This window comes from Dreissena polymorpha, chromosome 9 (genome assembly GCF_020536995.1).
Source record: "Dreissena polymorpha isolate Duluth1 chromosome 9, UMN_Dpol_1.0, whole genome shotgun sequence".
Taxonomy (NCBI): domain Eukaryota; kingdom Metazoa; phylum Mollusca; class Bivalvia; order Myida; family Dreissenidae; genus Dreissena; species Dreissena polymorpha.
Genome location: NC_068363.1, coordinates 76,575,099 through 76,863,456, shown reverse-complemented (window position 1 = coordinate 76,863,456; position 288,358 = coordinate 76,575,099). Strand labels below are relative to the sequence as shown.

Genomic DNA, 288,358 nt, shown 5'->3' with positions numbered 1-288,358 from the left:
TCTTTAGTTATACGTTTTTAGTTATACACACCGTGAACACCTTTGATGTTTTTAGTTATACACACCGTGAACACCTTAGTTATACACACCGTGAACACTTTGATGTTTTTAGTTATACACACCGTGAACACCTTTGATGTTTTTAGTTATACACACCGTGAACACCTTTGATGTTTTGCTGCTGTGAAACTGAACGTTTCCGGGTTGTTTGCATTATTAACTTAACTGTACCAAATTATATTATGAGATTGTAGGTTGGCGTTAGGTAAAATGTCTAAACATGACATTTTCAATTCAGCGATCTGCAGCCCATACTGCGCGAACGGAGGGACTTGCGTGAATCCAAACACATGCACCTGTCCTTCTACTTCAAGCGGACCCTATTGCCGGACATGTACGTACACTTTTGTTGACACTATTGAAGACTTCCAAAATAATAATATTTATTATATTATATAAAATATGTTCATTTTTATTAAACATTGAGTCATTAGATTACTTATTCCAAAGTGTTTATTTCATGAACAGGTATGACACAAATGATCACAATTTGATGAAATAGTACACGCAGTGTGGACCTGCGCATATTACAAGGTTTTTTCGCCCCAATGCATATTACCAGGTCTTTTCGCCCCAATGGTATTCATGAATTTTCTTTGCTATTCAGTTTGTCTGGAATAAGTCTAATATCAATTAAATAAGACAGCTTCTCTACCAAGGGATTGTACACATATTGTCAATCCACGTATTGCCTTTAACTTCATTGAGTGATCGACTAAATCCGGAATGTAATACATTTTCGAAAAAAAACTCTTATGAATATTGTGGGCATAAGAAAAGCCTACACATTTTACATATTTTAAAACAAACTAACCGTATTAAAAAAAAATATATCGAAATTGCAATCATAAAGTCGTTGATCAAATCGGATAGCGTTGGTTGAAACTACGGATTTTAATGGGTTTCCATATTACAAGCAACACATAATTAAGTCTACATTCTGACTCAACTTATTTTTTTTTCAAAATTCTTGAGATGAGTTTTACCCCTAAGCTCGTTTGTGTGTTCAAACACGCTTTGTTGAGTGTTTTGTCCGACTCAACCCTGAGTTTTAGGAGGAATATGTGCATATTCTTATAGTTGATATTTGGGATTGTTTGTATGCTGACCGAACTTTTCAATACTCGCTGAGTTAATTCTCAAATCTCATCTTCTGAGTTGATTAACAATGAGAATGGTCTTGATACTGAGTATTGTTTGTTATTCCAGTGACGTGTTCCTACAGACAACCTTGTTATCCTGGAGAGTGTGGTGATGGATCAACGTGCAAATGCTCTTTAGGATTTTCATTAAACAGCACGGCCAACGGCTGCACCAACTGTAAATAATATGTATTATTAAATATTAGAAAAATATAGAACAAAAAACGTTACGTCAATGTGAAAATTATTCCGCATGATTGAAAAAATACTAAAATCAGACCGATAAAAATACTTTAGCAATTCTGACTTGTGTGCAATAACGCCACCGATCGACTTGTAACACAACTACCTTCAACAATTATGAACATGTTCTTGCATTCCTAAGAATAATAGTGTTTACGTGAAGTGTCTTTTAATTTTCAAAAGTAAGGTTTATGTCCGTTTCAATGTACATATGACATGATATGTTTCGCGTTTCGTATTAATTAAAGTTTGAATACGCACTTATCATGTGTACAAACATTATTTTATATAGTCCTAACAACCGAAGAACGACTAAGACCACACATCGGTGAATCTAACGTTACCATTAAAAATGTTCGTCGATTTGACAAAAGGATAAACTTCATGTTTGTTTTGGAGGTGCAGGATGTAAACTCGTCGCTCGTCTGGAGGTAGGCATGTCGTAGATTATTATACGGTAGGAGAGTGTCGAAGTCATGCCAAACATGTGTACCGAGTGTTTTTTTCTTAACCGACTTCATTTAATACACAAATGATATAAATTATTTCCAATCTAAAAGGTCCTATTTTTTAACCATGTTATTTATTATATGTGCAAAGGTGTCAACCAGGTTCTACAAATTCTAGTTTGGCATTATAATCGTATATACATTATTGAAGGGAGCTTTTTGTGTTTGACCAGTTGGGTTGCAGACATTGCTATTTAGTCAAAGTTATTGTCTTTATTAGCAACCAGCAGAGGTTTAACAACCTAAAATTCGAGATGAAGGCTTTGTTTGATGGAATAGACAACCTACCGAATCGTCCAGTGTACGTTTACGACTCGAAGATAGGCATTGTACAAAACATCATCACTGCTAATGTCAGCAAAATACCACGAAACGGTATGAAGCGAATTCGTTATCCTTTTTCTCAAACTTTTGCATAATGTCAAATTCAGATGCACAAATACATCTGTAAACAGGTATTCAAATATAAGCAATTGACATTTGGTTATCGTTTCGGTAGATTTAGTTATTAAAGGGAATTATTCACAGATTGTGGCATCTTTGACGTTTGTTATTAAATGCTTTCAATTGATAAATCTAAACATTGAAAATAATGGTCTCCAGTATAAAACAGGAATACATAAAATAATTAATTAAAACGTTATCATCAAACGGCTCAAACCACTGAACCTTGAAGTAAAAGCCTGGCGCCTACACCACACGACCATCCGTGTTGCTTACAAATTCACCTGTATTTTATACTTTATATCAGCAATCCACGTATTGTCACACAATTTAACGAAAACAAAAGACTCATCCAATCATTCAATCGTTCTGCGTTTGTGAAGCTTTATAATTATATCAATTTCTAACGATGATTTTTCGAAAACAAATTTGTATTTTCAGCATAAGTCGGCGTCATTAGTGTTATTTCGTTCACGGTTGTACATTGTTCATTTGCTTTTTGGAATATATTACACAACTTTGAAAAATTCATATTTAGACAAACTGTCAAGAAGTCCCTTTATCAAAGACATTATAATACATGAGAAAACAACAACACCATTTTGGTTTCTATTAAGACTCATACGATGTGTGTTTTCTTGCGTTTTAGGCGGCCCAGTGCGGGACTACGGCTCCTTTAAAGAATACGCGTGTCAAGGGGGCGTGACCAGAGACAGTCCACAGGAGGAGTCCGCTACCTGTGTCATCGATGATGACCAGTTCCTGACCCTAATTGAGCACGGCGACTGGTAACTTATGTTGCATCTGCGTGTCATGTTTTCTTGTTTATATAGAACATATATACAATTCCGGAATATTTATGTATAAGTTCATAAAAGAACTTTCAAGAAAGTGAACGCTTCACACTTTTCTTTTTCTTTTTCTTTTTAAACTGCGTTGTTATTTATGTATATTAAATTGTAGATACCAAATGTCATTTATTTAAGACATTGTTGTTCCGATGCTTGTTATCAAACTGCACGGGCTCATCTCTTGTTTTTAACTGCCTATGCATCTGACATCAACACACTTAGACGGAACTTATTTCGATTCTACCACGTATGTATGTATATTATATATAAAACAGAAACATTGAGTGAATAGTTAATGTGCTGATATGTGCATAGTTAAAAAATTGAAACTATTAAACTAATAAATGTAATTCAACGCCATCAATAAAAGTTAAACATTTAAATATAACAATATTGCTAGCAATGTATATATATTTTGCTTCAACATGCGGACAAAGCAGCGGTCCTTAAATAAGTGTTCTATGCCTAATACTAAAAGTAGTCCGTCGTATGTTCCCAACAGGCTTACAATTCACTTCCGGTCTACAAGCGGCGGCTTCCAGAAGCTCGTGAACATTGATCAGGGAGGCATACCTTACGCAACCAAATACTATAATGGACTCTCGGTTATAAAAATGGTGAACAGCGCATGCGACTATTGAGACAAAATTTTAACTGTGTAAAATTGTAAATAACGACATCACATTTAGCATATGATTTAATTATATCATGGTTATGTATTTATTTAAAATCTGATATCTTGATTAGTTATAATCATATGAGAAGATGTATTTCAAATAGCATGCCTGGAGGCAAATTTAACAAGAGTAAGCTGTTTCAATATATATTTTGCCTACATAATTACATAATTATTTAAGCGTATTAAAGGAGTATGCTTACAACTAAAGAAACGGCTTTCAAATCATATAATTTCATCGAATGTGGTTTTCCTGACTGCTAAGTAGTAATTAATTGAAAAAGCTGAATACGACACATGCATTTAAGAAATAGCAATATATCTTATAACTTGAGAGTCAATTAGTTTATTCAATTTTAAAGTCCCTTGTCATACTCACTTTTCAAACTTTTGTCCACACAGGTTGAGTTCCGGTTCGACTTTATAGCTCCGAAGCATTGCTCGGAAGTGAACATTAACACCTGCCCATCCGGTGCTACTATATTGAACATAACGGAAGTTTATACAAGGGTACGAGGATATCAATAATATTGTATTTCATAATGTTTACTTTTCTGCGTTTATTTTACAGATGCTGCTGAAATTTTACTTTGTTAATATTACTTTATAAATCATATATAGCAAAGTTATGCATAATCATATTTTACAAGTGTTTTCATAAACATTTTCCCGTGTTCATCCTCCAGCGGATAAACATTTTTCTTATTTCGCATTGCCGCTCAAGATCACTTTTTTTTACTGATTTTCGGTTTGCAGCTCGTTCATATTAGTTTCTGATATAACCTGTTCTAAATAATTGATATCTCTTAAATATATATTTCTCTCTAGATACGTTAAATTACTGTTTACTTGTACCATATAATTTTGATTTGCCCTTTAATTTCCATAAGAAATGTTTCTAGATTGAATTGATCACTGATGTGAATTTGTTTTTATTTACGGGCATGTTCCCCGAGCCTCATAAGTGTTTACATTTGTGTAGTTATAATAACCAAGTAATTTGTTTAAAACTATTTAAAAATCCCCACATATTACAAATCGTTGCCGAATTCAAGTATAACCTTTTACATGACATTGTTTTAATAAACATAGGTGTTGTTATTATTTGGGCCATACTCGTACAAACTAAACAGTGTGCAAGGTGTTTCAAAAACTAAGATGTTAAAAGCAACGAAATGGCCATATTTGCTAATGCCAGTGTTATGTTTTATGCTGAAAATAGCGTTCCACTTACCACTCCAATTATGCAAGGATGTTGTTGTTGTTGTTTTTTGTTAAATGTGTATCCTGCAAGCAATGAACGATATTCTTACGTTCTTTTTTAAACGCTTCGAAAAGGGTTTAGACCTTAACAATTTAAATATACAATTATATGAAATATACCATAAATATATTTTAAGAACAATAGACGTTCATACATATTTAAATACATCTACACATACTATTTGATTTTGCAAACGTTTGTTCATGATGACAAATATGCATATATGATGGATATGATGGATATGTACAATTAGAATAATTATGTTGTTTTTAGTTATGTATTTTTAATTTGATCATCATGCTGTGTCAATGTGTTTATTTAACTTTATACGCATATATAAATTTACATATAAATTAAAGCACTCTGTTTCTATTTCAATAACTGTAAACAAAACTGTTAAATATTATACAAATCTTGAAAGCACATCACATGAATCGGCAACCAATATATGCACACACAAACGACATACAGCTTCAAAAAAGTAGATGCTTGAACAAACTTTTTCTTAATAAATAAATAAATACTGAATAAGTAAATATATTTTAAAATAATTTTAATGTAAATGTTTTAATTAGGTATAACGTTCCCCAGTACAATTCCGACAGTTTCACATTTGAGTTAGGAGCATAGATAAATAAATTCAATTTGTTTTATTTAAACACACATCTGCCTGCGTGTGTGTGATGTTGTTGTGTAATTTTTCTTATGATGTACCGCACTATAAAGGTTACGTTTTGAGAATCTGCTCGGCGCAAGAGCACTTGTAAATGTTAATTATCTCCCTTTACTGAGAAACTATATCTCGGTTTTACCACGAAATAAAACAACCAGCCTCTATATAACAAATAACAGAATCCCATCAGGCCGCATTGGCGCGGGTGGACAGACGAACTCTCCGGGGTTGGCGAATACTATATGGAGGTCTTCAAGCTTGGATTCAACAGAGACCATCGTCTCGTGGAGATCACTCCTTTAAACCCAGTCTTTTCTGTCGTCATACCCCATACTAGCGGAACCATCCAATATCCTCAATACACACCCTCAGCTCCTGGAGTGTACAGGTGAGAACATCTTATCTTGGCGAATTTTAAAAGCGTTATTAAAACGCTTGAATGTCAGCTACGCCACGATGTGCATCAAGTTACAGTTAAATGTTTTTACTAAACGTATTTGTCATGTTACACGCATAACATGAGACATGATCAAAAAGTATTAAACAACCGCTATCAAAACTTGTTCTAATTAATATGTATTTAAAAAGAAAGAACATTGTTAATAGATAAAATCGTGTATGATATTGTTGCATTAACAGGCGTTGCAGATTAATCATCCAAATTGTGTTTGTAGCGTCCTCTTGGAGGTCCGTGACTTCTCTAACAATTCTCGTATCGCCCGCCGGTTTGTGTTGTACGACGCCACCTCCTCTGTATCACTGAACAACGCAACCGCCAAACTGTACGTGTCGTCTGCAGTCGAGGAGACTGGATACACATGGCAGACACCGGCGGCAACAGGTCAGTAAAAATAATATGTAATGATATCAAAAGCCATAATGAAGGATGAAGAAAGAACTTATTAAACACTATTATATTTCCTGGTGAGTATTTGGGACATGTAAATAGAGTTCCTACCTTATTGTAAATTTCAATTGACAATTGAATTTATTTCAAGTAACAAGTACATAACTAGTGTGTACATTAATTATCCGTTTCATTGTATGCTAATAATGTGGAAAAAGCATATTATGGAACGAATAATTAATACAGTCATTCATGAAAAGGAATCATGGCTATCATATGAATAATTTTACACCCAACAATGACGATAATATAATTAAGTGTATATAAGTTATAATTCAGACGTTGTATGCATTCAGACAAAGAATGTAAGAACCATGTTGGAACATAGTTAATGCATTCTTTATTTCAATTACATGCATAATTTGTATGATCATATGTAAAATTCTAGGTAATCAAGTAACAGTCAGTGTTGCTTGGCCAAATTATTTTGTCAACCACGTGCATGAAGACGGACTTTTCCTCGGCGAAATCGAGCAGTATCCGATTCAGTTTAACGAGATACAAGACGACGGAGTACTGTCCAGTCAAAAGTAAGAAACCAATAAACTGTACAGTGTTTAACCGATTTGAACAAACAATATCACTAACGTTATGAACACAACGACAATTATTTAGATGGACAATTTAAGACGTACAAATAAAAATAACTGATTACATCGATTATGAATTTTCCGGTGAAATAATAAGCGCTGCAGAAAATGCAAGGTTATTTTTTAATAGTAATATATTTGGGTTGGGCTTACAGGACTAGTTTGTTTGTCAATACGCCCACATTATTTGACATGGCACGCGTATCTTGTATGTATGTGTATACACATAGTCGCAACCTTGATCAGCTATAATCAAACAAAGTCTGCTTTGAAACATCACCCGTAGTTATTGGTAACACAGCTTAGAGAAGAAAGTGCAAATAATAATCTGAACATCCCGAATAAATGGCCTAACACTTCTTAAACTAGGTCAGTGAATCTATCTGCACTTACTTGTACACAAAAAAAAACACATTTGCAACGTCCACCATTCATAACAGACGTTTCTCGAACGGCATGTGCTACAATCGATGCCCTTTTCGCATCGAAACGTCATTGTATGTACGTAATCAGATTAACAGTGATACAATCACGCATCTTTCATATAAATACCACAGGTATGTAGCAGACGCTCTGGATGACAACGAGGAGCCCCGAACAAGGAAGGTGATTTCCAATTTCCACGGAATAATCAAGTACGAGATCGTCTGGCAGCCTACAGCCGATACGAATGAACCCACTTCCGGTTGGGAAAAAATACCAATGAAGGAGTCGTTTACTGCAACACGAACACTAGTAGATGGTAACGGATATTATATTATAACGCCTTTCATAAAAAGTCATACATTATCATTTTTGTAAAAGGGTAAGTCCTTAAAAGTTGTAAATATGTTCATGGACCCTGAGTTTTATTGATCGACGCTTAAAGTGTTTCGTGCAGCTGAGATTATTAAGCGCTCTCTATTTTTTACGGTAGATTTTTTTACAGCGTATTTTTGTGAAAAACATTATTAAGTGTACTAAGAGCAACAGTCGTTAGGTACTTAAAATGATGTGTGCCGTGTATTCAATGCGCAGACTAATACACTATGCTTACATTATGCCAATACATTAAGTATAATATTGGAATAGCAATGTTGTATGTTACCTCTGATTGAAAGGTGTTGGCCATATGTTAGTACCTTACTTGTTGTAGACAAAGGTTGAACTATTGTTTGAAACGCAATGCTTTTTAGTGGTTCACTATTTACGACTTTTTTGCCGTGGATAGGCGACACGTTACGTGTTTGGATACGGGCAACGGACATCATGGGTAACGCAAAGGCTGACAGCACCGTTGTTAAAATAGACGGCACGCCACCAATACTACAGACGAACCTCACAGGGAAGGACTATGGTCTGACACGGAATATTGCTGACGGACCGTACAACTTCAGCTCCAAGTGAGTTTTAATTCAAATTACAGTCATTAATGGGTCGAGCAACTGGGAACACTATAAATATATTTTAATAATTCCGTATGTTGAATTTGTGTATGCTCACATTTGTTTTAAATCGAATACTAAAATAACGATTCAAATATTTTAAAATAAAAAAAGAGTTCCTTTTCAGAATCACCTTTGCAGCGTCCGACGGAAGCAGTGGAGTCCACAAGATCGGTTTCAAAGCTATTGTAAAGACTCAAGCTGGCGCTACCAAAGAAATGTACAGCAATTTTACAGCCGCAAACATGCAAGTAAGCGAGTAAACGTAATACAATTGTATGACTATATTCTTATATTTTACTTGAAGCCGCTGAGGTCGGCTCAGCTTGTCTTTACAAGTCTGCGGTCCACTTACGCCGTGATATGTCTGTAATACTGTAAAAATCGGCATAAACTCAAACAGAAACATCTTTTACACGCAAGTCTTTGAATGCGCAAATTACAAGTTCATTGCAACTATATTATGCTAAGATTATCTTGACATTAATTTGATATATTGCAGCTTTTTGCGTGTATTATTTATGTTTGGTATTAAATTGCTACTGTGTAATATTTGAAATCCTATATAATGCTATGGAACTTACCGAGAAAAGGTTTAATATTCCATTCACCCCTGTAGTACACGTATCTTCCAGGTGGACCTTACCAACCCGTTCTGCAAGATAGTGGATGGCGTGTGTTTCCTGCCTGACCAGACCCTCTACTTGGACAACTGTTGGCTGACTGTCACAAAGTCTGACCTTGACACGGCCACCGCTATGGTGGAGGTCTCTGTCTTCAACCAGGCCATGCTCTCAAAAACGACCTCCTTTGATGTATGTTTAAATTATATCAGTGCATACTTTGATATATTTATTTTTACTTAATTGAAGATACAATTTACAATCTTGTTAGAGGAAACTACTTTGTTTGAGAAATGTGTTGCAAGCAACGCTTTTATAAATGTAATGGGCTTTCAAATGTTTAACTTCATAGAAAAACTACGTTGCAAAACTATGGTTAGTCTAAAATCAAAGAATAACCCCTTTGGCATTACAGATTGGTCGAATAAACAGTCTACAAGGTCTGGAGAAATGTGAGTGTCTAATTTTTCATTCGTAAGTGTGTAGTTGCATGTGTTGCCATGTCGAAAGATAATCAATCGATCGATAAAACTTATTTGCGAATACAATCTGTGTCTGAAGATTTATGATGTATGTTGAAAGCATGATTTTAGAGAAATACATACGAATGTGAACGTTATGTACTGATACTTATGTTTTCTGTGTAAAACTGAATATTTAATGACCACATGCATTTCCATGTGCATTTATTTGACTGAAAGAGTTTAAAAACAATATATCTTCAGACAACGGCCCACAGAACCTGCGAGTGGTTAACAAGACACCGACTGGCTTTAGACTGCAATGGGATCTGCCTACAAGGGAATCCTGCTATGGAAGGGCGGACATTCTTATCATTCTGTCGCGCCGGGCAAGTTGGACCACCATTTACAATAGTTAAATCCAAGGCAGCAAATTTCGTTGCAACATTTTTGTAATTTGGTGTCACATGAAGATAACTTATTGTTTAAATATTTTGTTTTATGAGAATGTGTGAGAACAAATGTTCCCGTTGCTATATTTTCTGAATGTGTATTATATAAAAGGTTTTTCGGATAACGTTATTGTATGTCATCAGCATACCATTGTTTGCATGATATACATGCAGTAGAAAACGTAGAATTCATTAATGACATTATAATTAGAAAACTTATTACAGAACGCAAACGGTGAGGAGGTACTCCACACGTTCTAAACGCAGGGCACCAGCACATTTTTTGACATTCTGGGTCTTGACCCAGAGACAGAATACACTCTGGGGCTGAATATTCAATCACAAGGAGGCAGTGCTCAGCAAACTGATCTAGCAGTGACCACAAGAACAGGTGTGTGGGTTAGACAATTGAAGTTTTAGTCATAAAAAACAATCAACGCAAAGCAAAATGATTGAACTGTGCAATGGCTTACCATAACTATATAACTGTATTTCAACAATGAAAAACCTTTTTTGTTATTCCTTTTCTCCCGCCTTTCAGAGAAGCAAGCGAGCGATGGGGCCTCCACCGGTGGGGTCGTTGGAGCTGTTGTAGGTAAGCATGGCGTGTCGACCGTTCCAGGATAAGAATGTGCTTTGCTGAAATGTAGTGTTTAATTGTAATACTCTGCTATCGCCAGTCTCAATCCGATAATATCGAAGATTGACCTAACTGAGATCAATTGTGTTTAGCTAGTCAACATGCTAAGTCAAAACTACTTTATGTATCTGTTATCGTCTTTTAACATCTTTTCCCTGTAGGTTTGAATGATATGTCTAAAGCAGACATGAATTTAAATCATACAATGAATCATCAATTGCACGAGTATTATCATATTAATAGACATTAATTGGCTTTATTTGTTTACGTTTTATAAGTAGGTCGATAAGTTATTTAACTTTTATGAATTCATCATTCAGGAGTTTTGGCTGTTGTTGCCATCGTTGTGGTGATGCTGGTGGTACTCATTCGGCGTGGTGTGATCCGACCTGCTGAACGCGCGCGAGAGATTGGACGAAGGATGACGAGGAGAGTTCGTCCTAACCGTAGGTCTCGCGGCGAGGGACACAGTAACCCGGCATATAATGTGGTATATTTAACATTTTATATTACTTAATACAGTAGACTTACCGTTGTGTATTGCATTTAAATTGTCAAGTCCAATGTTTTAGAATATGTGAACTTTAATTACGTGTGTTTTTGATTTAGTTTTTGCCTAAAAATTGATTGAAAGGAAACAAAGAAGAACTATTATATACGGATTCGTTTTATGACGTCATACATAATATTAATCATTGTGATAAAAAAAGTCGTTTCATACGCCCTGCGTTGTGTACAGTGTATATTTTAAGATACAAAATAATTGGTATATTCTGCAAAACACTCATTAATATGTTTTTTAATATCAGAACCATCGAGCTAAGTCAATGGCCGCTGAGGAACTATACCTGTACGGTGGTATGGACACGTTCGCCTCAAAGTCGGTCCTTAGTCGCAGAGATATTGTGCTCGAGTCGGTAATCAAAACTGGGCACTTTGCCAACATCTACAAAGCCATGTACCAGGGAAAAACTGTGGTGGCTAAAACTCTAAAAGGTATGCGTAGCATTTTTTATATGTTTGAACGTTAATTTAAAGTTAGTTTGATAACAAGAACCGTTGAACAACTCAAATGCAACAGAAGTTTTAGTGGAGTTTCATTTGTTATTGTTATTGAGAAGTCATCAACCGAAAACAAAGCTTGTCAGATCTCAAAGCTTAACAACAATGATGCAATAACATAACATAAATGAAAGCATTGATATTTTTAACGCCCCATTAACACTCAAAATCAACGAATATGCGTTGACATGTTGACTATTGCTATAAGAAATACTAATTTGGCATGTGTAAGCTTTATTTTATGAAATATTTTACGAAATATACGTTAATTTGAGAGTTAATGGGGCTTACAATTCTTATAAAATTATACATATGTAATATGTTTTCGATGTAGAAAACAACGGCACCAATGATAATTTCCTCATGAAGGCGAAGATCAACTTTTCATCCGAGAAGGTTGGTGACCACCCTAACGTGTTGAAGTATTTGGGATCAGTCCTCGATGACACGAACAGTGAGTCTCTTTTGAAATAAATATCTGGCTTTCTAGTATTAAACATCCGCAAAAGATTCGACCAAAAGTCTGCTCTTGGCTTTTCATGGGTATACATAATGTCACTATACGGGTACGATTAAAGATTTCTTAGTGTTTTTGCTGTTGAGAGTTTATAACCCAGCTTTTATTTTATAAAGCAGACTGAAAGATTGTCACTTGTCTTAATAGCTTAATAATGTTATTGCCTTCATGCGTCTTAGTGGGACCTTTCATCCTGTACGAGTACTGCGAGAACGGTACGTTGAAGGAGTACCTGGTCCAAAATAAGTCTAGCGTTACCATGGACATCCAGGAGACGCTCTTCCGTATAGGACTCGACATCGCCAAGGGCATGGAGTACTTGGCTGGGAAAGGGGTACACATGTTATGGATAAAATATAATCTTATCATAAAACGTTATACACATGAATTTATAAAATAATAATATAACAAATGGAGTCGAGTGAACAACTGATAAAAAGTTGGTGGTAACTGAAATCACGATGTCTTATGGAGTCTTATAAATGCACTGTAGGGTAAAAAGTAACTGTTTTGAAGCATTACTTTATTTGCTTTGTCTTTCCGTGTTATGCAAAGAGTTTGTTTTTGATATGTTATAAATGTGCATTATTATTTTAATCCTATATCATTGTGAATCTGTACCAACTGGAATATAATGTGGGAGGAGTAATTCTCACGTAGCACTGTCGCCACTTAATGTGACCCAATTACTTGAATTCGCAGCAAATATATATATGTAATAAACACATTAACTGCGCTTTTATTTTAAGATAACTCACCGGCGTCTGGCGGCACGCAACATCCTGCTGACTTTCTTGAACGAAGTAAAGATCTACGGCTTCGGACCGCAACCGGAAGAAGAGGCTGATGGGGATGCAGAGAGCGGCAAGAAGGTGTGAACATATATGAAACCATCATGACCAATGATTCAAAGAACTGACATCACAATGTCCATAGAGCATGTGATACATTGGTGTTATGCATATGACTCTTAAGTTGATTAGTATTCTTTCATTATAATATATTTTCTATTAAGTATTGTATTTATTACTTTGTTAATAGTCACATTTGTTCTCTTTTTTTTTATTTCATCAAAGGAGAGAATTCCAATCAAGTGGATGGCACCAGAGTGCATGACGTCAACAAAAGATGCAGACGAGAAAAGTGACGTTTGGTCGTTTGGCGTGGTCCTCTGGGAAGTGTTTTCTCTTGGTAAATCAGCTTACTTGGTTATTTTTCTAATAAAACCATGTTTAACTCAAAATATGTTTAGTATTAAATCTTTTGGAAAAACCATTTATATCTATAAGAACGAATTTTATTTACTTTCGATAAACGATAACACTAATACAATCATTACGTTCAAGCTTTATAGTCAAACAGAAACCTACAAATTATACAACATTATTATTTTATTGCAATACTTGCTTAAACATTTCTGGACTGTGCTGTTGTCATCAGGTGAAACTCCGTACGAGAACGTGAAAAGCCGTGACCTTCCAGACAGACTGAAAAAGAATGTTCGTCTGCAGAAACCGGAACAGTGTGATGACGTGTACGTATATTGACGTTATTTGTGTTATTAGTACTTTTAGTAATGTTTTGTTACAATGCGTGCGTGTTATATCGTATTTACCAAAAAGGGTCTTTATCTGGTAGCCTTTCTAAGGAAGGTTACATGATGATTATATATATTTGGTTGTCTAGAACATGAGGTTACCTTGTAATTTGGATTCTTTTGTATGGTCTCATAGTTATGCATTCGTAATTATAGATCTGTGTATAGTTGGTTCCTTTCGTGCACATGCTGTATGAATTAGGGATAATAACAAACGTATTTGGTTTTGTTTTAATGGTGGCATGTTATGAATACAACATAAACAACCATTGTAGTTTGATTTCTATGTTATTCAGGTGGTTCGGAGTAATGAACAAATGCTGGGACTATCAGCCGAGGAAGCGCCCGACGTTTGCTGAAATCAGAAACGAGCTGGACACCATGTTTGTTGCCTCCCCTGGAGATGACTACTACTACTATAAACGCTAGAAGAGTTATTGTTACTGTGTTAAGTATTTCTGCAGACTAAATCATATATATTTGCATTGGAATATTGAACCATCAGCGTTTAAAAGGATAGTGGAGAAGAAATGTTGTTTGAAAATATATCCCTTTCACATTCTTTCGTACTGAATGATATTTATATTCAGGAAAAGTGTACTCGTAAACATTAGAAAACATTTGTATTATAGCAACTGCAATATAAATGAACATAAATGTAACATCTGAACGTTTAATTTTCACTTAATTGTTTTACACGACAATATACTTAAGCATGTATGAGCCAATATTGCTACGCTGTGTCACTTATGTAAGACTTACAATTTATGCTACGATAAACAGTTTATGTTTTATTTTACAATTAGATGACATTATTTATGTTACGCGCTTTACCTTTCATTTTACGCTTAAACGTTTATGTTACATTAACATATTTAGGTAACGCTTTAGCGTTAATCTTGACCTAAAACGTAAATGTTTTAATAACAAAATTAATGTTACACTAAAAATTTGAATTACACTACAATATTCACTACAGCATATAATTATGGTATCCTCACATTCGTGTTACACTTAGACGTGTATGTTACTCTTATACATTTATCTTTTCTTGAAACATTGAGTACTCTTTGATTTATAATGTAATCTATTTAGCGAGATTATGATCTTTGTGATTGTGTGCACACGTGTAATATAACATGTTATTTAATTACTTTATTACTAAATTTGCTTTTAACTATTCTGACTTAGCTGGTGTTAAGGGTTTACATAAATTTAGCTTTACAATTAAATCACTGTTTAATTATGAAATTACTTGCATTTGCACTTTAATAAAATGTATAAAATTATTATGAAGTTGTCGTTCTCTATTACACTCTGCGGCGACATTGCTTCGTTCCCAGTTACAGGGTCTTATTACGTCCCTGTGCGTAGGGAAGTCGTAGACATATGTCTGTTACTACTGTACATGTTTAATTGAAGCATATCTAAGCGATACTTATACGAATTCATTAATTAATGCTTAGAGCTCTGAACAGCATTAAGCAGAAGTAATCCTTGTTATAAACTTAGACAATTAAGTTTAACGACTGCGTGAAACAAGTCAAAAGATATATATGCATAGCAGGTATTCAATAAAATATCAATGTATGTATCAGTGGTCATAATATATGATGTATGACCGAGGGTCACAACTCTGATTGGCAATTTCGCAGATTAATGACCCTTTTGTACTTTTAAGATTTGTGTTTTCTAAGAAATAGCTTTGGTTTGCATAGACCAACCTTGCTGAAACCTTGGATATAGCAAACCTGAATTGATCTCCAGCATTTAGGGCCAGTTTGGTCAATCTCACTGTTTCTCATATAGATAAATAGATAAAATAGATTCTTTCATTTGGGATGGATATATTTGATGAACCTGTGTGTGTAAGTAGCTAATATGCTGATCTAGCCTTGGATTGCATTTGGGGTCAGTATGGTAAATGTTACTCTTACAAAAATATGAAACAGAATTCCTTTTATTAACTTTCACTGAACAACACCTGGAGCCTGTTTCATTCGCTTGGCTTTCTGAACGTTTGAGCAGTGCGTCAAATAATGTGGCGAAAAGATAAAATTGTCACAAACAGCAACTATTATTATGATTTATATACTCATAATAAAAATACACTAGTTGTGTATACTATTCTAGACTTCGTTGTTGGCCGAGCTGAGTCTCATGAGACTATGCTGATACGCTCATGAATTGTCACTTCTGGGGAAAAAGCCTGCTGTAATTTGTATAAAACGAAATATGTACACTACTTGTAAAGCATCATGAAATAATAAAGCCGGGGAGTATACATTTATAATACATCAACGTCTTATATGATGAGAAACACAATCGTTAGTATAATAAGCATACGGTACACGACATGTTAATGTGACCGAAAATAATGCATAAATATAACACTTTAGATGGTAACAAGAAAAGTAGTTCGTTCGAATAATTATCTCGCAAGCCTCGTTTCAACGCCAATGTTTATCAAACTTATTTCTGAAGCAAACTAAATAGACAAACAATGTATATTCAAACGCAAACCTCGCTTTTTCATTTACATTTGCCATAATTAAAGAAAAAAACTTCCACCGCAATAATTAAATACTTTACAAATAAGTCCACTTCCATATGAGCAAACACTTGCATAATAAGGAACCATGAGCCTTTCTCTGCTACAAGGACTATTTAGACATGCATGATACTGCCACCTGAACACAGATGGTGTGTCCATATTGGCGTTTTTGACAGTACAAATTGCATTTCACAAGTTGTTAACTTCCAAAATAACAATTAAAGCGGACAATTGTCAAATAGTACTTTTGTGAACAACTATGAAGCGATATTCGGATAATGTTCTATGTAATCCACGACGATTATTCATCCTTATTTGATCCAGCTAGGAGAGAATTAAGACGAGTACGGTTTTACAGTAAAACTGGTTAAATCCAGACGAATGAACCCAATAAGGAATTAAAACGGTTATTGCAAATTCAAGATGCATTTCCACCAATCATATATTTAAGTGGCACTTATCCTTTTAAATCTCTACAGACGTGCTTTCAGAAAAGTTGGTTTCATAGATTGCTTCCTCATTGGTTTCAAAATTCAGGTAGCTGTACATTCCTGACTGATTTCTGCTAAACAACAAGTATATTCATGTTTGTATTCCAAGAATGTTCACTTCAATTTAACAGTACTGTTAATGCTATTTAAAAACAAAGTGATAAAAGCTTAATAAGTTTTACTCATCTCTATGAGCTATTGATGCTATTCTTAAGTTACTAATTTATCTTTAACATTTTGAGACATTTACTTTAACATCCAGCTTGTAACAAAAAATGACCTTCAACATAGTGTGTTACGTTTCACAGATATACGTCAATTAAATGAGCATTAAAGTACGGAATATTTAAAACATATTAAACGAATATAATAGGGCAATGAAAGGTAATGTAACACACAAATACAATTAACAACAACACAATAATGAAAAAAAGCTACACAACGTATTAACACAATAATACAACATATTTAAGCAAGTTGCATTTGCAAATTTAGCAGCCATGTAATCATTACAACGTATGAAGTGTGTTATTTGGTAAAATATATCCATCTTAACCGTTCCCGAATCGATTTGGAAAATAATCGTATAACATTTTTTTTAATTCTAAATTTATATGTTAATGGAAACAGCATACAAAACAGATTCACCCTAGTGTGCATATATTCCTAACACGATAAAAATACTATTTATTAAACACTAACCAAAAAGATTCCATCAGAAAATGCCATGAGTTAAAATACGCAAACGTTAAATGACGGTCATTCATAAACAGATCAAGACACGTTCCCTATAACATATACACGGTTTATTGATTGATTTTTTGTTTATTTATAATAGGTTTTTGTTCAATCTGGTCATTGAATACGAGTCCTATGTTTTAATGTGTGTTAATGTTGTAAATCTAACACATAAAATCACGTTATATGTGGCTCAAACGAACAAAGTCTGTCTAATTTGCTAAAGCTGTTTTACTAGTTTTTATCACTGCCGCAATTGTATAATATGTATAGAGTGTATGTTTTTTGGTGATATGGACATGTTAAAATAGTGTATAATTTTATTTTTAAGTGCAAATAGTGCGGAATATGAGAATGCTTATTAAAGTGATCTGGCACGGTTGAAATAGTTTAAACTTATTGGTCATTTCAACGATCAGGATAATACAAGGTAAGACAACTATTGGTGAGCTACAACCATAATGCCCACGTGAATTTATTGTTCACTCTGAGAAGCATATGCAACTTTAAATCAAATGGTGGGGGCCGAAAATGGATCGTTAATAAGGAACACTAAGATTCGAACAAAATCACACCCGCTGATATGCAAATCATAGATGGACTCGAATATCTCTTAAAAGAAAAAAATACCTAAATAACAAGTCGAACTCCTTTTGGTTGGAAGTGATTTAGGCAAAGAGGACGCTAACAACCCCGGCTATGAACACCCTGCCAATGATGTTTGGTTAAGCACTTCCTTGTTTTAAATTAGAAAGCCACAATCTTCCGCTCAGCGAAACAGTACAACGCTAACACCAGGAAGATCGAAATCGTTTGTTTTGCAAGCTTGGCACTGAATATTATAAAAATAACGTTTTAAAGTATATACTTTTGAGGGGACAGTTCGTTTATAAAACATTTATTTGGTTTATACTATCGGGCAGTGACGATGAGACACATCGCGTGTTTCACGATCCTGTTTGCGTTAGTTTGTGGTGCCAACCGACGCTTGGCGAGGGTGAGACGAAATTTATTTGCACAATAATTATGATTTTAATACACAGCGGAAGCGCGTTGTTTGTAATATAATATATATCGGGGTATTGATTGTTTTTAATGTATAAATACGTGAATGTTTTCGTTTTTAATTATAAAAGCTTAAACTGAACATCAGCATTCCTTATTTCTAACAATATCATGTCATTCAGTTACTATGGTGCCATTCTCGTTGCTTCCATGCGCCTAAATGTAGAACAATATTTATCAGCATCTAGTCAGTTTTTTGTGTGTTTTGCAACAAATTGTTAATCTATCTTCAGTACAAGCATTATGTATTGACAAAAAGTATATTAATGCGTTTTAAAAGCCACCTATAGTTGTTTTACTTCAGTCTATTAAAGTCACACCTTGCATGGATGCAATCACAGGTACCCCAATCTTTTTTAATAACACACTGCACATAAATATGTGTTGAATTAGTCTGCAAAATCCCGAAAAAAAAACAGCACGCATAAGCATGTCAGTATTATGAATTAAAAATTGTAGTTTAAATGTACTCGCAACATTTTAACTTACTGTCTACATGTTCATACATGTCAACATAATTGTAATTTATATGTCGCATATTTGCATTCAAGCTTTAGCCAGTTTAGAAAAATAAGACACCATTATTTTTAATACGTATTATATGACTAAAGCTTTACTGAAAATATGCAATATATGACTAAGCTTTATGTTAGCATGCTTATGTTTATTTAATTGTAGTAACTACAAGACCTATTCTGCGCTACGAGAACGACTTAAAACAGAGTGTTCTAATTGGTACTGGTCGTGGTTAGTATCTGGGAAAATCGTATGATAATTATTTTCTATTCGTGTGTGTCAACTAATTACTTTAAGCGATGGCATAAAACAACATTTATCGATTAGAATATCAATGAATCACACGAATTCCGACAGACATGCGACACCAAATGCTTCTTAGATCAGTTTCACATATATAGTTTTCGTATACAACATAGGGAGTAATCACGTGATTGTCAAGATTGCGACCTCCATGCCGAGACAGTTATTTTTAGCCGTTTTTAAAACCTTTATTACTTTTGTTTAATAAATGTAAATGACCCTCACTTTCCAGCCATATCAGTCAAAAGGTGATAAGCGTTTATTTCGTATTAAATTTTGCTTAATATCCCGACTTTACTCCCCGCATACTTTCTTAGTGGAGCTGTAATAAGGTCATCCCGCTAAGAAATTTCGCAGCGAGAAAAGTCGACATATAGAGCAAATATTAATACAAAATAAACGCTAGTAATTTTCTTGCTGATATGGCTGAAAAGGAGCGGCATATAAACAGTCTAAAAATACCTGCCTTGGCATGGACGCCGCCATCTTGACTGTCACGGGATTACTCCCTCTGATAAAAGTACATTTTGTACAAAGGTATTTTTGTATAACTGAACATCACATGCTAATATCGCATGCGACGTTGAAGACACTGTGTAACACTCAATATTTTGCTAACTCTTTATTGACGAAAACGTCGCAACACATGCCATTAAAATGTATGAAAATGTCAGAAATGTATGTTGGTTTAGTTTATGAAAACGTCGTGAAATGCAGCTTTATATTAACTTTTCAAGGAGATGTGAGAATTGGCGCTATTATTGGGAGACCTATTACATCCACGAATACAGAGATCGTGCGGGATGGACCCACAATGGAGACAAAACTGCATCATTCGTAAGTGATCAATCAGGAAATTAAGCGACACCATGCGCGGATAACACATGCTATTATAGTTGTATACATTACGAAAGGTAATACTGTTCTTTTGGCATTATTTACTTAACAGTATAAAGCATTGTATTGAGATGTTCAGTAGCCGGAATAAACAGAGTGCCCGTATGTCATTCTAAATTCAGCAATCTGCAGCCTCAATTGCGCGAATGCTTCTGCTTCTGCTTCTGCTTGGTACGGTGAAGGGCCAGTTACGGCGTAGTACACCGGGGAGTGCGCCTAGTAAAAATGAGGGGCAGACTTAAGGCCCTCAACTGTCTCTTCGTGGACCACTCTACTGTCCAGGTGGTTCCACTCTATGATGGTTTTCACGAAGAATTAGTTTTTGTATTGATTACTGTTTCAGTTTTTCACCACAAAACCTCTATCGTTATTTATCACTTGTTTATCTATTATATTTGATGTAACACAGTCACTGTATTGTTTTGCCTTAATTTGCCTTTTAACCCTTGCTGGTTTCAAGTAATCGGTTGCTGGTATAGCTGGCACCAGTCCCTCGGCCACTTTGTAGAGCATCACTAGACGGTTGATTTTACGCCGTTCTTGTAGAGGTGGTAATTCTAGTTGCTTCAGCATGTTTGTAACGCTGCCTGCCGTTCTTGATTTGTAGTCTCCAGTTATGAAACGGGCAGCTTGTTTTTGTACTTGTTCAATTTTATCAATATCACGAGTTAAGTAAGGATCCCAAATTAAAGAGCCGTAATCCAGGCAGGATCTTACTAGCGCTAGATACGCTGTTTTCCTACAATCTATAGGGCAGTTCTTTAAGTTTCTACGTAGTAGAGCCATTGTCGAGTTTGCTTTCTTTGTCAATTCACTTATGTGAGTTGACCAAGTTAGATCTTCAGATAGGATTAGTCCCAAGTATGGATTATCGGGCACTTGTTTAAGAATATGGTCACATAGGGAATAAACGTGTGGAGTCTTGTTTTTAATTAACATTACGTAACATTTCTTCGCGTTAAAACGCATGCCCCATTTATCAGCCCATTTTTAAAGTTCTTTCAAGTCATTCTGAAGGATGTCAAAGTCTTTCTGAGTTTTTATTTTCCGATATAACAGGCAATCGTCCGCAAAAAGGCGCACTTGTGATTTGACTGAAAGTGGCAGGTCGTTTATGTGACATAAAAACATAAGAGGTCCGAGTACCGTGCCTTGAGGGACGCCGGAGTCCACTGTGGACTTCTGGGAGACTTCGCCGTCTACTACAACTTGCATAAATCGTTTTGTGAGAAAAGTTTTGAGCCATGTATGGATTGTTCCAGTTATGCCAAAGCATTCCAGCTTGTATAAAAGTTCGTCGTGTGGCACGGTATCAAAAGGCGGGAATGTCGGGACCTGTGTCAACCCAAATACCTGCAGCTGTCTTTCTACTTTCAGTGGACCTCATTGCCGGACATGTATTTTTATTCACATAAGTCAGACAAAATAAATTATAATTAAACAAAAGTTGTATATATGTTTCTATGCAAGATTATAATGATGTTAACGTTTGTGTGTGTGTGTGTGCGTGCGTGCGTGCGTGCGTACGTGTGTGTGTGTGTGTGTGTGTGTGTGTGTGTGTGTGTGTGTGTGTGTGTGTGTGTGTGTGTGTGTGTGTGGGGGTGTGGGTGGGTGGGTGTGTGTGGGTGGGTGTGTGTGTGTGTGTGTGTGTGTGTGTGTGTGTGTGTGTGTGTGTGTGTGTGTGTGTGTGTGTGTGTGTGTGTGTGTGTGTGTGTTGTGTGTGTGTGCGTGTGTGCGTGTGTGCGTGTGTGCGTGTGTGCGCGTGTGCGCGTGTGTGCGTGTGTGCGTGTGTGCGTGTGTGTGTGTGTGTGTGTGTGTGTGTGTGTGTGTGTGTGTGTGTGTGTGTGTGTGTGTGTGTGTGTGTGTGTGTGTGTGTGTGTGTGTGTGTGTGTGTGTGTGTGTGTGTGTGTGTGTGTGTGTGTGTGTGTGTGTGTGTGTGTGTGTGTGTGTGTGTGTGTGTGTGTGTGTGTGTGTGTGTGTGTGTGTGTGTGTGTGTGTGTGTGTGTGTGTGTGTGTGTGTGTGTGTGTGTGTGTGAGCTCATGTTTACCTAGAAGTAAGTTTCATTCCTTGTAAACATGTTGCTTAATTTTACCCATGCTTTGACAAATGGCTTTGAACCTTGATGGTGGTAACTCGGTCGGTACATTAAGCAGTTGGTCCAGCAAATAAAATGGAACACATTACACGCTTTACTTGTTTAATTATTCTCAGTCGATGCACAGATTTGTAAATTAAATAATATTATATGTTTGCATTATTTACTTAACTTTGCAAAACTTCATTATGAGTAGCTAGAATGAAGAATCGTCATTATTTCATTCTGAATTCAGCGACCCTACAGCCATATTAACGCAGCTGGTGGGACCTGTGTCAACCCGAATACAAGCAGCTGCCATTCTACTTCCAGTGGACCTTATTGCTGGACATGTCAATACATTGTCACCCAAAACAATAATTTGAAATTAGCGAAATATATTGTTTCAACAAGTTTGCTCTTTCTCTAAACATGTAAACTGTAAAGTATTTATATATTTATACTGATTACATATTTATTAAAAAAACATAGCACGGAGCACCATTCTAATTATTTACAGTATTTGTTGTGATTCATTCAAATGATACAAAACACAAATTAAAAATGAAAACAAAAAAGCAGAATGGTTAAGCAATCACACGATATTCGATTGAGTCTCATAATCATATTGTTTAGTTTACAAGTCCGTATTTTCACTTCATGGCTTGACTATTAAGTTATAGCGATTGATGCCGACCCAGGTTCATTCAAATTGTTGTTCAGAGAACATATCCATTTTTTCACAAAATCATTTTTTGGGCACAACACAGATTTTAGTGGCCATAGGCTGATACTACCCAGCCGTAAAACTTGCGTGTTATAGCTATGCATTCAGTTTACAATGTCTAAGTTGGAAGAGTTCTGGACTTCAAATAAGAGGATCGCGGATTCGATTCCCGGCCCGGCCGCCTCGTGTGGGATTTGATCGCGAAATTATTTTTGCGAACCCATACTCTGATTCTAGAACGCCAGTTGTCAGTTAATGGCATAAGAATGTATGCTTAGTACTTTATTCAGTGATATATAATATACATGCATTCAAAATTACCCAGGATATTGTAACGAGCCGAGCGGTTATTCTGTTTTGTCTTCCTTATTGTATCTTATCTCTCACCCCGAAAGTGCAATGCGAAAGCGAGCCTATTTTGGTGTCAAACCGACTTTTATTTAATTAAGTTGTATAAACATTTTAAATGAAATGGACTCTGTTAAAACCAAATAAACTGAAGATAATAGCCTGAGTCATGTAATGACCCTCTAATAATAATTATAATAAACAACCAAATAAAGTTCTTTTTTTTTTGTATTTAACTAAACTTGCATCAAAAAAACAACATCAATTCCTTCATCATTATCATAAATAATCCAATTATTTCTCAATAAAAATGTACGATAAAATATCCATATACCTTAACCTTAAATCTTATTCAAAAGCTCTACTGTACGGGACATATTTATAGTGTTTTTAACTTACTTTTAATTAAAAATGCCTAAAAGTAATATTTCTCAGAGAAACATCTAATGATAAGATATATAATGTGAATGTACCTTTAATTAAAAAAAATATCATAGTCCACCCCTGTGGAATAAACGGAATTTAAGTACTAAGGCTCCGAGCAGGTCCGAGCCTTGCGCGGTCCTTACATTAATCCGAGCAATAACTAAACCGGGCACCTTCCGAGCGTAACAGAGCATCTCAGAATAAACAGAGTTACCGCGTAAAGTTTAATCATTAAAAGCTTTTTTGAAATGACTGGAAATGGTTCTTTAGGTATCATAATAAGGTTTAAATCATATCAATGTACATGACTGTAATTTGATAAAAAGCAAACCTTCGCATGATGTAGAAATTTTCTGCGAAAATACAAGATTCAACCCTCTGCTGACAAGTTGACCGGGGTCGTCAATGTACACTACCCATAATTCAACAAAAGGTCAAAGGCCACTTCCTTTAAATATGGCGTCTATCCAAACATGCGATTGTAATCACCAACGGATGGATTTAATAATTATTAATTATTTAATAAATAATTAGAGTTCGTAACGAAAACTTATCGCAATCTGTATTATAAAATATGCACAATAAATTTGTGTCAATAACCTGTTATGTAATTTAATTGTTCACAGTAACTTGTTTTAGTTCCTTTAAAGGGATCTTTTCACGCTTTGGTAAATTGACAAAATTCAAAAAAGTTGTTTCAGATTCGCAAATTTTCGTTTTAGTTATGATATTTGTGAGGAAACAGTAAGACTGAACATTTACCATGGTCTAATATAACCAGTATATGCATCTTTTGACGATTTTAAAACCTAAAAATAATAAAGCGTTGCAACGCGAAACGATTGACTAATTTGGAGAGTTCTGTTTTTGTCGCTAAATTTTGTGAAACTACGAAGATTGCTTATATAAGGTATAAAATACGTCACATATGTGTACTCGGCGGAATAGCTCAGTAGGCTTAAGCGTTTTTACTTCAGGACTCTGGCAGGACTCCAGGGGTCACTGGTTCGAAACCTGGTCCGGGCAATGTTCTTTTCCTTTTTTTAATTATATTCTTGATTTTTTACTGGAGCTTTTACGATCCAATGTTTACATTTATCGATATAAAGCATTTAATGAATAAGTTAAAAAATGCCAAAATCTGTGAAAAGGCCCCTTTAAATATTTTCCGTAGATTCATATTGTCTTTTATAAGTGAGTAATTTATACCCTTACTAGAGTTAGCTAGAGATGTATGCCAACTTTGGACATTTTGACCTAAAAGGATATCCTTTATTTTATATTTAACAGTTGTGTCCCTTATACCATTTTGATGTAGCCAAATATCATTTCTCCCAGTGTCAACTAGTATAGATTTAACGTTTTTTACCCATTTTGACTCAAAATATGGCAGATTAAGCATATATTTGTAAATCCTAAAAGCTATTTTACTTTGTTTTCTTGTAATAAGTCTATTCCAATATCCTATCATTCTGCTCTTAATAGTGATTTCAATAGAGTACCGACCTGATTCAGCGTACAACATATACAATGGTGTGCTTTTCTGAGATGAAGTACTTTTCTAATGAATTCAAGAGAATTAAACATTTCCTCGTAACAAACCCACCTATCCCGAACCAATTTACATGCCATATTGTTCTTTGACTAGTGAAGTTACAGAAAATATAGTTTACATTTATTCAACGCAAGGCGGACCTTAACCGGATATATAGGTATACCAAATCTAGAAACCTTTCAAAGTGCCTGGTAAAAATACTATTTTATAGCATTGATTAAAATAATGTCCCTGGTAGATTAAAATTATTTGCAAAATAAGATTCCGAGCATAGCTGCATATCATATCTTGCCGTTATATCCAGCCACGTGATGTGGTACAATAAGTGCGTCTTACAGTATCAACGACCAACCAGTTGTTATTTTAACTTTTCTTTTAATTAAGGTAGTTCTGTGTAATGAACCTAAACTTATAAACTATTTTTAAAATGCAAATGTAATAAATACTACTTTTCATAATAAATACTTAAACAAAACATCCTGTCAGGTCTGGAAGGATTTTCTTGTGATTGCAGTGGTTATCGCTAGTAGCCGTGGGTAGTAAAGTAGTAAACACTCGTTGGAGTTGAGTTGTAACGATTATGTTTTGTTAGTTTGCAAGCAAATAAAGGGCCATAGTCTGGAAACTCTCTGTTGCTTCATTTGGCAACTTAAAAATGCTCCCTGTATGTTAAAACAAACAATGAAAACTCTAAATTGGATTTATGATCATGTAGACGTGACGAATTCAGATGGAATGTGCCTTCATTAGCTTCATAGGTGTTTGTGTTCTATTAAAGTATGTGTTCATCCATAGACCGAGAAATCTCTTATTTGAGACTTAGGATTATACAATTGGGTCGCTGTACGTTACCATATAAATTATTGTAATCAAATTGGCTTAATGGTCTGTCACGTACACCAACTTTTCAGGGGACTTGTGTAAGTCTTTAGTCCAGGATCTCTAAATCTCTTAGACACATGGGCAATATGAACATTAAACACTAGATAAAAAAAGGTAGCCGGATGCCTAAACACGTACAGTGACTTTGTTTCAATTAACAAACGACACTTACAAAAGTACGTGTAGATGAGACAAACAGCTTTATGGTGATAAAGTCACGTGGCTGTCATGTGTTCTACTAGCACGTATTAGTTGATGGTTGGAAAAACTCTTGTATGAAACTTTTGGCAACTGAAACATTGGCACTAAACGTTAATATTACAAAAAGCTAACGTTCATTAATGGTCACGTACATGTGACGAATTCAGACGGCACGTCTTCATCAGCTTGGTGGTTGTTTGTGTTCTCTACAATAACCTGATAGTCAATTGTTCGAGAACAGTCTTGATTCGGGCTTTGGGCTGCTCAACTTTGGGCGCAGGACATTGAACAAAATAATAAGAGCGACAAAATGACATGCATTGGATGTGTTACCTGTATCAAAATATTTAAAAGTGGTATTTTAGCCACATATGGTGACACGGCCAAATCAGTTGAACATTTTTTCCGATTTAAAGAGACATGCTTCAATAACGGTATATTACTCAATCAGATACATTGGTTACTTCACTTACATACAAGCGTCATGCTTCCATACCAAGCTAATTTGAGTGACTATGTGTATGGAGCTCTTGAAAGCGAATGGTACATGAACATCCACCTATCAAACATTATATAAGACAACGCCTAAGTGCCACGCCAGTTAAAACACAATCAAATTGACGTGCAATAAAAGTCGAATGAGCAACTCAAAATGGTAAAGCCTGTTCAATACTACTAATAGGTTGATGAGACAAAATACTACCATTATTGCGAGTCGAAATAAGTGACGTGATTTGGAATACCTGACGCGACCCGAGATGCATATTACTACATAGGCTTACGTTTATTTATTGAATTTCTTTGTACAACTAGTATTGTACGTTCTACAAAAATCTGATTTTGTAAATTAAGTAGTTAATATTTCTATAAATAGCGCATGGTAACGATTTTATAAAACGTGTATTATTGCCCATGCGTTTTTTCAAGCATAAATAATCGAACAAAATCATAGACTTAATATCTATATAAAAAGCACAACATTTGGAGTAATTTTCTTTCTTTTATCTAGCAAAATATATTGTGTATACGTTTTTATAATTAAAAAAAAATCTGATCCTGGTACATTAAGCTATGTATTGCGACTTGCGACCAAGTGTCTGCAATTTACTGCAGATGCACTCATGCTCATATAAATGAGATTAAATTATTGTACTAAAGGTAGTTTAAATTAGATCTCACACATAAAATATAATTGTTATTGCATAATGACCGGCGTGTAAATAGTTTGAGTCATATCTTTAAACCTTTTTACTGCTTTAACTGAACGGTTAATTTAATATAAATTACATCTAACGATATTTGAGGAAAATATCAAGTTGTATTTGTCATTGCTTGCATACGGGACTGAAATCTTTTAAGCAGATAACGTATCCGAATTTGGCATTGAGCCAAAGTCAGTATTGTTCGACGAAGCTGTCAAAGCGTATACAGAATAATTAAACAAAGTTGTTAATAATTATAAGTATATTGTACGGTCGTGCTTTAAATATCTATTTATATTTGAATCTCGGATGCATTAAATAAAATAGTATTAATTATTATTTTTAAATGAACTACTCAAAATAATAATACTCAGCAATAAGGGGCATTGTTAACAGTTTGATACAATGGCAATTATCAAAACATTTTTTTCCAGATTCGAAAAAGAATGTTAACATCAAATTCAAAGAAGCGAAAGGACGCTTTAACTTAGAGAATTGTTGAAATTATTGGCCAGCTTATATAAAATCAACATTACATATCGCTAAAATAAAACTGATTTTGTAACACTTTTCCTTTAGAATTAGGAAATTACTTACAAACATTAAAATTATGCCGTTATTTTTTAGAGCATGAATGGTTGCATAATACGTTTTATTTTTCAATGTAAATACAAACAATTTAAAGAAAACAAACATTAAAATGTACAGTAGCCATATCGGAAACTGTCCGTATGCAACGGATGCAATCGGAAAAATGAACCGGTTAACACTAGCATTGTTAAAACTATATAACAAACCCGTCCCTAAATGCGCATTCATTAAAATTTAATAGTTTTGTACCCTATTTCACCAAAAACGTATGTACTCATGCCGATCAGTTTGCATTAACGCATTTTAACCGGATAAATAACAAATGGTAGTAAAACAGTACATCGCTAAATGTATATAACCTCAAAATAGGAGTAGAATTAAATATTCAACTTAAACATATTAAATTGCATATTGTTTCGTTTCATATTCAAACATGGTAAATAACATATGGTAGTAAAACAGAACATCGCTAAATGTATATAACCTCAAAATAGGAGTAAAATTAAATGTTCAACCTAAACATATTAACATGCGTATTGCTTCGTTTCATATTCAAACATGGTAATCAAATACGCAAAACCACTAACCTTATTGTGCAAATGAGTAATTTGATATAAATGCCGACATCAAAACGATGACAGGGCAGTTTTGTAATGGTATAATGTAATAAGTGTAGAGTTTTAATGCTAGCAGTAATAAAGCGTTTAAAAGACAAACACGTTACAGGTGTATGCAATCGCGAAAGGTTCTTCGAAGTAGCATAGGTTTGATATTAGATGTACTTAAACATAGGCATTTCCCTTAAAACAGCAAAAGACTCTATATATGTTCGCAACTCATAAGTGTGAAGTATATCTTTCTCATATTACCGGCTTTTGACGTGAATCTCAACAGTTGGATATGTATACACACTGTATAAAATATACTGCATATATATATATATACCATCATAACTTTAAAGGGACTTTTTCACGTTTTGGTTAATTGACACATTTAAACAAAATTATTCAGATTCGCAAATTTTCGTTGTAGTTATGATATTTGGGAGGAAACAGTAATACTGAACATTTCCCATGCGCTCAAATATCCATTATATGCATCTTTTGACGATTTAAAAACTCTGAAAATTATAAAGCGTTACACGGGAAACGATTAAAAAATGTGGAGAGTTCTGTTGCTGTCGTCATAGTTTGTGACACTACGATGATTGCTTAAATGAAGTATAAACTACAACAATCATAGTATGAGCACGGATGGCCGAGTGGTCTAAGCGATTTACTCCAGGGGTCAGTGGTTCGCGCCAAGTTGAGGGTTATTTGTTTTCTTTCTTTAATTGTATTCTTGATTTTTACTTGAACGTTTCAGATCCAGTGTTTACATTTATCAATTTAAAGCATTTAATGGCAAAGTTCAATACATGCAAAAATCTGTGAAAAGGTCTCTATGATGAAATGGTTTATCAACCCAACTGAACTTAATAATATTCCCTTTACGATAGAACAACTTCTGAAAGCGTTTTCATAATAAGGTGTTCTTTATAGACTTTCTGATATGTAAACTTGTTGAACCAAAGCCCAGGTAATCACACTTAACCTCGATTGGTCATTGTCGGCTCGGGCACTTTTTACATGTACCCCGGGTACTCTTAAGTACACTTACATGTACCCCGGGTACGGTAAATATACTTAAACGTACCCGGTCAATATTAGACTGTACCCGAGTTGTATTCCCGCCCAAAATCAGATGTCGTAAAACGCACTACCGATAAATGTAAAACTATATTGTTTATCTTAAACAAACTTCTCTTTAAGTAAAAACTGCATCAACATTCTTTTGAGTATGAGTTTCGATAATATAGAGGCCATTTAAAAGAAAATTGACAAAAATTTGAACATTATTAATTTTAATAAATCCGACAACGACCGAATTAGCTTTAAAATTACCGGGTACGTATAAGTATATTCATCGTACCCGGGGTACAAGTAAGTATACTAAAGAGTACCCGGGGTACATGTATGTAGTACCAGAGCCGACAATGATCAATCGAGCCATACTAAGTGATCAATACATTTGTCATTAAATCCTATACCAAAATATTCGAAATCAAATTAATCCACCGTAGTGATACATCGTGATAATTTGGTTACACGGTTCCGTACATATTGAAAACATGCATAACTTCGATTGCCGAGCCGGTGTAGCGTAAAATCTGCAAGACCCGTAAACTAAACAAGTGCGCATGTGTAAAGTGATCACAACATCCAGCGTATAAGTACAAGTTGCATATGTAAATATATCGATACATTTACGAAAAGCGATGATAAATAACATTATTATCGTGATGTAATGTCAGCATCGTAAGCCATTCTGTTGATTAGACAGATGTCACAATGATGTAACGGTGTGTGTCGAAAAGGTTTTAGGTTCGAATTAGACGATTCACGTTTCTTCACGGTTACATTATGTTTAACTCCATTAGTTTTACATTTACCAAGTAAACAATATGGAGATGTTAATTTAAATAACTCAGTAAGTTCTGTTTTCGTATTGGAAATGATTTATTACGAATTTCTAGAGCATTTATTTTGATATTTAAGGAATGTGTGTAACTAAAATCCTGCATATATATATATATATATTCGGCTCTTTAATGTAGCAGGGTAGGAGGAAATGATAGTACGTAATCTCTGTTGAGTTCGGAGGGCAATCGGCTAGGTTCGTCGAAGGCGAAGGAAATTTGGTAACGTCGGTGGTTTCCGGATCGTGTCTTTCCGTCGGCTAGGTGGCGCTCGGTTTGTTAGTATATAAAGGCTCGCAAATAGGCAAATTGGCCATTTCTCCTGCAGACGCGGACAACATCTTGAGAAAGGGTGCGGTACTCTAAAGAACATTTGTCTGGAGCATTTGGAATTGACGTTGACTTCAAACAGTGCTGCCCGAGCTGAAGAGTTTCTATTGCAAGTTTAGAGGGTCTTAAGAGGGTTGGTGTATACGGAAGTAGTACTAGGTGTTGGACATTTCACATAGGGCCTTGGGGTGACGAATAGCTGAAGGTTCATTGAATGCACCCTGTTTGTCGTACTGTAAAAATTCGAGGCGACTCTATTTATCATCAGTTTCCAAGCATAAGGCAGGTAGCCTGATAAAAGTTATTTAATTATATTGTTATTTGGTAATTGACCTTCCGAGGGCTTCGGAAGGCACATCGGCATTGTGGGCCGCGCACATAGCGCTAGGTAGCGGCCTCAGGAAGTTGGCCGGCCTCCCGCTACAGGTGTAATGTACGTGTTTTACGGTGATATAGGGATATATATATTATGTCCGTCACATATGGTTGAGAACATTTTGAGAGTCCTTGTAATATGTGCAGACGAGAAAAATACCATTATATTTATTAATTTAACTAAAAATAACTTTTCGAACTTTTCGAACCTAAATAATGCAAGAAACTTAGTATTGATGCATTTGCTACATAAAGGAGATCAATAACATTCGAGCCAAGCTGAATTAAATGCTTAACTTGCATATTTTACGGCTTAAAATACACATTTGAACAAAAATTATCTATGTTATAACCCAAAGTATGAATGTACATGTATGATTGTTTTAGTCTTTGATAATCGATCTAAAATAATAGCATGCTAAATGAGCTATATTTGTTAAAAAGATGAACAGTTAGTAAGTTAAGCACACAGAAATCGTGACATATTTTATGTCCAAACTTAAAAATTATATGGCCCAAGAATTGTTTAACTGAAACTATGCAAAAAAATGGCTTCTAACCTTTGAGTGCTTGTACATGTACAACAACATGATAACTTAGCTATATTTGTGGAAAATATTAACCGCTTAGCACCTAAAACGCTCGACTTGCATATTTTACAGCAAAACATGCATTTTTTGGACAAGAACATAAGTATTTCTAACCCAAAATACGTTGAAAGGAACATTGCTTTTAGCATTTCAGTGCCTGATTATAAAAATAACATTATACACGTAAGATATACTTGTTAAAACGAAAAACAGAAAGAAAATTGAGCACATCCAAGAATAATTACTTGTATATTTTATTGCCATTAATCCACATTTGCGCCGGATAGTAACTGTCAGTATATTCGTACCAACAATATGCAAAACAGACATTGCATCAAGTCTTTTTCGTGCTTGTTTGAAAACAGTAACATTATGAATAAGCTATACCAGATGAACAAGATGAACAGTAGGAAAATTTATCAAATAACAATTTTGACTTGCATATTTTTAATTTGCAAATGAATATTTCTAACCCAAAGTATGCACACAACATTTCTTTTAGCCTTTACATGCATGTTTGTTAACAATTATATTAATATGATCAGAAATCTATTGTTTTAATAAGATGAACAGTTGAAAAATTCAGCACATACGAGTATTAACTTGCATATTTAACGGCAGAAAATGCTTATTTTAACAAGAAAATCACTTTTTTTTCTAAACAAAAGTTTGCAAGGAACATTGTTTAATTCGATTATTGTGCTTATATATATAAACAATTTCTATATAAGTAGGTTATATTTGTTTAATAAGATGGAAAAAAATATTTATTCAAAAGTAAATTGGTGAAGTGTAACATTTACTAGACACATACATAGTGTGCAATTGGGCATGCACACTATGTTCACAACATACCGCGTAAAAAGTGCAGATGAACTCATAGTAATAAATGCACAAAAATTATAATACAAAATATTCTTATAATGAATTATGTCAGTGTCTTAAGGCATGCTGTTGACTGCATATATAAAAGTATCACTTCATGTTTCTTTTTTACAGCACTTCCTGTATAAACTTTTTTTTTTGGAAAACCTATAAAAATGTACTCTAACAAGGCTTGAACCAGCATCCTTACTGTTTAATTGCATAATCCATCTCACAATTAATTTATGCGATTCAAGTGCTGAAATACTACTGAACAAAACTAGAAACAATCAAAATATTTTTCAGGGTTTGTGTGTTTCGAACGCTTATAATTTTAATCAATGCGAGGGATGATTACTCATTAATGAATTTATACGTTTGGTATGAGTCATTAGGGTATATACTTCTCCTGAAGAAAAATTCTTAAGGTGTCTGTATCCCCATATTATATGGTGACATTAGACCACTTCTGTTACAGTACATGGAGGATATAGAAACCACCCTATGTGACACCTTGTATTTAATATTTCTTTATAATTATGTTGTCGCGTAATCGTTCATAGTTCATGGACGACACATAGTTACTAACAATGTTCAATCTCTTAAATTACCAGTGTGTAGCCTATCATTCGATATCTCGTCATGCGCATAATGCGAAGATGACGAGTTTTGCATTAACTACCATTTTCTCGTGCCGCGCATGGGACAAGTTGGTCCCTCTCTATTTATGTTAATTTCTCTGCATAATATAGGATAAAATATTTAACAACAACTCATATCAGTTTCTAGTACAATTTAATGTCTAACATACTTAATATTTTCAGTTATACAAATACGTTGTGATTGCTACATGATTGTGTCTTTCTCGATCCGTACGTCTCCAAGTCTAAACGCTAACTGTCTTGTTTCCCTCTAACATCTGGTCCGTGAAACTCAGTTATGAATCCCATTGGTCAGTGTTCTATACGTGCTTGTTCCTGATTGGTTGAATTTCAACCTACTGGAGAAGTCACTATTCAAGTATGCACACGTTAATGAGCGTTGTGGTACAAATAATAAATAATGCAAATACAGCCTAAGGCTTGTGTCAACAGCATTGTAACCCCTTTGTTGTTAAACACACACCAGATCCAAATATTTAATCTTTTGACCGTCATGCATACTCGCTACTGATATACTTGTCAATATTTCGTACATAAAGAAAACCCAAATATTTCACCCAATTTCTCATCATTATTTGACACAACTTATCCTCTCAATTTGATTTTTATGTATTTTAGGATACAGAAAAATCTTTAAGAATGTAAGTATAGAAGTAAACGAAAACATATTAATACATACGATGTAGAAAATCAAACACGCAAACATGATAACATCAGTGACTAAAACATATATATGATGAAAATCTGCAAATTATTAATGAAAGTTTTAACGAATGTTTCTGCTGAAATAACAAAACGTCAGAATATTTAAATAGTCAATGTCAATCACAATGACGTGGAATGCGTCACTGATTTGGGAAATCCAATACGAATAGTGTCCATTTTTGACATCTTTGCTGGAGGCGAAGTGGCGTATGGGTGAAGAGATGAGACGTCCGGTTGGAGAGTATATGACATCTGGTTGTAGATGGTAACATGCAGTCGAATGAAACGACGGCTTCCGAATGAAGACGATGATGGTCGGTCGGAGAAGCTGTTGGTCCTTGGCTGTTGCACGATTTAGAATACTTCAAACGTTTATTATATATAGTTCTGGAGAATGTCTGCATTCATGACTGTAGTATTATAATTAGTGTTTATGTACATGTAATAAAGGTAACACACATATATATATATATATAAGTTCATAGACGATAAAATGTTCACCTAATATATGTACAACGTACGCGCGATTTTTCATCATCAAGTCCTTTCATATCATCGTATCTTTAAAAATCATTTTCGACGACGCGTGAAATGTCCATTAATAGTCCACTCGTTGTATGGTACTGATGCTGGTTCACAATTTGCATCAATGTCGACAACGTTGGATCCTAATTGAAGTCGTCTGTTACGTCATCTGATTCTCGACGGATACATCGTCGTCGAAGATATCGGTATGTCGATGACATATTCTTCTTCTTTGTCGGGGTGTTAAGATTTGATCACGATCTCAAATGCGTTATGAACGCATGTTGCTGCAGGCAAACCACGCCAACGATGTCAGGAGCGCTGCTTGTCTCCTTAACTTGTATCGCATTTGCAAATCTTATAGGGTCAATTACATGAAATGATAAACGGGCCTTTTATGTACATATTAATGGAATTTGCTATATAAGCACTCAGATTACTATTCACACCTATGATAAGACATACCCAAATAAAATTAATGTGCTAAAGGAACGCGATTCTCATGACGCAAATTTATGATGTTTTATTTAAACTATACGCGTTTGTCTATTCAATGAAATGCATTGTGCTTTATTATGTTTTATTTACTTTGAGAACAAAAATTTACAAACAAAATCCCTTGTCTAAATGTAGTTATTCTTATAAAGAAACGAAAAAGAATAAACTACATATTCGATCAGTATCAAATTTTTAATGAATCATAGCAATATAGTTGTATCTTTTACATTATACTAATAAAAGGTCCACTACTTTGCTTTTAAGCATATTTACAAACTGTATTAAAATGTTATTAATGCCTAAAATGGTGTTTACCTGAGCGCTGTAGGGCATAAGCTAGCGTTGGTTAATGTCGTTGTCAAGTGCGTTGTCATAAGCTTGTCAAGGTAAATAATACAAAATGAATATTTCCTGAGAGAAGGCGAGGTCCTGTCTGCCTATTTTGAGGGTTATTTATACCAATTTCGTTACGTACTCGTCTAATTCGTGACCCACGCGTGTCATCAAGTAATGGGCGTCAAACGTGTGTATCTTGGCGTTCATAGACAGATGACAGACCATTCCTACGGATTGTACGCCTTCTGTACTCGCGGGTCTCCATTTAATTTGACAAGCCAATTTGTATTCACACCTGGAAAACGTATCGGAATGTCGCTCTTTCCCGCTTAATGTACTTACTAATTGTTTATATGCATTTTGCGAGTCACGATTCTTATATTGTGCGCATCGGAATGTCGCGTTTCTTCTCTCTTAATGTACCTACTAATTGTTTATGTGCATTTTGCGAGTCACGATTCTTATATTTTCTGTTCGTTACATATTACTGAAATATATCTATTATATCACCCGTAGACTTAAATATGACATTTTCATTTCATTCTAAACCCGTAAATCAATGCTAATGACGATACATTATCAAAATCGGACGATACCGTCCTCTATAATCCTGTTTTTACATATTTACTACATATACATTCAAAACATATTTTTCTATATACAAAAATCTAGGGTCTTTAAGTCTCGACATCTATCTCGCTTTATTTTGTAGTCTATTAATTTACATGTGTTCAGCCATTGTCTGAAGGCACGTGAAAATTGCTTTCTTCATGGCGTTATTTGAACGTGAAGTCTTTTTTGTCAATTTTCGTTTTTTTGTGTTTTAACGCTACCGCGTCAATTTGCATCTGATCATCTGATGAATCAGTTTCGAACCTACGTACAGGTGAGTTTTGCGAATTATTGTTATCGTAATGCATCGTATCTGATTCACTGGAGCTTGACTGTACATCCGCGAATCGTTTGTTTCTCAAATGTTTTTGCAATTCAGCAAGCGGAATGTTTTCCTCGTCATCCGTTATATCTCTAATCTGTCGGATTTGTTGCGTAATTACAGGTAACCCATGTACTGACGTATTTGAATCGCTATCAGAAGATAATGTGTCGTCCGCAAAGGCTAAATTTGCTTTTTGTCTAAAATCAACACAAAACCTTTTCTCGTCTTTATTATCTTTGTTTGAGTCATGGTTATTTCTCTTTTTATCTACTAAAACAATAGGGAAGCTCCACGGACTTCTTGATGGACTTATTATGTTTGCGGCTAGCATTTCGTCGATGGCTTTATCTATGAATACCTTATTGTTTAATGGTGTTCGATACGGTTTCAATTTAATGGGTGGATGGTCCCCTGTATCTATGGTAAATTCTATCGCTGAAGTTTGTGTTAATTCTTAATTATTTCTTGCGAAGAGAGTTCTGTGTTTTAAGAGTACCGGTAGAATATTTTCTGTTTGATCTTCGTCTACACGTAAATCTGATAAGATTTCATCTTTAGATAAACCTGATTTCGGCTGATTATTTTTGATAACTTCTTGTACTGAGAATATTTCATTATCATTTACCGATTTTATTCGCCCTATGGCACAGTGTCGTCTAAGCCTTATTGTTTTGTGTGTATTGTTTATAATTAAAATGGGAAATTGTCTATCACGCGTTGTCTTGACTACTGAATTAACAATTGTTAAACCAGGTTCATTATCAAAGAAAGAATTGCTTATTCCATTGAATTCATAATTTGTATTTGAACGTATGCAGTTTCTTTTAGCTTGAGCAAAGAGTCTATATGCAGTTTGTGGTTTTAACACAGTATGTCTAGTTAATCTCGCTATCGTTGAAAGGTGTCCATCTTCTTCTAGAGGTACATAACAGTTATCAATCCTCAGACATCCTAAATCAAAGTATAAACGGACACCATTATCTTGTAAAAAGTCTCTTCCTAAAATAACATTTCTATTAACGTTACTTACTACAAAAAACATGGGCTCTTTATATATGCTCCCTATTTTGAATCTCAATTTTACACATCCGTGGACATAAAATGAATTTCCGTTTACCGACTTTAGATTTAATTTTTTAATTATCAGTGCGGGTTTTTGTTTTAACATATCATAAGTACGTTTGTTTATCAAGGATACTTCAGCTCCACTATCTATTAAGCTCCTAAATTGATAACCACCTGTTGAAATAACACAAGAATTTGGACTACCACACAAAGCGATATTATATATCTCGACTTTTTCATTCTTACCATAGACCCCTTTTTGGTAAGAATTTCCTAGTTTTTTCGATTAATGTACGTTTTTCTTTGAGTACATTCTCTACTAAAGTGTCCTAATTTACCACAGTTCCAACAATCAATTTTATCTTTCCAATTTTTGTCATATTCTTTCTATCGCCTTTTATCGTTTTGATCTATCGTATGACCGTTCCGCCCTCCCGTATATGCTCTTATCTCGTGTTGCCTACGGCGACAGATTTCAATAGAATGACTGTGTTTCTTGCAATATGTGCAAACAATAGATGACCTAATATAATCGATATCTGTCTGAATATTATCGGTCGTAATGTTATCAAGTCCATTTATTTGTGATCGTAACTCAAACCTAGCTCTGACACTTTGCTCATGTATAGCGCTTTTTAAAGCATTCGATAGGGTTGCATGATTTTCGCGCATTAATTTAAGTCTCAAATAATCGTACGATAATCCGTCGATAAGAATTTCTACTAACTGTTTTTCTTTATAGTCTAAATTCCCTTCAATATTTTCGTATGCGTCAGTCGAAAGAGATAAAAGTCGCTCAGCGTATATTTGAACATTTTCGTCGGTCTTTTGTTTAGTCGTCTTTAATAATGAGAAAGCGTATTGTGGGTCTTGAATTTCTGCAAATCTTAACTTAAGCTGTTCCTTTAAATCTGTCCACGTCCCTGTCGGATCATTAGTCAAAAAACGATGTATGTAATCACTAATAAGCCCTTTACTAGATTGGTAAGCAACAAATTTTAATTTATTCTCATCTAAATTGGTAAGCGTTCCATATTTTTCTACATTTTTAATCCAATTTTTAAATTCTTTTGAAATTCCATCAAATGATTGTACAACCTGTGAAATAGTCTGAGTGCTTATGGCGGTTTTAACATCTTTAATTTGTTCATTTAAATTTTGAAATAATTCAGGGATTATTTGATTTGCCATTTTGATACAAGCGTTAGGAAATAAAACAGTCACTCACCGGAAGTTGCAGAATATGTGCGGTCTGATGTCGTTGTTCCCGGCTCACGGTTGTTGTTACTGGTTACAGAAGTTGCCGAAACGGAGTTTCTTCGCGTTGTTTTTCATGGCTTCGTAATCGTAAGTGGTAGTATTTCTTTGTTCGATTCCTTGGTTCACGAGCACCATTTATCGTCTTGTGTCGCGTAATCGTTCATAGTTCATGGACGACACATAGTTACTAACAATGTTCAATGTCTTAAATTACCAGTGTGTAGCCTATCATTCGATATCTTGTCATGCGCATAATGCCAAGATGACGAGTTTTGCATTAACTACCATTTTCTCGTGCCGCGCATGGGACAAGTCGGTCCCTCTCTATTTATGTTAATTTCTCTGCATAATATAGGATAAAATATTTAACAACACCTCATATCAGTTTCTAGTACAATTTAATGTCTAACATACTTAATATTTTCAGTTATACAAATACGTTGTGATTGCTACATGATTGTGTCTTTCTCGATCCGTACGTCTCCAAGTCTAAACGCTAACTGTCTTGTTTCCCTCTAACATCTGGCCCGTGAAACTCAGTTATGAATCCCATTGGTCAGTGTTCTATACGTGCTTGTTCCTGATTGGTTGAATTTCAACCTACTGGAGAAGTCACTATTCAAGTATGCACACGTTAATGAGCGTTGTGGTACAAATAATAAATAATGCAAATACAGCCTAAGGCTTGTGTCAACAGCATTGTAACCCCTTTGTTGTTAAACACACACCAGATCCAAATATTAAATCTTTTGACCGTCATGCATACTCGCTACTGATATACTTGTCAATATTTCGTACATAAAGAAAACCCAAATATTTCACCCAATTTCTCATCATTATTTGACAATGTTATGAATGCTTGTACTTTGTCTATGCGATTCAATTTGTGTAATTATAACTTGTTGTTTGTATTTAAAAAAGAACTTTTATTTGCTACATAGCTGTGAACAGTTGCAACGTTTTACAGAGGAGATACATTGATATTGGCTTTGATACTAGATTTTGAGGTTCAATCGCTTAGTTGATATTTGCTGTTTGCTATGTTGTCAAAGGTTTAATTTTCTTTCGACTTGAGTTCTCGATAACTTTTCCAATGACACCAAGTACTTTATCTGTCCACGAAACAGATTTAGGAGTTTCTCTTTAAACTTTAAGGGACCTTTTCACATTTGTTGAAATGTATTACAGTTTGTCAGTAAATGCTTTATATTGATTAATGCAAACATTCGATCTTAAAATCTCCATTAAAGAAACAATAATAAAATTTAAAAAAGAAAGAAAAGTAACCCCAAACTGGTCTCACACCACTGACCCTTGGAGTCCTTGAATAAAAGTCTACCGCTTTGACCACTGGGCCATCCGTGCTCATACATTAACGATTGTATTTTATATTTTTATCAGCAATCCTCGTAGTTTCACAAAATATAGCGACAACAACAGAACTCTCCAAATTATTCAATCGTTTCGTGTTGCAACACTTTATAATTTTCAGGTTTTCAAACGTCATAAGATTATATATAATTAATATTTTAGAGCATGGTTTATGTTCAGTTACTGTTTCCTCACAAATATCATAACAAAAATGAAAATTTGCGAATCTGAAATAACTTTTTTTTAATTTTATCAATTTACCAAATCATAAAAAGACCCCTTTAAGTATGTCAATGTATTAAATACAGTTATAAAATTAAATCAATGTCTATGTTTAAATAATTTCATCAATTTTATTCCTTTCTTAGATATCTTTCTCATACCAGTAATGCATTTTTAGGAATATTTCTATTATAAACTCGTATATTTTTTTTAATTTTTCATAATGCATTTATAACGGCAACTAGTCGCAAGATGTTTTTTTAACAGGAGCCCTATTTAATATCTGTTTTCCATTAGCACTGAGCGCAATCAGGACAAAGTGAATATTGGACAGGTGATGGATGCCAAATACAGAGTCTCCTCCCCCTAGCCGCAGACATACTGGCATCTGACAGCCATAGCAACTTTGTGAGTGACGTGTAGGTTATTATATTAAATGGTAATGCTCTGGGAAAGCAGAGCTTAATGCACGTGGGTAAAGTTTCGCCCTAGATTAGTCTGTTCAGTAAGCACATTCTAATAAGGAGAAACGCTCTCCCCTTTTATGGAATTTGTTGATTACAGGAAAGCTCTTCTATAAGAAAATCCAGTCTAGGAGGAAAGCCTCGTTTCTGATTTGCCTGTGTGGACTGCGCAGTTTTATTTGGGACAATAAAAATACGTATGAAAAGCACTATTTTCTTAGAGCAAGGCTGAAATACATGTTGTACTAACTCACTAGAGCATGATATGTTCATGTTGAGCTATTGCGTTGGGTGGCTGTGCTGCTTGTTTTTGCATTTTTATTGGGTCAGGTATTGTGTGTTTTTAACAATTTGCTTGAAACAACATTTCATTCTCAATACTTTACAATGGCACTTCCCAATATAAAGAAGTGAAACTCCAGCTGCTGGAGCAGTATTGAATTTTCATTAAAAACAATTAGTTGGTCCTTTATTTAAGGCAAGTGACCGATTGCCCAAACAGTACAAAACAGCACAATACAGCACAATACAAACCAACATAAACACAACATATGAATAAAGCTGGGGTCACCGCCTTGGAACGGTCAATGCAAAGCATTGGGGGTTTAAACCTGGTTATAGAGCGCTCAACCTCACACTTGGCCCAGCAATATTCATAATACATTCAAGTGTAAATAAAATTTAACGTCATAGCATTGTAACTCAAATTAAACAATAATAAAAGGGAATTAAAACGCATTCAATTTAATTACTATTTAATTACTCAATTGCATTGAAGATACAAGAGTAACAGAATTACAACTTTTTGACGAACGATCAAATAAAACTATTAACAATTGTCAACTACATTCCTTCTTTATAGAAAAGATTTGAGAATGTAGAATCATAGAGTTAATATCTCAGATAATCATCGCGCAAATACAGGAAGAAGCAGCAATAATGGGTGTAAAAATTCCATATTACATAGCTTGGTTGTTTATGTGACTGCTAAACAAATTAAAAATAATTAAATCAAACAAGAAACGCCTATCAGAGAGAAAATATAAATAAAATGGAACGTTATAAACCCAATGACCTATGCATGTAGATTACAACTGGGAAAGTCGGTCGTATGACGTCACAAAAATCCATAATGACATAATGACGTGAACAAATTCCAAGGGCAGTACTAAATAAAAATATTAATCGGGCTGTGCTTCTAATAAAACAAGTTTACGTGATTAAATATTTAGAAGCAAATGAATACAAATGGTATTTCCATTAAAGCGACATTATTGGAATCAAACAGTATATAGGTGTTTTGACAACTGAAGACAGAAATGATTTGATGTACGATTTGAGTCCAAATGTAGTTTACATGCAGATTTGTTCATACGACACAATGACACAATTTTGTTCATCAGTGAAAAATGCCTATAATGTAGTATTCATGCAGATTTGTTCATACGACACAATGACACAATTTTATTCAACAGTGAAAAATGCCTATAATATCACTAATGATTCCAAATTTTAAGGGAAGAAAGATATAGTGAATCGAAAACCATCAAACACGTGTTTTAAAGTACATAAGCATCGTATCCTTTTGATTAAAACACGTTAATTAAATTGAAAAGTTTAATATGAACATTTGGTTTAACATATTTTAATTTGCGGACACGCTTCAAAACATCTCCGTAAAATGATGGATGGGAGATTCCATTATTTAAATGCCAAGAATGATCAGTTGCTGATCCTCTGTCAGAATTTTTCAAATCATTTCTGTCTGTTGCAGACGTGGGTCACCTGAGCTAAAAATCGATTTTGTTAGTGGAAACTTAAAAAATCGCATCAGATTTATGTTTGTTATGATATTTGGTATGGGTCAGCAGGCAATGTTCATCTACACTGTTTATTCAAATTATGCCCTTGGGGTACAAACTGACCTGATTTAGATAGACATAGAGAACAAAATAATCTTCTCAAAAACAACATGAAGTCCATAGGCGTAATATTTCGTTTATTATTTCGTTTCGCCATCGTGTACAGAGATTGTTCTGAGTTAAAACCTGGAGATCACGTGGTTATAATAGTTTATTAGAACATTAAAGGTAGCAATGAAGTAAGGCAATCTCAATCACCTATCATATGACTCAGAATCACCTATCAAGTAATACAGGTTAGTAGAAATAATTCAAGTTTTATAATATAGCTGACTTTGCATGATTAAAATTAGACAAAATATACATAGTCATTGTTTTATACTGAGCGTCCCCTGCTATATTACAACATGATGAACTGTTTTTCGCTATGCATGCGTATTGACTACATGTATTTATATTCAGGTTTTGTAGGACCTGCACGCCCTCACCTGAACTTAGTACCCCTGATAAGGGGACGACAGACATGTGTCTAAAGGCCTCGGACAAAGCCACGGTATGTGCAGCCTGACTTTAAGCACTTCAATTGGTCAATCGTTATCGAAATACTTAAATACATGTACAGCTTGTCTGAGGCGCAGGACGGTTAATGTTTTCTTTAAAAAAAAGTCTGTATGTTTCCATATATATCATTAGTGTTGTGTCGCTTCATGAGATAATCTGCCATAGTGAGACAACACGATCGTGTAGAATGTTTCAGCTAATTGCGTGGCTTAATTGACAACAATAAGTTCCATGAACATCTGAAATGCATTCCCAGCGTGTTGTTAAAGAAAGAAAGTTCTTCATCTTCCATAGAAATAGTCCGTACATTTTTATAACTTAAATAATAAAAGTAGATGTAAATGTTTTGATAAGAGTTTAGGCTGTAAACAAATCTGACTTTGTTCGTAAGGCTCTTAAGAACGGATATCTATACGATTACATTTAATGTCGTAATGTTTTTAAATGTTTATAAGGGAGATGAAGGAGACATTACGACAGGCTGAGCCAGAAGTGGTTCAAAAGATAAAAAACGCCCTCTTGAAAAGCCTGTCAAATTAAGTGATTATGTTTGGTTGTATTTATAGATAGTGGCACTAAGGAAGGAAAACAATATATGTACCATTGTATTCGACATAATTTAGTGTAAAGCTATGGATAAAAACTGGTAGAAGTGTTGACCGCAAACTTCACTTTTGTTTAGCTCACTTGTGAAATGCACAGGGCGAGATTTTGAGACAACATTTTTGCTGTCGTGCATAAACTATCCATTCAAACGACATATCCTCGTAACCTGGTATAGTATGTTGGTCCTCTACTTAATGTTTTCAAATTATGCCCTTTGGGTTAAAATTTGCCTCGCATTGGGGGTTACTCTTTTTCATATATAAAGTAAACAGAATTATCTAAAAGCTCATGGCCCAGAGGGTTGTTGGTCCTCTAAATTTTGTTTAAATCACACTGCTTGGGTTAAAACTGGCCTTGCCCTAAGATTTTTATAGCAAGTCTTCACTGACTTATATACATGTATCACACTGATAATAAAAGAAACTGTTCTGAAAACACAAATCACACAACTTTTATATTTGATATGTTCGAGTTATTTAGCGTAATAGCTTACCAAAATCTTAGTCTCTAAAATCATAAGTCACACAGGATTTATGTCTGGTATTGTACATCATGTCACTGGGGTCAAAACTTCCCACTCCCCAGTGGTGGCATGATTTATATAGAGGATCATAGTAAATAAACTTTAAAAATGCTATTGATATTGTATTTATACTATAGTGTTGATAATATTCAGAAGTGCAAGATGTTATGTATGTGTATGTCATACTAAAGTAATATAACTTTGAATTTGCATCATTGATTCACTCAATAAGTGTGAGTCTTTTTATATTTGTGTGCAATTAATGGATACAAGCTGACTTTTACTTATAGTCAAGTTTTGAACTTTAAAGGTGCGAATGCAGGGATGCTTTTTTCTTCTTTAGTGATTGTAGTACTTACTTTGAGTCTCAGAGAGGCTTAAAAAAATTGGGTAGTGTTGAATATAGAGACAACACTTGGTTAGTGTTGAATAAGAGATAAAACTTGGTTAGTGTTGAATATATATAGAGAAAACTTGGTTAGTGTCGAATATAGAGAGGATAATTTGTAAGGGTTAAATACATGTAAAAATATTATTACGCAAGGCTTTAAAATCCCAAATCATAAGCCTTGGCAGGAAATTCAGGTTTTTGTGCCGAGCTAATAAACTTATATGTGTGCGATACTTATCTGGCATTTTATTTATCCCATCATGTTCACATATTTCTGTCTTCATCAAGAAAGTTAAAACAATACGATTCGAGAAAACAGCATTATTATAGGAAATGATGTAATGAAAATGAACAAAATGATGTTACATGTATTACTGCACATGCTTGCTGCATTACACATAGTTTAAATACACTTAAAATGTATCATTCGTAAATAGTGGTATGAGGATGGGACAAAGAACTGGCAGAAATCTTTGTTTAGTGATATTAAGGTTGTTGTTTGTCATATGTTCAGAAGATTCGAAGACTGTTTTGGTCGACAGAGGCGCCCAAGAAGCCCGTGGTGACAGAGGAGCAGGAGGAGGAGATGGAATACAGCTACGGAAAGGAGGACTCTGCGGTTTGTGACCACTGTACGTCAGATGAGCAGGGATTTCATTGGTAGTGGGTCACATGGACCCAGTATCGTGAACATACTTAACACTTAGAAACATATTTTGACACAATTTTGTCCCTTAGAAAGTTAAATGTAATTGTAATTAAAGACCATACTAGAATCAAGTGTTAAATGCTTCATTTCCCACCTTAGATACTGATGTCAGCAAACAGGATAACAACTGAACAGACTGCGAGTTAATCGCAGGCTGTTCTGGTTTTAAGCTGTTTGAACATGGCATTTTTCACTTTGCTTCTAAGTGGGAAACGGTTAATTGTTATGAGATTTGAATTTCCACTCAGCTTAGTGTTGATCATTTTCGACAATCTAAACTTACCGCTATATGTATATGCAATATATTCCTCCTCAAACCTGAGTTTGAGTATGACTCAAAGCTCATTAGAACTTCTGCAAACACCAAAATTGAGTATGATGATCAAACTCATCTTAACAGAACAGAGAAAAAAACTCTAAACGAAATTCAGAGTATCGACCTTAGTATGTATTAAATACTCGGTCATGGTCATGTGGTCCCTTGGGCGGCAGAGGTTGATACTATGTTTTTGATGTAACTAATTGTGCACAACAATAAGCAATTAAGTAGGGTAATGTAGATTTATAGTTATAGATGTCATTCAAAAAATACATTTTTCAAAACTTTTTCGAGGTTTGTTTGGGCAAAAAAAACATTAACGATTATGCCAATAAAATATTACATGTATATTGTATTATCACATTTATGCAAATTGTTATATTTAGAGTCGATCACATGTTTATTACATGTGGATTATAATGAAAAAATAATAGCATTCCCAAAACATACATAATCTATAACACATTAAACAAAGAAAATTGATACTGATTTACATCTTAGCGATATGCTAAAACTTCTTCGTATTCATAATGAACGTATACCGACACCTATTTTATGTGTGCAGCAGTCTTAAAATGCGTAATTTAGTGTAGGACGTGGTTTGCAAAAATGTAAATTGTATGTCGTGGTTGTTAACGAAGTAATTTTTTTTTTAACGAGTAAGACCGTATTTAACTCAATAACATGAAAATTATAAATATTTGCTACTACAACAAACTGCCGATACTTTGATGATTAATGGCTATTATTTCGTTCCAATGAATGAATTTGTGTGTATTTTACAGATTTCATCTATGAAATTTAGAATCTAATATGCAAAACGCGGTGTTGCAAAACGCGCACTTGTATTGCTTAAAACTTTGTACAACCGCTGATTCGATAATAAATTTGTGAAATTATGGAAAACGAGTGTGTTAATGATTCATGTTTATTGCTGCAAAATGTTAAGTGTTATTTTATAAAACTGTTTATAATCGAGGTTACCGATCATAAATCTTAAATATATTTAAAAAAGTTTGTTTCCGTTTTGTGGTATTACTACTTTTTATTCTACGTAGGTCCCTATCAATTAACATGTCGCTTATGTCGGCTAACGAAAGAACATATCATCACGATAAATAAATGAGTTTTGCGTTTTTATGTGTACATATCATAACCTGACATTAATGTTTATATATTTATAGGGTTAAAATAGCCCAAAATATCCAACCATCAAACAATTCTTCATTTTCTATGTGTCATTATGTCATTGAATTTATTAGCAAAGCTATATATTATATTTATAATAATAATCTATAAATGATAGACACAAATAATGCATAGATAAAGTGACCTATGCTGGATTAAACGGGGACCGTTAAGAAACATTTCTATGCATTTCAAATTGTTCATTCTGGCTTTAAAACCCGTATTAAAGAAATGTCCCTTTAAAAGGTTATTTAAACATTGTCACATGGATGTCTTAAATGTACAATTACACAGATGTGACATGTTTATGATAAAATATATGTCGTTTCAACGATTTTGTAACTCAAACTGCGTTATTTTGATTTCTTGATTTCGGCGTTGCCACGCATTAGTTATCTCGTTCCAATGCATCATTAAATTCATATATACTTATAACTGCGAATGCATTATTAAATTCATATATTCTTATAACTGCAACGATTTAATGAGTCATTACCACGAGTTACTTCTCTCGTTCATACAGGTAAATAAGTCGATACCGCGAGTCGATTATATCGTCATCACGACTTAAATATCGTTAGCACAAGTAAGTTATCTATAATCAACAAAACAAATAAACAAAACATTACATTTATTAGGCTTAAACAGCATATTGCAAATTTATAGCCTATAAATGGTATGTGTTTGAGATAGCAAAGACATGATACATGTATTTGAGAAGTACAACACAAAACGATGTATACAAATAGTGGGTTAAACAAAAACGATAAAAGGCATGTCAAAATCATTCAAAGAATAGAATCAATAAGTCATTTACATAATGAATATATAATTTCGGTGGTGAATTTCATTTACAAAAAAAGAAAATTCTAATTGTTTAAATGATCGATTATATTTTCAATGCTGGATACAATTAAAAATTGTTCAATTGCACAGACTCAGTTAAGTAACATTATTACGTAATGTTTATGCTAAAATTACACAAAAATGAGTAGATTTATTACATCATTTAACATAAAACATATTTTTGCTGACTATTTTATGTAAATTGAAAGTAAAGTTTTGTTTATTATAGTGTAAACCATGTAAATTGAGGACAATTTTATTTATTAAAGAGTTGAAGGCAAGCCATTTTCGACTTATGAGACTAATGGACAATTGTTCTCATGATTTCTATCATTTGTACTTTGCGCTCGGCAGAAAGGCAGTAGGAGCACCTACTATTAGCTAGCTATTGTGAAGGAAACCGGTCATGCCAGAACGTTAGTCTTATTTATAAGACGCGCAAAGAATTTAGAGATACTTTTTATATGGGCTAAATTCTTTGGAACGTCTTATCGGAAAAAAGTAAAATATGTGTTGAAAACCAGAAAGTTTAAATTTTCATCAATTTGCGTAAAACTGCAAAATAGCATTACCAACTCATTCAGTTTTAGTTCAGAAGTCCATTTTTACCTCAAATATCGTCGAAATGAAGTTGGAAAGGCATAAATTCTTCAGTTAAATTTCTGCTTAAATCGCAAAACAATCACTGACCTGTAGCCATGTCATGAAACTGATTTGAATATGAACCAATCAGAAGAAGGCATTACGGTGTAACGTGTACGCGTAATTTTATTTAACATGAGCTTTTAACACCGACTTTTACCTAACTAGATCTAGTATGCTAATCTTTGTCGATTTAATAAGCATATGTTCAAAACAGATATGGTGCAGTTTCTATTCACTGTTCTAAGTTTCAGCAAGTTTTTATGCATCTCTTTTTTGCACCTCTGTCTGTGTTGTTTTATTTACTTACATTCTACGTTACATAGGAGGACGGTATACTGTACGATCTGTATCAAAATTATTTGTGTACAGTATAAAAATAAAAGATGTAATTTATTTCAGAACTTTTTAATTGTCAATTTAGAAAAAAACAATGCTAAATTAATCCAGAAAAGTATAACATCGGTTTACTATGTAACGCTCTGCACCACAACAGACGAACGCAAACTGTATTGTACGCTGTTTATTCTCCCACTTTAAACCAGATGCTTTACATCGAGGCCGTGTTATCGATTCATATCTACACAGCGAGTGAAACGAGAGATATTGAAAATGTGAATAGTGGTTGGATTTAAATTGCCCAGGCGTGCAAAATTCAAAGTGCCATTACATAATTTTTACGGAACATTATCGAGAAATGAATTATCTACACAGGTATGTAAATATTATTGCAATCAGTTGATATTAAGTGTCTGATATCGGGGCTTGAATATTGCGCACAAAATCCTTGCGCAAAAAAATAGACAAAAAAGAAAAACATTCCAACAAATTTTAAATGCTAGCCCGGTTCGACGCTCCAAATATTACCAATATAAAAAGTAGCTTAATATTTGAGAGCGTCAACAAGTTCGACTAGCCAGAACTTGCCCCGATCTAACCTTAGAAATTCCACTCCAAAATGGAACGCCCTTATAACTAACTTGATGTTTTTACTTGTCTATTTGTTTTATACGCTGGACTTAATGCGTCGTAACCACGAGTTATGTATCCGTTAACACAACTTAATGAATCGTTTACAAAAGGAAATTGCCGAGTGCAAATGTCGTAGACAGTACTCTCTGTATTATCTTCATTCTTGATTCATGGCAAATAAACATCTACGATTTTGACAGTCGAATCGAGGAAACACCGTTACAAAACCGTAAAATACGCAATACCGCATGCGCAATATGATCACAACATCCGACGTAAAACGTTTAATTTACCTTTATCAATATATCGATAAATATACGAAATGTGATAGTAATAAACGTTATGATCTGTTTATAATTTGAGTATCTTAAGCCCTGACAAAAGGACTTACAGACTAATGTACATTTTGACGATGATCCGAGGTGACACCTGACAATATCCGTCACAAGAGAATATTCTGAGGGGTTTCTGTATATCTGTGAAGACAGAATAAAAATAATATTATATTTTTATTATTATTAATTATTAATTATTTGTAAAAGACCAACTTAGCTCCATGAAAATATGAACTGCGTCATTTCGTTACTCAATAAAAGACAACATTACGTTTTGCCTGTGATTAAGCGTTGATTGAGTACACATTAGTTCCTGTTTGTGTTAAATAATCTTATAACAAATGTATCGCATATAGGACCAAACTTCGGTACTCTCGCGGTATTTAACTGTCAAAATAATTCAGTGGTATCGTGTTTGTAATTGTACCACTTTTAAGTTATGATTATTTATAAAGGACTATATAATTTCGGTATGCGTCATGAAGTTATATTGCGTCCGCAGATTTTAATGAAACGCAACAGCAATAACCATTAGGTAGCTCTTTTTCAAAGTTGTTTTTATCATTCTTGTCCTTTACATATATAGGCATGAGTTTGATAATTGGTTTGCAACATCGTCTCGTGGTCCACTACTTTATCTGTTCAAATCGGCCTCCAGGGTCGAAGTAAGCTCATCCCTGTGGGTTTCTTGTTAATTGTATAAATGCGTAGTGACAATTTGGAAAATCTTTTGATCTAAAACTACAAGGCTCGGAAGTTTTGTATTCGGCATGTAAAATCGTATGGTGGTCCTCTCCCAAGATTGCTCACGTCATAACTTCCAGCTTTAAGTTTACATATTCTTCAACAGAACTATTAAATTTCAAATATGTATTTGTGGCCATTGTAGAAGGTTACTAAAACAAAAAATACTATCATAGTAAAACAACCGTCGAGCTGTCTCAGGAGAACGCTCTTGTCAAATATGCGGTTTTGTGAGATATAATCTAACATGCTATGCACTATAAGATTGAAGGACCTCCGTGGAAAGTCATGTCGATTGTACTAACATTTTCTAACTTTTAAATTTGATGAAAGGTTGTTGCAAGTCCTCAAAGAACTGAACGGAAGCGCAGTACTTCTCAATTGACAAATGTGTAACTACTTCAGGACATCGGTGGACGTCCGTCAGGAATGTCTGCTCTCCCTCGTCTTGTTTAACCGTTTCATTGAGACGATAATTTAGGAGACGCCCAGATACACCAAATGTTAATCCCCATCGATGGCAGATCCATCTCTAATTGACCTGATTAATGACACCAGCAATGAACTCCTGGACCTTACCAATATAGTCTCTGAGGAGCATAAGGGTGAAGATCAGCACGGAGACGTCGAAGATCATGTTTAACAGCACAAACAACAAAAGTGAAGAAAGCACCATGAACGGCAAAAGGTAAACGAGATGATCGGCATCATGTAAATTTTAGACAAATCCAAGGATGGCACCAGTAACGCCGAGGTCCTTTCTTCACTGAAATTGCACTTGTAACCTATATATATATATATACTGGTTTCCATTTTACATGTTCAAATATTTTGCTGAAACTTAAGAAAGTAACTTCCTTGTATCAAGACCCGCTCTTGGAGATAGCAGTGTGGAGAGTGGGTTTTAACCCAATCCACGGTTATAGTGAAGATCATTGTTAAAAAGCATACGATAGAATACACATAATTTCTCAACTCTAACGAGAGGTTAGTAATGGCTTTTGTTTACATTTACATGTGTTGCATTGAACTTATCTAAAGATTCGATACTACAGTCATGAAACTTTACAAACCTTACACATATTAACAAGCATACGAACTTTGAAACTTTGTATGTTTATTTATTTGTACAACACATTGTAAAGTTTTCAGTCAAAACTGGAATTTGGGTTGTCCGTGGCGTGAAAAAATCCTAAGTTAAATGCAGAAATATTAGCAAATCTGTACCTCTCCCATGTTTGCCATGATTTTCGTGAAATACAATCTAATCAAAATGCTTTTTTGGAACTTGAAATATTGTCAACAATGTCAACAATGAAAAAAGGAATTTGGTAGGTTCCAAGAGCAAAATATTTTTCAATACGATCATCGGTTTCGGTCAATAATATTGTTAAAGTTTTCTACATCGCTATATTAGCAAATCTACCAACTTCCCTTGCAACCCCGATTTGTACGATACCTTATCTTTGGAAAACGGTCACCAGGGTATATTTCTGTGAAATCTGTTAATCGAATTCGAAGCTTTTCAAGTCTTCTATATTTCATTATAAGAAACACCTATAAGTCTCATGCGGCCATGTTATTTAACGGAACAACATAATGTTAAGGACTTATGGAGAAGGTCACTCACCTAAGACGCAGTTTTCTGGTATCTGATTTTTTCACGTTTATTTTAATAAATTGTAATTGCCATGGAAACTTTCATTTGAAACAAATGCGGATGCAAGTCAGAAAACCGTAAAGATTGTGGTGAGGCGCACTGGCAGATTACTTGACTGGTGTTGAAACTTGTGTTTCATAATATTTTTATGCCCCCGGATCGAATGATCGGGGATATATTTGTGTTTGGCCTGGCTGTCTGTCTGTCTGTCATTGTATGTGTCTGTCTGTCATTGTATGTGTGTGTCTGTCCCAAAACTTTAAGCTTGGTCATAACTTTTGCAATATTGATGATAGCAACTCGATATTTGGCATGCATGTGTATCTCATAGAGCTGCATATTTTGAGTGATGAAAGGTCAAGGTTAAGATTATCATTCAATGTCAAAGCTTAAATATATGGCTTCAAAGCGGCGCAGTAGGGGGCATTGTGTTTCACAAACCAGCTCTTGTTTGTTAAGGTGATGATCTTTTTTAGCATCAAGTGCATTACCCAGCATTTGAGAATGATTTAAACTATTCCTTTGTTATGTTTTATTTGCTGAAATTTGATGTTGTCCGGATATACTTTTTTACTTATTTGACTGTCATTTAGTTTATAGTGCGCGCCAATATTAAAATATTAATAACCTGTTCCTTTTCAACCATGCAGAAAGGACTCAAAATATGCTAATGGCATAAGTTTAGTTTTGCAATTATCTCGCTTGTCTCATCATAGAATGTTTAAGATAGGAGCACTTGTTTAAAAAGACTTGCAAATCTGTTTTTAACAATTCCCAACTTGAAATGTTAATTGAAGCAATGCCTATTCTCACTATGTTTGTCTGACAACCCTCATTGGGATTAATCTTGTTTGTTGTTATTTCGGCTTTTTAACGTTTTAGACCTAAGTTTAAAATATTTATTGTACATCAAACGTTTACTACGATTTTACTATATACATCATATTATACAAAAATATCATATATTATATATTTTATTATATATAAACTGGATGTATTCTAACTATTTAATACATACGTAATAATGTGTTATTGTTGTTTTAGATTATTTGCCTGTCATTTAGTTTATATTGCGCGCCAATATTAAAATATCAATAACCGGTACCTTCATCACCATGCACAGGGGACACAACTTATGTTCACGCCTTAAGTTTTGTTTTGCAATTATCTCGCTTGTGACATCATATAACGTTTAAGATTGGAGCACTTGTTTAAAAGGACGTGAACTATTAACAGATGTGTACTAAGATTTCAGATATTAATATATATACACGCGATGTATCCTAACTAGTCAATACATACGTAATAATGTTGTATTGTTGATTTTAATTAATAATGTGCTAATTTTGATTGCAACAAAGATTAAAAAAGGGAAATATTTAGCCAGATTGTTCAAATCGGTTTCAAATATATAAACATCAAGATATTGTTTCAATGACAATACGCTTACATTATGCACAGTTGATATCACATGAAAAATCAACAAACAAGCAGTTGTGCAAGTGTGTGTACCCGAGATGGTTGGTGTATAAATATAGCGCCCTTCTTAAGGTCGTAGTAGACTTGGTGTGTAAAACACAATATACAGTAAAGTTAACTTACCTCATTTTCCAAAAGCTTACACGATTCACCAAGCCTCGCCGTGTAAACCTTTTTTCAATTCATCGGATAAAATTCACAAAGAAACAAAAATTATATTCGGTATGAACTAGCCCATGCCCAGAGCTGAGGAGCGTAAATGCAACTCAGTCAATTTGCAAAGTGTTGCAAATCGGGAATGGGTGTTAAGACCATGTTTTACTTTGACTTTTATGTGCGACCTTAATCTAGAGGGAAATGGACAGGGGTGTTGTGTGAGACAAGTTGTATCAAAATGGTAATCATTTGTGTCAAGTTATTTCATAATTGTCTGATAGTAACTGTCCGAACAAGATACCGAGTAGACAGATATTTGCATGCAAAGTGCATTGCTTTATACCTTTCACTTTGTTGTTAATTAGGTGAGATTATTACTATTTAAAGTCATCAAAGACCTTAAATAATGTGTTTCTGCATGTTCATATTTTCATGACATACAATAAAACTCATACAATATAATACGTACCCTAAAATGCCGATGACTTAAACTGATTTATTCAGACACTCATGAATCGTGCATATCGTTCATATAAGTGGTTATTACTACAAAGAAGAGGGTACATTTATTCGCAATTGTCTGTTGGTCGGTATGTTGGTAAATCGTATTGAGGATCCACATTTTAGAACAATCCAAATGTAAGAGATGCTTTGTGTGATGATAGCATACATGCAAACCTCCGCATAGATAGCATTTTGTAACCTGAAATTAATATACCAATTTCCTTCAAAAACGTTAGTTTGGATGAGAGTTTGTTTGCTTGAAATGGTGTAAAGATAGCGTACAAGCAGACCTCCGCATTAGATAGCGTTTTGTGACTTGAAATTAACAAACCAATTTCCTTCGAAAACTTTAGTTTGGATGAAGGGTTTTTGCTTGAAATGTGTTGTTATGTAGCATACATGCAGACCTCCGCATAGATAGCATTTTGTAACTTGAAATTAATAAACCTATTTCCTTCATAAACTTTAGTTTGGATGAAGGGTTTTTTGCTTGAAATGGTGTGAAGATAGCGTACCTGCAAACCTCCGCATTAGATAGCATTTTGTTACTTGACTTAATGAACCAATTTTCTTCAAAAACGTTAGTTTTGATGAAAGTTTTTTGCTTGAAATGGTGTGAAGGTAGCGTACATGCAGTCCTCTGCATTAGATAGCATATGGGGCCTGTCTTGTGAAGGTCACTGTTATTAACAAGAGAATAAATGTTTTCACTAAATAACTCGATTTTGCTTTAAAGTATTGTTATCTTGTTAGTTATGTAGCTAGCATACATACAGACTAAGTTTGGGAGTGCATTATGAGCAAGTCAGTTGATGGTGACAGTGACTTTTACGAAAAATAGTTTAACAGTTTCCGCTTGTTATCAAGAGTTTTTATGAAGGTTTCACAAAGGATTTATTTCTCAATAGCTAGTATGGAGACCTTGATTGGGGTTGCACAGTCATTTAGAATGACATTTATTATTTTCATAAAATGAAATTTTAGTGTGGCGGCATGGCCACATTTGTTGTTGTAATCTTTATTGTCAGGCTCAACTTTTCATATAACTTACAATTCAACTTGTATGGATATTCACTATCAAATATGTTGTCTCAGTCATCATATCAGATGACTGACAGAAATTACACATTACACTATCAAAGTTTCACATTTGTCTCTAATGCATATTCCCTACATATTTTACAAATAAAAAACTTGTATGTAAAAAAAAGAAATGCATACTCATTGATTTACAGCATTCAGTTCTTAGTTCATAATTTATATTATTAATATTCTATATCAAGTGCCTGATTGATGTTTTTACATGTCAGTATATGCTGGAATGTTATTGTGATTATATGTGGACTGGTTACCTGCTGGAACTGACTCGTGATGTGTTGTTGCCGAGAAACCCGTTCCCCAGACTGGTCAACGCCCTCAGAAAGGCCGCCATGCGGTCAGTGTTTGGGGGGGGGGGACTTGTATTGACCGTGGAACAGTATGAAATAGCAAATAAGTCAAATGAGCCTCCGTCCGTGAAAACAGGGCTTAATGCACATAAATAACATGTCGCACCAGTCTGCTCAGGCTTATAAGGTACACCATTTTCCGCTTTGATTGTATTTTTAGTTGAAAGGAAGTCTTCTTCGAGCCATAATTCAGTTAAGACGGAAATTGTTTCTCTGGTTAGCCTGTGGGGATTACATGTTATTATTTTTATTTATTTTCACATTAATCTAAAAACACTAGACATGTTGTTGTATTACACAAGTTAATTTTACCAGAAAAGCACAAAGCTCTGAATGACTGAAAATACAGTAGTGTACACATTTACATTATAAATACATATCTATATTGTGTATTTGGATTGCTTATTGGTTTTTGTACAGTTTATAATGTAATAATTCTCAAATTAAATTCACTTAAAACCACATATTTATACCACATATTATGCATCTTGCAAGATGGATCTTTGCTATGAGAAGCCAAATATTTTTGTGACACCTAAGTGTTTACCTGTAGGACAAACATCAAATTTCACCTGGACAAAACCCCTAAACATCAGCAGAGTGTAAAAGGATTACAAAAGGATTATAACCATTGACTATAGTGATTATCAATTATCTACTTTAAAAAAAACTGTACTTGTACCAATTAAACCATGAGCAACGAGACAACAAAAAACCAGCCAAAACTTAGTTTCACGGGGACTAAGCCACAGACAAAGCCTGCTGTCAAAAAATACAGGCCAGACAATAGTGATAACAGTAACTCAAGTATGGAGGAACTGAATTCAATACAGGTACAACTTCAAGTCATGAACGAGGGAATTACAAATTTAAGGGATGATGTCAAAGGCATGCTAAAAAAAGATGAAGTTGAACAGCTGATAATGAACACAGTCACAAATCTTATGAAAAACCTTGAACACAGCACACACAAAAAAATTGAACAAATGATCAACGAAAAAGTAAATGATATGCAATCCAAAATGGACAGCCTAGACTTCGAAAATAAAAGCCTAAGAGAAAAAATTGAACATCTCGAAAAGACCAATGAGATCAAAAACAAAACCATAAATGAGCAAATTGAAAAAAACCTATGGCATAAGTAAAACTGCACATAAAAAGGCAAACTACAACGAACAATATTCGAGGAAAAACAACATAAAAATCCTCAATATACCAGAAGCTAAAGAAGAAAATGAAATAACACTTGCAAAAACTGTAGGACAAATTCTGAAGACACACACGGAAGTTGACCTTCAACCAATAGATATAGTGGCATTGCACCGTATCCCTACCAAGAGGGGGCAGATTCGCCCCGTACTTATAAAGCTACGCAACAACTCTGCGAAATCTGCCATCATGCGGAAACGGGCTCCAATGAAGAGCAACGGTTACAAGCTGGTTGACGATGTCACGAAACCGAACCAGGGCTTAATCAACAGGCTTCTTCTGCATCCAAATATTGACAGTGCGTGGTATTTTAATGGTGCGGTATATGGACAAACTGTTGCCGGTGAGCGAATCAAATTCGACATATATGATAATGTGAATGATGTTATCGAAAGCTTCAGGCAATATAGAAGAAATGGCGTGAGCGGACACCCGGAGAAATGAACATTACTTGCATAAGTGGTATGTTTCTAATTTTATGACTGTACATCTATATTACATGTAAAACCAAAACAGCGCATTTTTAGCTTTAATCTGTTCTATGTTGAACCCGTTTGTGTTGTTATCTTCTAAAATTTATGTACGTAGATGTTTAACAAACACCTTAACCTAATCTTTGGAATAATCATATAACTTTAAAAAAAGACATTTATACAATTTTTTTTCTAAAACAAAAAAACAAAACAGTTTATGTCTAAATTTGTAGAAATTAGCAATTGATTAATCGAAAGCAGAAATCACACAAGTAAATAAAGATACTAACTATATAATCACCGGCTGGATAAAAAAATAGACTATAGATTTATAGTTTCTATTTTTAGCATGACCATATAGCCTTTACCAAAAACTACGATTAACTGCAAGCAGCAATCACATAAGTAAATAAAGATACTAACTATACTAACCTGTTGGATTGAAAAATTGACTATAGAATCATACTTTCTATTTTTAGCATGACCATATAGCACGTATGCAATAATACAGTGCAGAACATAGTCCTTATCTAGTTTAAAATACTAATCCCATTAATTTTAAAATCTGTGAAGATGTATGAACTAAGGTTATGTAAATTACACATCAAATGTTATAATTAACAGTAAATATTCCCATGTTATTGACTGGTTGCTGCATTAAGATTTGTGGATAATGTATGCATTAATAAACCTACCCTACATAGTGATGTACAAACATTACAGGGGAACTATTGAACTAAATTACATCCTTTTTGAAAGTCAGAAACTGTTGTATTTAATGTAAATACAGACATTGTACTTGTTTTTATTATGTTCCATACTCTGGCACAGATGATCGTGTTGCACATTTTATGATTGTACTTGTTTTTATTATGTTCCATACTCTGGCACAGATGATTGTGTTGCACATTTTATGATTGTACTTGTTTTTATTATGTTCCATACTCTGGCACAGATGATTGTGTTGCACATTTGACGATTGTACTTGTTTTTATTATGTTCCATACTCTGGCACAGAGGATTGTGTTGCACATTTTATGATTGTTATCCCTATACCTATCCGTATGGGTCTATTACGAACAATGTATTGCTCTTTAAAGAAAAATATATTGTAAATTGCAATTTCTACTGATGCTCTTAAATTATTGAAAATTAAACATCCTTATAATTATATTCTAACGGTTTATCTGATCACAATGATTATTTTCCTTTATACATGTAAGCTTGACAAGATAAAACTACATGTTCTTATATTGGCTCCTTTAAAACTACTATATGCTTATAATTCTACTGTGAGTGGTAAGAACTACAACTATTGTAAACTAGCCTTCTCTTGTATACTATATCTCAGATGTGAAGATAGATATGAATGTAATTGTTCTTTACAACATACGCAGTTTATCACAATGGTTAATTATTCAACCGGACTTGTTCATTTTCTTTATTAATGTTTGAAATAAGAGTCTGTAAAGGACACATATTTTAGAACATAAATAAGTTTTGATACATGTTTTAAATATTGTCAGGTCTATAAATGAATGTAATTGATATCTGCAACAAGTGAACGTTGATGAAAACTCTTATTATCTGAGATATGTATCCTTTCATTAATTATATGATTAACACGTGTACATGTGTAAAAAGTATGTGTAAATGCAGTTTTTGTGAAATAAGTAAATCTGAATGAAGTGAGCTTTCCATATTAAAAATTATTGCGAAATGTTCTTATTATTAGAAATATGAACGTCAAAGAAAATTCTTTCATTTTAGGGATGTGTTTTTTCTTTCTTACTAAATGTTTTCAATGAATATAATTGATATCTGCAATACACGAAGGTTGATGAAAATCCTTAATTTAATATATCTGGTGATGTTTTTTCTTTCCATAAATAAATGTTTAGCTCAAATGTATTTGTAATAAGTATATTTAAGTGTAGATTTTTCCAAATTATCCAACTGTATTGCTTAATTAATAATTATTTAAATTATAAACATATGAAAAGTAGAAATAAAATGAACCATCATACATTGTTGCATTCGGGTTTTATTTGTGTGATTTATGAAGACAGTAGTTTGTTTGTCACATGTTTATGTTTCACCATACATAATACATTACCCATAAAATTACATATAATATATTTTCATATGTTGTAAATCATGTATTTTAATGTAAATAAGCCCCTATGTTTGATTGCAACCACAATCATTCATTATACCTTAAGCCTCCTTTTGTACTTTTTGTTATTTTGTTCTTATACTGTATGTTTGTGTTTAAGTTGCTGAATTGTTTGTGTCTAAACATGCAGAAGCTGAAAGTTATGAATATTGTATTATATATATTGCTCCAAGATACCTGTTTTGGGACTCATATTTTACAGCTCATTTTTCTTCCTTCTGTCATTATTTCTTTTCACTTCTTCACGTCTATAGAATCTTCATATTTTTGGATCTTTAATTTTTGTTTTCTAATTTTGTATGAATGCACGGACATCTTTAAAATAGAAACTTACTGGACAAACCCACATAATAATATTTACACACCCTCCCTCTCTTTAAATGATTAAATTATGCACTCTGAACGTAAAAGGGCTAAACAATAAAGACAAACGCATTAAAATCTTCAAATGGTTAGACGAAAAAAAATATAGTATATGCCTACTACAAGAAAGTCACTTGACACATACTTTAGCACAAACCTTAAAAGATGAATGGGACGGAGACATCTATCTTAGTGGACAACATACTAATAAACAAGGCATTGCCTTTCTGCTAAAAAATAATATAGGTATCACAGTCAATAACTTTAACGAAATAATAATTGGCAGACAAGCAAGTATAGATATCAAAATGCACGAAACAGAATTAACATTAATTAATGTTTACGGCCCTAACATAGATGATTACACATTCTATGAAACATTACAATCCTTTATAATTAATAACCAAGATAAAAACATTATAATCGGTGGTGATTTTAATACTGTTCTTAACCCATTATTAGACAAAAAGAATGGAAACCTTTATACTCATCCTAAAAATAGAAACATTTTAAATAACATAATTGAAAACTACAATATGATAGACATCTGGCGTACAATATATCCAAACGAAAGCAAATTCACCTGGCACTCAAACACAAAACCAACAATATTTTGTAGATTAGACTATTTTTTAATATCTGAATCTCTTTGCAACATTATTGACACATGCAACATAAAACCAGGATTCATGACTGACCACTCTCTAGTTGAACTTAAACTGCACAATATACAACCTGAAAGAGGCCCAGGATACTTTAAAATTAACAACAGCATCTTATTAGATACACAATATCAAACACAAATAAAACAGGAAATATTAAATACAGTTCAAAATAATAAAGATGCAAACCCAAACACCTTATGGGAAGTAATTAAAGGAAATATACGCAACACAACAATTAGATACACATCATTTAAAAAAAAGAAACACACAAACTTGAAACTGAAACCATCAAAACCATTGAAACACTTGAAAAACAATTGCACCAAACAAACACAAATGATACCACCGACATTGAAAATGAAATAACATTAAAAAAACAAATATTAGATGGAATCTATCATACACATCTCAATGGAATAATACTAAGAGCGCGTGCTCAGCATGTTGAACACAATGAAAAAAACACAAAATATTTCGCAAACATTGAAAAACGTAGAAGTGAACAAAAAACTGTACAAAAATTAGTAGTCAATGGCAAAGATATAACAAACAGAACTCAAATACTAGAAGAACAACGTTTATTTTTCGAAACCCTCTATAAACGAAAAAATGTTGAAAATAACACCCTTTTTAAAAATACACATCACGCTTTAAACCAGGAGGAAAAACAACTGTGCGACGGATTGCTTAATGAATATGAATGTGGATTAGCCCTAAAAGAAATGCAAAATAACAAAAGCCCAGGATCTGATGGCATCACAATCGAATTTTATAAAATATTCTGGAATGATATAAAAACACATCTAATTAATTCACTTAACTTTTCATTTAACAATGAAAACTTAACTACCCTACAAAAACAAGGTATTATATCACTTATTCCAAAACCTGGAAAAAACTTAGAATCCTTATCAAACTGGCGCCCAATTAGTTTATTAAACAATGATTATAAAATTGCAACTAAAAGTATAGCAAACAGAATAAAAAAAATATTACCATCAATTATTTCAAAATCTCAATCTGGTTTCATAAAAGGACGTTACATTGGTGAAAACGTTCGTCTTATCCAAGAATGCATAAACTATTTCAACAATTCAAATAGTCCTGGTCTAATATTCTTTGCAGACTTTGAAAAGGCATTCGATTCGCTTGATCATTCATTTATGTTCTCCTGCTTAGAAAATATGAACTTTGGTGAAAGTCTCATTCAATGGGTCAAACTTTTCTATACCGATATTAATAGTATAATCATTAACAATGGCTTCTTTTCAAACAGTTTTAACATCGAACGGGGGGTTCGACAAGGATGTCCACTCTCATCATCGCTATTTATTATTTGCATCGAGTATCTATCACATCACATACAATCAAATAAACACATAAAAGGCATATCACTAGAACCTGACGAAGAAATCAAACAATCCCTATTTGCTGACGATGCAACTTACTTTTTAAACGACAATTACGATTCTTTCCATAACCTAATAGAGTCGCTAACCCTTTACGGAATGACATCGGGTCTAAAACTAAACAAAAGTAAATGTACTGTGCTACGAGTAGGTAAATTAAAACAAAGTAATGTTCTATATAAAAAAGAAATGAAATTCAATTGGACTTCCGATGAAGCCACAACGTTAGGAATTACTTTCACAAATAATGAAAAGGATACAGTTCTTAAAAACATACTACCTAAATTACAGAAATTTAAAAACTGCTTAAAATCATGGCATCATCGTAAACTTACACTAATCGGAAAAAACACAGTATTGAAAACGTTTGCACTTCCTAAATTAATATATGTATTAACAGTTCTCCCAAATCCACCAAATGATGTTATTAACGATATAAAATCAGCAATATTTAACTTCATATGGGATGGTAAGCCTGATAAAATAAAAAGAACTCAGTTAATTCAATCTGTAGAAAATGGAGGTATCCAATTAACGAACATTGACTCATTCTTGAATGCAATCAAATGCAACTGGGTTAAAAGATACCTAGATAATACCAATACGAGTAAATGGAAATTATTCTACCAGAATATCCTAAAAAAATATGGTGACTCCTTACTCTTTGAATGTAACATCAGCAATACTATCTTACATGAAATTGCAAACGAAAACATATTTCTGTCTGATGTTCTATCAGCGTGGAGTGATGTCATTCATAACTTAGAAACCCAAACCAGCAGTAAAACAATTTTATGGAACAATAAAGACATAACTTCAAACAATAAGACGTTTTTCTATAAAGATTGGTTTGAACGAAGCATTAAATATGTCGACCAATTATATGACTATAGAATTAAGGATTTCTACTCTTTTGATAATATATGCTACTTATACGGAATACCTTCAAATAATTTTCTAAAGTACTACACACTAATCAAAAGCATACCCATACATATTAAATCTGAAATCAATACAAATAATACACCATGTACTCAAACAACATTTGTAGAAAACATACTTGGAAGAAAAAACAAAACAAATAAAATATTTTACAAACTACAAATTAAAAACCCTACGGAAAACTCCAAAATCCAAAATAAATGGCAAGTCCTTTTTGGAGAAAATGAACTTAATTGGAAACACATATTTACCATGCCATATAAAGCAACTATTGAAAGCACACTGAGAAATTTTCAATATAAATACATCCATAGAATTATAGCTACAAATAAATATCTCTTTAAATGCAAACTATCTAACTCAAATCTGTGTGACTTCTGCAGTGAAAACATTGAAACTATAGAACATCTTTTTTGGGAGTGCAAACACATCCAGCCTATTTGGAATCAATTAACATCTTTTCTTGAACATCAGCAACTAAATGTTAAACTATCTTTCTTAAATGTAAGTTTCGGAATTAACTCATTGAAATCAATAGACGGTAATAATATTGTGAATTTTATGGTTATATTGATGAAATATTTTATCTTAAACATGAAGTACAAAAAACAAGTACCAAATTTTAATTGTTTTGTCCATAGTCTTAAACTAAAAATCCAGATTGAGAAAGAAATAGCTCTTAGTAATGACACATTACAAATCTTTGAACAAAAATGGAATCGGATTAAATTCTCATAATGTTTTGTCCACTTATATACATTTCACTCTAATGTTAGTTTATCTTCCTAAAATAGTTTTTTTTTTATCTTTCTAATATAGTTTTTGTTTATATATTTTTTTTCAATCTAACAAGATCATTGTGAATATACAACTAAACACACAAATACAGTATGCTTTCTTCCGACTTTATACAACTCATCATTTTTCATAACTATTCCTCTGTTGTTCTTTTCTTTTCTCTCTAAAAAAAAAAATATTTATATATATTAGCATATCTTGTATAACATGTGTGAACTTTATTGCTTTATACAATCACTGTGTTGTATGATCCTATACATGTTTACATTATATGTATGATATTGAATTAAAAAAAAAAAAAAATGAGAAGCCAAAGGCAGTTGTTCAGAAGGCATTTAACTCTGAGGAGAAAATTAAAGATTCGTACATGCATTCAATAGCCGGATTGGATATTTTTGGTAAGGAGAAGTTTGTGCGGTATCTCCATCAACATAATGAACAAAAATTCTCACTCTATGATCTTTATTTACATGTATGTGTAAATCACCAAATACTTGTTTTTGCTAGGCATTAGACTCAAACCTTTGGCTTTCTGTGCAACCAAGCTAAAGTATATTGTTTTAAACTAAAACCTAAATAGGCATTTATTGCGCTCTTTGTTGTAATCGTTATTTATTTAATACAACTCGTAATGAATTGTACTTATTTGTGCTCACATAACATAATATCATAGCAAATACAATGTGGTTCTGGTTAAAATGCCAATTTAAATGTTTGATTTTTAGCTCACCTGAGCTCAATGTGCTGATGGTGAGCTTTTCTGATGGCCTTTTGTCTGTCGTGCGTCGTGTGGTGTGGGGCGTCATCATTTGCCTTTTAACACTCTAGAGGCCACATTTATTATCTGATTTTTATGAAATTTGGTCAGAGCATTTGTGCAAATGAAATCTTGGATTTGTTCGAAGTGGTTCCAGTTGGTTGAATAACATGGCTAACAGGGGCGGGGCAGTTGTTTTCCAAATATGGCTATAGTAAAACCTTGTAAACGCTCTAGAGGCCACATTTATTGTCTGATATTCATGAATTTCTGTCAGAAGATTTGTACCAATGATATCTTGGACGAGTTCAAATTGGTTCCGGTTGGTTTGAAAAACATGGCCACCAGGGAGCGGGGAATTTATCCTTATATGGCTATAGTAAAACCTTGTTAGAACTCTAAAGTTTACATTTACTGTTCACCCTTCATGAAAGTTGGTCACAGCATTTGTTCCAATGCCACATCTCAGGTGAGCGACTTTGGGCCTTTTAGACCCTCCTGTTGCTTAACTGTTACAAAGATAAGTAATAGCTAAGACAGTATGTGTCAAAGCCCAAGCCCCAAACTTTTTGCCTGGAAAATATTATATCTCTTTTTCTTTATTATGAAAATGCAGCTTTTTGACCAAAAACCAAATGACAACTCAACTTTCGAAATGGGAATTACTTGTAATCGTATGCAATTTACCTAATAAAACAGTACAATAAACAAGTAAAATTTACCTGAATAAGAACAGTGGAAAATACGTTCGAAACGACGCGGTAGAGTAATTCATCAGGTAGATATATAATACAACACCGTTATAAATATTAACCTTTTACTTAAACTACCGAAAACTACTGAAAACTCTTGTTCTCAGTCGTGTATGAATTCAGTATTACTAATGCATTCTTCTTAATGCATTCGGCATTCGGCTTACTTCATGAGAGCTGATGCAATGTGCGTATTCATTTCGCTTAGTAGAACTTGCAATCAATATGCCATTTTCTAGCATTACTAAGTATTGAAATGATAATAGTTCAGCAACAAGAAGATAGCCACATGAACATTTTTTACAGAAATAATGCATTTGTCATTTACTCGCAAGAATACATGATTAATATACATCGAGTAAACATTAAAAAGAAGTATGCAAGCAATATTTCACTAACTGATAGAAACAAGCATAAAAACGCAAGGAAGACGCAGTTATTTTGTAACAAATAAAATAAAGCAAAATGCAATTGTCATTAAGCAGTATGCAATCGTCATTTAGCAATATGTAATTGTCATTTGGCAACATGGATGGACTGGCGGATATTCCCTTCCATATATTTCAGCCGGATTTAGATAAATATAAACTATCAACAGACTTTTATAAATATTGCATTTTTCCCGGTAGCCGTTTTGTGAAAGTATTTATTAAATGTAGGGTTTGTTTCAGAGATTTACCTGAATATGCATGGTTAAAAAAAGCAATTGAAAAGGGTAAGTTATTATAATTCAGGCCTTGAAACAGCCTTGACGTTGTTTGACACAGGCGTGATCAACTCGATATTGTAAGTGCTCCAACTAATGAAGCAGGAAGTGTACATCCTGAAGAAGGACCCGTACCGTGTGGGTATCTGCCTGGCCCTGTGCGGCCCCTGCACCTGATTTGGACGGGTGCAGCCGTACCTGAACGAGGTTGAGCTGCAGAAGCACTACTGCATCCACGGGCCCTGTGGCTGCCAGGAGGAGGCCATTCGGTTTTTTGCCGAACACAGTTGCTGTGAGCTCAGTAAAAAAACTGGGTACTTATTGGCAACGCTTAAGACAAAAAATACACTCATAAAGTTTCTCAAGTCACTGGCCTTTTGAGTTAAGGAGATCTCTAAATAAAAAATTGTCAAACAATTTTGCATTGCTAAAATGTATGATTCCTACAGCCGTTTTAAGCATAAAAAGCAGTAAATTTCCAAGAAAATTTAGTTCGGTGCAATCTTAGTTAATGAGTTTATGCTTGTGATTGTGTTTAAATTGTTTAATTGTGTCAATTTTAGTTCTTTATGCAATTCAGACACAATTCAAACTAACAGACATACTCCTATTTTTTAACAGTGTGTCCTAGAAATAGCATATGGTGTGTAATATACATTAAATTTATGTAAAATACGTTAAGCCTGTTTTTTACATTTTATGCACTAGACAACACATATTTACCAATTGTATCTTTAATGATAATCTTTAAGTTATAACATAATACAAACACCATAATTGATCATAAAAATCGTTACTTACCTTAGTTGATGCGCATTTAATCCATCATTATTCCCAAAATCAAAATTTAAATCAGCCCGCACACTTAACTGTTGTTGTTGTACACAAGCGCATGCTTCTGCCGGATCTACACTTCATCAGTAATGCGCATGCGCGGTTTAAGAGTACCAATATTGGATTTTACCACAAAGGAAACTGATTTACAAGAAAGTGTATTAACGTATCTTACTTTAACGTCTCTTACCTATATGTTTAGTTTTTAATACCATCATAAGGCATGTGGTCAGAATAACACCACATGTGCTGTTTATTGTCATTATAAAACAGATGTCTCAGAAACATGGATCTGAGATATTATAGCTTTGCGCATTTCGTTTATTTAGCCGCTAGTATGCTAACGTATCTTACACAAACTGTATGCAACAATTAAAAATTCGGAATTCATCAATGTCTGCTGTTTTCATTCTCATATAAAGAGTCATATTACTACTAGGAATATCTAACATGACATCTGCCATAGTCATATACATCTAATATGATGTATATCACATAATTCCCACTATATGTACATGCTTTCATACCAAAAGTCTGTTAACAAAAACCTTTGACTTATCTTACCGCAGTTTCTTGGACAATCATAAAATACGTCATGTGAACTCATTATCGTAATTACAGTGCATAAGTACATATTTTTACCTGTTCCAGTTATGTTTTGTCCAGTTAACAAACATAAACCCCATCTAAATGACAAGTTAATTACATTTTAGGCTCCCTACTTTGTATCACCAACGTCTGGGACATTATAAATATTACATTTTAGAGGTATTTGTCACCAAAAATCAATTAAAAGTCTGATTTTTATTCGATAAGAAGTGTTGTGTTCGGGTAAATATCACCTTGGTCTGCCACAAACAGCTTCAAACAGCACATTTAAGTATATGTTGAAATATATAGACATGGGGCTATGGAAGGGAAATACCGCCAATATTATTTATCACCAGAAATGTTGCACGTGTTGAGTATTCAGCTAATATGTTCCATGTTGCAAATGTAGATTATACATACATGTCAAATAATATCCGTTCAAATAAACACTGTTTGATATTTAATGTTTCAATTTTCAACAATGTTAATTTTAAAGGTGCAGACATCTCAAATGTTCATCTTTTGCATTGTCAAATTAAAACTGTTCTATGAATAAAAAATTAAAGTTCAAAATGTAAAATAAACATTAACTTTTATTTTTAAATCGCATACAGAACACACATTCACAACTCTAACGCTTCTTTACAAAGGTGAATGCTAAAGTATACAAATTTGCAACGGTTTAACGAACTGTCGATTTCCACTGTTAGCATATAAACACGTCTAGATTAGTCATCGCGTATTTCTACATCTTGCAATGTTACAAGTTGACATTTGCACAGTTGTAAAGTCTGTAATCTATACGCCGTGGAAGCGACAAAATTATTTTTCGTCTGAACAAGGAACCAATGCCTCGCTTACGGGCCGGGAACCGTTGTAAATGTAAACAATGATTCTTATATATATATATAGATATATATATATATATATATATATATAATATATATATTATATATATATATATATCTATATATATATATATATATATATATATATAGATATATACTATATATATATATATATATATCTATATATAATTTATTTATTTATTTATTTATTTATTTATTTATTTATTTATTTATTTATTTATTTATTTATTTATTTATTTATACAAGTAGCCGTTGGTGGTCATTTTTCGTCACGAGGCAACCTTTCCCAACATTATGGTTCATAGTTTACGTAACTCGACCGCCATTTAGGCACTTAATGGCTTAACATGTTGATGTAGGTGATTTTCCTGTGTCAAGAAATACCTACCTATATATATTACAAGGTAGGTATTTTTTGACACAGAAAAATCACCTACATCAACATTATGTATATATCAATCAATTTGTCATAAAACAACATTCAACATTCTAACAAAACATATTCTGACATATATATATATATATATATATATATATTATATATATATATATATATATATATATATATATATATATATATATATATATATATATATATATATATATATATATATATATATATATATATATATCTGCTAGATACCATTTAAGGGCGTTCCATTACTACACTACATTTTTTTTAATAAATAATAAAAAAATATATATATATATAAAAGCAACACAATCCGACACAAACAACTCTACGTAGAGTCTCGTAAGACGTGTCAAGCGTTTTATAAGTGGTTAAGAGTATGAAACTAAGAATTGAATGTACAGTGTGGAAATTTAGATTAAGTTCGCTAACATAACACAAGATTTATCTTGTTCAGTTAACGTTCTTTTTCAACTGCAAAATGTATGCCATGTTAAAGGGCTCTATGCTCGATTATCTTCTCTCGTACATTTATACTCTTAAAGTCATGGTTCTATAAGTAATAAAAGCGATAAAGTAACCGCAGTTGTTATCTAGTGTGTATCATTGACAAATGACACTCTTCAAAAGTGGAGGGTTAAAACACCTTAATAAACGTGCGTCTCAATGCAGCCGTTCATTACATCACCGATGATTTTCATACGTGTCACTTTTAAAATGCAGCTGTAAGGTAAATTTATTAGGTTTTATCATACGATACATTAACTCAAATATGGTAAAATCGGATATATAGACACCTTTCAATTTGTCGAGTAACGATAGACGACATTGCCACGAATGATCGCACAAGTATTGATGCATTGTAACGAAAAACGGTTAGGCCTCCTATGTTATTTTAAATGTTTACCTCTGAAGTAAACGTTTGATACCAATTGTTTTGAAAGACCTCATTGATTCGATTCACATTTTAAAATTAATAAACCGCATTGGCATTATTTAAGTCCATGCAATTTACAGAAAAAAACTTGTGTCGAATACGTAACTCGTAAATATATAAGCCGCATAGGGAAACTTGTTGTCAATACATTTACATAATGAACTTCGGTAGAATACGTAACTCGTAAAACTATATGTGTACAGTATCACGGTTTTATCAATGATTATAACAAAAGTGGACAGCTCTTATACTTGGAGGACGAAAAATGTAAGCGGTTATCTTGTACGAATTTGAACTTTATCAGTCACTTCCTTGTTCTAGTGAACTTTGATCCTATCATAGATAATACAACGCACAGATATTGGGACGGTTGCGAATTTATTTTGACACAGAAAAAATGTCGAGAGTTTAATCAAACAATTTCGGATTGTATAAGCGTCTGTCTTTACTATTACATGTAAAGGCTGTTAAATAAAGATCATACAGTCAGTGTTAGCGTATAAAGGTATGTTATACAATTGTTTAAGTTTTAATTTACATGAAAAACATATGTATGAAATGAAACAATTGTGCGATTAGTTGCTTTTTAGTATATAAAACCGTGTATAACATGTGTCAGGGACCTTAAGGAGCAAAAGCTAAAGTTCTACCACTAGACCAGTGGGGATTTCGACATAAACACTCAATGATACTTATGCAAATTATCGATGAAAAAAACATAACAAACGCTTAATAGTTTTATTACTATCGATTGATGATAATCGATAAACGAACATATGCTTTTAACATTTTTATAACTCATTCATGAGTGTTATTTTGATTGTTTTAACATACTAGTTAAATTCTTTCTTTTTTAAAATATATTTAAAAAAATGAAAATTATTTTTCGCCATACAATGAAAAAGTCTCTGAAAAAAAGTCGTGCTAAAGCGCTCTTGGTTTAATTCTAACTCATTGATCAGATTCCCACATCGTTGATCGATAAACAAAGATTCATCGAATAATGTTTCTTAATTATCATCAGTAATTATAAAATTTGATATCAGTCGAGAAATCGACTTTGATAGAGCTTCAAGTGTAAACTGACTAGTTTTGTTTTCTATGTCTATGAGTACTGATCTCTTATTTCAATGCTTACACAACATCATAAATTGAAACCGGGTGAATACTCAAAACATTTTACTATGGACTACTACGAGGAGTCTATCGCAAGTTTTCATTGTAAAACTATAATGTTCTACACAATATAGAGAAAACGCCTTCCGCTGTTAAATGAACATAATCTTAGCTAAAAAAAACTCCGAACAAAATATCACATATAGATAACGTGCTTTAAATTAACAAAAGAAGTTTGCTGTATAATATGTGGCCCCTTCTACCAAATGCATTTTGTGTCACTTGTGCTCCTACTGTCATGGTATGCATGAACTGAGCTTAAATAAATGAACTTCCATCTTGTAGCATAAATGTTCATTTAAAAAGACAGCGTTATAGCATGTACATGCGTGTAAAGCGATATAAACGATTTTACTTTTTTCAAGGAAGATAAAGCGTTGCTGTTATCGGCGTCTTATAAGCGGTTAAGCGCATGACAATAAGTCTCCTTTATGAAACCGGTAAACATAAAACATGATAGTATTTTTAAGGTAAATACTTTGCTTAGTTACCAGTCAGTTTGCTAAGTTTAATATTTCATCGTTCGCACAAAAAGTCAGCGGTATACATTGTACATGTATACACTTGCCATGTTTGTAGCAATGAAAACAAACTGCGTAACTCTGTTTCGAGAGTTTTTCCCTAGTATGTATCAGTTTATTTTGCTTTTCTCATTAGACATTTCATTGTTTCGCATCGAACAATCTTAACCTTGTTCTTCTAACAATGCTTGTCATGTAGACAATTGAAATGGTTGTTCAGTAGAGAGTTGTAAGCGCTAGCAAATCAATGTCTTTAAATCGTTTTAGATGTAAATCAGCTTTTACAGATGAACATTATGTGTTATTCATTAATAAATATAATAATTATAAATAATTATATTTTTTACTAGAATACAACATTATGGATAAGTGTCGAAATGACGAACATACTGTAAATGAATTTTCTTGAGTCTTATTAATTTGATCAAGGCAAAATGATCAACAACTATCATGGTAAAACTGCAGTGATTTTGCTTGGTCGCTGCTATGTAATGGAAGGAGACCATTACACGGCACTCCATTTCAACAATACGAAACGAACAATCCTGTTTAGCGTCTGTAAAGCGTGTTATACGTGGTAAAGAGTTGAAACAAAAATTGAATGTACATTTTGGACATTTTAGATGCAGTTAGTTTACATTAAACAAGGTTGATTGTGTTCATTTAACGTTCTTTTTTATTTGCGAAATGTATGTCATCTTCAAGACTCTATGCTCTGACTTATCTTCTCACGTACATTTATACTTTTAAAAACATGGTTCTATAAACATTAGAAGCGGAAGTACCTGCAGTTGTTCGCTATTGCCTAACCTTGAGCACATACCACTCACAATTTAATGTGTTTGAACATGTTGATAAACGTGCGTCTCAATGCATCCGTTCACTAAATATCCGATGATTTTTGTACTGATTAAGCAGTAAAAATAGCCCTTTTCATGGACCTCTCATAGTCCTTATCAAAGCCCTTTTAAATTATTGCTTGTATAAAAAAACAATAACTTCAAATCGATCTCATTCACACATGCAATCCAGATACCAATCCAATACTATACATCTAAATCGAATCCGTTCCAAATTTGAGGCGTCCGAATTAAGTTCATGGCATTGCCAGATTTAATTGTAATTAAGTACATGTTTAATGAGGTTAACATAACGAGCGTTCATTAAATACATACTCGGCGTAAACTATGCTTACTTGGTATTTTATAATAAATTATATAATAATTATATCACATATTTGTTTATAAAACGGTACTAGTTAAACCGTTAAATTGTGCGTTCTTTTAATTATATATCTTAAAGCAGATCATACGTGTAAGTTTTAAAATGCAACTGTTAGGTATATTTATTGTTTTTTAGCATGCAATACATGAACTACAATATGGTGAAATGGATACATAGTCACCTCATTCAATTTATCGAGTAACGATTGACGTCATTTCAACGAATGATCACACATGTATTGATGGTTTGTAATCAAAAACTGTTAAGCATCTTATATTATTTTAAAATGTTGATCTTTCAAGTAACAGTTTAAAACCTATTGTTTTAAATACTTCATTGAGTTTAATCAATTTGAAATTTTAAATTAATAAGCTGCATAGGAATACGTGTTGATCATACATTTACAGAGACATAGACATGTTCAGTAGGTAATATAGGCCACCGGCACAAAATACAGCATTTACATGTACATACAGAATGATACATAATCATACATTTAAGAACATTAACGCATGTTTTTATACACTTAATTTATGTAAAGCAAGTAAAATACTAATGCTGGTATAGAAAAAGTCTCTCAAATGATAACTCTATACACATGATTAAAATGTAAGAAAGAGCATTACAACTATTTTCCTATTACCAGATGAAAAGCGATCGGATGACAACGATCGTATACACTTTAGATTTATAATATCGCTATTTTTAGATCATTTGTGGGTTTTTCCAACAATGTGAAAATCTGTTTTTGTCAACAACGGAAGAACAAAAACGTCTAAATATGCGATATTTGATAATTATTAATGGAAAAAGAGAACAAATAATAGGATAAATAGAATATTATGTGAGTTTGGGATACAGAACAAGTTTATCATGCTCGGCACCATGATTCCAAGCTTCGCATGTATAAACTTGATCTTGTTTATGTTGACACAGACAAAATGTCGAGAGTTTAATCAAACAAATGAGGATTGTAAAAGCGTCTGTCTTTGCTACTCAAGTCTGTAACATAAAGGCCAGACAGTCAGTGTGTTGGCGTATTAAGGTACGTAATACAATTGTATATTTTGTAATTTACACAAACCAAATTAAATGTATATAAATAAACAATTGTAAGATTAATGTTTATCTAAATACTTTTATAAAACCGACAGATCCATAATAATCGTTAAATGTATGTTATGATTATTCTTTATGAATAACTTACTTTTTTTAAAGAAGTTATTATAATCGATCTGTTCATTTCTTTATATTTTGCTGCTAAATGATATTCTCTTCTGATTTCGATTATCTCGAACATATGCACATATTAAGAATAATGCAAATTTATGTTTATTTGCAACAGAGTTAAAAAATCTATCATAAAGTGTCATACTGAAATCGGCAAAAAATGAACATTGCTATAGTACCGCATTTTTAGCCCTCAGCTTAGTTTATAATATTTTAATATAACACTGAATAAGGCCGCGCTACGCCTCTGATTAAATCTTAATCAATACCAAAGCGATCTTTTATGTTTGGCTTTTCACCATGGCGACTATCCTAATTCATGACGTATGAATTGCGTAAATGAAAATACGACTATATATATACTCGTCGCCGCATGGCTCCCTGGGGGCTCGTATTGCGGCGACGGCCGGGTATAGGCTCGACGCTTCAGCGCCATCCATTTTCAGGGCTAGTTGATTCGGAAGGTGAGTTGTTACACACTCCTTAGCGGATTCCGACTTCCATGGCCACCGTCCTGCTGTCTGTATCAACCAACACCTTTTATGGTCTCTGATGAGCGTCAGCATCGAGCGCCTTAACCCGGCGTTCGGTTCATCCCACAGCGCCAGTTCTGCTAACCAAAAGTGGCCCACTTGGCACCAGGTATTCTTTTATGCGACGACTCCATATCGAGCGAGCCGCGCTTCTTACCCATTGAAAGTATGAGAATAGGTTGAGGTCTAGAAGTCCCCAAGGCCTCTAATCATTCGCTTTATCGGATAAAACTACCGGATCGGCGCCAGCTATCCTGAGGGAAACTTCGGAGGGAACCAGCTACTAAATGGTTCGATTAGTCTTTCGCCACTATACCCAAGTTTGACGATCGATTTGCACGCCAGAATCGCTACGGACCTCCATCAGAGTTTCCCCTGACTTCGTCGGGCATAGTTCACCATCTTTCGTCTCCCAGCGTGTACACTCTTGCTCCGCCTCGTGGTCGATGCCAGCGAGACGGGCCGGCAGTGCGCCCTCGCCTTTCGGCTCGGAATCTTGCCTGGGCCAGCCGGAGGCGGCCTTTACTTTCATTGCGCCCTTGGGTTTCGTGAGACCCCGTGACTCGCGCACATGCTAGACTCCTTGGTCCGTGTTTCAAGACGGGTCTGGTGGGTTGCCGACCGATTCGTCACTGACCCTGAGCGACCCACGCGCGCGAATCCGTCACGAGCACGCGGTGTCGACTCGCTGCGAGCAGCCTGGCCAAAGTCGAGCGCGCCCGGACGACCCTTGGCGTGTGGCCGCGGCGGCATCCTCGGTCCAGCGACGGGTCCACCTCAGAGGGCTGTAAGTTCTGCACGGATTGCTCCGCGCAGCTACCTCCCCTCCGGGCTCCTGACCGCCACCGAACCGGTCGTAGCTCTCCGCTAGCCGGGGAAAGTGCACCCTGCCTGCGAGACGCAGCGAGACGGCCAACTCCGAGACGAATCTCGGCCGCCACGCGCGCCCGCCTGCCGGGCTGAATTCCCTGCGCGGACTCTGCGGATCCACCGGTTTGACTCTATGCGGTTTCATGTACCCTTGAACTCTCTCTTCAAAGTTCTTTTCAACTTTCCCTCGCGGTACTTGTCCGCTATCGGACTCCTGCCAGTATTTAGCCTTAGATGGAGTTTACCACCCGCTTAGGGCTGCATTCCCAAACAACCCGACTCCGAGGCGGCTCGAAGGCGCCCCGACCGAGTCCCGCCATGGGCCTGACACCCGCTATGGGCAAGGCCACGATCAGGAGGACTCGAAGACCGGTCGGAGACGCCAATCGGCCCCGTATTCACCACATTTCCCGCGGCCCGTTTGAGCCGGGGATTCGGTGATGGGCTCTTCCCGCTTCACTCGCCGTTCCTGAGGGAATCCTCGTTAATTTATTTTCCTCCGCTTACTGATATGCTTAAGTTCAGCGGGTAATCTCGTCTGATCCGAGGTCGGTTATAGCGTTTGTTTTTGTGGCCGGGCAGCGTACGGTGAGAAGGTCGCCTTTCGGCTGCGCGAGACAAGATAGCTCGATCTATCCCTGTCGTCACGCCGCTTCGCACGCGAATGCACGCTAGCGCCGAGACCGCCACGCATATGGTGTCGAGACGGACGGACCGGCCCGTTTTTACGGGGCCAGTGCGACGCGTTAGAGCCCGGCGGCTTATGCGGAGATGGGACTACTCCGATAATAGCAGCACGGGAGTACGTTTAGCCGACCCTCGGACAGGCGAGGCCCCGGCAGATAGCCGGGACCGCAATGTGCGTTCAAGATGTCGATGTTCAATGTGTCCTGCAATTCACATTAATTCACGCAGCTGGCTGCGCTCTTTATCGACGCAAGAGCCGAGTGATCCACCGCATAGATTTTTTTTTCTCTTGCACTTTGACGGGTCGACTCGTTGCCGCCGTTGATAGGCAGCCAGAGGCCCGCGCTTCGACGCCGTGCAGGGCGAGCGAAGAATTGCGCTCAAGTTTGACTAGACACTTAGTAGTCAAGACCGTGTGTTGCGAGCGGCAGCCAGTGCATCGCCCGCATGCTCGACTTTTCGGCTATTAGCTTCGTCGCAGCAGACCCCCGGAATAGATGGGTCCGCGCTCTCACTCTAAAAGCCCGTGGTTTTGTGCTGCGAGCAACTCTATTACTTCTTCAAGGGCCTGGGCCTGGTAAGTACGGCTGCCTCGCTAGCCACGGGCCTGTCCGTATAGCCTGTATGCCTACTAATGGGGTGTCCCGCTTGCCTCTGGACTGGGGACTGGGTGAGTAGGCTCGTATATAGTAATTCCAAAATTATTTTTCCCCATATATATAGGAATGACTTCCTCTCCATCGGTCCCATTCTAAACGGGTTTTCGCCGATTAGCGGTTCTATCGTCCGTATTTTTTTAGGGGACGCGTCGAGTTGTCGACTTCTTCCGAGGTTTTCCCCGTATTTTTGTACGGCCAAGCCGCCGCCGTGTCTCGGCGACCACTACGGCGGGACACTGCGTTCTAGTCGGCATCGATGCCTACCACCACCTGCCCCGACCCGTACGGGTCGCCGAGACGCGGCCACTTCGCAAGAAAGGCCGGGAAAACCGCGAGAGAAATCGACACATCGAGACCCGTCCGTCGATCGAGGGTACTGGCAGTCGAGACACTAGTAGAGACCGCTTGTCCCCTACTACTAGTCTAGTCTCGGGGACCACCACCCGTTCGTTCCCGCGGTCTAAAACCGAGAGAAAGCGGCTTCCCGACGTTCGGGTGATGCCCTGGGCGAGTAGGCACCGATGCCTACCACCACCTGCCCCGGCCCGTACTGGTCGCCGAGACGCGGCCACTTCGCAAGAAAGGCCGGGAAAACGACGAGAGAAATCGACACCTCGAGACCCGTCCGTCGATCGAGGGTACTGGCAGTCGAGACACTAGTCGAGACCGCTTGTCCCCTACTACCAGTCTAGTCTCGGGGACCACCACCCCTTCCCGCGGTCTAAAACCGAGAGAAAGCGGCCGGCCGACGTTCGGGTGATGCCCTGCGCAAGTAGGCAAGTCGATAGAACCGCTGTGGAAAAAAATCCATGAAAATGACTAAGTCCAAAAAAAAATAATTCCCCATATATATAGGAATGCTTTCCTCTCCAGCGGCTCCATTCTAAATAAATCTTTGATCGGCTCCAGCGCCGAGGCCTTAAGTCGAGGCCGACCCCGAACCACCTCAAAAGGTGCGTATTGTCGAGACGAACAAACCAATACCCGGGATCAACCCTGACCGACCGTCCGTTCGGGTACCTGTCCGAGTGGTAGGAGATTTCGGGACATGGCGAGACCTCTCCCGTTCTATTTCCCCGGCCTTTTTCGTTGTTCGGCTCTATCTCGGAGGTTTTCAGGGCGATACGTCTCCAAACCACCTCAAAAGGTGTGTATTGTTGAGACGAACAAACCAATACCGGGGTCAATCCTGTCCGACCGTTCGTTCGGACACCTGTCAGAGTGGTATGTGATTTCGGGACATGGCGAGACCTCTCCCGTACTATTTTCCCGGCCTTTTTCGTTTTTCGGCTCTATCTCCGAGGTTTTCAAGGCGATACGTCTCCAAACCACCTCAAAAGGTGCGTATTGTCGAGACGAAGTCACAAAAGCGCTAGGCCAACCTCGTCCGACCGATCGTTCGGGTACCTGTCTGAGTGGTAAGTGATTTCGGGACAGAGCGAGACCTCTCCCGCAGTATTTTCTCGGCCTTTTTCGTTGTTCGGCTCTATCGCCGAGGTCGTCAGGCCGATACGTGTCCAAACCACCTCAAAAGGTGCGTATTGTCGAGACAAAGTTACAAAAGCGCTTGGTCAACCTCGTCCGACCGTCCGTTCGAGTACCTGTCCGAGTGGTAAGTGATTTCGGGACATGGCGAGACCTCCTCGTACTATTTTCCCGGCCTTTTTCGTTTTTCGGCTCTATCTCCGAGGTTTTCTTGGCGATACGTCTCCGAACCACCTCAAAAGGTGGGTATTGTCGAGACGAAGTAACAAAAGCGCTTGCTCAACCTCGTCCGACCGACCGTTCGGGTACCTGTCCGAGTGGTAAGTGATTTCGGGACAGAGCGAGACCTCTCCCGCAGTATTTTCCCGGCCTTTTTCGTTTTTCGGCTCTAGCGCCGAGGTCTTCAGGCCGATACGTGTCCAAACCACCTCAAAAGGTACGCATTGTCGAGACGAAGTTACAAAAGCGCATGGTCAACCTCGTCCGACCGACCGTTCGGGTACCTGTCCGAGTGGTAAGTGATTTCGGGACAGGGCGAGACCTCTCCGGCAGTATTTTCCCGGCCTTTTTCGTTTTTCGGCTCTATCTCCGAGGTTTTCAGGGCTGCGTATTTTGCTGCCACACCGCAATCTCATTACCCGTCTGTCTAGGGAGGGATAAGATCTTTGGCCTGCTACAATGCCTTGTCTAGAGCATCCTCCATCCGAGCCATAAGTTCCATAACCGTGGTACAGACGAATAACTGTACCTTTTTGTGTTTCAGGTTTCGGCTCTATATAGAGGTGCCACTCCCGACAAGAGCGTTCATTTGAATCTGTTCCCGCCGGGTCCATACTCTGGTCCAGTAGGGACAGATTTGCTGATCACGGCGCACAGCAATCGGAAGAAACAGGGCATCCTCTTTTAGTAAGTGATCAGGTGTGCCAACAAGCGCCCCATAGCAACCATTCGTTGGGGTCTACTGTCACCGTCATAGATCTGGGCACCATCGTCTATCTTTGGACGTTCTGAGAAGTAAGGATGAGCAATAGGTTCATTATATATGCACACTATCTGAAGCATTTTTCAAACATTGCGTTCATTTCGTAAATTATAATATTATATTGAGGTTTGATACCGATTTTGTCATAAATGTGGCTTCTAGTGTTTAAATATATTTGTTTCTAAAGATTTGACCTGCTGACCCAGCTGTTTCACTAAAATGACCCAGATTCAAACTTGGCTAATATATTGTAAAGATAAACAGTCTTAGCAAGTTTTAGATTGAGTTACATATTGCTGCTAGAGTTGCAAGCAAATTTGTCTAAGCGTTGACCTGGTGACCAACTATTTGGCGCATGTAATCCAGATTCTAACTGATGCTTTGGCTAATCAAACTAAACATTCTATACAAATAATCATTAGGAATGACTGATACATGTGTTTTTTTAATAATATTTAACCTAGAAACTCAGGCTTAAAATTGTCAAATTAACATTCTGATTAATCTTCATTAAGATTTAGTCATACATGAGGCATTTAGAGTGGTTACAAACATTAAACATGATTCCGTAATATACTTTGTTTGTCTAAGATACGAAATGGTGACCATGGTTTAAGACGAACGTAAACGAGATTCTAAATAATCCTTATCATTACACAATAAATCATTCTGATACAGTGTCATTATAACTGAGTAATATATAATGCTTCTCGAGTAGTAAGGTTTTTAAAATTTGACTGGTGACCTCGTTGTTGGACGCATGTTACCAAGATTCGAACTAGGTTTATATTTTCAAGATTCTGAAAAAGTGTTTTTAAGATAAGATGACAAATTTGGTATCTAAAATGGTAGTGAGTGAACTATTGATACCGCACGACACACGACGCAAGACGATGGACGCCGGGCACAGATTGAGTACAAAAACTTTCCATTATCAATTCGTCTTGAAATGAGCCAAAATACGCGAAGAAACAAGTATTTGAATAGCAAAAGAATATTCGAATATTTAAAAGTAGTCGAATATCCAATCATTCGTTTATTTGTTGCCATCGTTTTAATAAATGCAAGTTCGTCGCTTATTCAGTCAGTTGTAGCTTGTTACACTGATAATAAATTAACATGTTAAGAAAATAATACACTCCCTAAACCATTAGATCAATAAACCTCTCAAGGCGGAATAGAAAATGTTTATGAATATTTGTAATGTTCTATTTCCCTTTTATTTCAGATTATATCCAAAATGCTCACGAAATGAAAAACAAAATAACAACTACCATATAGGTCATATTAAGTCAAACAAACTGCGAATGGAGACTGAAGATTTTAAACTATTGTCTATAGACCTAGCGCAGATAATGGACGATATTGGAGTGAATGAAGAAATGGTTTCTTTGAGACGTCATTTCAGTCTTCTAAGGGAAAGATATATATCTGTATGTTTTAATTCCAAACTTCCTTTCAAGGTTTTCATTTTTGGTAGTCAAAGCGAGGGCTCTACGACGTTTGGTATGATGTCAGACACCGACACACTTACCTATTCTGAAAATGACGTGGCATGTGTACACTTGTCGGACTGTCAGGATTCAAAAAAAAATTACTTAGTGATAAAAGGACCAATGTCTTTACCACAATGCTGCTGCCTACAGCTCGTTGGACGATTGAGTAGGGACTTAATATATAACACAGAAAGCATTGAAAAAAATAGATTTATATTCGATGAACAAGGTCGATTGTTGTTTAATTCCAAGTTTTATTTCAACATGTTTGTTATATCTTGGGACAACTTGAATTTGACGAGAGTTCAACAACATGGACCTGCATTCACGTACTTTAACAGCGATAACGTCTGCGCAGTACGATGTCTTACTTTGCCGGATAATTGTAAGGTTTTGTTTACGAGACCAAGGCCGGGCCACTGGCCCAAAAAAGGAACGCTTTTAAAGGCAGAACAATGTGAAGTTTATATGGTGCATTCCGGAGTTCAAAAGCATACATTTAGTTACGATGATGGACATCGATGTAGCTTCATTAAAATACAATTCCAAAATACGTACGTTGATTCGCATTTTCGAGTGTCCACTAACATGATTGAGCGTTTACTCATGTTCGACCTTAACATCGTACAGATGAAGGCGTACGTTTTAACAAAAATGATTCGAAAAGAGTTTCTGCAACCACTGATCAATGAACGCTTGAGTACTTTTCACATGAAAACGGCTCTTTTGTTTACAATTGAGCAATTTCCAGAAGACATATGGAGAGATAACAATCTCGTGCAGTGTGTAATCTACTGCCTCAACACACTCAGGCGTTTCTTAAAAAGAGGCTACTGTCCACATTACACCATCGCCTCTGTCAATTTGTTTGAAGGAAAACTTACGGCGAAAGACGTCCAGGTTGTTAAAGAAAATGTTACAGAGATGATTAATTCTAAGCTACGTTGTCTTCGAATGTTAACTATGGATGACGTAGGTTGGAGAATATCTGCGAGTTCCACAGGTTTAAGAAATGACAATATACTGTCTGGCTCAGAAATTCGTTTTGAAATAATCAAACCGATGATACACAAATTACGTCTTGATTATGACGAGCCAATCTTGCGCACTCACAACGATTTAAAAATGGAGGCTTTGGCAATTAAGTCAGCGATGGCAACTGACCATGAATTCAAGAATGAGTTTGAATTTATGTTTCACAATATGTGCATCAATTTAGCATCACAGGAAGCATCTGATTGTATAGCAAATGGAAGGGAGGTGACTAGTGACATTATCGACATGTACGAAACATCTCTTAGATCAAACAACATCTCGAATCATTTAAGATATGCGTCAATGCTAGTATCCGCACGTAAGTTTGAACGTTCTTGTGAATTACTGGAAACAATCGAAAATATGATTACACCAGGTATGATTCAACTTACAGAATTATCCAAACAAAGCATCTATGTCAGACCTAAATCACATCAAGGATCAAACACATGTACATCGACAGATATATTAATGGAATATGCAGCACATTTTATCGTTCCTCTCGTGTTTGTTAGAAATGAAATAAATTGTGTTCCAGGACATCTGATATACGAACATTTTAGGGCCTTCACAGACGATGAAATCAAATGTGATGATTTAAAAGTAGGTAATCGTTATATAAATCATGTGTTTAAATCAGATGTCAAACCATTCCTCTTCTATTTGCAATATATTTCGTCAAAAAATAAAGACAAAAAGCGCCTTGCATTGACAAAGCTTTTTGAATACTGCATGGGCGAATTACAAAATAGAACGAGCGACTATTTAGATACAGCACTAAACATGTTAGGTTATGTTGTTGAATTAGAAAACTGTTTACCAGTTGCATGGACAGTATACAGATTATCAGTTGCAATACAGTCACCCGAAAATGCAGCTTACTGGCATCTGTTTCGATTATTTGGACAGGTTGTGTACAGTACATTGTGTTAATCAATTTAATTATTGATCGCAATAATTGCAATCACGTTTTGTTCAAAAGGTACTTTACATATATTGCTTCGCTTAGTTAAGAAATAAATATAATATTGTACTATTAAAAACATTTCAGGGTTAGACAAAACCGTATGAGAAAGACAACTACGGAAGATCGCATTACGTTCTAGTATTTGTTTCTGCGTTAAACTCGTTTGTACTTTTGTATACTGAAACGTAAGTTTTTCTACACTTGAATACTTTAGTTAGGTGAATCGCATTCTGCATTACATTTAACGCATATTGTTGCACTGATAACTTTCGTGTACTTAATTTTTCTTTTTTTCTCTTTCATATTCAGCCCAGTTAAGACAGACTATAACGTTTAAAATGTGTGTAGTAACATTGTTAATAAACGTTAAGTAGTTTTTCATTTTAGTTATTTGCTCGAGAAAAATAGTTGTTATTTTTGATGCAGTTAAATTAAGGTGATAGTTTTAAACAACTTGATAGCATGTAGAATTCTTTGCTAACTACATGATTGAACATATAGTTTATTAGTATAAATGTATCGTTATTTATTGTTATTCATGTATGCCTTTTGATATGTTTTAATGTGAATGTATGTGTGTTATTATTGATATCCGTTTTTTTACAATTCAAAAATAATACAATATGTGAATATTGAGTGATTACTTCTTACGTTATAGAACTTGTCGTGAAATGACTGTTGGATTTGTACAGGACATTTTTTTTATGTTGTGAAAAAGAATTATAAACATTGATGGCTTTTTTTTGTTTTAATATATAACGAGTGTAGTGTTTTTGTTTCGGTGTTATAACTTTTCATATCATGAAAATATGAAAGAAAGTAAACACAAAATTAAAGCATCCAGCTTCATATAGATACAGTGTATGCGATGTCACTGCTTTTGTCTAATCTCTTTACTATTCACTGATTACAAACCATATCTGCAAACACAAAGGTATAGTCCGCGGAAGAATGATACAATGTCTAAACAATCATAAGTGTATTACATTTTGTTAAAGCCATGTTATAATTAGCGATATCATTATATTATTTTTCATCTATTCGATACATTGTGCAGACAAATGTTTCTATAGTATGTGTCGGCTTGGGATGACATGTGTTAGTTTCCCTTCCTAAAACATATATGGTCATACAAATTGAGATGATCATTTTTGTTTACTGAAACAAAATCGGGCAAATACTAATTTCGAAGTGAAGTAGATGATGCACATTATGAGTGCATTTATAGAATATATTGTTTATCGGTAGGCGAAATTTTGCAGTGGACTAACTTTGTGCTTTATGGTGAAGATAATTAATATAGTAGTGTATTCGAACAGTTATCAGTGCTGAAATGGCGGAAAGTAATGCGGAACCAACAATACGGAACTTAATGAAACTCATAAAACATGTTAGTGATCGTATTGAGTCTGTAAAAAAGAAAATTGGCGGCATAGATTCCATCGAGAAGAAAATGTGTAACTTGGAAAAAGATATAAATAAACTATGTGTTGCTCTAGAAGATAGAGTCGGGAAAGTTGATGAGCGCGTAACGCGTCTCGAGGACAAGGTGGACGCGGCGGACTTTCACTCTGCGCAGTTGTCGGAGCGGGTACAGGAGCTGGAGAAGGAGAGGGATACCCTGCGTAACAACTTGACATACCTCCAATCGCAATTTATGCGTAACAATTTAATATTCACAGGAATAGCAGAGGTCAATTCTACAGGAAGAGAGCCACCGGAAACGACGGAGCGGAAGCTTCGCCAGCATCTTCATGACGCCTGTAAGATAGTTCGTGATGTTGCAGATTCCATACGATTCGAAAGGGTGCACTGTTCACCGGATTCACCAATTTCTGGCAGGATTACAAACATTGTAGCGAAATTTACCTATTTTAAGGACAGATAGAGCGTTAGGAAGTGCTGGAAGGAATAGATGGGACTGTGCACCGTGTATTCGAACAATTTCCATAGGACGTCATCGAAAAACGGCGTAAATTATGTCTAAGATGACAGAGGCAATCCGACAGGGTAAGCGAGCGTACCTGATATTCGATACCCTTAAAATTGACTGAAACGCGGTGCGGGCGTAGGGGCACGAAGGCAGTGAGATATCCATACTATCATGGAATGTACATGGACTGACTGAATGTAAAAAATCTAGTGCTGAGTTTGTTAATATGTTATGTTCTTCCGATATATGTTTCTTGTTTGAATCATGGACCAAAGCTTCAAGTAACATTAAAATCAATGGCAACCAATCTTTTAACTTTTTTAGAAAATTTCAACACAGGAATGCACGGCGATGCAGCGGTGGAATTGTTATTTATTTTAAAGACCAGCTAAAAGATAACATACATGAGGTCTTAAATGCATAAAACACTTGAAACGTAATAAAGCGTCTGGTGGTGACTGTATTTTAAACGAATTCTTTATTGAGTGTATTGATATCTTATCCAGTCATGTGTGTGATGTTTTTAATAGTATTTCAATCTTGGACTATTTTCCTGAACAAAATACAGAGGGTAATATTATACCATTGCATAAAAAAGGCCCCGAGGACTATGTGAATAATTATAGAGGAATAACCCTTGTTAGCTGTTTTTCTAAGCTATTTACAACTATTTTAAACAAGCGCATTGAATCATTTTGCGAAAATAATGCTTAAATCTCGGATGCACAATTCGGATTTAGAAAAGGATGTTCAACCGTTGATGCCATATATATTCTTATGTCAGTTGTACAACATTTTTCAAATGAAAATAAGCGTCTGTATGTTGTTTACGTTGATATGCTTAAATGTTTTGATAGCATATATCGCAATGCATTATGGCTTAAAATGTACAAATCCGGTATACAAGGCAAAATATTACGAATAATTAAAAATATGTATGAAAATGGAAAGTCATATGTAAAAGCATGTTCGACATACTCTGAATACTTAAGCTACGACGTTGGTTTACGACAAGGGAAAGTAATGCCTCTTATTCTATTTTCATTGTTTGTTAAGGACTTAGAACATTTTTACAAGATAGTGTTCATTCTGATTGAAATATAGAAGAATAATTTTAATGTAAATGTTTTTTGCAGACGGTATGGCGATTTTGGGTAAACCACCAGAAGAAATACGATCTCATTTAGACAACCTTTACCTTTATTGTAACTCATGGGGACTTAATGTTAATACTAGCAATACAAAAATAATGGTTTTCCGGAAAAGGGGTAGAATTCGCCGAGATGAGATATGGACATATATAATGGGGAAACTATAGAAGTCGTCGATAATTTTAAATATGAATACTTTGCTTTATAAATGTAAACAGTATGATCTTAAACCTAAAATATTGTGTCAATTGTTTGATGCCTTTGTTGGCTCTATTTTAAATTATGCATCAGAGATATGGAGTTTTAATAAATTCAAAGATATTGAACGCATTCACTAAAAAAATTGTAAAAGGTTGTTAAATGTTAAAAGCAATACATGTAATGCAACGGTGTATGGTGAATTAGGTAGACACACACAGTATGTAAATAGACATGTTCGTATTGTAAAATATTGGCTTAAAGTTGTTAATATTGAAAATATTATCATAAAAACTGTGTATAACCAGGAAATAAATGATTGTGATAAAGGGTATAAAAATTGGGTATCGAATTTAAACACGTTGTTAAATGATTATGGATTTTCCTATATATTCGAAAATGCAAAAATGATTTATAGAAAGTCGTTTTTATGGGACTTTGGATGTAGAATTGTAGATGCTTTTAAACAAGAATGGTTTGGCAATATGAACGATAGTTCTGTTTTAGATATGTATAGAATATTCAAAACAACCCTTGAATACGAAACGTACTTAGATTTACTGCCAAAAAGTTTGCGTACATACTTTGTTAAACTAAGGGATTCTGCCCACCCTTTGAAAATTCAAACTGAAAGATACTCACGTAATAATATTCCCCGTGATGAACGATATTGTCAATGTTGTGATCAAAGGGACATAAAAGATGAATTCCACTTTATATGTAAATGTCCATGTTTCCGCCAATTAAGGCAAAAATATATAAAAATTGTTTACTATGTGAATCCATCAGTTTTTAAGTTTCATACTTTATTGAACTCAACTGGTAAAATTGAAATTATAAATTTGTGTAAGTATATGAAGGAAGCTCTAACCGTAAGATATTCTATCACAAATAAGATTGTCAATGAAAACTAAAGTAGTAACTTACTGCTTGTAAAACGATATATATTTTACTACGGTATTATAAAGTCGTTCTTCTTTGTTAAATATACTTTGTCTCAAATTGCTTTATTACATTTTGTATTTTGTTATAACCCATACGTTGTAATATATAAACACGTAACAATATTGTGTATTATATTTTGTGTACTTAGACGATGTACATTTGTATCAATCTTAATAAATTGTCTGTTCTGTTCTGTTCTGTTTAATCCGGGATGGAATGCGTGCATATATAGAACACATTGTTTAATCCGGGATGGAATGCGTGCATATATAGAACACATTGTTTATTCCGAGATGAATGCGTGCAAATATAGAACAAATGGTTTTATCCGGGATGGAATGCATGCATATATAGAACAAATGGTTTAACGCGGAATGGAATACATGCATATATAGAATACGCGGTTAAAACTGGGTTGGAGGAATTTTGAGTGTGAGGCTAATAAAAGGAAAATAAGATTATGTTTGTTTTATTTCCAGGAGATCCATGTATTATCTTTATCCAGTTTCTAATGTTCACTCATAAAAGATGTTTAACATGAAGTTTCTAATCTTAATCCAATAGCATGTATAACTAATGCACAGAAAGTAGTCCTATCCTATTGTCTAGAAAATATGTTCTAGTCATTGTAACGACACTTAAAAGCTAAACATATGTTAGTTTAGTTTATTCGTCTTTTCTTATTTTTTTAAACTGCAGTATCGACTTTTAGAAAATGCAATTGCGACACGTTAACGTTATTAAGTTTACACACTATAATGCGAGTGTATTTGAATCAATCAATCAATCAATCAATCAATCAATCAACTTGAATGCATTTCGTATGAACATGTCTAGTGTTGCCTTGGTGTGTGGATTGATTAACCGAGTAGATTTGAAATAACAGTTTTCGGATGATATGAGCCGAATCGAGTTAATTAGAAACACCCTAGATTGTGTTTATTGTTAGCATTTTAATAGTTTGATATTGGTGGAGAACATAGTTCACAAATGGAAATATGTTTAGTAATACAATTCATTAGATTGTTAAATATTGTTAAATATTGATATATATATATATATATATATATATATATATATATATATAAATATATATATATATATATATATATATATATATATATATATATATGTATGTCAGAATTTGTTTTGACAGAATGATGAAAAATGTTGTTTTATGACAAATTGAAATATATATATATATATATATATATATATATATATATATATATATATATATATATATATATATCTTGGGAGGTGTGCCCTGCAAAGAACAATTGCTAGTGCTTTTCTGTTTTTACAACTATTGCCATTTGTTGACGTTTGTATTTAAATTGTGTCACCCTTCGTACAATGAAGTTGTATGGAGGGGGGGGGGTATTACCTGTTTCAGATTGTCCGACTGTCGTCGTAGTCCGTCGTCATCGTCGGGTTTTCATGTCAAGAGCATATCTAGAAAACTAAAACAGATGACAACTGAAACATTACTAGCTAGGGAGATATCATGAACTAAATTCACCTTTTGTATAATAATGGCCCTTTCTTAATTGTTGTACTTAAATTTTACAAAGTGCTTATCTCAATTAATTAAAGATGTGTCAACTTGAAATATTATTTTTTGGTTATTAACAACCAGAGTTCATTTCTGTTTTCATCGCGATTTATTTCTGTTGAATATTTTCTAACACAAAGCTTGCTAATATTCATGAAATACAATTTTACAGCGCAGCGGCCAATATGGCCGCCACGTCAAGAAGACGTCAAAAATCTCAATGTTCTTTTTAAATCTAACCGCAGACTCCCCACTTCTCACCAAAACCTACATTTTGTGTATAGGTTAATTTTAGGGATGGCAACGAATACCGATTTCGGTATTCGAATATTCGGTCACCCTTCCGAACGAATATTCGGATATTCGGTCAACATCTGTTGGAAAAAAGTCAACTTTGTTTACCGTACCATTACTCCATGTATTCTACTTTCGTTTTTACCGAAAATTCACCGGAAGTGACTAAATATTGACACAGCGTTGCCGTCGCTAATTCGAAGCTGATTTTGTTGATTACTTTTTAAGTTTTTATTGTTAAAATTGAATGACAAAAACTGTTTTTAAACTATTAATATCGTACATCAACAATAGAACGAGAAACATAATATTACATGACGACAAAATAATTACATGACAAAACAGTTATATCTACATATAATTAAAGCTGAACTTAAACGAATTAGGTACATAACCACAACACACTTTGAACCTGTTAAACAGACTAAACAGTCAGTCTTTTAAAGTTGCCACTTTTAAAAGACACTTGGATCGGCGACTTCTTATCGGATGATGTCGTGAAATACTTCCAAGCAGCGGAAGGCGTATGTGGCATTTTGCTTGGACAGATATTTACTTTATGCGTGTAACAATTATAATATTTTCAATTAAATGAGGGTGCAATACCAAAAACATTTCTTTAAGTATAATACCTGATTGAATATTGAGTAATTAATTAATGTTTGAACCATACGATACGCAAATACTCATTAGAGGTTGAGTAAATTATTTTCTAAAAGCTTTTTTGATTGGACAACGTGATTAAAACCATACGATCTGTTTTGTTTTTCACACCAAGTCGGCTCTTTCTTTACTCATTTAATCTTTGATCATTTTAAATGTAATTCGAGTTATTAGATCAAGACGGGTCGGTGTTTTAATTGCCATACGGTCTTATTTGTTTTTTACACAAAGTTGGCTTTTCCTTTACTCATTTAATCTTTGATAATTTTAAATGTAATTCGAGTCATTGGATCAAGTGCAGGTCGGTGTTTTGATTGCAGACGCGATTTGCACCTATCATAATTTTGACACAAAGTGTCTGGCTTTGTTAGCGGGATTTATCACCGGTATACTGTCATCACCATAGCGACGCATTATCGCGCCAACCGGAATAATCATTATGACACGGGGAACAACTTTTTTGACAATGTTTGAAGCAAATTTTACGAATACAAAGTCTTTGAAATTACTCGATTTTTTATTTTTTCTTCCGAATATTCGATTCGGAAAACAGTATCCGAATATTCGGCCCTGGACCGAATATTCGGATATTCGGATATTCGTTGACATCCCTAGTTGATTTGCATAAACTCCCCTTATAACTTCGATTGGTCTTTTAGTGTCCGTTTCTTCATGTGCTTATTATTGATTGGTTGCATTGCGCCCTGGGAATGGATAAACTTAACTGTTTAACATGCTTATCGAATGCTCCAAAATTTAATTACTTTGTGATGGTATAAAGTTTTACTGTTATGTTTGCCGGTGCAATACTTTGTGTAACCTATGCAAATAAGGTTTTTCGGTGACCCGTTCATCTGGGTTATTTCAATGACTATATGAGGTAATACTAATCTCATGTCTATATGTTGATCCTTTCGTTAATTGAACTCTTTGTTTGATCAATGCAACTTTGTGTGTCTGATGTAAACATTTCATGAATAAGTACCTTGTTAAACATCCAGACTCTGGATTTCTATATAACTATACTATCACTTTGTTGATTTATGTTTAATTGGTATCGAAAAACTTTCCAATATTTTAAACTAGTTTTTACATGCACGAAATAAACCCTCAAATATTTTGAACACTTATTATTTTGATATAAGATCTGAATATTGATGTAAATAAACCTTTAACAAGTTCTTACGTATCATTAATTATAACAGTTATTTCATGTATAAATTGCTCAAACATATTATTAAAATATCTCCTAATTAATTTCTATCATTTGTTATACTATATAAACATAACTAATTAATTTATTTATCTCCACGGGGTTATTACGTCACAAAAAGATCTCGCACTGACATGAACAAATATCCTCTATTTCTTTCTTCCATCTTTGATAGTTAATACGCTTTGTTAATTTTTAACATTAAAGTTTTCAATGGGGCATGTTTGCAAATTATACCAGGTAACAATAGGACCAGTCATATGTAGATAAATATGTACTGCATTGTTTTCATGTGCTACATTAAGTAGTGGACATTTCAGTTTATTGTCAAAAACGCTAGAATACAAAGTGTTCTATATTGATAAAATTCGAATTTTCATATGACACTACAAACATGAGAGAATTTCAGGTCACGTATAAATGTGAAGGCTTATTTTATTCATTTTACATGTGTGTAAACTATGTCTCAGACCTTGGATAATCTTTTAATTTGTAAAACATGTGTTCTTAAACCTTGATACGCTTAAAACTAATCGCTGTCTTAGTTTTGATTCATGTTTATGCATGTGCATTAATTCACAACAATTCACAACTAGAATTGAATATTAATGTCTTTTTTATACTTCTTATTTTTTGATGCGGCCACAATTAATTACGGGTGTGTAGAAATACCGGTATTTCTACACCCGGAATTAATTGTGGCCACAAATAAATAAAAACGAGCATTTTGTATCTACAAAAATCTAAGTAAGCATACCACATCTAGCGTTGAAATTTTGGCTATTGCTATAAGGAACACTGATTGTTAAGGTGTTAACTTTATTTTACGAAATACTTTACGAAATACTTAACGAAATTTTCGTTGATTTTGAGCGTTATAGTGACTTTAAAGGCCCGCAATAATTGATATACCACATTTGTTGCAAACATGTCATCGAGCCAATCGTTAATTGATTTGAGTAAAAGATGACATTAAATAAAATATTGGTACATAAAGAATTGGAGTATTAAGTATATATTTGGTTCTTATTAATTCAAAAGCAGAAAGTAGTACGAAGAAGTACGGTGTTTAAGCAATATGTGTACTCTTCACCTGGAGGTGAAAATTGAAAATATTCGTAAACAAAAGTTTAATAGAAATCGGATGGCTCGAATTCCGGATGGCTCGAACTTTTGTTGCCGGTCCCGACGAGTTCGAGCCATCGGGTTTTGACTGTATATATATATATATATATATATATATATATATATATATATATATATATATATATATATATATATATATATATATATAGTATTAGATTATTTTTAAAGATACGAATTGGTTATGAAACATTATGATCAACATTAAACTTATCAATGATAGTGATGCCTTGACTTATTGACCAAAATGTTCACGGTCGACATTGACACTTCGTGAGTTCCATAAAGGAAGCCTTTTGGCAACCATTAAGTTTCATATTCATTTAACAAATTGCCTTTTATTTCAATGGCACAATGTAGCCTTGTTGATAGCTTCTTATAGGACGCGGCAAAATTTGTTTAACATATGTAATTAATATGAAACCAAAACATGAATAGGTATAGGTCACATATAAAGTGATTGATCATACCGCTACGTTGCTTTCTGTCTGATGTAACTCGGCAAACCACGCCGTTCTTTTATTCTGAACCTCACCTAAATCAATCAACTATAATCAACTATAATTAAGTGACCCGTTATTCTCTATTGATCAAACAATAAAATACCATTCGTGTAGTGATATAACTGGCTTTCCTCTCAGAATTTGACCTGGCTATCGGAAAAGGTTATTGACACCGCCTTACATTATACATTGATAAGAGTCAAGGTTTATTTTATCCTGTCTCTGTTGCAAACATTGACCTAATAAAGCAGGGTCAAATAAACTAGTTTAAATCCGAAAGTATTTCACGTGACCGCGATCTATCGTAAGTACGTATTCCTACGCGCCGATTAACATGTTCGAATGTTTGATCTTTGAAATTTATTGAGACACATCATGAATGTTATCGTTTTATTATATGATCATTTTTATGTAAGTCGTGTTGTTAATAAACAGCATGACACAAGCAAGGAAGCGCACTTATCTTTCAATTCCTTCTTCTACTTCTTCCGCTTAAGTGCATGGAGTATCGATGCACCTTAGGCTAAAGACAAAGACCACTTTTAAGCTCAATGCAAACACTCCGGGAATCATTGTTGTGTATACTTATTTGGCTTTAATTGAATACCAATAGTTTTCCGATATTTGGGTTAGGAAGAAGAGAATACAATGTTGACATTGAAATCATATAATACACTCGCTTTAAGTAAAAAAATGATCATTTCCCCCTTCTTCTTCATCTTTTGTCTTCAACTTATTGAAATCCCTGCATATGTTCAAGAAACACAAAACACAATTTTAATAATAAAATACATATATTTCGACTGTTTAGCAAGAATTTTCATTTTGGTGTACAACAACTTCGCATATGCGTGTTTGTCAAAACATGTCATTCAATTATTCGTTTCTAGCAGGATCTAGATGAAAGCATGTATGTCACACTGCTGTAAATAGACACATGTTAAGATAGATAAAACATATGTTGTTATGGTAGTGATTGAGAGATGCCAAATAATTTATAATAAAATTTATATTGATATTGAATCATTTATATTTATTTCAACTCAGTTACTTTAATCTATTCAAGAGATTTTTAAGATTGAATTTTTAATATTGTTTATTTAAAAAGTGAACAACCATAAAACTTGATATTATAACGTTTGAAAACAAGACTAGTGGTAACTATATCTAATGCTTAAATCTTAAAAATTGTTTTGGTACATTCGTCTAAGAACGAATTGATTTTTTGGTTGCTGGGTTACGTTTTAATGTGTTGTTCCATTAAAATGTGCAGGCTTTTATTTCTAATCAATATGCAACTAAAATAGACAACTTTTTAAGCTTTTGTCCGCAAATTAGGTAGCACCTATCATCATATTATAACTATAAGCAAGACTTTCTGGATTTTAGGGACAATTTTGACGTGGTGGTTTTTAACGGTTATATTTTTAAAGCATCGAACGAATCCATTACGTATTTCGGATTGTCTGTTTGTCCTGCATAATTTGAATAAAATAACTCGCTCCTACAGGATTACGACTTCGTAAATCGTGTTTTGGGTCAGACTCAGAGTCTGAGAGGGTTTAGCATTCGATACAAACGCTATCAAAAATAGTGTGGTTTAAAATACATTTTGATAAAGGGATGGAAGAACAGAACATGGATTTCGATAAAGGTATGGAAGAGCAGAACATGGAAGTGCATATCGTTGTTACTTAATTGTTATCAGCATTGGATTAAATTTGTCATTGAGGTAAATATAATTGAGTTTTTGTTTTGCTGTTGCATTTTTTTCAATTTCTGACAAGAAAAATATCACATTCTCGATTCTTTTTTATTTCTTCTCATATTTCCAATAGTAAAGTATTAAAAGGATCATTTTAATATGAAACTATTTTTTACGTGACACAATGGGTAGTTATTCGGTCGTCAGGAATGCTGTGTACATGAAGGAGGCCCGACCAAAATAATTATTTTATGTCAATTTATCATGTGTCTTTGATAAAATGTGTTAACGGCATAAGTTTACGTGAAGCAGGATTAATCGAATACAAAGCGAGCCCTATTTTTCTTTTACGGACCGAACAGGATAAACTCTCTCCATCTCGGCACCAACCATGTATTTTCTAAAAAAATGTCTTAGAAACGTTTTTTCGGCTAACTCTTCCAAATTTAGGCTTCAAACATTCAAAGACTGTACAAAATTCCTGATGAAGCATGGCCCAAAATGATTGTCATGATATTATGTCAGATAATTAGTTCAAATGTTTGACAAACAATAAATTTTGCTCATAATTTGCATAAAACATGGACTCGGACATCACTTCTACGCTGATGACTCGCAGCTCTACCTTTCATTCGAGCCCACCTATGGAGCAGCCCAAAATGAAACACTAAATCGAGTTAAAAATTGCTTCCAAAATATCATCTCGTGGATGATTACAAATATGCTCAATCTTAACACCGACAAAACCGAGGTCACAGTATTTTCAAGTCAAAACAACGCCAAGTACGTAGACGGGTTAACTGTTTAAGTAGGGGACTCGACAATTAAACCAGCGCAATGCGTTCAAAATCTCGGTGCTTGGTTTGATTCAAGAATGAACATGGAATAGAATATAACTGCTATAAGTAGATCATGTTTCGGTCAAATCAGGAAAATAGGTCACATCAGGCAATATCTTTCACCAAATGCCACAAAAACCTTGGTCAATTCACTTGTTACATCTCGGCTAGACTATTGCAATGCACAACTGTATGGAACACAAAAATCAGCTATCAAGAAACTAGACAATGTTTAAAACATTGCGGCGCGTGTTATCACAAGAACATCCCGCAATAGTCATATAACACCGATCCTAAAGGAATTACACTGGCTCCGAGTAGAAAAAAGAACTCACTTCAAAATACTTACCAATGCGTCCAAAGCCTTATATGGACAGTCGAATGTATATCAGAAAAAACTACTTTAAGTCTACGAACCAAGGCGAAACTTAAGATCAAAGAACGAAGCGACTTCATTAGTGATTCTAACTAAGATTTAATCCGTATCATATGGGGAGCGAAGTTTCATGTACGCTGTCCCTAATCTCTGGAACTGGCTTCCATCAAACATTCGAGGTTCTTCAACACTGAATTCTTTCAAAAAGGCACTGAAAACTCACCTTTTCCTCCAATCTTATGTCAAATAGGCAGTGGTTTATTAAAGTCATTATATAAAATATCAATCAAATGAACTGGAATTAACCCTTTTAAAGGAAGTATACTTATTCCTTTGGGGTTTGTGGACTTGTGGTTTTACACGTGTGATTTGACAAATACATATTATACAAAATCCGTGTTACTTGTAATATGTGCATCAAGTTTATGGCTAATAATACATACTAATACATAACATTCAAATATATAGTTAAAACAAAACATAAAACGTGATAAATAGCAATGTATGACTCATATACTGACTCCCAAATGTCTGGAATATATTTTTGTGAGAATTGCGATATCACATTGTGATCATCAGGCTACAGTACAGAACTCACATAATCGCAACCAGATATCTACATATTAGCTGAAATAAATTCAAATGAGAATGAAGAATTCACCTAGTGATCATGCCGACAATATAGTGTCTTGCTGATATTTCTAATCAATGGTTACTGTACAGGTTTTTTACGTAGTACGTATAGTGTAAGTTTTAGATTTTAATGTTTCATTAATTGTCGTATAGCTATATTCATTCAGTAGTTTTGAGCGATTTCTTGTGAAGCAGTGTGGCAAAATGTATTCGTATCTGCAATACGTCAAATGTTCTTATGCAAAGCGCCTTTAAACGTGCATTTTTGCATGAAAATGGCGCTATATAAAATCTGGTATGCTAATAATAATATTACTTATTATTATTATTATTATTATTAATATATTAATATTATCTTGAACGGTACAACCAAAGCATTCTCTTTAACCTCACTATAAGTGACTTTCTCAACCAAAGCATTCTCTTTAACCTCACTATAAGTGACTTTCTCAACCAAAACATTCTCTTTAACCTCACTATAAGTGACTTTCTCAAACAAAGCATTCTCTTTAACCTCACTTTTAGTGACTTTCTCAAACAAATCATTCTCTTTAACCTCACTATAAGTTACTTTCTCAACCAAAGCATTCTCTTTAACCTCAGTATACGTGATTTTCTCAACCAAAGCATTCTCTTTAACCTCGCTGTAAGTGACTTTCTCAACCAAAGATTTCTCTTTTACATCACTATAAGTGACTTTCTCAACCAAAGCATTCTCTTTAACATCACAATAAGTGACTTTCTCAAACAAAGCATTCTCTTTAACCTCACTATAAGTGACTTTCTCAACCAAAGCATTCTCTTTAACCTCACTATAAGTGACTTTCTCAACCAAAGCATTCTCTTAAACCTCACTATAAGTGACTTTCTCAACCAAAGCATTCTCTTTAACCCCACTATAAGTTACTTTCTCAACAAAAGAATTCTATTTAACCTCAATATAAGTGACTTTCTCAACCAAAGCATTCTCTTTAACCTCACTATAAGTGACTTTATCAACCAAAGCATTCTCTTTAACCTTACTATAAGTGACTTTTTCAACCAAAGCATTATCTTAAACCTCACAATAAGTGACTTTCTCAATCAAAGCATTCTCTTTAGTATCACTATACGTGACTTTCTCAACCAAAGCATTCTCTTTAACCTCACTATAAGTGACTTTCTAAACCAAATCATTCTCTTTTACCTCACTATAAGTGACTTTCTCAACCAAAGCATTCTCTTTAACCTTACTATAAGTGACTTCTCAACCAAAGCATTCTCTTTAACCTCACTATAAGTGACTTTCTCAACCAAAGCATTCTCTTTAACCTCACCATAAGTGACTTTCTAAACCAAAGCATTCCCTTTTACCTCACAATAAGTGACTTTCTCAAACAAAGCATTCTCTTTAACCTCACGATATGTGACTTTCTCAAACAAAGCGTTCTCTTAACCTCACTATTAGTGACTTTCTCAAACAAAGCATTCTCTTTAACCTCACTATAAGTGACTTTCTCAAACAAAGCATTCTCTTTAACCTCACTATAAGTGACTTTCTCAACCAAAACATTCTCTTTAACCTCACTATAAGTGACTTTCTCAACCGAAGCATTCTCATTAACCTCACTATACCGTAAGTGACTTTCTCAACCAAAGCATTCTCTTTGACCTCACTATAAGTGACTTTCTAAACCAAAGCATTCTCTTGAACCTCACTATAAGTGACTTTCTCAACCAAAGCATTCTCTTTAACCTCACTATTAGTGACTTTCTCAACACAAGCATTCTCTTTAACCTCACTATAAGTGACTTTCTCAACCAAAGCATTCTCTTGAACCTCACTATAAGTGACTTTCTGAACCAAAGCATTCTCTTTAACTTCACTATAAGTGACTTTCTCAACCAAAGCATTCTCTTTTACCTCACTATAAGTAACTTTCACAACCAAAGCATTCTCTTTAACCTCACTATAAGTGACTTTCTCAACCAAAGCATTCTCTTTAACCTCACTATAAGTGACTTTCTCAAACAAAGCATTCTCTTTAACCTCACTATGCGTGACTTTCTCAACCAAAGTATTCTCTTTAACCTCACTATAAGTGACTTTCTCAACCAAAGCATTCTCTTTAACCACACTATAAGTGACTTTCGCAACCAAAGCATTCTCTTTAATCTCACTATAAGTGACTTTCTCAACTAAAGCATTCTCTTTAACCACGCTATTAGTGACTTTTTCAACCAAAGCATTCTCTTATACATCACTATAAGTGACTTTCTCAAACAAAACATTCTCTATAACCTCACTATAAGTGACTTTCTCAACCAAAGCATTCTCTTTAACCACACTATAAGTGACTTTCTAAAAACAAAACATTCTCTTTAACCTCACTATAAGTGACTTTCTCAAACAAAGCATTCTCTTTAACCTCACTATAAGTGACTCTCTCAAACAAATCATTCTCTTTAACCTCACTATAAGTGACTTTCTCAAACAAAGCATTATCTTGAACCTCACTATAAGTGACTTTCTCAAACAAAGCATTATCTTAAACCTCACAATAAGTGACTTTTTCAATCAAAGCATTCTCTTTAACCTCACTATAAGTGACTTTCTCAAACAAAGCATTCTCTTAAACCTCACTATAAGTGACTTTCTCAACCAAAGCATTCTTTTTAACCTCACTATAAGTGACTTTCTCAAACAAAGCATTCTCTTTAACCTCACTATAAGTGGCTTTCTCAAACAAAACATTCTCTTTAACCTCACTATAAGTGACAATCTCAAACAAAACATTCTCTTTAACCTCATTATAAGTTACTTTCTCAAACAAAGCATTCTCTTTAATATCACTATAAATGACTTTCTTTTACAAAGCAATCTCTTTAACCTCACTATAAGTGACTTTCTCAACTAAAGCATTCTCTTTAACCGCACTATAAGTGACTTTATCAAACAAAGCATTCTCTTTAACCTCACTATAAGTGACGTTCTCAACTAAAGCATTCTCTTTAACCTCACTATTAGTGACTTTCTTAACCAAAGCATTCTCTTTAACCTCACTATAAGTGACTTTCTCAAACAAAGCATTCTCTTTAAGCTCACTATAAGTGACTTTCTCAAACAAAGCATTTTCTTTAACCTCACTATAAGTGACTGTCTCAAACAAAGCATTCTCTTTAACCTCTCTTTGAGTGACTTTCTCAAACAAAGCATTCTCTTTAACCTCACTATAAGTGACTTTCTCAAACAAAGCATTCTCTTTAACCTCACTATAAGTGACTTTCTCAAACAAAGAATTCGCTTTAACCTCACTCTTAGTGACTTTCTCAAACAAAGCATTCACTTTGACCTCACTATAAGTGACTTTCTCAAACAAAGCATTCTCTTTAACCTCACTATAAGTGACTTTCTCAAACAAAGCATTCGCTTTAATCTCACTATAAGTGACTTTCTCAAACAAAGCATTCTCTTTAACCTCACTGTAAGTGACTTTCTCCAACCAAAGCATTCTCTTTAACCTCACTATAAGTGACTTTCTCAAACAAAGCATTCTCTTTAACCTCACTATAAGTGACTTTCTCAAACAAAGCATTCTCTTTAACCTCACTATAAGTGACTTTCTCAAACAAAGCATTCTCTTTAACCCCACTATAAGTGACTTTCTCAAACAAAGCATTCTCTTGAACCTCACTATAAGTGACTTTCTGAACCAAAGCATTCTCTTTAACTTCACTATAAGTGACTTTCTCAACCAAAGCATTCTCTTTTACCTCACTATAAGTAACTTTCACAACCAAAGCATTCTCTTTAACCTCACTATAAGTGACTTTCTCAACCAAAGCATTCTCTTTAACCTCACTATAAGTGACTTTCTCAAACAAAGCATTCTCTTTAACCTCACTATGCGTGACTTTCTCAACCAAAGTATTCTCTTTAACCTCACTATAAGTGACTTTCTCAACCAAAGCATTCTCTTTAACCACACTATAAGTGACTTTCGCAACCAAAGCATTCTCTTTAATCTCACTATAAGTGACTTTCTCAACTAAAGCATTCTCTTTAACCACGCTATTAGTGACTTTTTCAACCAAAGCATTCTCTTATACATCACTATAAGTGACTTTCTCAACCAAAACATTCTCTATAACCTCACTATAAGTGACTTTCTCAACCAAAGCATTCTCTTTAACCACACTATAAGTGACTTTCTAAAAACAAAACATTCTCTTTAACCTCACTATAAGTGACTTTCTCAAACAAAGCATTCTCTTTAACCTCACTATAAGTGACTCTCTCAAACAAATCATTCTCTTTAACCTCACTATAAGTGACTTTCTCAAACAAAGCATTCTCTTTAACCTCACTCTTAGTGACTTTCCCAAACAAAGCATTCACTTTGACCTCACTATTAGTGACTTTCTCAAACAAAGCATTCTCTTTCACCTCACTATAAGTGACTTTCTCAAACAAAGCATTCGCTTTAATCTCACTATAAGTGACTTTCTCAAACAAATCATTCTCTTTAACCTCACTGTAAGTGACTTTCTCCAACCAAAGCATTCTCTTTAACCTCACTATAAGTGACTTTCTCAAACAAAGCATTCTCTTTAAACTCACTCTAAGTGACTTTCTCAAACAAAGCATTCTCTTAAACCTCACTATAAGTGACTTTCTCAAACAAAGCATTCTCGTTAACCTCACTATAAGTGACTTTCTCAAACAAAGCATTCTCTTTAACCTTACTGTAAGTGACTTTCTCAAACAAAGCATTTTCTTTAACCTCACTATGTATGAGTGACTGTCTCAAACAAAGCATTTTCTTTAACCTCACTATGAGTGACTTTCTCAAACAAAGCATTCTCTTTAATCTCACTAAAAGTGACTTTCTCAAACGAAGCATTCTCTTTAACCTCACTATAAGTGACTTTCTCAAACAAAGCATTCTCTTTAACCTCACTCTTAGTGACTTTCTCAAACAAAGCATTCTCTTTAACCTCACTATAAGTGACTTTCTCAAACAAAGCATTCTCTTTAACCTCACTATAAGTGACTTTCTCAAACAAAGCATTCTCTTTAACCTCACTATATGTGAATTTCTCAAACAAAGCATTCGCTTTAATCTCACTATAAGTGACTTTCTCAAACAAATCATTCTCTTTAACCTCACTGTATGTGACTTTCTCCAACCAAAGCATTCACTTTCAACTCACTATAAGTGACTTTCTCAAACAAAGCATTCTCTTTAACCTCACTGTAAGTGACTTTCTCAAACAAAGCATTCTCTTTAATATCACTATAAGTGACTTTCTCCAACAAAGCATTCTCTTTAACCTCACTATAAGTGACTTTCTCAAACAAAGCATTCTCTTTAAACTCGCTATAAGTGACTTTCTCAAACAAAGCATTCTCTTTAACCTCACTATAAGTGACTTTCTAAAACAAAGCATTCTCTTTAACCTCACTATAAGTGACTTTCTCAAACAAATCATTCTCTTTAACCTCACTATAAGTGACTTTCTCAAACAAAGCATTCTCTTTAACCTCACTATAAGTGGCTTTCTCAAACAAAACATTCTCTTTAACCTCACTATAAGTGACTTTCTTTAACAAAGCATTCTCTTTAATATCACTATAAGTGACTTTCTTTAACAAAGCAATCTCTTTAACCTCACTATAAGTGACTTTCTCAACCAAAGCATTCTCTTTAACCTCACTATAAGTGACTTTCTCAACTAAAGCATTCTCTTTAACCTCACTATAAGTGACTTTCTCAACCAAAGCATTCTCTTTAACCTCACTATTAGTGACTTTCTTAACCAAAGCATTCTCTTTCTTTAACCTCACTATAAATGACTTTCTCAAACAAAGCATTCTCTTTAAACTCACTATAAGTGACTTTCTCAAACAAAGCATTTTCTTTAACCTCACTATAAGTGACTGTCTCAAACAAAGCATTCTCTTTAACCTCACTATGAGTGACCTTCTCAAACAAAGCATTCTCTTTAACCTCACTATAAGTGACTTTCTCAAACGAAGCATTCTCTTCAACCTCACTATAAGTGACTTTCTCAAACAAAGCATTCTCTTTAACCTCACTCTTAGTGACTTTCTCAAACAAAGCATTCTCTTTAACCTCACTATAAGTGACTTTCTCAAACAAAGCATTCTCTTTAACCTCAATATAAGTGACTTTCTCAAACAAAGCATTCTCTTTAACCACACTATATGTGACTTTTTCAAACAAAGCATTCGCTTTAATCTCACTATAAGTGACTTTCTCAAACAAAGCATTCTCTTTAACCTCACTGTAAGTGACTTTCTCCAACCAAAGCATTCTCTTTAACCTCACTATAAGTGACTTTCTCAAACAAAGCATTCTCTTTAAACTCAATATTAGTGACTTTCTCAAACAAAGCATTCTCTTTAACCTCACTATAAGTGACTTTCTCAAACAAAGCATTCCCTTTAACCTCACTATAAGTGACTTTCTCAAACAAAGCATTCTCTTTAACCTCACTGTAAGTGACTTTCTCCAACAAAGCATTCTCTTTAACCTCACTATAAGGGACTTTCTCAAACAAAGCATTCTCTTTAACCTCACTATAAGTTACTTTCTCAAACAAAGCATTCTCTTTAACCTCACTATAAGTGACTTTCTCAAACAAAGCATTCTCTTTAACCTCACTATAAGTGACTTTCTCGAACAAATCATTCTCTTTAACCTCACTATAAGATACTTTCTCAAACAAAGCATTCTCTTTAACCTCACTATAAGTGACTTTCTCAAACAAAGCATTCTCTTTAACGTCACTATAAGTGACTATCTCAAACAAAGCATTCTCTTTAACCTCACTTTAAGTGACTTCCTCAAACAAGGCGTGATATCCAGTGCCCTGAAGTGAATATACAGTTGGCAGTAGTGGGCATTACATGACTATTTACGCATTGTGTCTATTTTTTTATGAAGTAACAAGTGCAATATATAACCTTCAATGCGCTGAGCTTGTGTAGCGCGAGGCTTTGTTTATGAGGCTATTACGATGTGCCGTCCGAAGCCTTCTAAAGGACAATTACAAAATTACAAAAATATAATATCTCATATTTCTCGGGCATCATTGCGGTTGATTGAAAAAAGAGAGAAAAAAAGAAAACAGATCAAGTCGCTTAAATATATTCAGTGCGACTTACCAAGATTTTTCATGCTCTTTGATGCAAATAAGCCGTCTCGCGCCTTAATGAGCCTACCGACTTGAGTGACGTTTTTTCATTGCATTTCTACGCAGACCAAGACACCGTAACTTTCAGACGGTAGCTCCTTTATGATTCCTTTGCAGCAGACGTATTTCACCCAAATGTAGCAGAAAAGCACTCTTACCTAATGAAATAACTAGACTCGCGTTATTCGGAACGAATTGTTAATAACAGCTGCTATTTCCAGCTATTAAGTTGTCACTTAACAATTTTCTACCGGGAACAGGTATTGAACACGGGTAGCGTAGGTGAAAACCAACCACTGTGCTAACCGGACAGCCGCTGCGAACATACCAACATGCAATTGCAAGCCCTTATTGAAATCGGATCGCGCACCACCTAGCCTATAAAACGGAGGGGCAAGACTCGAAAACTAACGAAATTTCCGAATGCCCTTCGCCTTGAACGAAACCTACCGATAATTAATATATTTCACTGACACAGAAATCAGCCGAATTTATAAGAAAGATTTATTAAACATATTCTTAAAATATCAACTGCTAAAAAAATGCTCAATAAAGTACTAATAACAAGAATATTTAGTTACTTTGTAAATGACAGGTAATATTTAAAAGGTGTTTACTTGGCGGATGGAATCTTATGGAGTGTATTATATAGTAATCGTGAAGAAACGTGAATCATCTAATTGGACCATGAAACCTTTCGCCAAGCTGGTTAGATGCTTGACAAACAATGCCCTTGCTACAAGAACAATTCATTTAAATATACCGTAAAAAGAGATCTAGGAAATTGAGTATAGTACTTTCACTACAAACTTATTAAATACACTTAATACTGCAATGAATTTGACTTTGAATCAGAAGTTATGTTGTGCGTTGACAAGTAGGCGCAACTCGTCGTATAAAAACGTCGTGTAATAAATACATGTACTTAGAATAATACCCATATGTACATATTGATATTGTCGAAATTAAAGAAAAGATCTCGTAAAAAATGGGTTCCTTATTCAATATTAGTGACATTTTATGAAAGACGTGAGCTTTATAAAAGATGTTCATGGCATATATAAAACATAGTTTACCAGTAATACACGATTAGATACATGATACACAAACGAGCGAAAAGTCTGAAAATTAAATCGTCAATCAGAGATCAAAATGAAGTAATGCGAAGAAATGACAACAGACAGAGCTTTCATATCCTCTAAGTCTGACATCAAGTGTAAGTATTTTCTTGTGTGTAGCATGGGTCTCAGATGACTGACAATATTCGGAATGTGGACACACGAGTTGATTAAAAGTATTGGCCTTCAATTCCTGGTTTACGTTATACATGCGTCTTCGTATTAGATTATGTAACACTATCGTTTTGCCAGCTGTATTACCGAGCTATATATCCATCTAGAAAGTTAATTAATAGCATGTTTTAATGGTCAAGCAGGTCCATCATTTCAAGGCCCATTCCAGGGGCCGAATCCTGACAACACTTCCCGCGGGAGCAATCATCGATAAGGTGGGTAATATGTACGGTTAAATGAGGCTCAATTGGTATGTGTCAATATAGTATACTACAATCTACCTTGTGTACGTAAAATACGCTTTAAGGCACCAGGCCAAACTCGGAGTATTTTTTAGTGTATTTTATGTACCACAACTACTTTGTAGTATTTTTAAGAGTACCCTCTGTACTTGTATGTAGTACCTGAAACACCAATAACCATTCGAACTTTACTGGACATTTTTCATTGCCTTGTTACAGCCATTTGTGATTTAATTTTGTTTTAAGTCGATTGGAACTTCAATTTTTTACAGATTTTTGAAAGATGATGCTACTTCTGAGATATCTTTATTTAGTTTGCGGGAAGTTTAATGTCAGGATGCAGCGTTTTTTTTACCTCATTTACAGATATGATTTTTTTTACTTTTTATATTTAAAAAATCCCATTAAGGTCTCTCACGATGCTGTCGTCCGTAGACGTAGTATGTAATAAATAGGTTTGTATTTTTTACATCACATAAACTTAATAAAAAAGATATAGCGTATCTATTCAGTGCAGAATGTTGTGTGTATCATAAAACAATATTTTTACAATTCATATGACAACCATTTTAATGATTATTTTAAATATATATATATATATTATTATGAATTCAAACATAAGTTGGCAAGATTACTATTTTTATAAAATGATTAACACCAAACGCTCTAGTGTCGACAGATACGGGGTGCAGGATCGCGTGACTTTGGTGGGTTTCCAAATAAACGTTAATTGATGTAAACACGTCGATAACTGATGCTTTTTTCCTAATAACTTTTTAGAACATTTTTTTCTAAAGAATTTCAACTTGGGCATATAAAATAGATTTTTATGCTGGTTATTGCAATCTGAACTACATCAAAATTACTTTATTAAATTAGCATGTGTTCTTGTTCAAAAAGTCCATTGTACTGCACGATTATGCTTCACGCAACGTGAAATTTCAGTCGATTTCAGACGTTTTCAAGGATTGATTCTAATACCTTAAGATATCAGCACAAACTGCAAGAAAATCTGTCTTTTATGAACTTGCGAGTTTTGCAAATGTATTTCGATGACTTAACTTGCAAAACTAAAGTTCTTAACGGTGTGTTTATATTTTGCTCAGGCCGTGTGTATATCCCTGAAAACCCCGTTGACTCTTTACCCAGGACTGGGGAACTTCTGCGGGCGGCTCTGCGAATCCAGCGAGTACCGTCATCCCTCGAGTCGGACGTCCTCTCCCGCGGACCCCGCTGACTCTCTGAACTTGGAAGAATCGCCGAGCCGGATGCTAATTGCCGGTGGGTGGATAGGGGTTTTCCCTACATCGTCGGAAGAGGAACGGGAGCAGCGGGGCAGCGAAGGTGGCAGCGTAGAGGACGGACGGGGTGGACCTGAGGCAGCGATGCAGACCAGAACTTCGAGGTGGTGGCAGTATGAAAATTATGGAAGTGTCCCAGGACCGCGGTACCTAGTACGCTTAGCGTGCTGGGGAAACCGTCCGGTGACATCTAGAGCGCCCATAAAGGCAGAGCTTGGTGCTAGGAGCGGGAAGATTTCTTTGAAGATTGTAAGCACTCCCTTCGCGGAGTTGCCTTGTCCCTTCGAGTGCGGGGCACCCAGACATGAATTGTCTTGAAATTGTCTACCAGTTCACATTAAAGTCTCATTGGCAACCGTGCATTGGTCTTTTTGGATCAAAATTATTTCTTTGGCGAATACCCGGCCAGCCGGGATAAATTTGAGCTACTTTTGCTAAAAATTAAATATTTTCCTCTGAAAGGTAACAGGGGCAGGTCTAGTCAAAATGAACCCGTGAAGGCGCGCGCAGGAACGGTTACTAAACTTTGGAACACACACACCCAGGATGGTAAAGTTTGTGCACTTGCGATGTTTCGTCGTGCCTAGTCTCACTTCCTCTGCAGAAAACATGGCTGCGCTGACGCCATGTTCAAGATGACAAAGAATTACTAAAACAGGATTAACATCCTGACTCCACTGCAATAACAACCTACTAAACAACAAAACCAACCTTCCCTTTTTACGAATTTAAGTTGTTTTGTTCCGTAGGGTGAGAAAGCTTCAAAGAAATTTGGAGCTTTCGATATCGACTTTATGGAATAATATGAATCTAGACTCGCTCTCATTTGCCTTAGCTGAAATAAGTTATTCGGTGGCAAATCTTACGAAGAAAAACTTCAGGTCCAGTGTTGCTGAAATAAATCACGTAAGCATTTGTTAAGTTAAAATTCAGAACCAACGTGACGTGCACCTGTAAATAAAGCTCGATTGGTAATTGTCAGCTCGGGTACAGTACTGTCCACGCCTTTTCCCAACTGCTAGACAGTGATTCTGCGGCGGGGAAGGAGGGGTGTACTCGCTAAAATGATCGTTGTTCTGCTGAGTTGGCTAATACCCACAGCATTTAGTTACTTAAGTCTAGTCGGTAAATGCAGACAATTTCTGTTCTTATCAGGACAACGCCGCACGACGCCACGATAGCAGTGTGTTACTGTCCATGCCAAAAAATAAAAACATTATAATTAAAAATTGTTTAAATACTGTGGCTTATAAAAATAAAGATAATTGTATAAAAATTAATTTATGTTTTTATTCACAGGTAGGTCTACAATATGAATGAATATACAACACGTAAAGCATTTTGACAAATTAATATTTAATTCATAACACATACAACACAAGAATAAATGTTCGGTTAAATTTCCAAATGAGAATGATAGTTTGTAATCCGAAACACGCTTCCGATTTTTAATGTAAACACTACGTTTACAAATGCTTCCAATATTACAGTCATCATGTATATTTCCCGACAAAAGCGCGCGAAAAATTATGCTGCAATGTACAAGTTCAAGGTTTATGCGTGGAAAGCTTGGGGGTATTGATTTTTTGATACAAACTTTGTAGTGCAGAGAACACTAAATTCTGTTGATTTCGGTTAAAAGTTTCTTTGGTATTTTTTAACACAATTATATGGCGAATAATTTGATATTTCCTCCAAATTAATTTCAATTGAAACACGCCGTATCTGTCTGTGGTGTTTTGACAAAAGGGATTAACATGTGTGAATGTCATTCTGCTGATTTGGTTTATAATTGACCACTCGCCAGCTGTCAATCAAACTCACGAAATAATCAATAAAATTTTGTTTATTGCGGCCACATGGTCTGACAAACAAAGACTGTCGGAGTAATGAATAAAGCGTTTTATGAAAACACAACTTAGTGGGCGGAGCGATCTCGTATTTGGCGACTGGTCAATGATAATTACCGGTAATACATTGTTTTGAATGTCATTATTTAATATACATATTTACTTGTAATTAATGTTATTTTATTTGAAAATCAGGAAGTCAAAGTTTAATTGATCGTTATCTCGTTAAACACGGAGTTTCCTCCGCGTTGCCCAACCGAGGGCCGCTGCGTCGGCTTATCAATTTACTGATACTTAGCCTCGGCGGCACCAATCATGCAAACTCCGTATCGCGGGACGTTCTTAATCTCCCTCCGTGGGCGTGTCCGCGTAGTAGCGTGGAAAATTGGGGAAAACGCGTGGACTGTACTGTTCTACTAAAATGTGCCCCTAAGGAAAATATATTGAAACATACCTTGGCCAGCAATGACCAATCAAGTGCAAAGTGTCTGGTCATCCAATTTTTTTAGCTCTGCTGTTTTCGGAGAAAACCCAAGGTATTGTCATAGCCAGCTCTAGTCTTTTTTATAAGACGCGCAAAGAATTCAAAAATACTTTTTATATGGGCTAAATTCTTTGGAACGTCTTATCGTGGAAAAGTCAATTATGTGTTGGACACCAGAAAGTTTAAATTTTCATCAATTTGCGTAAATGGGCTAAATAACATTACCAACTCATAATGTTTTAGTTCAGAAGTCCATTTTAATCTCAAATATCTTCGAATTGAAGTTAGAAAGGCATAAATTTTTCAGTTAAACTTCAGCTTAAATCGCAAAACAATCAATCACCTGTCGCCATGTCATGAAACTGATTTAAATATGAACCAATCAGAGGAAAGCATTACAGTGTAACGTGTACGCGTAATTTTATGTAGCATGAGCTTTTAACACCGACTTATACCTAGTAGATCTAGTATGCTCATCTTTGTTGATTTAATAAGAATATGTTCAAAACATATATGGTGCAGTTTCTATTCACTCTTCTAAATTTCAGCAACTTTTTATGCATGTCTTTTTGCACCTCTGTCTGTGTTGTTTCATGTACTTGCATTCCACGTTACATAGGATGGTATACTGTACGATCTGTATCACTATTATTTATGAACCGTATACAAATAAAGGATGTTATTTATTTCAGAACTTATTAATTGTCACTTTAGAAAAAAAAACAATGCTTAATTAATCCAGAAAAGTATAATAACATCTGTTTACTATTTAACGCTCTGCACCACAACAGATGAACGCAAACTGTATTTTACGCCGTTCATTCTTCCATATGCTAAACATCGAGGCTGTGTTATCGATTTATATCTACACAGCAAGCGAATCGAGAGATATTGAAAATTTGAAAAGTGGTTGGATTTAAATTGCTCAGGCTTGCAAAATTCAAAGTGTCATTAAATAATTTTTAGTGAACATTATTGAGAAATGAATTATCTACACAGGTATGTAAATATTATTGCAATCCGTTGATATTAAGTGTCTGATATTGGGGCTTGAATGTTGCGCACAAAATCCTTGCGTAACATTATAGACAAAGAAAGAAAACTTTCCAACATTGTTTGAATGCTTCCCAGGTTGTACGCTCCAAATATTACCAATATAAACAGAAGCTTAATATTTTAGGGTGTCAACAAGTTGGACTAAGCCAGCTTGTTGTGTCGTGTCGTCCGCCGTCCGTCTCGTGCTAAAACCTTAGCATTTTGTCAAGGTTTTAAACATTGGCTCTAAAATCAAAGTGCTTCAACCTACAACTTTGAAACTTTATATGTAGCTGCTCCTTGATGAGTTCTACACGCCACACCCATATTTGGATCACTAGGTCAAAGGTCAAGGTCACTGTGACCTCTAAAAAAAAATATTCTGACAAGCTGTCATTTATTCAAAAAATGCACCCTCAGGCGAGCGTTGGCGACGGTTATGCGGTGCTTTTGTTTGTTTAATTTAACCTCTGTGTAAATGCACAACAGTTTTATAATTTAGTAGTTTTCTGTGACCTGAATTAAGTTCTAGAGAATATATTGAGCTTTTGTGTTTCAAAATGCTAAGATGTTTTTTATATGAATAAACTCGATAAGCAGGGTCTATCTGTTAATTAAGCATTGTTAAGTAGCCTTAATGTTTTTCCGATGTCAAAGTGAAAAATCCTGAGTTCCAACCAGAGGGCCAGATAAGATGCGTATTTGCGTAAAATACGCGTGACAAAAAAGAAAAACTTAAAATTTTGTTGAGTAAAAAAACTCCTGACTAAATTCGGATTACGCATCGTGTGCAATTTCAATGCGTATTAGCCTTTTATACATGCATATAACTTCATGTAAAATTTACTGGTTTCCGTCATTATGTCCCCACCGGTAAAAACGTAGTGACATCACCATCTATGTATAGAATGTGGTTCCCAACCTAATTTACACCTCAGTCAGAACGGTATCATTTCATGTTGGTGCATGATAAAGGCCAATGTTGACACAATGGGCTCCCCGCTGCATTGTTAAGAATCGATATACGCTTATGGTGAAAACATTTGACATCACATTCGCTAAAACCTGAATCGCCCAACTTCAAGCATATAGTTTTTGCTATCAGTTCATCTCTTGTGTGACACTATGGAAAAACCTTTTACCTTCAAGCACTTTTTAAATGGAGCCAAAATACACACATAATAAACAAGTTTTGTGGGCCAAGCTTAGAAGATTTTGATCGTGGCTGTACAGTGTGTGCTAAACAGTGGCTTGCCAAATTAAGACTGAAAAAGAGATTAATGGCTGCTTATGCCTTATAAGACAAGGGCAAAAAAAATCAGAAAAACTGTTAAATACCACAAAAGTGATTGCTGTCTTGTGTACAAGACTGCTTGTTATAGCGAGTTAACATTACATGTACAATTTATTATTAATTCTGATCCTTTGAACATAAATATTCCTTACAATTATCGGATTTTGATTTTTACTCATCAATAAAAAAGTTCATGAGTGAAATACCCCTCGGCTGAAAAAATTATCTGGAGCTTTGGTTGCAACGGGGAATTTATCCCACGACCATAAACAGGTGCGCAGCAAATTGTTTTTCTGCGGGCGAAAATAAAAATAAAAATATTTTTATTTAGTTTTAAGATTTTTAGGTGCGGCGATTCCATCGAACATTTAATCAATTTGTTGTGGCCTAAAATATATAAAAAAAAGTAAATAAATCTCATCATTTGACTCATCTCCCATCCAGCTCTATTTGTTAACCCTTTGCATGCAAATTTGTCGTCTGCTAAAATGTCGTCTGCTGAATTTCTAAAATTAGCATTGTCTACGATTTTTTTTTAAAGAATACTATCAGACAAGCAAACAGTTTGGATCCAGATGGGGCGCCACGTTCTGTGGCGTCTCATCTGGATCCAAACTGTTTGCAAAGGCCTTCAAAATTCGGTTCCCGCACTGAAAGAGTTAAACCTTAGTAAATATTATATTGAACACACTTTTATTCTCAATTTTGAAGCAATCAAACAGTTTTTCAATAATTGAAGCAGCACTTATTTCACATTTGCAATAAAATGGAACGCCATTTTACCCAATCTAAAAGGCCCTGGCCCCATTTCCAAAATGATGAAAAAAAACACACTGCATCCTAAATTAAAAAAAAATGAGTTTCAATTGTTATGAATATATTAAATGAATTAAAAATATGTTCAGACAACTTTTGAATATCAACATCATGTAGTTTCTTTAAAATAAAGCATGTTGATAAGCAGAACACAAACACATAAGACATTCAGAAAAAAATTACAACAAATTAAAATGTCTAGCAATCATGTGGACAGGCTTAGACACAATGCCTGAGTATATTTGAAAAGGTCCCATCAGTGGGTTTTTTCACCGTTTTGGGAATGGGGTCCCTTTGGATTAAGAAAATTAGCGGTGTTTTGACTTAAATTGGGAAAATAGTATTGTTGTTTTGCTAAAATATGCTTCAAAATTGAGGATACAAGTGTGTCCGGTATTATATTTACTAGGGTTAAACTAATATGGATGGGAGATGAACAAATATTGAGATCTATAAAAAAAAAATCTTTTCTTTTTTTGGAAACCTTCCATTGGGAATTTTTAGCTCCACTTTGGGAAAAATATATACTTTTTTCCATTGGAAATGGGTCTGGTAACCGGACCCGATTTTGAATGGAAAAAAAAACACTGCCGATGTAAGAAATGTGTCTGACAGATTAAACAATTGACTGACAGATTAAACAATTGGCTGACAAGGTTCCATTAAAAGAAGACCATTTTATCTATACATCCATCTGCCGGTTTCCCTGAGTCAGATTGATAGGCATGGAAACCATTTCCAAAGAATTAAGAATTCTGTTCTTCCTATTCCTCAGTTGGTGGGACAGCACGGAGCAGAGGCTGATCGGCACCTGTTTCGCTGTCTCTTCTCCCACATTGACTTCAGCAGTGATGGTAAAAGTGCTGGCAAAGATTTCCATCAGGTAAACCGCTACAGGCTTTCTTAATCTTTAAGACACTAAGCATGGATTCATCCCAGGAAACAGACTTGAAGTGTGTCTAAATAAGCAAATGGCTTTCAATATAATGGAGCTAAAAAAATAGGTTAAAACTAATTCTGTAATTTGTCACTTTAATAATTTGTATGTTAAATTGTCTTTGTTGTTGCTGCAAAGTGTCCTTTTTTTGCTGCATATGCAGGAAAACATATTTTTCATGTATACTACTTTTAAAAAAAATCATTTAATTTTTTTTTTAGAGAAAGCAAAGTTGTGTTTTGATAACTAAACCACAAATTACCTTGTGTCATTTAGGGACTTTCAATAGCTCTTACAGCTAGTTGATCCCTTAAAACTTCTTCAATTTTAATATTTCCACTCTGGTCTGAATTTCATTTGTTATAAATGTCACTTGTTAATTAAATTTACTCATATTAAAATAATACACTTAGTCTGGGTCTTAGTTGACTTAGGTCCTAAATGACATGTGAGGTCTCCCATATCTTGCACAATCCCTAAAAACAAAAAGTATTATCGGGCTGAAGGCCATATAGGATAGAACTTGTGTGCAAATGATTATAATGTAGCACAGACAGTAAGAGCGGGTGATAACTAGCTAAAGGTGTCACCTTGGTGTTTGTATTCCGTAAAACAACAAAGCCTGCATGTATGAAATTTAAAATCTGATCAAGTCTGCTTTAACATTAACCAGTGCGGAGTTATGGTTATTTTGATTACTGTTGTTTCTGTTGTTTTCCAGATACAGTTCTTTAAAGTATATTCTGTAGTTTTCCAGATACAGTTCTTCAAGGTTTATTATGTTGTTTTCCAGATACAGTTCTTCAAGGTTTATTATGTTGTTTTCCAGATACAGTTCTTGATACAGGAGTGTGGTACGCTACTCAGCAAGCCAAACTTCGTCTCTACATTGTGTTTTGCTATAGAGAGTCCTCTACATCACCAGAAGGTACAGTTATCTTTCAACATATGTATTCCTGAAAACTGTTTTTATCTAAGTTAAGAAAGGAATTGTTTATCCTATGAAAATGGATTTTTGTCTTATTGGTCAAATATTTGACGGGAATTCTGTCCCATTTAAGTCACAAAACAAATTTCCAATTTTTGACAGTCCGCCCCCCCCCCCTATTTTTTTCTTTTCATTCAAATTGTTATTAAATACTATATGTATACCAAACAAGAACAAACTGTTTTTCCAATTTTAGTCATAATGTTGATTTTTTTCCCAACGCAAAGAGTCCAGTCCCCATTCTCAAATTGGTGAAAACAAACCCCATGGGATAAACTAGGCTATACTTATTAACATGCTCAGTATAATGGCTAAATAATGTTGAGAGCATGACGTCATTTGATGTTTTTCTGTGGTATAATATTCTTTTATTTGTGTTTTAAACATACTCAAAACAATTGCATTAGTCTGTGATTCATGTTTTTGAATCCTTGCTTAATGAAGTTTCTTTTATTCTGCACTGTATTCATTTTACATTCTTTACCTCCATTTTAAAAACGCACATTTGTATCAGAACAAATCATAATGTAAGAAAATTGTAATGTACAGTAAAGCTTGTAAGAAAAGTACTTTTGGCTAATCCTTTTTTGTTTATCCTTATCAATGATGAGTTACAAAGACTGAAAAAGTCATAGTCATGCATTTGAACATGCTGTCACAAAGACAAGAGTGTTTTCACAGCAACAGCACACAGTGAATTTTTATCGTCAGCGGTTTGGATTTGCAAACTGTGTTTTCAGCTTCAGACCAAGTACTTAATTGCTTCAGTGTTGCTCTTTATTGAAATATTATATTTTAAATAAGAAAAATAAAATATTTCAGACTTTAAAACCCTCGACTCAGCTGTTCCCACAGATCAGTAAGATCCTACGACTGACCCGTGTGCAGGAAGTTGTGTTTGGACTCGCACTTCTGAATTCTACGAGCTCAGAACTCCGAAATCACTCCACGCAGTTTGTGAAGCAGAAGCTACCAGACCTACTACGTTCCTACATAGATGCAGGTGAGTACATAGATGCAGGTGACAGGTATTTGCGAGCAATTTTGGGAAAAGGAGTCTGGTCATATTGGGATTTTTTAATCAATAAAATGGAAAATTTGGAAAAAAATTATCGATGAAAAGGACCAAATTGGGAATTTTTTTGTCAACAAATATTGACACAAGAGGACAAAATCATATAAATTATAGTTATTTACTTTGTTAGATGTTTATAAAATAAAATTGATATATAATAATTATTAGACACTTCTTTCCATAAAAAAAAAAAATACTTAAAAAATGAAAATTGGGGAGGAGAAATACAATTTTTCGGTTTGGGATCGGTTCCGTTTTACGGCCTTTTTTAAATCGCAGAAAAACCCCTGGGTGAGTACATAGATGAGATACAGGGCCCAATAAATGGGCCAGCTAGCTCTGTATGTAGACCACTCGACTACCAATTTTAGCGGGCTTTCCAGTTGGTAGAGCACTGTACAACCAGTCCAAGTAATAACTGGCGTAATAATTGTTTTATTGATTGTTTGTTATGTAATCAGTAAACTCTAGAATTTGTGTAGACATTTTTTCAGAAATTTAAAGATTAACTCATGGATCTTTTTGATTGTTTTGAGCAGGGGCCGTTTGGATTGGGACAAAAATGTGTCTAGAACTGGGAAATTGTTTCTGTATTTTTTGCTAACACATACTTTAAATTTTGGTTAAAAGTGTTTTCAAAATTATATCCACTAAGGCTCATATTATAGAGCTGGATGGGAGATAATCTAAATTGGGTTGAATTTCAGCCCCAAATTGAAAAAAACGCACAGTTTTAGACGACATTCCCTATCCTCTGTGTTTCAGACTCAGCTGTGAGGCAGGAAGGTGGGCTGCAGGATATTGCTATAGAGGTGCTACATCTCCTCTTGGCACATCTGGTCCACTCCAAGGAACAGTTCGGCATTGGATCAGAACAGAAGGAGGCCTTCTTCTCTACTCTAAGAAAAGGTGGGAGCGACTTTACATGTTTGAGAGGAGTTGAACATGAGTTGAGAAAAAAACTCCTGTTTCTTCAGCTTTTTGACAACTAAATGGTTTATTTTTACCCCTCATAAGTTCAAGCAGTAGTGTTTTTATTATTATCTGTCCCCACACTGTGATAGAAAACTATCTATCTTGGGATTGCTCTTTTGCCTACTGTGATAGAAAACTATCTATCTTGGGATTGCTTGTTTGCCCACTGTGATAGAAAACTATCTATCTAGTGGTTGCCCATTTGCCCACTGTGATAGAAAATTATCTATCTCATGATCGCCCGTTTGCCCACTGTGATAGAAAACTATCTATCTTGGGATTGCTCTATTATCTGTCCACACACTGTGATAGAAAACTATCTATCTTGGGATAGCTTGTTTGCCCACTGTGATAGAAAACTATCTATCTAGTGGTTGCCCATTTGCCCACTGTGATAGAAAATTATCTATCTCATAATCGCCCGTTTGCCCAGTGCTAGTAGAATAAGGGCGGGGCAAGTTGTCAAAATTTGGTGGTCTTGTCGGGCAACTGGCATTTTTTAATCTTGTTTAAACCTTGAAATAATTTCTCAAAGTATTTTGCGATTCAGACACAGCATTAAGATTCAAGGTTTATAATAATGCCCGATTTATTCAAAGTTTTAATGTCAGCAGTGTTGTTTTATCTGATTTTAATTTGTTGAAAGTTGATACACGTATTAGATCTGCACTACATGTAAGGTACTTGGTTCTGGATTCCCAACTCTTTGGCTGGGCAGCTGAAGTAATGAAGATGTTTGCCCCTCTAGGAAACCAATCTTAAAATGTAAGTTTATAGTTTCCTGCTATGCTCTAAATGTGTGGACTGGTCGAAAGAAGTCGAATGAAACTATACTTTTTGAATTTTTGCAGATTTCCCTCGCGACCGCGTTCCGGTTGTTATTGGCCCACTGCTCTACCCGGAGACTGACGACATCTCCGTGGATAAGCTAGTGTTTGTAACCAGCATGCCCAAGACCCATGTGAGTAGCAATGTTGTGCTAGACAAGACCCATGTGAGTAGCAATGTTGTGCTAGTCAAGACCCATGTGAGTAGCAATGTTGTGCTAGCCAAGACCTATGTGAGTAGCAATGTTGTGCTAGCCAAGACCCATGTGAGTAGCAATATGTGCTAGCCAAGACCCATGTTAGTAGCAATGTTGTGCTAGCCAAGACCCATGTGAGTAGCAATGTTGTGCTAGCCAAGACCCATGTGAGTAGCAATGTTGTGCTAGCCAAGACCCATGTGAGTAGCAATGTTGTGCTAGCAAAATACTTGAGCCCATCTCTGGGATGACTTATACATGTTCATAAAGTGTCGTCCCAGATTAGCCTGTGCACTCCACACAGGTTAGTCAGGGACTACACTTTCTGCTTTTATGGTATTTGAAATAAAAATCTTCTTAGTTTAAAACCAGTGTAGGTGAAAAGTGTGGTTACCGATTAGACTGTGCTGTCCACACAGGCTATTCTGGGAGAAAGCTTTATGCACATGCATTAAGCCCTGTTTTCTCAGAGCACGACTCAGTTCTAAGTCTGTTTTGAAAGGATAAGCGAAAGTCGTTTTTTCATATTGCAATATACCGGTAGTGTATTAAACCTGCATTGCATGAATAATACCGGGGCCCGTTTTCACCAAACAATTCTTAGACTGAAGTCTAAGAATAAAGAAAATTCTTTAAATTAAAATATTCAAGAATTTCTTTAATTTTGAGTTAAACTCTGCAGTAAACATCCATATCTATATTATTCTTCATAAAGAACATTTTGTTAATGACATAATCACCAGTGGAGGCCTGTATATGTTGAAACACTGAACACATTTTTCTTGGTTGTAAGTCTTTTCTTTATTCTTAAGTCTAAGAATCGGTTGGTGAATACGGGCCCAGTACTAACTTGAAATGAAGATTAAGTATAAAATAAGTGACATAAATACTTTTTTGTAAAACTTGAACAACTTTAAACTAGTCAATCAAATCAGCAATTTGGAGAAGATGATCCTTAGGTGGTTTTCTTTTCTTGTTTTATAAATTGTTCCTCTCTGGAACAGATTAAGTTATGGATGGTAAATAGTACATTTTGGGGATGAACACTTAAGGTCACATAGTTCCAATGACTTGTTTGATTTTAGCCAGATGTGGAGGAATGGATGCCCTGGTTGTCATCTTCAAAGTTCTTTAATGAGTTATATTTCTGTTAACAGCTGGATGCCTCACTAGCAGACATGATGCAAGAATATGACTTCTCTTGCACAGCCAGGTAAGCTAGCCTCGGCGTCCGGTTAAGTTTTGCGTTTAGGTCCACTTTTCTCATAAAGTATCAATGCTATTGCATTCATACTTGGTACACTTACTTACTATCATAAGGGGACTGGGCAGGCAAAGTTAGATAAATCTGGATTGCATTTTGACAGAATTATGTGCCCTTTTTATACTTAGAAAGTTGAAAATTTGGTTAAACTTTGTGTTTAGGTCCATTTTTCTCCTTAAGTATCAAAGCTATTGCTTTCATACTTGCCACACTTACTAACTATCATAAGGGGACTGTGCAGGCAAAGTTATGTAACTCTGACTGGCATTTTGACAGAATTATGTGCCCTTTTTATACTTAGAAAGTTGAAAATTTGGTTAAGTTTTGTGTTTAGGTCCATTTTATTCCTGAAGTATCAAAGCTATTGCTTTTATACTTGCAACACCTACTAACTATCATAAGGGGACTGTGCAGGCAAAGTTATGTAACTCTGACTGGCATTTTGACAGAATTATGTGCCCTTTTTATACTTAGAAAGTTGAAAATTTGGTTAAGTGTTGTGTTGAGGTCCACTTTTTTCCTAAAGTATCAAAGCTATTGCTTTCATACTTGCAACACTTACTAACTATCTTAAGGGGACTGTGCAGACAAAGTTATGTAACTCTGACTGGCATTTTGACAGAATTATGGGCCCTTTATACTTGAAAATTTGGTTTAGTTTTTGTTTTGGTCCACTTTACCCCTAAAGTATCATAGATATTGCTTTCATACTTTAAACACTCACAAACTATTATAAGGGGACAGTAGAGGACAAGTTGCATAACTCTGGTTGTCATTTTTACAGAATTATGACCCTTTTTTGAATTTGAATATATGGTTACATTTTGTGTTAAGGTCCACTTTACTTCTAAAGTATCAAGGCTATTGCTTTTAAACTTCAAATTCTTTCATGCTATCATGCGGTAACTGTACCTGGCAAGTTGAATTTTACCTTGACCTTTGAATGACCTTGACTCTCAAGGTCAAATTATTAAATTTTGCTTAAATTGCCATAACTTCTATATTTATGATTAGATTCGATTGATACTTTAACAAAACAACTCTTACCTTTCATACCACAATAGACTCCACCCAAACCATCTCCCACGTCCCCCCCCGACCCCCCCCCCCCCCCAAATCCCCCCTCAATCTCCCCCATTATTTATTTTTATGTCCCCCACCAGAGCTCCAGATAAGGTTTTGTGAAATTCTTAAATTACTACCAGATTTTCAAAAAGAATTCTTAACTCTGAAATTTTATTCTTAACGTTACTACTAAGTTTTGGAAAACAATTCTTATTTTTTTCTGAATGACCTAAAAATAAATAATAATGATTATTTTCATGCAAAAAAAAATCAAAATAAACATACTAGCAACTTTATTTATACTAGTTCAACAGTGTCTTTTCAGTATTATACAATTTTATTTTTCCAATACCTTCATATAGTGCTGCAACAATACGCCAAAAACCGTATTGCAATATATTGCCAGTTCAAAAACCCGTATTGCAATATATCGCAATATATTTCTAACTTGTACCAAAATTATAACTTGCCAATTACCCGATAATCCCGTATATTCCAGTTTTAAAGCAAATTCTGGTAAATATTTACTTTAAATGTACTCAAGAATAACAAGAAACACAAACATTTGCAAATTTTCTTAAGTATCAAATACATTTTGGCATTTGTTACTATTTAAAGATGTGATGAAATAACGTCCAACCGGGGCGTTTTTTTCCACTGAACACGCGTAATTCATCTGACGTGAAGTTCCCATTTTTATACAACACAAAATACACCCATACTTTCCATGCGACGTTCTACATGTCTGTATAATTTTCGCGCGCTTTTTATTGAGACAAAGGATAAAGCACTTTTTATTTGACGCTAGAATTTCTTATTGTCGCATTAGCATTGAAATTTGGAAGCGTATTTCCGAAATTCGGATTACAAATTTAATAATGCTCAATTCAGAATCGAACGAAACATTTACAGCTGTTCGCAATTAATTCAACGATAATCTGTTCAAAAGCATCGAACGAATGCTCCGATGCAACAACGCTACTCCGTAAAATACACTTTCAGAATGTTATTTTTACGGAAAAAAATTTTACAATGCTTTGTTTTGTTTACCTTGTTATCATTATTTTGGATGGCTTTTCTTGACGAAATGTGAATGAATTTTGTAAAATTTTCGTACCGGTATGATGAAAATCGTATCGCAATACAATATGCAGATTGCGTATTGCGATATATACCGATATACCGGTATATTGTTGCAGCACTACCTTCATATGCCCAAACTGTGTTTAGATTGCATGCCTTAGATGAATTTTTACATATTTCACATTTAAAACGGGTCTCCCCTTCAATCTTTTCAACGATTAGCCACGGGACTTGTCCCTTCCACTCGTTCAATGTTTTCTTGTGTGTTTAAGTTTGGACCCGTTGTGTCGCGTTTTTGTTTAGCTTTTCCGACTGTGTCGGCAACTGAACATACAACATCGTATAAGATATTTTCTATAATGCCTTTCTAAACATTTAACTTCGGCTCACTTTGCGTACAATATGTTAAAAGCGTGTTTTGGACGCTTTGAAGTTTTTTAGGACGCTTTCTGGACGCCGCCATTGTTTTTTGACAGATAGACTGTATACGCCGCTTTTATTGGAAAAAAATGCGCTTTGTTAAACAAACCCGATAACCATTCTATATAAGCACCGCAAAGATCTTTAATACGCGAAAAGAACTCAATAAAAATCGATACGAACCGATGTAAAAATAATATTCGTAACTTGATTTTGTAATTCTTAATGGTACGACAAGATTTGAAAATAAATACGTAACGGACTTGAAAATAATTCGTAATTACGAAAATACGACCCTTATCTGGAGCTCTGCCCACTATAGTAGTGGGGGACATATTGTTTTTGCCCTGTCTGTTGGTCTGTCGGTTGGTCTGTCTGTTGGTCTGTCTGTTTGCGCCAACTTTAACATTTTGCAATAACTTTTGCTATATTGAAGATAGCAACTTCATATTTGGCATGCATGTGTATCTCATGAAGCTGCAAATTTTGAGGGGTGAAAGGTCAAGGTCATCCTTCAAGGTCAGAGGTCAAATATATCTGGCCAAAATCGCTCATTTTATGAATACTTTTGCAATATTGAAGATAGCAACTTGATATTTGGCATGCATGTGTATCTCATGGAGCTGCACATTTTGAGTGGTGAAAGGTCAAGGTCATCCTTCAAGGTCAGAGGTCAAATATGTGGCCCAAATCGCTTATTTTATAAATACTTTTGCAATATTGAAGATAGCAACTTGATATTTGGCATGCATGTGCATCTCATGGAGCTGCACATTTTGAGTGGTGAAAGGTCAAGGTCATCCTTCAAGGTCAGAGGTCAAATATATTTGGTCCAAATTGCTTATTTTATGAATACTTTTGCAATATTGAATATAGCAACTTGATTTTTGGCATGCATGTGTATCTCATGGAGCTGCACATTTTGAGTGGTGAAAGGTCAAGGTCATCCTTCACAAGGTCAAGGTCATCCTTCAAAGTCAAACGTCATATAGGGGAACATTGTGTTTCACAAACGCATCTTGTTTTTAATTATAGTTCATCTAATAAATGACCAGCATATAGCAGTTGAACTGTGTCAGTATGTCTGTCAGTCTGTCCGTCCGTCCGAAAAGATCTTTAACATTGGCCATAACTTTTTCACTTTTGCAGATAGCAACTTGATATTTGGCATGCATGTTGTATCTCATGGAGCTGCACATTTTGAGTGGTGAAAGGTCAAGGTCATCCTTCAAGGTCAAATTTCAAATTTATGGTGTCTGTCCGTCCAAAAACTTTAACATTGGCCATAACTTTTCAATATTGAAGATAGCAACTTGATATTTGGCATGCATGTGTATCTCATGGAGCTGAATAATCGAAATCTTTTGTTTAAAATTTAAAAGTAAAAAAAATAATTAAAAAATATTATTTTTTAAATTTATGTCCAGGATTTTTTCTGCTATTTAAAAAAGGCGGTAGAACCAAAGCAAACAGACCCAATCCCAAGCAGATATTGTATATATAAAAAAATCCTGATTCCCAAAAAAAAAAAAAAAAATTAAGAAAGAAATGTGTCTTATGATTATTATAGCGCAATTTTCTTTCATAAACATGTAACAACATAAATAAATATAATTTATATTATTTTGTCCTGTGTAAATATTTGTGGATAAAAAAGCCCAATTTGTTCATTTTGTCCATAAAAAAAATCCCAATTTTGCCATTATATCCATTTTAAAATCCCAATTTGACCAGACTCTTTTTTCCCAAAATGGATAGAAAAAACCTTGTTGTCAAAACCTGCTAATTCTCCCCATGTCGCCGCAGCATTGAAGCATGTCGGGGCCTGCTCCTGGAGTTTGGAGCTCGAGACCTGAGCCCGGCAGTGGTGGCGCGGGTGTTCGGCATGATGGCTAAGAACCCTTCCAGTCTTCCAGACCAACCCACACAGGTACATCATCCATTGAACCTCATTTTGAGAAAATTGTTCTAAATGCATCTGCAAAAAAAGTGTCTTTACAGATTAGCCTGTGCATTCGCGCAGGCTAAGCAAGAACGACAATCTCCGCCTAGACTCAATTTTCAGGCATATCAGATTGGTATAGAAGAGACTGTTTTAAAAGAAAAATTCCATGAAAGCGAAAAGTGTTGTCACTGATTGGTCTGTGCACTTTGCGACGACCCTTTATGCACATGCTTTAAATCTAGTTTTTGCAGAACGATGCTCAAATTTGGAGCTTACTCTTAATATATTAGCTACAAAGGCAGAGATTTTAGTACGATAAAGGGAAAAGGACTAGATCTACAAAAGCAGCAGTAAAATTCATTTTTATAAAGATTTGCCTTTTGCATATATGATTTTGTTCCATATTTATACCTTTTCTTTTCCAATTAAAACTTAAATTGAGATTTCAAGATAATTATAGGCAACAAAATATACCTTTCGAGCAATTAAATGGGGCCAAATATCACTCCCACATTAGTCCTTATAATCACAGAATACAAAGTGATTGGCTGTTTCAGGTGAACACTGCACCGGGCAGTGGGTGGGGCGACATTGGCAAAGATAAGATGGACCAGCCTGGTGTGAACACATGGAATGTGGAGAACTTTGTGCAGTGCATACAGGACTTGGTGAGTCAGTAAACACATGGAGGTGGCATAGCATTAAGCTTAGTGGTTGTTAAAAAAAAGTGATTTTTAAAGTTCAAATTTCCAATGTTTTCTGGTGTTTTCATTTATCTACCTTTGACTTTGCAGATCTAGACTTTTGTCCATACATCATTTCTAACCTGTGTGTAATATCAAATATTTAAATGTTAATTTAACAGTAATTTTTTTCTTTGATAAAACATGCAAAGGCATCTTATTCTCACGGTAAATTATTACATGAATAATTTATTGAAATAAGTCAAACAAGAGGAAATTATGACTTTCGTTAGTAAACTCCCAAGCAGATATTTTTACTGGACGAGACTGTTTAACAAAATTTTCCTTGCATGTGCCTAAAGTGTCATCCCAGATTAGCCTGTGCAGTCCACACAGGCTAATCAGTGATGACACTTTACGCCTAAATTTGATTTTCATTAAGAAAAGACTTCTTTATATTTCAAATTCCTTAAAAGTGAAAGTGTTGTCCCTGTTTAGCACAGGCTAATCTGTGACAACACTAATCGCACATGCAATAAGTTTTCCCATAAGGAGACTCGATATTCCCACGCTTCAGGCTCCAAACATGAACTTTAATGTACATTTAGTGTCGTCCTAGATTAGCCTGTGCAGTCAGGGACGACATGTTTCGCCTAAGTCAATAAATTTTCCCACTGTTCAGGCTCCCAACATTAACTGGCGTGAGGTGGTGGGGGAGCTGGACTACCCTCAGTTCTTTGTGGCCAACAAGCGGGGCCTACACGTGCTCAAGAAGGGGCTCATTCTGGGGCTACAGGAGATCTTCCCCGTCGAATATCTTTACAGGCTGTGGAAGAATACGGAGGGACAGGTAATGAGGCATTTTTACCACCTTTTTGTGTTAAACCATTTGCGCTCATTTTGAAGGAAAATGGCATAATTTCTGTTGTGTCACAGAAAAAAAAACGGCCTTGTTAGCCCAGGTTTCAAGTTTTAGCACACCTGAGCATAAAGTGCTTATGGTTAGCTATTGTTGACTTTGTGGCCGGCGTCTTTTTGTGGGTCTTCAAATTAAACCAGTTTTATCGAACACTTAGCGCTGTCTTATGACTATGCATATTTTGATTATGATCATCTGTAAATCACCGTTCAACTGTGTGTTCATGTCACCATTTAACTCTTTCAGTGCTGGAACCGAATTTTGAAGGCCTTTGCAAACAATTAGGATCCAGATGAGACGCCACAAAACGTGGCGTCTCATCAGGATCCAAACTGTTTGCTATTCTGATAGTATTTTTTGAAAAAAATCAAAGAAAATGCTAATTTTAGAAATTCTGCAGACGACATTTTAGCATACGACAAATTTCCCAGCATGCAAAGGGTTAACACACATGCATTAAACCCCTTTTTCACAGAGCAAGGTCCAAATCAAATGTTCTGTCATTCAGCTCTCGTTCATTATCCAATCCCTGCGCAATCCTGACGTGTTCTGCTTCGCTGACTACCCGTGTCACTCTGTGGTCATTGACATCCTGAAGACACCACCGGACGACGAGAAACGAGAGATCGTCACATGGAAATCCCTGGACCTGGTAGAGGTGCTACTGCGCCTGTCGGAGGTGGGACACTATCAGCAGGTCCTGGAACTCTTCAAGTTCCCTGTACAGAACTGCCCTGACATGCTGGTCCTTGCGCTACTGCAGATTTCTGTAAGTATTTTGGAATGTTTGATGTTCAATTGTGTTACAGATTTCAGTGACTCTTCAAGACAATTCATCTGCATTAATTTGTTGTATATGAATATCTCACATCCTACAAAAATGACCTAATCCGATTGGCTTAGAGCCGTCCATTGCCCATGCTGTATAATTTTCCATACACCCCCAGAAATTTCCATACACCGCGAGTAATCGAGTAGTCGGTTGAGGTGTAATCGTTAAACAGTAACTGATGGTGTATGTGATATACACCTGCAGTACTTTTATACCATGAAATTACTGAGGGTGTATATCCCATGCACCATCAGTTACTAACAGTGTAAATAATAATATCTGCACAGAATTGTCACAGATTTCAATGAATCTTCAAGACAATTCATCTGCAATGTTTATTTGTTTTAAGGTTATTTTTTGGAAACACATCTTTGAGAACAAAAACTAAGAACAAATATATGTTGAGTCAAAAAATGTATGCAATTTTTATGTTTTGCACTATCAAACATTGACTCAGAACTTGCTTGTTTTATTGTTGTTGGTGTTGGTGTTATTGTTTCAGAAATTCATTTTTTTGCAAAAATTATTTAAACTGTCTTATTTTTTTATTCACAACATTTTATGTAAGGAATGAGTTCAATTTAACATAATACAGATAATATAAATGACAAACTTGCTTAAAGTCTGTTTCATGGCACTCATTAAATAACGAAGTAACTTGCTTTCTAAGGCTATTTTCAGGCTAAAAATCATCATCTATTTTCAACAAAATGTTCCCTTTTCAGCCGACATGGAACACCCTGAAGCAGGAGCTGATCTCCATGCTGATGCCTCTGTTCCTTGGCAACCACCAGAACTCTGCAGTGGTGCTGCACTACGCCTGGCACTGCCAGGGCCACTCGAGCACCATCCGCACCCTCATCATGCACTCGATGGCCGAGTGGTACATGAGAGGGGAGCCCCACGACCAGACCAGGCTCTCACGGATACTGGATGTGGCTCAGGACCTTAAGGTAGGGCGTCCTGGATCCAGGCCTTGGAACACTCGTGATTCTTTGAAAACTGGTCTAAGTGAGATAGTTGAGCAGGAGGTATGAGATGTTCATTAACCTACTACACATGTATATGAATTTGATTATAGAAACATATTTATTAGAACAATAAGGACTTGTTCATAGAAAAATTAATCTTGTATTAATCTCTAATATGTTTTTAATTATTTGTACTCAGTAATGCTATTAAACCCTTTCAACGTGCAGACAAAAGGTTGGTAAGCTTTATGTGTGAAAGAAAAGTTTTGGTACATTAAAGTTTTTCAGCAAGTGATAAATAAATAATTCATGTTTTTTAGCTCGTCTGTTTTCGGAGAAAACCCGAGGTACTGTCATAGCCAGCTCGGCGTCTGGCTTTCGCCGTGCTAAAACCTTAAAATTGGCTCTAAAATCGAAGTGCTTTCACATACAGCATTGAAACTTCATATGTAGCTGCACCTTGATGAGTTCTACACGCCACACGCATTTTTGGGTCACTAGGTCAAAGGTCAAGGTCACTGTGACCTCTAATATTCTTCTGGCAAGCTTTCATTTATTCAAAACTGCACCCGCAGCAGAGCATTGGCACCCCCTATGCGGTGCTCTTGTTTTATATATACGCCCGTTCAAAACGGGACGTATTATAAGATGACCCTTGACGAGCGGCGTCCACAGCAGTGTCCCCTCTCTAATTCAAATAGTTTTCATCCGATCTTCACCAAACTTGGTCAGAAGTTGTGTCTAGATGATATCTAGGTCAAGTTCAAATATGGGTCATGCTGGGTCAAAAAATAGGTCACAGGGTCACTAAGTGCGTTTAAAACAACAATCACAATTGTGTCTTTTACTGTAGTCCACAAGTTGTCTAAAACCTTCAAACGGGCATATCTTGTGACATTTTGGCACAATTGTTAGTCCCCTACCGGTTTTACCGGAGGGGACTTATGGTTTTGTCTCCGTTTGTCCGTCCGTCACACTTTTCTGGATCCTGCGATAACTTTAAAAGTTTTTTATATTTTTTCATGAAACTTGAAACATGGATAGAAGGCAATATGGACATTATGTACGTCATTTCATTTTGTTCATAGGTCAACAATTCTGGTTGCTATGGCAACAAATAGACTAGAAATACTGCTGAAAATGGTGTGTTTTTCTGGATCCTGCAATAACTTTGAAAGTTCTTAATATTTTTTCATGAAACTTGAAATATGGATAGATGGCAATATGGACATTATGCACGTCATTTCATTTTGTTAATACGTCAACAATTCTGGTTGCATTGGCAACAAATAGACTAGAAATACTGCTGAAAATGGTGGTTTTCTGGATCCTGCGATAACTTAAAAAGTTTTAAATATTTTTTCATGAAACTTGAAATATGGATAGATGTCAATATGGACATTATGCACGTCATTTCATGTTGTTCCTACGTCAAAAATAATGGTTGCTATGGCAACAAATAGACTAGAAATACTGCTGAAAATGGTGTTTTTTTCTGGATCCTGCGATAACTTTGAAAGTTCTTAATATTTTTTCATGAAACTTGAAACATGGATAGATGGCAATATGGACATTATGCACGTCATTTCATTTTGTTCATACCTCAAAAATTATGGTTGCTATGGCAACAAATAGACTCGAAATACTGCTGAAAATGGTGGTTTTCTGGATCCTGCGATAACGTAAAAAGTTCTTAATATTTTTTCATGAAACTTGAAATGTGGATAGATGGCAATATGGACATTATGCACGTCATTTCATTTTGTTCATACGTCAAAAATTCTGGTTGCTATTTCAACAAAAAGACTAGAAATACTGCTGAAAACGGTGTGTTTTTTTCTGGATCCTGCAATAACTTTAAAAGTTCTTAAGGTAGCGCACCTTCAATGGGCACATATCCAAATATAATCTAATTAATTATTTTCTTAATCAGCATCATTTCACTGAACTACATGCAAATTTGTAGGTAGGCTTTCCATGCTTTAAAAAAAAATATACCGATTTTTTCAAAACCACCCCCACGCTCGGCTTTTGTCCAGTTTATTTACACCCCTGGGGTATATAAAAGCTCCATAATTCATTCAAATTTCCAAATATGGGCATGCAGTTGGTGTGTACAGATGCTGTAAAGGTGTTTAAAGTTTAAACAAGATGAAATAAGTATTCTTTTACAGACATTTATTTTTTACAAATTTTTCTCTATGGAAGAGCGCCATGAAATGTAAGTGATTTCAGCCAAGTAAAAATGGGGTCGGTTAAAAACAAAGTGTCATAAAATTCAAAATAGTTTCATTTAAGTCATATTTTAAACTTAGTTTATAGAAATACTATATACAGCAAAAATACCAAGAACTAGACAGATTTACCGTTTACTTTTTGAAATAAAAATAAAAATGCAACATGCATGGTTCGTATTTTCAACAGTAAATCACCCAATTTCGCCATAACGTTGTTTTAATTTTAATAATTGAAGAATGTGCATAAAAATTGCAACATATTTAACAATAAATATAGCTTATATGCCATATTAAATCAAATTACGTTAGAAAATAAATAAAACGCGTCGCAAAAAAGTATACGTCATCGGCAGGATTCGAACCTGCGCGGGAATATCCCAAAAGATTTCTAGTCTATCGCCTTAACCACTAGGCTATGGCACCTAATAGTAGGCTCTTCAACCTTCGAAGAAATCGCGGGAAATCATTAGAGGTGCGCTACCTTAATATTTTTTCATGAAACTTGAAACATGGATAGAAGGCAATATGGACATTATGTACGTCATTTCATTTTGTTCATACGTCAACAATTCTGGTAACTATGTCAACAAATAGACTAGAAATACTGCTGAAAATGGTGTTTTTTTCTGGATCCTGCAATAACTTTGAAAGTTCTTAATATTTTTTCATGAAACTTGAAATATGGATAGATGGCAATATGGACATTATGCACGTCATTTCATTTTGTTCATACGTCAACAATTCTAGTTGCATTGGCAAAAAATAGACTAGAAATACTGCTGAAAATGGTGGTTTTCTGGATCCTGCGATAACTTAAAAAGTTCTAAATATTTTTTCATGAAACTTGAAATATGGATAGATGTCAATATGGACATTATGCACGTCATTTCATGTTGTTCCTACGTCAAAAATTATGGTTGCTATGGCAACAAATAGACTAGAAATACTGCTGAAAATGGTTTTTTTTTCTGGATCCTGAGATAACTTTGAAAGTTCTTAATATTTTTTCATGAAACTTGAAATGTGGATAGATGGCAATATGGACATTATGCACGTCATTTCATTTTGTTCATACGTCAAAAATTCTGGTTGCTATGTCAACAAATAGACTAGAAATACTGCTGAAAATGGAATTTTTTTCTGGATCCTGCAATAACTTTAAAAGTTCTTAATATTTTTTCATGAAACTTGAAACATGGATAGATGGCAATATGGACATTATGCACGTCATTTCATTTTGTTCATATGTCAAAAATTCTGGTTGCTATGTCAACAAATAGACTAGAAATACTGCTGAAAATGGTGTTTTTTTCTGGATTCTGCAATAACTTTAAAAGTTCGTAATATTTTTTCATGAAACTTGAAACATGGATAGAAGGCAATATGGACATTATGTACGTCATTTCATTTTGTTCATACGTCAAAAATTCTGGTTGCTATGTCAACAAATAGACTAGAAATACTGCTGAAAATGGTGTTTTTTTCTGGATCCTGCAATAACTTTAAAAGTTCGTAATATTTTTTCATGAAACTTGAAACATGGATAGAAGGCAATATGGACATTATGCACGTCATTTCATTTTGTTCATACGTCAACAATTCTGGTTGTTATGGCAACAAATAGACTAGAAATACTGCTGAAAATGGTGTTTTTTCTGGATCCTGCAATAACTTTAAAAGTTCTTAATATTTTTTCATGAAACTTGAAATATGGATAGATGGCAATATGGACATTATGCACGTCATTTCATTTTGTTCATACGTCAACAATTCTGGTTGCATTGGCAACAAATAGACTAGAAAAACTGCTGAAAATGGTGTTTTTTTTCTGAATCCTGCAATAACTTTAAAAGTTCTTAATATTTTTTCATGAAACTTGAAACATGGATAGAAGGCAATATGGACATTATGTACGTCATTTCATTTTGTTCATACGTCAACAATTCTGGTTGCTTTGGCAACAAATAGACTAGAAATACTGCTGAAAATGGTGTTTTTTTCTGGATCCTGCAATAACTTTGAAAGTTCTTAATATTTTTTCATGAAACTTGAAATATGGATAGATGGCAATATGGACATTATGCACGTCATTTCATTTTGTTCATACGTCAACAATTCTGGTTGCATTGGCAACAAATAGACTAGAAATCATGCTGAAAATGGTGGTTTTCTGGATCCTACGATAACTTAAAAGTTTTAAATATTTTTTCATGAAACTTGAAATATGGATAGATGGCAATATGGACATTATGCACGTCATTTCATGTTGTTCCTACGTCAAAAATTATGGTTGCTATGGCAACAAATAGACTAGAAATACTGCTGAAAATGGTGTTTTTTTCTGGATCCTGCGATAACTTTGAAAGTTCTTAATATTTTTTCATGAAACTTGAAACATGTATAAATGGCAATATGGACATTATGCACGTCATTTCATTTTGTTCATACGTCAAAAATTCTGGTTGCTATAGCAACAAATAGACTAGAAATACTGCTGAAAATGCTGTTTTTTTCTGGATCCTGCAATAACTTTAAAATTTCTTAATATTTTTTCATGAAACTTTAAACATGGATAGATGGCAATATGGACATTAAGAACGTCATTTAATTGTGTTCATACGTCAAAAATTATGGTTGCTATGGCAACAAATAAACTAGAAATACTGCTGGAAATGGTGGTTTTCTTGATCCTGCGATAACTTTAAAAGTTCTTAATATTTTTTCATGAAACTTGGAACATGGATAGATGTCAATATGGACAATATGCACGTCATTTCATTTTGTTCATACGTCAAAAATTATGGTTGCTATGGCAACAAATAGACTAGAAATACTGCTGAAAATGGTGTTTTTTTCTGGATCCTGCGATAACTTTAAAAGTTCTTAATATTTTTTCATGAAACTTGGAACATGGATAGATGTCAATATGGACATTATGCGCGTCATTTCATTTTGTTCCTACGTCGTAAATTCTCGTTGCTATGGCAACAAATAGGCTAGAAATACTGCTGGAAAAGGTGGTTTTCTGGATCCTGCGATAACTTTAAAAGTTCTTAATATTTTTTCATGAAATTTGGAACATGGATAGATGGCAATATGGACATTATGCACGTCATTTCATTGTGTTCCTACATCAAAAATTCTGGTTGCTATGGCAACAAATAAAAAAATTATTATGACAATCGTGGAATTTCTGACAATGGAGGAGCCGGTAGGGGACTTTAATTGCTTGGCAATAGTCTTTTTTTCTCATGTAAATGTTGAACTAAAAACAATAAATCTATATATTAAAAAAATCTACCAAAAATATTATGTATTCCTTTCTGTTATTGCAGGCCCTCTCTATGCTGCTCAACGCCACACCGTTTGCATTCGTCATTGACCTGGCCTGCCTGGCCTCGCGCAGGGAATACCTCAAACTGGACAAGTGGCTGGGAGACAAGATAAGAGAACACAGGGTAGGAATTGTGAAGATGAAATCCATATGTTATTTTCAAATAGTGATTTTCAAAACCAGCGTGGAATTCTGCCTCCTTTCTGCAGATTTCCTCCTTATAGTTGATATCACACTTTTAAATGCCAAGTTATTTTGCCACTGTTATGGTTCATATTACGCTCGTGCATTAAGCCCTGTTTTCCCAGCTCGCTGCTCATTCTCTACTGAGCAGCTGTTCATCTAGATGTGTGGGACAAATACAAATACAAATTTTATTAAAAGTTGGTTTGTACAAAAAAAGTATAACATTAGCGATGTATCGCTGTTGACCGACGCTCTTCGAGCGCCCCTGCCCCCAGCTGGTAGATGGTTTCCTGCTCTCAACTTGGTCTATTTTCTATTTAGGAGCCGTTCATCCAGATGTGTGTGACGTTCCTGAAGCGTCGCTGCCCCCAGTTGGTCGGTGGTTTCCCCAAGGAGGACCTCAAGAGTCAGCAGTTGCCCCCAGAAACCATCAAGGTCATGTTGACCTGTCTACAGCAGGTTGCAGGGTGAGTGATGAGACATTTAATTCTATCTTGAGATGATAGCAGTTGGACTTTCACTCTGTCCATCACTCCGTCCATCCTGAATCAGGGCTCTTGCTTGGTTAACATTTTCTTTCCCCATCCATTTTCGCCATTTAAACTTTTTTCCTCTCTTTAAAACAATATACACCTTTATTGTCAAAATTGGTGTTTTTTTCATTATTTGTGGGCTTGGCACCTACATTAATAAACACATTTATTTGTTCTGAAGCTTCAACACCAGGATTTGAAATATTGTTGTGAAATGGTGGGTGACAAAAACTGTCTTAACACTGACTTAAGTTTTACTTGTGGTGGTTTACAGCTGAATAAACAAACACATTGCTTGTTTCAGAAGTATCAATCAGGAGTTAGCGGAGGTCATACTGACAATGATTAACAACGCCAGCATGCTGATGAAGCAGTGGCAAAGCTCAGTCGGACCGAAACCTCCCAACCCTGGCACTCCGGGACAAGCGATGGGTCCCGGACCGGGTGTGCCACTTGGGCCAACAGGAATTCAGGGCAATCCCGGCCTCAGCATGGGTCTGGGAATGGGTCAGAACACCATGGGCTCTGGAATGGCTGGAAATACAGCCTCACAGCAGGTGGGAATGGTAAACAGACATAAGCCACTCTGATATTAGTCAGTATCGTCATTGGAAATTTCAGTAGATATTTAATCAATATATATATAAATATTTATTAATGAATATTAAGGGGGAACAATTGCCTTGTCACATTTTTACAAAAAGAAACCCCTTTTAAACTAGCTATTGCAGGGGTTTCACTGGCCCCAAAAAAGTTGTCGCCACTTTTTCGCGGCGTGAAAACTGTCGGTTATTCCAACCTTATTAATAAGAACAAGCATTTAAAGAAACCTTACTACATTGATGTCAATGACTATATTATCACTATAAAAAGTATGTTATTACATAAAAAACACAAAGTACCTTCTTAAGTCATACCTTCATAAGTCTTAATAAGCTTTATTTGTATATAAATAACATTTTTTCAACTTGATAACAACACAGATAACCAAAATAATATAATAATGTTAACATCAATGCCTTAAACATAATGCTGCATAAATGTTTAAAGATTAATTATTTAAACATAGAATCACACGAATGTACATCATTTGAAATGGAAAAAGAAATATAAAAGATCAGAAAATAAATCATCTCGCTTCAAATTGTTTAACAGTTATATTTGGTTATTTGGACATAACATACATCTGCTTCTGTTGTTAAAACGTTTTCTGTTAGTGGTGGATGATTTCCAGGTTCAATTAAATGAATGTTTTGTCACGCCTATTTCCTGACAGAAAGGCACAGATAATTGCCATCATCCATTCTAGTTGCCTGAAATAACATAAAAAAATATTTTTACAAACTATCAACAACAAACCAACACATACATGTCCCTATCTTTAAATGTCCAAATTTTAACATATCTGAAATATAGTACATTGAGTCAACAATATACTTTTTTTTTCAGAAATTGTTGGTATCTTAATCAAATTATATCCTTCCCAGAACAGTAAAATAACTCTTAAACAGAAATGCTCTCAAATACCTGTTGAAACAAGTTTGTATTTGTTTTTGTGGAGAAATTAAATGCTTTTGCCAGCCCCATGCCATGGTTATGCTTAAAGAAATAGCGGCCCTATTAATCATTATAATTATTGATCGTTGTGACAGTTTTTCCCCATGTTACTTAATTTATTGCTCAATATCATAAAGGGGCCGTTAATCCGATAATAACCCCCATAAGACTTGACAATAGCAGTAAAAACACCGTTTGTAACACTTGCACGCTTCAGTGATTTCAATTTATACTCTGCACTGTAGGTCGCTTACATCGTCGTAAATCAATATTTACAACTGACAGATGCTGGCTGCTAATGCTCGGTCGCGTGATTTCAATTTGCAGTATACATTTTAATGTCATAAATACTGACCTGTTATCGTATGCTTATACTTTCCAAGGGGAAATAACTCATCCGGAATTTTAACTGGGAATCCGCCACCTCAATACCGTAATACAGGCCAGGTTAAACATAGTGCAATGCAACCTAGCCAAAAATCGGTAACCAACCCTCAAATATTCTTTCCGGATCAACCAGGTGTATACGTGTCTTTTAATATCATAAATACGTTACCTGTTATCTCTAGCTTACCCCTTTCCAAGGGAGTTATTTCATCCGGAAAATATTCAAGCGCTGGGAATCGTCCACCTCTATAAGAATCCAAATCAGGTTAAACATAGTACAATGCAACCTAACAGGAAATCAAGAACCACAACTCATCTTTCCTTTCCGGATAAAACCATGTGCACGCCTATTTTAGGCTCAGGACTTATGTGTTCTTTTCACTGTGTTTTTGGCGGAGTTTAAAAGGATAAAGTTTATTTATCTTTTATTTGTATCATTCGGTTTATATTTCTATACTTTTTGTTGCAGTAATTGTCATATTTCTGCTTTTGCTGGGTTTCTTTGTTTGCATCGTCGCTCATGTACATGACGTCATGAGCACGTGAACCACGAGGAATTCGTGCCTATTCCCCAATAAGTAATTGAGGTCATTGGACAGCGTTCTTTGTGTTTACATTTTGTGGTTTAACTTTTTATTTGAATTTATAATCATTAATTTGTTTTTTTGTAGGTTCTTTCTGTTTCTTTTATTTCAGAATGAACTTACAGGATAGAGGTTCTTGTGGTCATATCAAAGCAAGGTGGGATTCCCACGATACTTGCTTGGCATGTACCGGTTGCACATTTAATAACAAATGTGCGGTTTGCGATTTGTGGGCTTACGACGTATGGACAAAAGCAGGTCGCCGGAGGACGTCGATCAGCCGCAAACGCAACGAACCTCCATCCGACGTTGATTACCCGGTGACTCCACTGGTCAAGGATGACCAGCGGTTTTGTCAGTCACTTTAGTTGAGAAAGTCACTTATAGTGAGGTTAAAGAGAATGCTTTGGTTGAGAAAGTCACTTATAGTGAGGTTAAAGAGATTGCTTTGTTAAAGAAAGTCACTAATAGTGATATTAAAGAGAATGCTTTGTTAAAGAAAGTCACTTATAGTGAGGTACCGGGCAAGATGGTGTTGTTGTCAGTCGATCGTCATCAGATCTTATGACTCACATCATGCATACCGGCGACATTGATCATGGAACGACTGGATCAATGTCAGACCACATGGCAGCCGCCATTCTACGGTCTTTGTCCGGTGACGTAACCGGTCATAATATGACCGGCCGGTCCGGTCCGGTCACCGGTCATGTCACCGGTCCGGTCCGGTCATGTCACCGGTCCGGTCCGGTCATTGATCACCGGTCCGGTCCGGTCACCGGTCAACAGTCATCAGTTGGGCCTGCCACCGATAACACCAATCGCCGGTCAAGAAGAACTCGGTCTTCATCATCGGCGTATTCTTCTACATCCGATTCGTCGTCGAATACATCGTCTTCATCAAGGAGTGGACATCGGACACGCTCTTCTTCGTCGAGCAGTTATCATCGTCGCGGCGCTCATAAGCGATCACGTCGTCACTCACGGAGACGGTATTCCAAAAAATCTCGATCACATCGCAGCAGATCCACATCTCGACAGCGCAGCCGATCCAGATCTCGACATTGCAGGAAACGAGGACGTCGGCAACGTTCACGTAGACAGCATCGGACTTACCATACGTATAGTCGTTCACCATCGTGTTCCGTTATGGAATCGCATGTTTCCATGCCAAATGTGTCGGTTCCAACGTTGACTGCCACACGTATTGCATCTTCAGGAGCTCATCTCACTACTACGGCGTCAGTGTCAACACCACGGGTATCATCTACAGTATCTAGTCGTGTACCCCCTACAGCTACCCTGTCGAATCCTGATACACTATGGATACAGAATTCGGCGGGACATTTTGTACCGGTCAATGCTGATAATTTACCTTCTTCCGGTTTACATTATCAGTTTACTGACGTCGGGGATGATCATTCGCTGTTACCAGACAATTACAATCCGGTACAAGATATTCTCACTTCTGTTCCTGCTGATTCTATACAAACCGCTGGTGTTGTAGAGAGTGAGGCTGATTCAGATGCAGAATCTAATGTTGAGACGGATCAATATTTAGCTCCGATTGGTCAGATCTATGAACTGATGTTTCGTACTCTTGGTGAAGATTACTGTCCAAGACCTGCTGAACTGTCTTCAAATGCGACGATTTCTGTGACAGAACAACTTTTTCGTACATTTGATCCCAACAGTGTTATTAAGTCGACGGCTCGTCCTGACCCACGACTTCCCATTGGTTCTACTGTTCTATCTGTTCTTCAATCATTGGAATCAGCTAATAAGACTATTCCAAAACGAGGAGAAACATGGAAAATTCCTAAGGAACTAGCTGATCCAAAACACCAGGAAGGTAGTAAAAGTTACAAACCTCCTGTACCACATGCAACATCTGGGTTGGATTTTTCAAAACTTCCGGTTCCAGATCCGGACATAAGCAAGCTATCTCTTGTAATGCCAAGTGGTTCCAATTCAGTTTCTGTTCCGTTTTCAATGTTGGAAACTTGGGAAATGAGGGAACGTAGATCATTAGGTTTGACTAACCAAATTGACTTCATGCTAGCGACAATTTTACAAATGGTGTGTGATTGGTCGGAATCTGTTCCGGAGGAACTCCGTGATTTGTTAATTCATCTCTCACGGACCACACTGGCCTTATCTCACACTTCTGCTTCTTCATTGTCCGAAATGCTAAGGATTCGTAGAGATCTTATCCTTACTTCTTTACCTAAAGATTTTCTGTTGGAACCTGGTATGAACTCGCTCAGAACAGCTCCTCTCACATCAGGGTTTCTTTTTGGTGGAAGGATACAAGAAGCAATCACAGCTGACAAGGATGACCAACTTCATGCTTCTTTAGCTAGAAACAACTCTGGACAACGCCAAGGGGTCTTTCAGGGTTTTTTTTTAGAAAAAGGGGAAGACGCTGGACGCTGGTTAAAAGGGGAAAATCGAGCGCGAAAGAGACATATTTGGGGAAAAAATAAAAACTGTTCATTTCAATGTCTATAACTGACCTACAGACTTCAGGTTTTTTTTTAGAAAAAGAGTCATGTCTCTGACCTTTTTGTTCTTAAACACATGAACAAGTATGATATTAAAGTCAAAGTCCTAAATAAAGTTGCAGGGGTAGATCAAATAATGGGAAATGTTTTCAACTGAGGCCGGGGAACGATGTCAATATCGTGATTTCAATTTCATGATGAATGGGTTGACGATCTAGACCTGCTACAGTATTGGAAGGAAAGGTGCGGCAGCTGCCAATTGTCTACTTTTATTTTCACAATAATCCGACAGTATTAATCGATGTTGATTACATGTACCTCCGAATCCTGCTGGGTTTCAACGGTTTTTGATGATTCATTCTTAAAAAATGTGTCAACGCAATTAATATTTTCCGAGTCCGAACGTTTTATTTTGTTCGTGTATGAAAGCCAATTGTGAGACTTTTTTTTCTGTTTTAACGTTTATATCTTGGCTTTCACATAACCCGGATGAAAATTCGACTGGTTTCCGGTAACTAATTGACGAAACACCCTTCTCGCGCAAGACCGGAATCCAGTAAAATAGTCACATGATTAATACGATTAGTTGCCCGGTTTCCATGACATAATTTAAGAGCTATATATAGAATCACTGGGATTCCCAGATTTGAGTGTTCGTCGGGAGAGAGAGAGAGAGCGAGATTGTTGTACATGGTACAAATTGGATAAGTGTCGACTTCCAAAAAGAAAAAAAACATTTCTTTGAGGGTAAAATATAATATTTTGGTGAAAAATTATATTTTTGGAGGGGAAATGGTAGTTTAAGGGGAAAAATTCTGGTAGGGGAAGACGCCGAATATCGGCGTCACTTTCTTAGTAAAAAAAACCCCTGTCTTTAAGCATCCTGCTTCTAGGCCACCAGCAGTTCCAGCATTCAAGACGGCTAAGAGAAATAACCTTTTCTCTAAAAAGCCTTCTTTTAATCCACGGTCAGGTCCTAATAGGCAGTCTTCCTATTACAGACCTTCTTTGTCACACAAGTCTTCTAATAAAGATTCTGGGAAAAAGGGCAAACCCAAGCCGGGACAGAGGAATTTCAAACCTTCTACCGGCAGGGGCGCATCTCCTGCTTATCAGCCCTAGGTCCCTTCCCTTTCTACCGCCACAACCTCCGATGCCGGAAATACCAGTCGGGGCCAGACTTTTCCACTTCTCAAATCGATGGCTTCAAATTACTTCAGACGCATGGGTTCATTCTCTTGTGACAAAAGGCCTGACTTTTCAATTCGAAAAAAGGCCTCCACTTTCTCGCGTCCCTATAGAGCTGGTATCTCGGCATCCACATATTCCAGAGTCCATTCTCGGGCTCTTGGAAAAACAGGCGGTAGAAAGGGTTCAAGATCCTTATTCTCCAGGATTTTACAGTCGTCTTTTTCTTGTTCAAAAGAAAAATGGTTCCTGGAGACCAGTAATAGATTTAAAAGTGTTCAACATGTATCTCCTCAAACCAACTTTCAAAATGGAGACTCCTTCTTTCATACGGGAATCCATCAAACCCCTGCACTGGGGGGTGTCTTTGGATCTGGAAGATGCTTACTTCCATGTTCCTATACATCCCAACTACCGAAAGTACTTGCGATTCGCCTTTCAAGGCCAAGTCTACCAGTTCCGGTCTATGCCTTTCGGGTTGGCGACAGCCCCACGAGTTTTTACCAAACTAATGTCGGCAGTCGGATCACACCTCAGAGTTCACGGGATTATTCTTCTTCAGTATTTCGACGACTGGCTCTTACACCAGCTCGATCGTCAATTGCTTCTGTACAACCTAGAATTCTCTTGGAAGGAGCTCCTCTCGTTAGGGCTCCTTCTCAATGCAGACAAATCAGACCTCATTCCTTCACAGGACTTTACGTTTGTGGGAATGAATTTCTTGACCCACATCAATCGGGTCAGAGTGTCTATTCAACGTATATCAGACCTTCTGATGAAGGTCAACTGGGTTTTGTCCCAATCTCATATAACAGCTCAAGAATTCCTCTCTCTCAACGGTATCCTGAGCTCAGTAGCAGACTTTGTGCAGTTGGGACGTCTCTTCCTACGTCCTCTTCAGCACTATCTCTCAGCTTGTTGGAAATGGTCTCCAGACAATCTATTAACACAGATTCCAATCCTTCCCTCCTTAAGGTCTCATCTTCAGTGGTGGCTAGACGAGGAGACTCTGTTGGCAGGAGTACCCCTTCTTCCCCCGCAACCGTCATTATATCTAATAACGGATGCGAGCAAGGAAGGGTGGGGTGCTCACCTGGAACCTCTCAGTCTGATAATTTCAGGGTTGTGGTCTCATCAGGAATCTCACCTTCATATTAACAATCTAGAAATGCGAGCAGTATTTCTAGCTGTATCTCATTTCCAATCACATCTTCGAGACTCTTGTGTGATGGTGTCAACAGACAACACATCTGTGGTGGCTTACATCCAGGCACAGGGGGGAACACATTCTCAATCCCTGTATCTGGAAACCAGAAAATTACTTGTTCTTTGCAAAACACTCAACATTCATCTGCTGGCAAAATATATACCAGGTCGCCTCAACGCCCTGGCGGATGGTTTGTCTCGCAAACACCAGTTACTTCCATCGGAGTGGACACTTCATCAAGAAGTGACCAACCAGATCTTTTTCAAGTTCGGTTATCCCCTGGTCGATCTATTTGCAACCAGACACAATCACAGACTTCCTCTGTATGTGAGTCCAGTTTACGATCCAGCAGCGTGGGCAATCGACGCGCTTTCGTTCGCATGGGACCAACTGGACGCTTACGCCTATCCCCCACCCATTCTAATTCCCCAAATATTGGGGAAAATCAGGGTGAGCTCTTGCAGGATACTCCTGATTGCCCCTTGGTGGCCCAGAAGATCTTGGTTCAACGATCTTCTCAGTCTCCTGTACGATTATCCCAGGAATCTTCCTCACAGGTCAGATCTTCTGTCTCAAAGCGGCAGACTACATGCGGACCCAAAAATGTTCCACTTACACGTCTGGCCGTTATCAGGCAATCTTTGCAGAAGAAATGTTTTTCTGTCAGGGCTTCAACCCTCGTTGCTTCGGCAAGGAGAAAATCCACCAGAGCAGTCTATGATGCTCGTTGGAAACTCTTCTCCAATTGGTGTTTTCGAGGGAAAATTAATCCCCTCAATCCCTCTGCTAGACGAATAGCGGATTTTCTCATTTATCTTTTTGATGATAAGAAACTTTCTCTTAGTTCCATCAAAGGATACAGATCTATGATTTCGCATACATTGGCTTTCACTAAGTCTTCACAAGTCTGTGCTGATCCAGCTATTTCAGAACTTGTTCGAGCTATGGAACTTAGTCGTCCTGTATCTCGTACACTTGCTCCTAAATGGGATTTAGCTTGTGTGCTTGGTTCCCTTATTAAGGCTCCCTATGAACCTCTTGATCAGGCTTCATTACAATTCCTAACATGGAAGACCGTTTTCCTTCTTACTATGGCTTCAGCCAAACGGAGAAGTGAAATTCATGCTCTTTCTATCGAGGATAGTCATCTTCGTTTTGACTCTTCTGATGGTTCTGTTACATTGTTGTGTCAGTCAGGATTCCTTGCTTAAAAACTCCCCTCTATGGCTTCCAAACCCTTCAAAGTTCCAAGTCTATCTAGAACTTGTGGACATGAAGATGATGATAGACTCCTTTGCCCGGTCAGGGCTTTGAAGTTCTACCTTAAAAAGGTAAAGTCTATTCGAGGTTCTCGCAAGAGACTTTTCATTCCATTAAAAGGGGGGGGCGATGTGTCTGCGGCTTCTATTTCTCGTTGGATAGCCTCGACTATAAGGAAAGCTTATTCTTCTCTTTCATCGAGGGATTTATCCCTGTTTAAGATAAGACCGCATGAATTAAGAGCTCTTTCGGCTTCGTGGGCTTATATTAATCAGACCCCACTATCTGAAGTGCTTCAAGCTGCTTTCTGGAGGAATCCGACCACCTTCTCCTCTTTTTATCTTCGTTCTCTTGAGTGCCAACAAGACAATTTGTATAAGTTGGGTCCTCTTGTAGTGGCTCAAACTGTAGTTTCTTCTATGGCGTAAGTACACTGGTGCCATCCGAGAATTAAGTACTATACTGTACTAACAAAGATTATAAGAGGACTTGATTCTACTATCTCTGGCTGTAAACCCTCTATATGGGTTTTGCTGTGATGGGAAAAAATATGCGAACCTTCCCGCCGCAGCTGCAAAATCAGCTAGAGATAACAGGTAACGTATTTATGATATTAAAACAAATTTTCTTAAGTAAAATTCATTTTAATTATTAAATACTTACCTGTTATCGGTAAGTCCCACCTCCCACCCCGCTCATCGCCTTTTTATGTTTGCGTAAAGGAAAGATGAGTTGTGGTTCTTGATTTCCTGTTAGGTTGCATTGTACTATGTTTAACCTGATTTGGATTCTTATAGAGGTGGACGATTCCCAGCGCTTGAATATTTTCCGGATGAAATAACTCCCTTGGAAAGGGGTAAGCTAGAGATAACAGGTAAGTATTTAATAATTAAAATGAATTTTACTTAAGAAAATTTGTTTTACGGCTCTGAATTAAAATATTGTTTTTCACTTGGTTGATTGGGGTTTTGAATAGATAAATTGTGTTATTTATCTTTTTATTTCTCATTCGGATTAATTTGTGTGGATTTAATGGATTTTGTTTCATTTGTAAAAGGTAAGCCATGCTTGTTTTTATCGAACAATGGTTTATTTCTACCATGCTGGGTGTTTTCAGGCGCGAACGACCACGTGCAAAACGTGCTCTTCTAATACATTGCTAGAACGTGCAAAGCATGTTCTTCTAATGTGTTACGAGATCGTGCAAAGCGTGTTCTTCTATTGACAGATTGTTTATCATTTGCCATTGTGTGCAATAATGATTTTAACGTTCCGTATGACAATCTAATTGATCGTCATTTTATTTTTCATCTGTTTTGAATTAAACTTTTGTTTAATTTATGATCTACGGCAGTATTATTATAATTTTCATTATGGTCAAATAATGATTTTATGTGCCGTATGATAATCTGGTCTGTGACCAGTTTATGGTTGAATATGCTTTGCTCTTGTTTTTCATATATTCGACTACATGATGGTGGCAGAAACAAGAGTGGATAAATACCCGGTGACTTCGCAGATCATGGATGATAGTTGCAGTATCAGTCACCGGGTATCGGGCACGATCGCGACCGTACTATGCTAAGTCTCTTAGACAGTCGGTCAACATCAGACCATATGGCGACACCCGTCAGCCGGTCTTTGCCCGATGGCATTGGTCAAGGACATCGACCAATGCCGGACCATTTGGCATCCGCCATACGGTCATTATCCGGTGACAACACTGGTCATGATATGACCAGTACGTCACCGGGGACGTTGATCACGGACCATTGATCAACATCTGACCGGCCGGTCCGGTCACCGGTCATGTCACCGGTCCGGTCATTGATCACCGGTCCGGTCATGTCACCGGTCCGGTCATTGATCACCGGTCATGTCACCGGTCCGGTCCGGTCATTGAGCACCGGTCATGTCACCGGTCCGGTCATGTCACCGGTCCGGTTATGTCACCGGTCCGGTCATTGATCACCGCTCCGGTCACCGGTCAACAGTCATCAGTTAGGCCTGCCACCGATAACACCAGTCACCGGTCAAGAAGAAGAACTCGGTCTTCTTCATTGAATTATTCTCCTATTCTTCGTTGAATACATCGTCTTCATCAAGGATTAGACATCGGACACGCTCTTCTTCGTCGAGCAGTTCTCATCGTCGCGGCTCTCGTAAGCGATCACGTCGTCACTCACGGAGACGTTAGTCTAGAAGATCTCGGTCTCATCGCAGCCGATCCACATCTCGGCCGATCCAGATCTCGACATCGCAGGAAACGAGGACGTCGTCAACCTTCACGTAGACATCAGCGGACTGCATTGAGCACCACTGGATAGTTATCGAACATACCTCTCCTTCATTGAGCAGTTCTCGGCGTTGATACGCTCGTAAAGCGATTATGTCAATGCTCACGGAGACAATATTGTAGAAGACAATATTTCCAGCGTAGCGGAACAATATTTTGGCATCGAAGTTATATGGATGTCGCCACTTCTCACGTAGGCGTTAATGAACCTACTGGTCATATTGACGTTCTCCATTTTATTCCTTTAGGAATATCATGTCTCCATTCCACGTGTGGTGGTTCTTCTTATGGCATCCACACATGTTGCAGTCACCGAGCCGTAGTTGTATACGAACACTAGTTTGTTTAACATTCAGGCTTCGGGATAAGCTGTTCTTTTCTCCACTACGACTACAAGGACACTTATGCCTTTTAATACTGATAATCTACCGTTGTTTTCCGGTTAACATTATCAGATGACTTCGTGGATGGTCATTCTTCTGCACCAGATATTTCCATTCTGACGCAGTTATATTATACCGGTCCCGATCACCGGACATCGGTCACCATTCATCGGTCATATCACCGATCACTGATCACCGGTCATAATAAGTGATGTCTCATCGCCATCGGATTGGATTTTTTGGCATGATCTTCTTTTCCGAGCAGTGCTTGACATTGATAACAGACCATATGGATTCCACCATTTTTCGGTCTTTAACTGGTAACGTCACCAGTCATATTATGACTGGTCCGTTCACCGGGCTACAGTTACCGGTCATTGACCGGTCCGGTTCGGTCACCAATTACCGGTATTCCACTGTTTTCATCGGTCAATTTTTAGTATCACGGGTATCGTCTACATTACATAGTTGTATACCCCTGGCTATGATTGTATTGAATACTATATTTTATGGATTCAACAATCTACATGACTTTTTGTGTTTTTCAATACTGATGTTCTACTGGCGACAGTTACCAAATCATGCTATATCTGTTATTTGTACTTCTATCTCAACCGGCTACATGCAGACTACTGGTCTTGCAGATAGATCGGCTGAAGTGGGCTCGGAGACTAGCATTGAGGTCGAACATTACTATTTGACCTCTATTAATTTATGTTCGAGACCCGAAGGATGAATTGTTTTAACCGCCTTTACCTGTCGGCTACAGACTCTGCAGTCAGTGTCACGGAACAGTTGGGACACATTAATGACGCTAGCAGGATTAGCAAGACGACATTTGTATCGACTTCTGCTTTTCTATTGCTCCTACGGCAGTGCATATTTTCAAGCTACTGGAATCAACAAGAGTTCTGATACATAGGATTGCCTATCAGATTGCCTGCATAGCGGCTACAGTCTTGTAGATGGCTTAGGACCTATTGAACTCAGATCTTAGATCCTAGGATCTGGAGGGACCTCATCTTAAAGTTATTCTTCTATTACACTTCTGGCCATAACAGGCCGTCTTCCTATAACTGGTGGTATTCCTTTCGGAATTCGTCCCGGTTAGAAGTCTTGAAGTAAATGGATTAATCAAGTCAGAATTTAAGACTTCCATGCATTCTACCGGCAAGCGTGGACCCGCTTAAGTTTACCCCTAGGGTTTTCACCTTTTTCTGCCATCACACTTCCGATTCCGGAGGTACCACTATCAATCATATTTCTGTACTTCGCAAATCGATGACTTCGCGACCTGTATTATCCAGGATTTTAAAGGCGCCTGTTATTGGTCAAGAAGAGGCTATATTCTGTAGATAGGTCATAAACTTATAAGTGTTAAACACTGTCCTATTCTACCAATTTTCAAGTGTGTTTGGAGTGGGAAAGTTCGGCTTGCCGTGGTTTCTTTGCCCACCCATCCTTGACAAATGGTTCCGGTCACCGGTCGGTATTTACCGGTCCGGTCACCGGTCCTTCTGCTGAGACGTCTTTTCTTACGTCCGTTTCAGCTTTATTTTTAAGATAATTGTATTAATCTCGGGATTATTTAATGACAAAGATTTCCATCTTTTTGTCATTATTTACCACTATTCAGTGGTGTCTAGACTAGAAGATTATCTTGGCAAGAATATAGTTTATTCTACCACAACCTTCCTTACATCTTATACAGATGTGAGCAGAGAAGGTTATGGACGATCACATAGAACAACGTATCTTGATTTTCTCAATTATGTGGTATCCTAACGAAAATCACCTGCACATCTACATCTTGAAAAGCGAAAATTCTTTTTAGCTGTTTTTCATTTACAACACATTTTCACGATTCCTTTGTGATGGTTTCAACTATCACACATCGGTCGTGGTTTACTTACAGACACGGAGGTGATCATATTATCACTCCTTGTCACTGGAAATCAGGAACTTATTCGTTCTTTGCAAGAACAACAAATTTTCTCTATCGTCTTTCTCATACCAGTTCGTCTCAACGCCCTGTTGGACGTTTTGTCCTGCAGTTCTTTCTTTCGAATTATTTTTCCGTTGGGTTCAATAATGTAATTGCGCATGCGCGGCAGTGAAGTTGCAGACGAGTTGCATGGTGTACATAGTATATCAAAGAATGTTGTTTATCATCAAACGCTAGTTATTAGCGTTATGCGATCGTATATCGCAGTGTATACCGGTATGCTGAACAACGTCAATAATGCAGTTCACAGAAATCGATACAGCAGGGTGTGCGATTGTTATACATTCGTCCATTGACATAAACTGGAATATCTTGCCTTCTTGGTGAGTTTTTGCAATAACTGAGTTTTTGCCATAATTTCATGAAATATACTTAATGAACCATGGGATTATGGTTCTACGACCTTTTAAGTCTCCTGTACAATTATTTTCAGGAAACTTCTTCACAGGTCAAATATCATATCTCACTGAGACATATTTTTACTGATCCAAACATGTGCCACTACATGTCTGGCCATTAATAACTTTTAGTTATCTCTACAGAAGAAAGTTTTTCTGTTAGAGTTTCAATCCTTGTTACTTGTGCAAGGATAATTCCATCAGAACTGTATAAAGGTTCTATGGAAATTCATTTTTTACTGGGTAGTTGAGAGCATAGTTATTACCTTAATCACTCTGCTAGATACATAGAGGTTTTTCTCATCTTTTTCTTGATGATAAGAAATTTGTTCTTTTCTTCATCAAAGGATAGAGATTATGCTTTCGTATACCTTGTTTTGTGTAAGTCATCGCAACTCTGTGCTGTCTTACCTATTTTGGAACTGATCCAAACTATGGAACGTCAACACTATGTTTTTCGTTCCTTTACCTTCTTAAGCGGTTTTTACTTGTGTAACATGTTGGGATGCTTAATGAGCTCCCTATGAACCTTTTTCATCAGGCTTATTAACAGTTCCAATATAATTTTAAGACGGTTTTCCTTCTTATTATGGCTTTTACCATACGGAGAAGTGAAATTCATGCTGTTGAATACGACCAATTCCAGTTGGATCTATTGTCGTTTTCACTTTGTTGTGTCAGCCAGGATTCCTTGCTTAATATCAAGTCCTCTATGTGGCTTCTACCTTCAAGTTTCCAAGTTTTCTTAAACTGGTAGTCATGAAGATGAGGATAAACTTCTTTGGGCAATCAGGGCTTTGAAGTTCTATCTCAGCAGTGTTAGTCAGAAGTCCATTCAAGGTTCTCAAAGACACTCTTCATTTCCCCAAAAAAGGGGGGGGAGATGTGTCTGCGGCTTCTATTTCTCGGGGTTAGACCTCGACTAAGGAAAGTTAATCTTATCCATCTAAGGATTCATTCCTTTTTAGGATCTGACCGCATGAATTAAGAGCTCTGTCTGTTTTGTGGGCATATATTGATCACACCCCACTTTTTGACGTGCTCTAAGCTGTTAACTGGAGGAATCCGACCACCTTGTCATCTTTTTATCTTCGTTTTCCGAAGTGCCAACAATACAATTTGTATACGTTTGGGCTTGTTGTGGTTTCACTAACGGTAGTGTCTTCTTTACGACATAGACATATTACTCTGTCCGAGAAGTCATAATTAATACCGTTTTAACGAAGATTACTTGATATCATTAGCTGATAACCCTGTTTATGGGTTCTACTGTGTTGGGAAAATATATACGAACCTTCCCACCGCAGCTGCAAAATCAGCATACGATAACAGGTCAGTATTTATGACATTAAAACAATTTTTTTAAATAAAATTCATTTTAATTATTAAATACTTACCTGTTATCGGTAAGTCCCACCTCCCACCCCGCTATTCAATTAATATTTTTGTATATATATTGAAAGAATATTGAGGGTTGGTTACCGATTTTTGGCTAGGTTGCATTGCACTATGTTTAACCTGGCCTGTATTACGGTATTGAGGTGGCGGATTCCCAGTTAAAATTCCGGATGAGTTATTTCCCCTTGGAAAGTATAAGCATACGATAACAGGTAAGTATTTAATAATTAAAATGAATTTTATTTAAAAAATTTGTTTTCGGATAGGATTTAACTGATTTTTTTAATTCACCACTTTTAAAAAATAGGAGCCACTTAAAAAAAATTAGCGCCAAATGGCGCCGATAATGGCGCGGATGGCCATCGACAGCGAAACCCCTGTATTGTAATCGTACCTTAAATCAAATCCATTAATTATTTATAGGAGTGCTTAATAAATTGATTTTTTTAAAGATAATTTCTAAGGAAGATCACCTAGTTGTGGGGAAGGCCTTTACAAAATTGTATTCAAATGCAAGCCTTGTTCTTGGAATATGGACTAAATGCATGTACTTAACCCTTTCAGTGCTGGAACCGAATTTTAAAGGCCTTTGCAAACAGTTTGGATCCAGATGAGACGCCACAGAACGTGGCGTCTCATCAGGATCCAAACTGTTTGCTATTCTGATAGTATTCTTTGAAAAAAATCGAAGAAAATGCTCATTTTACAAATTGAGCAGACGACAATTTAGCAGATGACAAATTTTCCACCATGCAAAGGGTTAAAACGTTGAACCAGGGTAGTCTGTGCAGTTTGCATAGGCTTATCAGGGATTTGTTTTCGTTGAAAGGAAGTTTCTTTTCAATGAAAGTCCAGTCTAGGTGGAAAATGTCAGCCATGGTTAGCCTGATGCTTCACTTTCAGTTGGATCAAGTGGACAAGCTGGGTATTCCCAACTCATGGGGTGTGCCTGGTCAGGCCAGTACAGGGTTTGCGGGCCTTGGTGCACCCAACAACGCCACTCCGGGCTCTCCTGCCAAGGGCTTCCCTACTGCGGGCTCCAATGCCAGCTTCACTGGAATCCAGAACCTCACCTCACAGCTGCAGAGTAGGTCGCATTGTTGTTGTGGTGGGGAACCATTGGTTGTTTCTAAAGAATAGGATAATGGAACAAATGTTTATGTAGATAAGTTTGTGATTGATTCCTTTTATATTACATTTGCTCAGCAGATACCAATAATGGCCTGCTTGTGAAGGGATAACAAGTCTATTATTACAAGCATCTCAAAAGCCTGTTATCTCAATAAGAAATTAATCATTTAAAGTTAACACAAACATTAAAGCTGTTAACAGGATTTTAACAGTGACATTCCCAACATTTCCTATTTCCAGACCTGCCAATGCCATCCTCCTCGGGGCTGCCAGGCATGGGGACACAGCGTGCGCCCAGTGTTAACACCCTCGGCTCTCTGAGTGCCCAGCAGGTGATCAAACAACAGACCCCGCAGCCCCCAAATCCCCTTGGGCAATCACAGCAACAACAGCAGCAGCAACAACAGCAGCAGCAGCAAACCATGCAGCAGCCACAAGGTTTGGAGGAAAACACAGTTTTTTTAATCCAATTGTTTACACTGAAAAATGGGTAAATTACCCAGTGGGTTAAACACAGCTTTATTATATGGTTCACTAATAGAAAGGACACATATGAGCCTCATCCCAAATTTTTTTATTTTTTAGCTTGGCTGTTTTCGGAGAAAACCCGAGGTATTGTCATAGACAGCTTGTCGTCTGCTGTCCGGTGTCCGCCGTGATCAAACCTTAACATTAGCTCTAAAATCAAAGTGCTTCCACCTACAACTTTGAAACTTCATATTTAGATGCACCTTGATGAATTCTACAACCCACACCCATTTTGGGTCACTAGGTCAAAGGTCAAGGTCACTGTGACCTCTAAAAAAAAAAAAAAAAAAATCTGACAAGCTTTCATTTATTCAAAACTGCACCCGCAGCCGAGCATTGACACCCGTTATGCAGTGCTCTTGTTTATATTTCCTGAGAAAAAAGCCGAAGCGAAATGTAGTGTGATTTTAAAAATAATTTTATTGTCACGTGGGCCTTCATCACCCATATTATGCAAAAGCACTGTAAATTTTATCCAATCAGAATTCATAGATGCAGTATGGTAGATAATCCTTGACAGCTATTGGAAAACGAAAAGTTGTAAATGTAAAAACTGCTGACAATTTTTTCAAACACCTATAAAGACAGGAAACTCTTGAAAAGTATTTGACACAGAACTGATTGCAGAAGTATCATTTGCATTTTATAACATGTAAATGGACAAGTATTTTATGACAAAAAACACATTTTTAATCAATTCATAAACAGCGTATATTCAAATTAACAGTAAAAAATCTGGCAAAACATTACTTCAATTTCCTGGATGGCCCATAATTTTATCTCCTAAAAATTTATTAAATGCAACTCCTGCGGTTTCCTCAGAACATTGTCAGTTTGTCCTTTCTATCTAAGCCCCATCTGTAGAATCTGTCAATTATAGTAAAATGCCATCTTAAATATGGTCTCTCATGTCTGTGTAGCCACATCTAAATATAGAGTATAATATTTTATTTTAAACCCATTTGAATGCGAGAGTATCGCTTGATTCTAACCTCAACCTCTCCAATTTTCGAAAATGATTTCCATTTACTATGAAGCCAAGTGTTTTCATCAGACTCTATTTTTATTTTTTTTTCATGGCTCCACTTACCATCAATTGAAAATGTTCAACATACTTAAAAATATGATTTCTGTTATAAGAAATTATTAAAAAAGAAGGAATTTAAGACCTGACAAATATGTTTGCCGTACAAAAAAAAATAAAAATCCATATGAACAAAATGAAATGAAAGCACCATATAGTCCTATTTGAAATCTTCAATCCCAATTTTCTCCTCTCATTTTTCTTTTCAGCCCCGTCAGACATATTCAGCCTGATTCCAAACTTCCGTCAGTCGTTCAGCATTGAGGTGGAGGATGAGGCGAACCTGTACTTCCAGCGTATCTACAACCAGCCACCCTACCCCACCATCTCCATCGACGAGGTCCTCGAGACACTCAAACGATTCAAGGACTCGGCCATTAAGAAAGAGAAGGTAGGCAGTGTTTTGTTTTTGTCATGGACTGAAATTTGGCACCTTTCTCGATTACAACAAGTATATATTTTCCCCTTAATGACTGTCTAAAATTTCTGATTGAAAGTTTTCACACACAAAAATGCAATAATTAGTTTATTTTCATATCTTGCTCTATTGTGTAAACCTTAAAAAATGTATTATTTAAAAGTTTGTTCTCAATTTGAGAGTATTGTTAGCAAAAAAAGAACAATTTCCAATTTTAAGTCAAAGCAAAGGCGGAGGGATATAGAATTGGTATTGTCTGTTGTTTCGAAGGACATTTCGTCCATCCGTTCACCGGTCACACATTTTTAAATTGGCAGGGGATATCATTTCACGGAATTTGCTTGATCTAAGACTGTGTTGTATGTTTACAATATGCAAATTATTCTGTCAAATGCTATCTATCTACATATTATTTACATTTATGCAACTTTGCTTACTGTCAATTGCTAATTATCCGATGGCATTTCCACAAACATGTAATCTTATGCAAGCTAATAGTGCAGTTGTTTCACCATTATGGGAATGGGGCCAGGTCCCTTTGGAGTGGGAAAATGTGCGGTGTTTGACTAAAATTGGGAAATAAGAGTTGTTGTTTTGCTAAAAAATGCTTCAAAATTATGAATTCATGTGTTGAACTTATATGGATGGGAGATGAACAAAATACTGAGATCTAAAATTAAAAATAAAATTAAAAATTGGGAAACCTTCCAATGGGAATTTTTTGCTCCCATTTGGGAAAAAAATTAATATTCTATGGGTATGGGGCTGATTACCAGACCCGCTTTTGAATGAAAGAACACTTTAGTGGCATAGTGGGTGCATCCAAAAGTGAGGCTGAAATTTGTTTGACTAACTTTAAGGTGTTTCTTTTGCAGGAAGTACACGAGTGTATGCTGAGAAATCTCTTTGATGAGTACCAGTTTTTCCCAAAATACCCGGACCGGGAGCTTCACACCACTGCCTTGCTGTTTGGGGGCATCATTGAGAAAGGACTGGCCACGTAAGGATACACCTATCTAGCTGAAATTCTATTGCTAAAGCCAAAGTGATCAGATGAAATGGCATAGTGTATCTTCCGTATAACGACATGTTCCATGGGAGAATTGGCTTTGTTTTGTGATGAATATTCATGAGCCACATACTTTAATCCATATTCATTAGGCACATATTGTATAATTAAATAACAGAAAACATGAGAACAAATGTTTTTATTAAGCATAGTAATCTAAGTTAATTTGACTTGGTAACCGTAAATATGACAAAGGTTAACACCATCAACAATAAATGTGCATGTGTTTACATTGGTTGAACTTCTGCCCTTTCTTAAACAAAGAACAGATTCAATGATTTGACTGATAAATGATTCCATGGACACAACCATTTTCTATCCAATTCCCCAACAGTCTATCAAGAAAAATTGTTTATTTGAGTGAACATGGGTTCTGACAGTGACATTATTGGAACCTCGTTCTGGGAAAACTGGGCTTAATGCATGTGCGTAAAGTGTTGTTCCAAATAAGCCTGTGCAGGACACACAGACTAATCAGGAACGATGCTTTCCACTTGAACTGAATTTATGTTTAAAAGAGACATCCTATTAACTGTAATTCCATAAAAGCAGCAATTGTCCTACCTGATTATCCTGTGCTGACTGTAAGGGCATATCTAGTAAGACACTTTATTCTATATCCAATAAATTCATCCAATCGACATTCTTCATATGTACCACGTGACCGTCCAATATATTCCGGTATTGGATCCAAAGTCTGTATTTTTTCCATATTTGACAGTTGAGTACAAGTGCACTAAGCAATTGTTTTATAACGATAAAATCCGCTACCAAGAAAAAGTATCCGAATGTACTATAATCGACTCGGGTGCTTGTCTTGAAAATAGCATAGATGCAATTTAAGCATTTTAAAATGAAAATTAAAATGAAACAAAGAGCTGAAGAAAGGGATATAGAATAAAAAGCTTATTAGACATTTAAACTGTACAATACGTGATATATTTGGACTCGCACACAGTTTGAAAGCATATTGGACTCGCCTAACGGCTCATCCAATATGACGTCAAACTATGTGCTCGTCTAAATATAAATCCGTATTGTACAGTGAAACGTCTAATAACCTATAATTACGCAAATGCATTAAGCCCAGATTTCAGAGAAGGAGGCTCAGTTCCAACATTTGTATACTAAATGCTGCAGGTACATGACCCTTGGCCTGGCTCTGCGCTATGTACTTGAAGCACTGAGGAAACCACATGGTACCAAGATGTACTTCTTTGGTATCGCTGCCCTGGATCGCTTCAAGACAAGGCTCAAGGATTATCCGTCGTATTGTCAGCATTTGGCGGCCATTCCACACTTCAGTCAGTTTCCTCAAACACTGATAGAGGTTTGTGTATTGATGGGAACATCATTAACCAGGTTTTCCGAAGGAAAAAACTGGTTATTAGATTGGCGAATGCGGGCGGGCTGGCTGGCGGGCGGGCGGATCAAGCTTGTCCGGGCCATAACTATGTCGTTCATTGTCAGATTTTAAAATCATTTGGCACATTTGTTCACCATCATTGGACGGTGTGTCGCGCGAAATAATTACGTCGATATCTCCAAGGTCAAGGTCACACTTTGAGTTCAAAGGTCAAAAATGGCCATAAATGAGCTTGTCCTGGCCATAACTATGTCATTCATTGTGAGATTTTAAAATCGTTTGGCACATTTGTTCACCATCATGGGACGGTGTGTCGCACGAAAGAATCACGTCAATATCTCCAATGTCAAGGTCGCCACGACTAAAAATAGATTATTAAAAAAAAAAAAAAAACTTAAAAGGGGGTTAATTTTGTTTGTTCATTTCAAAAGTTCAGTTTGAGTTTTCTCCCTTTATCAGATTTTTTTTCACAATGAAAACCTGGTTTTGTGACAATTTTGTCCCTTGTTTTTTTGTTGCATTAAGTGATTTGGCTTTGAGAAGAGGTGGATAAAATGTATCAATTTTGTTCTTTTGTGAAAAGAACAAACAAAATAAAATATTAATAAAGCACACAACTTGGTTGTTGGTTTTTCATTAAATACAGTGAAGAAAGACAGGAACTATGAATAGCTTCAACTGTATCCAACACTTCCCTCATTCCCCAATACTGTAAAATCGTTTATATGTCGGCATGAAATTGAGTTTTTCTTGGACACTTAAATGTGTGGATTTCTGATTTTGGAAAATAAAAGGTTGTTTGCTTCAGTCATTTTTCTATGTGTATGTGCTAAACTCGTGGATCGCTCAAACCATGAAATAAGCACAAATTGATGTCCCATGAATTATATTGATTTTACAGTATTTGCCCGATTAAGCTGAATTTCTCCTCAAGTACATGGAATACTGAGACAGAAAAGATGATAAACTCATCTTCATCCAATACTGACTTGTGCCTGATTCTGAGAAAACTGTGCTAACTGCATGTGCATTAACCCTTTCAGTGCGGGAACCGAATTTTAAAGGCCTTTGCAAACAGTTTGGATCCAGATGAGACGCCACAGAACGTGGCGTCTCATCTGGATCCAAACTGTTTGCTATTGTGATAGTATTCTTTGAAAAAAAATGAAGAAAATGCTTATTTTACAAATTCAGCAGACGATATTTTAGCAGACAACAAATTTCCCAGCATGCAAAGGGTTAATGCATGTGCATAGGCCACTCTGGGACAGCACTTTAAGCACATGCACAAGTGTTCCCAGACCGGGGCTCATTTATTCTCCACTATCCTCTATGTATCCCCCAGAATGTGGAGTACAGAGGCAGGTCATTTATTCTCCACTATCCTCTATGTATCCCCCAGAATGTGGAGTACGGAGGCAGGGAAGATGATTTCATCATCTTAATCTCACACCAATTTAAGCCGCGCTTTGAGAAAACTGGGCATAATGAAGTCTGAACAGGCTAATCAGGGACTACACTTTGGCCTTAACTGTTGTTTTGTTTAGAATAGACCACTTTTAAAAGAAAAACTCTATGAAATAGAAAGTGTCGTCTCTATTTAGCTGGTGCTGACTACACTGGCTAATCTAGGACTACTTTTTTCACACATCCTTTAATCCCGGTTTTCCTAGTTTGTGGTTCATTCATTCTCCACTCTCCACTATGTCAACCCCAGAAGGTAGAGTATGGAGGCAGGATCTATGGGAGCCCCCCTCCATGCAGCCAGCCCCAGCAAGCACACACAGTCTGACCCCCTGTCTCCGCCTCCCTCAATCTGCTGGGCTAAATGAATGTGCGTAAAGTTTCGTCCAAGATTAGCCTGTGCAATTCCCACAGGCTAATCAGGGACTACACAGTCCCCTTAAACTGGTTTTTTGTTTAGAATAGACTACCTTTTATGAAAAATTCTTTTTAAGTGAAAGTGTCGTCCATGGATAGTCTGTGGGGACTGCACAGGCTTATCTGGGACAACACTTTGGCACACTTGTATTAAGCCACATTTTCCCAGAACTCAACTCAACCCATCTTCATTCTCCAATACTTTCTTTGTACAGTACGTGGAGTACGGAGGCAGGAACCAGGAGCCCCCCAGCATGCTGCCTGCCCCACCCAGCACCCGCAGTCTCACCCCTGTCTCTGCCAGCCTGAACCTCCTGGGGGGCCAGTCCATGTTCAACGTCAACCTGACCTCGTCAGCTGCTGGGTCAGGGTCGCTGGGGTCCAGCTCCCTGGACTCCTTTAACGCTTTGATGAACATGGCTGCTACAATGACGTCCACGCCCACCACCACGGTTACTGTGACGACGTCAGCCATGTCGGCTCCCACCACAACCACGTCTGCTACGAAATCTCAGCAGATGCCTAAGGTTAGATTACATTGTATGAATTTAATTGTGTAGCATTTTGAATAAAGGACAAGTATGTTGATATGAATTTTCAATCCCTGTAAAATTTTAATTATGTTTGGTTTGCCAAAATTGAAGATAGTTTAAAAGTTTTTATGCCTCCGGTAGGAGGGCATATAGTGAGCGGACTGTCTGTCTGTCCGTCTTTCCATCAAACTTTGCGTTTAGGTTTCGAAAATAGCTCATAACTTCTATGTCCCTTGAGATATAACCTTCATATTTGGTATGCATGTGTATATGGACAAGGCCTTTCCATACGCACACAAATTTTGACCCCTCTGACCTTGACCTTGAACTTAGGGTCGGCGTTAAGGTTTCGAAATCTGTATTTAGGTTTCGAAAAATGCTCATAACTTCTATGTCCCTTGAGATATAACCTTCATATTTGGTATGCATGTGTATATGGACAAGGCCTTTCCATACGCACACAAATTTTGACCCCTGTGATCTTGACGTTGAACTTAGGGTCCGCATTTTGGTTTCGAAATCTGTGTTTAGGTTTCGAAAAATGCTAATAACTTCCATGACCTTTGAGATATAACCTTCATATTTGGTATGCATGTGTACATGGACAAGGCCTTTCCATACGCACACAAATTTTGACCCCTGTGGCCTTGAACTTAGCGTCCATGTTTAGTTTTCGAAATCTGCGTTTAGGTTTCTAAAAAAGCTCATAACTTCTATCAAGCTTTTATATGGGGCATAAGTCATCCTATGGTGACAGCTCTTGTTGTTTATTGTATAAAAATTTTGACAATAAAGTTCAGTTAACATTTGATTTTGTGGTTGAGCAGATCCCATGTATAAATGTCAGAGGAGTACTATTTGTTTCAAAGAAGTGCTGGTTGCCCTGAATACCAACTGATAAGAAATGCTGTAGAGACAAATTTAAGATATCATATTGAATAAAAGGACAAGAAAGCATCATTGAAACTTTAAAATTATAGGAAGTCTCTTCTAAACAAAGATCCAGTTTAGGTACAAAGTGTCTTCTGCCCTGATTAGCCTGTGCAGGCTAACCCTTTGCATGCTGGGAAATTTGTTTTCTGCTAAAATGTCGTCTGCTCAATTTCTAAAATTAGCATTTTCTTCGATTATTTTCAAAGAATACTATCAGAATAGCAAACAGTTTGGATCCTGATGAGACGCCACGTTCTGTGGCGTCTCATCTGGATCCAAACTGTTTGCAAAGGCCTTCAAAATTCGGTTCCCGCACTGAAAGAGTTAAACTCGAAGGACACTACGCACATGCAATAAGCCATATTAGCCCAGAACAAGGTTCAATGGATGAGATGGATCCAGTTTTGGCGACAAAAAGGGTTTATCTCCTCCCCAGCATGTGTTTAAAGATAACTTTCCGCTCTTCAGAAATGAAATCTCTTTATCTATTAATTAACTCTGATGAGTTTCTTCACAGCCCTCAATTGCCAATGCCACCAACATTGACACACTGCTAGCCGGCCAGAGCAAGGAAGAGCTGGTCGTACCAGCAGAGTCCATTCAGGATCGGGTGTTCTTCATCTTCAACAATCTCTCCCTAGCAAACATGACACAGAAGGTATGGAATTCTACAGGTGCTTTTTGTTTTCAGCCTCTCCCAGGCAAATATGTCAGAGAAAGTTTCCCATTTTTAGCTTGCTTTCAGTAATTACGTGTGTTTGTGTGGTGAATACAAGTTTTCCTACACTTTTCAGCTTACAACTGTCAAACTTGCCTGCATTGTTCCTTGGGTATTTGAAACTACTATTACAAGCTCAAGATATAATCGGACAAATTCTTGTTCTACGAATGCAACCTCTAGTTGCAATGTGACAAGCTTATATATTCAATATGGACTAGCATTAGTGATACTCTTACAAGCTCTGGTTATACTGTGATAAGCTCTAGTAATACGAAGGTTAGCTCAAAGTAAAGGAAGACAAGCTCTAGTTATACTAAGACAAGCTCTAGTTATACTAAGACAAGCTCTAGTTATACTAAGACAAGCTCTAGTTATACTTAGACAAGCTCTAGTTATACTATGGCAAGCTCTGATTATATTCAGGCAATCTCTAGTTATACTTAGATCAGCTGTAGTTATACTTATGCTGGCTCTAGTTAAGTTAAGGCAAGCTCTAGTTATACTGTTGCAAATTCATGTTATACTGTGACAAGCTTTACTGTAGTTATACATTGACAGGCTCTATTTATTTATACAGTACAGCCAAAGCGGAACAAACGTATTTCGCGATTCGCGGCGGCAAGGCGAAACGAGTCGATGCCGCGTCAGTCGTTGAAGCCGTGTCAGTATGCGGCGGCAAGTCTCATTTCGCCGCAAAACTTCGCATCTGTCCGCCAGAGGACGCGACATGATGCCGAGTCGATGCGCATCATGAAATAAAAAATCTTTTTAAAATTATTAGTTACATGAAGTTAACAAATTTTTAAAGAACAATTATAATAATAATTAAAATCATAATAATTTTTTTGTGAGCGGATTGTATTAGCATATACATGTAAGCATAGTTAATGTGTCTGGCCAATTAAGTTTGTTTCCCGCCCGTAGTGTATGTATTTCACACATAAACAAGGTCATGTAATTATGTTTTCGCACATACAAGTGGTCAAGGCTCCAGCATATGGTGGATTTATAAATTAATTGCGTGTTGATTTTGCTATTATATTTAAGCTGAGAAAATTAGCAGTTTGAAGCCACATCAATAATCAAGACGGTGACGACGTATTTGTTGTTTTGTCAATTGTCAGCTTTTTATAACTATTGTTTGAATATGCGTATATAAACACGTTTTATTTTTTTCATATTATACAGTTAATATTGCTACTAATTACCTGATAATCCCGTATATTCCAGTTTTAAAGCAAATGCTGGTAAATATTTACGATACACAAACATTAACGATATTTCCTTAAGTATCAAATACATTTTGGCATTTGTTACTATTTATAGAGATGATGAAATAACGTCTAATCGAGGCGTTTTTTTCCACTGAACACGCGATTTACGCCTGACATGATGTTCATGTATTTATACAACACAAAATACACCTAAACCTTCCAAACGACGTTCTACATGCAGAACATGTCTGCATAATTTTCGCTCGCTTTTTATGAAACAAAGGATATTTTAGCACTATTAATTTTACGCTAGAATTTGCCAAAGGTCGCATTAGCATTAAAATTCGGAAATGTGTTTCGGATTACAAATTTAATAATGATAATCGAACAAAACATTAACATTTGCGCGTAATTAATTCTACGCTACATGTATGTACATGTAGGTGGATATCTTTTCACTCGATCCGCCGCGTACGTATGCGGCGGATTTACTCCGCGAAAGTATGCGAGGTTAATACAGACTCTGCGTCGTTGCGCGGATCGATGCCGAGTGCCACGGCGATACGCCGCGTGAACACACGATTCGGCCTCCGCGTACTAATAATCTGGCCGTGGCGTAGCCGCGGATTATGTTTGTGTCGCTTTGGCTGTACTGTACATTGACAAGCTTTACATATACTGAGATAAGATCTATAATACTAAGGCAAGTTTATTTATATTAAGTTAAGCTCTAGTTATACTTATAACCAGCTGTAGTTATACTAATACAAGCTCTAGTTATATTAAGTCAAGCTCTAGTTATAATGTTACATGCTGTTGTAATACTTTGACAAGTTGTAGTTATACTGTGACAAGAACTTGTTATGCTGTGATAAGCAGAGCTCCAGATAAGGTTTTGTGAAATTCTTAAATTACTACCAGATTAAAAAAAAAATTATTTACCCTGAAATTTTATTCTTAATGTTACTACTAAGTTTTGGAAAATAATTCTTATTTTTTCTAAATGACCTAAAAATAAATAATAATGGTTATTTTCATGCAAAAAGAATCAAAATAAACATACTAGCAACTTTATTTATACGAGTTCAACAGTGTCTTTTCAGTATTATACAATTTTATTTTTCAAATACCTTCATATGCCCAAACTGTGCGTAGATTGCATGCCTTAGATGAATTTTTACATATTTCACAATTAAAACGGGTCTCCCCTTCAATTTTTTCAACGACTAGCTACGTGACTTGTCCCTTCCACTCGTTCAATGTTTTTTTTGTGTTTAAGTTTGGACCCATTGTGTCGCGTTTTTGTTTAGCTTTTCCGACTGTGTCGGCAACTGAACATACAACATCGTATAAGATCTGTTCTGTAATGTCTTTCTAAACATTTAACTTCGGCTCACTTTGCGTACAATATGTTAAAAGCGTGTTTTTGGACGCTTTGCAGTTTTTTTGGACGCTCTCTGGGCGCCGCCATTGTTTTTTGACAGATAGACTGTATACGCCGCCTTTATTGGAAAAAATGCGCTTTGTTAAACAAACCCAATAACCATTCTTTATAAGCACCGCAAAGATCTTTAATACGCGAAAAGAACTCAATAAAATCGATACGAACCGATGTAAAAATAATATTCGTAACTTGATTTTGTAATTCTTTATGGTACGACAAGATTTTGAAATAAATACGTAACAGACTTGAAAATAATTCGTAATTACCAAAATACGACCCTTATTTGGAGCTCTGGATAAGCTCTAGTTATACTATGGTACGCTCCAGATATATTGTGACCCGCTCTAGTTAAACTAATGCAAGCTCTAGTTATACTTACGAAAGCTCTAAGTAAACTGTGACAAGCTCTAGTTTTATTATGGCAAGCTCTTGTTATACTTTGACAAGCTGTCATTGACGGGAGACGGAAAACTACAACGGGCGAGGCATGGTCAGGGGTGATAACCCCAAAAAAGGGTTAGGGTAAGGGTTAGGGGTCGGGTTAGGGTTAGGGTTGGGTTTAGGCTTACCCAAACCCTAACCCGACCCCTAACACTAACCCTAACCCTAACCCTCTAACCCCCCCTCGCGCAATACCATACCATGCCTCGCCCGTTGTAGTTTTCCGTCTCCCGTAATTGACTACTTTTTGCCTTGGAGGGGTTTGATGTCTCAAAATCTTTCATTTTAACTTTTTACAGATAATTTGGTACATTTTGATTAAAGTGGTTTGGAAGAAGCCATCTTGACTGCAACATGAATTTTTGTATCAGAAGTATGGTTCATTTACTGAGTGACAGGGACAGTAACCCTTTAAATCACCGTTGGCATTTTGTGACATTTTTTGTGTAGGTCTTGTATTAACTTCTAAATAACTTTGGGGCTCAAAGAAGCACAAAAAGGTAATGTTCCAACATTTGGCCCAGAGCAACTCTGACTTGGTCATTTAGACTTTGGGGTACCCCTTCACTTACAAGCGTAGTAAAAGGCCTGTTTTTGTGACTACTCACGACTCTTGCAAAGCAGCCTTTAGCCCCTCAATTGGTTGAGGTAAAATGAGTCTCACAAAATTGTGAAAAATGAGTCGTGAAAGTTTTAAAATTGTGAAAATTGAATTTCAAACTTCTCAACATTGTGAAAATGTGAGTAACATACACCTTAAAAAAAATTTAAACAGCTATTTTCAAAAAATTATAAAAAGCCCTGCATACATGTTTCCATGGTTACTTGCAGTGTGATGAACTGAAGAAGGAGGTGAAGGAAGAGCACAGGCAGTGGGTGGCCCAGTACCTCGTGATGAAGAGGGCCAGCATTGAGCCCAACTTCCACACACTCTACGCCAACTTTGTGGAGGCCCTCAACATCAAGGAAATCACTGACATGGTCGTCCTGGAGACGTTCAGAAATATCAAGGTTGGTTAGGGGAATCAATTGATCATGCTTTAACTCTTTCAGTGCGGGAACCGAATTTTGAAGGCCTTTGCAAACAGTTTGGATCCAGATGAGATGCCACAGAACGTGGCGTCTCATCTGGATCCAAACTGTTTGCTATTCTGATAGTATTCTTTGAAAAAAAAATCGAAGAAAATGCTAATTTTAGAAATTCAGCAGACGACATTTTAGCAGACGACAAATTTCCCAGCATGCAAAGGGTTAACATTATATTTTAGGCTCTAATGTTTTCCCAATTGGACTTATACAGGTACAAGCTTGGGTCGCTTTTTATTTGACCTTACCGCTGAAGTTTATTTTCTAAACCAAACCTTATTTGATTTTCGCTTTGGGGAAAGTGGGTTCAATGCATGTGCGTAAAGTGTTGTCCCGGATCAGTTTGCACAGGCTTATCAGGGACATCACTTTCAACCTAGACTGGATTTACTTTAACTTTCCACCCTGAATGGAATTTTCTTTGTTTGTTTATTCAGTCTCTGATTCAAGGCCATTGGCCCATAACAAAATGCATATAAATAGACTTGAATATTAGCATAGATATACATACATTTATAATTGTTATCTGAGAGAAGGAGAACAATAAAAAAACAAGAGCACCTCATAACAGGTGCCACGCCCGACTGCGAAAGCTTGTCAGAATTTTTATTTTTTAAATTTTTTTTAGAGGTCCAGTGACCTTGACCTTTGACCTAGTGACCCAAAAATGGGTGTGGTGTGTAGAACTCATCAAGGTGCATGTACATATGAGGTTTCAAAGTTGTAGGTGGAAGGAGTTTGATTTTAGAGCCAATGTTAAAAACCTTTACAAACCTTGACATGGACGGCGGACACGACAGGCTATGACAATACCTCGAGTTTTTTCCGAAAACAGCCGAGCTAAAAAGCAGTTTTATATATAACTATAACTTTAAAAAAGACTTCATTTAACAAAAAATACCATGAACATGGAAATTGATAAGTTTTACGCTAATTCATAAGCACCAAGTTTTCTCAGAACCAGCCTCAATTGATGATTATTGAACAACATAGTTTTGATGTTTTTAACTGCACATATTTTCATCAAAGCATTATCATTCTTTATTGATCAATTAATAATTCTTTATGGTTCTAACGTGTATCTATTAAACACATAGGGTAACTTCTAAACCATGCATTATTTTGTCTCAAATTCTCCAGGTGTTGCTGCGAAGTGACAAAGGTGATGCCAACTTCTCTGACAGGACCTTGCTGAAGAACCTCGGACACTGGCTGGGAATGCTTACACTGGCCAAGAACAAACCCATCCTCCATATTGTGAGTCGACACATATGTCTCGCTCTGTAAAAACAGAATTGAATGAATGTGCGTAAAGTGTTGTCCCTGCTTAGCCCGTGAAGTCTGCACAGGCTGATAAGGACAAAACTTTCCGCCTAGACTGGATTTTCTAATAGATGACACTTTCTTTAACCCTTTGCAGGCTGGGAAATTTGTCGTCTGCTAAAATGTTGTCTGATAAATTTCTAAAATTAGCAATTTTCTTCGATTTTTTTTCAAAGAATACTATCAGAATAGCAAACAGTTTGGATCCTGATGAGATGCCACGTTCTGTGGTGTCTCATCTGGATCCAAACTTTTTGCAAAGGCCTTCAAAATCCGGTTCCAGCGCTGAAAGGGTTAAAAGAAGAATTTATCAAAGCAGAAAGTGCTCCTGATAAGCCTGTGCAAACAACACAGACTTATCTAGGATCACACTTGACGCACATGCATAAAGCCTGTGCAAACAACACAGACTTATCTAGGATCACCCTTGACGCACATGCATAAAGCCTGTATTTTATCAGAGCAGGGCTCATATGTTTTCATTTAGTAAAGACTAGGATTTCCTGTCCAATTAAGCCAAAAGTTTGAAATAATAAAAAAATTGTATAAAGAGTCATTTAAAGGTATTTTATTTTGATAATGACCAACACTTTCTTTTCAAGCAAACACAATGTATTTAGCGAAATAGCAAGTCATTTCCTTTACTTATGTTTAAGTTTAAAACTCTTTCACTTATCTAGATTGCATAAAAAACCTAATGCTTATTTAGATACTTTCGAGTCCATCTCTCGAGTTGTACCAATACATAATGTCTTTTGAGTCCATCTCTCGAGTTGTACCAGTACATAATGTCTTTTGGTTGAAAAGTTGATATCCCTAACAAAGTGAGGATGAGACTATTGACCCCTTGTGAAGCTATACAAACACCATATCCACTACTGGGCATACTGAAATCATGACCATGATGGCTGTTTAATTTCAGGATATTGACTTGAAGTCCCTTGTTTACGAGGCGTACCACAAAGGGGCTAGAGAACTTCTGTATGTCGTTCCGTTTAGCGCCAAAGTGCTCGAGTCTTGCCACAAAAGCAAGGTATATTAGAAAGAGCGCATGCTGGGTACATTAGAAAGAGCGCATGCTGGGTATATTAGAAAGAGCGCATGCTGGGTACATTAGAAAGAGCGCATGCTGGGTATATTAGAAAGAGCGCATGCTGGGTATATTAGAAAGAGCGCATGCTGGGTATATTAGAAAGAGCGCATGCTGGGTATATTAGAAAGAGCGCATGCTGGGTATATTAGAAAGAGCGCATGCTGGGTATATTAGAAAGAGCGCATGCTGGGTATATTAGAAAGAGCGCATGCTGGGTATATTAGAAAGAGCGCATGCTGGGTACATTAGAAAGAGCGCATGCTGGGTATATTAGAAAGAGCGCATGCTGGGTATATTAGAAAGAGCGCATGCTGGGTACATTAGAAAGAGCGCATGCTGGGTATATTAGAAAGAGCGCATGCTGTATATATTTAAAAGAGCGCATGCTGGGTATATTAGAAAGAGCGCATGCTGGGTATATTAGAAAGAGCGCATGCTGGGTATATTAGAAAGAGCGCATGCTGGGTATATTAGAAAGAGCGCATGCTGGGTACATTAGAAAGAGCGCATGCTGGGTACATTAGAAAGAGGGCATGCTGGGTATATTAGAAAGAGCGCATGCTGGGTATATTAGAAAGAGCGCATGCTGGGTATATTAGAAAGAGCGCATGCTGGGTATATTAGAAAGAGCGCATGCTGGGTATATTAGAAAGAGCGCATGCTGGGTACATTAGAAAGAGCGCATGCTGGGTACATTAGAAAGAGCGCATGCTGGGTATATTAGAAAGAGCGCATGCTGGGTATATTAGAAAGAGCGCATGCTGGGTATATTAGAAAGAGCGCATGCTGGATACATTAGAAAGAGCGCATGCTGGGTATATTAGAAAGAGCGCATGCTGGGTATATTAGAAAGAGCGCATGCTGGGTATATTAGAAAGAGCGCATGCTGGGTACATTAGAAAGAGCGCATGCTGGGTATATTAGAAAGAGCGCATGCTGTATATATTTAAAAGAGCGCATGCTGGGTATATTAGAAAGAGCGCATGCTGGGTACATTAGAAAGAGCGCATGCTGGGTATATTAGAAAGAGCGCATGCTGGGTATATTAGAAAGAGCGCATGCTGGGTACATTAGAAAGAGCGCATGCTGGGTATATTAGAAAGAGCGCATGCTGGGTACATTCAGTGGCTATGACTGAAGTTGATCAGGGCTAAATCAAACAGGGATAATGCTAATTAATTGTTCTTTCAAACATTTTTAGCTCACCTGATTGCTCAGGTGAGCTTTTGTGACCGGTCTTTGTCCGTCTTCCGTCCGTCCGTCCGTCCGTCGTCCACATTTGGTTTGTAAACACTCTAGAGGCCACATTTCATGCCGGATCTTCATGAAACTTGGTCAGAAGATTTGTCCCAATGATATCTCGATCAAGTTCGAAACTGGGTCATGCTGGGTTAAAAACTGGGTCGCTAGGTCAAAAAAAAGAAAAACCTTGTAAACACTGTAGAAGTCACATTTCATGCCCAATCTTCATGTAACTTTGTCAAAATGTTTGCCTTAATGATATGTTGGTCGAGTTCAAAAGTGGTTCCGGTCTGTTGAAAAACATGGCCGCCAAAGGGCGGGGCAGTTTTCCTTATATGGCTATAGAGAAACCTTGTAAACACTAGAAGTCACAATTTTTGCCCAATCATCATGAAAGTTGGTCAAAACATTGGTTTTATTGATATCACGGACGAGTTCAAAATGGTCCAGATCGGTGAAGAAATATGACCGCAAGTGGGCGGGGCATTTTTCTCAATATGTATATAGTGAAAACATGTAAACACTAGAAGTCACATTTTTGGTCCAATTTTCATGAAATTTGGTCAGAACATTTGTTTGCTTGACATGAGAGTTGAGTTCGAAAATAGTTCCGGTCAGTTAAAAAAACATGGCTGCCGGGTGGGGGGGGGCAGTTTTCCTTATTTGGCTATAGAGAAACCTTTAAACACTCTAGAAGTCACAATTTTTGCCCAATCATCATAAAAGTTGGTCAAAACATTGGTTTTATTGATATCTCGGACGAGTTCGAAAATGGTCCAGTGGTCCAGATTGGTGAAAAAACATGGCCGCCAGTGGGCGGGGCATTTTTCTCACTGTATATAGTGAAAACATGAGAACACTCTAGAAGTCACATTTTTGGCCCAATTTGCATGAAATTTGGTCAGAACATTTGTTTCCTTGATATGAGAGTTGAGTTCGAAAATGGTTCCGGTCAGTTGAATAACATGGCTGCCGGGGGGGGCAGTTTTCCTTATTTGGCTATAGAGAAACCTTGATAGCACTCTAGAAGTCACAATTTTTGCCCAATCATCATGAAAGTTGGTCAAAACATTGGTTTTATTGATATCTCGGACGAGTTCGAAAATGGTCCAGATCGGTGAAAAAACATGGCCGCCAGTGGGCGGGGCATTTTTCTCTATATGTATATAGTGAAACATGTGAACACTCTTGAAGTCACATTTTTGGCCCAATTTTCATGAAATTTGGTCACAACATTTGTTTCCTTGATATGAGAGTTGAGTTTGAAAATGGTTCTGGTCAGTTGAATAACATGGCTGCCGGGGGGGAGCAGTTTTCTTATATTTATATAGTAAAAAAACCTTGTGAACACTCTAGAAATCACATTTTTTGCCCAATCATCATGAAACTTGGTACAAAGATTGGTTTTATATATATCACATAATTAATGCCATAATTATTGCCCTTAGATTGTCCAAATTTTTATTATCTTATACAAAATCCTTGTAAACACTCTAGAAGTCACAATTTTGTTTCAGATTTTATGAATCTTGGTCATAATAGTTATTTTTGTAAGCAAAGTTTGATGTTTGGTAAGGGGGGGGTCAACTCAAAATATAGGTCACCAGGTCAAATCTTACAAAACAAAAACACTCCATATGCCAGAGTTTTGGTTCAATAATGATGAAACTTGACCAGGATGTTTGTCTGGACAATATCTAGGTCAAGTTTGACGTTTGGTAAAGATTGAATGAACCGACTTTTCTCAGGTGAGCGAACTAGGGCCATCTTGGCCCTCTTGTTCAAGTACTGATTTATATACCCTCTTAGATGTAGTAGTCACACAGTCATTTTGTAGGTTGTGTGCTAGCATGTATGTGTTTTTGTTGTGTCCGTCTGTGTGTACCGATTTCATTTTACTTCTGTTACTTTTAAATCCCGTGGTGGATTGTAATGTAGCTTTAATTATTATTTCCCTTGACCAGCCCATGTATCGCATACAACTCCTATTTGTCTCAATGAAAAGACAAGCTCATAGTTTAACCTTTTAATGCTCCGATGCGCCATCTTGACTGGTATGTAAGCCCTAAGAAAATAAATTTAAATTAAAGACCTTTCTAACCAGATTCAAGTTTAAAAGCCTTCATTTCCAACCCTAATATACTGATAAGCAGCATACAGCATAAAACCTGAACAAACTGCGAGTACCTTGCAGACTGTTCCAGTTTGATGCTGGTAGAATAAAGTTATTTTCACTTTGCTTTTGAGCAGTAAAGGTTTTAAAGTCAAGATTTGTCTATTGTAGGTATTCCGCCCGCCCAATCCCTGGACCATGGGCATCATGAACGTGTTGGCAGAGCTGCATCAAGAACCCAATCTGAAACTGAACCTGAAGTTTGAGATTGAAGTGCTCTGTAAAACACTCAACCTGGAACTCCATGTATGTTACTCCTTGGATTTGTTATGGGGCATAAAACCTTTAGAATAATGAATTATGTGACATATCAGCCAAGCTTAAATGAAAGAGATACATGAGCCTACTGTAATACTTTTTATTAAGGTTTAGGATAAAAGTGCCTAGGTATTTAGGAAATGACAGCTAAATTTTGATTTTGCAAATGGATTATGGTCAGGTATTCTAACCTGTGAAAAGAGTAAAAAAAAGGCATGTATTGCCTGCTTTTAAACACAAACTGGTTGTGTATGTTGTTTTTTGAAGACCCTGGCAACGGTTGAATTATTTTGACCAAAATATGAACACAACACAATGTCACCCACTGTTTACAGGATTTAAAGCCCGGCAATTACCTGAAGGACACAAGTCGACTGACCACCCTGGAACCTCAGCTCTCCGTGTCAAAACCCATCATGCCTGTCCCTCAACCCATCTCTACGCCTCAACCAGAACCACCCCTAGCTGGTCCAGTTCTAACGAACGTGACGCCGACAGTCTCTGCGCCGCCACCACCTCCGATGGCAGCATCCACTACGCCGAGCTCTACGCCCAGTCTTCCGGCAGAACAGATGTTTGCATATGAGGATATCAACATCACGTCCTTGGCAGGTCTTGCCCAACATATCAACTACAGTGATCAAATGGTGGGTGTCTCTTTAACCCTTTGCATGCTGGGAAATTTGTCGTCTGCTAAAATGTCGTCTGCTGAATTTCTAAAATAAGCATTTTCTTTGATTTTTTTCAAAGGATACTATCAGAATAGCAAACAGTTTGGATCCTGATGAGACGCCACGCTCTGTGACGTCTCATCTGGATCCAAACTGTTTGCAAATTCCTTCTAAATTCGGTTCCAGCACTGAAAGGGTTAAACAAAGATTATCATAGAGTGATACAAGAATGATTTTTTTTATGTTAACAAATCGTACCCTTGGTGCAAAAAGGTACCATGTGACATTGAAATTTAATGTCACATGTTTCCTTTTTACACCAATTGGGCGAAATAATGAAATGGACGATAGTAAATACTAGTAATCTAGTAAAAGTTAAGACTTCACTTAGCTATTGTATTAAACTTAATGTTTTATTCCTGATCGTCTAAAAGGACCAACATAATAATGTGGAATTGGGAAAATCCTTACAAAAATGCTCATTATCTTTTCTCTGAAATTATTCAATTGTTGAGCATGTGATGTCAAAGTGCAATGAATGAAGAATGATGAACACTAATTTAACCCATTTATACCTAGTGAACTCTCCCATCCTTCTAAATTGGATCAATTTATTTCCAAAATTAGGGATGTCTAGTATATTTATTTCTATATTTAGAATATTACTTACTGAAATTCCTATAAGCAAACAGCGCAGACCCAGATGAGACGCCGCATCATGCGGCGTCTCATCTGGGTCTACGCTGTTTGCAATGTCCTTTTTTCAGGACACTAGGCATGAATGGGTTAAATATGATCAACATTTGTTTTAATGTCATAAATACTGACCTGTTATCGTATGCTTATACTTTCCAAGGGGAAATAACTCATCCGGAATTTTAACTGGGAATCCGCCACCTCAATACCGTAATACAGGCCAGGTTAAACATAGTGCAGTGCAACCTAGCCAAAAATCGGTAACCAACCCTCAATATTCTTTCCGGATCAACCAGGTGTATACGTGTCTTTTACGGCTCTGAATTAAAATATTGTTTTTCACTTGGTTGATTGGGGTTTTGAATAGATAAATTGTGTTATTTATCTTTTTATTTCTCATTCGGATTAATTTGTGTGGATTTAATGGATTTTGTTTCATTTGTAAAAGGTAAGCCATGCTTGTTTTTATTGAACAATGGTATATTTCTACCATGCTGGGTGTTTTCAGGCGCGAACGACCACGTGCAAAACGTGCTCTTCTAATACATTGCTAGAACGTGCAAAGCATGTTCTTCTAATGTGTTACGAGATCGTGCAAAGCGTGTTCTTCTATTGACAGATTGTTTATCATTTGCCATTGTGTGCAATAATGATTTTAACATTCCGTATGACAATCTAATTGATCGTCATTTTATTTTTCATCTGTTTTGAATTAAACTTTTGTTTAATTTATGATCTACGGCAGTATTATTATAATTTTCATTATGGTCAAATAATGATTTTATGTGCCGTATGATAATCTGGTCTGTGACTGGATATGGATATCACCGATCACTGATCACCGGTCAGAATAAGTGATGTCTCATCGCCATCGGATTGGATTTTTTGGCATGATCTTCTTTTCCGAGCAGTGCTTGACATTGATAACAGACCATATGGATTCCACCATTTTTCGGTCTTTAACTGGTAACGTCACCGGTCATATTATGACTGGTCCGTTCACCGGGCTACAGTTACCGGTCATTGACCGGTCCGGTTCGGTCACCACTTACCAATTACCGGTATTCCACTGTGTTTTCATCGGTCAATTTTTAGTATCACGGGTATCGTCTACATTACATAGTTGTATACCCCTGGCTATGATTGTATTGAATACTATATTTTATGGATTCAACAATCTACATGACTTTTTGTGTTTTTCAATACTGATGTTCTACTGGCGACGGTTACCAAATCATGCTATATCTGTTATTTGTACTTCTATCTCAACCGGCTACATGCAGACTACTGGTCTTGCAGATAGATCGGCTGAAGTGGGCTCGGAGACTAGCATTGAGGTCGAACATTACTATTTTACCTCTATTAATTTATGTTCGAGACCCGAATGATGAATTGTTTTAACCGCCTTTACCTGTCGGCTACGGACTTGCAGTCAGTGTCACGGAACAGTTGGGACACATTAATGACGCTAGCAGGATTAGCAAGACGACATTTGTATCGACTTCTGCTTTTCTATTGCTCCTACGGCAGTGCATATTTTCAAGCTACTGGAATCAACAAGAGTTCTGATACATAGGATTGCCTATCAGATTGCCCGCATAGCGGCTACAGTCTTGTAGATGGCTTAGGACCTATTGAACTCAGATCTTAGATCCTAGGATCTGGAGGGACTTCATCTTAAAGTTATTCTTCTATTACACTTCTGGCCATAACAGGCCGTCTTCCTATAACTGGTCGTATTCCTTTCGGAATTCGTCCAGGTTAGAAGTCTTGAAGTAAATGGATTAATCAAGTCAGAATTTAAGACTTCCATGCATTCTACCGGCAAGCGTGGACCCGCTTAAGGTTACCCCTAGGGTTTTCACCTTTTTCTGCCATCACAACTCCGATTCCGGAGGTACCACTATCAATCATATTTCCGTACTTCGCAAATCGATGACTTCGCGACCTGTATTATCCAGGATTTTAAAGGCCCCTGTTATTGGTTCAAGAAGAGGCTATATTCTGTAGATAGGTCATAAACTTATAAGTGTTAAACACTGTCCTATTCTACCAATTTTTCAAGTGTGTTTGGAGTGGGAAAGTTCGGCTTGCTGTGGTTTCTTTGCCCACCCATCCTTGACAAATGGTTCCAGTCACCGGTCGGTATTTACCGGTCCGGTCACCGGTCCTTCTGCTGAGACGTCTTTTCTTACGTCCGTTTCAGCTTTATTTTTAAGATAATTGTATTAATCTCGGGATTATTTAATGACACAGATTTCCATCTTTTTGTCATTATTTACCACTATTCAGTGGTGTCTAGACTAGAAGATTATCTTGGCAAGAATATAGTTTATTCTACCACAACCTTCCTTACATCTTATACAGATGTGAGCAGATAAGGTTATGGACGATCACATAGAACAACGTATCTTGATTTTCTCAATTATGTGGTATCCTAACGAATATCACCTGCACATCTACATCTTGAAAAGCGAAAATTCTTTTTAGCTGTTTTTCATTTACAACACATTTTCACGATTCCTTTGTGATGGTTTCAACTATCACACATCGGTCGTGGTTTACTTACAGACACGGAGGTGATCATATTATCACTCCTTGTAACTGGAAATCAGGAACTTATTCGTTCTTTGCAAGAACAACAAATTTTCTCCATCGTCTTTCTCATACCAGTTCGTCTCAACGCCCTGTTGGACCTTTTGTCCTGCAGTTCTTTCTTTCGAATTATTTTTCCGTTGGGTTCAATCATGTAATTGCGCATGCGCGGCAGTGAAGTTGCAGACGAGTTGCAAGGTGTACATAGTATATCAAAGAATGTTGTTTATCATCAAACGCTAGTTATTAGCGTTATGCGATCGTATATCGCAGTGTATACCGGTATGCTGAACAACGTCAACAATGCAGTTCACAGAAATCGATCCAGCAGGGTGTGCGATTGTTATACATTCGTCCATTGACATAAACTGGAATATCTTGCCTTCTTGGTGAGTTTTTGCAATAACTGAGTTTTTGCCATAATTTCATGAAATATACTCAATGAACCATGGGATTATGGTTCTACGACCTTTTAAGTCTCCTGTACAATTATTTTCAGGAAACTTCTTCACAGGTCAAATATCATATCTCACTGAGACATATTTTTACTGATCCAAACATGTGCCACTTCATGTCTGGCCATTAATAACTTTTAGTTATCTCTACAGAAGAAAGTTTTTCTGTTAGAGTTTCAATCCTTGTTACTTGTGCAAGGATAATTCCATCAGAACTGTATAAAGGTTCTATGGAAATTCATTTTTTACTGGGTAATTGAGAGCATAGTTATTACCTTAATCACTCTGCTAGATACATAGAGGTTTTTCTCATCTTTTTCTTGATGATAAGAAATTTGTTCTTTTCTTCATCAAAGGATAGAGATTATGCTTTCGTATACCTTGTTTTGTGTAAGTCATCGCAACTCTGTGCTGTCTTACCTATTTTGGAACTGATCCAAACTATGGAACGTCAACACTATGTTTTTCGTTCCTTTACCTTCTTAAGCGGTTTTGACTTGTGTAACATGTTGGGATGCTTAATGAGCTCCCTATGAACCTTTTTCATCAGGCTTATTAACAGTTCCAATATAATTTTAAGACGGTTTTCCTTCTTATTATGGCTTTTACCATACGGAGAAGTGAAATTCACGCTTTTTCTGTTGAATACGACCAATTCCAGTTGGATCTATTGTCGTTTTCACTTTGTTGTGTCAGCCAGGATTCCTTGCTTAATATCAAGTCCTCTATATGGCTTCTACCTTCAAGTTTTCTTAAACTGGTAGTCATGAAGATGAGGATAAACTTCTTTGGGCAATCAGGGCTTTGAAGTTCTATCTCAGCAGTGTTAGTCAGAAGTCCATTCGAGGTTCTCAAAGACACTCTTCATTTCCCCCAAAAAAGTGCTGGGGAGATGTGTCTGCGGCTTCTATTTCTCGGGGTTAGACCTCGACTAAGGAAAGTTAATCTTATCCTATCTAAGGATTCATTCCTTTTTAGGATCTGACCGCATGAATTAAGAGCTCTGTCTGTTTTGTGGGCATATATTAATCACACCCCACTTTTTGACATGCTCTAAGCTGTTTACTGGAGGAATCCGACCACCTTGTCATCTTTTTATCTTCGTTTTCTGAAGTGCCAACAATACAATTTGTATACGTTTGGGCTTGTTGTGGTTTCACTAACGGTAGTGTCTTCTTTACGACATAGACATATTACTCTGTCCGAGAAGTCATAATTAATACCGTTTTAACGAAGATTACTTGATATCATTAGCTGATAACCCTGTTTATGGGTTCTACTGTGTTGGGAAAATATATACGAACCTTCCCACCGCAGCTGCAAAATCAGCATACGATAACAGGTCAGTGTTTATGACATTAAAACAAATTTTTTAAATAAAATTCATTTTAATTATTAAATACTTACCTGTTATCGGTAAGTCCCACCTCCCACCCCGCTATTTGATTAATATTTTTGTATATATATTGAAAGAATATTGAGGGTTGGTTACCGATTTTTGGCTAGGTTGCATTGCACTATGTTTAACCTGGCCTGTATTACGGTATTGAGGTGGCGGATTCCCAGTTAAAATTCCGGATGAGTTATTTCCCCTTGGAAAGTATAAGCATACGATAACAGGTAAGTATTTAATAATTAAAATAAATTTTATTTAAAAAATTTATATTTCTATTTGTTCTGCAGCTTGGTGTGTTCCAAGCTAATCCACAGCTGAAGCAGTTTGTTCGCCATGCCCTGGAAAGATCTGTCCAGGACATTCTGCCCCCTGTTGTTGAACGGACACTGAAGATTGCACTGCGAAATTGTGAACAGATCCTTAAGAAGGTAATTGGTTATTTTCATGTAAACCTTTTTATTTTTGCCTCGTTCTGGTACACAATAGTCTTAATGCATGTCCTTAATGTGTCATAGATAAGCAGATGCAGACTGGTACACAATGGGCTTAATGCATGTCCTTAATGTGTCATAGATAAGCAGATGCAGACTGGTACACAATGGGCTAAATGCATGTCCTTAATGTGTCATAGATAAGCAGATGCAGACTGCTTAGGCTAGGGACGACATGTTCGGCTGAAACTGCAATTTCATTTAGACGAGAAATCCTATTAAATATATTATATAAAAGGGCAAAGTTTATCAAACCCTGTTTGCCAGAACGAGTCTCATATAAAAGAGTGTCTGGTTCTCTTTCAGGACTTTGCCCTTGACCCCGACGAGAACCGGATGCGTCAGGCAGCCCGTCACATGATCAGCAGCACGACCTCAGGTCTTGCTCTGTACACCTGCAGGGAACCACTGTTCACAGCCATCTCCAATAACCTAAAGAACGCTTTTATGACAATGGTTCAAGTACGTGGAAGCTGTGTCTTTAACATGTGATTTGTATGCCCCCCCGCATCGAATGATCGGGGGTATATTGTTTTTGGCCTGTCTGTCTGTCAGTCTGTACTTCATTCTGTCTCTCATTCTGTCCCAAAACTTTAACCTTGGTCATATCTTTTGCAATATTGATGATAGCAACTTGATATTTGGCATGCATGTATATCTCATGCAGCTGCACATTTTGAGTGGTGAAAGGTCAAGGTCATCCTTCAAGGTCAAAGGTCACACAAAAAATCAAAGCGGCGCAAAAGGGGACATTGTGTTTCTGACAAACACATCTCTTGTTTGTAATTTCTATAAACCCCAATTCCATGTTAAATATTTGCGTTTGGCACTAATAAATAAATGCAAAAATGGGAGTGCAGAGGGTGCGGTATTCATAATTAACCCCAAAGATTGATCTTCATAAACCATCCCATAAGCCGAGTTTGTTGTCGTGATCGATTTTTTAGGGAAATCAATCTAAGTTTATGATCGCATATTATCGGTACTGTTTCTCACGACAGAACCCGACCCAGCAGCAGAAGGAGATGATCGAGCAGGCTGCCCAAATCATTGCCACGAACAACACGGCCCTGGCCAGCGCCTTCATACAGAAGACTGCCGTGGAGAGAGCAATACCTGAGATTGAGAAAAGCCTCGCTGCTGTTAGTTTTTTTTTTTAAAGCATGAAAGTATTGCCCCCTTTGGTGCAAAAAGGTACCATGTGCCTTCTTATTTCGAAGTCACGTGTTAGCTTTTTGTACCAATTAGGCGATATGATATAAAAAAGATAACAAAACTCAATAAACAACGTGTTTTAGCTCAATATTTATCATGCAGAAAAATGGGGACACATTCATGTACACATGAAGTCACATTGAATGATGTCAAATTATATAACATCGTGTTTGTAGCGTGTTTTTCTCTCAACATTTTGGCAAAGGGGGTCAGGTCCCTTTTGATTGGGAAAACTGGTGTGGGAAAAAATGGAAATGATAGCTTGTTTTTGCTTATGAATACTGTAAAATTGCAAATAAAAGAGTTTTTAACATTAAATTGGCTCAGGTCAAACTCATGGAGCCGGATAGGAAGATGAGGTGAATGTTTGGGTTCATACTTAAAAAAGTGAATGTGGGACCTTCAATTTGGAATTTCAGGAAGTCATGTTTGGACAAATATATGCTTTTAAAGATTGGGTTTCTTTCCAAATTGTGGTCACAAATTTGACCCAAATAACACTGTTTTCACAAACTTTTATGATATAAATAACTTGTACAACTTTTTATAGCTTGGACATTGCTTGTTTGATCTTGCAGTGGTCAATTTAATTTGTATTCAATCATAAATCTTGAAGGTATATTATATAAGGTTCCAATTGGTTTATGGTCTGCAATTGGCGGGTATAGGCACACCTTCGGAGGGATAGGCCCAAGCGCTGAAACCCTCGGGACAACAAATACTTCAGAAAATAGAGAAAAATCTCGCTCAAACAAAAATTGTCATGCGGCTTTGGGGAGGGTACTTCTCCACTACAATCCTTCATTTAATGCTTCAGGACTTCGAAAGCCGTAAGGTGGCTCGGGAGAAAGGTATCCGGTACTGCGACCCGGTCGTGTTGACCTACCAGGCTGAGCGGATGCCGGAGCAGATCCGGCTCAAAGTGGGTGGGGAGACGCCTCAACAGATCGCAGTGTATGAGGAGTTTGCCAGGAACATTCCCGGGTTCCTGCCCATCATGGAGTCACCCATGCAGGCTGTGGTCACTAAGCCTGTGCCTGTATGTGATGCTTGCCTTATTTCTGATTTTTATCCTGATTCAAATTGCTTTTTATTAAGATCAACAATGATTTGTGATTTTTAATTAGCTATTCACAGAGTAGATGGAGTTAAACTGCTCACTTAGGGGATAATCACGTGACAAACAAGATGGCGACATCCAATTTTTATAGGCTTTATTACTTTCATTAATTGTTAAAATGTTACTCACTTTCCAGCCATATCGGCAAGAAAGTGATTAGAATTCTGTCGTATATATATTTGCTCTACATCTTGACTTTACTCGCTGTGAAATTTCTTATCGGGTCACATTATTACAGCTCTCGCAATTAATAAAAGTAATAAAGGGTATAAAATGGCGAAAAACACCTGTCTTGGCATGGAATGTTTCCATCTTGTTTGTTACGTGATTCCCCCCTTTTGTGTGTCAGCATGAGCCTAATGGTCCAGATAATATAACCCTGTTAATACTGCAATCTGTAAAGGTAAATGTGTAATATCTCAGTATCACTATTTGCTACTACGGGTATTTATTGAAACTTAACACATAAGTTCTGGGGTCATTGCAGGAAGTTGCTGAACAAGTTCTATATCACTGATATGAAATTAAGAAGAATTATGCCCCTTTTCATACATAGCCCAATCTGGTTCAAGTTTTCATGCAATAACTCCATATCCTTATATCTACTACAGGTATTGAAAGATAACCTTACATATGTGTTCAGTGTCTTTATGAAAATTCACTGACATATCCTGTGACTGTGACCATTTTTGTTGGAATCTTGAAAATGGCGAAAAAAAAACACACAAAAATATTGAGTTTCTTGGCTGAAAGTTTTTGAGTATGCATGTTTTATAAACATCTCTTGTGTTTTGGGTCTATGTTCAGTCATACCCTACAACGGAGGCAGTGTTTGAGAAGGTAGCCATGGAGCTGGAGCAGCATCTTCAGCAGACGATGACCACGCCCTCATCCAACCCCCTCGTGGTCCAGATCAGGGGTCTACTAGAGGCCGTCATCACGGCGATGACCACCCTTGACATGAGCTCGGCCAACGCACTGCTGCAGAAGGTGGGTGAGATGTCAGGTTTGAGGACATGATATTTTTTGCTCCATTACTGTTTGAATTGGAAAAACGTAAGGTGTAAAACCCTGAAATTGGGAAAATTTGCGTCCGGAAATCTTGAGATTGTGAATTATTGGTCTTTTAAACTGCTTGGTCTTAATTGCACGAACCAATTCAAAAACTGAATTAAATGCATTTTGGCTTGAAATGTTTAGTTTAAGTGCTCATTTTATTTGTTTGTTTGCAGGTAATGCAATTTTGGTTAGAAATTGTTGAAAATTTTCTTACTTTGGGAATGTGTATGCCCCGGGATCGAATGATTTGGGGTATATTGTTTTTGGCCTGTCTGTCTGTTATTGTATATGTCTGTCTGTGTGTCTGTCACAAAACTTAAACCTTGCTCATAACTTTTGCAATATTGAAGATAGCAATTTGATCAATGGCATGCATGTGTATCTCATGGAGCTGCACATTTTGAGTGGTGAAAGGTCAAGGTCAGCCTTCAAGGTCAAATATATGGCTTCAAAGCGGCGCTCTAGGGGCTTTGTGTTTCACAAACACAGCTAATGTTCTTACAAAAAGTGGGCATTGTATAGTTTTCATCAATTGAGAAAGTACCTTTTACGGGTACTTTATAAAGAAGGAAAAAATTGCTGGAAGGATTCTGACCAGTCTACTAGGGTTTGGCCAGTACTGGTGTCTCGAAATTGGAAATGCTAGACCTACACCTTTGCATAGAATTTGAAAGGCTTTGGCCGTCACTTTTGCCTTGAAATTCAAGCTATAAAATATGATATAAAGTTTTAAAAGTTACCAGATAGTCCATTAATAAACATTAATAACAAGTGTTGAAAACCAAAGAAAGAAGCAATTTAGGAGCCTATAAACTTAAGCAAAAACCCCCGTTTGCAATTGCAATAAAGAAAATGATTGTGTAAGTGTTCATTCCTCTTACAGGCCGTGGAAGGTTTTATGGAATTGTACACTCCAATGACCCCTGACCAGAAACTGATGCTGAGATTCCGCGAGTGTCACCTGTTGGTACTGAAGGGGCTTCAACAGGACCAGAGGGCCTTTGGACCCCAGTGGACTAAACAGATCACCAGGTAAGGGTCGTACTTTGTGGTAGTGGCATGAGCTGATAGGCAATATTTTAGTCTAAAACTAATGCTGAGATTCTGTGAGTGTCTACTGCTTGTACTGAAGGGACTACAGCAGGATTAGGGGAGAGTGGTTTTCTTAGCTTTCAAAAATATTTTTCTCTAAACTTGCATCAAATGCTTTTTCACACTGAGGCAATGCTCAAACTTCCATGTTTTAAAAGTCAACAAAAGCTTCTAATCTTTCTCACAACCCGTCTAGCGATATTTCTTCTTGTGCCAACACAAAGGTGTCAAATACTTCTAATTGTTTCACCCAGGTGTCTGATAGAGTGCGTGCATGACAACAACCGCTTCAACATTGAGGCAGTGGACGTGCTGATCCGGTCTGGGCTGGTTAGCGTGCCCCAGTACGACGTGTACCTGTGTCAGCTGATGGAGGACAACAACATGATGGCCATCTCCTTGGCCATGCAGCTCGTCCAGAGATACTGCATTGACGATAAGGCTAACTCTTCAGTCACTGAGGTATGTACTGCATCGATGATAAGGCTAACTCTTCAGTCACTGAGGTATGTACTGCATGGACCATAAGGCTAACTCTTCAGTCACTGAGGTATGTACTGCATGGTGGATAAGGCTAACTCTTCAATCACTGAGGTATGTACTGCATGGAAGATAAGGCTAACTCTTCAATCACGGAGGTATGTACTGCATCGATGATAAGGCTAACTCTTCAATCACGGAGGTATGTACTGCATGGATGATAAGGCTAACTCTTCAATCACTGAGGTATGTACTGCATGGTGGATAAGGCTAACTCTTCAATCACTGAGGTATGTACTGCATGGAAGATAAGGCTAACTCTTCAATCACGGAGGTATGTACTGCATCGATGATAAGGCTAACTCTTCAATCACGGAGGTATGTACTGCATGGATGATAAGGCTAACTCTTCAATCACTGAGGTATGTACTGCATTGATGATAAGGCTAACTCTTCAGTCACTGAGGTATGTACTGCATTGATGATAAGGCTAACTCTTCAGTCACTGAGGTATGTACTGCATTGACGATAAGGCTAACTCTTCAGTCACTGAGGTATGTACTGCATTGATGATAAGGCTAACTCTTCAGTCACTGAGGTATGTACTGCATTGATGATAAGGCTAACTCTTCAATCACTGAGGTATGTACTACATCGATGATAAGGCTAACTCTTCAATCACGGAGGTATGTACTGCATCGATGATAAGGCTAACTCTTCAGTCACTGAGGTATGTACTGCATGGACCATAAGGCTAACTCTTCAGTCACTGAGGTATGTACTGCATTGATGATAAGGCTAACTCTTCAGTCACTGAGGTATGTACTGCATGGTGGATAAGGCTAACTCTTCAATCACTGAGGTATGTACTGCATGGAAGATAAGGCTAACTCTTCAATCACTGAGGTATGTACTGCATCGATGATAAGGCTAACTCTTCAGTCACTGAGGTATGTACTGCATTGATGATAAGGCTAACTATTCAGTCACTGAGGTATGTACTGCATCGATGATAAGGCTAACTCTTCAATCACTGAGGTATGTACTGCATGGAAGATAAGGCTAACTCTTCAATCACTGAGGTATGTACTGCATCGATGATAAGGCTAACTCTTCAGTCACTGAGGTATGTACTGCATCCACGATAAGGCTAACTCTTCAGTCACTGAGGTATGTACTGCATCGATGATAAGGCTAACTCTTCAATCACTGAGGTATGTACTGCATGGACCATAAGGCTAACTCTTCAATCACTGAGGTATGTACTGCATGGACCATAAGGCTAACTCTTCAATCACTGAGGTATGTACTGCATGGACCATAAGGCTAACTCTTCAATCACTGAGGTATGTACTGCATGGAAGATAAGGCTAACTCTTCAGTCACTGAGGTATGTACTGCATTGATGATAAGGCTAACTCTTCAATCACTGAGGTATGTACTGCATCGATGATAAGGCTAACTCTTCAGTCACTGAGGTATGTACTGCATCGACGATAAGGCTAACTCTTCAATCACTGAGGTATGTACTGCATCAACGATAAGGCTAACTCTTCAATCACTGAGGTATGTACTGCATCGATTATAAGGCTAACTCTTCAATCACTGAGGTATGTACTGCATCAACGATAAGGCTAACTCTTCAATCACTGAGGTATGTACTGCATGGACCATAAGGCTAACTCTTCAGTCACTGAGGTATGTACTGCATCGATGATAAGGCTAACTCTTCAGTCACTGAGGTATGTACTGCATTGACGATAAGGCTAACTCTTCAGTCACTGATGTATGTACTGCATGGATGATAAGGCTAACTCTTCAGTCACTGAGGTATGTACTGCATCGACGATAAGGCTAACTCTTCAGTCTCTGAGGTATGTACTGCATGGACCATAAGGCTAACTCTTCAATCACTGAGGTATGTACTGCATCGACGATAAGGCTAACTCTTCAATCACTGAGGTATGTACTGCATCGACGATAAGGCTAACTCTTCAGTCACTGAGATATGTACTGCATCAACGATAAGGCAAACTCTTCAGTCACTGAGGTATGTACTGCATTGATGATAAGGCTAACTCTTCAGTCACTGAGATATGTACTGCATCGACGATAAGGCTAACTCTTCAATCACTGAGGTATGTACTGCATGGACCATAAGGCTAACTCTTCAGTCACTGAGATATGTACTGCATTGATGATAAGGCTAACTCTTCAGTCACTGAGGTATGTACTGCATGGACGATAAGGCTAACTCTTCAGTCACTGAGGTATGTACTGCATGGATGATAAGGCTAACTCTTCAATCACTGAGGTATGTACTGCATGGAAGATAAGGCTAACTCTTCAATCACTAAGGTATGTACTGCATGGACGATAAGGCTAACTCTTCAGTCACTGAGGTATGTACTGCATGGTGGATAAGGCTAACTCTTCAATCACTGAGGTATGTACTGCATGGAAGATAAGGCTAACTCTTCAATCACTAAGGTATGTACTGCATGGACGATAAGGCTAACTCTTCAGTCACTGAGGTATGTACTGCATTGATGATAAGGCTAACTATTCAGTCACTGAGATATGTACTGCATTGATGATAAGGCTAACTCTTCAATCACTGAGGTATGTACTGCATCGATGATAAGGCTAACTCTTCAGTCACTGAGGTATGTACTGCATTGATGATAAGGCTAACTCTTCAATCACTGAGGTATGTACTGCATCGATGATAAGGCTAACTCTTCAGTCACTGAGATATGTACTGCATCGACGATAAGGCTAACTCTTCAGTCACTGAGATATGTACTGCATCGATGATAAGGCTAACTCTTCAATCACTGAGGTATGTACTGCATTGATGATAAGGCTAACTCTTCAGTCACTGAGGTATGTACTGCATGGACGATAAGGCTAACTCTTCAGTCACTGAGGTATGTACTGCATCGATGATAAGGCTAACTCTTCAATCACTGAGGTATGTACTGCATGGACGATAAGGCTAACTCTTCAATCACTGAGGTATGTACTGCATCGATGATAAGGCTAACTCTTCAATCACTGAGGTATGTACTGCATTGATGATAAGGCTAACTCTTCAGTCACTGAGGTATGTACTGCATGGACGTTAAGGCTAACTCTTCAGTCACTGAGGTATGTACTGCATTGATGATAAGGCTAACTCTTCAATCACTGAGGTATGTACTGCATGGACGATAAGGCTAACTCTTCAATCACTGAGGTATGTACTGCATCGATGATAAGGCTAACTCTTCAATCACTGAGGTATGTACTGCATGGACGATAAGGCTAACTCTTCAATCACGGAGGTATGTACTGCATGGAAGATAAGGCTAACTCTTCAATCACTGAGGTATGTACTGCATGGACGATAAGGCTAACTCTTCAGTCACTGAGGTATGTACTGCATGGACCATAAGGCTAACTCTTCAGTCACTGAGGTATGTACTGCATGGACCATAAGGCTAACTCTTCAGTCACTGAGGTATGTACTGCATGGTGGATAAGGCTAACTCTTCAATCACTGAGGTATGTACTGCATCGATGATAAGGCTAACTCTTCAGTCACTGAGGTATGTACTGCATCGACGATAAGGCTAACTCTTCAATCACTGAGGTATGTACTGCATGGTGGATAAGGCTAACTCTTCAATCACTGAGGTATGTACTGCATCGATGATAAGGCTAACTCTTCAGTCACTGAGGTATGTACTGCATGGTGGATAAGGCTAACTCTTCAGTCACTGAGGTATGTACTGCATGGTGGATAAGGCTAACTCTTCAATCACTGAGGTATGTACTGCATGGTGGATAAGGCTAACTCTTCAATCACGGAGGTATGTACTGCATGGAAGATAAGGCTAACTCTTCAATCACTGAGGTATGTACTGCATGGACGATAAGGCTAACTCTTCAGTCACTGAGGTATGTACTGCATGGACCATAAGGCTAACTCTTCAGTCACTGAGGTATGTACTGCATTGACCATAAGGCTAACTCTTCAGTCACTGAGGTATGTACTGCATCGATGATAAGGCTAACTCTTCAGTCACTGAGGTATGTACTGCATCGACGATAAGGCTAACTCTTCAATCACTGAGGTATGTACTGCATGGTGGATAAGGCTAACTCTTCAATCACTGAGGTATGTACTGCATCGACGATAAGGCTAACTATTCAGTCACTGAGATATGTACTGCATCGATGATAAGGCTAACTCTTCAATCACTGAGGTATGTACTGCATCGATGATAAGGCTAACTCTTCAGTCACTGAGATATGTACTGCATCGACGATAAGGCTAACTCTTCAGTCACTGAGATATGTACTGCATCGATGATAAGGCTAACTCTTCAATCACTGAGGTATGTACTGCATTGATGATAAGGCTAACTCTTCAGTCACTGAGGTATGTACTGCATCGATGATAAGGCTAACTCTTCAATCACTGAGGTATGTACTGCATGGATGATAAGGCTAACTCTTCAGTCACTGAGGTATGTACTGCATGGTGGATAAGGCTAACTCTTCAGTCACTGAGGTATGTACTGCATGGTGGATAAGGCTAACTCTTCAATCACTGAGGTATGTACTGCATGGTGGATAAGGCTAACTCTTCAATCACTGAGGTATGTACTGCATGGTGGATAAGGCTAACTCTTCAGTCACTGAGGTATGTACTGCATGGATGATAAGGCTAACTCTTCAGTCACTGAGGTATGTACTGCATGGATGATAAGGCTAACTCTTCAATCACTGAGGTATGTACTGCATGGACGATAAGGCTAACTCTTCAGTCACTGAGGTATGTACTGCATCGATGATAAGGCTAACTCTTCAGTCACTGAGGTATGTACTGCATTGACGATAAGGCTAACTCTTCAGTCACTGATGTATGTACTGCATTGAGGAAAAGGCTAACTCTTCAGTCACTGAGGTATGTACTGCATCGATGATAAGGCTAACTCTTCAATCACTGAGGTATATACTGCATCGATGATAAGGCTAACTCTTCAATCACTGAGGTATGTACTGCATGGAAGATAAGGCTAACTCTTCAATCACTGAGGTATGTACTGCATGGACCATAAGGCTAACTCTTCAATCACTGAGGTATGTACTGCATCGACGATAAGGCTAACTCTTCAATCACTGAGGTATGTACTGCATGGAAGATAAGGCTAACTCTTCAGTCACTGAGGTATGTACTGCATTGATGATAAGGCTAACTCTTCAGTCACTGAGGTATGTACTGCATCGACGATAAGGCTAACTCTTCAGTCACTGAGATATGTACTGCATCGACGATAAGGCTAACTCTTCAGTCACTGAGATATGTACTGCATCGACGATAAGGCTAACTCTTCAGTCACTGAGGTATGTACTGCATGGATGATAAGGCTAACTCTTCAATCACTGAGGTATGTACTGCATCAACGATAAGGCTAACTCTTCAGTCACTGAGGTATGTACTGCATGGACCATAAGGCTAACTCTTCAGTCACTGAGATATGTACTGCATTGATGATAAGGCTAACTCTTCAGTCACTGAGGTATGTACTGCATCGATGATAAGGCTAACTCTTCAATCACTGAGGTATGTACTGCATTGACGATAAGGCTAACTCTTCAATCACTGAGGTATGTACTGCATTGATGATAAGGCTAACTCTTCAGTCACTGAGGTATGTACTGCATTGATGATAAGGCTAACTCTTCAGTCACTGAGGTATGTACTGCATTGATGATAAGGCTAACTCTTCAATCACTGAGGTATGTACTGCATTGACGATAAGGCTAACTCTTCAGTCACTGAGGTATGTACTGCATTGATGATAAGGCTAACTCTTCAATCACTGAGGTATGTACTGCATTGATGATAAGGCTAACTCTTCAGTCACTGAGGTATGTACTGCATGGAAGATAAGGCTAACTCTTCAATCACTGAGGTATGTACTGCATGGAAGATAAGGCTAACTCTTCAGTCACTGAGGTAAACAGTGTAATAAACTCACATTATGAACTCAGTTGCCCACATAGGTTTTGTCAGTATTTTTTATTTAGAGGAAAGTGAGTTATCCAAGGATATCAAGTGGTCCTGCACACATTTTAATATCATAAATACGTTACCTGTTATCTCTAGCTACCCCTTTCCAAGGGAGTTATTTCATCCGGAAAATATTCAAGCGCTGGGAATCGTCCACCTCTATAAGAATCCAAATCAGGTTAAACATAGTACAATGCAACCTAACAGGAAATCAAAAACCACAACTCATCTTTCCTTTCCGGATAAAACCATGTGCACGCCTATTTTAGGCTCAGGACTTATGTGTTCTTTTCACTGTGTTTTTGGCGGAGTTTAAAAGGATAAAGTTTATTTATCTTTTATTTGTATCATTCGGTTTATATTTCTATACTTTTTGTTGCAGTAATTGTCATATTTCTGCTTTTGCTGGGTTTCTTTGTTTGCATCGTCGCTCATGTACATGACGTCATGAGCACGTGAACCACGAGGAATTCGTGCCTATTCCCCAATAAGTAATTGAGGTCAATTGGACAGCGTTCTTTGTGTTTACATTTTGTGGTTTAACTTTTTATTTGAATTTATAATCATTAATTTGTTTTTTGTAGGTTCTTTCTGTTTCTTTTATTTCAGAATGAACTTACAGGATAGAGGTTCTTGTGGTCATATCAAAGCAAGGTGGGATTCCCACGATACTTGCTTGGCATGTACCGGTTGCACATTTAATAACAAATGTGCGGTTTGCGATTGGTGGGCTTACGACGTATGGACAAAAGCAGGTCGCCGGAGGACGTCGATCAGCCGCAAACGCAACGAACATCCATCCGACGTTGATTACCCGGTGACTCCACTGGTCAAGGATGACCAGCGGTTTTGTCAGTCACCGGGTACCGGGCAAGATGGTGTTGTTGTCAGTCGATCGTCATCAGATCTTATGACTCACACCATGCATACCGGCGACATTGATCATGGAACGACTGGACCAATGTCAGACCACATGGCAGCCGCCATTCTACGGTCTTTGTCCGGTGACGTAACCGGTCATAATATGACCGGCCGGTCACCGGTCCGGTCCGGTCACCGGTCATGTCACCGGTCCAGTCCGGTCATGTCACCGGTCCGGTCATTGATCACCGGTCCGGTCACCGGTCCGGTCCGGTCACCGGTCAACAGTCATCAGTTGGGCCTGCCACCGATAACACCAATCGCCGGTCAAGAAGAACTCGGTCTTCATCATCGGCGTATTCTTCTACATCCGATTCGTCGTCGAATACATCGTCTTCATCAAGCAGTGGACATCGGACACGCTCTTCTTCGTCGAGCAGTTATCATCGTCGCGGCGCTCATAAGCGATCACGTCGTCACTCACGGAGACGGTATTCCAAAAAAATCTCGATCACATCGCAGCCGATCCACATCTCGACAGCGCAGCCGATCCAGATCTCGACATTGCAGGAAACGAGGACGTCGGCAACGTTCACGTAGACAGCATCGGACTTACCATACGTATAGTCGTTCACCATCGTGTTCCGTTATGGAATCGCATGTTTCCATGCCAAATGTGTCGGTTCCAACGTTGACTGCCACACGTATTGCATCTTCAGGAGCTCATCTCACTACTACGGCGTCAGTGTCAACACCACGGGTATCATCTACAGTATCTAGTCGTGTACCCCCTACAGCTACCCTGTCGAATCCTGATACACTATGGATACAGAATTCAGCGGGACATTTTGTACCGGTCAATGCTGATAATTTACCTTCTTCCGCTTTACATTATCAGTTTACTGACGTCGGGGATGATCATTCGCTGTTACCAGACAATTACAATCCGGTACAAGATATTCTCACTTCTGTTCCTGCTGATTCTATACAAACCGCTGGTGTTGTAGAGAGTGAGGCTGATTCAGATGCAGAATCTAATGTTGAGACGGATCAATATTTAGCTCCGATTGGTCAGATCTATGAACTGATGTTTCGTACTCTTGGTGAAGATTACTGTCCAAGACCTGCTGAACTGTCTTCAAATGCGACGATTTCTGTGACAGAACAACTTTTTCGTACATTTGATCCCAACAGGGTTATTAAGTCGACGGCTCGTCCTGACCCACGACTTCCCATTGGTTCTACTGTTCTATCTGTTCTTCAATCATTGGAATCAGCTAATAAGACTATTCCAAAACGAGGAGAAACATGGAAAATTCCTAAGGAACTAGCTGATCCAAAACACCAGGAAGGTAGTAAAAGTTACAAACCTCCTGTACCACATGCAACATCTGGGTTGGATTTTTCAAAACTTCCGGTTCCAGATCCGGACATAAGCAAGCTATCTCTTGTAATGCCAAGTGGTTCCAATTCAGTTTCTGTTCCGTTTTCAATGTTGGAAACTTGGGAAATGAGGGAACGTAGATCATTAGGTTTGACTAACCAAATTGACTTCAGTTAGCGACAATTTTACAAATGGTGTGTGATTGGTCGGAATCTGTTCCGGAGGAACTCTATTTGTTAATTCATCTCTCACGGACCACACTGGCCTTATCTCACACTTCTGCTTCTTCAATGTCCGAGATGCTAAGGATTCGTAGAGATCTTATCCTTACTTCTTTACCTAAAGATTTTCTGTTGGAACCTGGTATGAACTCGCTCAGAACAGCTCCTCTCACATCAGGTTTTCTTTTTGGTGGAAGGATACAAGAAGCAATCACAGCTGACAAGGATGACCAACTTCATGCTTCTTTAGCTAGAAACAACTCTGGACAACGCCAAGGGGTCTTTAAGCATCCTGCTTCTAGGCCACCAGCAGTTCCAGCATTCAAGACGGCTAAGAGAAATAACCTTTTCTCTAAAAAGCCTTCTTTTAATCCACGGTCAGGTCCTAATAGGCAGTCTTCCTATAACAGACCTTCTTTGTCACACAAGTCTTCTAATAAAGATTCTGGGAAAAAGGGCAAACCCAAGCCGGGACAGAGGAATTTCAAACCTTCTACCGGCAGGGGCGCACCTCCTGCTTATCAGCCCTAGGTCCCTTCCCTTTCTACCGCCACAACCTCCGATGCCGGAAATACCAGTCGGGGCCAGACTTTTCCACTTCTCAAATCGATGGCTTCAAATTACTTCAGACGCATGGGTTCATTCTCTTGTGACAAAAGGCCTGACTTTTCAATTCGAAAAAAGGCCTCCACTTTCTCGCGTCCCTATAGAGCTGGTATCTCGGCATCCACATATTCCAGAGTCCATTCTCGGGCTCTTGGAAAAACAGGCGGTAGAAAGGGTTCAAGATCCTTATTCTCCAGGATTTTACAGTCGTCTTTTTCTTGTTCAAAAGAAAAATGGTTCCTGGAGACCAGTAATAGATTTAAAAGTGTTCAACATGTATCTCCTCAAACCAACTTTCAAAATGGAGACTCCTTCTTTCATACGGGAATCCATCAAACCCCTGCACTGGGGGGTGTCTTTGGATCTGGAAGATGCTTACTTCCATGTTCCTATACATCCCAACTACCGAAAGTACTTGCGATTCGCCTTTCAAGGCCAAGTCTACCAGTTCCGGTCTATGCCTTTCGGGTTGGCGACAGCCCCACGAGTTTTTACCAAACTAATGTCGGCAGTCGGATCACACCTCAGAGTTCACGGGATTATTCTTCTTCAGTATTTCGACGACTGGCTCTTACACCAGCTCGATCGTCAATTGCTTCTGTACAACCTAGAATTCTCTTGGAAGGAGCTCCTCTCGTTAGGGCTCCTTCTCAATGCAGACAAATCAGACCTCATTCCTTCACAGGACTTTACGTTTGTGGGAATGAATTTCTTGACCCACATCAATCGGGTCAGAGTGTCTATTCAACGTATATCAGACCTTCTGATGAAGGTCAACTGGGTTTTGTCCCAATCTCATATAACAGCTCAAGAATTCCTCTCTCTCAACGGTATCCTGAGCTCAGTAGCAGACTTTGTGCAGTTGGGACGTCTCTTCCTACGTCCTCTTCAGCACTATCTCTCAGCTTGTTGGAAATGGTCTCCAGGCAATCTATTAACACAGATTCCAATCCTACCCTCCTTAAGGTCTCATCTTCAGTGGTGGCTAGACGAGGAGACTCTGTTGGCAGGAGTACCCCTTCTTCCCCCGCAACCGTCATTATATCTAATAACGGATGCGAGCAAGGAAGGGTGGGGTGCTCACCTGGAACCTCTCAGTCTGATAATTTCAGGGTTGTGGTCTCATCAGGAATCTCACCTTCATCAACAATCTAGAAATGCGAGCAGTATTTCTAGCTGTATCTCATTTCCAATCACACCTTCGAGACTCTTGTGTGATGGTGTCAACAGACAACACATCTGTGGTGGCTTACATCCAGGCACAGGGGGGAACACATTCTCAATCCCTGTATCTGGAAACCAGAAAATTACTTGTTCTTTGCAAAACACTCAACATTCATCTGCTGGCAAAATATATACCAGGTCGCCTCAACGCCCTGGCGGATGGTTTGTCTCGCAAACACCAGTTACTTCCATCGGAGTGGACACTTCATCAAGAAGTGACCAACCAGATCTTTTTCAAGTTCGGTTATCCCCTGGTCGATCTATTTGCAACCAGACACAATCACAGACTTCCTCTGTATGTGAGTCCAGTTTACGATCCAGCAGCGTGGGCAATCGACGCGCTTTCGTTCGCATGGGACCAACCGGACGCTTACGCCTATCCCCCACCCATTCTAATTCCCCAAATATTGGGGAAAATCAGGGTGAGCTCTTGCAGGATACTCCTGATTGCCCCTTGGTGGCCCAGAAGATCTTGGTTCAACGATCTTCTCAGTCTCCTGTACGATTATCCCAGGAATCTTCCTCACAGGTCAGATCTTCTGTCTCAAAGCGGCAGACTACATGCGGACCCAAAAATGTTCCACTTACACGTCTGGCCGTTATCAGGCAATCTTTGCAGAAGAAATGTTTTTCTGTCAGGGCTTCAACCCTCGTTGCTTCGGCAAGGAGAAAATCCACCAGAGCAGTCTATGATGCTCGTTGGAAACTCTTCTCCAATTGGTGTGTTCGAGGGAAAATTAATCCCCTCAATCCCTCTGCTAGACGAATAGCGGATTTTCTCATTTATCTTTTTGATGATAAGAAACTTTCTCTTAGTTCCATCAAAGGATACAGATCTATGATTTCGCATACATTGGCTTTCACTAAGTCTTCACAAGTCTGTGCTGATCCAGCTATTTCAGAACTTGTTCGAGCTATGGAACTTAGTCGTCCTGTATCTCGTACACTTGCTCCTAAATGGGATTTAGCTTGTGTGCTTGGTTCCCTTATTAAGGCTCCCTATGAACCTCTTGATCAGGCTTCATTACAATTCCTAACATGGAAGACCGTTTTCCTTCTTACTATGGCTTCAGCCAAACGGAGAAGTGAAATTCATGCTCTTTCTATCGAGGATAGTCATCTTCGTTTTGACTCTTCTGATGGTTCTGTTACATTGTTGTGTCAGTCAGGATTCCTTGCTAAAAATCAACTCCCCTCTATGGTTTCCAAACCCTTCAAAGTTCCAAGTCTATCTAGAACTTGTGGACATGAAGATGATGATAGACTCCTTTGCCCGGTCAGGGCTTTGAAGTTCTACCTTAAAAAGGTAAAGTCTATTCGAGGTTCTCGCAAGAGACTTTTCATTCCATTAAAAGGGGGGGGCGATGTGTCTGCGGCTTCTATTTCTTGTTGGATAGCCTCGACTATAAGGAAAGCTTATTCTTCTCTTTCATCGAGGGATTTATCCCTGTTTAAGATAAGACCGCATGAATTAAGAGCTCTTTCGGCTTCGTGGGCTTATATTAATCAGACCCCACTATCTGAAGTGCTTCAAGCTGCTTTCTGGAGGAATCCGACCACCTTCTCCTCTTTTTATCTTCGTTCTCTTGAGTGCCAACAAGACAATTTGTATAAGTTGGGTCCTCTTGTAGTGGCTCAAACTGTAGTTTCTTCTATGGCGTAAGTACACTGGTGCCATCCGAGAATTAAGTACTATACTGTACTAACAAAGATTATAAGAGGACTTGATTCTACTATCTCTGGCTGTAAACCCTCTATATGGGTTTTGCTGTGATGGGAAAAAATATGCGAACCTTCCCGCCGCAGCTGCAAAATCAGCTAGAGATAACAGGTAACGTATTTATGATATTAAAACAAATTTTCTTAAGTAAAATTCATTTTAATTATTAAATACTTACCTGTTATCGGTAAGTCCCACCTCCCACCCCGCTCATCGCCTTTTTATGTTTGCTTAAAGGAAAGATGAGTTGTGGTTCTTGATTTCCTGTTAGGTTGCATTGTACTATGTTTAACCTGATTTGGATTCTTATAGAGGTGGACGATTCCCAGCGCTTGAATATTTTCCGGATGAAATAACTCCCTTGGAAAGGGGTAGCTAGAGATAACAGGTAAGTATTTAATAATTAAAATGAATTTTACTTAAGAAAATTTGTTTTAGAGATCAAGGCTCTTAGGAAGTGTTTATGTCCCCAACCACTTTCGTGGGGGACATATTGTTTTTGCCCTGTCTTTTGGTTGGTTGGTTTGTGTGTTTGTTTGCTCCAACATTAACATTTTGTCATAACTTTTGCAATATTCAAGATAGCAACTTATATTTGGCATGCATGTGTATCTCATGGAGCTGCACATTTTGAGTGGTGAAAGGTCAAGGTCATCCTTCACGGTCAAAGGTTAAAAAAAACAAATCCAAGGGAAGTAAAAAGCTTTAAAGGGAAATAATTATATGAACCTGCCAAATGATTAAAAAAAATCAAAGTGGGGCTGTAGGGACATAGTGTTTCTGACAAACACATATCTTGTTTATTTGTAAATTTGAGAGTAAAAAAGTATTTTTTTTTTAAAGAGGAGTATATTGCTTTCCACGTGTCTGTCACATGGTAAGTCAGTAGTTCAGTTCTGGGTGGTGTTTAGAGAAACCTGATATACATATATGTCATTGGTAGGATAAAGTGACTATCTAACTGACTATTTCTTGATTTCTTCCCATGGCCAGGTGACGGTACTGACATATAGAATGCGTACTGTAATCAATGTCCATATGCAGGATTTAAATCTGAACAGGTCATAGGTCGAGGACAATGACCATAAAAGATATTCCATGAGATGCGATTGTTAACATTTTGTTGTTTTTACAGGCTGACTTCTGCAACACTATCGAGTTCCTGAACCTGTTGGCTGCTAAGATGAGACAGCCCCCATCTGAGTATGTAGTCCTCATATCTGTTAAGGTCACCGTGCCGTAGTTGACATGGTCTGCCTAGAGACAGGGAGGTCACTGGTTCGATCCCCAGTGGTGAAGCGTTTTTAAGATCTCCAACACAATTCTTAGTTCGATTGAAGAATATGACAAACACATCTCTATGAAGTTTTTTCAGTTGATGTACAGATACTTTCAAGTCTACAAAATATTTTAGTCAAAATAACAAATATTTCCTTTAGTGCTGGAGTCCTGTACACTGTAATTAGATTGAAAATCAGTTATTAATTATTATTTTTAGTTGACTATTATATATAAAATATATATAGTGGAGCTATCCTACTCACCCTGGCGTCAGCATTAGCGTCTGCGTGTGCTTGCAAATGTTTAAGTTTTCGTACTACCCCAATTATTTTCATTGTCACTTGACATATTGCTTTCATATTTTGCATACTTGTTAACCAACATGACCCCAACCTATAAACAAAAGCAGACAACTCTATCAAGCATTTTGTCATAAGTATTGCCCCTTTTCCACTTAAAATATGCAACAATGTTAAAGTTTTCGTACTACCCCATTTATTTTCGTTGTCCCTTGACATATTGCTTTCATATTTTGCATACTTGTTTACCAACATCATCCCAACCTATAAGCAAGAGCAGACAACTCTATCAAGCATTTTGTCATAATTATTTCCCCTTTTATACTAAGAATATGCATATTATTGATAAATGTATGTTAAAGTTTGCGTACTACCCCAAATATTTCCTATATCCTTTGACAAATTGCCTTTATAAGTTGCATACGTGTTTACCAACATCACCCCAACCTATAAACAAGAGCAGACCACTGTATCAAGCACTTTTACATAATAATGGCCCCTTTTACACTTAGATAATTGAACATTTTGCTTAAATTGCCATAACTTCTTTATATATGATCACATTTTATTAAAACTTTGACAAAACAACACTTACCTGAATACCACAATGGATTCCACCTAAACAATACCCCACACCCCTACCCAGAATCCCTTCCCCCCCCCCCCCCCCCAACCTCCCCCTCTCCAAAATTTTTATTTTTTTTTAAACATCTAATAATTTACTCCACCCCACATTATACCCCCCTCTCACCCCCCACCCTCCCCCCGATTTTTTTTTTTATATCATCTAATAAATTACCACACTCCACACTATACCTCCCCTCTCACCCTACCCCCTTTTTTTTTTGAAAGATCGTCTAATAAATTATTGAATATGATTAATTTCCCCATGATGGCTTACGTTATAATGTCAAGCACTCGAATAGTCGAGCACACTGTCCTCTGACAGCTCTAGTTTAATCTGGTATTAAACATGACGGTGTTCAATTCCACAACATGTTCTAATCAAAATGATGAATATGGGAGTCCAAAATATATTTTAGACAGTCTAAAGAATATTGATAGGGCCTCTATAGGGGAGTCCTCTAACTTTAGGAATTTAGTCCTGTCTCTCTTGCTGTCTGGCATTTAATGTCCTCCAACTGCTTAGATTCAGCCAGGATATGTACTTATTCACTCAATGAAAATATGATCAACACCATGGAAATATGAAAAATACAACAGAGAATATTACATTACTATGGAACATGACAAATGCAATAAAAATAAAACGAATGCACATTTGTTTTTTTTATAAATTGATGATTTTTTTCTGAATGTAAAGAAGGTAATTACGCTTAAACTAACACTGCATGAATATTTTCCTATAAACCACAAGGAAGCATAAAACACCTCAATCCTATTTCCCCTCTACAGGTTGACCAACCTCCTGGATGGCCTCCGTCAGTCTGCCACCACTGTGAGTGCAGCGGACTACGGCATGCTAGATCGGCCTCTCCGTGGACCCACGTCCATGATGCAGTCCGGGATCAGCCAGGCCCGGGAAATCGAGGACCCTCCCGGACTTCCGGAGAAGACCGAGTACCTGCTCCGGGAATGGGTCAACATGTACCACTCACCTGCCGCTGGCCGCGACAGCACTAAGGCCTTCTCCTTGTTTGTTCAACAGGTCTGCTTAATACTTTTAGCTTGGATGTTGGTATTGCGCTGATATTGTGTGTACACTGTAACTCCAATATACACGTCCGTTATAACGCTGTGTCCAATATAACGCGGGGGGTCCTTGGATCCCATTTTTTTTCCAACCTTCCATTTCTGATTCAAATCCATGTTATGCAACTTCATGTATCTTCAAAAATTCAAAGAAGCCGGCGATCACAGCTTGATTGCTTTATCCGTCCGTTTAACTGATTTTAATCGATTAGAGGTTAAAGGACACTCGACAGCTAATTTGTGTTAATCTGTTGTGTAATGTCAATAAAAGTGTGAAAACTCGCGAGTCGGTGTTTATTACATGTATTCCCTATTAGAGCGGTTCGATGCGCTAATTTCAATAAGGCAAGTGCAAGCGGAATAATTATCAAATTAAAGTTATTTAAAACGATAACCTGTTTATGTTTTGTATTTATCGTGTATTGTATTTCATTGTATAAACTATGGCTGTGTAAGTGTGTTATCGTTTATTATATGCTACACATGCTTGATAAATAAAAATATCTTTGTGTGTGTTTAATGTTTCAGTACTTATACGAAAAATAAATTTAAAAATCCTGACGATTTATTTACATGCTAACGCAGTGTAATAGTTAACAGAGATGCACTTAAATTTTTGCCCGTTATCAGAAAGTCCACGGAAAGCACATTTTTTACATGCTGCGTATGACGCAATAAAACATTTCTTTGTACATGTATCGTATTGCATTCAATCTAAATTTAAATTTGCTCGTCCAATGAAAGCTGTGTCCCATAATGCACTGTACTAAATTTTCTAAAAAATGGCATAGGCATATGAATATGTTTACGAAGTTCGTAAACATATTTCTTGTCATAAATGTTAAACATTATTTTTTCGTAAGTGATGTAATTATATTGGATTATCGGATAAATGTGCACATTAGAAAAGAGTTAGTTATACTGTTATCGTTCGATTCGGTTTACATGCATGTATTTGCGGATGACAACACAGCATGACGATACACAGGACCTATATTATAGGCTATACTTTACCTGTTTTTATAGCCCCTAAAATTAATAAGCTCAAAACTTATAACGCTGTCCGTTTATAACGCTGTTGCGTGGCTTGGACCCCATCATCCGCATTATATTTGAGTTACAGTGTAGTTAGCTTTTATGCAGCTTGGAATTCTTACATGTTGAAAACCTGGCATCCTGGCGTTGCACATTTATTATTAATTAGTATATTGGAGTGAGCTTGTCTGTCGGTTGGTCGGTCGGACTGTCGGTCCGTATTAAGTGTCCGCTCTCTAATTCAAGTTGTTTTCATCCGATCTTCACCAAACTTGGTCAGATGTTGAATCTAGATGATGTCCAGGTCAAGTTCGAATATGGGTCATGCGGGTCAAAAACTAGGTCACGGGGTCACTTAGTGTGTTTTAAACATTGAGCATGGTGTCCGCTCTCAATATTCAAGTGGTTTTTATCTGATCTTCACCACATTTGGTCAGAAGTTGTGTCTAGATGATGTAGGTCAAGGTTGAACATTGGCCATTCCGGGTCAAAAACTAGGTCACGGTTCACTTAGTGCGTTTCAAACATTTAGTATGGTGTCCGCTGTTTTTTGTGAAGACAAAATGCAAACTATTCTGTGTCAATGCAGCATGTGGGGGTAATCGTCACGTCTGTGACAAAGCTCAAGTTTTTTTTACAGTGTTAACATCTAAAGACCAATATAATTATACAGTTTGTATTTGTAACATGATGGTTATATTGGTAAGATAAATTTGACAGTACATGTCTTTCTCCTTTTAGATGCATCAGCAGGGTATACTGAAGACAGACGACCTGATCACCCGTTTCTTCCGTCTGTGCACGGAGATGTGCGTTGATCTGTGCTACCGAGCACTGTCAGAGCAGGCCCAGACACAGAACGTCGCCATGACACGCAATAAGTGCTTCCCGACGCTGGACGCCTTCGTGAGGCTGATCATGCTGCTTGTGAAGCATTCTGGAGATAACTCCAACACCAACACAAAGATCAATCTGCTGAACAAGGTATAAGGGGCGTGTTTGTTTGCCATTTCAGAGCTTTTTATGCACCCGGTAGGGTGGCATATAGCAGTTGAACTGTCCGTCAGTCAGTATGTAAGTATGTGTGTATGTCAGTCTGTCCCTCCGTCCGAAAAAAACTTTAATATTGGCCATAACTTTTTCAATATTGAAGATAGCAACTTGATATTTGGCATGCATGTGTATCTCATGAAGCTGCACATTTTGAGTGGTGGAAGGTCAAGGTCATCCTTCAAGGTCAAGGTCATCCTTCAAGGTCAAAAAAAATATTCAAAGCAGAGTTATCATGAAGCTGCACATTTTGAGTGGTGAAAGTTCAAGGTCAAGGTCATCCTTTAAGGTCAAGGTTATCCTTCAAGGTCAAAGGTCAAATTTTTTTATTAAAAGCAGCGTTCTCATGAAGCTGCACATTTTGAGTGGTGGAAGTTCAAGGTCAAGGTCGTCCTTCAAGGTCAAAGGTAAAAAAAAAATCAAAGCGGTGCAATAGGTTGCATTGTGTTTCTGACGAACACATCTCTTGTTTCTCACTATGTCGACAATAACCCATAGACTTGTGAAATTAAAATTTTAACGTTTATTATTGGAACCAAGTTAGGGTGAAAAAAAAGATGACCAGAGAACGGCTATAAAAGCAGCCCAATAATCTATTGCTAGGTGCTGGGCATAGTGGCTGGGGTGTTGCTCCAGGACCATGAGGTGAGGGGAGAGGAGTTCCAACAGCTGCCCTATCACAGAATCTTTATCATGCTCTTTATCGACCTGAACGGGCCAGAACATGTCCTAGAAGTGATTAACTTCCAGATATTGACAGCTTTCTGGTAAGGCTGTGTTTTGATTCAATAACGATTATTTAATGGAAAATGATTTTTAAGATCTTCTCTTTAGACACCAATTACTCACTATACCAAGAAACTTATTCAAAATTTTCTCTTAATGTTAAAGATTTTTGATGAAACAAAATTGAATAAATGGATTTAAACCTATTACATGTATAACTATAATTGTGTTTTTTGAAGCAACACTTACCACGTTCTGCGTCCGACCAAGGCGCCTGCGTTTATGTTTGCGTGGCTGGAGCTCATATCCCATCGTGTGTTCATCGGGCGCATGCTATCACTGACACCACAACAGAGGGTAAATATTGGTGATATCTTTATGATCTGTATTCATGTTTCCATGTTTGAATTGCTTTTAATGGTACAAAAAGTCATGTGCCAGGTTAAGAATGCCATGTGGAGAAATCTGGACTAGAGTTAATCATTTCACATCCAATTTTCAATGTAAAATGCAAGGTTTCTGCATACAGGGAGATAACATAGTAGTATCATGATTTCAGGGTTGGGGAATGTATGCCCAGCTGTTGATAGACCTCTTCAAGTTCCTCTACCCGTTCCTGAGAAATGCTGAGCTTACACAGCCCATACATTTCCTATACAAGGTCAGTATATACCTCTGTTATCTTCTGTGGGCATGTTGTCATGTTTCTGCTGTGACTACTTTCAAGCCTACAAACAAGCCCTAACTCTGACTATACATTTCCTATACAAGGTCAGTATATACCTCTGTTATCTTGTGTGGGCATGTTGTCATGTTTCTGCTGTTACACGCAATGCCTAACTCTTACCATGTCTACATTTCTTCAGGGCACACTGCGGGTCCTGCTAGTCTTGCTGCACGATTTCCCAGAATTCCTGTGCGACTACCACTATGCGTTCTGTGACGTCATCCCACCCAACTACATCCAGATGCGCAACCTGATCCTGAGTGCGTTCCCCCGTAACATGCGCCTGCCAGACCCGTTCACTCCGAACCTGAAGGTTGACATGCTGCCAGAGATCCAGCACGCGCCTAGGATCCCGCTGAACTTTGCAAACATGATCACGCCGAATTCCTTCAAGATCGTGAGTACATGTAGTTAGCAGGCATTAAAAAAAAATAATGCATTAGCGGTGCTTGTAATTAAATTGTTATCAAATTATTTAACATGTATTTAAAAAACAAACAAATATTGTTGAATCCTGCAAAACTTTTGAACAAAATCAAGCTGACCTTGTTTAAGATTATTTTCATTAGCGAGTTTTGTTTAACCCAATAATTTGATTAAGGGTACTTTTCTCCCCTTGAGTGTTTTCAAAATCTGCCTGAAAATTTAATATTCATATCGATATTACAGGATTTGGACTCGTACCTGAAGACCCGTTCACCCGTGACCTTCCTATCGGACCTGCGTATAAGCTTACAGTCAAAGGAGCCGGGCTCACGCTACAACATCCCGCTGATGAACGCGCTGGTGCTGTACGTGGGCACGCAGGCTATCACCCACATTCACACTAAGGGGCTAACCCCCAGTATGAGCACCATTGCTCACTCCTCACACATGGATATATTCCAGAACCTGGCTGTCGACCTCGACACAGAGGGTACGAGGAAATAATATTTCTATCGATAGTTTTGACTTTCTCTCTTCATTTCAGCGTATTTATAACCCTTATATTGACAGTTTTTATGCGTATGGTGGTGGAATCCGTCAGATCTTTGTAAAATTTCAAGATTTAAAGCGGGTAGAGAATAAGTTAGTTTAGTTTAAACCTATTTATTTTAGCTCGATTGCATAAAAAGTAATTCCTACTTATTTGAAATGCTCTCGAGTCCGTTTCCTGGGCCTAGAACCAGTACTTGGTGTCTATATGGGAGATCTAAAGAACGCTCCCACAGCGGGGATCGAACCCATGACCTCCTGGTCGCTAGGCGGACACCATATCCATTACACCACGGCTACCTTAAGTTTGAAAGGGGTAGTGTATTTCAACGGAATAATGACACGCACAACTCAAAGAACTGTTCATAGAAAAATAATTCTGCTATTTAACATGATTTCCTAGTAAAAAAAAATTATAATCTATGAAGACTATATACTGAAGTCGGGTATGGGAATCTCTCCTGCTGTCTGGTGTGTACTGTAACCTAACATACAGAATTTGACTAGCTTTATACGTCAACACACCAAAAGAAAGTAGTTCATATTCATGGTGAAAGTCCCTGATAAAACAAAAAGTGACTATCAAATAAGGCATGAAGTGTTAACAAGAAATTACATTGCAGCCTGGGAATAGACCGCGAGGTAACTATGGGGTGTATATAGGGATAAATTAATTTATTAATTGACCACGATTTACACCATGACTGTGTTGATCTTCAAATGCCAAGGTTAGGTTATTACACCACAAATGGTTGTGTCAGAATCTGGGTTGGCTATGTTATATAATATTTATTCAGATCTCTGTCATATACAGATCTTAAATGGAATGAACATTTTCATAAAAATTACCAATCAATATCAAAGTCAGGATAGCTATAAAATTTACTCTCCATTTTTAACTCCAATGTTCACTTGTTTTCCAGGGCGCTACTTGTTCCTGACGTCCATTGCTAACCAGCTGCGCTACCCCAACAGCCACACCCACTACTTCAGCTGCACCCTGCTGTACCTGTTTGCAGAGGCCAATACTGAGGCCATTCAGGAGCAGATCACAAGGTACGGGGATAAGATTCGTTATATCTAAAATATGCATTAAAACAGCATAGTTTTTTTTAAATATAAGACTCGAATATATGTTGCAGTGTTCCAACAAGTGTTAACCCTTTCCCCCATAAGAAGTAATGTGAATATGGCTTTTGTAACCAGCATAAAACCAGAACAGCCTGCGAGTAGCTTGCAGTCTGTTCAGGTTTTATGCTGTTTGCTGCTCATTAGTAACAAAAGGTTGGAAATGAAGCCTTTAAAACTTGAATTAAGTAAGAAAGGTATTTAATTAAAGGTAACTTTCCAAGGGACAACAAATGCGTCAAAATACGTATTTAAGTGATTTAAACAAAAACTGTCAAGGCCTTTTCTTAACCAAAATACATCAGGAAAAGAGTGTGTGTTATTTAATGTGACTGCAAACATTTTGTGATGTGTTCCAGAGTGTTGCTGGAGCGTCTGATTGTCAACCGGCCCCACCCCTGGGGACTGCTCATCACCTTCATCGAGCTCATCAAGAACCCGCAGTTCAAGTTCATGAACCACGAGTTTGTCCACTGTGCTCCTGAGATAGAGAAGTAAGTTTCCTCCTATGAGCTGACTTCCTCCTTGTAATCGTCTTGATTGCAGCATGGCTTTCTTTTGTTTGAAGAAAGTCTAAGAAGGGTCTAGTTTATCCCACAGATTTCGTCATTCTGATGGTCTAGATTGCTTCACTTTTTTACTTTAATGGATCTGTTTAAAAATGATGAAGACTTTTGGTGAGCCGATTCAGATGGGGTGCAGTGGGGTGTGCCTGATATGGTTTAAAAACTAATCCCTATTTATGGAGGGTTTTAGTTTGTAACAAATTTTCTTTTTTTCAACTCCTTGAAAATCGGCTTAGCTGGCGTGTTAACCTCCGTATAGAGATGACAAGGGTGAGCTCAATGTATCAAATAAATTGACATGAAAAGTTCTTCAAGTTGTGTGCGTCTTTTTAAATTAATAACTAAATCACAAGTTGTCCGTTAATGTCAGGAGTATGTTTACCAGTGTACCCATGAAGTATTGTACTATAACTGACTGTCATGATCTGGCTGAAATACTGTTGGTTACAGGGGAAAAAAGCCAAATATTAATAAACAAACAACCAAACACGTGAAAAACAAGTTAAGTGTCTATTTTTATCAATTTCTGCTTTAATTTATACATGAATCTTTCATTTTAGGTTGTTTGAGTCGGTGGTGCGATCCTGCGTAATTCAGTCCAAGACGACCGTGACACCGTCACGTGATCAAGACACCAGCGATCTGCATTGAGCTTACAGCGAGAATCAATGACTGACTGACAGAGATAAATACTGCAAACTATTTGTCAAATCAATTGCTACAAATTATTAAGTTTGTGTATCATGCTGCTATTGGCATACAGGCACCATTGTCTGGTCTTTTTGTAAATAGTCACTTATGCATTTAATTAAAAGCAATTGGTTAATATATAAGAATGTCCTTAGTGTAAACTGTTTTTTTTCTTCTGGGTTTTCATTTCATAATCTAGAATGAATTGATGATTATACTTTTGGGTAATTTGTGTGCTTTTGGAAATCAAATTAAGAGATGTGTAATAATCTTAATATTATTCCTGAGTGCATAAAGTTAGAGAACTTATTTTTGTGTGTGATCGCCTTTTGTATGTCATGTGACGTCAACATTTGCCTTGTTAACACTCTAATTCAAAGTAAACTATTACCATTAATTTGGAGATTATGCATATACAAATGAATTACACTATAGTATTGGCTTGTAAAAGGCATTCTTTGAATATATATCTTTATTTGAGTATTTGACATGTTGATGTTATGGTGTGACTGTATAAGTGACAATTGTTATGCATCAAAGTGCATTTGTATAAGCTGAGTATATGTAGTTAGTGGGAATACATTTATGAATATGTGGTGTTCAGATGGTGTTAGAAGTTCGTGTTAAATATAAGCTATCTGTGTAGTTTGCGCTTTTCTTTCAATAAAAATGCAATTATATATGTTTGTGTCTTAAATACTTGTGTTCCAATATGTAACTCCCTAGTTAACAAATGACAACAAAATGAGCGTTGTAAAACGACTCATAAACAATGCAAAAACTAGTCACAAATGAGCATAGCTAGGTTACTTTTTATGCCCCCGTATCGAAAGATAGGGGTATATTGTTTTTGGCCAGTCTGTCTGTCATTCATTAATTGTGTGTGTCCCAAAACTTTAACCTTGGTTAAAGTTTGATAACTTTTGCAATATTGAAGATAGCAACTTCATATTTGGCATGCATGTGTATCTCACAGAGCTGCTCATTTTGAGTGGTCAAGGTCATCCTTCAAGGTCAAAAGTCAAATATCATTGTATTTTTCTTTCCTAAAACTTTAACCTTCATTAAAGTTTGGTCATAACTTTTTATGCACCCAGAACATAGGTTCTGGGATCATATTAAAATATGTCAGTCACTTAGTTAGTTAGTCCGTCTGGATTAGTTTCCGCTCAATAAGTCAAGCAATTGTCATCAGATCTTCACCAATCTTCATGAAAATTTGTGAGGTAATAACATCTAGGTCAAGTTAGATAATCGGCCAAATTGACCCAGACACTCCTGAGTTACGGCCCTTGAATCATCGAAAAATTGGGGGTTTTCTCGTTTCCACTCAATAACTCAAGCAATTGTCATCAGATCTTCACCAAACTTCATGAAAATTTGTGAGGTAATAACATCTAGGTCAAGTTAGATAATCGGCCAAATTGACCCAGACACTCCTGAGTGACGGCACTTGAATCATCATAAAATTGGGTTTTTTCTTGTTCACTATTGAAGATAGCAACTTGATATTTGGCATGCATGTGTATCTCACGGAGCTGCACATTTTGAGTGGTTAAAGGTCAAGGTCATCCTTCAAGGTCAAATGTCAAATTGATGGCGTCTGTTCGTCCGAAAACTTTAACATTGGCCATTACTTTTTCAATATTGAAGATAGCAACTTGATATTTGGCATGCATGTGTATCTCATGGAGCTGAACATTTTGAGTGGTGAAAGGTCAAGGTCATTCTTCAAGGTCAAATGTCAAATATATGGCGTCTGTCTGTCCGAAAACTTGAACATTGGCCATAACTTTTTTAATATTGAAGATAGCAAGTTGATATTGGGCATGCATGTGTATCTCATGAAGCTGCACATTTTGAGTGGTGGAAGTTCAAGGTCAAGGTAATCCTTGAAGGTCAAAAAGAAAAATGTAAAAAATTCAAAGCGGCGTTCTCATGAATCTGCACATTTTGAGTGGTGGAAGTTCAAGGTCAAGGTCATCCTTCAAGGTCAAAGGTCAAAAAAAAGTTCAAAGCGGCGTTTTCATAAATGTGCACATTTTGAGTGGTGGAAGTTCAAGGTAAAGTCATCCTTCAAGGTCAAGGTCATCCTTCAAGGTCAAAGGTAAAAAAAAATCAAAGCGGCGTTATCATGAAGCTGCACATTTTGAGTGGTGGAAGGTCAAGGTCATCCTTCAAGGTCAAGGTCAAAGGTAAAAAAATTCAAAGCGGCCTTCTCATTAAGCTGCACATTTTGAGTGGTGGAAGTTCAAGGTCATATTTCAAGGGCAAAGGTAAAAAAAAAATCAAAGCGGCGCAATAGGGGGCATTGTGTTCCTGACAAACACATCTCTTGTTGAATATTGAGGATAGCAACTTGATATTTGGCATGCATGTGTATCTCATGGAGCTGCACATTTTGAGTGGTGAAAGGTCAAGGTCATCCTTCAAGGTCAAAGAGCAAATGTATGGCTTCAAAGCGGCACAATAGGGGGCATTGTGTTTCTGACACATCTCTTGTTTCTTCTTTGATTGCATCCATATTAATGAAATCGTTTTAAAATGGATATAATGCAACCTGTTTCGGTCGATCGTAGATTTTTGTTCGCGTTAGCTCTACCCAAGTATCGAATGCTGTCATCGTTTTGTTTGTGCATAGCAAGGGTCAACACCGATGTCTTCTCGCGTTTTCATCGAAAATGCGGACAAAAATTAGTAAACAATGTAAATTAATTACCATCGACATTTTGACCGTTGTTGATAGTATTCTTTTAAAAAATTTCGGTAGCCCCCGGGCTCCGGGCAATGGATTTGTCGGACACTGATTCTTTTGTTATAAATATGACAATAAAACTACAGTAAATAGGATTCGCAGAGGGAGGTTATTATTCGCGTCTGCTGTCAAAATAACATGGTTTTCATGTACAAGGTAAACGTCCGGCACAGCATAAGACAGATTGCATATCCATCATCTTCGACTAATTAAAGAAGTTCTAGTATCGATTCTTGATTTAATCGGTATCTCGACAGCAAGTCCTCTTCGCGGATGTGCTCCAGTTCGATATGGGGTTTGAAAAGACGAGGAATCAGTCTTTTGCTACCCCTTCTTGCATTGTGAAGATAATCTGAGGTCACGCGCACCTGCGTGTTTACATCCGGACTATATTGGTAGTCAAAAGAAAGATATAATCAATGGGGAGAAATAGAGCGAGATCGGTTATATTTAAACGATTATTTTTAGTTTTTCAACATGGCAACAAGTTGTTTAACGTTACTGAAACAAATAAGATTGAACACAATGAATGAATAGATCAATTCCAAATAAAAAACATTTACAAATTAACCATAATGGTATTTTTCTGGGCAGGGACCTATACCCTGGTCCGGGAAAACTATTATTTTGACACATTAAATAAACTTTTAATTAAATTAAATGCAATAGTTTTCATTTGATTGTTTGCATCAATCTTAAAATCGTTTAAGCCTTTGTATTCCGGTGTTTAATTGCCCCTTTGTTCTGCCTAATCCGATTATCTCGTTTTGATCAGATATTGTCCAGACCTAACTAACAACATGGTGTCATAAATCACACTAGGTGGCAGATGACAGTCTGGTCATTAAACGCAATTGATGATGCCACCATGTCTTCATTCTGGTAGTATTAAGTAACTAGGCATTTGGTTGAATAAATTTACCGCCGACATACTTAACAGTTGCTTCAATTAGATATGTTACATATTGTACAAATTTAAAGTCTATAGATTATCGGAAATTGAACACGGTAAAGATACAAGCCCGTTTTATTTATAAAAAAAAACAAAGTATTTATGAATTATAAAATGTAAATAAAAAAATATTTAACGTATTTAGCGGGAATCGGTTAATTATAAATACGTCATTCCGTATGAAGATGTAATGTTACGGCAATGCACGAAATACATCATAAAAACAAGAAATTACGTTTGACATCAATGGGGGTAAATAAAACAATGAATGAAACAATATGTATATATTATATATGTATATATATTATGTTGTGTGTGTGTTAAATGTTAGATAGTTGTCACTCATACTCGATCACTAGTAACGAGTTTACAATATACGTGAATACACAGTTCAATTTTCATCATGTGAGGTTGTGTTTTTCAGTTGTATGTTAATATTCCTCAAGTCATTCTCTGAACAACACCCATCCAAATTAAAATTACATGTAAATACCGTCATGAACTTCGCTTTTAATAAGGCTTTGTAGTACGTTTATTTTCAATGAAACACTGACACATTCTATCCCTAATTTTGTATTACTCTAGTTTACGCATGCAATTGATAATTATAATTTTATAATTAGATGTATCATTATTTTTATTGAAGCTTTTCTGCAAATAATTATACGGCTAATGCATAGAGCTCTTTGTTGTGTTGAATTGTCTGTCATTCAGTCTTCAGACAATCTTAATTACTTTGATGCTAATTACGCGTTCTTTTAAAATGCAAATAAATGTGTTAATGCATTCTTTTGGCGCTAAATATTATATTTAAAACAAGAAATATCTTTAAAAAAGATATACGGCGTTGATTGTGGTCGATGTTTATGAACGATCAAAAGTTATCTCTATGAGATAAAAAGTAGCGGATGCCGTTTTTCTGCTTAGTTCTTAGCTACATCACAAGCAAATCAATTACAGGGTGTTGCGCCAGATTTCGTGGCTTATTTTGCTTTATGTGATATTATTACTAAGATATCTATATTTACAGAATAGAAAAACACAAGCAACATGAAAATAAACGAGTGCATATAGGTCAGCCGGCAATACTCGAATCTTATTTAATTGCATAATTATAGTATAGTGAATTATTGTGCTCATGCTTAATAAACTGGTCTAAATGGATAAATATTTCTAATTAATTTTATCAAAATTGGTCCTTATCATGCAAATGTTGAAAACATATTAAAAATCAATGATTGACATACCACAATAATATCGCCGAATATCTTTATTTAGTATCTTTTTGATCAAAACAGACTTCAAGTGCACAAAGTTTACGAGACGGCGTTTATATAAAGATTTCTGCAACTGACCGCAAACTGACCTTGATACCTTGCGGATTGGAATGCAATGCATTAAAGTTAGGTAAAAATTCTGCTGCTGAAACGACGGCTTGTTTACGCCAACTGTACACGACCAAGGCAACAGCTGTGCCTAAAATATTGATATATCGACAAAGCGACTAAACGAACTATTTACTCCATCAGACAAAAATAGCATAGATTCCAATTTTTTCCTTCAATGAAAAGATCGCAACCCCTTCTGCGAACTCCGGTGATGAACTGTATATAAACTCTGACTTTCACACACTGGCCGCGAATTGACCCGAAACCTCGCGGGTTGAAATGCAATGCAAGTAAGTACTAAATATGAGAATATTGCCTCTAGTATAAACGCTTTTGCGCTGGTAATTCTCTGAAAATAAAAGGTGAACGCACAAACTGTATTTATGTCGAAAATTGATTGTAAAACTGTTCTATCTATTGAGCCTTTTCATTAGAGATAAAATTGTTTCATGCAGTAAAACAGTGTTACAAAGACGCGGATATGTTTCCAATGTTCTGGTGTTATACTCAAATCAGCCAATGGACTAAATGAAGTGTATTCATTCGTACCTAGCCGCGGGAAATTTTATTTGAACATTATTGGACACTTACAAAGGTCAAGTCAGGGTGAAAAGCTGGCTTAATACAGCTTACGCCGAAAAATATTATTTAGGTGTTGTTGTTTTTTTAGTTTCTTTTCGATTTATTGACTGAACAAGTCTCGTTATCCATATGCTTTGCGTTAGCTGTAAGCAATGCTTTTGACTACCAGTGCATTGCGCATGCGCGAAAATCAGGAATAAAAACAATAACAATGAACTGTGTTCGCCAATGATCGTTCGTTTCCGATTCGGTCTTATTGAACGATAAGTTCGGCGCGAACGTTTCAAGATGGCGGCTCCCAGAAAATTGATTGCGATTTTAATGGAGCTAATCGCGAATAACAATATTGTATCAGAGGAAAGGTCGTCGGAAGACTAAATACTGACAATTTCATAATACAAAACTATAAATACCCGTATTCTTTTTTAGATGAAGACTTAAATAAAAGAGATTTCAAAAATAATAAAACCTATAATAGTTTTATTATAATTATAAGTGGTGTGGATGCGATAGTGTTATTTTTCATTAGCGATCGAAATTTAGTGTAAGAGGTGCATTGAATCAGCTATAAATAAAGCCCTAAAATAGCGCAATACATTACAATCTTCAAATGAAATTGTAACTTTCTTTTACATTGAATGAATTTTCGTTTCGTTTTCATTTAATGAAAATATTAATAATTTTTAGCACTCAAATGGAAACAAACACATGCATATTTTGCGAATTGAACTGTCTTTGAATGTACATGTATATTGAAAACTCTTTTGTAGTGATAATGAGCGATAAAATTCCGGCATTTTATTATACCATAAATCTATACATTTATTTTACCCAAGTGTTTTATATCCATATTATGATCAAACGCGATTGCTTGTTTTCACGATGATGTTTGGAACATTGCAGTAACGCACGATATTTAAACGTTATATTTGCAGGTACCCGTTAAATACGTTAATTGTGTAGCAGTAAATTTCCACAATATTTTTAATGTATTGTTATTATTAAACTCTTTTTTGTTATGTTTAAACAGAGACGTAGGTATCTGGTTTAAACTGGCTAATATATATATAATATAATATATATACTTAATAGTTCCTGTTAATCCATTTCGGACAAATGTACGTCTATTTTTTAAAATATGTTCAGATATTTTATTAAAGCAACTGTTAAGTTTTTGGCTTAACATGCCAAGAGATGACATGGAGGTATCATAAATCGTGTTTAATGACCAGACACCTGCGGTTAATGACCCCATACAGAGACATACAAGTATAGGTCCCTGGGTTTATGACACCCTGTTTTTTTAGTAATTGTCTGGACAGTATCCGATCATATCGAGATAATCGGTTGTGATGAACAAAGGGGCAATTAAACACTGGGTGGTTAAAAATGCTGAAAAAAAGAGTGTCAACATTGGTGTGAACAATTAAATAAAACATTAACATGTATCAAGAGGATTTAGTTAATCTGTAACAAGGTAAGTTTTTACAGACATATAGGTTCAAATCAGTTTCTTTATGTTGATTACATAAAATCAATCAATTTGTTGTTTGTTTTCGTCCTTATTTTCGTTCTTTCATTGGATTCTATTTAATCTGAAAAAAATCAATTTCTGAGTATTTTGTTGTTCTTAAAAAGGGTCGCGAATATGATTGAAACCTTATCACGATGCGGTTCATCAAACGCAAACAATAGCAGAATCGCCGCAGTGTTGACGGCCACAATTGGAGCATTTTTAAACTTGACGTCATTATCGAAATCCTCAAAACCTCCTATACACTTTCTTTATAATTCAATTCATTCTATGTACTACAATAAAAATAAAAAATATCGAAGTTACACTGAACAACAATGACAACTTATATGTCCGCCATCTTGGTTTCGCTAGCGAACTACCTCCCGAGAGGGTTCGCTTCGGTTCGCGAACGTTCGCTGCGAACCGAGCGTTTAATAGCGAACGTTCGCGACCGTTCGCGAACTATAGCGAACGTTCGCTGTAACTGAACGCACTACTGGTCTATACGACGGCTGTTACCCAGTCGTATAATTACGTATGAAATTTATGTAATCTTACTTTACGATTTGCTTTATGAAACGCGATATCACTTTAACATCGTAATTTATGTAAATCGTAATCAAGTAAATCGTTGATAAAACGGCTCCCTGCCATGTGTAATTGTCTAATTAGAGTTTATATATCGAAAATACATGTATATCATAACGCCTAACTTAACCGTACAAGTTTACTTTAATTAGGCATTCTTTGAATGTATTTAATATAACAGTCACAGGACATTAAGTTCGACTTTTTAACGACGGAAAATCGAACGGCCGCGAATAATGCAAACACTATTGTAATTTACTTTTAAAAGTATAAAGTGGTGAGATTTTGCAAAAACCTCATGGTGGAAAATGACATGTATTTACAATCTCTCATAATTTTATACCGGACTCACACAATCTCAACTTTGGATTGCAGATAAAGCTCAGTTGAAACAAGAAATATATTTTAAAAAGATATTCAAAGTATGTTGTCCCTAATGTAGCACAGCAGCATTATAAAAATAAATGTATTGGAATCAACGGGCATTGTATTATATAATCAAACAACACAACATTTAAAACAAGATGACCTAAAAGGTCCAAAGTCGCTCACCTGAGGAACTTGCCTGTTTTGTGCACCCTAAGATATCATTAGAACAAATGTTCTGACCAAGTTTCATGAAGAGTAAACTATAAATGTAACTTATAGAGTGCTAACAAGGTTTTACTAAAGCCATATAAGGAAAAACTCCCAGCCCCTTGCGGCCATGTTTTTCAACAGACCGGAACTATGTTCGCACCCATCCAAGATATCATTAAAACAAATGTTTTGACAAAGTTTCATGATTATTGGACAATTGATGTGACTTGAAGAGAGTTAACAAGTTTTTAAGAAAAATGCCACACCTCCCGCTGGCGGCAATGATTTTCTACCAACCGAAACCATTTTCCAACAAGTCCAAGATATCATTGGGACAAATCTTCTGACAAAGTTTTCATGAAGTTCGGACAATAAATGTGGACTCTTAGTTTAAACAAGGTTTTACTATAGCCATATCAGAAAAATAACCCGCCCCCAGCGGATTTTTTTTTAAATCAACTGGAACCATTTTCGAACTCGTCCAAGATATCATAGGGACAAATCTTCTTAGTGTTCTGGTAATCGGACAATAAATGTGGCATCTATAATTTTAACAAGGTTTTACTGTAGCCAAATAAGGAAAACTGCCTCATCCCCTTGCGGTCATGTTTTTTTAACCAATCGGAACCATTTTCGAATTCGTCCAAGATATAATTGGCACAAAAATTTTGACCAAATTTTATGAAGATCGGACAATAAATATGGCCTCTAGAGTGTTGACAGCGCACGACACACGACGGACAAAATGTGATCACAACATCTCCCCATGAGCACAGTGTTCTCAGGTGAGCTAAAAATAATTATATTTTTCGCCTAAAATTAAATGCTTTTTCACATGATACGGTGACGCATTTAACCGTAATCTTGAATATCTTATCTACGCACGTGCATGCATGTGCTGTCATTTGTACACCAGTAAACGCTTTTAATCCACAATAGCGACATGGCATGGTAATGAAAGGTTGACTTTATTACCCGGTATATCAGTTTTATGCCCCCAGAACATAGGTTCTGGGGGCATATTAAAATCGCACCGTCTGTTAGTCAGTAAGTTAGTCTTTCCGTCCGGATTAGTTTCCGCTCAATAAGTCAAGCTATTGTCATAAGATCTTCACCAAAGTTCATGAAAATGTGTTAAGCAATAACATCTAGGTCAAGTTCGATAATCAGCAAAATTTACCCGGACACTCTTGAGTTACGGCCCTTGAATCATCGTAAAAATTTGTTTTTTTCTCGTTTCCGCTCAATAACTCGAGCAATTGTCATCAAATCTTCACCAAACTTCATGAAAATGTGTAAGACAATTACATCGAGGTTAAGTTCGATAATCGGCCAAATTGACCGAGACACTGCTGAGTTATGGCCCTTGAATCATCGTAAAATTGGTTTGTTTGTTTTTTCTCGTTTCCGCTCAATAACTCGAGCAAATTTCATAAGATCTTCACCAACTTAATGAAAATGTGTAGGGCAATAACATGTAGATCAAGTTCGATAATCGGCCAAATTGACCCAGACACTTCTGAGTTACGGCCCTTGAATCATCGAAAAATTGCGTTTATTCTCGTTTCCGCTCAATATCTCGAGCAAATGTCATATAATCTTTGCTACACTTCATGACAAGAAACCATCGAAGACGGGTGATGCTACCCAAAGGTTTTTTATGCCCCGGTAGGGTGGCATATAGCAGTTGAACTGTCCGTCAGTATGTGTGTATGTCAGTCTGCCCGTCCGTCCGAAAAAAAACTTTAACGTTGGCCATAACTTTTGCATTATTGAAGATAGAAACTTGATATTTGGCATGCATGTGTATCTCATGAAGTTGCACATTTTGAGAGGTGGAAGTTTAAGAAGGTCAAGGTCATCCTTCAAGATCAAAAGTAAAAAATAATATTTTCAAAGCAGCGTACTCATGAAGCTGCACATTTTGAGTGTTGGAAGTTGAAGGTCATCTTTCAAGGTCAAAGGTAAAAAAAATCCAAAGCGGCTTTCTCATGAAGCTGGACATTTTGAGTGGTGGAAGTTCAAGGTCAAGGTCATCCTTCAAGGTCAAAGGTAAAAAAAAATATTCAAAGCGGCGCCATAGGGGGCATTTTGTTTCTGACGAACACATCTCTTGTTTGTCATTATATTGCACTATATATTCAGATAAAAATTGTGCACGGACGGACAGACAGACACAAACACGGACAGACGAAGCGGCGACTATATGCTCCCCCCAAAAATTTATTTTGGGGGAGCATAACAAATGATAATTAACTGATGATTGCAATATTGATACTCTGGTGATGAGAAAAATGCTTTTGATTATGGCGATGTTAATTATGACGTCGATGATGATGTCGGTGTAGCTTGGGAGACTTTAATAACGATGATGGTGATTTCGATGATGATAATTATGATCTTGAATTATGACAACGACGACGATGACGACGACTACGAATATGAGGATAAACTGATTAAATCATGATGTACTAGTCACAACCTAAGAGCGATTCGTTTCACAGTACTACAGCGCACTTTCGTCGCTCTTTGGTTGTGAAGACCGAATTTGCAAATTGCAGTGCGGTTCTTTTATGCCATCTGTTTACAAAATAGCAAACTGTCACATAATACAAATGTAAGTATGCATTAAATAGGATTTTTGCTACAAATTGTATTGGACACAATAGTCATTAATAAAATAATCATGGATACAATGCTTCTCGTAAAACATGATTATTGTTATTAAATACTCACATGGAGTGTATATTAAATCATATAGAAATTACAATCAATGATCATAGAACAGAAACGTCATCATTAATTATATATAGAAATTGTTCTCACAGAACTAGAGCTATTATTACAAAACTGCGACATAAAATAGATATTATAAAATCAACAGTCTCATCCAAACGTGGCCGGACCGACGGACATGTCCTGTAAAATTTTGTAAGGTCCGGCCTTTCGGTCAAATTTACAGGACCGATTGTCCGGTATAAAAAAAGAGAACAAGTTCGTCGGTTTGACCTTTGTATAGAGGTTTGTTTACGGCTATGAAAGTTTTCTGATTTGCAAAAATAGCGATTGCGTCTTTATACGGGCAAAAGCTCGCGAAGCGGGCGTTGACCATTCATACATATGGAAATTTAGACATAGAATTACATAAGAATACCACATATGGATGCATCTCAAAAAAATTTGCCGAGCGACATATATTTTCGCGATGCTATTTATGACCTTGAACAAATAAAAAAACACTTTGACATATGCTAAATCACATGTAAATACATACCTCAGGAAAAATTATATCAATGCAATCATAATTGTCTAGCGAATCGCACTAAATATTCTCGCATTATTTGTTTTTCTTCGCAACCGTTCCAGAATTAAGTCATTACTCAATTATCTCCCCTGAATACTCATCTTCAGTGGGTATAAGCCGAAGACTGGTTCACTACATATAGTGACAGTCTTTACTAAACACAATTTACGTGAACATAACCCGTCTTAAATATATTGCCGAATCTCAGATTTCTGTCGAATTTATTTGCTTTGATCTTTTCGATATCTTATTGTTATTATTATCCTGAAAAATCACAAACGCTTGTTAAAAATATTTGTTTTAAACATTATAGTTGGCATCTCTTTTCTACCAGTATTATCGCGGTATTTCAATAACGACACCCTATCTATTTGTCAGAATTCGTGACGCATTTTCCATTCGCTCTCAGAAAGAAGTTGTACGTGTAATCATGAGCAATATTCTGGTAAGTTGTCGTTGTTATCCATAAGAAACACATTTATTCACAAAAATTAAAGATATTCCGATCCAACTTTTTAGTCTGTTAGCTTTAATTTTTAACGTATTTACACCTCGTCTGCTCGCACTTTACCGATATCCCGAAAGGTTACATATCACTATAATAAGTTTAGGCCTAAAACCACAAAATCTGATACCTTTGGATTTTCTAACCACAATTTTACGTAAAAAATATTCCTGGTTCGAAGTCAACAAAAAACAAGACATTTATAAATTGTCTGCATTATTGATCAGATTTTAAGATATTTGTTGGTTTTCCGTCTTTAGAAGCTGTTCTGCCAAGGCAAGAGCTGGGCATCACACAAGTCATTCTATCCAGCAAAACTGACAGTGTTGGTGTACAGAAATCAACAAAGGAGGGATTCCTGAACTATCAAAGTTTCCAAGCTATACACACAGTTATTATCTGTGGTGATTGTTATTGGTTCTGTTGGTTTACTTGGATGGAGCATGTGTGAACGTTTATAGAGCTTTCAAAAGTCTATATCTGTCTATCTATGAACACAAATCAGCTATGGTATAATAAGATCAGATGCGCAAACAATGTCAAAAGGTTGTTAAATTAACAATTTGAAGGCAATAATGCTGAAAAATACGAAAGTTCCCGTGCAAATTTAGTCTGTATATCGACAAGTGTCTGCCAATAAATGTCAAACTAGTAATACAAAACTTACCACAAGTATGTAAAAGCACTAAGTACCTGTTGTGATCATTTTTAGTAAGATAGTGTAATTCTAAACAGTAGCAAATAGCTTGTTTAGTAAATGCATAATGCAATTAATATGATTTCCTTTATATTGTGTAATTAATAAATTGGTTGTTACTTGTTAATCCATGATAAATGTTTTATGGCTAGTACAAAACCAGCATTGTTAATTTTGTAAAAGGTAATAAAATAACACCACTTTGTAATTTCATATACGTAAATATGCGTGTACTGTAGGTTGATGACAGTGTTTTAGTATTACTTATTTTGTAACTATTATTTTATGTGCAAATAAATGATGTGAAGTGTTTTGTATCTCCATACAATACCGCATACCTTTTTATATATGTACTGTGTTTTGTGTTATTTGAATGTTTAAATATGGATGATATAACATGTTGCATTCTAATATTTGCATTCAGATTGAAACTACAGAGCTAAGTGTATGCAGTTTAGACTTAAGAATTGCTACAAAATGGCTAGTTTTTTAGAGGCGACAAAATTTAAACTATTCAACAATAGTTTGCGAAAGAAAATTAGAAACCTGCCAGATACCTGTATTTATTAAATATTTTAATTGCGAAACAAGTATGTTGTTATGCTGTTACACATAATTATACATTGATAATAAATAAGAAGACAATTAGCGGTGTTAACGTTTCCCAACAGTAGAAATCATTCTTCTGATGAAGTCAGTGGTATACAGACGAAAGCTCCAGGTATGGCTTTCAATACGTATTGTGTGTTATTTGACAGTCTAAAACTTATTGGATTAAAAAAATCCTGTCAAATCTGTCAATCAAAATTGATTTGACACATCACATGATTTGGATTATGTTAAATCAGTGTACTGTATGCTAAATGCAACTGCTTTAGGAAGCTGTCAAGTTGATTGAGACACTTGATGAAACAAACTGTTTCCGGGGTAGGACCAGTACTTAGTGTCTATACATGTATGACGTATCATGACGTCGAAAGTCTACAAGACCTACTAGGTAGAACGAGAAATGTACTTCGACGTACAATTTTCATCGACCCTTGAGTGTTAGCCAATCAGAAGATACCTTACATCTGTTGCTTTTAGAGATATTTTACATTGAACATTATTATTATTATTATTTATACCAAATTATGCGACTATCAACCGCTTACTCATAGATTGTGTGCGTATTTATTGACCTGGCGTGGCGGAAGTAACCTCTGACTTATGCACGTTATGGTTATTACAAAATAAGACCAACGGGGAGGTTATTATACATTATTTATCCCGTTAATGTTTGGTAACTGTTTGGTTACCGTTGGGAATTTCCTACACAGTAATGCGCTGGACGGTCGTGATACTCCGCCCCGCGTGAATAAATACTCACAATATGCTGAATAATTTTCATTTTAAAAAGGTAACAATTGAATCTTCTTCAAATTTGTTTATAATATTTTTCAATGCATTTAATACATGAAACTTCTATTCGTTGTTTTTTTTTTGCCATTCTGATATTTTTATTCATTTTGTCCTTAATGAAAAAAAGAGATTTTAAACATTAATTATGAATAAATCTGAAGGAAAAGCGGCTCAATAGACAAGTGTTTTGATTGGCTGTTCAGAAAATGTGTACGTCGAAGTGCAAACATGTATGTCGAAGTACATATTGTACTTTGACGTACAAACATATACTTTGAAGTGTATTTTATATTTGTATGTCGACGTACAATTGTTGTACTTCGACGTACATTTCTCTTTTTACCTAGTAGGTCTTCTTGACTTTCAACCCAAATGGTACGCCATAGTATGTCTTTACGGTTATCTAAAGAATGCTCCCACTTAAGGGATCAATACAGAGACCTCCCAGTGACTAAGCCAGTTAGCAGACACCCCATCCATTATACCACAGCCACCGAACCAGCTTTAAATTCCTGTGGCTAGAAAACAAAAAAAGTATAAGATGCTAGATCTTTAAGCTAGGAACATGTAACTCGTTTTAAGATTGATTTTTTAATATTCATTACTTAATTATTGCAACAATTATCATTTTTTGAACACAATCATGTCCATATATTTATTAAAAATACATGGTTATCAAAAAAACTTAAAAAGCTTTTGCCCGTAAATTAGGTAGCACCTATAATCATATTACACGTACTTTTCCATTCTATACATAGATGGTGACGTCACTTCGTTATTATCAGTAAGACCGGTGTGTAACACAATGCGTGCTTTTCTGTACCAACGCTTTCTCTGCTGACGGAATTTTCCGATGTAACCTGATTGGTCCATTTTTGTGCATCTTACGAATGCGGGTCATGACGGGCCGAATCCATGACAGCCTAGTCACTTGACAAGATAATCATAAATCTGATTATTAAATGAAACATATATTAATTTGTGTGGTTGAAAGAGTAAAATTAATATATAATAATGATCATTGTCATTCGAACCGTTATTATCTTGGCTGTCAATGTCGATGCGTGAAAAAAGCTGGTCGTCATTTATCGAGGCCGTTTTCGGTTTAAGCCGTATTGACCAGACTTCTATCTAACATGGACGCTAAGCGTCTGACATGATTGAGAAGCGTAGCCGGTAGGTCCTGTAAAAAGAGGAGGTCCTGTATTTTTTCCAATTTTACAGGACCTACTGTCCTGTAAAAATTTGCCGAGTTTGGATTTGACTGAATCAATCATATAATTTTTATTATTAAATGTTCTGCAGTATAATGTAAAATACATATTTTTTTCTGAATTTCTTATTAAAATTAGTTTATTTAAATTTCGGAAAAATGTAAGGTAAGAGTACATTTATTATATCTCATGGCTGCAAATTAATATAAACAAGAGCACCGCATAACGGGCGCCACGCTCGGCTGCGAAAGCTTGTCAGAATTATTTTTTTTTAGAGGTCACAGTGACCTTGACCTTTGACCTAGTGACCCAAAATGGGTGTGGCGTGTAGAACTCATCAAGGTGCATCTACATATGAAGTTTCAAAGTTGAAGGTGGAAGCACTTTGATTTTAGAGCCAATGTCAAGGTTTTAGCACGACGCCGGCGGACGGAAAACGACGAACAGGCTATGACAATACCTCGGGTTTTCTCCGAAAACAGCCTCGCTAATAACATTACTATTTCCTTCCCTCTTAATTAGACATATTGATTGTGTAAGCAAATCAGAAGTCAGTGTATGTGTTAAATTGCGACGCACATTTCCGTGCATGTCTGTCACTTTCCGGCTTTAAAAGATGCGTGAAATCACACACAATACAGTTGTTATGGATTTTTTTGGCTATATGGTATTTAAGACCATTGTATTTATTTAATATATTGAAAATATTATTTCGGTTTGAATATTAAAATTAGTTAAAACTACTTCGAGACTTGTGTTTTCAATTAAATAGGGGACTGGTGTTCAGTTTGGTAGCCGAATAACATTCCACTTCAGGACAAAACAACTGCAGTGCCTTCAGGGCTTTGAATTTTGTTTCGTCAAATTTTATCTGCTTGATTTTTTTTGGGGTACGATGGTACTTCAAATTTGATTGTCCCAAATTGCGAGCGGCAGGAGGAAAATTACTTGCACGCGGGAGGTAGATGACTTCCACGTCAGCACAGCAACCATATCAGTGATATAAAGCGTACTGAAAACGTTGGCCTTTTGGTTTGAAGCATTGTGTGCGCGAAGCTTTTCAAGGGCTTGAATCTCGTTTGATATGCATGTGTGCCGAACCTGATAGATGTTTAAAAAAATTCTGTATTTTCCCTAGAGTTGTTTTGTAATAGTAAATAAATAAACGACACAAATTTCTTGTACCATTGCGGACTGTCTACCATTCACGCAAAATAATTATTGATCAGATTTTTTTTGGAAAATTGAAATATTAGCTCTGTGAGAAGCGTGCATATTTTTACCACCGGTCAACAATGGGAGATATAGGAGTCTTTATGCGCGGTCGTGCTTCCAGAAGTGCGCCGGAAGTACCGATGACTTTGCAAGGTAACTTCTTATTTTCCTTAACATACTGCGGTTATTGATCAAACGGACATTTATGACATATGGTTCCAGAATAACATATGAATAGTATGAGCATCGTTTCGGAAAAACTGGGCTTCTGGCATGTGCGTTAAGTGTCGACCCGGCAAAGGCTAATCAGGGATGGCACTAAACGCTTTTATGGATTTTTTTGTTAAAAAAGAAGTCTCTCATAGAAAGTGTCGTCTCTGACTGGCCTGTGACAACTGTACAGGCTAATATGTGACGATATTTTACGCACGCGCATTAAGCACAGTTTTCCCAGAACGCAGGTATTATATTGAACGAAACTGTATGTGCATGTCTTTCAATATTTTTAAGGCCACAATAAACTGCTTTCCGTTGGAAATTAAAAATAGGATTGATCTTCAGAACAACTCTCTTTAAAGGCAGCCTTATTGCCCCTGTATGCCGGTAGAACGTACTTAAAATCCCTGTAATAACATAACGACTTTAGCCCCGAACCATGACACATACGTCTCTCATTGAAAGGATAGACTTGCATGGCTTCACCCCGCTCCCCCCCCCCCGAAAAAAACTTCTGGGACAGATCAGCCCCCCTACCCCTTACACCCCATCGCCCTTTTATATAGGTTACCTTGATATTGATTTCCTTTGTCGATAAAGCATTAAAATAACCCACCGCTTGGCTGAAAATAAAAATACCCACGTTATCAGTATGTGCACTGAATGTAATCGATTTTTAAATTTATGCCACGTCAGTTAAAAACAACTTTAAAACTTTGGCAAAAGAAGTCATCAAAAATGTCGCAATGTATTTTTTTAACCGCGTATGGATTCACTTTAGTATTTCTTGCAATATGGCTTTACAGATCACAGTTCGAAAACACAAATCCAGGTCAGTGCATTTCATATGGTTACATTTACTCTAGATATAATTAAGTGTCCACGTTCTATGATAGAATGCTTTTACTATAATACGGAATCGAAACATTTAATAGAATCTTTCTCAATATCTCTACTAGAGTTGCGACACCTTAAGGGTTTCGCGGGATGGAATGAGTGGGAACTAAAAAAATGTGGGTTCGAAAATATTGGGTAAGAAAATGCGGGAACACACATTTTTGGTACTAAACAAATGTGGGTACGAAAACTTTGGTTACGAAAAAAAATGTGGGTACGAAAATTGTGGGTACAATGGGTCAATGTTAAGGTTTTAGCATGGCGGACGCCAGAAGGCGAAAAGACATGACACATACGATGAGCTGGCTATGAGAATACCTCAGGTATTCTCCGAAAACAGCCGAGCTCATATGCATAAGTCAGTGAGTAATACTCATTAAAAGCTAGGCACGGCGTATAAAATCAGAACCACTGGGCCGAATCTGCTGAAACTTGGCCGCATTATAGATTATGGTCCAAACAAGCTACAGAATGTGCGCTTTTGGACCTGACAGCGTAAAACATTAACCAATAATGAACAGCACAAAATGGGTCATTTTGAACAAAAAAATGTAAACTTTAAGTGGCATTTAATGACTTTTAGACATCAGAAAGTTTCAAATTGTTGATATTCTGCACACTTCGACTTATTTTTTTTTTTAAATTTAGAAACAGTTATGCTTGGGATGTCTATAAACCCTGTTATTGAATGTCAAATTTGGCAAAAAATTACAATACAATCCCAAAAATGGTTAAGCAGCAATTCCCCTTTAACATTATTCCTTATATTTAATTGAATTCTTTAAATAGATAACTGTGTATATTTAATCATAATGGGCTCTGTATATCACACATGATAGGCCACTGCTGGGGCTTGAACCCAGAACTCATCTCACATTGTAAGATGCGTTTTTCAATTAAACTACAATGACTGTATCGTGTGAAGTGGAGCCAACATACACCCACATAAGTGAAAAAATCATTCCGTCCATATATTTGTCGTGGGTGTTTTCTGACACATGTTGCATAACTGTTTGCAACAAAAGATGTATACATAGATACATAAATGGGGGAAAAAAACGTCTTTTTTAATTTTTGTTTCACATATAAACATTTCCTAGCAATGATTAATAATTATATCATGTTGAAATCATTTATAGACCAAATATTACTGAAACTGCAAAAAAGTATAAGATGGATAGATATAATGTATCATTCTATCTAGTACAATGAACAAATGTTCTTCCGATGCCATTTTCACTAAGGTATTGGTATTGAATCCTGATGTACTACTAAAAATGTATGTCGGTTAGCAATAATAATTCAACAAATCCTCATATTCAAGCTGGGTCATCACTAAGTGGAATTATTTGTGGACATATAACAGAAAAATGCATTTCATGCCTCTATATTGCTTTAACAGGAATCCCAGCTTTTTGTATGAACAAAATTCCCTGATTTTTCCCTGATGGAAAATAAAACTTCCAGGATCATGATTTTGACCTATTTCTTGTTTTAGACACCCTGAATAAATAGCAGTTGCAGACATAACTAAGCTACACGTATACTACAAAGTCACGATAGATATGCAGAGGAAATGATTTGCTGTTTAAATTGTATGGACTTCTCGACACAAGTCGGGAAAGTCTGACCAAACAAAATTCCCTGATTTTTCCCTGATTTCACAAACTTTCCAAATTCCCTGACTGGAAAAAAAGAGTCTTTTTCCAGTTTTCCCTGATTTCCAGGTTGGCTGGGAACCATGTTTAACTTTGATAAAATGTTCTTTAGATGCCATGTGTATTAATTTATATGTCTTTTTGTCTGAGATATTAATGAAAATGCCTGTGGGTATGTGGCGAATACTAGTATTAAAAAAATCTGCAACTTGATATATGGTGTTAACACGGTAAAATTGTATGAGCCCAAATTATAATAGATGAATGCGTATTATGCTTCTATGCTTATACTATGAGGACATGTTCATACAATGCCATTTTTATTAATATAGATGCCAAATTTAATGAAACAGACTTGAAAATGTGTGTTGCCAGATACCAAGTAAGAAAAAAATCAGCATTTTTATGTAGGGCTTTCACACAGTAAAATTGTTTGTGCCCAAATAATCATAGATGAATGCATATTAGGCTTCAATGTTGCTTATACTTTGACTACTGGTTCATACGATGCCATTTTTATAAATATCTATGCCAAATTTAATGAAATAGACTTGAAAATGTGTGTCGCCAGGTACCAAGTAAGAACAAAATCAGCATTTTTATGTAGGGTCTTCATACGGTAAAATTATTTGTGCCCAAATAATAATAGATGAATGTATATTAGGCTTCAATGTTGCTTATATACTATGACGACATGTTCATACGATGCCATTTTTGTTAATATATATGCCAAATGTAATGAAATAGACTTGAAAATGTGTGTCGCAAGATACCACGTAAGAAAAAAATCCGCATTTTTATGTAGGGTCTTCACACTGTAAAACAGTTTTATACGTGGACATAGCATTTTCATGGAGCCCGTAAAGAAAGGGAGTTAATTGTGTAATTTGTGCTGATCAGAAACTTATAACAGTCGTCTCCCTTGAAATATTTGCACTTTATGAGACACCACAAACCATGGCGTCTCATCAGGATCCAAACTGTATTCTAAATCGTCACACTAAGCCCTCATAAGTTATTCATTGTATATGCACTATATAAAACAACCATATAATATATCTAATATATCCAGACACACGTATTATACCCAAATATTAGAAATACACAATTTTATAACAGTAAAAAACAATGGTATTTCACAAACAATTGCAGTCGTTAATAAATGCAGAAAAGCATCATCTACACGTTTCATACGGTATTCAGTTTATATGCAAACGCATTTAAATATATTTACCTCGATACTCGACCAAGCTGTTGAAAAATTATATTAATTAGAACGAGAACAAGTAAGATTAATGTGTTGTTTTCACATTTCTTTAAATGGCTGCCAATACCGCATGTAATAAAACAATCGAAGCGCATGCGCATAATATATGTTACACTCCACTAAACTAGTTGCAGCAAAGACATTCACAGGCGTTCATGTCACTTATATTCATGATATTTCCATATGCGAGTGTGATTGTAAACACAAGTTTCTGAAAACAGTGCGAAAAGGGGCATTACGCAAAGCCAATAAATCTGCGCAGATTTTTGTCAATATTGACAATAAACTGCATGTTTTCTTACCGTTAGTAATCCGACAGTCCGTTGGTCACATTGTGCATTAGTCCGTTTAAGTTATTATTGCCTTACACTTTTCAATATAAATTTATGAACTTTAAACAAAATAAGTAACTAACTAAGTAACTATTTAACTGACTAACACGCGCGTTTTTTTCCCAATATCCGAGACATTTTACTTTCGCACCTTGCCCTCAATGTCTGGCTTTTAAAGTTTACCGCCTTTTTGCGAATACAATGACGTTTACATATGAATTGCCCAATGAAAATTTCGGCGGGATGACGTCAGGCGCCAAAACTGGCGCGTGGTTTTTCCCGGTATAGACCCAGTGTGTCAACGCTGTAAATGCATTGTGGGAAACGGACTATTTCCAGCATGGCGCCCGTAAAGATTATGAACACGGAAGTAAAAATAGTAATAAATTATTATCAAAAACAGGCCTCATCAAACCGGGTCAGCCATGATATATTCTTGGATGCAGTTTGTGCTTCAAAAGGAGCTACTTTTCATGCCAGCCTATCGATGTAATATTCACTAAACACGTTGCAATGACTGTTATCTTCGAAATAATAAATAAATATTTACAATGTAATACCTGCATTAAAACGACTTCTTTTACATGCCGGCTACTATTCCCAAATACATCAAGTTAAATGTCACAAATGCTTTTGTTTTACCGCATAGTTGCTGCCCATATAACTGGCTACTCAATTTTTTTGGAAAACACTGAATTATGCGTGACAAACACAACATTAAAATACATTAATATCCAAAGATTCAAATAATTTCCCACGAGATAAGTCAAAAATTGCATAATCAATTGAATGAAAAATTAAAGTAAAAAAGCCAGATTTTACATAAATTTCAGGTTAATAAACACAAGGTTAAGGTAGTTGGTGAGATATAATCATTATACAGTTAGTAAGGCTTCATTGGTCATTGTTGGCACAGTACTTACATGCACCTCAGGTACTCTTAAGTATACTTACATGTACCCTGGGTACGATAAATATACTAAAACGTAACTGAGAATTTTAATGCTAAATCAGTTGTTGTCGGCTAATTTGTAAAAATTAATTATGTTCACATTTAGGTCAATTTTCCTTTTAACAGCCTTTATATTATAGACATGCATACTCAACTAGAAATGGTGCGGCAGAGGCCGACGCGTATCCCCACGCCGCATGTTTGACCCAGGGGCACCCCAGGGTTGGTAATGTGGCCATGCATAGTTGAGATTGACCGTATTGTCATAAGAGAAGTTCATTATCAATTAGAAGTGAACTGGTGTAGAATTGAAGAAATTATAGTAAAAGGCAATTTTGGATGGGCGTGGCCTATGTGGGCGGGTTGCCCCAGGGTTGGTAATGGGGCCATACATAGTTGAGATTGATCGTATTGTCATAAGAGAGGTTCAGTATCAATTTGAAGTAAATCGGTGTAGAAATGAAGAAATTATAGTAAAAGGCAATTTTTGGTGGGTGTGGCCTATGTGGGCGGGGCGCTCCAGGGTTGATAATGGGGCCGAGGTTCCGTATCAATTTGAAGTGAATCGTTGTAGAAATGAAGAAATTATAGTAAAAGGCATTTTTGGGTTGGCGTGGCCTATGTGGGTGGGGTTCCCCAGGGTTGGTAATGGGGCCCATGCATATCTGAGGTTGATAGTTTTGTCATAAGAAAGGTTCAGTATCAATTTGAAGTGAATCGGTGTAGAAATTAAGAAATTATAGTAAAACTGCAATTTTTAGTGGGAGTGGCCTATGTGGGCGGGGCCCCCAGGGTTGGTAATGGGGCCATGCATAGTTGAGATTTACCGTATTGTCATAAGAGAGGTTTGGTATCAATTTGAAGACAATCAGTGTAGAAATGAAGAAATTATAGTAAAATAACCTAAAAAATGAGTAAAAATCTCTGACCCGGCCCGGGCCCAACCACATAACTTTTGACCCAGGGGTCAGATCAAAATTCCAAATAGTGCAGGGTCGCACATATGCTCATAGCTACCATGTGTGTAAGTTTCAAGGTTCTAGTGCATATAGAGTAGGAGGAGATAGTGGCCAGGCCAGGACGGACGGACGGCGGAGATACCCACAATATGATCAATATCCCCACGCTTTTCAAAAAGTGTGGGGATAAAAAGCAACATGATGCAGAAATTTTAAAATAGAAGTTTGTTTAAGGTAAACAATATCGTTTAACGGTAATCAGTAGCGTATCGGATTTTGGGAGGATATACAACTCAGGTACAGTCTAATATCACCGGGTACGTTTAAGTATATACTCCGTACCCGGGGTACATGTAAGTATACTACCCAGGGTACATGTAAGTAGTACCCGAGCCAACAATGACCAATCGAGCCTTAGTAAGTGAGTGATGGTGTATGAGATATACACCCTCAGTAATTTCATACCATACAAGACTGAGCTTTGCTGTTTGATCAGTTTCATCTTTTCTTTAATATCACGGGTTAGAGAAAAAAAACTCTATCATGATAAAAAACAATGTAAATAGAGGGACAAATGCTTACTTCCCATTCATTGTAGATTTAATGATTAATTTGTCCAGTGTGAGTCTTTGCATATAGTATACTGTTAATTTGTTTAACAGTTTAAACACAAGAGTTGTCGTTAAATTAGGACCTCTGTCACACAATATCATAATAAAAAAAATGATAATAATTATAGGCATATGAAATGGCCGTAAATAACTTTAAATAAAAAATAATTACGATTTCTTTAAACTGAATTTTTTTTATAATAGACTTGTTTTTTTACCTCAATTATTCAGCATTATAGATATAGAGAATATTATGTGAGTTTTGGATCAAGTTTATCATGCGAGGCTTAGAACCGATGAAGCGCGAGGCTTGCCGCTAACATGGTTCGTGCCGAGCATGATAAACTTGATCTTTATCCAGTTTATCCACATAATTTTCTATTTATCCTTTTTTGTGGTCATTTATCGTTCAAAAAAAGTATAAATACTTTAAAATTCAAAGAAACAGCGCTGGTTTTCCAAGTTGACTTCAAAGTGTTTGTTTACTTCAACGTCATCATTTGCTATGACGTCACATTTAAACATATAGTGTTCTTAAGATAGAGGTCGGAAAAAATAGCGATAGTATTAAGGTAAAGTTTATACGATCGTTGTTATACTATCGATTTTCAGCTGGTAATAGGATAAAAAAAATGTACCCATGGGGGTAAATACCCCCACTTTTCAAAGCATAGGGGTAAATGGTCAAATTTCGCCTTGGTTGAAGGGTAATTTGCTAAAAGTAAAACCAGAATATAGCCGGGGTACAGACACTCTACTTTAATAACAATTAACCACTAACTATGTGTATTCCTTCATATTAGTAGGTTTCTTAATTTCTTGTTATTTTAACTTGTTGGCAGATTACATTTAAGATCTTCGTCGTTATTATCCACCACCGTGGCCAACGGAGAACTTTTTTGCCAACTTTCAACAGTTGTTTTATTAGCATTTTAGTGGTTCCTTTTTGATTTTAAAACAGAGGAATTTAAATCATTCAGTATTGGCAGTACAATTTTATTACTCGATACAATTTTTGCCATACACAAAGAATCAATTGTACTTTGAGAAGTAATTTGTGTTGGCTTGGAAGAAGCCATGCTGACCACTTCATGTAATTTAATAAACACATAAGCGCTTGACTGTCTGTTAAAAAATCAATACTAAATTTACCATGCATCTAGATGCTACAGAGTATACATACCGACTGGCTAACTATTTCTACAACCAGCTCTAATTTTTACGATAACCAGTCTCATTTTTTGGCTAAAGACAATCAGCTGTTTATATTTTTTGTTTATGATATACGCATCAGTGCCCCAGATAAGCTGTGTATCTGCGTCTTTCACCCTATTAAAATGTCTAAAAACGCAAAGAAATTCAATAACATGCCTATTGAAAACGCAACCATTTTGATTTGTGCGCAAATTCGTCAAATTCAATGCGTACAACACAATAGCTTCAATCGAAAATACTAAATGCTCATTTTCGGTATTTTCTCTTTGAAATTATTATCGTCACGCGTATTTATTAAGCAAGCGCCTGGATGACGGACCATGAAAACAGTCAAGCTTTATTCAAACTCTCTGCGTTCTAGATTTCATAGTTAAATAAAGTGTGATCAAATTGTTTTCCTCGACATACATGCGTTTTCAATCTGACTTTATCCGTCGCTCATTGTGCATGTATTTATAAAGTGCCCGTACTTTCAGTTTCTATAACGATGCAAAATAAAAATGTCTAAGAGAGGTCGAAAGACTTCCGCTATTGTTGAGAAAAAAATATCAGTCGATCGCAAACTGTTTCGAACCAAGAAAGCAAGAGCCAAATGATCATTCGTGTTATCGAATTTTTGTTTGTTTTAAGTTTATATTAAGGACAGTTTCAATGATTAAAGATGTTATGAAACATCAGTTTATTAAAGTTAATTATGATAGTTTAAAGTTTTATTGAATCAGTACAAGTGAGCATCTTCCACAGAAGTAAAACATTAATGATATAAAGGTATGCATTTTTATAAATTATTTCACCCTATTTCAAGAAGGAAATCACCCTATTTTTCAAATCAATGGGTGAAAACCCTATTTCTCAAATAATTATCTGGGGCACTGCGCAGAGAATTTACAGCATTAGCGTAAGTCCAGATTGGCTTGCTTAAATGTACGCACGGAAATGATAAATTGAGCGTATCTTGATATTTCGAATGCGTATATTACGCTGATACGCAGCTTATCTAGAACGCTGATTATTATTAAATAAATAAATAGTGAAAGCTGTTTTTGCAAAAATTAGAGGAATTTGCAACGCAAATGGTCAGTATTTTAATTACCGGTAGAGGAATTTGCAATGCAAATGGTCAGTATTTTAAAAAGTGTGCAACTCATTTTTTCACATTTTTCGACAGTTAGCGACTTTTTTTCTCACAAATTTGAATAGTTTGAGACTCATATTTTCACAAATTTGAACAATGCTCAATTAATTATTTTCACTATTTCCAACAGTCACAAGTCATTTGTTCACAATTTTGAACAGTGTGCAACTTACAGGGGACAAAAATATTTCTAAACTGCACTCGTCCTGCAGGACGAGTGCATTTAAATGTGCACTCGTCCTGCAAACACATATGCACTCGTCCTTGAATATGTGTGAAATAAAGTTTGCAAAGGGCTAATATGACTAATAAAATTTACTATATCACTGCTAAAATGCTGCTTACTCAGTTATTCATGCCAGCTGATCAAAAAAGAAATGTTGAGCAGTGAAATAAGTTATTTATGAGGAACACAAAATAAATAAATGAAGACTGCTGTTTTACTTTTTTCTAATGCTTGCGTGCTTTCCTGTTTGGGATGTTTGAACACCAAACTCCCCCCCATCCCTTTAAAGAACGCTCAAATGTCAGACATTTTTCGGACGAAATTCAGACTAGTTATAAACTGTACTTTGCAGTTAAATAATTCTTTAAAAATCAATACTTACAGTGAATGCAGTCGGATGTTTCCCTGTCAACATTGACACCAATATTTACTCGCGACTTAGTCTCGCATAACAATGCGCACCTGTTGTATGAAATTTACAATTACAATTTCCAGTTCATTCTCGTTCTACTTTCGGAATAGATATGCTTTAAGAAAATGATTTTATTTAATTATTTACGGGTCTTAAAAAACATATTTTAACATCAGCTTTTTCTCTCGTCCTGTAGGACGAGCGCTTTAGGGAAATTCACTTGTCCTTTAAAGATTTCACTCGTCAATATGAGCAGACGAGTGGAATTTTTGTCCCCTTACTTATTTTTCCATAATTGTCTAGATTGCGAGGCTCATTTTTTACAACCTTCAACATTGTACGACTCATATTTCACAATTTTCAACATTGTGAGACACTTTTTTTACATTTTTCTAATGTTTGCGACTGATATTTTAAGTATTTTAAACAATGCGCGACTCATTTTTTCACATTGTTGAATAGTCACCACCCATTTTTCTTACTTTTACATGCAAGACTCATTTTTCCACAATATGAACAGTGTGCGACTAATGTTTTCAAAAAATGAGGCGGCAGATGTTGCTGCACAAAGATAAAAAAGCCAACTGCCATAAATTTTATCCAAAAAAGAGCAACATGGCTTATTGGAGCTAATCAACCCTTTCTACATGTACTTTCAACAAGCACACAGACCAATGACAGTAGGACTACTGGCACTGACCGTTGGTTCATCAGCATGAAAAATGGGTGTCAAAAATAGCACAAATAATGTAAAATGTGTAATATGCATGTATAACGATGAAACTTACCAACCACTCGACCAGGAAACATCTGTTGCAGACTATGTGGGAACTGGGATTCGGGATGCTCTCCCACTGGTATCATATGCAGATCAGTGGTCACAAGAACGTACACAACATCATTAATGTCAGCAATATATATCTCCAACTTCAAACACACAGCTTGCAAAATCGCTGAATATTGCACAAAAGCAGCTTCGTTACAAACTTCCAGCAACTCGAAATCCACAAGCAGTCTCGTTCCCCACCCACTTTGACTTCGTAGCGAAGGCATGTTTTTTTTGGGAAACCGTTAACATCTCACAACTAAACGTATACTACGGAGATTGACAAGTTGAAAAATAAATTACTGTAATCACTTCCAATTTGCGCACTAAGTTAAACTCCAGTTCCAGTTTGTCTTTATTGTTGAAATGTTACTCTACACATTCGCTTTGAAAATAGAGGTTGGCGTGTTGTTGGAAGTACATGTACATGTCGAATGTGTTATTGTAAAAACTATTGGTATTGTGTTTTTAGTGCAGACATTGTATTTAAGTTTCGATTTCTAGCATAAATTTATATATTTTGTTAAATAATTTGCGTTTGAATGTGATTGTTTGTTGCTTACTTGCGAACTATTTTTTATGTGTAAATATGCATAGACGCTAGTGGATATGTAATCAGGTTACCATATTTACAACAATAAAATTTAACGGCTGTTTGTTTTTGTTTGTTTTGTTAATATTTTCTAAAACGTATGTTAAACGAGAGATGAAATTATTAATTAATTTGGGAATAAAATCGCAATATGTATTATTTAAAATCAAATTTTAAGTGTCTAGCGCGTGAATTGTCTCTTGGGGGTGAATTGTGTTTGGGTTGCTATTAACGCTATTAACGCTTCCAGCGAGTACTCATTTTATAGCGATTGCGCAATAAAAAACACCACTTTTTCGTAAATTTATCAAAAACTGGACTTTTCCCAGATATGACGAATACGCCAAAAGGTAGATCGCATTCTGGTCCATATACATGTCAAATTTCAGCACAAGTGTTGGGCCAGTTTTCAAGACTCCCAAATCGCGGCTATAACCAGGAGCTTAACGAATTTTAGTCGCCATTATCATTCGTTCAATTGAACGTCATCAAATGATGACGTCAATATAGCACTCATTCCATACAAATCTGATCATTATAGGGTCATTAAATCTATAGCCTAGGTAGAAAGTAATTTATTATTTTTTTATTTAAAAACAGTAAGTAGGATTTCTATATACGTATTCTCATATTTTGACCAAGGCAATTATTTTTTAGTTTTAAAGCGCAAAATAGACGGATTTCTACCTTGTAACCACCAGATACATTGTATATTCTAATTGGCATAGATAAAATTAAATCTATAGCCTAGTTACAAAGTAATATATTATTGTTCAAACGGTACCGCTTTTAAACTGAAAGTAGGATTTGTAGACATTTACGTCTATTTGTACAAACGCGATTATTTTTAAGTTTTAAAGCGCAAAAAAGACGGATTTCTACCTTGTAATCACCAGATATATTCTAAATGGCAAAGATAAAGATATGTTTCTTATTTATACTTAAATTTACTATGCCATGCAGTTAATTTTAAGGTGTGTGGCTCAAAGTCATTTAAAAAGATGAGCAAATATAATCATTTTTCTAAAAATAAATCATCCTCTGAAGCCCCCACTGAGATTCAAACTCAGACCTCTCTCCTCTGTGAAGGAAAGTATTCTATCTTGAAATACAAGGGCATGTAAGAGGAAAGTCAGCTATTTTAAATTTATCAACAAATAGATTTAAACAATATTTATATGGTATTAAAATATGCAAATATTAATGTAATATGACCAGAATTGGAGGTTCAAATCTTTGTAACTTTATTGTTCAAAGCAAAGAATTAAAGTTAAAATTGATGTACATGTAAGCATGTTGTTAATACTAAATTGAGTTTTTTTATGACTCCTTCGCTTCTGTATAGTATGAAATACATATCTCGTGTAACATAATTTCATGTAAACTCTGGACTTTAATGACGACAAGTTGGATGTATGGTTTCCTGTATTGTGTTTTAGGTCAGAATGGTTAACATTTTATACTTGACAAAGATTTGAACCTCCAATTCTGATCATCCGTCTCTTTCTCAAAATTTATTAAAAACCACACTATTTTTTTTAAAACTTGTGTATCAAATGCTAACCATTCTTACCTAAAACATGATTAAGGAAACCGAAATATTGACACAGCGAGTTATTTTATTCTTATGGAAGATTAAATTATGCATGACAAAAATACAATCGGAAATATTTTTTACAATCTCTTGATGCTTTAAAAATATTTTACTGTTAAATAAAATAACACGTCTGACTTGTCGTCATTAAAATCCAGAGTTTGAATGAAATTACGTTACACGAGATACGCATTTCATACCATATAAGAGCAAAGGAGATATTAAGAACTTAATTTAGTATAAGCGACACGCTTACCTAAATTTAAACTTTAATCCAATTCTTAAAACAATAAAGTTGCAAGATACAGTAACATGCACGCACTTCCATTTTGTGTGTTTTTTTTTCGTTCCATTTTGTCAAAATTTATTTACAACCACACTCATTCTTAATAACATTTGTATCAAATGCTTACCATAACAAAGCCGTAATCCTGTCGCTGTAAGTTATTTTATTCCTATGAAAATTTAAATTATGCATGACAAACACAAAATCCAAAATAATTTTGGAATATTTCTATGCTTTAAAAAATATTTAACTGCACGGCCGACTTGTAGTCATTAAACCCAGAGTTTAAATGAAAATACGCCACACGAGATATATATGTATTTCATATCAAGTCATGTGTGCTGAATTAATGTTACTCAGCTTTACATATTCTACCATTTATTAATTAAACAGAACCTTGTCAAGTTGACGATGCTTATAATTTGAGAAGTTAATGATTTATAATCATCGAGGGGGGTATTCCAGACGTAAAACATTGCATCATTACATGGAAAACAGCTGCACAACTGTATGCGAAAGGTAAAACAGTATATTCTATCGAGAACTAACTTGCAATTTGCATAGCAACGTCCGAAATGTGCAAACTCCGACATCTATTTCGACATTTATAAATTCAAGATATAACGTTAACTGAACTGTTATACAGAAATCAAACTATAAAACTTGTGTTTTGATAAAAAAAATAAGCAAAGCAAACCAAAAAAAATTACCCTTTTAACGGCAAAACGATTAATTTATCCAATATTCAACACATGTATTTCCATTCAAATTATGCCCTTGAACTTTAACGGTTGATTGTCGTTTCGTGCCAATACCAGTTCGTGCCACTAATATTTGTGTTGTTTATTTTTAAAGGTAAGTTTCGTGAGAAATAAATGTGTTTGAAAACTTTCTCGCATGGTAATGGTATATAAAATTCAACTCATCGGACAAATTCAAGAACACAATGACACTTACCAAGTTTTCTGAACAACCGTACACAGCGCAAAATGCGGGAGCCGCGTGATGTCTATTTCCATATCCACGGGTGTGTTTATGTCAAATGCTAGTGTTTTTCAATAGATCGTATACTTATCTAAAAAACGGCGAAGTAGCGTTCACTTTAATTATTTTGATGATGTTATTTTGTAAATACTTTCTCGCGTTCTTTTCGAACGTTCATTGGCAGCCATATTGAATGTTGGTTGTATACTTCCGAAATTATGTGTTTTAATGACTCTCAAAAATGTTTTTAGTGCAGAAATTGTATTTTTAAGTATCAATTTCTCGGATTTATTTTATATATTTTGTTAACTTATTTGCGTTTAAATTTGATTGTTTGTTGTTTACTTGCGAACTATTTTTCATGTGTACGCTAGTGGATATGTAATCAGGTTACCATATTTACATTAATGAAATTTAACTGTTGTTTGTTTTTGTTTGTTTTGTTAATATTTTCTAAACGGGTTCAGCTATGTATGTTAAACGCAATATGAATTTATTTATTAATTTGGGAATAAAATCGCAATATGTATTAATTAAAATCAAATTTGAAGTGTCTATCGCGTGAATTGTCTCCTTGGGTTGAATTGTGTTTGGGTTGCTATTAACGCTATTAACGCTTCCGGCGAGAACTCATTTTATAGCGATTGCGCAATAAAAAACATCACTTTTTCGTAATTTTATCAAAAACTGGACTTTTCCCAGATATGACGAATACGCCATCGTGTAGATCGAGTTCTGGTCCATATACATGTCAAATTTCAGCAAAAGTTACAGACCAGTTTTCAAGACTCCCAAATCGCTGCTATACGCTGGAGCTTAACGAATTTTAGCCCCCTTTATCATTCGTTCGATTGAACGTCATCAATGATGACGTCCAATACAGCACTCATTCCATATTTCTCTATCCACACATAAAGTATTGTAAGTCTTTGACTATGCCAATTGATGCATTTTTACATGTTTATATTTTAAAGAAGTAAATACTACTACGGTGAGTAATACATTAACCTTATGTAAGCAGAAAACACCAGATCTTCTACAGAACTCTTTCAGAAATGTTTCCTTAAGTAAAACTTACGTTCAGATTTACCTAAGGTGCTTTGTGAATTTAAGAACGATCTGCGATAATACATCTATATATGGCTATCAGGTATCCCATGCGGCCTATTTCCTTGTAAAACTAAGTCGACAGATAGCTGTACAAGGAATTAACGTCGCAGTACATTAGGCAAAAGTACGGAATCCGGATAGTGTCATCTATACTCTCGCCCTTCTTTCATCAAGGGCGACACACGAAACGATACACGATATTTTGCGCGACAGTCGCGGCGAAGCACGATATTTTGCGCGACAGTCGCGGCGACGCACAATATTTTGCTCGATACACGAAGAGACGCGCGAGAATGTACCACGAAATATTACCCTTTTGTAGGTAGTCCAACATGCAATATATTGTGGTAAATATCGTGCGTCGCCGCGACTATTGCGCAAAATATCGTGCGTCGCCGCGACTGTCGAGCAAAATATTGTGCGTCGCCGCGACTGTCGCGCAAAATATCGGGCGTCGCTTCTTGTGTCGTGTGTCGCCCTTGATGAAAGAGAGAGATTATAGATGGTACTATCCGGATTCCGTACAATAGCTTTCTGCAAGTCGATATAAGACTTACCGGTTAGCGCAGTGATTCGGCGAACCGGATTTAATTCCCGTTCCCGAAAGCATGTGGGTTTGGTTGGTGGTCACCATACCGTACAGGTGTGGTTTTCTCAGGGTACTCAGAAGTTAATTAGGTAGGGGTGCTTCTTCAAATAAAACTTCACAGTTAATTACTTTTTTTATCAACCTATAAGGCATGTGTTTCTTAACGATTCATTCTATGTTATAAAACGCGTATCGACAAATTAACAACGATTTCGTGTGTTGATGCGTTGAATAGTCACTTATTAGAATGAGTATTTTATTGAGTAGTAAACAAAAAAATGCGAATTATCATTTCGATTCTAACATGATGTGACAACAAGTTATAATACTGAAATCATCTATGGAACTCACGTTCGCTCATTTATCCTGTATTTCTGTATTGATCATGGGAGAGTTGGCTAGCACATTTTCGTAATCATGAATAATAAATCTGACATTTCATTGGTTTAAACGTCGACTTCTGAGATCATATAAACCGATCAAACGACGCGTTTTCAAAATAGTTACAATTAAGGCGGTGATTGTTTCGCAATATTTTCCATTAACCGTTCGCTTTTACCCAGGGATGGACCCAAACTTGACTGGCCCGGGGAGGCATGGGCTGTTTGGGTTGGGTGGGGCTCAATAAACGGTAAACTTAGCCGTACGTTAGTTTTTTCCCGATGGCTCGTTCGTTCTGTCAGTTAGTCAAGTTTGAATTCACTTATTCATCCATCCTTTCATTTATTCATCTTTTCCTTCAAAACATGTATAGAACATGTACAGGCAACATTCGTGATTCTTTAACTAACTTTCAATGGGGGTTAAAGCCATAAATAGCAGCGAGGCTGACCAACCTAAATACAAAAGCTTCATCTTCAAATTTGGAAATGTCTGTAAAATCTTAACAGTACGATTTACGGAAAAGGAAATTAAAAGGTGCAAACCAATGCAGTTAAATATTACCATTGTCGAATATTCTACTGTTTGAACAGGCGACATGATTTTATTTGACGAAGCCGACTCATCTAACTGTTGACTTATTACAATCATTTTTGCAGCAGCACATTGAAAGCCATTTTTTTATGTTTAAATATATATATACAGATGTTATAAGGAAATAAACCAGCATTTTGATAAAGACAATGTGGATGATCATGAATGTCGTGTGGAGAAAAATGCATTCATAAAAATCTCGAAGCATATAAGGCAGCCCAATGTATAACTGCGCAACCCACAGTCTACTCATAATGGCATAGACTTGTATCACACAGGCACCGCAAGACGATTTATTCATCGGATTAAGATGAATACTTTTATCTGAAAAAAACTTGTGGATGGCAAATAAGGTCGGGGCAGGGGGCATATCCCCAGAAGAGCATATGTGTGCGACTCCATACGTAGATAGTTGTCTGATACTCTCGCGTTCTGTTGTATAATAATCATATTTAAAAATGTTATAAAAAAGGAATCTTTGGAAAGTATTTTATTGGGATGCACTTCACGTGTTATCTTCAGCAAAACATACTGTAGATGTAAAAGTTATCGTGTTCATCGTATCCCGGTTGAGCTATTTTGCTGAATTATACGTTTCTCTGATTTTGCTCACACCTGACGCTGACGATAGCGTGAGTCAGCGTGATAAGAAACGTGTACAACTACCGGTAGTTTTTTAACCCCACGCGACATAAACCGACCTGGTACATCACAAGATGGACAAGGCTTGTCATCTTTTATTATATAAATGACACAAAATATGCAGACGAACGAAATCGTGATTTTTATATTAAACATGTTTTATGTACGAATGAATTGACGACTGAGTGAATAATACTGATAATGAATGAATTAGAGTAACCTGGGCTTGTATCGGACACCCTCAGGAACATTGCCGTGTTATGTAGTGACGTCACGGTTTATTTCGGATAGCTTTTGTTTTTATCGTTAAACCATCATGGTCAGAGAAAGTACAATAACTTGTCCGATAATAACCGAGACATTAAACGAACAATTAATGTTTAAATATGTGTTGGTGCACTAGGGGTGGATCGGACACTTCCTGGCTTGTATCGGACATCCGATTCAAGCCCAGGTTACTCTCATGAATAAACTTATCAGTTAATCAATCGTGGTGTTCCTAGCGGAAAGCTGTCATGTGGAAACAATCATAAATAACAAATACCGGTAACAATTCTAATCGTGTACTCACGTAATTATCCTACAAATTCTTCTTACTAAGCACTTATACGGGCAAAATCCCGCGAAGCGGGCGTTGACCGTTCATACATATGGAAATTTAGACATAAAATTACATAAGAATACCACATAAGGATGCGTCTCAAAAACTGTTTCTTTGTCAGAATTCGTGACGCATTTTCCATTCGCTCTTAGAAAGAAGTTTTTACGTGTGATCATGAGTAATATTCTGGTAAGTTGTCGTTGTTATCCATCAGAAACACATTTATTCACAAAATTTAAAGATATTCCGATCTAACTTTTTAGTCTTTTAGCTTTAATTTGTAACGTATTTACACCTCGTCTGCTCGCACTTTACCGATATCCCGAAAGGTTACATGTAACTATTATAAGTTTAGGCCTAAAACCACAAAATCCGATACCGTTGGATTTTCGTACCACAATCTTACGTAAAAAATCTTCCAGATTCGAAATCAACAAAAACAAGACATTTATACATTGTCTGCATTATTGATCAAATTTTAAGATATTTGTTGGTTTTCCGTTTTTAGAAGCTGTTCTGCCAAGGCAAGAGCTGGGCATCACACAATCTATTCTATCCAGCAAAACTCACAGTTTTGCTTCACAGAAATCAACAAAGGAGGGATTCCTGAACAATCAAAATTTCAAAGCTATACACACAGTTATTATCTGTGGTGATCTTTATTGGTTCTGTTGGTTTACTTGGAAGGATCATGTGTGAACTTTTATAGAAATTTGAAAAGTCTATATCTGTCTATCTATAAACAAAAAACAGCTATGTAATAATAAGATCAGATGTGCAAAGGGTTTTTTAATTAACAATTTGAAGGCCATGCTGAAAAAAATATGAAAGTTCCCATGCAAATTAAGTCTGTATATCGACAATTTAGTGTCTGCCAATAAATGTCAAACTAGTAATACAAAACTTACGACAAGTATGTAAAAGCACTAAGTACCTGTTGTGATCATTTTTAGTATAATAGTGTAATTCTAAACAGTAGCAAATAGCTTGTTTAGTAAATGCATAATGCAATTAATACGATTTCCTTTCTATTGTGTAATTAATAAATTGGTTGTTACTTGTTAATCCATGATAAATGTTTTATGGCTAGTACAAAACCAGCATTGTTAATTTTGTAAAAGGTAATAAAATAACACCACTTTTTAATTTCATATACATGTACGTAAATATTCTTGTACAGTAGGTTGATGACAGTGTTTTAGTATTACTTATTTTGTAACTATTTATGTGCAAATAAATGATGTGAAGTGTTTTGTATCTCCACAAAATACCACATACCTTTTTTATATATGTACTGTGTAATGTGTTATTTGAATGTTTAAATAAAAAAATATGGATGATATAACATGATGCATTCTAATATTTGCATCCAAATTGTAACTATAGAGCACATAAAGTTTGTCATGCATATATGTAGCTTTGTGCATGCATATCTGGGTTGGGAGTGCATTTGTGGCCAGTCAGGTCAAAATCACTGTTAATGAAAATAGAAAAATGGCTTGCAGTAAATAACTTGAGTTTTGATGGAAATGTTGTTGCGTTTGTTTTGCAAACAAATGCCTTAACATTAAGAGAGTAAAAGTGCTTTCAATATTCTACTTAACAAGATTCAACTTATGATGATGAATAGGGAAATTAGGGAAATGTTGCAATCAAAAAAAATATTCATTAATTTTTTTCAGAAACCTTCAATTTGGAATTTTAGACAGTCATTTTGGAAAACATATATTCATTTTAAGATTGGGAATAAGGCTGAATTTTTGACTCAAATTTGATAACACAACACTGGTGACAGTAAGTCAGTGAGCCCTTTAGTCTCTTTGTGCCTTTACATGCATACAGTTCTGCCATATTTCAGAGGTGCGTGAGGCGATGACTGAGTTCTGGCAGGAGCACTCACAGGAGGCGTCCCTTCAGGAGATGATGTTGGACACGAACGCCCATCAGCTGACCAAGCATGAGCTCCCAGAGATACTCTCCTACCTTCCAAGCTATGCGGGAAAGGACATAGTAGAGCTGGGAGCCGGGATAGGGTCAGTGTCTAAGGGCTTGCTTAAAATGTGTCCAAGGGCTTGTTTTGGATAGGTGTCTAAGGGCTTGCTTTGGTTCGTGGTTTAAGGGCTTGCTTTAAGACAGTGTCTAAAGGCTTGTTTTGGGCCAGTGTCTAAGGGCTTGCATTAGATTTGTCCAAAGGCTTGTTTTGAAAAGGTGTCTAAGGGCTTGCTTAGGGTCAATATCTTGCTTGCTTTTGGTCAGGGTCTAAGGGCTTGTTTTGGGTCAGGGTCTTAGTGCTTGCTTTGGGACAGTGTCTAAGGTTTTGTTTTGGAACAGTGTCTAAGGGCTTGCTTTGGGCCAGTTTCTAAGGGCTTGCTTTGGGTCAGTGTCTAAAAGCTTACTGTGGGTCAGTGTCTAAATGCTTGCTTTGCATAGGTGTCTAAGGGCTTGCTTTGGGTCAGTGTCTAAGGGCTTGCTGTGGGTCAATGTCTAAAGGCTTGCTTTGGGACAGTGTCTAAGGGCTTAATTTTGGTTAGTTTCTAAGGGCTTGCTTTTGGTCAGTGTCTAAGGGCTTGCTTTGGGTCATTGTCTTAAAGCTTGCTTTGGAACTGTCTATGGGCTTGCTTTGGGTCAGTGTCTATGGGTTTGCTTTGGGTCAGTGTCTAAGGGGTTGCTTTGGGACAGTGTTTAAGGGCTTGCTTTGGGTCAGTTTCTAAGGACTTGCGTTTGATCAGTGTCTAAGGGCTTGCTTTGGGACAGTGTCTAAGGGCATGCTTTGGGTCAGTGTCTGAGGGTTTGCTTTGAGTCAGTGTCTAAGGGGTTGCTTTGGGACAGTGTTTAAGGGCTTGTTTTGGGTCAGTTTCTAAGGACTTGCGTTTGGTCAATGTCTTAGTGCTTGCTTTCGGACAGTGTCTAAATGCTTGCTTTGTGTGAGTGTCTAAGGGCTTGCTTTGGGACAGTGTCTAAGGGGCTTGCTTTGGGTCAATGTCTAAGGGCTTGCTTTGGGACAGTGTCAAAGGGCTTGCTTTAGGTCAGTGTCTAAGGGCTTGCATTGGGTCAGTGTCTAAGGGCTTGCTTTGGGTCAGTGTCTTAGGGCTTGCTTTGGGTCAGTGTCTAAGGGCTTGATTTGGGCCAGTGTCTAAGGGCTTGATTTGGGCCAGTGTCAAAGGGCTTGCTTTGGGTCAGTGTCTAAGGGCTTGCTTTGGATCAGTGTCTAAGGGCTTGATTTGGGCCAGTGTCAAAGTCTTGCATTGGGTCAGTGTCTAAAGACTTGCTTTTGTCCATTGTCTAAGGGCTTGCTTTGGGTCAGTGTCTATGGGCTAGCTTTGGGTCAGTGTCTTAAAGGCTTGCTTTGGGTCATTGTCTAAGGGCTTGCCTTGGGTCAGTGTCAAAGGGCTTGCTTTGGGCAGTGTCTAAAGGCTTGCTTTGGGTCAATGTCTAAGGGCTTGCTTTGGGTCAGTATCAAAGGGCTTGCTTTGGGACAGTGTCTAAGGGCTTGCTTTGGGTCAATGTCTAAGGGCTTGCTTTGGGTCAGAGCCCTGCTCAAATTCTGAAAACTGAGAGTTTGAACTTCTTGGAACTCGGCATGGATCGCAATATAAACGGGCCAGCAAGCCATGCACAGGATATTTGAGCGGCGCTTTCTGGTTTCATTTTCATTTCGGCAGGTTTTTTGTAGCATTTTTGTGTCTCGATTAGAACGATACATAAATTTGGTGTTGCATGGACTACTCATTTCAATGACTGTCATGTCCTCTGATTATGGACATTTTGCTCGCATTTCGTGACATAGACATTTACACTACAAGTTTTAAGTCATAATATGAGCAACACAAAAATGTGGCTTAATGCATGTGTATAAAGTGTTTTCCCAGATTAACCAAATCAGTTCTCACAGGCTAAGCTCGCACAACACTTTCTGCCTGGACTGGATTTTTCATTTAGAAGAGACTTCTTTTACAGGGAAAATTTCATGAAAGCAAAAAGTGTTGTCCCTGACTAGCCTGTGAACACTTCACATCTGCAAAGGCTAATCTGGGAAAACACTTTTTCCTAGACTTGATTTTTGTTTAGAAGATACTTCTTTTAATCAAACTCAAAACTCCATTCAAGTGGAAAGTGTGATCCCTGATCAGCCTGTGCAAACTGCATAGGCTAATCTGGGATGAAACTTTGAGCCCATGCAGAATGCCCAATTTTTCCCGGATAAAGCTTATATAATAACTTTAAACTTGTAGTGTACATGTCTATGTCATGCAATACTTTAATAGTGTAATACTTACATCACATAATAACAAGGCTATATGACTACGATAAGTAAAGTGTAAATTGCTGTTGCAGGAGATTTACCACAGCCCTTGCTCAGTGGGCCAATCACGTGGTCGCTGTGGACTTTATGGAGAAGTTCCTTAACAAGAACCGAGAGCTTAACGGACATCAGAAGAACATTGAGTTTATATGTGAGGATGTGACCAAGTTGACACTTGAAAATAACAGGTAAATCTGGCCATATAATGATGACACTTGAAAATAACAGGTAAATCTGGCCATATAATGATGACACTTGAAAATAACAGGTAAATATGGCCATATAATGTTGACACTTTAAAATGAGAGGTAAATCTGGCTATATAATGTTGACACTTGAAAATATCAAAATAAATCTAGCCATATAATGTTGACACTTGAAAATGAGAGGTAAATCTTGCCATATAATGTTGGCACTTGAAAATAACAGGTAAATCTGGCCATATAATGATGACACTTGAAAAAAAACAGGTAAATATGGCCATATAATGTTGACACTTGAAAATGAGAGGTAAATCTGGCTATATAATGCTGACACTTGAAAATATCAAAATAAATCTAGCCATATAATGTTGACACTTGAAAATGAGAGGTAAATCTTGCCATATAATGTTGGCACTTGAAAATAACAGGTAAATCTGGCCATATAATGTTGACACTTGAAAATAACAGGTAAATCTGGCCATATAATGTTGGCACTTGAAAATAAGAGGTACATCTGGCCATATAATGTTGACGCTTGAAAATAACGGGTTAATCTGGCCATATATTTTTTGTGAACTAAAGTTCTGCAACCTATATGCTGTCAAACAATTAAACTTTCTTTTTTCTGCCATTTTGGGAATGAGGCCGGGTCTGGATTGGGGAAAAAATGGGAAATTGAGTTGCTTACAAATAATATAAAATAAGAATGAAAGGGTTTAGCATTATTTTTTTCGAAGGTTCATAGTTTTCATATATTATATTTCAGCGCATAGATTTTACCATTTAAGTTTTTACAGCATAGTTCATTTTTTATCATTTAAAAAAAGGAGATTTTTTTTACCAATATTTATCAATAGTTAATTGAATCAATGGTTTTAATTTTGAAAAACCGAGCTGTGCAGATGATGAGGACAAACATAATCATAATGTATGAAGTAGATATCGTTAAACATGCTTACCCCATGACATGTTTCATATGTTGGCCCATCTCTCCACAGCTGTGACCTAGGCCCAGTTTCAAGAACATTCTCAATTTTTTGCTCAACTCAGAAGATGAGATTTGTTGGTCATCTTGCGAACAATCTCACAACTCAGCTGTAAGAATATACACATAGTACTCCTCAAACTCGGGGTTGAGTCACTTTCAAAACTCACAAAAGCTTTTATAACACCAAATTGAGCATGATGGTCAACATCATTTAAAACATTTAGAAAACCTCAACAGCAAGTCACAATATTGTCTTAATCCCTTACCACTTAGACACCTATTTTTAAGTATTTGTAGTATCTCAAAGAGTTAAATTTAATTAAAGACCTTTCTTACTAGATTCACATTTAAAAGGCTTCATGTCCAACCCTTAGATACTGATGAGCAGCAAACAGCATAAAGCCTGAACAAACTGCGAGTTACTCGCAGGCTGTTCTGGTTTTATGCTGTGTGCACATAGCCATTTTCACTTTGCTTCTTAGTGGGAAAGGGTTAAGTATGTTTGTAATACAAGGCCCTGGTGTTATCTCTCCTCAGCTGTGACCTGGTCTTCTCCAACTGGCTCATTATGTACTTGGAAGATGAGGAAGTCCGCAGTCTGATCCGCAAAAAACTGGAGTGGATCCGGGAAGGCGGCTACTTGTTTGCCCGGGAGTCCTGCAACAACCCTTCAGGTGTGGATAGCAATGATAAATCATATAATGCTTGCTCTTAGAGGGTTTTATGCATCCCTTATTATAAAGTGCTCAAGGTGAGCTTTTGTGATCATCTGATGTTGTGTATGTAGAATTTGCAAAATTCTATAACATATTATATTAAATTATACATAGCATAACTAATATATAAAAAACATAACATAAAATAACATTTTATCACACACCATACCCTGTTTCCCATGTAATATAACCATTACGAATATTTTCATCTTACACATGTGTAATAAACTTTTTAAGCGTTTTCATTGGCTTAGTTTTCGTTTGATTGACCAATCGCATTTTGTTATTTTGCTGAAATGACGTTGCAACGTCAAATGACGTCATAAAATGTAAACAACATTCGGGATTTATAATTTTGTTTGCGTTAATATTTATTTAAATTGCTCATTTAAGAGCATGTGATAAAAAAGATCTGACACTCGTCATTAAATACACCAACTTTTATTAAACTCGTCCAGGAAATTCGTTAGTAACCTCGCCAAAGGCTCGCTTACTACCAAAATTCCTGAACTCGTTTAATAAAATATGGTATGATATAACAACTCGTGCCAGATCCTATATATATATATATATATATATATATATATATATATATATATATATAATACAATATATGAAATATACTTCTTTGCAATATAATTTCATGTGTTTTGAAACATATATAATATATGTTAAGCATAGTGTTAAAAAGGTGTTCAAAATCCAAATTTTAATTTTCTAAATTGGAGAAGTTAAAGAAGATTATTATAATCTGTGTCATAACATATCTGGTCACTGGGACAGTTTAACCCTTTACCCCATAAGAAGCAAAGTAACAATGGCTTTTGCCACCAGCATAAAACCAGAACAGCCTGCGAGTAGCTCGCATCCTGTTCAGGTTTTATGCTGTTTGCTGCTCATCAGTATCTAAGGGTTGAAAATGAAGCCTTTAAAACTTGAATCTAGTTAGGAAGGTATTTCATTAAATTTAATTTTCTATAAAACTGCAAATGCGTCAAAATACGTATCTAAGTGGTAAAGTGATAATATCAGGATTATATCACTGACACAGATCAGTAAAGGTCAGACCGACCCGGTCACTGATAGAATATACTTACTTAGCGGTCAAATGAATAGAGAAACTGTTTTTAAATAATATAACGTTCTCTTAATTAATTGTAATATTTCAGGTCATATTGCATTAGACCATTTTAATTGCAAACTGATGATGTAAAGATTTATATGACATTGTGTTTAACATCATTTATGTTTTAATAATTAGAGAGAATCTGTTCTTTAAAATGATAAATTTTTCATGACATACCATATATCCTCTATTCCTATAACGTCGTGCAGCCTTATAAGATAGTGCACTTTTTATGACATAAACTTCTAAGCAACATTCGAACGCACGTGCCTGAAAACTGTTGACTTTTGTAACGCGAGAATTTCCACAGCCGATAAGACAACAATCATGAGGAAAAAACAATAAATATGATATAAATTGTCTGTTTTTCTGACCTCGTTCCCAAATAAATAGCCTAAATAATGTTTAAAATCTCCACATTTCCTTCACCAGACAGACACAGCTTTGTTTGTCAATGTTTTGATCGTAAAATGTTGTTAGGGTAGTTTCCCTTGGAGGCCTGTCTCGAATTTGTATCTGTTATGAGTACTTTGCATTACAATACGATTAAAGTATGCTATGTATGCGGTAAATTTTACCCCCAAATGATGACACGAAACATATGTTAAGATCGTGACCTGGGCCTATTGCGATAAATGTTCTCACTGCGTCCATTTTGGATTTTGTCACAAAACAACTGTCATTAGAAGGGGTGACAGCTTTTATGCCCCCATTGTGCATAGAGTTTGATTTATCTATTTTCCGTTAGTAAATACACTTGATCTAGACCTCTGAATACAGTTATCACAGTTCATATTTCGCTTTTATGAAGACCAGTTTTGTTTAAACCATTCTGTTCAATAAAGTTTATTCACAAAATTCATCTAAAACAACACATATTTAATTCAAATAAACACATATTCACAAAAACATATATTGGTTATTATAAACACATCCCAGGGCCTAACTATGACGTCATAAAAATCAGTGCACAATTTTATAGGGGTAATTCTGTGTGAAGCAGACTATGATGTACATGAATGTGAAAGGTACGTAACTCCATCATTATTATCTGACAACCAACATATTTCACTCGTTATTTGTTAAACAAAAGATAAATCATAAAGTATACATCAAGTTTAGTTATTGTCTAATGATTTTTCATGAAAGATATGCCTTTGAAGTTTAAGGTGCACAAACTTAAAGGTTTAGAGGCTTTGTCCTTGAAATGGCATATATGTCCTTGAAATATCATATATGTCCTTGAAATAGCATATATGTCCTTGAAAAATTATGTATGTCCTTGAAATAGCATATATGTCCTTAAAAAAGCGTATACCCAGTATGTCCTTGAAATAGAGCATGTTTGTAAAATTGTAACGAAGACAATACTGGTCAATATTTGATCAGGGTCATCAGCATTTGCATGTCATGTCAACACATTTGATTGGAAACTATTGCTAGATTACAATTGGTGTTTATGATAATGTTGGCAAGTTTTGCAGATTTTCATGGCTTTCATTACAATGATGTCATTTATACCAGAATGAATAGAAAGCATCTCGTGATGAATTTTCTTATCTTAAATAACAAAATTTTTGTTTCCTACAGGAAATATAAAGCGCAGCAAGAACCCAACAAAGTATCGTGACCCATGTACTTACATGGCGATATTTAGCATGACCACAATTCCAAGTGATGTCGATGGAGAAGTGTTTGGATTTGAGCTCGTGCTGTCAAGACCTGTCAGCTCGTATGTCAAAGTATGTTTTAGTTCAGTCATATTTGAGCTGCGCTCTGGGAAAATGGGGCTCAATGCATGTACGTAAAGTGTCGTCCCTGATTAGTTGTCGCATTCTGCACGGGATAATAGGGGACAACATTTTCCGCCTAAAATAAAAATTAAAGAGACTTCCTTTAAACCCAAACTTCCATAAATGCGGAAAGTGTTGTCCTTAATTAGCCTGTGCAAACTGCACAAGCTAATCTGGGACGACACTTTCCGCACATGTATTAAGACTAGGGCTGTCACGATACGCCGTGAGCGTACCGCGGTATATCGTGGTACGGCAACACTGTATCGCGGTACGTACCGCGATATTTTATAGACTATGTATCTGTGAAGAAAACAGCAGAATAACAAGTTTTACAAACTTTATTAAACTCAATAATCAGAAAACACTGGTATCATAGTATGACTAGAAACTGTAAAAGAAACTGTAATAAACTTGATAGAAGTAGTCATTGTTATTGTTCGCGTCTTTTTCTAAAATGTCCGCCATGTTGTTTACAATAGCCGTGACTACGATCTGTGTAAATCGAACGCTTCAATGGCATGTTCAAAATGCGGAGTCAGAGGGCCCAGTATTGAAAATCCGTAGCGTTCTGACTCTTCCTCGACTTATTCAGAATCTTAAGATAACATGATTCGGAAGTGCCATGCTTTGAACGATCGATATACTAAAGAAAGAAAATAAGAAATAGAATAAACATATTTTATATAATTATGAACGTATTTGCAAAGGAAATCTGTCCCTAATTCCAAAAAAGGTACGGACCCATACATCGCCGTATTTTAAACGTGAAAGTTAAACATCTACAAGTGGAAGCGCTTGCTTGACCTGGATATTAACGGATTATTTATTTAGCCCTTTTGAACCGCTTCTACATTTTTCAAAACGATATCTATATCAAAATAATTATGTAATGTATTTATATCTGTGCTAATATAATAATATTAAAAAAACCGGTGCGGCAACGCCGTACCGCGGTGCGATTTTTTTACGTCATGCACCGCGATATACCGGTATACCGGTGAATCGTGACAGCCCTAATTAAGACCCATTAACCCAGCTTAATTGCATCAAACGCCTAAAGATTATTGACATTCTCTGGAGTCCATTTTAAACCAGGTTTTCCGAAGGAAAAAACTGGTAATAAGATTGGTGAATGTCGGCGGGCGGGCGAAACAATTCTAAATGAGCTTGTCCAGGCCATAACTATGTCCTTCATTGTGAGATTTTAAAATTATTGGCAAATTTGTTCACCATCATTGGACGGTGTGTCATGCGAAAGAATTACGTCAATATCTGCAACGTCAAGGTCACACTTTGAGTTCAAAGGTCAAAAATGGCCATAAATGATCTTGTCCGGGCCATAACTATGTTATTCATTGTGAGATTTTAAAATTACTCGTTACATTTGTTCACAATCATTGGACGATGTGTCATGCGAAAGAATTACGTCGATATCTGCAACGTCAAGGTCACTCTTTGAGTTCAAAGGTCAAAAATGGCTGTTAATGATCTTGTCTGGGCAATTACTATGTCATTCATTGTGAGATTTTAAAATTACTCAGTACATTTATTCACAATCATTGGACGATGTGTCATGCAAAAGAATTAGGTCGATATCTCCAAGTTCAAGGTCACACTTTGAGTTCAAAGGTCAAAAATGGCCATAAATGATCTTGTCCGGGCCATAACTATGTTATTCATTGTGAGATTTTAAAATTACTCGTTGCATTTGTTCACAATCATTGGACAGTGTGTCATGCGAAAGAATTAGGTCGATATCTCCAAGTTCAAGGTCAAACTTTGAGTTCAAAGGTCAAAAATGGCCATAAATGATCTTTTCTGGGCCATAACTATGTCATTCATTGTGAGATTTTAAAATGACTAGGCACATTTGTTCACAATCATTGGACGGTGTGTCATGCGAAAGAATTGCGTCGATATCTCCAAGGTCAAGGTCACACTAGGAGTTCAAAAGTCAAAAATGGCCATAAATGAGCTTGTCCGGGCCATAAAAATGTCAATCATTGTTAACCAGGTTTTCCGAAGGAAAAAACTGGTTATTAGATTGGTGAATGTCTGCAGGCGGGCGGATAATTATTCTGAGCGCAACTCCTCCTTCATTTCTCAACAGATTTCAATCAAATTTTCACAAAATGATTGTCACCAAATGCCCTGGCGCATATTGTCGGGATTTTATGATTCTGTCGAAATCAAGGTCGCCACGACTAAAAATAGATTGAATTTGACACAAGGGGGGTAACTAGAAACCATTGGTAACAATGCACATTTTGAATTGTCTACCTTTATCATACTTTTTTATTCCAAATTGAAAACCTGGTAATGTGACAATTTTGTCCCTTGTTCCTGGATAGAGCCAGGACTTTGAAACAATATTCGCTACACAATTGCAACCTTTGAAGACTGTTTTTTAAAAGTAAATTATTGGTCAGAAACTCTGTTTTAGATTCCAAAGTGTTTAAATAATTCTCAGAATATTGCACAAACACACGCAATAATTTTACTTTTAATGCTTTATGTTTTGATATGATGCCTATGTATAACTAACTATATATATATTAATTATATTCATATATATATATATATATATATATATATATATATTGTAAAATTATTGATATTTGTTGTCATTCAATTTCATAGATTTTCACAAATGACTCTTTTTTGGACACGCACATTTGCAGATTTCTGATTTTCGAAAACAAAAATTAAAGAAAAAGATTTGTGTGTGTGTGTGTTCAATTTCCTGGATTGATTAACTAAAATAAACAAATGAAAATTAATGCCCTTCAAATAATACTGACTTTTAAGTATGTGAATACGCGCTTTAAAGAGTAACAGTTACTGTTTATTGCAAAACATTAATAAACACAATATTTTATGGATAGCAAAAGAACAATTCACATTTTGTTCCTTAAAGATGGAAGATGTGATCTGCTTGCTTCATACATATGGTGTTCACAACTGTCCTATAGCTTTTACCTATTTAAATTAAAAATTAAATTTATCATACACACACATCAGTTTTGTTAGCTCCACTGGCCAAAGGCCTCGGGGGGGGGGGTCAAAAAAGTGAAAATTTGCTTATATAAGGCCTATTTTGTGAAAACTTTAAAAATCTCTACGTCCATTACCATTGGGCCTAGGGCTACGAAATTTTGTATGTAGTGACATCTAATAGTCCTCTACGAAGTTTGTTCAAATTATGCCTCTGGGGTCAGATTTGACCCTGCCCTGGGGGGTCAAAAAATCGAAAATTTGCTTATATAAGGCCTATTTTGTGCAAACTTTTAAAATCTTCTTGCCCATAACCGTATGGCATAGGGCTACAAAATTTGGTATGTAATGACATATTATATTCCACACCAAGTTTGTTCAAATTAAGCCCCTGGGATCAAATTTGACCGTTCCCCAGGGGTCACAAAATTGAACATATGCTTATATTGGGCCCATCTTCTTGTCCATAACCATTGGGCCTATTTCCACCAAATTCGGTATGTAGTGACATATAATAGTTCTCTACTTAGTTTGTTCAAATTATGCCCCTGGGATCACAAAACTGAACATATGACGTTTACCAGTGGTGATTACTGCGGCCGTTTGGTTGTGACCAACATCAACATCTTGTAAACATGAGATAAAACCCTGTCATTTAGTGCCATTTTAGGTAAGATGGTGACTGCTTACAAAGGCATTGAAGTAAGAACATGTGTTATGAATGTTTTTCTTACAAACTGAAAAAAGTCGGGTTTTATTTAAATATGTCGAAAGTGACCATATGTCCAGATGAAAATATTTTGGATGACATGTTAATTTCATGTCTTTTTTGTAGTGTTTAAACCAGTTTAATAATATGATATTGATTTTAAAAACACAACTTCCATGAACATAATTATTTCAAGAAAAGTCAATATATGATACTGCACGGTAAACTCAAACTTTGTATCCAAGAGAAGGTGTTGAAATTAATGAAGTGCAATGTTCTTAGCTATCGTATATGCTGCTTTTAGTAATTAATCATTCATTGTTCCATTTGTGAATCGTGACTCATGAATTGTGGATATGATTGTCAATTGCTCAACAATCCATATATATTTCTGACCATTTTATAATTTTCTTAATATAAGTTATGAATTGATCTTAGAAGTCAAATGTATTACTTAATTAAATACATTTATAAATATAAAGAAATAATCTTTAGATTATCATAATATTCTCAGGCCTGTTGGTCTTAGGGATGTGTGGGTTGATGAGCAATTTCTCCATTTATCACAATTATTTCTACCCTACCTGATCATTTCCTTCATATTCCATTTTAATTAAATTGACGTCTGCAACCTCTTTCAAATTGGGAAAGGCAAAAATGTGTCGTTTGGTAAAGGGTTAAGGCATTTGATTCCTATGGGTCTTGTAAATCTGTTTCAAATCAAATGCGTAGATTTGATCTTCAGCATCTAAAAATATGTGAAATAGAAAGAACGACAATATCTTTTGGAGAGATAAATGTACCGACGTTATAAGCAAAGGACCTGTGCAACAATTCCCGGGCTCTTAAGTCTGTTTAGTTAACACGGTAGTAACTTTTTCCATATTTAAAAATGCTCACCCTTCCAACTTTAAACCTCCAGTGGGACAAGGGATAGAAAGAGAAAGTCACATGCTTGAGTACATTTCAACCCATGCGCAGTGCACGTATTTTTTTAACAAAGAAAAAACAGTGGAGCGATACAGGGCCATCATGGCCCTCTTGTTTCGTTTTCTTACGCAAAATACTTCAGCCTAACTTGGTTTGATATTACATCGGCAGAGAAAAAAGTGCAATGTAAATCACATACGGTAATAATTGTGACACTAATTAAAAATGAATCACAGTCGATACTGCAGCATAAAAAAGCAAACAAGAATTTAAAAAATGTATTCCCCATTTTACAGATGAAGCAAAACCACAATCAAGTTATCTGGCTTCTGCAAAAGCTTCGTAGAAAAGCCAGCGCAGACAACAGCACCTCTGGCACAATTCAAGAGTTCCTGGACAATCAGCAGTATTCACTCAATGGAATCCTCCGATACGAGAAAGTGTTCGGTCATACGTTTGTAAGCACAGGAGGGATCGAAACAACACGGGTAGGTTAAATTAACAGGAATACTGGAAAATCATTTTTTAATGGACATTTATGCCTCTTCCCATTGCAGACAGGTAATACAAACACATTAGAAAAAGACCAATGCAAATTCCCGAATGTTTTTGTTGTTGTTGTTTAAAAAATCAGAAGTCCAGGAATTTATATGTCCACAAAGTAGTTAAAAACCACAACAAGAAATTGCATTCAGACCAATAAAAATTATTTTACAGTTTCCAATATCAGGAAAATTTCAGCTCACCTCAGTACCACATGATACTCATGTTAACTTACGTTCTCACCTTGTCACTATCTCTCATTTTAGCTTTTAACCAGTGTTCTCCTGAAAAATTTGAGAAGCCAGTTATATTTTCAAAGTAGCCAGCGACTAAGCAATAAAATTGGTGTATTTGCAGCATTTCAATTGATATTTTTTGGAATGTAGCCGGCATCTAGATAGAATGTAACCGGTGAAATTGCCGGCTACCGGTGCGTCCGGAGAACCCTTAGATACTGATGAGCAGCAACAGCATTCAACCTGAACAGACTGGGAGTTACTCGCAGGCTGTTCTGGTTTTATGCAGTTTGCACATAGCCATTTCACTTTGATTCTGAGAGGGAAAGGGTTAAATTGTAAATTAAATCCTGAGCAAAAATGTGTATTAGGTAATAGGCAACTAACTAATATTCATAACACCACATTTCTGACTGCCAAGTCTCGAACAGTATTATAATAGAGTGATAATGGTATGTAGTCAATGTGTTTTGATGATTTACATATGTACTCACTCTTCCTGCAGGACTTTGTCTCGAGGCTTGACCTCCAACCAGGCCAGTTAGTATTAGATGTAGGCTGTGGAATAGGCGGAAGTGCTTTCTACATGGTCAAGGTGAGTATAAACGTTAAGGTTTAAGTTTGTACATATTTATTGTAGAACGATTGCATCAATCGCCTAAGGCTTATGAAAACACAGTCGAGTAGTTTTCTTGGTAGAACCATTACTTTGTGTCTTTGACGGAAATCTAAAGAACAATTTCATAGTGAGGATCGAACCCGTAACCTATTGGTTGCTAGGCTGACATCATGTCCATTATGCCAAAGCGAGTTTAAAGTCTGTTGTTGTCTGGTGGTACACCTTTGGCTGATTTTCAAATTAACCTCCGATCACTGGGATATAAGTCGTCCATTTACATTTGGCACAGTATGCAGCCACAGCACATTAGCTTTTTTCCCTCAAAGGTTACATTTGGCACAGTATGCAGCCACAGCACATTAGCTTATTTCCCTCAAAGGTAACTCTTTATACACATGGGTGGAGAGGAGCGAGCCTGGGATTATTTTTAGCTCAGAAAAATTCCAGTGGTATGAGTGGCAATCGAACCAGGGACCTTGCTATTTCATTACCAAATTCCTACAACGACAACTCTTTTCCCAGTGTGGAACTATGCAAACCATTGTCGTTGACTATAGAAAAACGTTTTGTATCATGTATGAATTTAAGCAGTTTTAAACTTTTATCAAGTGAAAAAATGTCAGTGTTCAAGTTGTGGTACCTTTGTCTATAGAACTTTTTTCTTATCTTAAATCAATGTCAGCAGTTTATAGCAAGTAACAAAAATGTGTATCATGACCATGTGTTTATTTCCATAGGAGTTCGGTGTTCAAGTCGTGGCCATTGATCTCTCTACAAACATGATCAGCCTGGTTAGACAAAGGGCACATGAAGTAGGGGTCAATGATAATGTAAGAAGGGGTCAATGATGATGAAAGTAGGGGTCAATGATGATGTAAGTAGGGGTCAATGATGATGTAAGAAGGGGTCAATGATGATGTAAGTAGGGGTCAATGATGATGTAAGTGGGGGTTAATGATGATGAAAGTAGGGGTCAATGATGATGTAAGTGGGGGTCAATGATGATGTAAGTAGGGGTTAATGATGATGTAAGTAGGGAGGGCAATGATGATGTAAGTAGGGGTCAATGATGATGTAAGTAGGGGACAATGATGATGCTAATAGTTGTCAATGATGATGTAAGTAGAGGTAAATAAGGATATAAGTAGGGGTCAATTATGATGTAAGTAGGTTTCAATGATGATTTAAGTAGAGGTAAATGAGGATGTAAGTAGGGGTCAATTATGATGTAAGTTGAGGTCAATGATGATGTAAGTAGGGGTCAATGATGATGTAAGTAGGGGTCAATGATGATGTAAGTAGGGGTCAATGATGATGTAAGTAGGGGTCAATGATGATGTAAGTAGGGGGTCAATTGATGATGTAAGTAGGGGTCAATGATGATGTAAGTAGGGGTCAATGATGATGTAAGTAGGGGGGTCTATGATGATGTAAGTAGGGGTCAATGATGATGTAAGTAGGGGTCAATGATGATATAAGTAGGGGTCAATGATGATGTAAGTATGGATCAATGATGATGTAAGAAGGGTTCAATGATGATATAAGTAGGGGTCAATGATGATGTAAGTAGAGGTCAATGATGGTGTAAGTAGGGGGGGTCAATGATGATGTAAGTAGGGGTCAATGATGATACAAGTATGAGTCAATGATGATGTAAGTATGGATCAATGATGATGTAAGTAGGGGTCAATGATGATATAAGTAGGGGGGGGGTCAATGATGATGTAAGTAGGGGTCAATGATGATGTAAGTAGGGGTCAATGATAATGTAATATGGTGTTATGATGATAAAAGTAGGGGTCAATGATGATGTAGTAGGGGTCAATGCTGATGTTAGTGGGGGTCAATTATGATGTAAGTAGGGGTCAATGATGATGTAAGTAGGGGTCAATGATAATGTAATATGGTGTTATGATGATAAAAGTAGGGGTCAATGATGATGTAGTAGGGGTCAATGCTGATGTTAGTGGGGGTCAATTATGATGTAAGTAGGGGTCAATGATGATGTTAGTAGGGGTCAATGATGATTTAAGAAGAGGTCAATTATGATATAAGTAGGGATCAATGATGATGTAAGTAGGGGGTCAATTAGGATGTAAGTAGGAGTCAATGAGGACGTAAGTAGGGGGTCAATAATGATGAAAGTAGGGGTCAATGATGATATTAGTAGGGGTAAATGATGATGTAAGTAGGGGTCAATGATGATGTAAGTAGGGGTCAATTAGGATGTAAGTAGGGGTCAATGATGATGTAAGTAGGGGTCAATGAGGATGTAAGTAGGGGTCAATGATGATGTAGGCAGAGGGTCAATTATGATGTAAGTAGAGGGTCAATTATGATGTAAGTAGAGGGTCAATGATGATGTAAGTAGAGGTAAATGAGGATGTAAGTAGGGGTCAATGATGATGTAAGTAGAGGGTCAATGATGATGTAAATAGGGGGTCAATAATGATGTAAATAGGGGTCAATTATGATGTATGAGCTGCTATTGATAACCGGTTTGAAGTTAACAGCTAACCCTTTCCCGCTCAGAAGCAAATTGAAAATGGCCAGATGCAACCAGCATAACACCAGAACAGCCTGTGAGTAACTCGCAGTCTGTTCTGGTTTAATGCTGTTTACTGCTTATTGGTAGTTTAGGGTTGAAAATGAAGCCTTTAAAACTTCAATCAAGTAAGAAAGGTCTTTAATTTAATTACATTTTCGAAGGTATTGCAAATGGGTAAAAATGTATATCTGAGTGATAAAGGGTTTTTCAACAAAGTTGAACATCCTTGATTCTGTCTTATAAAAGATCTTACGACACATTTAAGTTATTACTGTATTATTAGGTTACAATCAATAGGCAGTTATGATTAAAATGTTTGTTAAATGAATAGCATGCAAAATATTGATGGTTAATAATGGAATTTCTTTAATTTACTAATCATAGATGTTGGCATTTATCATTTATAATTCTTCAAAAAATGCATCACAGATATAATTGGTTTTTCAATAATGTAGCTTCCTGTAGCCAATTGTATAGGATTTCTATTTTGGTTAGCGATTGTATATATCACGAATATTCCAACAGGTGCACGTTTTGGTTTAGTTTTGGATAAGGGTTAGCCAAGGTATTTGACTTTGGTATTTTTTATCCAAATAAGATTATCTTCGTGGAACCATCTTTAACAATGATCCCTTACTATAATGACCTTAACACTGGCTATTATTGATGACAATTTTGTGAGGGCCGTCGTTTGTGTGGGCTTTTTTTCCGGGAGAGCATATGCCTGCTTATGGTTAAAATGAGCCACTGGGTTTAATGTGTGTTCCTAGAGTATCGTCCCATATGAGACTATGCAGCTTGCACAGGCTGATCAGGAACATCACTTTCCACTTTTATGGAATTTTGAATTTCAAGGAAGTCACTTCTAAACAAAAATGCAGTCTAAGCAGAAAGTGACGTCCATGATTAGCCTGTGCAAACTGCACAGACTTATCTTGGGCAACGCTTTACGCACATGCATTAAGCCCCATTATCGCAGAGAGAGGCTCATGTCATTTTCAAAGGACATCTAGAAAATAATTTTGATCTTTCATTTTGCAAATGTATACGATGTTTACCAGACTTGGGATCAAAGGAAAGCCTAATAATGTTAAGATCAAAAGTTCAAGTGTCAAGGTCACAGTAGCATGCATTAAAAAAACTTAACACATTATTATGTTGACAACTCGGCTGGAATATGATTTTATAAAGACAATTACTAGTATATGAAATTGACAAAATACAATTCATTTCCCCAGGAGGTACAGTTTGAGATTGCTGACGCAACAAAACGAGATTACACACCAGAGACGTTTGACGTGATCTATAGTCGGGACACTGTTCTACACATTCAGGACAAGCTGTCTCTATTCAAGCAATTCTATGTAAGTATTTTATATCATATACAATTATTGCATATGCCAATTTGGCTAGTTTATGCGACAATGTCTGATGAAGTGCTCCGCTTCTTTTTATCTTGCAACATTCAACTTTCCCTTCATTGCTTTGTTAGGATGAAGCTCTGCAATTTCTAATTGTCCATTGTACCACACTGTTAAAGGGGATTTGGATGGGGTACAAAGGGATTGAGCAGGGGGCATATACGGTTGAGGTGATGTAGAGGGTTGAGGTGGCAATGTATGGAGATGGTGGGGGTGATTGGGGATATTTTTCAACATAACAGGGATATTTGTCATTACTGTGACAAGCTGAAGTTAGGGCTTCTACCTTTTACCTCATTCAAAAGAAAAGTTAAGGGGTATTGGTCACTATTGTGTCAAGCTTTTCTAACATTTTATTACATAGTACAACATCATACATGATGTGTCAGCGGTATATGTTATGACTCACTTAATATTAAAGCCTTGTTCTGGGAAAATTGAGCTTAATGTATGTGCGTAAAGTGTCATCACACAGGCAGCACAGGCTCATCTGTGACAACCATCGCCTAAATTTGATTTTTTGTTTTATAGGGACTTCTTAAAATGAAAAAAATCCATAAAAGCGGAAAGTTTTGTCCTTGATTAGCACTTTCGGACTGCACAGACTAATCAAGGATGACACTTAAATGCATATCCTTTAAGCCCAGTTTCCCCAGAACGAAGCTTATATTAAAACATGTGCCACAACAGCTGGGAGGATTTTCATCACTAGGCATCAGCAAACTTTTTATCCCCAGCCAAATGCGAAGGGACATAGAATGGGCGTTGTCTGTCATTCTGCACATCCTTCCTTCTGTCACAAAATTTTGAAATTGGCGGGGGATATCAATTTAACAAATTTGCTTGTTGGTTTTATTTCAGAAATGGTTAAAGCCTGGAGGGAAGTTGTTCATCACTGACTACTGCTGCAGCGACGATGACCATAGCAACAAGTTCAAAGCCTACGTGAGACAGAGAAATTACAATCTACTATCACCCGCCAAGTATGGCGAGGTAAAGTGGCGATATTATGTTTTCTTTTTTGGAGCTTGTAGTATTCATTAGCCTGGGACAAATATAAAGGATCATTATATTTTGTTATTAACTTAGTTAAAGTCATCCATCAAAATTAGGTACAGATAATGACGCAATTTGTTAATGAAGTATGTATACTTTGTAGTATTTTTAATGTAGTATTGTAAGTTAGTTTTACTAATTTGATAACATGTCATTGCCTCTCGATCCCTGTCATGGTTACAACACTATTTAAAAAAATAAATAATTCTAGTCTTTTTTTCGCCTTCCAAAGGCGGAGGGATATAGAATTGGTGTTGTCTGATCATCCATAATTCCGTGTGTCTCAAAAATTTGAAATTGAAAAAATATGCTTGTTTTAGTTCATTTTTTGGTAGTTATTTAAATTTATAGAATTTTTTTTTATGACAGATAAATCTTGAAAATCGCTAATTTTTCAAAACACTTAAAATAGATACTCTGTTATATGCGTCACAGGTTATAACAGCAGCTGGGTTCTCTACAGTTGACGCCCGTGATAGGACAGACTTGTTAGTGGAATGCCTCGAGAAGGAACTCATACACCTCCAGTCTATCCAGGAAGAGTTTGTCCAGGTAAGACCCTCACGTTGTAGTCACGGTCTGGTAAAACCGGGCTTAATGCATTTTGTGTAAAGTGTCATCCGTGATTATGTGCAGCCAGCACAGGCTAATTAGGGATGACACTTTCTGCCTTGACTGGATATTTGTTAAGGAGAGACTTTACTAAAATGAAAAATTCCATTAAAGCAGAAAGTGTTGTCTATGATAAGATTGTGCGAACTTCAAGTGGTAACTTAAATCTCGTTTTCAACCAATGCCAATCCGTTGGTTATTTTCAGGAATTTTCACAAAGCGACTACGACTACTTAGTGAATGGGTGGAAGGATAAGCTGGGACGAACAGAAGACCAGAGGTGGGGGGTGTTCTATGCAGAGAAAAATTGAGGAGAGAAACTATGATTTAAGATTGACCGGGAAAGTGACTAAGTAGCAATGTGTGATGGAAATAAAATCATGTAATTAAGTGATCCATTTACTTATAATTATCTGAACTTATTGCCATTTGTCACAGGTAGATGGGTAATTCAGTTGATGGTTTATATTTAAAGGGTAAGGACATGGTTGTTATGTTCAGTTTGATGCATGTCAAATGCTTTATATTTTAGGGTAAAAAACATGGTTGTTATGTTCAATTTGATGTATGTCAAATGCTTTATATTTTTGGGTAAAAAACATGGTTGTTATGTTCAATTTGATGTATGTCAAATGCTTTATATTTTAAGGTAAAGAACATGGTTGTTATGTTCAATTTGATGTATGTAAAATGCTGTATATTTTAGGGTAAAGAACATGGTTGTTATGTTCAATTTGATGTATGCCAAATGCTTTATATTTTAGGGTAAAGAACATGGTTGTTGTGTTCAATTTGATGTACTAGTATGTCAAAGGCTTTATATTTTAGGGTAAAGAACATGGTTGTTATGTTCAATTTGATGTATGTCAAATGCTTTATATTTTAGTGTAAAGGACATGGTTCTTATGTTCAATTTGATGTATGTCAAAGTCTTGGACAAACAACATTGGACAAAAAAACGGAAGAGCTCTTATTGTCCCCTACCGGTGAAACCGGAAGGGACTTACGGTTTGCGCTCCGTGTGTCAGTCTGTCTGTCACAGATGGCAATATGGAGATTGTGCATGTCAATTCATTTTGTTCCTACGTCAAAAATTGTGGTTGCTATGGCAACAAATGTAAAAATTGACAATGATGGAGTTTCACCGGTAGGGGACCATATTGCTTGGCAATCTCGTGTTGTTTTACTTGCTATTTGTCAATTAATCTAATTAAAAAGAGATGATTATTGTGATAATAATGATGATGAATAAACATTATATACACATGTAATAAATAAAAACAGGGTATCTTGATAACGTCAGGTTTTTATATTAAATATTTTCCAAATTAGTTGTTGGTTTTAATAAAGCCATTTTGTTAAAATGTGTTACAAAATGAATCAAATAAATGATTTGTTGGTGTGTTTTTTGCACAAAGTGCATACGTTATTATTGTCTTTCAGGTTAAGGACATATCATTTATAATAATTTTCTTTTGTTTTTTGATATGTTGCATTGTACATTACACTAGAGTATATCTTAAAAATTAGCCATGTTTATGTTCATAGATTAAGAGTCCCCTGTATAATGTTTTGATGCTTTATTTATGTAGAAGATTTATATATTTATTATATGGACCATGCTCTGTGAAAAGGAGGCTTAATGTATATTGCTTTCATGAAAGTGTGGGTAAATTTTGTTATAATCTGTTATGGATTTGTACTGTGATTATTTATTGTTTTATTAAGGACATATATTTATGCCCAAAACTGCCATTATTTTTAATTCAAACCATCAGTATTAAGATGTGTTATATTACTGGCTGTTGAAAGAACTATAATGCTTTATACGTGATATGATCAATGTGCATATTCATGTATATCATATCTAATTTAAGATCACTGATGTCTGTTGTAAGTGTTTTGATATAAAGATGAAATAAAAATGTGGTCGAAATATTATGAGATCAGTGGTTTTCCTTTTCATTTAAATAAGATGTGTTTGCAATATTTCATCAGGGAACCTTGTATGCTTAGATTGTAGCTGTAATCAATTTTCTCAAAGTTCATGTTTCTATGTACCTACGAACCTATTCTTGTACTCAATATTTAATGCGTCTCCAAGCTAATTAGGTCCTTACCCGCCAGATGGTTGTGCATGGAAAGGACCCTGTGTGTTTCATTGGACAAATGCCTAGGTTACAAGACTCACGAAAGTTGGGAACAATTTTGAGCCAAAGCTGCTTTTTGACGATGCTGCGAAGCATCGTCTTAGTTATCATATCATGAACAAATTCTTCACAATGGCAACCTATGTAAAAGACCGAGCCAATCCGATTGAGATAGCTCGATTTTTGACGATGCTGCGAAGCGGCTCGTCTAAGTTATCATACCATGAAAAAAATCTTCACAATGGCGACCTATGTAAAAGACCGAGCCAGTCCGACTGTTTTTTTTTTACCGTACCCTGGAAATGCTAAATCAGTTGTTGTCGGCTATTATTTTTATTAATTATAATTATACAAGCGATTTAGACCCATTTGGCGCTGATGTCGTTTCAGAAAAAAAACAGGAAGAAGTTGACGTACTGTTTTGCGCGATATTTTCTCGCAATTATTTTTCTAATCGGCATACCTCGCTGATTATCATTGATAAAGGTAAAGGAAGCTCAGCTATAAATAGGATAGCATATTCTGGAAAAAAGATTTAGTAATCTTTTGAAAAGGTTAATTTTAAATCAGTTATATTCAATCCATTATATGTTTATAGATAAATGTAACAACTATGCATTTTCATTATTGTATTTGGCATTTGCCGTACTTCTGTAATTAAATTGCGAATGAAAACTTGTATAATTCACGTTTAACGCGATCATGAGTGTAAAGAAAACGAATTATTTCGAACCTGCCATTTGTAAACGTTATAGCGAGTATGGTACATTGTATATAAACCGCATAATAGCCGTGCGACACCAATGAAACTCGCTCTTATGCGTGCTCTCTCATTTTGCATATTTAATAAACTTTGCAAACATAAATTACAGAGCCACATCAGTGCACACACTATGTTTGATAATTCATTCGTTTGCTGGATATTGTTTTCTGTTTTAAACACATATTAGGTCATATCGCGGAGATTTAGTTAATCTTACCATGGCGAACTCACGTATTCAAGTCGTTTTTGTTCGTACTCATTTTTTTTTCGCACCCAATGTTTTTTTCGTACCCAATTTATTTTCGTACCCAATTTTTTGTTCGTACCCCAATTTTTTGTTTATACCAATTTTGTTTTCCTACCCATTTTTTTGTAATAATTTTGTACTGACAATATTTGTACCCATTTTTTTTCGTACCCAAACTTTTCGTACCCACATACACAATTGTGGTGATGTAGATTAACTTAAATTGATGCTTTTATATCCATCCTCTTCAAAAGCATCCTGACACCAGTACTGTCGGTACTTTGATAGTCAGTTGAGACCATCGATGTCCGTGTTTCGGTTACGCGTGTTAACAAATATATCACCATGAAGCAAAAACGCAAAATGTTTTAAACTGACCATTGCACAATAAATTATACGTTCATAGTTCAAATGACAGAAATGACAGAAATTCAAATGAATGTAAAAAGGATTTCCAAACGTATACGTCCATTGAAAAAAATGCGATTAATTTTTAGTTCTAAAGCGGAAAAAAGACGGATTTCTACCTGGTAACCACCATATATATTATGATTGGCATAGATAAAATATGTTTCTTATTTATACTTAAATATGCTATCCCAAATAAGTTGTGTGGCTTTAAGTGTAGAACAATATGGTGTCAAATTTCACAAGGATATTTGCATTTGTTAAGCCGAAATCACATTTAAAAATTGACGTTTAGAAAATGTGTTAACAGTATATTGAACACTTTCAGGAAACCCATATTATTATTTTTTAGACATGGTCTATATTTCGATGTTTGTGATTTCTTATATACAATGTGTTTACAGTGTACAAGTGCATTCATGTACCCCGTACATAATCATCAAAACAATGTGTTTCTCTTTTGTTGATTTTGCTTCGTAATTTAAAACTTGTTCACTTATTAGCGGTGATTGTTATTGTGTGATTTCATTATTTCTCGATCTTTAAAATATGCTACAAACTTGATACCAAAATCCGACCGTTCATGCAAACTATAAGGGAGGACAATCAAGGTATACATAGCGACCCCGACGTTGCGGTTAGATACACGTATAATGGTTGCAACGGTTAGCACCGTTCAAATCGAGTTACAACTTATTTAACGTCACTGACACTGTGACACAGTGCTGGTATTTTATTTTATATCACAGTGCACCTTTGTAAAATACGTGCAACATACAACGTTAACAAAGCGGAAATTCTTTCTCATAAAAGATATGCTGTTGAGAACACAACCACAACGGAAACCAATGCAAATGATATTTCATCTTTGATTTCAGCCCGTCACGTTCGAACGAAAGCGTAGTTTACGTTATCCAATTTCGTTTGCGCAACACATGCAGCATCTTGGTTGATGTGTATAAAATAAACGACGTTGTCGAGTAAGATATCAGTATAAAAAGCAGGTTAATCCCATAGGCTTTTGTTTGTAACTTACTCTCTATTTACAGTAACACCTCGTGACTGCTTTTTTGTGCAGAAATAGCGAAAGATGCACACAATATAACATGGGATCAGAAGAAATTGAGTTGCTGCTGAAACTAGATTAGGTTTTCGATTATCATAAAGGTCCGGATAATTGTGACGGATCCGGAGGCTCAAAATTGTCTAAAATGGCAATGCGGCCACTTTAAGAGTTTAATTGACTTTGTATAATGGCATAAGACGACTACACACAAGTAATAGATCACGAACGCTAATCACGGGCGCCACTTTTAGGGAGATGCCTTATGAAATTAGCGAGGTAAACAAAGCAAAAGTGTCTCTGAGATCGGCCGTGCAATTCTGCAACTTAAAGAGTTGCGTCGACTTTGTATTCTGGCTTCCAACACAAGTAATATAATCACTTATCTAATGACTTTAAAAATGCAGCCATAACAATTCACAAATAAGTTCATTTGTAACAGACTAATTTAAGGAAGGCATTGTCATTTACAATCCTTACATGTTGATATCTTTCCTATCAATCTGCTCAGACAAATTTTATTTCGGTGTACCTGTTTAACCCAGCTTTTCACTAAAAATGACCTTTACATAACGCCAGCAAACTCGTATGAATGTTTCTTAATCAGTCATCCACTCGGCTGTGCGTATATATGAAAGCTTCATACAATTGAGCACCGCCCTTGGAAAAACGGATTTAATGCATGCGCATAAAATGTCGCCCAAGATTAGCCTGTGCAAAATGCACAGGCTGATCAGGGACCACCCTCTCCGCCTCGAACCCGGGACCTCTGGAAATAAAAGCTAATACGCAACGCATACTTTTGTGTTCAGAAGTTGTACTAAACTTTTGTTTCAAATGATCTTCGATTATTTCACATATCTCGAATGATTATTATTCATTAATACACAAATATATGTAAAATTGTCTCTCGTCAGATGTGTTACTTTGATTGTTTTATCATAATGCATACATCATTATTTATTTGTAGGGCAAGTATTTGAAAATCATTATTGTACGAAACTGTGAATTAATACCGATACATTTTGAATTCGCCTAATTGCACTGTTCAAGTCTAGCTGTTTTGATTGATGCATATGGATTGAAATTCCTACTGAAATGTTCAACTGCAATCAATCAAAACAATTGATAATCCCTAAGAATTAGACACGTGCGGAAAACAGCATTTAATAACGTTATAATGCAGAACTATATAGAAATTGTGTAGTATAATATAACATTTAAAAAGCGTCATTAAAAAGAAAAAGAACACAAATGTGTAGCGTAATGCAAATAAAACGTAAAATTAAGCTATACAGGCGGAACGGCTAACTCGATTTATTTCTGTTTTGAAATAAATTGTATACATGCACTAAAGACTATCTGAATTATGTACTAAAACTGACATAAAACAATATCTTAATTTCATAGTTGCACTAACCATTCTTTGTGAAGTAGTTTATTGCTTCTACAAAATATAGGACCTTTGAAGTATGTGTAAAGAATGGGTTATTAAACGATGGTGTAAAATAACTGCGCATGCTAAACTTGATATTCCGATCGAAATTCAAAGGGGCAACGGACAAGAACGACAACTCGTATATAAATCAGTTACTTAGCTAGCGCTGCTTACGATCCGTTGTTTTGTGCAAATATTGCATTGTAAACGTTTGATGGCGGTATTTTAGGTTAAGCGCACACGAGGGGAAATATACATATATGTCTGTAGTAAAAATTTCAGTCAAATTTTACTCCGTTTACTTATTTATTATGAATTTTAAACGTTTGATGATAGAGCAGAACATTTATTCTCTTGACGTTGTACTTCATTCAATTTTTACAATTTAATGCCCTCGAGGTTACCGAAATGACTACATAGAAAACTGAATTAGCTCTGAAATATACAGTACAGGATAAACATAACGACAATAGAAGTTTATCCGAATCAAAGCTTATATGTTACAGTACACTCTGCTAACCTAGGAATTTCAGGAAATTCCTAAACGATTGTCTTGAAATGACTCTTTCTCTTAGGGAATACACGACATGCCTATTTTTAGGAATTCCCAATATCACTGAAAATGTGGACACAATATTAGATAATGTGGACACAATATTAGATAATGTGGACACAATATTAGATAATGTGGACACAATATTAGATAATGTGGACACAATATTAGATAATGTGGACACAATATTAGATAATAAACAAAAGGCCCTTGAGAGGATTCAGGAAATGTGGGAAAAGCACAGGTTTTATTTTAATGAAAACATACTTAAAATTATTTCTTTTAAAAATGTAATTAAAAGTTAAAATGATAACATTGTAAAACACGTATAAATTGCTTTTGAATTTTTTTAAGTTTGATGTTATCTTATAATTATTTACATATGAGCAGTTCCTAGCGAAAATGTGCATTATGTCCAGTTTTATTTCTCATTTAGCTCCAGACTAATCTGTGCAATTCGTGGTCTCTTTGGTGGACAGGTAGCTCCAGACTAGTCTGTACAATTCGTGGTTTCTTTGGTGGACAGGTAGCTCCAGACTAGTCTGTGCAATTCGTGGTCTCTTTTGCGGACAGGTAGCTCCAGACTAGTCTGTACAATTCGTGGTCTCTTTGGCGGACATGTAGCTCCAGACTAGTCTGTACAATTCGTGGTCTCTTTGGTAGACAGGTAGCTCCAGACTAGTCTGTGCAATTCGTGGTCTCTTTGGCGGACAGGTAGCTCCAGGCCAGCATGTGTAATTCGTGGTCTCTTTGGTAAACAGGTAACTCCAGGCCAGCATGTGTAATTCGTGGTCTCTTTGGCGGACAGGTAGCTCCAGACTATCTTGTGCAATTCGTGGTCTCTTTGGCGGAAATGTTGCTCCAGACCAGCCTGTGTGTACAATTCGTGGTCTCTTTGGTGGACAGGTAGCTCCAAACCAGTCTGTACAATTCGTGGTCTCTTTGGTGGACAGGTAGCTCCAGACTAGTCTGTACAATTCGTGGTCTCTTTGGCGGACATGTAGCTCCAGACTAGTCTGTACAATTCGTGGTCTCTTTGGTGGACTGGTAGCTCAAGACTAGTCTGTACAGTTCGCGGTCTCTTTGGCGGACAGGTAGCACCAGACCAGCCTGTTCAATTCGTGGTCTCTTTGGTGGACAGGTAGCTCCAGACTAGTCTGTTTAATTCGTGGTTTCTTTGGCGGACATGTAACTCCTGACTAGTCTGTACAATTCGTGGTCTCTTTGGCGAACAGGTAGCTCCAAACCAGCCTGTTCAATTCGTGGTCTCTTTGGTGGACAAGTAGCTCCAAACCAGCCTGTTCAATTCGTGGTCTCTTTGGCGGACAGGTAGCTCCAGACTAGTCTGTGCAATTCGTGGTCCCTTTGGTGGACAGGTAGCTCCAGACCAGCCTGTGCGATTCGTGGTGTCTTTGGCGGACAGGTAGCTCCAGACTAGTCTGTACAATTCGTGGTCTCTTTGGTGGACAGGTAGCTCCAGAACAGCCTGTGCAATTCGTTGTCTCTTTGGCGGACAGGTAGCTCCAGACTAGTCTGTACAATTCGTGGTCTCTTTGGCGGACAGGCAGCTCCAAAACAGCCTGTGCAATTCGTGGTCTCTTTGGCGGACTTGTAGCTCCAGACTAGTCTGTACAATTCTTGGTCTCTTTTGCGGACAGGTAGCTCCAGACTAGTCTGTACAATTCTTGGTCTCCTTTGCGGACAGGTAGCTCCAGATTAGTATGTGCAATTCGTGGTCTCTTTGGTGGACATGTAGCTCCAAACCAGCCTGTTCAATTCGTGGTCTCTTTGGCGGACAGGTAGCTCCAGACTAGTCTGTTCAATTCGTGGTCTCATTGGTGGACAGGTAGCTCCAGAACAGCCTGTGCAATTCGTGGTCTCTTTGGCGGACAGGTAGCTCCAGACAAGTCTGTACAATTCGTGGTCTCTTTGGTGGACAGGTAGCTCCAGACTAGTCTGTACAATTCGTGGTCTCTTTGGCGGACAGGTAGCTCCAGACCAGCCTATGCAATTCGTGGTCTCTTTGGCGGATATGTAGCTCCAGAACAGCCTGTGTAATTCGTGGTCTCTTTGGCGGACAGGCAGCTCCAGACTACTATTACAATTCGTGGTCTCTTTGGTAGACAGGTAGCTCCAGACCAGCCTGTGCAATTCGTTGTCTCTTTGGCGAACAGGAAGCTCACGACAAGCCTGTGCAAATTCGTGGTCTCTTTGGTGGACAGGTAGCTCAAGACTAGTCTGTACAATTCGTGGTCTCTTTGGCGGACAGGTAGCTCCAGACTAGTCTGTACAATTCGTGGTCTCTTTGGCGGACAGGTAGCTCCAGACCAGCCTGTGCAATTCGTGGTCTCTTTGTCGGACAGGTAGCTCCAGACTAGCCTGAGCAATTCGTGGTCTCTTTGGCGGACATGTAGCTCCAGAACAGCCTGTGCAATTCGTGGTTTCTTTGGCGGACAGGCAGCTCCAGACTAGTATGTACAATTCGTGGTCTCTTTGGTAGACGGGTAGCTCCAGACCAGCCTGTGCAATTCGTTGTCTCTTTGGCGAACAGGAAGCTCACGACCAGCCTGTGCAATTCGTGGTCTCTTTGGTGGACAGGTAGCTCAAGACTAGTCTGTACAATTCGTGGTCTCTTTGGCAGACAGGTAGCTCCAGACCAGCCTGTGCAATTCGTGGTCTCTTTGTCGGACAGGTAGCTCCAGACCAGCCTGTGCAATTCGTGGTCTCTTTGGCGGACAGGTAGCTCCAGACCAGCCTAAGCAATTCGTGGTCTCTTTGGCAAACAGGAAGCTCACGACCAGCCTGTGCAATTCGTGGTCTCTTTGGCGGACAGGTAGCTCAAGACTAGTCTGTACAATTCGTGGTCTCTCTGGCGGACAGGTAGCTCCAGATCAGTCTGTAAAATTCGTGGTCTCTTTGGCGGACAGGTAGCTCCAGACCAGCCTGTGCAATTCGTGGTCTCTTTGGCGGACAGGTAGCTCCAGAACAGCCTGTGCAATTTGTGGTCTCTTTGGCCTACAGGTAGCTCCAGACTAGCCTGTTCAATTCGTGGTCTCTTTGGCGGACATGTAGCTCCAGACTAGTCTGTACAATTCGTGGTCTCTTTGGCGGACAGGTAGCTCCAGACTAGTCTGTACAATTCGTGGTCTCTTTGGCGGACAGGTAGCTCCAGACTAATCTGTACAATTTGTGGTCTCTTTGGCGGACAGGTAGCTCCAGACTAGTCTGTGCAATTCGTGGTCTCTTTGGCGGATAGGTAGCTCCAGACTAGTCTGTACAATTCGTGGTCTCTTTGGCGGAAAGGTAGCTCCAAACCAGCCTGTTCAATTCGTGGTCTCTTTCGCGGACATGTAGCTCCAGAATAGTCTGTGCAATTCGTGGTCTCTTTTGCGGACATGTAGCTCCAGAACAGCCTGTGCAATTCTTGGTCTCTTTGGCGGACAGGTAGCTCCAGACTAGTCTGTACAATTCGTGGTCTCTTTGGTGGACAGGTAGCTCCAGACCAGACTGTGCAATTCGTGGTCTCTTTGGCGGACATGTAGCTCCAGACTAGTCTGTACAATTCGTGGTCTCTTTGGTGGACAGGTAGCTCCAGACCAGTCTGGTCAATTCGTGGTCTCTTTGGCGGACATGTAGCTCCAGACTAGTCTGTACAATTCGTGGTCTCTTTGGCGGACAGGTAGCTCCAGACTGGTCTGTACAATTCGTGGTCTCTTTGGCGGACAAGTAGCTCCAGACTAGTCTGTACAATTCGTGGTCTCTTTGGCGGACAGGTAGCTCCAGACTAGTCTGTACAATTCATGGTCTTTTTGGTGGACATGTAGCTCCAAACTAGTCTGTACAATTCGTGGTCTCTTTGGTGGACAGGTAGCTCCACACAAGTGTGTGCAATTCGTGGTCTCTTTGGCGGACAGGAAGATCAAGAACAGCCTGTGCAATTCGTGGTCTCTTTGGTGGACAGGTAGCTCCAGACTTGTCTGTACAATTCGTGGTCTCTTTGGTGGACAGGTAGCTCCAAACCAGCCTGTACAATTCGTGGTTTCTTTGGTGGACAGGTAGCTCCAGACTAGTCTGTACAATTTGTGTTCCCTTTGGTGGACAGGTAGCTCCAGACTAGTCTGCACAATTCGTGGTCTCTTTGGTGGACAGGTAGCTCCAGACTAGTCTGTACAATTCGTGGTCTTTTTGGCGGACAGGTAGATCCAGAACAGCCTGTGCAATTCGTGGTCTCTTTGGCGGACAGGTAGCTGCAGACTAGCCTGTACAATTCGTGGTCTCTTTGGCGGACATGTAGCTCCAGACTAGTCTGTACAATTCGTGGTCTCTTTGGTGGACAGGTAGCTCCAGACCAGCCTGTACAATTCGTGGTTTCTTTTGCGGACAGGTAGCTCCAGACTAGTCTGTACAATTCGTGGTCTCTTTGGCGGACAGGTAGCTCCAGACTAGTCTGTACAATTCGTTGTCCCTTTGGCGGACAGGTAGCTCCAGACTAGTCTGTACAATTCGTGGTCTCTTTGGCGGACATGTAGCTCCAGACTAGTCGGTACAATTCGTGATCTATTTGGCGGACAGGTAGCTCCAGACTAGTCTGTACAATTCGTGGTCTCTTTGGCGGACAGGTAGCTTCTGACCAGCCTGTGTAATTCGTGGTTTCTTTTGCGGACAGGAAGCTCAAGACTAGTCTGTACAATTCGTGGTTTCTTTGGCGGACAGGTAGCTCAAAACCAGCCTGTGTAATTCGTGGTCTCTTTGGCGGACAGGTAGCTTCTGACTAGCCTGTGTAATTCGTTGTCTCTTTGGCGGACAGGTAGCTTCTGACTAGCCTGTGTAATTCGTTGTCTCTTTGGCGGACAGGTAGCTTCTGACTAGTCTGTACAATTCGTGGTCTCTTTGGCGGACAGGTAGCTTTTGACTAGCCTGTGTAATTCGCGGTCTCTTTGGCGGACAGGTAGCTTCTAACCAGCCTGTGCAATTCATGGTCTCTTTTTGCGGACAGGTAGCTCAAGACTAGTCTGTACAATTCGTGGTTTCTTTGGCGAACAGGTAGCTTCTGACCAGCCTGTGCAATTCATGGTCTCTTTTTGCGGACAGGTAGCTCCAGACTAGTCTGTACAATTCGTGGTCTCTTTGGCGGACAGGTAGCTCCAGACTAGTCTGTACAATTCATGGTCTCTTTGGCGAACAGGTAGCTTCTGACTAGCCTGTGCAATTCGTGGTCTCTTTGGCGGACAGGTAGCTTCTGACTAGCCTGTGTAATTCGTGGTCTCTTTGGCGGACATGTAGCTCCAGACTAGTCTGTACAATTCGTGGTCTCTTTGGCGAACAGGTAGCTTCGACCAGCCTGTGTAATTCGTGGTCTCTTTGGCGAACAGATAGCTTCTGACTAGCCTGTGTAATTCGTGGTCTCTTTGGCGAACAGGTAGCTTCGGACCAGCCTGTGCAATTTGTGGTCTCTTTGGCGAACAGGTAGCTTTTGACTAGCATGTGTAATTCGTGGTCTCTTTGGCGAACAGGTAGCTTCGGACTAGCATGTGTAAATCGTGGTCTTTTTGGCGAACAGGTAGCTTCTGACTAGCCTGTGTATTTCGTGGTCTCTTTAGCGAACAGGTAGCTTCTGACTAGCATGTGTAAATCGTGGTCTCTTTTGCGAACAGGTAGCTTCTGACTAGCCTGTGTAATTCGTGGTCTGTTTTTGAGGACAGGTAGCTTCTGACTAGCCTGAGTTCATTTTCAAAACCATTACTGCACGGGGTTGAATCGTTGCGACCATAACGCTCGTGTAATGTGCGTAAAATGTCGCAATGCAGCTTCCGTTGTGGTGGCAATTTACAAAAAATGGATTCAAACAGTGAGTACACTTTTTTTTTATTACGTTTCCCGAAGACGTACTTGCCTTATTTAAACAAAAAGGGGATACGAAATGATACGAATATTAATATTGTTTACTATTATGTCAAAAGTATTGAGACAAATCCGATATCCTAAACTCAAGGACTTAACAAAGGTTGGTTCATGTGATGTTGACGATGAACAAGTCGCATATTTTTACGATATTATTATATGCTTGTACCGAAAGTTCCATTATATATTCGTTTTTTTAATGACTATGCTCGGCTACAAACATTATCGTAACCTCTGCTGTAAAGAAGGCGTTGTACCCGTTGTTTTTAAAATGTTGTTGTCGTCGCGAGCACATGTTGGGCTCGACATTTATTATTGTGGTGCTGATGAGGAGTAAAACAGAAGGACGTTTGTACAGTAAGAAGTCCGTTTGATACTGAATAGAGTTTATTTCAACATACATTAGGCTTTAAGCCCTTGAGTACACACATATTACAACATATATACACAGATGGTCAATGGCGTACAGAGAAAGTCTTAAAGGGGCCTTTTCACAGATTTTGGCATTTTATAACTTATTCATTAAATGCTTTATATTGATAAATGTAAACATTGGATTGTAAAAGCTCCAGTAAAAAATCAAGAATAAAATTAAAAAAAGGGAAAAAAACATTGCCCGGAGCAGGTTTCGAACCAGAGACCCCTGGAGTCCTGCCAGAGTCCTGAAGTAAAAACGCTTTAGCCTACTGAGCTATTCCGCCGAGTACGCATATTTAACGAATTTTATACCTGATATAAGCAATCTTCGTAGTTTCACAAAATTTAACGACAAAAACAGAACTCTCCAAATTATTCAATCGTTTCGCGTTGCAACGCTTTATAATTTTTAGGTTTTAAAATCGTCAAAAGATGCATATAATGGCTGTATTAGAGCATGGTAAATGTTCAGTATTACTGTTTCCTCACAAATATCATAACTAAAACGAAAATTTGCGAATCTGAAACAACTTTTTTCAATTTTGTCAATTTACCAAAGCGTGAAAAGATCCCTTTAATACAAACAATTTGTATACACGTTATAGTGTTTTTTTGCATCTTAATATTAAATAGATAAATACATGTTAGTACATGGAGAGAAACTATTGATAACATAAGTCAGCTCTCAATTTAAAAGCTTTAGAAACAAAAATAGATAGATTTCGTACACGATTTTCATTGCCAGTCTGTAAAAGGTCAATAAACTTTATCATGTTTGCGTTCTTCCAATAATATTTATTTATATACTTCTTACGTAAATACATAAACATTGGGCATTCCAGTAAAAAATGAAATTCGTCCTCAAGAACGTTACAGTGTTTACATTTTCTGCTTTGAAACGGTATTTTTTCAGGCTTGTGCCATCTCCCTGCTTCCACTTCAAGTCTGTGGGAAGATACTCTAAAACGAGTTAACGCAATTCTAAATTTTGAAACATTTACTACATTTAAATATGGTTGAAACTTGAAGCTACAATAAAGGCTATAACATCTACCTCTGAAGTTCACTTGACCAGGTTTGTAAAAACATATCAGATACTCGTTGTTTAGCGTATGGATAAAAATATATTAATATCTCCTACAACTTGAAAAAAACATACTTCACTAAATCCTAATCTGGCTAATAATTCCCTGACAGATTTAACCCTTTATATAAGACTTTTTTCTGGATATATATCGTGATCATGTAATAACATATCATAAACGATTTTTATGTACTTGACATCATCAGATTGTACTATTTTAAACCAGAACTTTAACACACAGATGATACGTTTATTTATTAATGGCACACGTCCAAGTTCCCAATAAACGAAATTATTTTGTGTTTGCAACCTCACCCCTAACACTTGTTTACAGTATCGTATATGAATTCTTTCGATCTGAACACTATGATTTAACCCCCATACTTCACAGCCATAGCTTGGAATAGGCTCAATAAGTTTATTAAAATGTTCAAGTCTATGATTAACTGATATATCTGGGTATTTAATTAAATCTTCGTTCAGCTTGTATATTGCTTTAAGAGCCTGTCCTGAGAGTGCGTCATATGTAAGTGAAAAAGAACCCCCAGTGGTAAATACTATGCCTAAGTATTAAAACTATTCACTATTTCTACAATGTTTCCTTTGTAATAAAAAAATTAATTTCGTCTATTCTGTCCGCCTTTTTTAAAATCAGTAATTTTGTTTTGTTCACAATAACACAAAGCTTCCATTTAGTACAATACTGCTCTAATAAATCTAGTCCATTTTGTAGTCCAGATTCCGATTCCGCAAATATTACAATGTCATCAGCATTTAACAATAAAAACAATTTTAACATACCAAGATTAACTCCTTCGAACTTATTAAGCATAAAATGTTCCTCAATATAATTTAAATACATCGAAAACAAAAATGGCGATAACGAATCATTACTGATTTCATTATTATATTTAATTTTCGATTTAACAACATTGTACATTGATCTTACTATATTTAAAATTTAACCACGTACCCCTAATTTTATCAATTTATACCATATGATATCTCGAACTATAAAGTCAAATGCCTTCGTAAAGTCGACAAATGCTGTGTACAGTTTTTTACTTTGATTCAAAATATGCATAATAGTACCCTGCAGTACAAAAATATTGCCAATAGTACCCATGCCTTTTCGATATCCGGCTTGAGCTTCTATATATACATTATATTCCCCCCCCCCCCCCCATAAATTCAATCGACTATTAATTATTTTATTAAATAATTTGCCTATGGTACTTTATAGTGTTATTCCTCTATAATTGCTCGGGTCGTCTAAATCCCCCTTCTCATGCAGTGGAATAATAAGTCCCTCGCTCCAAGTTTCAGGGAAATAACCATTATCAAACATTTTATTAAAAAGTAAATATTATACTCTGAGAAAGTGCTCATTTGTAACACTGTGTTTAAGAAACTCGTTTAAAGGGATCTTTTCACGCTTTGGTAAATTGACAAAATTGAAAAAAGTTGTTTCAGATTCGTAAGTTTTCGTTTTAGTTATGATATTTGTGAGGAAACAGTAATACTGAACATTAACCATGCTCTAATATAGCCATTATATGCATCTTTTGACGATTTTAAAACCTAAAAATTATAAAGCGTTGCAACGCGAAACGATTGAATAATTTGGAGAGTTCTGTTTTTGTCGTTAAATTTTGTGAAACTACGAAGATTGCTTATATAAGGTATAAAATACGTCAAGAATGTGTACTCGGCGGAATAGCTCAGTAGGCTAAAGCGTTTTTACTTCAGGACTCTGGCAGAACTCCAGGGGTCACTGGTTCGTAACCTGCTCCGGGCAATGTTCTTTTCCTTTTTTTAATTTTTTTCTTGATTTTTTACTGGAGCTTTTACGATCCAATGTTTACATTTATCGATATAAAGCATTTAATGAATAAGTTAAAAAAATGCCAAAATCTGTGAAAAGGCCCCTTTAAAACATAATAGGAACAATTCTTTCCTTCGTCTTGCCATGAAAATTCCCATCTGCAATGAAAAAAGCAATAATAAAATAGTGTTTACTATGACAGGTCGTAAATCGAGCATTTCGTGCAACATCATTTTATTGTTTCAGTTTTTAAACAAAATATTACCAACCTTTGATCTTATGTTACATCACTTCCCTTACGTTGTTCTTATATAAGTTACTTCACATCAGCACCACAACAATAAATTGCGACAACAATATGGGCTCGCGACCAAAAAAAATCGAATATAAAATGGGACATTCGGTACAAGCATATAATAATATCGTAAAAATATGCGACTTGTTCATTGTCAACATCACATGAACCAACCTTTGTAAAGGTTAGGATATCGGAATTTCTCAATAATTTTGACAGAATAGTAAACAATAGTAATTTTCGTATCGAATAGTATTCCCTTTTTGTAAAAATAAGGCGTGTAAGCCTTCGGGAAACATACAAAACAAAATCGTACTCACTGTTTGCATCCATTTTTTCAAATTACCACCACAACGGAAGCTGCATTGCGATATTTTACGCACATACCACGAGTGTCATGGTCGCAATGATTCAACCCCGTGCAGTAATGGTTTTGAAAATGAACTCTCATTTTCTTTTTATACATTACCCAATTGAAACTCAACTACCATGACCTTTTCAACTGAAATAAAATATTTGCGTTATGGTCGCAATTATTCCAACCCATGTACTGGCGAGGTAAACATCGCGTTTTTTGCATGGGCAACGTGGTCGTTATCCAATTAAGAGGCTTTGTAGTGCGGGGGAACAAGTTCTTTATGTTTGCTTAAATATTTATTAACGATAAACAAAAAAATCTAAGTTGACACATTGAGAGACGAATTCGCGCATCCAATGTGAATCATTGTTTTAAGATGTTATTAAATAACCCAAAATGTGTCAGGTTGCTAGGATATACATATATATGTGGTCAACTACTTATTGAGCAACCCCAAATAGATGTGGACCCCTGTCAAATATGGGTCTATATCATATACCGACTGGTGCATGGTGTATTGCAATAAAAACTCTGTCATATTGGGTTTTTTTACGGGCGTGTTGATAGTGGGGAATGTGCAAAATGTGCAAACTTATGTATTTGTAAACATTCGCTAGATGCAATTAGTCCAATCCTTCATACTATTTGAAATCAACAACATGGATCAAAGGAATTGTGGTAAAACAAACCCTTACCAGGGAATTCAATTACCGTGGTACGGTAGATCTGATCAAATATATCAGACAAAAATGTTTATTTATACATCTTTGATCTGATATACATGTAGACATGCGGTCTCCCCAACAAGGAACGTTCCAAATGATCATTGTTTAGCAGTGTTACCTTCCGAAATGTACTATTCTACTCTTAGAGAAGTTTCACATTTATCCAAATATTTAAAGTATGACAAAAATATCTTGTTGGAGTTCATTTGATGCGGGTTTTCAAAGATGTTCATTTTTCTGAATAAGTATTTTTCGAATGTTAGCTTCCTTTTTATATAAAAGTAAGCAGTAGTGAATAAAGCTGGAGTCGTTTAATTCATTTCTTGAAATGTCTTACGAAACCAGACATTGTGTAAAAATCCTTCGATGCAACATAAATTTCACGAAAATTCTGAATCGTATATAAATGTTGTGACATTCATAATTTCTCATATTTACTGTTACATATGTAAGAAGCGAGATACACCACATACTGGCATGATACGATATTACAACATCAAGATTCCATCACCGGATTCAATTACAGCATGTTTATTTCTACAAAACCGTTTTAGAGTATTCTGGGATTCGAAGATTCATTAAGATTATATGACACGTGTGGCCTTTAGACTATAAACAGCTTAAATTTGACGACACATGACGCACGACGCCGGACATATTCTTACCATGGTAGCTCACAAAGAACCCTTCTTGCTAAGGTGAGCTAAAAACGGAACACATTAAACTTAATAATTATTGCATTACTTAACAACTATGTTAATAATTATACACGTTAACTATTGAAGGAAATAACACACATATATTATATAACATATAAATATAGCAACACTTTATATTATCGAAGACCTGAGAAATCAACAGAGATATACATGCTAGAGTTATATGTATTACTGTAGTTGTTGCATGTAACCTCTGATTGAAAAGAACATTCAACATATTCATTCACAGTTACGTTCAAATAATATAATCAGGACACATATTGATGAATACATACATCAATCAGCATACCAAACAACATAAAACATGCTAAACATAGATAATGCTTCATGTGCAACTTTATAAAACGCAAGTAGAAAATAATAACGCTCTAAATATGTTGACGCTCTGACATATTTTGACATATACAAGTGAACATATGAATCGCTTTTTTAAATATCTTATACAATTACCGTACATTTAAAACATCGCGATCATGGAGCGTTTATTGTGCGATGCACGAAAAGTCCATTTATAACATTATACCGTGGCAAGCATCATGTTTCACGCACGTATTTTAACCACTTATAAGACGCAGAATACGACGAACGTGCCAATTAGCAGCATTGTTTGTATCGAAAATTTTCAATGATCCCTCGTAGCAAAATAACGACCGTTCGTAGTCTTCTTCCATTTCATAGCAGTGTCCTAGCAAGTTCAGTGCTGTCTCGGGGTGATACAATTTGATCCTACAATTGCCTATAATATCAAATATATAAGACGTCAATGCTCGCATTGCATGTATCTGATTGTCACGATCACGGATTCCACCATATGTGAGATACTGCAGATAGTATAAAAACGGGCGGGAATCCACCTCAGCACTGTCCATCCAACGTTTTTCAAAGAACTTTCTCCGTACCACTTCCGCTTGAGTGATATTGCGATTCATTTCAAACAATAATATGAAAGGAGTGCAATGCGCTTCTTGCCGTAAAAATCGGACACAGGATGCGAATGGCACTTCACTAAATTCGTTCTCAGTGGTTCCGGATAACATATCGGCAAACACCTTCAGATCACTGTCTCCCTGTAATCCTCTAGATCCACACACAGCCTTGACTTTGCTGTGATACTTCATCTCCACATCCTCCAACACTCGAACTGCCGCTTCAAGATAACCATCACAGTACAACATAGAGGCAAACTTTAAGCGACTAGAAGCTACATCCGAATTTAAGATATATTGGACACGCCTTATATTTTCGCCGTCACGAATGTTTCGCAGTCGCAAATAGTAAGATGAAAATTGTAGCGCGTACAGGTGTTTAATCCATTCTAACGCAGCAGATTGCATTATGAAATTCGTTGAGTTTTCAAAAACATTGCGTACTACATATTTTAAATCTTACTCGAATGCTATTTGAGAACTGCTTAGAAGAGGTTTATACACCTTAAATCCTTGTAACACACTACCCATGCACTCAAACTTCAGCAGTAATGCGATGCTGTTATGTGAGCATACACCTCTAAGTTCTCCAGCCTGTACAGTGTGCCGCATACTACACGCTTGTAACCGACATCCTATATTATCTATACCAATGTAAAAAAACATCTTGTAAGTTGTTCCTTATTAAGGAGTCTATATATACTAAAAGGCGTTTCTGCAGCAACTTTGAGAGTTTCCCATCGAACAAATTCACTCCTTCTATGATATAATGCGGAAGCCTTCCCGATCGCAGCCATCGCCTCAATACGTGTAAACAAAGCAAAAGTAGAAACATAAGGTTGTATTCGCGCCACAGAGAGGATGTGTTCTCTCTATGGTGTAAAACATTATAGTTTTACAATGAAAGCTTGTTATAAAATCTCCCACAATATTAGAAAATAAAGATTTTTTATGAGTTTTAAAACAATGTAACATTTTATTTGTGTGATATTGAAGGAAAATATTAACATTCTTTCTATCAGGTTCGGAGACAGTCTCCATTCTTCGTGTTTGTAATCACTGTCTGGATGACCGGCTGGTACCAGAAAACACGAAGCTACCCGTGCTGCCTCAATAAGCTGAACAGGTGGCCAGTGTCTACCTCTACATCTGTCTATCCAGAGCTCTGTTTCAGGAAGGGATTTGCGTACATAAGATGCGTTAACAATATCCCAGTTATGTACAAAACTCACAGAAGGTCCATTGTATATTGCCTCTCCTTGAGCCCTGTCAAAATACGCGATGAACTGTTTATGTCTTTCAGCGCTGAACAGTACTTGCCCAGAATCTTTCCTTACGAGCGTGTCATTGACCAGACTTGTCTCCGGTTCCGGTATGTAGTCTTTGAAGGCTTGTAACAAGTACTGTTGAGGTGGAGTGGTGTCGTCGCGGAGCATCAGATAATTCTTTATTCCAGCCTTCCAGTCTTCCCATTCGGTAATGATATTCTCATTGTTGAAACTAATTAGTAAATCGATATCAGACTGGAGACCTGGAATGGTGGTCCCTTCCGATTGGCTCCCGAAATGAAAACATTCAACATTTCGTCCCTGTAGCTTCATTGCTATTTTCTCCATTTGCTCCCTCCACAAGAAAGTCCTTCTCCGCTCCAATACAGTTTCCTTCCCAGCTCCACTTTCATCAAGTGCTTCAGACATCCGTATAGACAATTCTGCGAAGTGCTCTGGAATCTAGATACACATATCGTTCACTTTCATCATTGAAACTTATATATTCTACATAAGTAAATAATATGGTTGATACGCATTGATCATACAATTTGGTAAAATTGCAATCAATCAGATATATATTTGTGTTGATAACTCTTTAAAACCACATATTTTTTTATTGATTTTATCAAACAAGCAGTGTGTTAATTATATGAATCAAATTGTATGCATATATACTAATTTTGTATTTAAATATGTTGAGTAGGTAGACGTGTGCAAAATATCGTATTAATCCATATAACACATTTTACAGAACGCGGCCCAAATATATATTTGGCTATCTTGAATGCCGTGTCAGTCATGTGTGTGTGATTAACACAATCTCCACGTTCCTTGCTCTCACATACATCTCTGCGAAAGGCTCTGCATGCCATTTTGCCCAGATACTGGACAAAACCGAACAAACGCATTCATAGTATATTTGATTTGGATTTATTAGGATCAGAGGCGTAAAATAATAAAAAAAGGAATTTGAAATTTACGATACATAGTGCAAAAGCTTGCGAGTTTTTATGGCACTCTTTGGAACTATTTTATTGCCAATTTACGCAGATGGAATCATTCCACGCACTTCACAAATGTACACAATTGAACATAATTTGTATTGAGCTACGTTAGGCATTGCTTCGACAAATGTTTGTATGTAGGTTTGTTAACATCAAAAACCATATAAATTTTATAATAATGAATTAAGACTGACATAAGATATTATGACATGAGATGGTTTTCTTAAATGCAGTGAATGCAACGTAACCGTCGTGCAGGAGATTGTTTAGTATACTGTAACCTCCACGCTTGGAATGATCATGACTTAAATAAGACACTTTCATAACAATAATCCGCTCTGAGCCCATCACAGAGGTGAATGTAATGTAACCGTCGTGCAAGAGATTGTGATCAATAATGTGTGTAAGCCTATTGATGTCTCTGTTGGTTGACCCATGTGTCTGAGGACGTTTGTTTGTTCTTATTATGTTCATTATAAAATATCAATACAAACATGACAATTCTACTAAAACATATACCTCCATGGCCGTTTCAAGGTTTTTATACCGCTTTTTGGTCGACCGCTTTGATGTAGTTAACTCTACACACGCTGTTCTGACACAAGTTAGGCCTTCCAACTAAAACAGATTTCCCATGATATATCAAATAATATGTAAAAACATATTTAACACAATAAGATATGAAGATAAAAATATAATAGATACTGTATATCCATTAAATAACACGCATGTTAACGCCATGGTCGACTTAATCAAAGTTACACGCCTATCTTTGGATATTAATGAGTACAGTAAACTTATTTTAATCGGACTGTTCCAAATAAGTGCATTAAAATATTATATGCTTCAGAATAAATAGCTACAAACTGATAAAGTATTTACATGTTTCGCGTGTGTATGTATAACTTCTTTAAACGGATATCTAAAGAACAATTAGCTTTCGTAGAAATAGCTAACAGTTAAGCGAAATGTTCTGTGGCAATTATCAACCGTTTGATGTTCCGCTGAGAAGGATGTAGTGATCATTAAACAATAATAGGAAATACGAACATTTGGTTATTACAGCAATCATCAATGCCTTACGTTTATTCATTTTCACGCTGAACAATCTTATATAATTTCTCTTATAACATAATCCGTTTATTGTATCAACATTTTAGTGACTTAATAAAGTCGACTCATTTCTATTTGACCTTATACTTAGATGATTCACGGGCAACTGATAAAAGATGAGCACACAAAATTCACAATGAGAACGTTGTGCTCAGGTTAGCTAACACAAAGACACCCATAGACCAGTTGATTGCTCGTGTAAGCATTCATTCAAGCGCACTAACCGGTCGTTATAAACACTTGTTGTAATAATGTTCAACATATGTATACAGACGAGTGTTAATTAAATAAATATATAAGAATTTTCGAATAACCACTAAAACTTCTTATTTACAATTAAATATATAAAATACTGAACGACATAGAAAAATGGAAGAACATATCATTATACCGGGATTATAGTTGTAGATCTTGTTATTATCTCATGTTAATTGCTTACCTTTGTTTACTTTTTTGTAAGCTGTTATAATTCCATAAATAGTTGTTAGTAGTGATACATGTGTAAATTACCTTCTAAAAATAGTGCGGTTAGTTATTGATTTAAACTTATTTTATGCTAAGGGCATAAAAGGAAAAAACACTTAACATGGTTCGTATCATGGTAGTAAGATTTTATATCGGTTTTATCGGTCGTATAGAATTTATTTATCGTACGATTTCTATACATTCATATACTTTAATACAATATAGTCATTCGGTTCGTTTCCATTCATAGTCATTGGTTACCTTAAGTTTTCAAACTATCGAAAACTTTTGCTAGCTTTAACTTATTATAAGCGAGTAGATTAGTATTGACATGATATGTTATTTAACAGTTTTAATGCAAAAAAAAACAACAACATACTCGATTAATATCTATGAAGCAGCTTGTATGGTTTTTTGGTTTTAGAATTGTTTTTTGGAGGGTTTAACTATGTAATAATTGCATGTAAATCATTAGTAAGTGCAGGTTGGTGTACTAGTGGAATACATGGAATATCCTCAAGATCTTACTGAGTATCTTATACATGTTGCTCAACACAAATGCAACCAAGAATAATGTGTAATCAAGACCCGTTTTGAATACACAATTAACACCTTATTTCAGTTTGAGTGAACCTGGGCAGGGTTGTGCAATTGTAGTGTTTGTTGTTTTTTATCCAATTAAATATGGTCAATTGGTGAATTGAAAAATGGTAAAATCAAATTTAAATTAATTTCGAAACTGTTTTCCTTGTAACAGTTAAATATGATAAATAAATATTTTCTTTGTAACTGTCAACATTTTTTTCATGCATTCATATGTTTATTATCAAATTATTGGACGTCACTGATATGTTATTTTTTACTAATAACTCATTTAGACTAATTAAAACAGAATTGAACTTTCCTTGCACATTATTTCATTATTAATAATATAATTTATTAGCAAATGTAATAAAAACTTATTGATATAAGAAACACAAAACACAATTACCCGTTTTTATTAAATGAATTTGTGGAATTTAAGGAAAAATTAATAACTTTATGAATTAAAAAAAGGTAAATTAAAAGCAATTTATTAATAATAATTAAAACAGTGATAAACTATATAAAAATGTTTTTGTATGATAATGTGCTAATATCATCTTATGAATGACTATCCCCCTTCAAAGGTGTCACCTAATCTTATCAATGCTGATTAATGGGCCTGTATATTGCACCATATGTACCCCTTTATACAATAGCTGTTATCTTGTTATATACACTTGCTAATCCAATTAACGCTTGTATATTGCACCATAAGTGCCTGAGACATTGTTCAATGGTAGGTGTGTGTTGTTACTTAATATTAGTGAAAACATAACTTTCCTATTATTTGCCTGGTTTTGAAAATATTTTCATCGTTGAGTTTCCTTTAATTTTTAAAGAATATTTTTGAGATGTAACACCTGATTACTACAAATCAATGTAAAATGTTCATACTAGCTGTATTGGGACATTATAATTTAAATGTTAAATACCATTTTTATTTACTTGTCTCAAAATAAATATCCCAATATGATATTTATTTAGTCAAAATAATCTGTGTTTCAGTTAAAACTTGGATATAGTTATTATTCTTCATTAAAAATCACAACTATTCCACTTTAAATGACCATCAAAAAACATCAAAGCTGTGTTTTTATTCAATTTTTCAAGGATCTCAATAAATGAAAGAAAAAATTCAGGTACTTATAAAAACAATTCTAATTAGATCTATTTAATTGGTAAAATTTGTTTGAGGCTTCCCTAAAAACAACCATAATAAATCATTTCACTGATCTATTGATATATCTATTTGATAGGCAGAATGACAAACAGAACTAGTGTGGTTTCTAGGGTCATAAATCTGGCACCTAAGCCTTAATTGGTAATAATATGCATGCAGTGTTATGTCTCTGAAAGTGACAATGAAGCAAATCTGCCCTTAGGCTATTTCATCTCACTCACACAAAAGGAGATAACTTGCTATTAATTTAATAGTTACTTCTAACTTGTCTCCTTTCTGTATTAAGAGGGTTTTCATATTTTAAAGTTCAATTGGTCTTCAAATGAATAAGCAATCAAAGTTCTTGATTTTGCCAACAAATAATGTATACCAATTGTGGGTCTACTCTAATTTCTTTTAATAATTATTTCTAATGATGTTTTTTTTTTTAAATTTTATATCAATGGAAAATAATATATTTTTTCACTATTTTGTTTAAAAAGTACTTAAAGAAATCCAGGCAAGAATACATGACAAGTAAGGGTTGTGTCAAGAAGGTGCCATTTAAGGCCCTATTATCAGTTTTGGATGCCCTAACCTGTATAGGTGAGAAGACTGGGGACAGTGGAGCATGAGGAACAACTAATACACAGTAATTGACAGGTTCGTGTTGAATCAAGCACAGAATTTTCTGAGCATTCATGATTCATTAGAATTGAAAAATTTTTCAATCAACCAGAAAAATCCAGTTGACCAACTTTGACTTATTTGCATGAACAGGTATAAAATAGTGGGTATTAATAGCTAAGACATTACTGGCAACATGTCTGTTTAATTTATATTATCAATATTGTTAATTAAGCATGGAATATTAATCAAAATTGGGGGTAAAGTTCAATCGACCAGTATTGACCAGTAATGACAAATTTGGGAGTATTGACCGGGGCGGTTTTAACCGGTAAAAACCGCCGGTTAAAACCGGGGGCGGTCGATTGGTGCCAACCCTGGGTGTACTAAAGGAATACTAGAGGAATACATGGGATATTCTCAAAATCTTACACATGTTGTTTTTAATATAATTAAATAGGATCAATTGATGAATTAATTCAGTTTGTGTAAACTTGGGCTGGGTTGTGGAACTATAGTTATTTGTTGTTAAACAATTAAATAGGGTACTATGTAACTGTCAAAAAAACATATGCATTCACACGCATATAATCCAATTATTGGATGTCACTGATATTTTCAATTTTACTAGTAGCTAATTAAGACTAATTAAAACAGAATTGGACTTTCCTTGCAAAGTATTTTATTATTAATAATATAATACTATAATTAGCTAATGTAATCAAAACATATTGATATTTTAATAATTTAACTCAATGATATTAATAATATTTAAATTTTCCCCAAAAAACTAGGGCAGGAAGATAGGAAGGATTTTTTTTGGAAAATCAACCGTGTTGTCAGTGTAAAATATTTGTAAAGCTTCTTCTGAGTTTGAACTTCAGTTTTACATTTTATGACCTGCAACATATTCTATGCTTCTTTATTTCACTATGGTAAGTCATTAAAGTGTTATTTATTTTTCAACTATATAATGTGCTAATCTCATATAATGAATTACTACCCCATTTAAAAATGACGCCTAATCTAAATTCATTAATACAATAGTTATAATTGTTTTATTGTAACACACTATTCCACTAAAAATGACCATCATAGAACATCAATGCTGTGCTTTTACTAAATTGTTCAATGATTTCAATTATTTAAAGAAAGAATCAAGCACTTATAAAAAAATATATAATAAGAGTGTCAATATTTAACAAACTGAACAAGTCAATTTGAACTTCTCTTCCAAATGGAGCAACTTGAAATATCAAATTGTTCCCATACTAGTCGGCAATATAGCTATGACATTGTGTCTTTTCAAAACATGCATCAGACACACCTCCTGAAACTTTTTAAGCGGTTTTGAAAACGCTATTTCAGTGCAAACTTTCGTCAATAAAGGATACATGTTGTTATACAACCGAAAGTGAAAGTACTGTTTAAAAAAAAATGAATAAAGAGCGAAATTGTTGAAAACTAACGAAAATTATAAGTGATACTAACATAAGACCGTAAGACTGAACAAAATAATACTTAACATTTAAATCATAACATGAATGTTTACTTATAAAGCAAATTCTTCATTCATCCGCGGACTTCTTTGTGTCGTAGTCATAAATGCCTCCAAATGGAGGTGCGTGATGCGTCTAAGTATAGAGGGGACAATAACGTAGTGACGTCACCATCTATGTATAGAATGCATTTTAACTGGTTAAACATCAATTGTTTATTGTTCGTGTAATTATTTTCATCAAAATGAGTATTATTTAATTTTCTGTTCAGTTAATTCGTGTTTGTGTATAAAAACTAATCATGACACTCCGTTAAAGTCTCGAGTGATTTCCACTTGTTATGGTATTGTGTACACACTGACTCGTACTGACTTTGTGACGTCACGGTCTATGACTACAATAGTTGTATAATTCTGTAACGGTACGCTGACTTGCGAATCGCATACGGTATATATTAAGGAAAGCGCATACAGTATGATTAAGGAAGTAAGTCTCACACAGTATACTGGACCAATAAATGGAATTAGATTGTTATTGTAACATTGACAAGTTTTCAAACACTTGTAAATTATATGTAAGTATTTATAAATAAAAGCATATATTATTGATCTTATATTTTATTTAAAATTGTGTTAAATGATGAAATTAACACAGGTTAAATTTTAAACGGCCACAAGAATTGAAAGACAGGTGTAATCCGTTGTGTATTTAGTACATGTGTATACCATAAACAACTTCAGTGTCACACGGTAACAACAGGTGTCAACCTTTCAAATACTGGTTACAAAATTTCCCTTTCACGAACCCCTCCACCCACCTCTTCTATGTTGTACGAACTGGTCCAAAACTAAACTGTCCGGGACGGTTTATAAACCGTCCGGGACGGTTTGTAAACTGTCCCGGACAGTTTACTAAACTGTCCCGGACAGTTTACTAAACTGTCCCGGACAGTTTCTTACTTTTGAACCGCTCGTGCGTCTGTAAACTGCACCAGGCGATTTATTTTGTGGATTACAAACCGTCCGGGACAGTTTAGGAAACTGTCCGGGACGGTTTCCTGGAAACTGTCCGGGACGGTTTCCCAAACTGTCCCGGACGGTTTACAGGCCTAAATTATAGTATGCCGTAGGTTCTGAAGAGGAGTCAATCAGAACACTCGTAACACTTCGCATTTGTGTGCCATTTCGAAAGTGAGAATTTCCTTTTTAGTAACGTTTACTCGAGTGATTGTTCGATAATTTATCATTTGCACGCGAATATGGACAGAGATCGGTTTTTAGAGACTTGTCGGGATGTGTTTAATTCTATTACAAGAACTTTAGAGACAAATAGGTCCCTTGAGGTGAATAACTCTTCACTGAAAAGATTGGATGCTCTGGCCAGAAATGTGAACAGAATGACCACATCATATCCCGAGATTACACCGTTACTCGACAGTTTCAGGGCAGCGATGGATATGATTGAAGAAATGAAAAGGTATTTTCGACCATCCCAAACATTTCAATCAATTAACAAAATTATTTAATTCTATATTTTGCATGCACTTCAAAGCTGTAATGTTTCTAAATTAAACTGTTTGAACTTGTCCGATGTCCCTTCACTGCTTTGGCAGTGTGGGGCTGTTAGGCAGATGTAGCCATGACCATATAGATGAAAAGGGTAGGGGTAATTTGCGAGGTATTAACCATTGATCAGTAGGGCAGGGACTTTACCCAGGATTTGAAAAACCATAAGAAACAAAAACGTCCTTCCCTGGAGTTGGGAAGGCAGGTGGAACTGTCCGATCGGGCTATACAGCTCAATCAGGCTTAAATCGCTCGATCAGGCTAACAAGCTCAGGGCTCGCGCTGTCGTTCGCCATTTGAGCCATGTGCAAAAATATTGAGAATTCGGCTCAAGAAAATTCTGATTTAATTTGCAAAAATGCTACACACTCGAAAAATTTTATTGAAAATTTCCGCCATTTAAATCCAGACTGGTTTTCTATTGTTTTCTCTTTGTTTCATTGAAAGTGTTCGCAAATTAAACAATAAACGGAAACCGGTCTGCACCAGAACATGAGACATCGCTTGACCTTGTTGTTATTGAAGTGCACGTGGTAGCTGGCCAATCAATATTGAGTTCGCTGACACACATACTAATGGGTCATTCATGCGCAAACACAGTTACTATTGTCATCTGCCAACAATATTGCGGCCGATGGCAACCGTCGTATTTAAAGATAAACAAACAATAAATTATATCTAAGCTAATCACTTTACACCTTTCTACCGACCACCGATCTGAATTAAAGGATGATCATTAAAGAATAAGTTCTATGTTGATGATGTTACAACTTTCTGCCGATTATCGACGTTATCGTTTGAAAATAATCTGATTGGTGGTAAGTTTCTTCAGACAGTTCACACGTGACATTTGAGCGCGAAAACCCCTGAGCGATCTGCTACCTGTATACCAGTAATGTCAACACCTTCATTCGGTACCTGTGAAAAGAGTGTTCATGTTCCAATACACTGTCAGTTTAATAGTTTATTAGTTTAATGTCAAGACATTATAGACATTTCAGACAACATTATGTCATCACACTTATAAGTGACACTTACATACGAAGCTAGTATTGTCCGCGTTTCCTGGCTTCAACTATATCTGTCTATGTCTTTAATTACATTTTGTACGTATTTAGACAAGACGGTTGACAAAATTGCAATGTAATATGGACAACATTAGTAATCAAAGAAAGATTGTACAAAAACAAGAAGTATAGACAATAAAATCTCACCAAATCTCACAAATGAATTCGGGGAGCAGTAAGTGTACACATTACCTTCGTTTTCTTTGCGAAGTAGTGCTGTTTTGGACAACGAACATTGTCAAAATATCGAAAGAAGAAAAACGTCTTCCGTTGATACTTATAATACCTGTTTGGTTTAAAAGCTGCTTCCTTCTATGTATAAAAAATGCACTGTAATCGAAGAAATTCGTTACCAATTTCAGAAATACTTTGTGGGCAAATACATTTATTTCGAGTACTTAAAATATTCATTTTTAACTCTGACGTGTTTGGCAGCAATGATTGATTGAATATTTTTTATATCATGTTTTGTCCGAGAAAAATAGCGTCGCTCGAGATGACAACGATATAACATTACGCTCGTAAAACTTCTAAAGTAAAGCATTATTGTAAGGAGTATTCTGATTGGTTGATATAAATAATACCGTATCGGACAGTTTAAACCGTCCCGGACAGTTAACTAAACTGTCCCGGACAGTTAACTAAACTGTCCCGGACAGTGTAAACCGTCCCGGACGGTTTATGCGCAAGAACGGTCCAAAACTTTCCTAAACCGTCCCGGACAGTTTACAAAACTGTCCCGGACAGTTTACAAACTGTCCGGGACAGTTTACAAACCGTCCCGGACGGTTTATAAACTGTCCCGGACAGTTAAGAATAGTTTTGGACCAGTTCGTACACCATACTCTACCCGCCCGCCCGACATAATACAACCACCGACACGTCATTTCGAAGCCAGGACAGTACATCGACATTACACAATGTACATATATAACATCGGCATAAACATCGACAACTGATTTATTTTTCGTTTTTTGACGATGCTGTTTCAGCATCGTCTAAGGTATGATACCATCAAAAAAATCTTCACAATGGCGACCTGTGTAAAAGACCGAGCGAGTCCGATTGAGATAATGCTCGGGTCGTAGAAATACCGAAATCCCCGTAATTACCAAAATCCCCTGAAATCCACCGAAATCCCCAGAAATCCCCCTTAATATTGATTATTTCTCAAAATACTGCGGATATTAATATAGAATATTCCAAAATACACTGAAATCACTGATGAAACATTGTTTTTATCCAAGTTTGATCGTGAAAAACTAAACTATAAACATTATTATTGGGATTCCCAGTATGAATTCATAGTGCATATTTGCACAAGCACGATCAGGTACCGAAATCCCCGCTGTAAAGACCTTCAAGTGTCAAAAATTCATTTGGGGCTTTTTTATATTATAAAGCAGCGGTACGGTAAAAAACTTAACAACAATATCCCACTTCTGTTGAAAAATATTGACTTGTAGCGGGGATTTCGGTAATTCTACATTCGCCTAGCAGAGTGGTCGTTCGTGTTTCAACATTCAACAAAGGCCGCCCCCATGAGAGTCTCGTGTCAAAACTTTCTTACAGCATAAATTGGCTTGTTTCGCTATTTAGAAGCTGTCATTTAGGATATATGAATTAATTATTCACTAAATCTCCGCTTATGACAACAATAGATGGAATTCGAAGGATATATACTCGATGTGAATGAAGGACTTTCTGGATCGTAACAGCTTGACACGGCAAAACTGGCATACTGGTATTTTAGTTATCAATTTAAGTCACATTTTGCTTTATAAATTGTATTCGAGCATTTTACGACTTATTGAATGACTATGATACCCGATATCAACATTTCATCGGGGATTTGCAGATCATCAAGCTGTCCTGAAATTCAACATTGATTTCAAACTCTTTACTGGTTTGTACTCTTTCTTCTATGTTAGTACATTTTATCATTTTAAAGTTAAATAAACTGTGTCACAGTGAAAAAGATATTAAGGCGAGTGTGGCCAGTTTGGATCTAGATCAGCCTGCAGTCGCTTTAAAGCTGTTTGCTTAAAAGCGGTTTTCTGACAATAACAAATAATTTAATTGGATACTGATTGGACTGCGCTTTTCCTGTGACCTGGCTCAAATAATAGAATTGTCATTAATCAAATTATTTATTTCGAACATTAATCAATTTTTTTTCTTGTCCCTCGGGATCAATGACTTCAGCACTTTCCTGTTGAGAATTGAATACTGCTAAAGGCGATGCTAGGGGGCGTGAGAGATGTTGCACCCTCCATTATCGCTCGATTGTTCATTGTCGGCTCGGGTACTACGTTCATGTACCCCGAGTACTCTTAAGTATACTTACATGTATCCCGGGTACGGTAAATATACTAAAATGTACCTGGAAAAATTAACACTAAATCAGTCGTTGTCGACTATTTTTTTGTATTAATTGTATATACACATTTATGTCAATTTTCTGTAGAATGGTCTCTATATTATCGGAACACATACTCAAAAAGCATGTTGATGCAGTGTTTTTTGAAGAGAAGTTTGTTTAAGATAATCGGTTGCGCGTTTTACGACTTCGGATTTTGGGCGCGAATACAACTCGGGTTCAGTCTAATATGGACCGATTACAATTATGTATATTTACCGTACC

General features: G+C 36.5%; 5 protein-coding genes, 3 long non-coding RNA genes, 1 other non-coding gene and 1 pseudogene across 12 annotated transcripts in view; 8 read left to right on the top strand and 2 right to left on the bottom strand.

Moving 5' to 3' along the window:
* LOC127845410 (uncharacterized) overlaps positions 1-10,523 on the top strand; it is a 14,416-nt gene extending 3,893 nt beyond the window's left edge. The window contains exons 4-19 of the mRNA XM_052376303.1: positions 299-394; positions 1,270-1,380; positions 1,738-1,876; positions 2,175-2,329; positions 3,048-3,186; positions 3,752-3,866; positions 4,328-4,435; positions 6,042-6,250; positions 6,537-6,703; positions 7,158-7,299; positions 7,917-8,101; positions 8,570-8,741; positions 8,911-9,034; positions 9,419-9,598; positions 9,822-9,858; positions 10,132-10,523. Of these exons, the coding sequence (XP_052232263.1) occupies positions 299-394; positions 1,270-1,380; positions 1,738-1,876; positions 2,175-2,329; positions 3,048-3,186; positions 3,752-3,866; positions 4,328-4,435; positions 6,042-6,250; positions 6,537-6,703; positions 7,158-7,299; positions 7,917-8,101; positions 8,570-8,741; positions 8,911-9,034; positions 9,419-9,598; positions 9,822-9,858; positions 10,132-10,286 (2,234 nt within the window). The 3' untranslated portion in view covers positions 10,287-10,523. The remainder of the gene's footprint in view (positions 1-298; positions 395-1,269; positions 1,381-1,737; positions 1,877-2,174; positions 2,330-3,047; positions 3,187-3,751; positions 3,867-4,327; positions 4,436-6,041; positions 6,251-6,536; positions 6,704-7,157; positions 7,300-7,916; positions 8,102-8,569; positions 8,742-8,910; positions 9,035-9,418; positions 9,599-9,821; positions 9,859-10,131) is intronic.
* LOC127846184 (tyrosine-protein kinase Fer-like) lies at positions 10,389-15,425 on the top strand. Its single transcript, XM_052377360.1, has 11 exons — positions 10,389-10,415; positions 10,587-10,710; positions 10,861-10,914; positions 11,280-11,449; positions 11,769-11,955; positions 12,356-12,475; positions 12,718-12,872; positions 13,288-13,410; positions 13,615-13,729; positions 13,979-14,072; positions 14,432-15,425. The coding sequence occupies exons 1-11, from the start codon at positions 10,389-10,391 to the stop codon at positions 14,562-14,564; spliced, it is 1,302 nt and encodes a 433-aa protein (XP_052233320.1). The 3' UTR covers positions 14,565-15,425.
* Positions 15,426-70,623: 55,198 nt separating this feature from the next.
* Positions 70,624-81,288, top strand: LOC127844707 (uncharacterized). 2 transcript variants are annotated; one of them, XR_008032873.1, is made up of 3 exons: positions 70,624-70,771; positions 79,415-79,665; positions 81,097-81,288. It is a non-coding gene; the product is annotated as an uncharacterized LOC127844707 (long non-coding RNA). The 2 variants fall into 2 exon arrangements; XR_008032872.1 differs by lacking the exon at positions 81,097-81,288 and adding an exon at positions 80,862-81,075.
* LOC127846796 (5.8S ribosomal RNA) lies at positions 76,634-76,787 on the bottom strand. The gene has a single exon (XR_008033677.1). It is a non-coding gene; the product is annotated as a 5.8S ribosomal RNA (ribosomal RNA).
* A 25,606-nt stretch (positions 81,289-106,894) lies between the features above and the next one.
* On the top strand, positions 106,895-201,592 carry LOC127843930 (CCR4-NOT transcription complex subunit 1-like). Its single transcript, XM_052373832.1, has 45 exons — positions 106,895-107,223; positions 112,572-112,679; positions 113,563-113,661; positions 114,544-114,724; positions 115,562-115,705; positions 116,623-116,732; positions 117,953-118,008; positions 122,434-122,557; positions 123,130-123,240; positions 123,938-124,105; positions 124,683-124,943; positions 125,732-125,959; positions 131,550-131,672; positions 132,056-132,201; positions 132,572-132,833; positions 148,338-148,521; positions 148,806-149,003; positions 150,387-150,568; positions 151,471-151,595; positions 152,805-152,994; positions 155,127-155,438; positions 156,895-157,035; positions 161,029-161,208; positions 162,424-162,540; positions 163,529-163,639; positions 167,226-167,360; positions 167,708-168,019; positions 173,473-173,613; positions 173,983-174,138; positions 174,678-174,818; positions 175,709-175,930; positions 176,819-177,001; positions 177,954-178,102; positions 178,417-178,624; positions 191,858-191,925; positions 193,719-193,971; positions 195,792-196,034; positions 196,704-196,867; positions 197,066-197,183; positions 197,386-197,487; positions 197,693-197,950; positions 198,223-198,469; positions 199,452-199,584; positions 200,016-200,150; positions 200,783-201,592. The coding sequence occupies exons 1-45, from the start codon at positions 107,122-107,124 to the stop codon at positions 200,871-200,873; spliced, it is 7,422 nt and encodes a 2,473-aa protein (XP_052229792.1). The 5' UTR covers positions 106,895-107,121; the 3' UTR covers positions 200,874-201,592.
* On the top strand, positions 183,025-184,743 carry LOC127843931 (uncharacterized). Its single transcript, XR_008032455.1, has 3 exons — positions 183,025-183,112; positions 183,377-183,464; positions 184,653-184,743. It is a non-coding gene; the product is annotated as an uncharacterized LOC127843931 (long non-coding RNA).
* Positions 201,593-217,418: 15,826 nt separating the features above from the next.
* Positions 217,419-258,428, top strand: LOC127844849 (uncharacterized). Of its 3 annotated transcripts, XR_008032908.1 has the most exons (13): positions 218,510-218,656; positions 237,546-237,720; positions 240,023-240,178; positions 241,719-241,855; positions 244,614-244,765; positions 249,749-249,940; positions 250,737-250,826; positions 251,588-251,680; positions 254,637-254,762; positions 255,681-255,812; positions 256,311-256,427; positions 256,694-257,078; positions 257,137-258,428. XR_008032908.1 is itself a non-coding variant. In XM_052375374.1 (12 exons), exons 1-12 carry the CDS (start codon positions 217,689-217,691, stop codon positions 256,796-256,798), a joined length of 1,548 nt encoding a protein of 515 aa, XP_052231334.1. In that variant the 5' UTR covers positions 217,419-217,688; the 3' UTR covers positions 256,799-258,428. The 3 variants fall into 3 exon arrangements, 2 of the variants coding, with proteins under 2 accessions (XP_052231334.1, XP_052231332.1); XM_052375374.1 differs by lacking the exon at positions 218,510-218,656 and adding an exon at positions 217,419-217,761 and having other exon boundaries at positions 256,694-258,428; XM_052375372.1 differs by having other exon boundaries at positions 256,694-258,428.
* Positions 219,371-228,970, top strand: LOC127844850 (uncharacterized). The gene is made up of 2 exons (XR_008032909.1): positions 219,371-222,467; positions 228,308-228,970. It is a non-coding gene; the product is annotated as an uncharacterized LOC127844850 (long non-coding RNA).
* Positions 258,429-274,267: 15,839 nt separating the features above from the next.
* Positions 274,268-278,246, bottom strand: LOC127844946 (uncharacterized). The gene is made up of 2 exons (XM_052375511.1): positions 278,154-278,246; positions 274,268-277,089 (listed from the first exon to the last, which is right to left on the bottom strand). The coding sequence occupies exons 1-2, from the start codon at positions 278,157-278,159 to the stop codon at positions 276,271-276,273; spliced, it is 825 nt and encodes a 274-aa protein (XP_052231471.1). The 5' UTR covers positions 278,160-278,246; the 3' UTR covers positions 274,268-276,270.
* Positions 278,247-283,979: 5,733 nt separating this feature from the next.
* On the top strand, positions 283,980-284,199 carry LOC127846801 (small nucleolar RNA snR44; annotated as a pseudogene).
* Positions 284,200-288,358: the final 4,159 nt, after the last annotated feature.

What these genes read in the sequence shown, in the direction of transcription:
- LOC127846184 (XM_052377360.1), top strand. Translation starts at nt 10,389, where the DNA reads ATGTTCCCGTTGCTATATTTTCTGAAT. An exon ending in CGTTGCTATATTTTCTGAAT is followed by an intron (nt 10,416 to 10,586) that starts GTGTATTATATA and finishes TTCTAAACGCAG; the next exon opens with GGCACCAGCACATTTTTTGA. An exon ending in AGTACTTGGCTGGGAAAGGG is followed by an intron (nt 12,873 to 13,287) that starts GTACACATGTTA and finishes TTTTATTTTAAG; the next exon opens with ATAACTCACCGGCGTCTGGC.
- LOC127843930 (XM_052373832.1), top strand. Translation starts at nt 107,122, where the DNA reads ATGAATCTAGACTCGCTCTCATTTGCCTTAGCTGAAATAAGTTATTCG. An exon ending in TTCCTCAAACACTGATAGAG is followed by an intron (nt 152,995 to 155,126) that starts GTTTGTGTATTG and finishes TTCTTTGTACAG; the next exon opens with TACGTGGAGTACGGAGGCAG. An exon ending in GTGAACAGATCCTTAAGAAG is followed by an intron (nt 173,614 to 173,982) that starts GTAATTGGTTAT and finishes GTTCTCTTTCAG; the next exon opens with GACTTTGCCCTTGACCCCGA.
- LOC127844849 (XM_052375372.1), top strand. Translation starts at nt 218,563, where the DNA reads ATGTCGCAATGTATTTTTTTAACCGCGTATGGATTCACTTTAGTATTT. An exon ending in GTCCTGCAACAACCCTTCAG is followed by an intron (nt 241,856 to 244,613) that starts GTGTGGATAGCA and finishes TGTTTCCTACAG; the next exon opens with GAAATATAAAGCGCAGCAAG. An exon ending in CTCTATTCAAGCAATTCTAT is followed by an intron (nt 254,763 to 255,680) that starts GTAAGTATTTTA and finishes GTTTTATTTCAG; the next exon opens with AAATGGTTAAAGCCTGGAGG.